The sequence below is a fragment of the Coenobita brevimanus genome, chromosome 19, assembly GCF_032717465.1.
Source record: "Coenobita brevimanus isolate Jiangsu-jjx chromosome 19, ASM3271746v2, whole genome shotgun sequence".
Classification (NCBI taxonomy): Eukaryota; Metazoa; Arthropoda; class Malacostraca; order Decapoda; family Coenobitidae; genus Coenobita; species Coenobita brevimanus.
This window is the reverse complement of record NC_136972.1, coordinates 16,249,744-16,538,101: the sequence shown is the minus strand read 5'-3', so window position 1 is coordinate 16,538,101 and position 288,358 is coordinate 16,249,744.

The following is a 288,358-nucleotide window of genomic DNA, read 5'->3' as shown; positions in this document are numbered from 1 at the left end:
AAACCATTATATTATCTATCCATCCATCTGTCTATCTACCTATCTATCCATCAGTCTATCTACCGATCTATCCATCTGTCAATCTACCTATCCATCTGTCTATCTGCCTATCTATCCATCTGTCTACCCATCTACCCACCCATCCACTCACCCATCTACCCACCCACCTACTTACCCACCTATCTATAAAATCTCTCTCTCTCTCTCTCTCTCTCTCTCTCTCTCTCTCTCTCTCTCTCTCTCTCTCTCTCTCTCTAGGTAAATTCGTATAAATTTATTTATTTATCCTGTCATCCCACTATAAACATCCCCCTGCAAACATTTCCAGTGTTATTCTGGTAATTATTCATCTGGAACTTAGAGTTTAGGGTAATGCATAGTAATTATAAAACAAAAAATCTACATGAGCGATTAACAGGTTTTTCGTTTTCCTTTCGACAGAATGACATGGGAAGTCCTAATTATCAGATCAGTCTCTGTAACTATCATTCCTATAAAACATTACAAAGCGAAGGCGAAGAAACATACTTTTAACAGTAAACATGTATTGATACTGTGACGTGAGCAACTCTCTAAACCCTCCCACCCCCGGCCACCCTCCTCCCACTCACAGTTACCAGAGAAGTGGAGTCTGGCTGCTGCTTCGTGACTATTCGTCGACCACCAATGCTCCGAATAGTGGGTAATGCGGAACTTTCCCTGACTGTACATATCACGGGCCATACATTTGCCGAAGACAGGTTTGCCCACGAGTTCATCCAATGACCAATAGTCGTGGAGCGCATGTTTTCTATCATGTGCCATCAACATGGTCAGGGTGAGCCACACAAACATCTCCCCCCCCCCCTGCACAGGTATCCAATCATGCATGTGTGTGCTCTCGCTTGCAGCCATGTCCAGCCACCGCAGACACTTGACCTGGTGGAAATTTATCTCATCCACCAGGTACTGAATTACTGCAGTCGTGAAAATGGCCTTGAACAGAGTACTAATAGTCCAGGGCCTGGGGAGAAGCTCATCCTCCTGCGCACCTGCACCATCCTCATCAAATGCTAGCACAGATGGCTCAAAGCCAGCACCATCCTCCCTCACAAATGTGTCAACTCTGCCCACACGTGGTAGAGCCGGCCGTCTGGCAGTTCACGGACGTTTCTTTTGCACTCGTCACGCCCACGGGCAGGGGGTTGGAGGAAAGGAGAGAGAGAGGTGTGGGAGGTGGGGGAGTAAGCGGATGATGACTCACCTGATGCGGAACTTTCCTGGGGAGACACTTAGCGCTGCTATCTCCACATGGGACCCGTGTGGGAAGTACCACTCCCGAAGGGCCCGGTTGTGGAGATTCAGTCCTTGAGGTGGTAGGCTGAGGTGCTGTGGAGCGCTGAAGGACTTTACGTTGGCAAGCAGGCGGCGGGAGTGTGGGGAAAATGGTTCTGCAGCGTTTATTCTGCAGGTGACCGCCAGGTCCGCGGCCACCTTCTCAATTTTCTGGATCATCTATTGCCTCCTCATTGCCTTAATTCATCACTCTCATAGGCTCTCTCCTCTTCCTGGAGAAGTCTCAGCGACTTCTCTAGCGTTGAAGAGCAGGTATGGGTTGGAGGGCAAGAGAGCTCACTCTCTATGTGGCAGCTCTTCCTCTCCTCCGAGGACTTGCTCTTGGTGTCTGAGATGATATGGTGTCGTCGTCCAAGGCATTCCAATTGCACTAACACTTAGCCCTTTCCCTGGAACTAAAGGCTGAACTTTTGTGGGAGTCCATGAGGCAATCAGCCCTTCATGTGGGGCGAGGGAATCAAACGATAATGAGGAAGAAGACATGGCTCCTCACACTACCACTGCTGCGTACAGACTGAACTGTACAACCGCAGGATACTTGGGGGTCCAGGTATCATAGAAATTGGTTGAGGATTCAAAGGGTGGTGGGACGGTGAGTGCGGTATATCACGTCAGCTGGCAATGCTCTGCACTCTGAATCTTTATATCCATACACGTCAGCTGGTGGTTAAAGAATAATCTCTTCAACTGCAGAACATAATATTTATATTTTATTTATTTTCTCTTGCTTGGTGCAGCCGATGAGGTGATGACAACCAACAACCACTCATTTGATGTAGCTCTGCCTACTTCTTCCATCATTTTTATCATTCTTTTTCTGTTTCCCCTTCTGTCTTCTGATTTCTCCCAATCTTCCTGCCAATACTATTAATCTTTCCACTTCAGGTGGCTCTACACAGTGAGAAGTCTAATAGTTTTCTGATAACCAGAAACTATTTACAACGCCAGGTGGTAACCCTATAGCCTTTGAAAAGAATGATTTGGAGCCTACTATGATGTCCCTGTTAACTGGGTGGAGAGATGCAAATCCTGCTTCCATCTAGAAACCAAAGCTTCCTACTCTCCCCAGTGCCTTGCTGTGGCGAGGCGCTGTCTGCCACAAGGGAACATCAGTTCACTGGACGGGATGGCCCTGTAAAGGCAGTTGCTTGCTTGTGAGTGATAGGTCTGCTCGGCCAAACAGACAAGTGTTGATCAACAGTAAGTCAAACTGGCAATCTCTAGCATTGGTGGGGTTAACAAAGGTTATATGTCACCCTCTAATTCATAAGCAGAACACGATAACCATAGTAAACATGGTAAATACTAATCGTGGGAATAACAGAAAACGAAAAAATAGCCATGGTAAAAAATAATCGCCAGAAATATACTCCTAAAAGAAAACACAAAAAGTACGGTAGATTTGAAAAAAAGAAATAGTGTCTGAAGGCTGAGGAGGAGATTAAGTAAGTTGGCTTTTGGACACTCTTATTTAATCCTGACAAAAGGGAGAGAGGAGGGAAAGGAGTGAAGGGAGTAGGTGGAGGAAAGAATGGAGTAGAGAATAAGAGACAATGGGAGGAAAGAGATCAAAGGAAGGAAGGGCGATAGGGAGAGGAAACGGGTTGATGGAAGGAAGGAGAGAGAGAGAGAGAGAGAGAGAGAGAGAGAGGTAGATTTTAACGGACAGGTCTACTTGAAACATCCCCCAACTCTGCACTTTTACCATTGACCTTGCGGAGCACTACCAGACTGGGTTTAATAGAATGGAATTTATGAGAGAGAGAGAGAGAGAGAGAGAGAGAGAGAGAGAGAGAGAGAGAGAGAGAGAGAGAGAGAGAGAAGGGCGGAACATGAGATTAGCAAGGTAGGCGGTGTATATTGTTACTATTGTTTTTTTGGTTGCAGACTCCTGTGATAAGTGATGTTTTTGTTCATATATTAACCAAGATTAATACATTGTAAAGCTTCAACTTTAGTATTGAGATGGTTTTGTTGCATACCTTTTGTATAAAATACTTTTGTAGGATAATTACAAGCAATTTAACATTTATGATTTGGCTTCCCTTACTGTGTTCCTAATTCTGCTCTTCTTTTTTCTGGGTTTTATGTTTAATACGAGTACACTGATGAAGATAAATAGCGCATTAAACCTGTAAATATTCTCTGTGGTATAGGTTGTCTTTGAGCACCATCCGATCCCTTCCTTGCGATAGACACGCTGGGCCTCATCTTTTTATGCAACGATTTTATTCAAAGTATTCATGCCCCATACTCAATGGGTAAAAAGGCTGGTACAATGGTTGTTCTGGAGTTAATTACCGGCAGTCAACAATGAAAGTTGTAATACCCCGTGTTTGAAGCACGCCGTCCTTGTATACATCAAAGAGATACATTTATGGTTGGTCTAATTACCCTTTGACCCAGGTTTCATGTCATAATAAGTTCACATAATTATTCAACTTCGTGCTGTCAGTATTTACTTTATCCTTGTAGGCTTTGGAACTCATTCACACATACAGTCATGTGACCCTATTTCTGTTTCACCCTCGCTACCCCCATTTTGTTGTATTCAGTTGAAGAAAAGTCTCTTATTCAGACTAACGTGCACCATGTCTAACCTCTCTAGTTTAAAATCTCTCCTAAACTGAATAAAATCGCCCGAATACCCAAGAGTAAAGTGAAAAATACGTCATTAAAACAAACAGATAAAACATGGTCCCATGTCCTTTTTTTTTTTTTTTTATACCCTTTCGAGACAGAATGAAGCACTTTTCTTTCTGCTTCTGAGATTCGAAACTAATGAAGCTAGATCTTAAGTTGTTTGATTTCTGTTCTTTAGCATTATCTTAATTAGTAATCATTAAATAAGTATTTTCTTGACACTTATGGGCTTTGGAAAATGATTAAGGGAGATCACAGGCCGAAGATCTGACACTGTTTTGAGACAGCTCAATGTTGTTTTCATGACTTTCTGACAGGTTGGTACTAATGAAGAAAAATCTCAAGTAGCTTTATTTATTTTATTTTTTTTCTAAGATCTCATTACTTGTTGACACTTTCCGGAAAATGAGTGTACTCTATAACGTTTTCAGTAAGCCTTTCAAGGTGAACCCATGATCTAAGTAGGGGAGGTCAGCCAGACAGCGCACCGCGTGAGCCCGCATGACATCACATCAGCCCTCTGGCGAGCGGGTCCAACTTGTCCCATTCCGTGCTCTCTCCTTGCTCTTGTCAGTTAGCATAAACGTTGCTTGTGTTACTTTATATATAGATAGATAGATAGATAGGTGAGTGTGAATGTGATCGAATGTGTGTTTGTGTGTGGAAGATTTTGTTATTTTATTATTTTCCTTTCTTTAGTCGTATCGCTACCCCAACCTGGTGGGTAGGTGTGATTAAGTATAAAACAAAAAATATAGACAGATGGAAGCGTAAATTAAGTCCTGCTGTGGAATGTTACAGGCGAATGATAATGTGACTTGTTGATGTATTGACTATGGTTATGGTAAATGGTTATAAAGAAATAAAATATACTGTAGGAGAGATGAAGCTATGAATGAAGCAGTGTGGTCGAATCTCAGCACGTCCAGGCTGATGACAGCCAGCCAGCCTTGAGAGCAAGGATTGGGAAGGCAGTAGGGAGCGTGTGACGTCATGCAGGCGGGGATACCCCGCTGTCTGGCTGACCTTTCCTACTTAGATCATGGGTGAACCATTAAGCACTGTTCTTCATTACCCGATATTTAGGCCTCGCGGTAAACTGAGCGCTACTTCTAGTTGGTAGAGTTAGTGTTATTTTTATTCTTCCTGCGTTTGGCACTAATGAAACGAGATCCCAAGTCACCTATGTATATTGTTTTACCCATCTATTTGACTATCTTCTGTTTACTTATCTATATGTATCTATATTTATTCATGAAAACTGTTTTATATATCTTTACCTATATATACGATTATGCCTGAAGGCCTCTTAAGGCAGAATCGCGGCTAGTGGTTGACGGTTTGTGTACGTCTAGCATTGGGATGGTCGCCTTTATTGACGAAAAAGACTCGGGCCACCACCCGTCGCCCCCCTCCTCTCCTCCTCCTCCACCTCGGAGAGAGAGAGCGAGAGGGCGGGTGGTGCGACGGGCTAACCTGTGGCGGCTGAGGTCAGGCCACTGCAAGGGGATATCAGGGGGGCGTCGTCGTTCGGGCCAAAGAGTGCCGCGCTCCCCCGCATCCCGAATACGGATCACTCAAATGCTGATGTGACATATGGAAGCGTTCGCATACGACTTACGTACCAGTCGGGGTGTTATATACAGCAGAGCAGTATCTTCACTGCGATCCGGGAAGACTATTCCCTTTCACCCCTGGGGGTAGGGTTTTTTTTCAAGAATACTCCCCCAGTATCCCTGCTTGTTGTAAAAGGCGACTAAAAGGGTTGGCGGAGGGTTAGTACCCCTCCCCGGAAAACAACTAACTAAAAAAACAAACAATAAGCCTCGGACAAGGACTGACCAAAACGATGACGACCAAGGACCGGACAAAGGACATGATTATCGGAACATGGAATGTAAGGGGAGCAAATGATGAGGTGAAAGAGAGAAAGATTGTCCAGGTGCTTGAGGGTGCGAAAGTGGATGTATGTGGAATAACTGAAACAAAATGGAGAGGAGAAAGTGTGAGAGAATGGGAGTATGGATGGGGTATATGTGCAGGAGTAGATGAGAATGAGAGGGCAAAGGAAGGAGTATGTATAGTTGTGAGTAAGAGATGGAAGGATCAGTTGGGTCTAGGATTGTGTGGGTAAAGTTGAAAGTTGGAATACAAATGTGGGCGATTGTGTGTGTGTATGTGCCAATGCAAGATCGTGCTAGAAGAGTGAGAGAAGAGTTCTGGGCAAATGTAGAAGTGTGCATGGAAAAGTTTGGAAGGAATGAGAGAGTGTTTTTGTTTGGTGATATGAATGGTAAAATTGGGAATGTGAAGGTGGATGGAGTAGTTGGTGAGTGGGGTGTGTCTGCTGAGATAGATGAGAATGGGAGTGCGTTAGTGGACATTTGTGCTGGGAGGGGGTTGGTGATAGCTAATACCCTCTTCAGGCATAAAATGATCCACCGGTATACATGGCGAGTGATGAGAAGGGTGGGCGGTGAACTGAATGAAAGGAAGGCAATGATTGATTATGTGTGTGTGGATGAAAGGATGCGAAGATGTGTAAAGGATGCAAGAGTTTATAGAGGATGGGGGAGTGGACTTTCTGACCACTACTTGGTGTTGGCCAGAATTAGATTTCAAGTAAGATGGAGGAATAGAAGAAAGGAAAGACGAGAGGAAGGAGTAGTGGCAAGGAGAGTGGAAAGGTTAGAAGAGGATGAGAAAAGGGCAGAGTATAAGAGAAAAGTGGAGGAACGATTGGGCAAATATGAATTGGAGCAGATGGGAGACGTGGAAGGTGTGTGTAGGATATTTACAGAAGAAATATGCGCCGCATGTGATGTGGTGTGTGGAAGGAAGAGAAGATGGAGGGGGGGTGCAAGGAACAGCGTGGTTGGCTGAAGAGGTGAAATAGGCTGTGGCACAAAAGAAGAAAGCATACAATGAATGGCTGAGAAATAGGGGCATGGAAGAAGTTGAGAGGCGGAAGAGAGAGTTATATGTAGAAAGAAAGAGAGAGGTGAAAAGATTAGTAAGAGAAAGTAAGAAGAGAGTGGATGAGGAATTTGGAAGGAATTTGAGTGTAAAGTGGAGGGACTGTAAGAAAATGTTCTGGAAACTGGTGAAAAGAGTAAGACAGGGTGGAAGTGAAGTTAGCAGGGGAGTGAAAGATAAAAATGGTAGATTACTAGTGGAGAAGGGAGAAAAAGTGAGCAGATGGAGAGAACACTTTAAGGAATTGTTGAACGTAGAGGATGGAAGTAATGCGAGTATAAGTGGCTGGGGAATGGCTGGGAGAAGGAGGGAAGTGAGAAGACAGGAAGAAATCAGTAGGATAGAAGTTGTGGAAGCAATGAAGAAAGTTAAATCGGGGAAAGCCCCAGGAATTATTGGAGTGTGTGGTGAAATGCTGAAGCATGGGGGAGAGATAGTAGTAGAATGGATGTGGAAGATGTGCAGATTGGCCTGGAAGGAAGGTAGAGTCCCGGAGGATTGGAAGTCAGGAATAATTATTTCCTTGTACAAAGGAAAAGGGGAAAAAGAAGTGTGTGGTAATCATAGGGGCATTTGTCTTCTTAGTATAATAGGAAAAGTGTATGGTAGGATACTTATTGACAGAGTTAGAGAAAGAACAGAGAAATTAGTTGGAGAAGAACAGGGAGGTTTTAGGAAAAGAAGATGTTGTGTAGATCAGATATTCATTCTTAGATCTTTAGTGGAAAAGTTTCTAGAGAAGGGAAAGAAGTTATATGCGGCTTTCATGGATTTGGAGAAAGCATATGACAAGTTGGATAGACAAGGATTGTGGAAAGTGTTAAGAATATATGGAGTAGATGGGAAGTTGTTGAATGCTGTGAAGAGTATGTACGATGGTGGGAAGGCTGCAGTGCGTGTGGATGGTGAACTAAGTGAATTTTTCTCTTTGAAAGTTGGTTTGAAACAGGGATGTGTCATGTCTCCATGGTTGTTCAATCTGTACATGGATGGGGTAATAAAAGAGGTACAAGGTAGGGTAATGGATGTTGGAGTGGCCCTGGTGAGAGAGGATAGTGTTTGGAAACTCCCTGTACTGTTGTTTGCAGATGATACTGTGTTGTTGAGTGAAGATGAAGGGGAGCTGCAAGGCTTGGTGGATGAGTTTGGGAGAGTGTGTAAGAAACGGAATCTAAAGGTGAATGTAGGGAAGAGTAAAGTGATGGTCTTTGAGAGAGGTGAAGTCAGTGAATGTACAGCGAGGTTGGATGGTGAGGAATTGGAAAATGTGAGTACGTTTAAGTACTTGGGTAGTGTGATGAGTAAGGATGGAGGTTTGGAGAGTGAAGTGCTTGAAAGGGTACAGCAGGGAAGAAAGGTTGCTGGTTCTTTGAAAGCAGTGATAAGAAACAGGGAAGTGAGCATGGAAGTGAAAAAGTTACTACATGACAGTATTGTGATACCAACTCCAACGTATGGAAGTGAAGGTTGGACGTTGTTGGAAGGACACAAGTCAAGAGTGAGAGCAGTGGAAATGAGTTATTTAAGAGGAGCCTGTGGAGTCACATGGATAGATAGGCTGACGAATGAGAATATAAAGGAGCGTTGTGGTGTTGATGTGGATGTGATAGGAAGCGTTATGAGGAACACACTGAGGTGGTTTGGCCATGTGGAGAGGATGGAGGGTGAAAGACTGACGAAGAGAGTGTATATGAGTGAGGTGGAGGGGGGAAGAGGGATGGGGAGGTCGAGGATGAGATGGAGGGATGGGGTGGAGAGGTATATGAGAGAGGGGGGTGTGAGTTGGGAGCAGGGCAGTGAAATGGCGGGGGACAGGGCGACTTGGAGGCTATTTGTTTGTGGCCACCCCAAACGGGATTGAGGTGTCTGGCAATAGTTAGATAGACAGACCTATATCTGTCTAACTTTGTCCACCTATCTGCTGTCTCTGTCTCTGTCTGTCTGTCAGTCTGTCTGTCTGTCTGTCTGTCTGGTTGTCTGTCTGTCTGTCTGTCTGTCTGTCTCTCTCTCTCTCTCTCTCTCTCTCTCTCTCTCTCTCTCTCAAATGCGAAACTAACACAATGACGCCAAAGGGGAACCAATTCGGAAAACGATAATCCTCATTGTATTTTGTGAATTGTGTAGGAAGGAGGCTGGGGAGGAAGAGTGATAGATAAACGGACAGACAGATAGCGAAATGGATAGATAGATAGATCGACAGATGGATGGATCAATAGACGAATAGAAGGCTTAATAGATGAATGGATAAATATATAGAGATTAATAGATATTAGACAGATTATAGGTAAGTGGAGAGATAAAGATAAATAATACTGGTATATTTATGTACAGAAACTTAGATATGATGAACTTATTATATTAGCTTAGAACTTTTTAGATGGGTTAAATAGATAGGTAATTACGTATATAGACAGCTAAAAACATTTACATATGGACGGATAAATAACAGTATACATATACATATGTAATTGTATATATATATATATATATATTTTTATATATATATATATATATATATATATATATATATATACAGGGTGTAACGCGACGTATGACAAAAACTTACACCAATGATCTATCATGTAATTCCGAGTATATTTTGTTCTATAAACATATGCTCTCAGACCAGTTCAGTACCCAGCATTCGGCTGTTTTGTGTAAAAGCTCGTCTCTTGCATGTGCCATTGGGTGAGAGCTTCGCAGGGCGACAGGAGACGAGTATTATTAGCTTATACTGTACTATACATAAAAATCCCATATCCTATCAGTACACACGAGTTTTAAGAAGAAACGTTACGTAGTCTATCGATTCTTTAACATCAAGTCATGCATTCATGCAATTCTTTTGCACATATCGACTGTAATTAAGGATTAAATTCAAATTTTATGGCTTGCAAGGGAGTAGGGAGGGAGGGAGGACAGGCTGGTGTGTTGTTGCCAGTTATGTAATATTTGGTTTGTAGGACGTTGCTACCAGCATTATCATAACACCCACAGCTCATTTAGTGAAAAAACGTTATTCTAAAGGGAGATTAGCCTCACTTTAAGTCAGGAAGAATTTTATTAATCACAATTTTTCTGCTAAGTAAACGTGGCGCCATCGGGTATCTCCACCTGTGTTCCTTTCTGCAGCACATCATCGCAGAATCCGTAAAAAAATACACGATATCTGCATATTCTTCATTGCTGTACGTACGTGGCATGCTGTTTCACGAACTTGTGAAGCTGAACCCGGTGAACAACAGAACGCGGAGAACAGTATTTAAAGTATGTGACTCCCCTGCAAATGTTCCCGTTCAAATGACAGTGGACGCAGGGTTGCCAAGTCCTTATCATCAGTCTCGCTAGTTTAGTCCTGAAAACTTGCTAGAATGTCGCTAGATAATAAACACCGCAAAACATCGCTAGAAAATACGATAAAAATCTCTAGAATATCACCTAAAAATGGCAAAAATATCCAGAATGTAGCTAGATATCATGTTGCCAGATGTTAGTGCCGCAAGTAGAAGCAAGAAAATAGGTCTAGCAACATAGTCGTTACATTGGCAATCCTGTATCACTGTTCTCACGTCAGCATATGAAAAAAATGGTGCCACATTTACTTGCAGCAGAAAAATTGTTATGAATAATAATATTACTCCTGACTGAAAGTGACGCTAGTCACCAGCAGGGTAATGTTCTTTCACTGAATGAGCTGTGGGTGTTATGATAATGCTGGTAGCAACGTCCTACAAACCAAATATTACATAACTGGCAACAACACACCAGCCTGTCCTCCCTCCCTCCCTACTCCCTTGCAAGCCATAAAATTTGAATTTAATCCTTAATTACAGTCGATATGTGCAAAAGAATTGAATGACTTGTTGTTAAAGAATCAATAGACTACGTAAAGTTTCTTCTTAAAACTCGAGTGTACTGATAGGATATGGGACTTTTATGTATTGTAGGCCTACAGTATAAGCTAATAATACTCGTCTCCCGTCGCCCTGCGAAGCTCTCACCCAATGGCACATGCAAGAGGCGAGCTTTTACACAAAACAGCCGAATGCTGGGTACTGAACTGGGGTCGCAGAGAGCATATGTTTATAGAACAAAATATACTCAGAATTACATGATAGATCATTGGTGTAAGTTTTTGTCATACGTCGCGTTACACCCTGTATATATATATATATATATATATATATATATACAATTACATTTGTATATATATAAATACACACCGGTATATATCTATATAATATATATATATATATATATATATATATATATATATATATATATATATATATATATACAATTACATATGTATATATATAAATACACACCGGTATATATCTATATCTATCTATCTATCTATCTATATATATATATATATATATATATATATATATATATATATATATATATATATATACAAATATATATATACATATACAGTATATACATATATATATGTATATATATTTATACATATATATATATATATATATATATATATATATATATATATATATATATTTATACATATATATACATATATATATATATATATATATATATATATATATATATATATTTATTTATTTATATATATATATATATATATATATATATATATATATATATATATATATATATATATATATATATATATATATTTTTAATGCTAGGTGAAATTAGGCTCGACTTCTCGTTCCTATTTCACCTAACGTGGAGCGGGGTCCTCTTTCGAGACCGGAGCTAGTGCAATAAAGAAAGGCAGGACACAAAAACTCTAGGCAACAACCTTTACACGTATATTACCACAGTCAGACACATGACAAATCAGCAGATATTACAGCACAATATATAGCAATATAAAACCTTATCTAGGATATGTGTATCTCGCAGGATACTTGCTTCTCTGATACTAATGACAACACAAGAATCCTAGTGTATCATGAGTGCAGTAAATATAGGCGCGTGCGCGTGGGCGCGGGGGAGGTGAAAACACTAGGAAGAGATAGGGGAGGTGCGGGGAGTGTCTTGGGACGGCTAGGAGAAAGTTATGGTAATACTGGAAGGCGGCAGATATTAGCCGTGAAATTTATATGGTTTCCACTAGCCAAAAACTTTGGTAAATGAATCTTATCCTTGATTTACACTTACTTGAGACTTGGGAGTGAGAGTGAGTGGTAAACAAGATTTTATGGATAGCGTGGGGGAAGGAGAGAATACTATTAATACTTCCTTTCACAATGTTCCTTCACAATAATGGGGGTATGTCTTTATAGGCACAGGCTTATTAATTATATGACAGAGATGTCACTCACAAGTTTAGTCAAACAGATCTCGTTCCACAGCGTGTGGGAAAGATAGAATACTGTTAATACTTTCTTTCACAATATTCCTTCACAGTAGTAGGGGTATGTCTTTATAAGCATAGGCTTATTAATTATATAACAGGGATGTCACTCGCACGTATAGTCAATCAGATCTTGGTCCACATTCTCGTCCTTTAACTTCTCACTGTGATCTGATTTACCCCGATATTCACTATATGAAATCACTGCACAATACTTACACTAGGGGAGAATCACACTTAACCTAAATCACTCATGTTACAATATCACACGTATTCATCAGGGGGACAGGCAGGAACATATCATCGGTGATCCTGCTGGGCTAGGGGCACCGTCAATGCGGGGCGTGCCGAGAGGGCACGGGACGGCTCGCAAGGGCGTCCTCTCGTGTCCTGGACTCCCCGTGGCTTCCGGACTTGGCTCCGGCGTGTGGCCCTCGGGACTGGGGCCGAATAGCTCCAGGAACCTCTGTGACAGGTCCCGGCGTCGTGGGGGCGTGGAGAGATCACGCCCGGGTGTCCTGGGGAGAACCGAGAGAGACTGTGGGCTGAGGTCTCCAGCGTCTAGGGGCGCCGACAGGGGAGGACTGCGGCAGCGACTTCCACTGGGGTCCATCACGTGCGTCTGCTATAGAGCCAGGCGTAGAGAACAGAGACCAGGGGAGGCTGGGAGGCCTGTCTGGGTCGCTTTGGGACAGGAAGCCTGGGCTTCAGTCTCCTGCCGTGGGGACGTCCCTCTACTCTGTACGCCCTCGGAGCGACCATAGATCGTCTCACGAGGGAGGGAGCGACAATAGGTCGTCTCTACCACGACACTCTCGGAGCGACCATAGATCGTCTCTACCACGACACTCTCGGAGCGACCATAGATCGTCTCTACCACGACACTCTCGGAGCGACCATAGATCGTCTCTACCACGACACTCTCGGAGCGACCATAGATCGTCTCTACCACGACACTCTCGGAGCGACCATAGATCATCTCTACCGGAGCACCTTGGGAGTGACCATAGATCGTCTCTACCGGAACACCTTGGGAGGGACCATAGGTCGTCTCTACCTGAACACTTTGGGAGCAACCGTTGATCATCTCTAATGGAGCACCTTGGGAGCGACCATAGATCGTCTCTACCAGAACACCTTGGGAGCAACCATGGATCGTCTCTACCTGAACACTTTGGGAGCGACCATTTATCATCTCTACTGGAGCACCTTGGGAGCGACCATAGATCGTCTCTACTGGAACACCTTGGGAGCTACCATAGATCGTCTCTACCAGAACACCTTGGGAGCGACCATAGATCGTCTCTACAGGAACACCTTGGGAGCGACCATAGATCGTCTCTACCTGAACACCTTGGGAGGGACCATTGATCGTCTCTACCTGAACACCTTGGGAGCGACCATTGATCGTCTCTACCTGAACACCTTGGGAGCGACCGTTGATCGTCTCTACCTGAACACCTTGGGAGTGACCATTGATCATCTCTACCTAAACACCTTGGGAGCGACCATAGATCGTCTCTACCGGAACACCTTGGGAGCGACCATAGATTGTCTCTACCGAAACACCTTGGGAGCGACCATAGATCGTCTCTACCAGAGGGGCGCTGACTGCAGTTTGATTTCTAACTCCACCCCTAGCTAGCTCAGCAATTCCACTACGCGAAGGTAGTGTCCTTCTCCTACGGTGGCGGCGGTATGGTGGCTGCATGTCACAGGGGTGCACGGCCCGGGCTGACATGCGTCGCTGTTGCCCAGAGTGGTGGTGGCTGGTGGCGGCTACCCCGTGGGGTCCGTGTGGGGGTGATGGCATATTTGCGGGCATACTACGCTGTTCTTGGCTTGCCCTGTCGTCGGAGATACTATGGTATTCTTCGGGGACACTGTTCAAGCCACGCATTTTATATATATATATATATATATATATATATATATATATATATATATATATATATATATATATATGTATATATATATCTTTATATATCTATATTTCTATCTATATATATATATCTATGTATCTATATACATATATATATATATATATATATATATATATATATATATATATAGTTATATATAGTTATATATAGTTATATATATATATATATATATATATATATATATATAGTTATATATATAGTTATATATATATCTATATCTATATATATATATATATATATATATATATATATAGTTATATATATATATATATAGTTATATATATAGTTATATATAGTTATATATATATATATATATATATATATATATATATATATATATATATATAGTTATATAGTTATATATATATATATATATATATATATATATATATATATATATATATATATATATATATAGTTATAGTTATATAGTTATATAGTTATATATATATAGTTATATATATATAGTTATATATATATATATATATACATATATATATATATATATATATATATATATATATATATATATATATTTATATATACCTCTATATATATATATATATATATATATATATATATATATATATATATATATTGTTATGGGGGTGTATATTACGGTGCACTCTTAACCCTTAATTAAGCACCAAAAGGGACAAGATAAAGTTTAAGAAAACTAACTTTACTGTACACTATAACATACACAACCAAAGAAGAAACCAGGGTTCGTTTTACAAAAGGGGAGGATTCTTATAGGCCTCAGAATACAAATATAAAACAAGTTATTTCTTACCTAACAGAATACACTCAGTGGAAGCTAAGTACTCACAAAGCTCGAGGAAACGTGGAGACTTCGAAGGTTAAATCCAGATGTAAATCACACACTAGTGTAAATGAAGGAGTGAATCAAAAAATGGGAAATTGTACACAAACAGTGTGTTTTGTAATCAGAGTCACGTACGGAGTAGTGTTGGGGAAAAGTGCAACACAATGTGACAAAAGTGTAACGAGACAGTAAATGTGTACAAATGACAAAATGTGTAGAGGGGTGTGTGTACAAAATGAGGAAAAAAATCTGTCTCTTCACACTTTCCTGGAGCTTATAAAGGTTAGTTACTTCGCCTTTCTCAGGTAATTAACCACTAGGCTGTCTTAAAAATAATCTCTGTCCATACAGAAACAATAGAGCCACCTGCTACCAAAGAGGGCCTCATTCGCTTCAGACAGAACCAATTGCGTGCCATCAAAAACGTGACGAAAGAGCCATTTAGGCCTCTAATTGGCAAACATCCCTACTTTGCTCCTCGCACCTTATGTCACACCCACAGTTGAAGGACAAGAGGAACTTTCTGCGTAAATTGTGAGAAAAACATGTGGTTGTTATCAGTTGAGAAGGCAAAATTGACCGCTTGGGTTTACCCTTAAAGGCAGCAAAACTAATAAGAAAAATTATATACTGTTATTGACGCTTGCTTCTCTCTCCTTTCATTATCATCCTATTTCTATTTCACCCATTCACTACTGGGGTAACTACGCCAGTGACACCTCCCTTCCTGAGAGAAGAAATTTCCCAAGGGGAAATTTCTGAATACTGTACAATCAAGTTCTGGACAGGTAATCTGCTAAAACATTACTAACACCTTTTACATGTCTTACATCAAGGGAGTATGCTTGCAAAAATAGGGCCCAGCAGGTCAATCTTAAGATTTTTGTCCTTAAATCGGGACAAAATTTCAGAGGGTGGTGATCAGTATGCACTACAACATCATCTGACCCATCGGGTTTTGGAACCACTATGACCGGGGAGCACCACTCGTTTTGACAGGACTCGATTAACCCCTGCTGCAACATGTAGTTCAGCTCCTCTCGAATGATGGTCTGCTTCCAAGGACTAGCCCGGTAGGGGGACTGCTTCACAGGGCTGGCATCTCCAACGTCCACATCATGCTGTGCCGCTTCAGTCCGTCCTGGGGTGTCCCGGAAGACATCAGGGAACTTCCTGAGAAGGGCAACAAGCTCAGCACACCGCTCTGCAGTCAAGTGGGAGAGTTTATCAGTCAGTGTACTCCAAGCTTACTGGTTTTCTCTCCAACTGGTCATCTGGTCCAAAGTCAAAGGGCAGCCCTCGTCCTCCGCCAACTCGACAGCCGACACCACGCATGCAGCACTAGGGGGGTCCGCAAACTCGACAGCCGACACCACACATGCAGCACTAGGGGGGTCCACTTCTCGCCTGTGGTACTCCTTCAACATTTATATGGCACAATCTTCGTTCCTTCCTCCGGTCTAGGGTTAAAATGACATAATTTACTTCACCTAGCCTCTTTTCCACTAGATAAGGGCCTGCAAAACTTGCCTGCAGAGGCTGACCATGAATGGGAAACAAGACAAGAACTTGATCGCCAGGGTGAAACACTCTGTGCCTAACTTTCTTAGAGTGGTCATACCACCACTTCATCTTCTTCTGAGAGGACTCCAAGTGTGACCTGGCTACTTCCATATTATAGGCCAGTCTTTCTTTAAATTTTGACACATAGTCTAGCATGTTAATTTGGTCATCATCCTTGACCCATTGTTCTTTAAGAAGTTTAAGAGGACCTCTTACTTCATGGCCAAAGATTAACTGAAATGGGGAGTAGCCCAAGGACTCGCTCGGTGCCTCTCTGGTTGTAAAAAGTAGGAAAGGCAAACACTTGTCCCATTCCTTTTCATCAACACATAGTTTTCTGAGCATACTCTTCAGAGTTTGGTGATACCTCTCTAATGCACCTTGACTCTGAGGATGATATGCTGAGGAAGTGATTTGTGAGATTCCTAACTCCTTAAGGGTTTGTCTGAACAGTTTGGAATTAAAATTACTGCCTTGATAACTCTGCACCTCCTTAGGGAGACCAAAACGGGTAAAGAAGGTTAGCATCTCCTTTACAACCAATTTAGCTGAAATATTTCTCAAGGGAATGGCTTCAGGATATCTAGTGGCCATGTCTAACATTGTGAGGATGTACGAGTACTGGTGGCCTGAAGAGGTCTTAGGCAAAGGGCCAACAATGTCCACAAGGATTCTAGTGAATGGGGCCTCAAACACAGGTAGAGGAATCAAAGGAGCTACTGGGATGGGCTTATTCCTCTTACCGACTAGCTGACAGGTGTGACATGACCTACAGAACAGGGAGACATCTCGACGGATTCCAGGCCAGTAAAAATGCTGCCAGATGCGGGAGAGAGTCTTCCTCACCCCTAAGTGACCTGCTAAAGAAGAGTCATGAGCAATGGACATAATTTTTTGCCCATAGGGTCTTGGAACCAGCACCTGATGTACAGTCTCCCACTCGTTATCATGAGCAACACTAGGAGGTCTCCATCTTCTCATTAACAAGTTATTTGGTCTTATATAATAACACTCAGTCAGTTCAGACTCACATTCATTTTCCCTAACTGCTGAGTCAATTAAAGTGGCAATCTCTGGATCAGATCTTTGCATATCAGCTAACTTTCCATTTGTATCAGTATGGGGAGAATCATCAACCTCTGAGTCATTTAACTGGGCAAAAAAGGTATCACCAAGCCCAATATCATCATCGGCATTGCCAGTGCCATTACTGTCAGCATTCTCATGGCTGGCTTTTGTCGTCATAGCTCTAGTTAGAGCACATGCAGGAAACAATTTAGGACATGTATCTTCCAACTCTTTAGTCCTATCCTCACTCAAGGGAGTTTTTGACATGCAGGGAACAGCACTCACCTGTCCTCCCGCCAGGTCATTACCCAAAAGGAAAGTGACCCCTTGTACAGGAAGTTGGTCAACAACACCCACACGCACTGAACCAGTAACTAACTCTGATTGGAGCTTCATCTCAACTAGGGGAACAGATACAAACTCAGCTATACCCTGCAACAAGACACATTCATTAGGGTCAGCTACATCAACCATCCCCTTCAACATTAGTGACTGTGAAGCTTTTGTGTCTCTAGGTATAGTGACTTCCTTACCACTTTTTCCATCAACGGAAACTAACCCCTTAGAAATAAAGTTAGCAAATAAATGACCTGGGAAGGAGTCACTCTGAGTACTGCTTGGGGGAGGACACTCTGATGGAGTCTTATCACCACTCTCACCTGAACCTGACGGCTGCACTGCCCCATTCTTACTAGTGTCTAACAATGGCTCTACAGGAGTCTGTCTATCCACCACTGACGACTCCACTCTGGCCTTATCAACATTATGCACCTGCTGGGGTTGTGTCTGACTACCGCTAACATTATCTGTGGGTAGCTGCTCTCTGTTGGTGTCAAAAGATCCCCAAGAGTTTATCGAGTAATTGCTTTTACATTAGAACTTTTCCCTCGTTTTATCCAACACCAATCCTCCAAGTGACCCGTTTTCTGGCAATACTGGCAAAACCTGACACTTTTTCTTGACCCTCTGGCAACACTGTCCTCACTTACTTTCGTAGAACTAAAATGACTGGGGTTGCAGTGTTCCCACTAGTGTCACTTGACATTAATTTGCCTTCACCAGAAGAAGGGTTTACAAAAAATGGTTGGTTCACTCTCCTACCCTTAACAAATAACTGAGGCTTACGTTCATGCTTATAAATTATACTATAGTTATCTGCTACAACAGCAGCCTCAGCTAGGGTATCTAAATCTTTCTCCACTAGGCATGTAGCCACATCCCTATCTATCTTACTGGTGAAGTTCTCCAAGATCATTAATTCTTTAAGTTTACAGAAATCATCAACTTTCTTAGAATGCAACCATTGATCAAATAAGTCTGAGTACTCTAGCATATTCCACATGAGTCTGATCTCTCTGTTTAAAGGTGGATCTAAATTTAAACCTATATGCCTCTGGCACGAGTTCATATGCTTTGAGAATGGCATCTTTTAAACAATCATAGTTGGCACTTTGATCAACAGATAAAGAAATATAAGCCTCTTGAGCCTTTCCTTTCAAAACACTCTGCAGCAGTACTGTCCAAGAGTCTTTTGGCCACGAGAGACGACCTGCCACCTTTTCAAACATATGGAAATACTTGGTGACATCTTGCTTATTAAAGGGAGGTACTAGCTTAATGTTCCTAGCAACATCAAAAGATTCCTTGGCAGATGAACTACCAGCTCTAGGTAAACTATCAGGGTGCTTCAGTCTGAATTCGTGATCCATTTCCTTTTGTCTCATTTGAGCCTGTAATTCTATTTCCCTCATTTTGGCATTCCATTCTTGTTCCCTCATTTTGGCATTCCATTCTTGTTCCCTCATTTTGGCATTCCATTCTTGTTCCCTCATTTTTGCTTGCACTTCTTGTTCTCTCATTTTTGCTTGCACTTCTAGTTCCCTCAGCTTAATTCTGGCTAACTCAAGTTGCACTTTGTCACCAGTATCATGAGCAGAAAGATCACTAGGGCCAGGTATCTCCGATGCCAAAGGCTCAGGGTCAACACTTTGTGCAGTATCAAATGGCTCAGAACTAGCTACAGAAGAGTCACTTTGCCCAAACATGGTGTCCAATATTAAATCAAGTAACTTAGTCTTAGTGACTGAGGCAGAAAATCCCAACTGTAAGGCCTGGGCAAGCAATATGAGCTCGTGTTTTCCGAGTGTTTTCACTCTAGTTGGGGATGGCTTAGAATCCAAAAATGCTTTCACATCACTATCACTCATTAGGGCCATGATTACTGATTATAGTTAAGTAGGTAAGAGTAAGCACTGTGTATGTGGCCAAGGTTGCCAATATTATGTCACAGAGCTAACCTGGTAGGAGGTCGCCAAATTGTTATGAGGGTGTATATTACGGTGCACTCTTAACCCTTAATTAAGCACCAAAAGGGACAAGATAAAGTTTAAGAAAACTAACTTTACCGTACACTATAACATACACAACCAAAGAAGAAACCAGGGTTCGTTTTACAAAAGGGGAGGATTCTTATAGGCCTCAGAATACAAATATAAAACAAGTTATTTCTTACCTAACAGAATACACTCAGTGGAAGCTAAGTACTCACAAAGCTCGAGGAAACGTGGAGACTTCGAAGGTTAAATCCAGATGTAAATCACACACTAGTGTAAATGAAGGAGTGAATCAAAAAATGGGAAATTGTACACAAACAGTGTGTTTTGTAATCAGAGTCACGTACGGAGTAGTGTTGGGGAAAAGTGCAACACAATGTGACAAAAGTGTAACGAGACAGTAAATGTGTACAAATGACAAAATGTGTAGAGGGGTGTGTGTACAAAATGAGGAAAAAAATCTGTCTCTTCACACTTTCCTGGAGCTTATGAAGGTTAGTTACTCCGCCTTTCTCAGCTAATTAACCATGTGTCTATATATATATATATATATATATATATATATATATATATATATATATATATATATAAACGTAGACACACACACACACACATATATATATATATATATATATATATATATATATATATATATATATATATATATATATATATATATATATATATATATATATATATATATATATATACAAGAGCTGGTTTGTTTGTTTCTTTTTCCTTCAGTCACGCCCAAACCAAAGGCCAGAGCCCCCCAGACCCATATATATTTTGAATTAGGGTGACCCCAAGGATGGTTTTAGGAAGATCTAATTTCAGATCTGGGTCATCTGAGGTCACCGTTAGAGTGTTCGCCTTTTTGACCAGGGCAACGCCGGGTACCTCAGTAGCTGAATTTTTGGCATGGAGCCTCACATGACCTCCAGTTCGGGCAGAGGCTATATGAGGTTGACCTCCGAGGTCATTTGAGGTCACCAGTCAGAGGTCATTTTAAGGTGGTAACAGAAAACAAGCACGCAAATATGCTTTTGTCTGTTGAAGCTGAAATAGAAGGTTTCTGTACCTCTTACAATCCCCGTTCAAAAGCATAAGAGGAGTGAACTGTAGCGCCAGTCGAACAGGGAAGTACTCCCGAGGTGGATGGCAAGCTGGTGATAGGGAGAGCTGGAGCTCCCGTTTCACCAGCCCTCAGGACTTGATCCTGACCATCTCCCTTTGCTGAACGTTTTCAGTGCATTCATTTACACAGAGAGTAGGCCAGCATGCTCTCTTAACACCTCTACCTTCAACTGTCTGCACCACACTACATGCGCATAACATATCACACCTATTCACTCTCTTTAGCAATGGCCGCTGCAATGTTACTATCAAATGAGGTGGTACCTCGGACTGCCACCACTGGCAGGGTAGGGCTGGCGGCACAGGGTCCTCCCGGTCGCCATCATGCGACTGTGCCGACTGTGACTCTTTTTATTTCCAATGATGCTCATCAGCGGAGAAGCGAAAGTGCGGCCTTATTCTTTACCAACATCCGCGGCCTTAGCACAAATTTAAAGTCAGTTAATTTTTTCCGTCGATCCATATCCCCTTTGGTCCTTTTCCTCACAGAACCACAAATCTCACCCTCTACTGATATATCCCCATTTTGTTTTCCCGGTTACCATCTCCTCACAAACTTCCGTAACAAGGGCAGCACCTGTTGTTATATCAAATCCCAATATGCAGTTGACACAATTATAAACCTCACTTCATCCAGTTTTCATTACTCATTGTATAATCGAAATTGTCAAAATATTACAAAGTATATCTGTGAAGTCTATTGCTCCCCCAGTGTTTCTTCGGAACCCAGTGTATTTGATTCCATATTCACACAGTTGAGTAACCTTAACCCTCCCTTTAGCACTGAAATTACCATTTTGGGTAATTTTAACATACATACTGTTGAATGGTTATTGCATTCTGCCAGGACTGATGACGCTGGTCTAGAGTGCAAGCTGTTTGCAGAATCGTTTAATCTCACCCAGCTGGCAAAGCAACCAACCAGAATACCTGATAATCCCGACCATAATGCCCATCTCTTGGATTTATTCTTGACAAATAATCCAGATAAATACAGGATAGAGGTACTGTCACCACTTGGATCCTCTGACAACAATCTCATCATAGCCTCATTATTTAACCCCCCCACACCTCCCCCTTCTGAACCTGTTAGGGTGACCCAATGGCACTTTGATAGGGAAAACTGGGATGAATTTAGAAATTATTTTGCTAACATTCCATGGCAGTCTTTCTTCTCTAGTGATCCCAATTCTACCCAGTCCCACATTTGCAACTTAATACTAGGTGGTATGGATTTATTCATACCAAGTCAACAGTTCACTAAACGATCGAACTCTCCAAAATGGAATGATGGCAACTGTGCCAGAGCAACAGCCCAAAAGTCATTAGCATATAACTTACTTAAAATAAAAAACATCTGAATCACTCTCTCAATTTAAAATTGCCAGAAATCATGCAAAAGATATATTAAATCTAGCTAAATCAAACTTTCTTCACAAGCAAGCATCAAAACTACTTAACCCTAGTGACAATAGAATATTCTGGTCAACTATTAATTCATTCAGTAATAACTTTAACAAATCATCATCCATTCCCCCACTGAAATCTTCAGGTGGCAACATCACAAATGACCCACGTGAGAAAGCAGATATTTTTGCCAGTACATTTGCCAGAAAAACTACCATAGACGATGCCAGCCAGAACGTCCCAGTACTAGAACTTGACTCTCCCGAAATTGTTCCACTTAAAATACAGACAAGATACGTAAAATCCATCCTAGACAATTTACCTACCAACAAAGCTCCAAGTCCAGATGGAATTCCGCCAATTGCTTTGAAAAAGTGTTCCCCTGAACATGCCTCTGTTCTAGCTAAATTATTCAGACTATGCATACGTACTTCTTCATTCCCAAATTCATGGAAAGAAGCCAATGTCCACACAGTTCCGAAGAAAGGAAGTTCCTCTAACCCCTCTGATTACAGACCAATAGCTGTCACATTTTCTCTTGGTAAGGTATTTGAAACTTTAATTAATAAGCACATTGTTAAACATCTTGAATCCAACAACTTAATTAGTGATATACAATATGGTTTTCGCCACGAAAGATCCAGCATTGACATACTCAGTCTCCTAACTCATACCATCCATCAATCAATCGACCTACATGGAGAAACTCATGCAGTTAACTTGATATTTCTAAAGATTTCGATAGAGTATGGCATTGTTCCCTGCTGTCCAAACCCCCTTGCTATGGACTACCGTCTTGTGCTCCTTTGATTTCCTCATATCTCAGTGACAGGAAAATAAGAGTAAAAGTAGATGATCTATATTCCAACTGCCACTCAATTAACGCCGGCGTGCCGCAGGCAGTTCTGGACTGAACCCTGTTCCTGGATCATATTAATGATCCCTTATCTGTCACCCACAATCCCATCCACTCATATGCAGATGACTCAACACTATATAGTTCATTCACACTCAGATACCCATTTACAAAGTCTAATATCTCTACGTCTCAACTCAGTACAGCCATCTCCATAAATCAAGACCTATCTACGATCAGTGGATGTGGACAAAACAAACCTTGTCTCATTTAATGCTGGTAAAACTAAATACTGTATATACAGTTTACTAATAGACATATATTGCCAGATTCGTATATTACCTTCAGTACTACTAATATTCCCATCTCCAAAAGTATTGAAATTCTCGGCGTCTCACTTAATAGTGCCCTCAGCTGGACCTCTCATGTTAGATCACTTGCTAAAACCGCCTCAAAGAAACTTGGATTAATGTACAGAGTCCGTAACTTCTTCACTGACGAGCAGTTAGCTATAGTTTGTAAGAGTCATGTGCGCTCTCAGCTTGACTATTGCTCACCCTTGTGGAATGGATGTGGAGAGGTTGCATTAAAACAACTAGACAAAATTCAGAACAAGGCTGTTAGAATTATTAACAACCCTGCCATTACAAATAAACTACCTCCCCTACAAGTAAGAAGGAATGTTACCTCCCTTGCATTACTCTACAGATATTATTTACGGCAAATGCTCAGACGAAGTTGCGTCCATGGTGCCACCTCTCCATTCCCTCGTGCTACACGGGCACCTGGTAGCGCTCATGGCTGGAATGTTGCTCAGCCATATTGCAGAACTTCTGCCTATCAGAATTCTTTCATTCCCCGTACTGCATCTCTTTGGAACTCGTTTCCCCAGAGTTGTTTCCCTCCAAACTTCAACCTACACCTGTTCAAGTCTAACTGTTACGGATATTTTATGAACAGAGGACACCAGTAATCTGGTGTATGGATTATTTTTTTTTTATTCATTTGTTTTTCCTTCCTCTGTTCTGATAAAAAAAAAAACAAAAAAAAAAACATGGTCTCTCTGGAGAAGAAAGAAAGATTAAACTAGAACAAATAGGATAAGAGTGTTCGCCTTTTTGGCCCGGTTACGCCGGGTACCCTTGTTTGTCGTTTATATAGAGGCATTTAGCAGCCCGGTAGTCTCCTCGGTAAAGGAAACTCTTACAACTGTTCCTGAGCGATTTATTTTTGGATGTGAATGGCTAATATTGTTTCACACATAACTAACGTAGAATAAGGCGATATTGGTTGGGTTTATGTGACACAGAAGAGGACAGGAAGGTGTAATAAGCAAAATAAATCACCCAGAAAATGGTGTCACGGAGCTTCCTTATAAATTGCGATACTCTTATGGCTATATTAGATGGATTTATAGAGCACAGAAGAGGACAGTATGTGTGATAAACAAAATATACCACTTAGGAAAAGGTGTTAAGAGAGCGTCGAGAACAAGGGCCATAGATATAAATTGCTATACACTCTTACTTAATATCTCTAATTCGGATCTGCCTGATAAATGCTGACTTTTCATTTATTATTAACTTTTGCAGCGAACGCCAGAGCATAATCACTTCAACAAAATCTATTTGAGGTTCAGAAATGACATGTAACCTTTCACTGTACAGCAAGGAGGTACGGCTACTTATCAGTTTGGTTATTATTGATAGAGACAAAATGAACAGTGTCAATTTCAAAAAGTCAGAGATCCAGTGGTTTCTTTGCCTCTGTGAAGTTTTTCACTGGATTCTCAACCTTTCTATCGACAGCGACACCATTATTCCCTGGTAAAAAAAACAACACAAAATACAAGTCTTGAGCAATTCACTTTTCCCACACTGCACTGCACCCCTACCCCCCCACACAGACACACCACATGTTACACACCATATGCACCATATCACAACACAGACAATCTTTCATTATAAACTCAACAAAATACCTTTGTAAGGGATCGATGAAAGTGGCCAGTGTTCTGCAGTCCATAGAGTCCACGACTAAAATATGAACCTAGGGTTGCAGAACAACAACATCCTTCAGCAATACGGTTCTCAGTCGATCAACTTAGTCCTTGATCTCTCTCTCTCTCTCTCTCTCTCACACACACACACACACACACACACACACACACACACACACACACACACACACATCAATGTTAGAGAGGTCTTCATGTCTTAGGTGTGACATATGAACCCTGTTTTCTATTTAATCCTACTCAGCAACTAGACTTTCCAGGTGCTTGTGTGTGTGTGTGTGTGTGTGTGTGTGTGTGTGTGTGTGTGTGTGTGTGTGTGTGTGTGTGTGTGTGTGTGTGCATTTACCTAATTTTATCTGTACAGGAATGAGTCAAGCTCGTACTGTCCCGTGTTTTAAACCATTTTTACCACACGATTCCTTCAATTCCTTAAATTTATGAATTGTTTAGGCACACACTGTTTCATTTGGTAGCATATTCCACTGATCCATTTCCCTATTTGGGAAACTAAATTTCCTTACGTCCGCAATCTTTTGCAGTGTCCTCTTGCTGATGTTTCCCCGTAGGTTATAATTATATTCATTAATGTCTATATTCTACTTCCCTGATATGTATTTATATAGCATAATCATATCTCCTTTCTTCCTTCTCTCCTGTAGTGTTCGCAGATCCAGTTTCTCAAGTCTTTCTTTGTAGCTTAGGTCCCTTAAGCTTGGTACCCATCTCGTAGTGGCCCTTTGAACTTTTTCAGTCTTATCTACTGTATGTGTTTCTTGAGATGTGGATTCCAGACTACTGATGTATACTCCAGGGTTGGTCTAATGAATGATGTTATTATCATTCTCAGCATGTCTTCATTTATGTATGTGAATGCTGTTCTCATATTTGCAAATAGTGTATACATGTTCCAAACCTTCTCACTGATGTGGTCAGCCGGAGATAGTCTGTTATTGATAATCTCACCTAGGTCTCTTTCTCTTTCTGATATGTGTAGGGTTTTATTTTCCTAACTTGTAATCCCAATCTGGTCTTTCTCTGCATTCACCAAACTTAATTACATGACACTTGTCCACATTGAATTCCATTTGCCATTTGTTACTCCATTCATTAAGTGTTAGGACTCCATATTATAATTACAAATCATAATAGATAGATAGATAGAGAGACAGATAGAAGGAGGGAGTCAGATGATGAGAAGGTATTGTGTCTGCGAGAATCGAGCAATGCTAAACATGCTTACACACTCTTAACTCAAGGAATGCTTTATAGGCACACGACAGCGCCTAGTGACCATACACACACATACACACATACTCACACACAGGCTTCTAGAACATTCCACTCACAAGGAACACACGTGATACGTCTCCTGTTTCACCAGAATTTAGGAAAGAGAGGGCAGAAGGAAGCTAGCGATAGAACAGACAGGTCGCAGGGAGAAGGGCTTAGCAACTTGAGAGAGAGACAGAGAGAGCGAGACAGAGAGATAGCTAGCGGGACTCTACTTTATACTTCGCTCTGTGTGAGAGACTTGTTAATATTTCCAAGACAAATAAAAATAGTCCCATACTATTCTTTACCTCTCCTGTCACTACATGACAAATGGGAAAGAAGATTATCTACCTACAAAGCTACTCAAGTATAACAACCGCTCGTCCACAAGTCTAATATATATATAACTCCACTACAAGTAACTACAAAGCTTTTTATGACATTTGGTGGCAGCGAATGTATACGAACCTCGTCTACGAATCAACATTGAATTCCTACAAAATATCAAGATTGAAAACAAGAATACCTCTCACAACCAACAACTCACAAATAGCTCCTGACAGTTCTCTCCAACCCCCCCTCCGTCTCCCCGATCATCACGCTGATGTAGAGGTGAAGTGATCACACGACGCCTTGCCAGTAGTTTAACAAAGTACTGATACAAACAATCTTGAAATTTCTACGACGAACCAACGAACTACAACCATCTACAATCAACTACAAGTAACAACTCTACGAGTCGTCTGTATAATCTTCTACACGCACCTACAAGTAGCGGCAGTCTTCATCCTACAACGAGTAAATCACAAGAAAAAAGGACCGAGAAAACATCGACAAAGAAAAACGGAACAAACAAACGAAGAGTAAGACACGACTCATAACTCATCTTACTCACTCGTCTTCACTCAAGTTACTCATCGCTACTCATTCACTCACCACAGCTACCAGTGTGGGAAGTCGACGTCATCATGCGTGCGTGCTGAAAAGACACCACGTCAGTCAACTCACCACCTGCACCATCACTAACACCATTCCCACCACGGTAAAAATTAGTGAGTTACATAGTTACTTCATTCATACAATACACAGTGATAGACAATAAGCTTCTGCACAAACAGTGAATGTACAGCGAGGTACAGCGAGGTTAGATGGTGAGGAATTGGAAAATGTGAGTACGTTTAAGTATTTGGGTAGTGTGATGAGTAAGGATGGAGGTTTGGAGGGTGAAGTGCTTGAAAGGGTACAGCAGGGAAGAAAGGTTGCTGGTTCCTTGAAAGCAATGATAAGAAACAGGGAAGTGAGCATGGAAGTGAAAAAGTTACTACATGACAGTATTGTGATACCAACTCTAATGTACGGAAGTGAAGCTTGGACATTGTTGGAAGGACACAAGTCAAGAGTGAGAGCAGTGGAAATGAGTTATTTAAGAGGAGCCTGTGGAGTCACGTGGAGAGACAGGCTGACGAATGAGGATATAAAGGAGCGTTGTGGTGTGGATGTGGATGTGATAGGAAGCGTTATGAGGAATACACTGAGGTGGTTTGGCCATGTGGAGAGGATGGAGGGCGAAAGACTGACGAAGAGAGTGTATGTGAGTGAGGTGGAGGGGGGAAGAGGGAGGGGGAGGCCGAGGATGAGATGGAGGGATGGGGTGGAGAGGTATATGAGAGAGGGGGGTTTGAGTTGGGAGCAGGGCAGTGAAATGGCGGGGGACAGGGCGACTTGGAGGCGATTTGTTTGTGGCCACCCCAAACGGGATTGAAGCGTCTGGCAATAGATAGATAGATAGAGACAAACATATAAAACGTGTTGTATAGTTACAGCTTAAATACACATACTTACTTCAGTTAACTGTATAACTCAAACACTAAATAAGCACCAACAGTAAATATTCTGCACTGTATATATTCATTCATTTATTATAACATTTATTTACTACCAACGAGTGTTACCATTTATACCTACATAAAATACGTGTTTCATACATACAACTGTACATTATAACATGTACAAAGTAATAAAGAAAATATACCATCACAGTTACTCAGTGAGCGATCAAAAGAACTGTATTAAACATTTATTAATTAAAACTACCTAGTGGAAACAGATAAATTAAGTTACAAGGAAAACCAGAAAAAAAAAATGGCCAACACAAATGACGTTAGCAAGAATGAACATCTTCAACACAATCGTGAAGACAATGATTTCCACACAGTGCTGACACACATATTACTCACGATAGGTACAAGTGAACAACAAGTCAGTGTATATAGTTAATACTGTATATAGTGTATATATGTATTTTTTTTTTTTATATAAAATAACAAAATATGGGACTATATTATGTCATTTTCAGTAATACCTGTGCAATATAAACTAAACTTTAAAAAAGTATCCCAAGGAAATTAGCCAGTAATTATGCAACCATGAACAACATGGAAAAAGCGTTCACAAGCGAAGAAAAACAAACTACAGAAAATCAATACATACCAAAAAAAAGAAAGAAAGAAAAGTAAGAAAGAAAAAAGAGAAATAGAGTAAGATCACATAACAAACAAATGAAAATAAGTGTAAGTGTTACTACATATGTCAAAATACCACATAAACTACAAACAAAAAAGCAAACTGTTGTCTCCACAAGCAAGTGGCATGACACATCATCACTATCATCGACCGCAGCATGACCGGATTCATATGTCAGGACTGCAATTATTACAATTATGTAACTACAAACGATTGCATTATGTTACACTTGCTACAATTATGTAACTCCATATTATAATTATGTAACGACAAACGATTGCATTATGTTACACTTGCTACAATTATGTAACTACAAACGATATGTAACAATTATGTAACTCCATATTATAATTATGTAACGACAAACGATTGCATTATGTTACACTTGCTACAATTATGTAACTACAAACAATACTACAAACAATATGTACCATTTATATAACAGTTGCATTAACAAGATGTAACTTTTATATAACTTTAACTACAATTATGTAACTACAAACAATATGTACCATTTATGTAACAGTTGCATTAACAAGATGTAACTTTTATGTAACTGTAAATACAATTATGTAACTACAAACGATATGTAACAATTATGTAACGACAAACGATTGCATTATGTTACACTTGCTACAATTATGTAACTACAAACGATATGTAACAATTATGTAACGACAAACGATTGCATTATGTTACACTTTGCCAATTAACAGTTGCATTAACAAGATGTAACTTTTATGTAACTTTAACTACAATTATAAGGCCAAGACACTTAGTAACAGTTGCATTAACAAAATGTAACTACAATTATAAGGCCAACACAATTATGCATTACCACAATATTTTGTAACAATTCATAAAATGTTACAATTATATATTACCACAATGCCACTACAATAACCCAAGTACATACTTTATTACAGTTAAATAATTTACCTTTAATGCATTTATTCAAATATGTATACAACTTGTTTAAAATGTAATATTACTAATCACTATTTACTATGAATATTATATGTATACAATATTCATACAATTATGTTACTTTTACAATATTATGTATTTCACTTAATTAGCTTATAAGTTCATTATAATATGTATATAATATGTATTAATATGTTATGACTATTAACTGTCGATGGTACGCCATTTTCGCGTGACCGAGCAATATGTTAGGACTCCATATTATAATTACAAATCATAATAGATAGATAGACAGAGAGACAGATAGAAGCAGGGAGTCAGATGATGAGAAGGTATTGTGTCTGCGAGAATCGAGCAATGCTAAACATGCTTACACACTCTTAACTCAAGGAATGCTTTATAGGCACACGACAGCGCCTAGTGACCATACACACACATACACACATACTCACACACAAGCTTCTAGAACTTTCCACTCACAAGGAACACACGTGATACGTCTCCTGTTTCACCAGAATTTAGGAAAGAGAGGGCAGAAGGAAGCTAGCGATAGAACAGACAGGTCGCAGGGAGAAGGGCTTAGCAACTTGAGAGAGAGACAGAGAGAGCGAGACAGAGAGATAGCTAGCGGGACTCTACTTTATACTTCGCTCTGTGTGAGAGACTTGTTAATATTTCCAAGACAAATAAAAATAGTCCCATACTATTCTTTACCTCTCCTGTCACTACATGACAAATGGGAAAGCAGATTATCTACCTACAAAGCTACTCAAGTATAACAACCGCTCGTCCACAAGTCTAATATATATATAACTCCACTACAAGTAACTACAAAGTCTTTATGACATAAGTTTATTTCATTCTTCTTGTAGCATTCTAGAAGAGTCTATGTTAGTAATTCTCATTTGTATTTTTGCGTCATTAGCAAACATATTTAGATAGCATTCATTTCCAGTGTCACTATAGTCCAGCAGCCAGGCAGTGAACCTTGGAAAAATATCACCCAAGCAGGTTATGATTGATTTTGGTAGAGAAAGTTGTGTAGAATCAGGATCTAAATGATGCCCAGCTGGCATCATTGAGCGTTTTGAGAAATTCAAGATGGCGTCCAAGATGGCCGCCACGGAGCGTCTGTTTCTTAAATTGGTTCCCAAATGTCTATTTGTTAACCGATTATTTAATGTAATATGTCAAATATGAGGTTTTTGAGGTCAAGGAATTCATTTATGACCATAAACAAACTGTAGATCATCATTATATTTAATTATATTCATATTTAGATGATTTCTTGGTTAAACAAACAGTCCTCAGACATCCAGGGCTGTGCTATTTGCCCAAATTGCTATTATTAACTACAGGCACTAGTTGTACGGCACTGTCACCCCCGTAATAACATTCTTTGACCTTGAAAATGTACCCTTTGAGTTTTAAATCACATATATGCCATAATATTCCCTTTAAAAATATTCAACAAAAACAATAATGGTGATGCATCCAGACCAAGACCTGCCTTGTGTCTACTTGGCCGAGCGCCACAGGGTGCTACAGAGCACTCTGCTAGTAGACAGAATTGCTCGGCGAGCAAGTTTTTTCCGCCCGCCGGGCAAAGAGAGCGAAAGAATGAGGTGGATCGGTCTGCGCGCTCCAGTGTTTGTAAACAAAGAGGATGGCGGCCACTTCAATTGTGCACTTCAAGTGTTCCAACTGTGGACTTTTTTCTCATCCATGAGGAGGTTGAACTTCACCAAATTCATTGTGAGAAATAATGAAATGTTAAAGATTCTTTGAGTATAGTGACTAGTTTATTGGTTTTGTAAAACCACTATGAACGTGTTAGTGACGAAGCACCTATCTCTAAGCCAAGGCGAAGTATAAGGCTTCCCATCATCATCATCACGGATATAAACATGATTATTAATGTGTTATATTGGAGTTTTATTCACACTTGAGCATACAAACGTTATCAAATAAACTTCTATCAGTGGCTGAGCAGCATCCTCCGCCATCTTGAATGTTTTGGTTGGTCAGCTGATCTGTGTCTACTTGGCTGAGCTTTTTTTTGCTCGATCTGCAGGGTGCGGTATTGCCCAAGTAGACACAAGACTGCTCCAAAATGTAATCACCTGTTCCTTATACCAAGGTCTACCTACATACAGAATTCCATGAAAATCAGTTCATGAAAGATGAGATATCATGTTAACAGGCAGACAGACGGACAAACAAACAAACCAACACCAATGAAAACATAACCTCCTTCGTGGAATTAAAGTAAAGATCAGTTGACAAGACTACATGGAAACTACTTGGAAATTTACATGTACTATATATCATCAGTTTCTTCATCCGATTCCATGTCAGTGTCACATGTTTCATGAACAGCATCCTGAAATGTTTTGTTCAACGGGTTTGAGCAATGGAGACTAGAGGTGGTATTGCATTGGCAGAAGGCACTACAAGCAATATCTGCTTTGTGACAAGAACATCGTCGAGCGGAGCATGCATCTATGGAGTGACAGCTGCAACACAACAAATTTAACACCCTTTCAGGAGCAGCCAGAGTGCCAGGTGGAAGTGTAACCGGAAGGAGGATGTGGTTTTCATGGTCTGCCTTCCATCCAAATTCTGAGGAGTCCAGATCCGGGGTAGACGTTTGCAGTGATGCCTTCCATAAACAAGCTTGATACTGTGCTCTCCTGACATGTATTCGAAATGCATTAGAGCTGGGTGGAAGTTAAGCTAATCTAAATCTCTGAGATTTTCCTCTTGCAGTTTTATGTTGCCACACACTGAACCGAACATCCGACATTGTGCCCATGGCCTTACTTCCGTAACAGCTGGCAATGAATGCAACAGCTTTGGCTTCCAAGGCTTCCTCGTTTTGATCAGTGTCTCCCAGGAGGGGAGGAAAGTTCGCTTGTTTAAGCGCTGTCAAGGCTTTCACTTTTCCAATCCCAAACAGTGTACTAACTGTGTCACAGCCTGTTAAGGCATGGAGAGGCAGTATGCACTTTGCTATGTCAGCATGCTTTTCAACTGTTGCACCAATATTGACAACATTCCATGATGTACGAGTTGGAACCATGAAAATGTCACTGTGGACACCTTCAGATGCAAAGAAATGGACCAGAAGGACAAACACGTCAGTATCGTCACAAATGACATGTATGGTTTCCTGAGTCTCCCTGGCAATATGGATTACATGGTTTGCTTTGATGATGTCTGCTTCTTCATGTGTCACAGTTAAGTCCTGCCTCCTCACATGCTTTCCTTTCTGAATTTCATGTGGTACAGGATCTGACGAAGTGATGACAAGTTTCCTGTCAGTAATCTCCTTCTGGAAACGTTCGACCAACCACTGCACAGTAGGTCAGTGATCTGAACTTTGTTGTCCACGATGGATAAAGATGCAGTTTGAAAAGGCAGTGGTGAATTTGACGTGAAATGAAATGGGCCACTGACTGTGCCAGATGACCGTTGGCTTCGGGTACATCCCTTTGGGCTGTATGGGTAGTATCCTTCGAAGACCAGATCCACATCACTGTTGGTTAATTTCTGTCGCAAGTATGTTTCTACTGCTGTAGTGAGGTCATTGATTGTTCCAGGAACGGGCCAATGCATTGTCCAAAGTATTGCACAACCATCAAGCACAATAACTTTGGGGTCTGGTGTCGTTCAAGACGATTGCTCAACTCCCAAAGACTTTTTGAGTTTTGATTTTGATGTTCCTGGTCGGAGATTTCCATCGTCAGTGAAGAGAGAAGTTGGAATCTGTGAAAGCTCATAGTCAAACAGTTCCTTCAAATTAAAGTCTTCTGTGTCCATGAGCCCAAGGGTCCTGTTGAAAATCACTTCAGTGTCAAATGTGGGGTCAGCAGTTTCATGTAGCTTTATCTGCTTTCTTTTTGTTGCCATTGTTGTCATAGGAGAACTAATTGGAGCATGGAATCCGTCTGGAAGCTTTGCCTCATATGCTTCCAACGACTGTTTTCCCAACGCTAATGAGTTATGTACATTAGCAGATGACACAGCGATTTGTCCAGTTACAATGTTAAAGAGGTCTTGATGGTGACCAGTTGGATCTAGAGGATCGATGCACTGCTTCAGTTTTTGCTGAAGTTTAAGCCTGTCAGTGGCATCTAGTTGCATGCGTGCAGGATATTCTTCCTTGTGGTATATTAAGGGTTGTTGTATGTTTTCTCTCATTGCCTGGATGTCATGAACGAGCGCGCTGCAGGAGTGAAGACTGAGGGCCCATCATTGGGTAGCATTACTGTTCAAAGTGATTTGCGTTAAACCACTTTGACTGTGTCCAAAGCGCATAAAGGTGGTTTCGATGTACATGTCACTCCAAGTTGAGTTTGATGCACCTGGTGAATGTCTCATGGTGTGCTGGCCTTTAAGAAACATATCCGCCATTTCGGAAGGGAGTGCCTCCATGGATAGTACAGGCCATAACGAGCATAGTTTACATGTCCAGATGCAAAAACGTAAGGGACCATCTGAGACATTGCCCACAGGTGAAGAGGCCAGTCTGATTCACGCTCAGCTCGTGCGAATGTCATCATAATGAACACCAGTCGTATGAAGCAATCTATCCAGAGCTTGGCAGTTTTGCTTTGGTTTGACACATCTGTCAACATTGTGTCTAAAGCTTCAGAAGAATCTGTCTCTCTGATATGCTTCCGAAGAATTTCCTCAGCAAGTAGCCTAATGCTCTCACATTCTGTGGGTACCTTTTACCACAAAGAATTTTTTCTACTCCACCAAAAGCGTGTTTCAGGATATCTGATAGGCCAGAATCCATCATCAGTTTGCCAACTGACCCACAGAAGCTCATTGTTGTGTGGAGTCCTCCCAGGCGAGGATATATGTTACTGAACAACTCTGGAGATGACCATATAATATCCAAAATAAGTTTGTACAACTGTTGGTCTGCTGTGATAACAACAAATTGTTGACCACAGTCAGTTGTTAAGGACTGAGCCTCAACCAAAGCCTTTTTTATTGTTGATGGATCTGAAGGCTTCAAGTCAATCAAAGGCCTGTACCGAGTCACAGTAGCTGGTCGGACTGAGTGATGCTGTTCTCGTGCAACTTTTGAAATATGACCTCCATATTCAGCGACATTTTCACTTCTGGTCACACATTTCAGAAACTCATGATCCAGCTCTTGTGCTCTGTTGAGACTAACAGTCCGATACCTTTCCAAGTGATTTTGGTAAACGATGTTCACTGGAGGTGCAGCAGGCATGTCAGGATGCTTTGGTTCATGGTAGTGATGTATTGTGATGTCATCAACAGGGAGTTTCATGTTGGGCTTGGTAAATCTGGGAATCTTCTGTTCCTCACCATGGTCATTCACCGTGGGTGGATCAGATAAAGACTGGCACATCAGCATGGCCAGTCCATGGGTAGATTTTAATCCATTCAGAGAAGAGATATTGGCATCATAGTTGTCAATTACTGCCTGAATCAAATCATCTTCTGCCTTAAACAGACCCTGGGCATTGCTAATTTCAGCAGCATGGTGAGCAGCAGATGATTTAAAGCGCAATACTTCATCATATAAGCACATCACTGAGAAGTCGTGCAGTGTGGTTATGATCTGTTTTTCTCTGGCTGAGACACCCAGTGCAAGTTGCAATGCAGTAGGCTTATGTGTGACTGTATTGGTAACCATGTTACCAATGAAAAGTGCTGTAAGCGACCCAGAGAGTTTTGGACTGATTTCTGACAACAGGGACAACAATGTACTGCTGGATTCAGCACGTGCAGTCCCTTCGTTAATTCGTGTGGAGTAACTCTTATTATCTAAGTCAATGGCTTTAGATTCCATGCGTATCTGCTTTGCAACAGACTTAATTTCAGGGAAATCATCATCAGGTTCCTCCACTAGTTGTACCAACTGGGAGGCACGTGTCATGAATACCAACAGGGTTGCTAAACCTTTGCAGGACAGAAGTAACAACTGTTCACCAAAGTGCTTTGATATTGCCTCAATCAGAGCTCATCTTTTGAGTTTTGTGCCATTGTTATCCGTGTATTGGTTGTAAACCTCAGTTGACGACCTCAACTGTCCATGTCAGACTCCATGACTTTTATGAGCTGTTCAAATGCTGCATCCTTCTGAGGTTTACTCTCTGAGGTTCCTGTACATTGCGTTGATTTGTGGCCCATGAATGAAGGTCTACGGTCTCTGTGATAATGCACATCAGCTGCGTGTAAATCACTCACTGCACCAAGAACGCGAAGTTCAACATCTTTGGCCCACTGATCATTGCGTTCACGATACACCTGAAGAAATGTATCTTTGAATGTCTTGTCACTTGGTCCTGAATCTATGGTTCGGCATCGACTCACAGGCCTCCATCTTCCAGGATTTTTCAAGTCCCGTTCTTCTATGCATATATGACCACAGAATATACAGTGGGTCTGAAAGTTGAATTCGGTATCACTATGAGATCGTCATGTTCTTTTCTGTGGCGGGGTCTCACTCAAGCATGACTGGCGCTTCTGTAAGAACCTGCTAATGTTGAGCTTTTATGTGTATGATGACACACAGGATCTGTGACATGGTACAGTATAGTCCTTACTGTCTCTGATACACGATTGCAAGTCTGTTGGCAAAATGTCACCACGCTGTTTCCTGGCGTTGATAATAGACTGAATTCTCTCTCTACCCCTGCACTGGAGAAAGTCTTGTTAGCTGGCTCACTATATCTGTCCATAAGTTTAAAGTAACACTCGGCCATTTTCATCTGTTCTGGTCAACACTCATGAATCCCGAAAAGAAAGAAAGAAAAGAAAACTGTTAACATTCACCACCACCACCACAACCACCATTCAAAGAATAAAGAGGACAAAGAGACAAGGAAGACTACTCGTCACCATGCTTCAGGAGTTTAACTACGATAGACTGAATTGTTATTTGGTGATAGTTGATATCAATACCTGTAACAAAAATGACATGAATAGGATAATCAAGTGCATATATTGTCATATTATGCCATGCTTATGTTGGTCATGTCAAAACGCCATGAGACCACCTCTGCGAAATATGAAAAGAAATAAAATATGAGTATAATTAAATAAAATTATGATCTACAGTTTGTTTATGGTCATAAATGAATTCCTTGACCTCAAAAACCTCATATTTGACATATTACATTAAAAAATCTGTTAACAAATAGACATTTGGGAACCAATTTAACCTGCCCCATCCCGACATTATCTGGGCAATGGTACACCCCAGTCCCGACATTTTTGGACATTTTTTTTTTTTTGGCTCAAACATCCGCAATTGGTGAGAAACATCAAAAATTCATAGAGAAATCGCTCACCTGAGGTTTAAAATGCTCGATCTAGGTACGAGTACCTCCTTACCTGACCGGGTTTTCTAACAGGCTGCCACCAAAGAAAACGAGTTCTATGGGAGGGTAACTATTTTATCCACTCATAAACAGTATTTATTTATTTACTTGGTACGAATTTATATGTAGTACAAGAGTATATTGGTTTTCAAACAGTAATATAGGCATTATAAGCATTGTTTCACTCACTAACTCATCACCATTCATGACCTTTTTTTCCCACATTACCTGATCATCATTTCTGACTGTTTCTTCCTCTAATGCTATGTAAACTTTGTCCTCCACATTGTCAACGATTGGGGAATCACTCTGGCCCTGAATGTCTTTATTGGCCAGGTCACTGGTAACAGGTGAATTGCCGAGACAATGGCATGCAGGGGGGGGGGAGAGGTTATGCGATGTAAGGCATTGTCCCTGCTTGGCATCTTGTAGAGGAATAGATGAAGGTGTCCTGTGTATACGTACCAAAAATCAATCTCGAAATCACTCGTGAAAATTGAATATTGTGCAAGTTAGGGACCTTGCAATGTTACCGCATTAATTTACGTCTCCGGGATATGAGTGCACATCATGTGAGGACGTGAATTCACATCTCCGGGATGCGGCGGGTTAAGAAACGGACGTTCCTTGGCACCATCTTGGACACCATCTTGAATTTCTCAAAACGCTCAATGATGCCAGCTGGGCATCATTCAGATCCTGATTCTACACTTCCTCTACCAAAATCAATCATAACCTGCTAAGGGGGTATTTTTGCAAGGTTCACCTAAAAATCATGGTTTGGCAACCGGACTACTATGTCATTTATATATACTAAAAACATAATTGGTGCCAGCACTTAGTCCTGTGGAACTCCGCTAGGCACTTCCCTCCATAATGAGTAATTTCCCCTTAATATTGTTCTCATTTCCTCTTTTCTGAAAAAATAATGCATCCAACAGTACAGTCTGCCTCAGATTCCTCCTTGATGGTAGTGTTTCCATAAAAGCCTTTGGTATGGTACTCTGTCAAATGCATTCTTGAAATCTAGATAGGTACTGTCCACCCACCCTTCTCTTTTCTGTCATGTTTCTGCAACTTTGTCATAATAGCTTAATAGATTAGTAACACATGATTTTCCCTTTCTGAAAACAAAAACAAACTGCCATTCTGTTATCATATTGTGTTCTAGATGGTTTACCCAAACTTTTCTTATCAGCTTTTCCCGTCCATTACTTACAACACTGGCTAGTGATACTGGTCGGTAGTAGAGTGGATTTTGTCTCACCCTTTCTTGAATACGGGAACAATGTTTCCTTTCTTCCAATTATCAGGTAGTTTACCTTGATCCAAGGATACTGTGAATATTAACCCGTACCATCCCAGGCATTATTGCAATTTTATACACACCCAATCCCGGACCAAAAACGGAACAAAATTTTATTGCATAAAACAATCCAAAAGAACATATAAATCAAGGAAAAGCAAAAAAAAAAAAAATTTACTCCTTATAGGAGAAATAAGTGCAGGATGGCCTTGCATCGTGTTTCTAGCCCAGTTTCCCAAGCCGTGAGCTACGTTTTCCCACCCAGCTGGGCGGGATGAGAGAGAACGGTGGAGGAGAATGGGCGAATCCCTGTTCTCAATATCCTTCTCCACTATCTCATATTCCTCCCCAGAAGAGTCGTCCAGGTCTTCCTCTTTTATAGAATCACTAAATAAAGGGACAGAGGGTCCATGTGACAGTTTCAACCACCTCCTCCAGCCCAATGAGGCGGAAAAATGGCGTGACTTCCCCGACATTCTAACTCTGTGATGGACAATGGCACATTGATGTTACCCAGCCATGCAGAACCAAACTCAGTGCTACAAGTGCTTGTGCACAATGTTGCCAATATATTAAGCTACTCCTTAACAAAAAATTAGCTAGACTGAAGCAGTTAGAGACACACAACAGCGCTCGAATTTTGCTGTCGGCACCATCACATCGCTGGGATTACTCGAGACGTTTTGTACCGTCAGCATCATATCAACGGCGGGATTGTACGGGTTAAATATTATGGTCTACTTAACTCCTTTGCACATTCATGTAGCACCCAACATGAAATTTCGTCAGGACCGTTTGCTTTTCCTGTCTGATTTATTTAACACATCCTGTATTTCTTTATCTGATATTTGTCTATCTGGTAGTAGGTGTGAGCACCCCCCTGGGGATAGGGGGATTTTTCAAGAATACTCCCCCAGTATCCCTGCTTGTCGTTTGAGGCGACTAAAAGGGTTGACGGAGGGTTAGTGATCCTTCCTAGAAAACAGCTAACTAAAAAGACAAACAAGAAGCTTCGGACAAGGACTGACCAAAAGATGACGACCAAGGACCGGACATAGGACATGGTACGGATTGCGACGTGGAATGTAAGGGGTGTAAATCATGAAGTGAAAGAGAGATTGTCCAAGTGCTTGAGGGTGCGAAAGTGGATGTATGTGGAGTAACTGAAACTAAATGGGGAGGAGAGAGTTTGGGAGAATGGGAGTATGGATGGGGTATATGTGCAGAAGTAGGTGACAATGAGAGGGCAAAAGAAGGGGTGGAAGAAGAACAAAAGAGCATATGGATCAGTTGGCTCAAGGTTTGTGTAGGTAAGATTGGAGGCTGGAATACAAATGTGGGCAATTGTGTGGTGTATGTGCCAACTCAAGATCGTGCAAGCAGAGTGAGAGAAGAGTTCTGGACAAATGTAAAAGTGTGTATGGAAAAATTTGGAAGGAATGAGAGTGTTTTTGATTGGTGATATGAATGGTAAGTAGGGAATGTGAAGGTGGATGGAATAGTTGGTGAGTGTGGTGTACCTACTAAGATCGATGAGAATGGCAGTGCTTTAGTGGACATTTGTGCTGGGAGGGGGTTGGTGATAGCCATTACCCTCTTCAGGCACAAAATGATCCACAGGTATACATGGTGAGTGATGAGAAGGGTGGGTGGTGAACTGAATGAAAGGAAGGCAATGATTGATTATGTGTGTGTGGATGAAAGGATGAGAAGATGTGTAATGGATGCAAGAGCTTATAGAGGTTGGGGGAGTGGACTTTCTGATCACTATTTGGTGATGGCCAGAATCAAGATCCAAGTAAGATGGAGAAATAGAAGAAGGGAGGGATGGGAGGAAGGAGTATATGAAAGGAGAGTGGAAAGGTTACATGAGGAAGAGAAAAAGGCAGAATATAAGGGAGAAGTAGAGGAACGATTAGGTAAATATGACTTGGAGCAGATGGGGGAAGTGGAAAGTGTGTGCAAGATATTCACAGAAGACATATGTGCAGCATGTGATGTGGTGTGTGGGGTGAAGAGAAGACAGAAGGGGGTGCAAGGAACAGGATGGTGGAATGAAGAGGTAAAACAGGCTGTGGCACAAAACAAGAAAACATACAATGAATGGATGAGAAATAGGGGCGTGAAAGAAGTTGAGAGGCGGAAGAGAGAGTTATATGTAAAAAGGAAGAGAGAAGTGAAAAGATTAGTATGAGAGAGTAAGAAGAGAGTGGATGAGGAATTTGGAAGAAATTTAAGTGTAAAGTGGAGGGACTGTAAGAAAATGTTCTGGAAAGAGGTGAAGAGTGTATAAGACAGGGTGGCAGTGAAGTTAGTAGGGGAGTGAGAGATAAAAATGGTAGGTCACTAGTGGAGAAGAGAGAAAAAGTGAGCATATGGAGAGAACACTTGAAGGAAATGTTGAACATAGAGAATGGAAGTAATGCGAGTATAAGTGGCTGGGGAATGGCTGACAGAAGGAGGGAGGTGAGAAGACAGGAAGAAACCAGTGGGGTAGAAGTTGTGGAAGCAATGAAGAAAGTCAAATTGGGGAAAGCCCCAGTAATTGATGGAGTGTGTCTTGAAATCCTGAAGCATGGGGGAGAGATAGTAGTAGAATGGATGTGGAAGATGTGCAGATTGGCTTGGGAGGAAGGTAGAGTTCCGGAAAATTGGAAGTCACGTAAAATTATTCCCTTGTACAAAGGAAAAGGGAAAAAAGAAGTGTATGGTATTCATAGGGGCATTTGTCCTCTTAGTGTAATAGGAAAAGTGTATGGTAGGATACTTATTGACAGAGTTAGGGAAATAACAGAGGAATTAGTTGGAGTAGAACAGGGAGAGTTTAGGAAGGGAAGAGGTTGTGTAGGTCAGATGTTCATTCTTAGATCTTTAGTGGAAAAGTTTCTAGAGAAGGGAAAGAAGTTGTATGCGGCTTTCATGGATTTGGAGAAAGCATATGACAGGGTGGATAGACAGGGATTGTGGAAAGTATTGCGAATATATGGAGTAGATGGGAAGTTGTTGAATGCTGTGAAGAGTATGTATGAGGGTGCTAAGGCTGCAGTGTGTGTGGATGGTGAACTGAGTGAATTTTTCTCTTTGAAGGTTGGGTTGAAACAGGGATGTATCATGTCTCCATGGCTGTTCAAGCTACATAGATTGGGTTATAAAAGAAATACAAGGTAGGGCAGTGGATGTTGGAGTGGCCCTAGTGAGAATGATTAGTGTTTGGAAACTCCCTGTACTATTATTTGCAGATGATACTGTGTTAAGTGAAAACGAAGGGGAGCTGCAAGGCTTGGTGGATGAGTTTGGGAAAGTGTGTAAAAAACGGAATCTACAGGTGAATGTAGGGAAGAGTAAAGTGATGGTCTTTGAGAGAGGTGAAGTCAGTGAATGCACAGTGAGGCTGGATGGTGAGGAAATGGAAAATGTGAGTGCGTTTAGGTACTTGGGGAGTGTGATGAGTTAGGATGGAAGTTTGGAGGGTGAAGTGCTTGAAAGGGTACAACAAGGAAGAAAGGTTGCTGGTTCCTTGTAAGCAGTGATAAGAAACAGGGAAGTGAGCATGGAAGTGAAAAAGTTACTACATGACAGTATTGTGATGCCAACTCTATCATATGGAAGTGAAGCTTGGACGTTGTTGGGAGGACACAAGAGTGAGAGCAGTGGAAATGAGTTATTTGAGAGGAGCCTGTGGAGTCACATGGAGAGACAAGCTGACAAATGAGGATATAATGGAGCGTTGTGGTGTGCATGTGGATGTGATAGGATGCGTTATGAGGAACACACTGAGGTGGTTTGACCATGTGGAGGGGATGAAAGGTGAGAGACTGACGAGGAGAGTGTATGTGAGCGAGGTGGAGGGGGGGGAGAGGGAGGGAGAGGCAGAAGATGAGATGGAATGATGGAGTGGAGAAATATATGAGAGAGGGGTGTGTGAGTTGGGAGCTGGGTAGTGAAATGGCGGGGGACAGGGCGACGTGAAGGCAATTTGTTTGTGGCCACCCCGTGCGGGATTAAAGCGTCTGGCAATAGATGGATTGATAGATAGATGTGTGGGCATGCATGTTCTGTATCATCGCTCTCAAAATTTCATTTTTTCTGTAAAAGTTTATTGGAAATTTTTCTTTCATGCTTCACAAATATCTTTCTCTTGTGTATAGGTGATCCCCTCGTCCGTAACGAATTGTATTTTATCTTTTACTTTGGTTTTACTTCGGATGTAGCTGTAAAATAGCTTCGGTTGATGACTACTTTTGTTTATAATGTCTTTCTCAAACTGTCTTGGGGCTTCTCTCCTTATTCTTGTGTAATTGTTTCTTGCCTGTTTATAGTTTTAAAATGCCCTCTAACTATTGTGTCTTCTGTATCTGTTCCACAACAAGTCTCTTTTTTCTTTTGATTTTTTACATTCTGTATTAAACCATTTATTGATTTTCATTTCTGCTTCTTTGTGCTGTTGGATGTAATTTCGGACACCTGTTTCATAAAGTTCACAGAATTTTCTATATGTAAATTTAAATCTTGCCCTCTAAGCTCTTTTTCCCAGTTAGTTTCTAAGAAGTACTTCTTTAGGTCATGGTAGTTGCCCTTTTTGTAGTTTAGACTCTTTGTAACTTTCATTACTGTTAACTGTGTCATATGCAATACTGAAATTGCAATATAATACTGCATGGTCGCTTTTGCTGAATGGAGCATCATACATTATTTTGTCACTATCATTTTCATGCCTAGTAAATATAAGATCTAATACAGATGGTACATCAAGTCTTCTTTTCTGGTGGCTTCCTTTCCAGGTTTTGTTAGGAAAAACTCCTGCACAAGATCCAGGAGCTTTTGGTCCCAACAGCTTTCCTGGCTTTTTATATCTAGAGTGTTCCATTTTATTTTTGTATTGAAATCTCCAGTTAATGTAAATCTTTCATATTTCTCCTCCATTCTTTGTAGTAATGCTCTTAAACTCACAATTTTAATCTCTGCCATGTCTTCATATTCGCCTCTTTCTGAAGTGTTTGATCTGGGTGGCATGTATAAATTTGCCACAATTACTTTTTCTTCAGATGTGTTAATCTCTACTGCAACCAGTTCTACTTGTGAGGATATATCTAGATCTATTTTTTTGATCTGTAGATTTTGCATTTGTTTATATTATAATTCCTCCATTTTTAAAGTTCCCATCTCTTTTCCATATATTGTATTCAGCTAGGTTTACAGGTATCGTTTGATATCCTTGGTGTTAATTTTGTTTCAGTTAGGCAAATAATATGTGGTTCCTTTTCTTTGACATAATCATTCATCTCTAATAATTTAGATACCATTCCATCTACCTATGAGTACATCAACTTAATTATCTCGTTTACATACTTGTCATGACTTGGGTCTACTACCTTCCTCCTTTTTATTACCTTCTGATTTACCACTTTTGTACCTGCAAACCAATTACTTTGTAAAAATATGTATTCTTCTGTACCTCTGATCTTCCCTCATTCTTTGCTTTTGCCTCTTCCCTCTTCTCTCTTAGTAATCCCAGTTCTTCTTGAGGTAGGCATCTTTTTATCCATACGTTTTTGAATTCCTCTTTTTCCATAAGTTTGCATTTTTTATTATATCCTCCACAGTGTTTTCACTCTGGAATGTTATGTTCAAGGGCCTTGACTTATTTCTCTCATATTTCCCTAACCTTTTGTGTTCCTCTGTGTCTTTATTACAGATTTCCTCTGATACTTTTTTCAATATGCTCATCACATTTACCGTCTCCCTTTTGTCTCTCGAAATGTTGTTTTTTATTTCTTCCTCATCTGTACCAGTGATTACAATAGATTTGTTGATATCTGCTGAATCTTTGACCAATTTTGGATTGTTTTGGATTATTTTTTTCACTTCCTGTTAAACACTTTTTTATTTCGACTCTTGTTTTTAAGTCTTTCTTTACTTTCACTATTTCTGCATATGTAGTTTTCACATCATTTTTGTAGCTTTGCATCGTTTCATTCACCTGGGTTATCTTCTCCTCAATATCACTGCCCTGATCTATACGACTGCTTGCTTGCCTAATTGTCTGTGTATAATTTCTGAACCCTTCCATAATACAGTACTCTTATAGTTGACAACTGTGCTTGCCATTTCACTATTCTTCCTTCTGAGTGAACCCACCTCAACTAACAGCTCATCTATTGTTGTGTCTTGTTTACATCCTTTTCTAATTTTTAATTTTGTTCCTCCTGCATGTGCAGTTGCCTTTTAATTTTATCCATTTCACTCTGAAATGTCTTCTCTAGTCTGTGTACCCGTTCTACTAGCTTGTTGAACGTCCCAATTTCAACTAGATCCTGGTAGAAATCATCATCCTGTTTTCTACCTTTATCCCTTTTCCTAATTCCTTCCAAATTCGCTTTAATTAAGGTGGTGGTCATCTTGTGGTATTACAGGCAAGAAAATTCTACTTGCAAATATGCATTCCTTGGTGCACGCAGCAGACAAAACAGCTGATGCTGAGCAGATTCCTGCACTAATTTGCTATATTCTGTTATTTAAGCAACACGTTTACATAAACTTCCTCTTTTATATTAGAACACCATATTGTTTAACCTAGTACAGAGCTTGACTCATAAAATTACTCTTTAGGTAAGGCCAGTTGTGGCAAAAGGCTGGCCAAGCGCAGAGCGATGAAGCATACGTGCTGTCTCGCTGGTGTCTCAACTGTGTGTGTGTGGGGGGGGGGAGAACTTACCACATATACCTCTTGTCAAAAAGTTGGAGCTCAAGGTTCTTTACTGAGACCCTTCCATTTCTCTCTCTCTCTCTCTCTCTCTCTCTCTCTCTCTCTTTCTCTCTCTCTCTCTCTCTCTCTCTCTCTCTCTCTCTCTCTCTCTCTCTCTCTCTCTCTCTCTCTCTCTCTCTCTCTCTCTCTGAAACTAGTCTCTGTACATTTTTATTGTCTGCCTGCTTCACTTCCCAGTTACGGTGGGCTGCACCACCACCCATCTACTTTTTTCTTCTCTTTTATGTGTCCGACTCTGGGCATAGGCTTCACAGCCTGCACTCAAGGCCCAGTAGTCCTCCTACATACCATGCACCTCTACATGTCACCATTTCGGCGTTAACACCCACCGACCATATTGAATACATGCTAGGGCTGTCTCATACAGGACTGATGTATTGGTATTAACGGGGGTATACCCACTATCACCCATTTTCCGCCCGTCTCCCTAATGCATTAACTGTTACTCATAATTATTAAAATAAAGTCATAATCGGGAAAGCGCCAGGAACTGATGGGGTGTGTGGTGAAATGCTGAAGCACGGGGGAGAGATAATAGTAGAATGGATATGGAAAATAATTACTCATACTGGCCTGGGAGGAATGTGGGTCACCGGAGGATTGGAGGTCACGTATAATTATTCCCCTGTACAAAAGAAAAAGGGAAAGAAGAAGTGTGTGATAACCATAGGGGCACATTACACGTGCATACATATGTGTAATGGTTATGACGTTCAAGTCAGGCATCAAACCCGTCATTAAAATTCATCGAGGGAAAAATATCCGAAAATTAGAAACGACTCAAAAACGCCTACCTCTACCAACGACAATATAATTTATGATTTACAGTATAAACCAACCTTCGTCCAACGTCGCTGGGGTAGGTAATTAATTGTACAATCTTAGTCTGCCCTGTCAGAATATCTCAGAGAAGGTATACCTTCGCTGACTCCAACTCAGATTTAATTTATTCCTGCATGCGGATCCGCCTTAAATTCTAGTCACCTCTTCCTTGACCCCACTCTCCACCTGTCCACCAGATGTCAGTGAAATACAGTAACATTTTTTTGAGACATGGCAAACAAACAGACAGACAGACACGGCTGAATAAATAATATCCTCCAGTTTCCTAGGCGGAGATACAGGTAACATGAAATTCACACACATTTTTTTTTTTTTTTTTTTGGGGAGGGGGGTATGGGGGACGTAAATTGAGGGACAAGATTTTTCCTCACCACGTGGTGCCAGACTCGTGTAAACATTACCGCCAAAGTCTGTGGCTGACATCCAGGAAACCTTTACGAAAACTGAAAGGAGTCACTGGCTATGACAAGGGTCCAACAGAGAGAGAGAGAGAAAGAGAGAGAGAGAGAGAGAGAGAGAGAGAGACAGAGACAGAAGTGGGAGAAGAGGAAAAGTAATAGGGTAAAGAGGAGAACAAGTTTAGGAAGTTGGTGAAAAGGATAAAAAGATGGAGGAAAAAATTAGGAGGAGGAAGAAAAGGAGAAGGAGAAGGAAGACAAAGAGAAGGAGGAAGAAAATGAGGAGGAGGAGGAGGAAGAGAAGCAGGAGGAGAAGAAGAAAAAGAAAAAGAAGAAGAAGAAGAAGAGGTGGAAGAGGAGAAGAAGAAAAATAAAAAGAAGAAGAAGAAGAAGAAGAGGTGGAAGAGGAGAAGAAGATGTGGAGGAGGAAGAGGAGTAAGAGGAGAAGAAGACGAAGAAGATGAAGAAGAAAAGAAGAAGAAGAAGAAAAAAAGATATAAAAAGAAGAAGAGGAGGAGGAGGAGGAGGAGGAGGAAGAGGAGGAGGATAAGGAGGAGTAGAAGAGGAAGAAGAAGAAGAAGAAGAGAGAAGGAGGAAGAGGGAGAGGAGAAGGCGCAGGAGGAGGAAGAAGAAGAAGTGGAGGAGAAGGAGAAGAAGAAGAAGAGAAACATGAAGATGGAGAGGAGGAGGAAAAGGCACTTGCAGTTTACAAGGAAAATCTAAAACATGGAATGAGATGGGAATGAGAGGGTGATATTTGTAGATGCTGGTGGTCTGCATGAAACGAAGTGGAGGAGGAGGAGCAGGGGGAAGGAGAAGAAAGAGGAACACAAGGAGAAAGAGCAGGAGGAGGAGGATTACAAAGGATTACAAAGGAAAGCAAACAGCAACAGACATTCTGGTCCTTTCGAGGCTGCTTGTTACAGAGAAGACTGTGACTACAAGATCTAACTCTACATGCTGAGGGATAAGGATAGTGCAGCAAGAAGGCTCCCCCCCACCCCAAAACCCTCCAGGAAAACGTGAGAAAAACCACCATGTGGCATGGAAGAACTGACATGGAAATTTCACATGAGAGACTGTAAAGGAAAAATCACATTCTATAATACGTTATCTATAAGCTACCAGTTTGAATAACCTAAAAGAGAAAGTAATCAAATAAACTAATAACTACGGCATGACATTATGAACGGGTACTTTGAGTTAATGGGGCATCTGTAGACATAACGTGGAAACCGCACAGTACACAGTGTGGATGTTCAGGGGTGATGCGGCAGCCTTGCCTGGTGCTTTTAAGGTAGGCAGCAGTCAATCAGGCCCCAGTTTCGTTCACTCCACTGAGACAAGGAACTCTCCTATGTAGGACAAGTACACAAGTTTCCTCCTGAAGCAGTGACCCCTGATACATTAAAAAAAAATCCCAATGATGGTCACTCGGCTAACAGGGACCCTCAGTGATCCACAGCTCATCACAAGTCGGAAGTAAGAGTAGTGACCGTTAACTCAGGGCTATCTGTGCAGATCCTGATCTATGCTTATGTTACTTTATTTACATTGGGTAAACTGAAAAATATACAATGACGTGACATGACGCTATTCATGGGTATGTTTACAGGGTGTCCTGTAGACAAAAGGGGACTGCACAGTGCACAGTGTGGGTGTTTAGGGGTGGTGCAGCAGCCTTGCCTGGAGCTTTTAAGGTATGCAACAGTCAATCAGGCCCCAGCTCCGTTCACTCCACTGAGACATGGAACTCTCCCTTGTGGGACAGGTACAGTTACCTCCACTTCTAACGAGTACAGCAGGTGGTGTGTTTGGTGAAATGTGGCACCACTGTGTTTGTTTACATTGTAGTAATAGTAAGTGAATGGGCAGACCCGGCAGAGCTTCCCCTCCGCTAGTACCCACAGAAACTATGTTTTATCAAGTCATACTCTGTCTTCAAATACAAGTGTTTGCCACGTATGTATAGTAGAAGGTAGAAAGAAAAATAGTGATGCCAATGGTTCCCATTGTTTCTCTGACAGGAGATTACTGTGAGGCGAGGTGGAAAGGAGTGGAGGGGAGAAGGGTGATGGGAGCGCATGTGTCGAAACTTTGTCGTGTTTCGTTTAGAAAGATGAAGGGTGTAATTATACAGATATTCTGAGGGTACTGCTTACTCCGTATGCAATAACGTGTATTGGATGAATGTTTGAGACTTAATGTTCGTCATACAATGTGGTGAACAAATGTAGTTAAGCATAAATGTTAGAAGGTGTGATGTTCGGTGTCTTGAAACGTAGTTTACCTGACTCTAATGAGTGTGCGACTCAAATGCTGTAACATTTTTGTGGCTGAACCAGGGTGGCCATAAAAATGATTCGTGATTATCCATGTGACACAACGGTCGTGCCATGTTGTGCATCAACTAGTTTGTTTTATTGTGAGGAAAAACAATCATTATATTCGCAAACCATGGTATAAGTAGATATCCTGTTGCATAGGATTATAGGTACTTTGAGTGTTGGACAGCTATTGGCTTGTTGTGTAAAAATGTTGTGCAGTCATCATACTGATGGATCACACTGAGGTAATGAGATACTTTATTTGCATAATAAATGCATATCTTGTATTATAATAACTGAAATAACGGTGTAACGGATGTCCAGGCCATAAAATTATAATGTCGCTTTCTTCGCGGTGCTACTTCGTTAGTCTGGATAGTTGTGACAACATCCACAAACATATATCATCGTATATGATATTCTCTTGCAAACATTCATATATTAGTTTTCATACAAGATCTGACACATTCAGGCCCTCCTTAGCCCCAGGGAGAGAAGTATCACCCTATCCTTCCCTGGGTCTATTATGTCGTATTGTAGCAACTTGTAATGATGCCATGAATGCACCAGTCTGTATGTGTGTTGGTCTCTCTCTCTCTCTCTCTCTCTCTCTCTCTCTCTCACACACACACACACACACACACACACACACACACACACACACACACACAAAATTCCGGCCCTTCCTTGTATAATGAGTAACGAAACCTGATATTGAGTCCCATATCATACTGCGTCACTACGACGAGACTACAGTCTTATCAATGACCTTGTGTAAATCTAGTGGATGACGTGGAGTAGCTTAAGAACCCGGGAGTATTTTGCCTAAAGTGCAGTGGTTGAGTTTTACCATCCAGGTGCTGGTGTACCAATGTTGCTTACGTTTACTTGGACGCTTCACCAACACTCAACTTTTATCCTACTGTAGGTCCATCTTATTCTTGTCTGTGTTATACTGTATAAGCCTGTATGATGACACGGTGCATAAAACACTCCTTACTTTACATATTTAATTGCATTATTCACTGTATTACTTAACGTTTCTATTGGCTGAAAACAGGATCTCATTCAGACTGCTAGGATGTGAGAGTGTTTTCAATGGTCAGTCAATAGAGTCACGAAGACTGCGACTTTGTCTGCTATCTTGGCATGAGTGTGAATAAGTCGGTGAAGTGTATTACCAGACTCCCTGCACAAACACATGTAAACCATACGCAATTTTACACTCTCCCAGCAGCACCACGCCACCGATATATTTTGTGTAGCCGTGGCTACATACTAAAACCTTGGTATATAATGGCAGACAGCCGACAAACATTAATGGCAAAGGAATGTTGGTCCCTCAGGATGAACAGTGTGTGAGTGTAGACACACGATTAAATAGTATAATGCGTCTGGGCCTAAGGAGGGCCTGAATGTGTCAGATCTTGTATGAAAACTACTATATGAATGTTTGCAAGAGAATATCATATACGATGATATATGTTTGTGGATGTTGTCACAACTATTCAGACTAACGAAGTAGCACCGCGAAGAAAGCGACATTATAATTTTATGGCCTGGACATCCGTAACACCGTTATTTCAGTTATTATAATACAAGATATGCATTTATTATGCAAATAAAGTATCTCATTACCTCAGTGTGATCCATCAGTAGGATGACTGCACAACATTTTTACACAACAAGCCAATAGCTGTCCAACACTCAAAGTACCTATAATCCTATGCAACAGGATATCTACTTATACCATGGTTTGCGAATATAATGATTGTTTTTCCTCACAATAAAACAAACTAGATGATGCACAACATGGCACGACCGTTGTGTTACATGGATAATCACGAATCATTTTTATGGCCACCCTGGTTCAGCCACAAAAATGTTACAGTATTTGAGTCGCACACTCACTAGAGTCAGGTGAACTATGTTTCGAGACACCGAACATCACACCTTCTAACATTTATGCTTAACTACATTTGTTTACCACATTGTATGACGAACATTAAATCTCCAACATTCATCCAATACACGTTATTGCATACGGAGTAAGCAGTACCCTCAGAATATCTGTATAATTACACCCTTCATCTCTCTAAACGAAACACGACAAAGTTTCGATACATGCGCTCCCACCACCCTTCTCCCCTCCCCTCCTTTCCACCTCGCCTCACAGTAATCTCCTGTCAGAGAAACAATGGGAACCATTGGCATCACTATTTTTCTTTCTACCTTCCACTATACATACGTGGCAAACACTTGTATTTGAAGACAGAGTATGACTTGATAAAACATAGATTCTGTGGGTACTAGATACTGTAGCGGAGGGGAAGCTCTGCCGGGTCTGCCCATTCACTTACTATTACTACGATGTAAACAAACACAGTGGTGCCACATTTCACCGAACACACCACCCGCTGTACTCGTTAGAAGTGGAGGTAACTGTACACAAGTTTCCTCAGGAGGAGGAGGAGGAGGAGGAGGAAAAGGAAGAGGAGAACTGCTTTCAAAATTGACCTACTTCATTCTTGCCTGACCCTTAACTCTTTCACCATGTTCGGTTCAAATTGGATTACCACTGCTTGAATTAACCTTAGCCTGTGACCTTGACACATAAACGACTATTTTCAAAACCGAATCCCTTTGGCCTTGTCCTATCCTGACCGCTTCCAAAACTTTGGTTAATACTGGATAAAAACTGCCAAAGATTACCTTGTCTTGTGACTTATACATTTTTGCAGTTGTTCTAAAAAATAACTGTCAACCCCTTGGCTGATTTTTAAAACTTTCGCCAAAACTGTATCAATTATTTTGTTCATGTCGGATGCACAAGTCAGATTTTGACCTTGCCCAGTGACCTTAACCTCTGGATGATTGTTATAAATATCGGGCCACTGCCTGTTTACTTGTTGTTGTGTCTTACAATCAAGGTTTCCTCCTGCTTTAGGCAAAATCACATACACTTTTTAAAGTTTACTTTTCTAGTTTAAACTTTTACCTCGGCTTGTGATCTTGGCCTTTGACCTCTCATTATAAACAATTGAACTATTCGTCAATTATCTCTCAACCCTTCCACCAATTTTGGTTTTGAGAATGAGCTATATTGAAATCACACACACACACACACACACACACACACACACACACACACACACACACACACACACACATACACAGCGAGAACTGTCGGATAAATTAATGGTTAGTTTTTACTTTCAATAAGTGATTACTTCTGAACAAGACACCTTTTACCTTCCACTCGAGCACATTCACTTCACGATTCTTTTAATCGAGTGCAATAGTGTGAACGAAATAATACTATATCTAGCAGCAAATTTGGGTGCCTTAACCAACTCTGCCATTAGATGATAGAAATTCTTTTCTGACAACTGCAAGATTGTTTTATTTTCTCAAGAATGGCCACTGCCTCCAGGCGTTAAAAAAACAACCTCTTTGAAGCACATGACGGCGTCATTAATCCTTTCTATAATTAAGCAGGAAAATTGACAAACGTTTCTCTAATTAAGCAGAAAAATTCCCAGACGTTTCCCTAAGCAGGAAAATTCACAAACGTTTTCCTACTTAAGCAAGAGAATTAAAGGGGAAAAAATTCTTATCTAGCCAGTGATATAAACTATTAATTTCACATTGGTCTCATCCTGACTGAAGCCAGCACCATCAGGAAACTCCTCACTATATAGGTCTTCCAAGTCACCCTGTTCCATATCATCTACTTCCAGGCTACCTCCTCTTCCATGACCTCGTTACCTGTGACCTGCATTTGTCGTGGCTCTCGCCAAGCAGGGAATTTCAGGGAGTACACCCACGCACCAAAGTTTCTGTACCCCCCTCGGTGGAAGGAAGTGGAAGTCAGGGTTAGAGAGAGGGCAGGCGAACGGACAACCGTGAGTGGTGGTTTGGAACTGAGCTACGAGGCGAATAGTGAGAAACCTAATGACACTGGATGCGAAACATTTCCATGCTATTTACTTGCAAAGCATTATGCGTTCGTAATATACATAGCATATATTATAACATAGACTACTATGTTATCATGGTGTCATGTGAAACTGGTCCGGACACGACCCATCTGTCTCGGATCCTCATGCAAATAAAGCACCGAGCCAGTTGTATATATATAGTGCGCCTGGTCATTATCACTGCAGCGATAATTTTCGTGAATATGTTATTCCTGGATTGTCTATAGCTATAATATAGAGTGATTGTGAATTTAATGCTGATTCCCACAGTAGCTGTGCGGATGGTTATAAATGTTGCAATTTTTTTATGTGGACGAAGAAGCCACATTGTGATGGGCGGCGGAGAGCATTCACCAATAATTTACTCTAAGCAGATGAAATTAGATGCAAATAACAAAATATTATGAGAAAACGAAGATACAGCTGTGGTATCCTGCTACACCACGTTATCCAGGCCTTACTTTTATTTCACCTCATACGTGCATTATTTTCCTTCAGTCTCTGCCACTCTTACTTCCCCGTATCCTCGTATTACGAGCCGTCATATTCCTTAGGGGGTTTCTAGTCGTCCGGTCCTATAACCCCTACTGTATTACATTATTTCTCACATCATCTTTGCCACACAAACATTAGCACAAGACTGCTGAATCTGCTACTACCATTATTAGCATTGCCGTTACTAATCCCCCTTTTCCCATTGTCTAATTTCCCTCAGAGTACTACTACTGCTACTCCTACTACTAATCCACTGTATATCTGTATAATAATACATATGATTGTCCATATGTCTGTGTATCTACTAACCACATCATCCCTGTCCCACCGTCGACAACTCGTCCCTTACCCAGCACCGCTACCCCAGTTGCACCCCCCTCTCTCTCTCCCATCCACCATGGACACTACTCCTCCCCCACTCCGACACCATATTATCCCTCACCTCATCCTCGAGCCACCAGGCCTCTCGTTCCCCCTTTACCGGTGTATACGTGGTATGCATTAATAATAATAATTATAATAATAACAACAACATAGATGTGCAGTATTCCTACCATTACATATAAAAGCTGCAGATCGAAACGTGCCTATATTACAGAGCTCTGATATAGTAACCACAAAACCGATCGCAGACCGTTCTCATCATTACCACTGGACATCCCTACAGCACTTCACCATGGTAATACAACCCATTTTAGTCCTTTGTGGGATCACTACAGCTGTCTGGGAAAAAATAACATAGTGCACGACATGCCTACAATCCACTATAATACACCTGTGACGTTTCACTGACATCCATCAAATAGCCTAGGAGAAGTTAGCGGACAAACAAATGACTGGACATAAACAGACAGAGGCCGAATGTCTGGCATCGGTATATGACGACCAGACAAAACTGTTACCATCCTGCTTTGTAGGTGTCATCATAGTTATAGCAATATTAATGATGATGATAATAATAATAATAATAATAATAATAATAATAATAAAAATAGTAATAATAATAATAGCAGTAGTAGTAGAAGTAATCACATGTTAATAGGCATGATACAGAAGAGGACAAACACCATCATTCCCTGATGAAACACGTGAACATAGCTTTGACATATTAAACCAAACATTGCCATAATGTGCTGTAATGGTAGGGTTATAGTAACCCAACCCTCTGTCCTGGCAAACAGATTCTGCATTGCGTCTCACACATGCTATAACAGTGTTTGTCCTCCTCTGTATCGTGCCTAATAACATGTGATGATGATGATGATTATTATTATTATTATTGCTATAACTATGATGACACCTACAAAGCAGGATGGTAACAGTTTTGTCAGGTCGTCATATACCGATGCCAGACATTCGGCCTCTGTCTGTTTATGTCCAGTCATTTGTTTGTCCGCTAACTTCTAGGCTATTTGATGGATGTCAGTGAAACGTCACAGGTGTATTATAGTGGATTGTAGGCATGTCGTGCACTGTTATTTTTCCCAGACAGCTGTAGTGATCCCACAAAGGACTAAAATGGGTTATATTACCATGGTGAAGTGCTGTAGGGATGTCCAGTGGTAATGATGAGAACGGTCTGTGGTCGGTTCTTTGGTTAATATATCAGAGCTCTGTAATATAAGCACATTTGGATCTGAAATTTTTATGTGTAATGTTAGGAACACTACACATCTATGTTATTCTTGTTATTATTTTATTATCGCCCACATTTAGAAGGCAGAACGATAATATTCTTGCCTACATCTGTGTGTGTGTGTGTGTGTGTGTGTGTGTGTGTGTGTGTGTGTGTGTGTGTGTGTGTGTGTGTGTGTGTGTATTCCCATTATATCTCATGAACGGCTTGAACTATCAACATGACACCTTCAGCATATCAAGATTTGGCCAATATCTTGGACGAATTCGAAGATGGACACTGAGGGTGAGGATCAAAGTCACCAAAATGGCTGCCAGTCAACTAGTTCTTATCGCCCGCCTTTAGCACCGTTATATCTGAAGAACGGCTTGCGCTATCAACATAAAACCTCGAGTATCAAAATATGGTATAAATTCTGGACTTGGCCAACAGCATATTCTGGCGGGCGATTAGCAGTCGGCTCCCAAATGTCTTTTTCATTATTAATCCATACCACGTATATTCACCGGTAAAGGGGGAACGAGAGGCCTGGTGGCCCGAGGATGAGGTGAGGGATAATATGGTGTCGGAGTAGGGGAGGAGTAGTGTCCATGGTGGATGGGAGAGAGAGGGGGGGTGCAACTGGGGTAGCGGTGCGGGGTAAGGGACGAGTTGTCGACGGTGGGACAGGGATGATGTGGTTAGTAGATACACAGACATATGGACAATCATATGTATTATTATACAGATATATAGTGGATTAGTAGTAGGAGTAGCAGTAGTAGTACTGTGAGGGAAATTAGACACAATGGGAAAAGGGGGATTAGTAATAGCAATGCCAATAATGGTAGTAGCAGATTCAGCAGTCTTGTGCTAATGTTTGTGTGGCAAAGATGATGTGAGAAATAATGTAATACAGTAGGGGTTATAGGACCGGACGACTAGAAACCCCCTAAGGAATATGACGGCTCGCAATACGAGGATACGGGGAAGTAAGAGTGGCAGAGACTGAAGGAAAATAATGCACGTATGAGGTGAAATAAAAGTAAGGCCTGGATAACGTGGTGTAGCAGGATACCACAGCTGTATCTTCGTTTTCTCATAATATTTTGTTATTTGCATCTAATTTCATCTGCTTAGAGTAAATTATTGGTGAATGCTCTCCGCCGCCCATCACAATGTGGCTTCTTCGTCCACATAAAATAACTGCAACATTTATAACCATCCGCACAGCTACTGTGGGAATCAGCATTAAATTCACAATCATTCTATATTATAGCTATAGACAATCCAGGAATAACATATTCACGAAAATTATCGCTGCAGTGATAATGACCAGTCGCACCATATATATACAACTGGCTCGGTGCTTTATTTGCATGAGGATCCGAGACAGATGGGTCGTGTCTGGACCAGTTTCACATGACACCATGATAACATAGTAGTCTATGTTATAATAAATGCTATGTATATTACGAACGCATAATGTTTTGCAGGTAAATAGCATGGAAATGTTTCGAATCCAGTGTCATTAGGTTTCTCACTATTCGCCTCGTAGCTCAGTTCCAAACCACCACTCACGGTTGTCCGTTCGCCTGCCCTCTCTCTAACCCTGACTTCCATTTCCTTCCACCGAGGGGGGTACAGAAACTTTGGTGCGTGGGTGTACATAACTCTGCCATTCCCTGCACACCATACCGCCAAGGAGGGTCAGCGAGGCACAGCAAGTTATATAGGGTATTTTACTGCCCTAGTCTTAGGTGACGTGAAGGTTCTCTTACACCTTTTTCTTACCACATTGTCATCCCCCCGTCTCCTCTCTCTCTCTCTCTCTCTCTCTCTCACACACACACACACACACACACACACACACACACACACACACACACACACACACACACACACACACACGTATTTTCGTCTGTTACAAGGTTCGTAAATTGCAGGGAATTACTTAGTTTCAAAACACATGAGTTTTTGATAGTGTTTCGTAATGTCTTCACAGTTGATTCGGCTTGCGGATAGTACAGACTCACTGCCGTATTGCCTTTGGTCTACGAGGCTCAGTATTACGTTTTCCTGGTTTACTTCCATATAAGGAGTGTTAATATTGTGTGGTATATTTTTTTTTTTAGATGGAGGGATGAGGTAAGATATGTGAGGAAGGAGGATGTGATGTGGAGAGACGGCAACGTGTTAGCAAAGAACAGGATGACATAGTCTTCCCTTCCGGTATTAAAGCGTCTACCCATAGAGAGACAATCAGATGTTATTGATGTCAGCAACGTCGATACTGAGCTATAAAATCATTGGTTCTGCAGACTATGGTACTTCTCTTCAGTAGCAAATTATTTTGCACAATACACCTTCATATTCCTTCGCATGGTACTAATCCCAGATCTGTGAAGGCATACAGATGTTAAAAACATCCAGAGCAATTTTAAGGAAAAGTATTTTAATACATCGAAAATACAAAGATACTGGGAAGTTTCCTCTGTCAACGTGAAAAAGGTAAATGTAAAATATATGAACAGCAAATAGCCGAAAAACAAAGCGTAAAAATTAAAAATGAGTCACCGATGGCGAGGTGCTACAAGTCTCCTATGCCAGGAGTAATACTTGTGTCAGGTGTACTGGTATGTTACTGTCTTTTATTGTTTTGTGTAGGACGATAGCCAGAGCTGTAAGTACTTGTGGCTCTGGGGGCTTGAGTTTATGTAGCCAAGGGCTGTATGCATATAATAAGAGCTTATCGTTAACCAATTGACATTACTATGGTAATCAGAATTACAATATTATTAATCTAATATATACTCAAAAGTGAAAGGGATGTTTTACAGAATCTTAATGGCTCGTGTATGGCTACTTGAGGGTGTTTGTGGCTATAAGCTATGTGAAAAATAGTGGCTCTCAGGTGAACAATGTTGAGAACTTTAACACACACACACACACACACACACACACTATATATATATATATATATATATATATATATATATATATATATATATATATATATATATATATATATATATATATATATATATATATATATATATACATATATATATATATATATATATATATATATATATACAGTAGATATATATATATATATATATATATATATATATATATATATATAGATATAGGTGGTAGGTGGGGGCACTCACCATCCACTCACTTGATGTAGTGCTGCTCTCAGGTGTCTGCCCTTTCCTCTCCTCCATCCTTCTTTCTTTCCATCCTCTTCTGTCTTTCTTTCCTTCAGTCTTTCCTCGTCCTTCTGCCTACGGGTGACTTTACACTCCTTCTTATGTAGTTCATTCCTTCATTCTTTCCGCTTCCTTCTGCCTGTGGGTGACTCTGCACTGAGTGACAAGCAAAATGGTTTCCTGTACACCAGGAAACCATTTATTAGGCTGGGTGGTAACCATATAACCAAATTTTTGGCGCCTGGTGGTTGAGTGGGTAATTATTGCGCTCCAGTCGGATTGAGCCGGTGAAGGTTTGTATCCAAAGGGTGGTTGGGGTTTATTGCTCATGTAATGCCACTCAGGGATGAGTGAGGCTGGTCACTCTAATCTTAAATATCAGGACCAACTGCCAAGCCCCGGGCTGCTACGCTTCTCATGGGGCAACTTAGGATTGGATGATGGATATATATATATATATATATATATATATATATATATATATATATATATATATATATATATATATATATATATATATATATAGTGTGTGTGTGTGTGTGTGTGTGTGTGTGTGTGTGTGTGTACAGTATATCTGCCATTGCAAGTCCACTGTTGAACAATGGCCTCCCTCATCCTTTTCCATGATTTCCTTGACAGAGTCAATCTTTGGCATGTTTTACCGGTAAACTTCTCTCTCATCCTTCCACCTCCTGTCTGGCCATGTTCTGTTACGCTTAGAATCTCTTGAGGTCTAGCCAGTCATCCGTTTGCTTCCTCGATTATCCCTTATTCTTGCTACATAGCCTCCCCACTTTCATTTCGGTTCTTTCATAACTTCTATAATGTTTTTAACTTTAATCTTCTCTCTCACCTAAGTTAATCTTTTCTTATCTCTTAAAGATATTCCCATCTTAGCCATTTCCATTTGTCATTGAGAATGGATTAGTTAATATTCCATCCATTTTATCAGTTTCCAGTTCTCGCAACCGAACGTCATAGCTAGGATTATACATTCATTATATACTTTTCGTTTCATACATATTGGCAAGATACTTTTCATGATGTTTATGTTTACCTAGAGCTTTCCATCCATTTATAATGCGTCTTTTTATTAAGAAGTAATGGTCTTTTGTTAGTTTCATTATTTGCCCCTAGTGTTGAGTGCTGTGAAGAGTATGTACGAGGGAGCTAGGGCTACGGTGCGAGTGGATGGTGAGCTGAGTGAGTTCTTTGATCTCAATGTGGGACTGAAACAGGGGTGTGTGATGTCTCCATGGCTGTTTAATATATGTATATATATATATATATATATATATATATCTATATATATATATATATATATATATATATATATATATATATATATATATATATATATGGATGGGGTTGTAAAGGAGGTGCAAGGTAGGGCAGTGGATGTGGGGGTGGCCCTAATGAATGAGGGTGAGATTTGGAAGCTTCCAGTGTTGCTGTTTGCTGATGATACAGTATTGTTGAGTGAAGATGAATGGGAGTTGCAAGGTTTGGTGAATGAATTTGGGACAGTGTGTAGGAGGAGGAAGCTGAAAGTTAATGTAAGCAAAAGTAAAGTTATGGTGTTTGACAGGAATGAAGTCACAGAGTGTGCAGTGAGGTTGGATGGTGAGGATATGGAGAATGTGAGTGCATTCAAGTACTTGGGTAGTGTGATAAGTAAGGATGGAACTTTGGGGGATGAAGTACGTGAAAGGGTACAGCAGGGAAGAAAGGTTGTTGGTACACTGAAAGCATTGATGAGAAATAGGGAGGTGAGTATGGAAGTTAAGAAGTCACTGCATGATGGTATTGTGATCCCTACCCTGACGTATGGAAGCGAGGCGTGGACCTTGCAAGAGGGGAACAAGTCAAGAGTGAGAGCAGTGGAAATGAGTTACTTGAGAGGAGCATGTGGAGTGACGTGGAGGGACAGTTTGACGAATGAAGAAGTGAAGGAACGTTGTGGGGTAGATGTGGATGTGGTTGAAAAGATTAGGAGAAATACATTGAGGTGGTTTGGACATGTGGAGAGAATGGAGAATGAAAGACTGACTAAGAGGGTGTATGTAGGTGAGGTGGAGGGAGAGAGAGGGAGGGACCGAGGATGAGGTGGAGGGATGGAGTTGAGAGGTATATGAGGGAGGGGGGGGTGAGTTGGGGGGAGGGTAGTCGAATGGTGGGTGACAGAGTGACTTGGAGGCGTTTTGTCTGCGGCCACCCTTTGCGGGATTAGGGCGTCGGGCTATAGATAGATAGATAGATAGATAGACTGTACTCCTTAACTTCTTCAAGGATTTTTTCGCTTATTTTGAAGACTCATTTCGGTGACTTTGGATGATACAGTTTTACTCTGATTCATCTTAAGTTCTACACTGAGACGTTTTCTCTTTATGTATTTTAACTGTAGCAGTTTCCTCTTTATATGTGTTTTCGAGCAGTGTTACAATGTTCTCATTTACTCCTTGTTCCCGCAATGAATATACTCGTACAATTGCTATGTGCTCCACTGAATGGAAAGCCTTTTCGTACTCAACAAAACCTTAGCACAAAGGTTTATTATATTCTGTAGTATTCTCAGCAAAGTCACTGTGTGTAGATGATTAGTAATGGAATACCCCTTCGGAATCCTGGCTGTTCACAAGATTCGTTTTCTTCCTTTTATTTTTTTCTGCTCGTAAGGACTTTAGTGAAGAGTTGGTAAATATGGTAATTATTTAATGGCACGATACTTATTAAAATCTTTTGAGATGCTTTTTTTTTGTACAGCTAAATAACGATTGCATTACACGGTTTAGGAATTTTCTTCTTTTTTATACACTGAGTAAATAAGTGGATGAGTCTGTTTTGTAGCTTTACTTCTCAACTATTGAGAAAGAGCTTTTGGCATTGATTTTGGGTTTACAGCATTTTTCATTTTATTTGTGTTCTGGTTTTGACCCCATAGTCATTTATACCGATCATAACCCACTGAAATTCCTTAGTAAGTTTAAAGATAAAAATCAGAGATTGACAAGATGGAGTCTACTTCTTCAGGAGTATTCATTAGACATACAACATGTCAAGGGGAAAGAAAATGTAATTGCAGATTGCTTATCTAGACTTTAGACAGATTGTTTTAAAGTAATAAGAAATTTCCTTTGTAAATTTCCTTTTCTTTGTGGGGAGGTGTTACATAGCCTATGATTTCATCATCCTTTGTATAATTCTAATGTACAGTATGCTGCATGTTTGATCACGATTCGCCACGTGGCTTCCATAGTGACCAGGCTTGCGTGTTCTACCTCACTCCCCCCTTTTCCCCTTATAGTAGAGTAAGTCGTTCTTTCTGTTGTTCAGAGCAGGATTGTCAACTCTTTGTCCCCTATGGCTTCATTTGCACGTCCTTCTTACAAGTTGAATCGAGCTCTGCCAGCCCCTATATAATGAGCTCAATCTCTGCATTAATTGTCACTTAGATCTACTCCTCATTTTGTTCACATCTCTGTCCTCCCCTGTATAGTATATAATTATCTTTGTGAGTGCTCAGGAAGTCTCCAACCATCTAGCTGCTGTATAATTTGAGTATAAGTGTTGTTACCATTTTTCTTGTACTGTATGGCCTAAGGCGTTAATTCGTAGGCCTGGTGAGGTTTTTGTGATTCATGTAGAGTTTTTAATGTCAGCCAATATTAATAATATTTTGTATCTGTAATAATATATCTTGCTTTAACTGAGCATTATCCGGTTTTCTCATTTATTAGGGCTGACTTAGATAAATTTGCTCTTGCTAAATTCATGTTAATAGAGGCTATTGCAGTTAACCATATATGTAACCTGTTTTGCCATTACATTATCCTTATGAGTCCTGAATGTTTAGTTGTTAGTTTGAGCATTAAACTTTAACTTGTAATTTTACCTAACTCTTTTGTTTTGAACCTGGAACTTTGCAGGACAGTAGTGATTTTAGTATTCTCACTCGAAGTGTTCATTATCTCTCTCTGTTCCGTAACATAAATTTGGCGACCTCTTATCAGGATATTCAGGATATTATCATAAGGATATTGCTTGATATTTTGTGACTGTGATTTATTCATTATGTCTACTATTACTACTCTTGATGAAGCCAAAGATTTTTTGTCAAATGTGCAAACAGTGTGTGATGTAGAAAACAGAACAAAGAATGAACTTAAGCTTGTTGCTCAACAATTGGGAATTGCTGTTCGCTCTCATCATTCTAAAGATCAAATTGTTGACATGATTAATAAAAGCTTGTTTAATGTAACTCCTCCAGATGAGCAAACGCAGATTGAAATAGCTAAGTTACAGCTAGTCCTGCAGGAGGCTCGTGCTAAGAAGGCTGAGTTTCAGGCTCGTGCTAAGGAGGCTGAGTTTCAGGCAAATGCTAAGGAGGCTTAGTCTCAGGCTCGTATTCAGGAGGCACAGGCACAGGCTCAGGCACAAATTGAACTTGCTAGGATTCAGGCAGACCATGAGTATCGCATGAAACAAAGTGGAACTGGATAATCTAGCTCTGATGATTTTGATGTGGCTAAGAATGTTAAACTTGTCCCTCCTTTTAATGAATCTGATTTAACAAAGTATTTTCAGTTGTTTGAGAGGGTAGCTACAGGTTTTAATTGGCCCAAAAAGTATTGATCAGTACTCCTACAGAGTGTTCTCACCGGTAAAGCTCAAGTAACTTATGCATCTTTGCCTCAGGATCAATCTGATAATTATGATGTAGTTAAGAGCTTGATTCTTAAGGCCTATGAGCTTGTTCCTGAAGCCTAGAGAGTAAAATTTAGGACAACTTATAAACAAGATAAGCAATCCCATGTTGAGTATGCAAAAATCAAAGAAGATCTGTTAGAGCAGTGGTTAAATTCTAGGAATGTAAATTCTGATTTTGATAAATTTAGGCAGATGATTTTGCTGGAGGACTTCAAAAGGTGTATTAATAAAGATGTAAGCCTATATATTGATGAGAAAAGAATAGATAATTTGTCTGATGCTGCAGTTTTAGCTAATGAATATGTTCTCACTCACAAGAGCTATTCTAAAGAAAAAAGGAAAGCTGAGAGTAAGTACGTTGCCTCTTCTCAGAGTACAAATAACAGGAAAGAGAATAAAGTGATGTTTCTCAGGAAGTAAATACCAGCTCCACCTCTAGATCTCAGAAAAGTAAATGTATTTATTATAGTAAGCTTGGTCATACTATGGAGAAATGTTTCAGGAGAGAGCGTGCTGTGAACAAAAAGGAGTCTTTAAATATTCAGTCAATTGGTCTACTGTCCACCCTTGAGAGTTCCCAGAATTCTTTAACCGAGTTAACTGAACTTGCTTTGAGGGGTAAATTAAATTCTCATGATGAAGCTCCTCTTTTGAACAGCGACGTGGGTGACACTCTCAAGAGTTCATGTGCTAATTTCCTGTCTGATGGTTTTGTCAGTCCTCTGGACAGTAATGACGGGAAATCAATTAAAATATATCGTGATACAGGTGCTTGCCAATCCCTTATGCTGACCAGTGTTCTAGGCTCTAATGTTAATTCCTCTGATGAAACTGTAATCTTACAAGGTGTAGGGAATAATTACTTCTCTGTCCCTCTGTGCAGAGTGAATTTAGAGTCTGGTTTTGTTAATGGTTCCGTTATGGTTGGGTTGGTTGAGACACTCCCAATGTCAGGTGTAACTTTCTTACTTGGAAATGATATTGGTGGAAGTCAATTGTGTCCAGTTCCTCAGTTGTCTAGTGAACCAGTGACTGCGACCCAGGATTGTGATGTCCCTAATGTGTTCTCTGCATGTGCTGTCACTAGGGCTAAGTCTAAAGTTACTGGTGATTTAGAGGATGATGATGATGATGATGTTATCCTAACGACACTTTTTTTGCTAATTTGGACCACTCACCAGATGAGGCAGTACCCCGTAGTGTTAATAATTTGTCTCATCAAGAGTTGGTTGAGTTGCAGGTTGCTGACACTGAGTTGAAAGGTCTAGCTAACTCTGCTTGCAGTGAGGAAGAGTCAGCTGGTGCTTCTACTTGTTATTATATAAAGTCAGGAGTACTTATGAGAAAGTGGAGACCCCCAGAAGCATCAGCCGACTGTGAATGGGAGTTTGTACATTAAGTTGTCATCCCTCGTGTTTGTAGGCAGGATATCATTAGAGTGGCTCATGATTCCAGTTTGGCAGGACACCTTGGAGTGAGGAAGACTGTAGTACGCATTTTGAAACACTTCTACTGGCCAGGTATCTTCAGAGATGTTTCCTGGTATTGTAAGTCTTGTCACACCTGTCAAGTTGTGGGGAAGTGTAATCAGACCGAAAAGGTTGCACCTCTAGTTCCCATTCCTCCTTTTGAGGCGCCATTCACCCCTGTGTTGGTGGATATTGTGGGCCCTCTTCCTAAGACTTCTTCAGGATTTTCTTATGTGTTGACCCTGATTGCTATGGCTACTCGTTATCCTGAAGCCATTCCACTTAGAAATATCTCAGCAAAGAACGTGGTTAAGGAAATGCTAGGGTTCTTCACCAAGTTTGGTCTGCCCAAGGAGGTACAGTCAGACCAGGGAAGTAATTTCATGTCAAATGTTTTCAAGCAGTCTCTGAAAGAGTTGGGCATCACCCAGATCACGTCTTCAGCTTACCATCCCCAGACCCAAGCAGCGTTGGAGAGATATCATCAAACACTCAAATCGATGCTCAGGAAATACTGTTTGGAACATCAGAAAGACTGGGATAAAGGTCTTCCATTCGTTGTATTTGCCGCAAGAGAATCTCCAAATGAATCACTGGGCTTCTCACCCTTTGAACTACTGTTTGGCCATGAAGTAAGAGGATCCCTTAAGCTACTCAAGGAATGCTGGCTGTCGGAGGAAGATGACGTCAACCTGCTGGAGTATGTGATGAAGTTCAAAGAACGGCTGTCCACTGCTTTACAGCTGGCGAGAGAGAATTTAGGAGCTGCTCAGGAGAAGATGAAGACTTGGTATGATAAGAAGTCCAGGTTATGCCACTTTCAGGCAGGAGATCAGGTTTTGATTCTGCTACCAGTGCATGGGCAACCTTTTCAAGCCAAGTTTAGTGGTCCTTATTTCGTGGAGAAGAAACTCAGTGATGTCAACTATGTCATCGCCACACCAGATCATAGAAAGAACAAGCAACTTTGTCACATCAACATGCTAAAGTTATATCACAGGCGGGACGAAAATAACCCAGTCTGCACTGTAGCTGTTCCACCCGAGTCTGCAAGTGAAGCTCTCCCATGCAGTATGAGCCTGAGTGATAGTTTGGGGAAGAATCCTGATATCATGAATGATCTCCAGACTAAGCTTTCTCATCTACCTCCCGAGGAAAGGCAGGAGTTTTCGGCATTACTGCAGGAGTACCCGCAAGTGTTCCATGCCACTCCAGGAAGAACCACTGTGTTGATGCATGATACCAATGTTGGAGACGCAAAGCCAATTAAACTGCCTCCTTACTGTGTGAACCCAGTGAAAGTTCCTCTCATCCAGAAGGAGCTTGGCTACCTGTTGGACTACAAGATGATTGAGCCCTGTCAGAGCGAGTGGAGTTCTTCTGTCACTCTAGTCCCTAAGCCAGGTGGGTCACAGCGGCTTTGCATCGACTACAGACGTGTTAATCAGATAACCAAAACAGACACTTACCCTCTCCCTCGCGTGGAAGATTGCATAGACAAGATCGGAAAGGCTAGGTACATGAGTAAGTTTGATTTGTTAAAGGGATACTGGCCAGTACCTATGACTGAATGTGCTAGGGAGATCTCATGTTTTGTAACACTAGGAAAGAATTTTGCATGTTCTGTAATGCCATATGGTATGAAGAATGCACCAGCCACTTTTCAGAAGCTCATGAATGTTGTAACAGAGGGTTTGGCAGGGTGTGTTATTTATATTGATGTATTAATCTTCAGTGACAACTGGAAAGATCACCTATGCCATATCAGTAAATTTCTTGAGCGTTTGGTTCAGGCTAATCTTGTAGCTAATTTATCAAAGTGTGAGTTTGGTCAAGCTAAAGTTCAGTACCTTGGGTACGTAATTGGTGATGGACACGTTGCACCACAAGGAGCTAAGGTTCAGGTTATAAGTGATCTTCCCAAACCTAAAAGTAGGAAAGAGCTACAAAGATTTTTGGGAATGGTAGGTTATTACATGAGACTTGTTCTTAACTTTTCAATTCTTGTATCACCACTTACAGACCTACTGAAACGGAGTTAAATTTGTCTGGACCGATAACTGTGAATCCTCTTTCAGTAAGCTTAAAGCTATCCTATTAAGTCAGCCAGTGCTCGCTACTCCAAATTTTGCTAAGCCTTTTAAGATGGCAGTTGACGCAAGTGATACAGGAGCTGGGGCTGTTTTGCTGCAAGAGGATGATCAGGGTATTGAACACCCTGTATCTTATTACAGTAAGAAGTTCACTCCACCTCAAAAGAACTACTCAGCTATTGAGAAAGAGCTTTTGGCCTTGATTTTGGGTTTACAGCATTTTTCATTTTATTTGTGTTTTGGTTTTGACCCCATAGTCATTTATACCGATCATAACCCACTGAAATTCCTTAGTAAGTTTAAAGATAAAAATCAGAGATTGACAAGATGGATTCTACTTCTTTAGGAGTATTCATTACACATACAACATGTCAAGGGGAAAGAAAATGTTATTGCAGATTGCTTATCTAGACTTTAGACAGATTGTTTTAAAGTAATAAGAAATTTCCTTTGTAAATTTCTTTTTCTTTGTGGGGAGGTGTTACAGAGCCTATGATTTCATCATCCTTTGTATAATTCTAATGTACAGTATGCTGCATGTTTGATCACGATTCGCCAGGTGGCTTCCATAGTGACCAGGCTTGCGTGTTCTACCTCACTCCCCCCTTTTCCCCTTATAGTAGAGTAAGTCGTTCTTTCTGTTGTTCAGAGCAGGATTGTCAACTCTTTGTCCCCTATGGCTTCATTTGCACGTCCTTCTTACAAGTTGAATCGAGCTCTGCCAGCCCCTATATAATGAGCTCAGTCTCTGCATTAATTGTCACTTAGATCTACTCCTCATTTTGTTCACATCTCTGTCCTCCCCTGTATAGTATATTATTATCTTTGTGAGTGCTCAGGAAGTCTCCAACCATCTAGCTGTTGTATAATTTGAGTATAAGTGTTGTTACCATTTTTCTTGTACTGTATGGCCTAAGGCGTTAATTCGTAGGCCTGGTGAGGTTTTTGTGATTCATGTAGAGTTTTTAATGTCAACCAATATTAATAATATTTTGTATCTGTAATAATATATCTTGCTTTAACTGAGCATTATCCGGTTTTCTCATTTATTAGGGCTGACTTAGATAAATTTGCTCTTGCTAAATTCATGTTAATAGAGGCTATTGCAGTTAACCATATATGTAACCTGTTTTGCCATTACATTATCCTTATGAGTCATGAATGTTTAGTTGTTAGTTTGAGCATTAAACTTTAACTTGTAATTTTACCTAACTCGTTTGTTTTGAACCTGGAACTTTGCGGGACAGCAGTGATTTTAGTATTCTCACTTGAAGTGTTCATTATCTCTCTCTGTTCCGTTACAACATGGATGGTGTAAATATTGCACAGTAGTCTGGTGCTATGTATAATCCTGAGGCTGAAGTGTGAGATGGTGGTATATCTGGACAGACTATGTAAACTGATGTGTTATGAGTGAAATAAAAAAAAACTGTGAGTGTCCGATGCGTTGATGGTGTACAAGCTTATCTGGAGCAAAAGTGAAGTTACAGTGATGATGCATATTGTTATTTCTGATGATTGCCATTTCACAAGGGACTGTATCAGTAGGCTGAAACGTGAAAATGTACGCAGGACAAAGATGAACAGCATGTAAGGATGTGTGACACTTTCGTTCAATCATTGATTCACTTGCCACTAATGTGACTCTCAGTTCTTGTAATAAGTGAGTCTTGAGTTTTTATTATTATTTTGATAATTGAATAGCACTAGGAGTTAAAGATGAATACAGGGAGTTGATCTTGATTTATTATCTTCAGAGAAAGTCTTAAGTTGTGTATGTATTACAGAGACTTAATATACTAAGTAAGTCTAGTTGGACTCCTCTTCTTGTTCACTCTCTTTCCACTACCTGTCGGTTCTATAGTTAGCCTCCTTCTGAGCTCTGCTTCCTAAATTCTTGTGTAGCAGGGGTCGTGTCACGTGTGTTACACTGTTGTTGAAATGTTCTAGAAGCCTGTGTGTGAGTATGCGTGTATGTGTGTGTATGGTCACTAGGCATTGTTCGTATGCTATCTCGCTGACACACTATCTCATCCCCTGACTTGATGCTTCCAGTGTATTGTCAACATTTCCTCACTTAAACTTGCAAGCTCATTTCCCGTTCCCAGGCTTCCCTGGTGCTCTGTCTATCAATCTATCTATCTATCATGTTTTCTATAATTAATTGTACTTATAATATGAGTCCTAACATATATGTGTCGCCATGGACTACTTCACAAAGTGGCCAGAAGCCTATGCTATCCCTGATCAAGAAGTTGTGACTGTTGCTCAGGTGTTGGTTGATCAGTTTTTCTGTTGTTTTGGGATGCCACATGAGCTACATTCAGACCAGGGTAGAAACTTCGAGTCTGCTGTGTTCCGTGAATGCAGCAAGTTATTGGGGATCAAGAAGATTAGGACGGCCCCACTAAGGCCACAGTCAGATGGGAGAGTGGAGAAATTCAACTGGACCCTGGGACAAGAACTGGCCAAGTACTGTGTAGGTGGACAAACAGAATGGGACCAGAAATTACCTGTGTTGCTGATGGCATATCAGTCTGCATCCATTGAGTCTAGTGGCTACACTCCTGCAAAACCGATGTTTGGCCATGAGTTACACTTACCTCTTGTTAATGGGAAGACCACCTGGTGAAGAGCTGCCTACAGACACCACCGGCTATGTGAAGCACCTTCAGGAAAGGCTGGCTCAGGTACATCATCAAGTGCGAGGAGCCCTCAAGTTTTCAGAAGATGTGATGAAGTGCTAGTATGATGCCAAGGCAAGTGAGGTGAGCTTCAAGGATGGTGACTAAGTTTGGTTACACAATCCTCAGCAAAAGAAGGGACAATCACCAAAGCTGCAAAGCCCATGGGACGGGCCTTACACTGTGTTGGACCGCATATCAGACGTAATGTACTGGATTTAGGGAGGCAGGAAATCTCGCCCGAAGGTTGTACACATGAACCGTCTGTGGCAGTACCATGGGCCAAGACAGTACAGGTGGGGATATCTCCGAGGAATTGTGCTCACCCACAGCCAAGGATGTTGAGGAGGACCAAGGAGCTGAAGTGCAAGAGGATGGTAATAGTTCCCCAAGAGAAGAAGCAAATCAAGAAGAGGACCAAGACCTTCCTGGAGGAGTGGACTGTGTGGAGGAGCAAGGACATCGTGAGAAGTGGCATAGAAGAAGACATGATAAGCTGAAGAATTATTTTGTGTACAGTATAGTTAGATATTCCATTAAGATTAAGGTTTGTGTTTGTATACGTATACTGTGTAGTTTTATCGGGATGACAAAGAACTAGGGAGAGGGGAGTGTTAAGAAGTGAGATTTGCCAGTTAGGTGCTCAAGAAACTTCTCGGCATTTTGCGTATAGTAGTTCCAGTATCGGTACTAGTCAGAGTTGCCACTTTGCCTGCTGTTTGTGAGCGTTGTTATTTCGTAAGTTGTGCATTATTTTTTTTGCTTTTTTTCTTTATAACGTTTTATTTATGTGTTTGCTTGTTAAATTATGTAGTTCAAGTTTGTATGCAAAATAATTTACAGTGTTATGTAACGTAGGAAAACTCTGGCCTGTTTTGATGTCTCCTAGTTGGTAACTGTTGTTGCTAGGGGCTGATACAAGACCAGCACATTCCAGAATTGTGGAGAAGTAGATGATTCTCGAACAATGCAAGCTTATAAAAGGATAGATAAGAGACCAGAACAGTTCAGTCGGTTTTCAGTTCAGTTTGAGTGTAGTGCAGTGCTGTTAGTGAAGTTTGTGAAGTGTTGCTGGCAAGCATTGTCATAACAGTTAGTGAAGATTATTTTCGGTACTTGTGAAAACAATGAAGCGTTTACTGAGGTTTGTATATCATCAGAACTTGTAATAACAGTGAGGTGTTGTCAAGCATTAAGTGTAATAGCAGTTAGTAATGTTTGTATTGCTCCAGTGCTTGCGAGAACAGTGAAGTTGGAAAGCATTAAGTGGAATTATTTGGAAAATAAAGACAGTGAACTTCAAGGAGCCAGTGCTTATTTTCGTCTCAGCTGATCTTGTGTACTGTACACCTGAAGGCTGACCATAGGAAGAACAACTCACTGGGCAATGTCCTTCCTGTACTGTACTACTGCTGTTGGAGCCTGTGGCAGTGTGGGGTGAGGACGTAATACATTTGCAAGGTCTTCCCCTATCCACCACCCGGGTAGCCGCCAGGTAGAAGTGAGATCCTGCCCTGTATATATATATATATATATATATATATATATATATATATATATATATATATATATATATATATATATATATATATATATATATATATATATAAATAGAGAGAGAGAGAGAGAGAGAGAGAGAGAGAGAGAGAGAGCAATAATCTGCTTGCACTGACAGACTGTAGTATTGTGTTGACGATCCATCTGGCTTACAGCGCTCACGGGTTTTCCCGCGAAAATATCATCCCTCATAGCAAATTATATGTGTATAATATATCTTTAGACGTTTATTTTTCTTATTTGATGGCACTCGTCATTCCGACATTACCCTTATCTGTGGATTATATTTCATAGGACATTTTGCTTCACTATTATTGATTTTGGATGTATAATATGTATTACGAGAGATTCTCCGCATTTTAACCCTGAAACTGTTGAACAATAGGCTGTGCATTTCACATTCCTTCGTAAGGCTATGCCTCAACTTGAGTATATTGTGGTTTCGTCTTCCGTAATGAGAGATACGCACAGTGAATACTCTTATATAATGCTTTTTGGAGTTCTGTACCTAAGTAAATGCTCTTTCCGGTGTTCAATACAGGAAATTTAACTAGGCCATGGCAGTTGCCAGATACCACTTTCTGAACAAAAGGTACAGGGAATCGGGTCATCCCTTCTTTTGGCATTTGTACATACACATATTATCTACGTTCAAGTACGTAACTATAAGCCTGTGTCGGCTAGAGTTCAGCCAGCGTGTAGCTCGGCGTGTGACTCCTCCTTCTCCCCCCAGCCTGACAGACTTAACCCTGGAATGCAAGCCATTAGTTTCTGCAACACCATTACCAACCCCGAACGATATATATCCGCTTTTAGGAAATTAACACAAATATTTCTGATCAAATTTATTAAATCTTACAACACAGAATGAAAGTTGAACTCTTCTACTTTAAATTCCCCCCCTCCCTCCCCCCAAAAAGCACTGAAACTGGAAACTTAATAACACAGGGGTGACTTGATAAAAGTAACTAAAAATGTGTGATTTTTCTAGTGACTTGAACAAAAATCCCTGAGTCTGACTAATATTGAACGTGCAGAGCATTTGCACACGCAGACTTGGGGCTTGTGGAGCCTCAGCTGGGGCACCCACTGCGTCCCTGACTTCAGTAAGGACAGTGCTGGTGATAGACAATTTTTTTTTTTCTAGTAAATAAGTGACATATGTACAAATAATATTTTCTTACATTTATGTACTCATGCAAACGAATGCAAATTGCTATTTTATCATCCCTAAGGCTTTACCTATTGATTGAACAATAAAATACATGGATTTGGGGGAGGGGTAAATTTCCCAAAGAATAATTTCCCTTGTTTTTTGGACATTACTTGATTTTTATCTATTCCTAGTATAAATAAGTATTGCTGACACCTTCCAAGCACATTATCATTTACTGTACCTAAAGAGACACACAATCAGTGCAGACAGGGGTGGTAGTGGCAAGGGCACACAGCCTTTTTGCTATACATTATAGCAACGGAAGGTGCAAATCATCCAAAACTGCCTCTCCGGAAAAAAAAAAAAAAAAAAATCAAGGGGGGAGGAGCGGCACATTACTTCTCACAATCACAGCTCGAAGCATACTGAGGATGCATGGCGTCCCAGCTCACTTCAGCCACAGACTGCGTGGAGCCCATGCCGTGTTCATGTGCCTGGGTGACTTCCACCCTGGGATGCAAATACCTTTACCTGCCTAGAGAGGGACAAAGAACATGAACATGTCCTTGTGGTGAATAATTTTAACAATATCTCAATAAGTGAAGCCCTCATGACGGAATATCAAAGGTGTTCAATGTCATATTTACAGAAAAAGATGTAATTCACCTAATTGGTTTGACAACAATTGTGCTAGAGTTACAGAACATAAAACAGTAGCCTATAACAATTATACAAGGACCAAAACCAAAGAAGTCTTTAACTATTATAGAAATATCAGAGACTATGCCAAAATTATCAATCTTTCTAAATCAAACTTTCTTCATAGACAATCTAACAAACTACTAAACAACCCAAATGAAACAAAATATACTGGTCTACCCTTAACTCATTTAAATCTAACTTTACTACCACCTCTTCCATTCCACAGTTACAGTCCCCCAATGGAAATCTAGTAAGTGACCCACGTGGAAAAGCCGACCTTTTTGTTGACATTTTTTCAATAAACTCAACCCTAAATACAAAAAATCACAATATTCCTGTACAAGATTTCGATTCCCCTCAAATACCCCCTTTCAAGATTCAGACAAGATATGTACAAGCTGTATTACAGAACCCCTCAGTAGACAAAGCTACTGGTCCAGACGAATTTTCTTCAATATTACTTAAAAATTGCTCCCCGATGTTGGCTCCTGTATTGGCAAAATCTTTCTGCTTTTGCATCTGTAACGCAAGTTTTTCCAGCCTCTTGGAAAGAAGCAAATATCCATTCTGTTCCTAAAAAGGGGGCCACTTCTGATCCATCATACTATAGACCAATCGCCATAACTTCCGTTCTCGGTAATGTTTTTGAGACACTAATAAACAAACACATAGTCAAGCACCCAGAAATCAATAAATTAATCAATGAACGGCAGTATGGATTTAGACAAGAACGTTCAACTGTGGACATTCTTTGCCTTCTTACCCATCAGATTAACAAAACAATAGACCAACATGGTGAAACACACACAATAGTATTTGATATTTCAAAAGCATTTGACAGAGTATGGCACCGGGTCATATTGTCAAAGATGTCACACTATGGCCTTGCACGGGTCATATTGTCTAAGATGTCACACTATGGCCTTGCATCACTGTTCCATTAATATCTTCTTACCTTCATAACAGAAAAATACGGGTCATGATAGATGGAATTTATTCCCAGTTTCATTCCATAAATGCAGGTGTACCTCAGGGATCAGTTTTGGCCAACCCTCTTTCTCATTCATATAAATGACCTCCTATATGTCACTCACAACCCAATACACTCTTATGCTGATGACCCAACACTTCATAGTTCTTTTACATTTAGTACCTTCTTTACATAATCTGATATTATAAATTCCCAAATAAACAGCAACTTCTCTGAGCTAGGGCCTTTCTAAAATTAATCAATGGGACAAACAAATCTGGTCTCATTTAATGCTAAAAAAACTAAATACGTTAATTTCTCGAACAGAAAGAATCCCTCAAATTCCCATAAAGTTTTAATTGATGTCAGTATTCCCATATCCACTGCAATTGATATCCTAGATGTCACACTAATCACCAACCTAAGCTGGACAGCTTCTCTTAAAGCCCTTGATAAAAATGTTTCTAAAAAAATGGAACTTCTGTACAGAGTTCATGAATTCTTCACTGACGAGCAGTTGGCACAATATACAGAAGTCATGTGCGTTCTCAGATCGAATAATGTTCACCACTGTGGAGTGGATGTGGAGCGGTTGCATTGAGGCAGTTGGACACAATTCAGTATAAATCCATTACATTAATCAATAATTCTGGCATTACACAGGACATTCTTCTATTATCAGTACGTAGATATGTTGCATCTTTAGCATTATTTTACCTATATTTTTACTGTAAGTGCTCTGGCGAACTTGCTTCAATTGTGTCTCCCTTTCACATTTTCTCCCGAAATACTCGGGCATCTGGGAGTTTGCCTATGAACTCACACTCTCTTCCCCGCAATGTAGAACTACTGCTTATCAAAATTCATTCATCCCCAGAATTACTACTCTCTGGAATTCACTTCCTGGGAGTTGCTTCCCACAGACATTTAATCCACTTTTATGTAAATCCAGTTGTCATAAATATTTTAAGAAAGGAGGATGCCTTTAGGCATATGGACTTTTTTTTTTTTTAATTTCATGTTTTTCCTTCCTCTATTCATTGTCTCTTTAAAAAATATGGTGATACCTTTTGATGATACTGTGTAATAGATTATGCATTTGCCTTGTTAACTCTTATCAGATTTCTGAAATGATAAACCATAACTGTTATGCTGTAAGTGATAACAGAGTACAAATTAGCCTCATGATGTTTCTGGGCAAATATGAAAGTTGGAATACAAATGTGGGCGGTTGTGTGTGCGTATGCGCCAACGCAAGATCGTGCTAGAAGAGTGAGAGAAGAGTTCTGGCCAAATGTAGAAGTGTGCATGGAAAAGTTTGGAAGGAATGAGAGAGTGTTTTTGATTGGTGATATGAATGATAAAGTTGGGAATGTGAAGGTGGATGGAATAGTTGATGAGTGGGGTGTGCCTGCTGAGATGGATGAGAATGGGAGTGCGTTAGTGGACATTTGTGCTGGGAGGGGGTTGGTGATAACCAATACCCTCTTCAGGCATAAAATGATCCACAGGTATATATGGCGAGTGATGAGAAGGGTGGGTGGTGAACTGAATGAAAGGAAGGCAATGATTGATTATGTGTGTGTGGATGAAAGGATGCGAAGATGTGTAATGGATGCAAGAGTTTATAGAGGTTGGGGGAGTGGACTTTCTGACCACTACTTGGTGGTGGCCAGAATTAGAATTCAAGTAAGATGGAGGAATAGAAGAAGGGAAAGACGAGAGGAAGGAGTAGTTGCAAGGAGAGTGGAAAGGTTACTAGAGGATGAGAAAAAGGCAGAGTATAAGAGAGAAGTGGAGGAACGATTGGGCAAATATGAATTGTAGCAGATGGGAGACGTGGAAGGTGTGAGTAGGATATTTACAGAAGAAATATGTGCGGCATGTGATGTGGTGTGTGGAAGGAAGAGAAGACGGAGGGGGGTGCGAGGAACAGCGTGGTGGACTGAAGAGGTGAAACAGGCTGTGGCACAAAAAAAGAAAGCATACAATGAATGGATGAGAAATAGGGGCGTGGAAGAAGTTGAGAGGCGGAAGAGAGAGTTATATGTAGAAAGAAAGAGAGAGGTGAAAAGATTAGTAAGAGAGAGTAAGAAGAGAGTGGATGAGGAATTTGGAAGGAATTTGAGTGTAAAGTGGAGGGACTGTAAGAAAATGTTCTGGAAAGAGGTGAAAAGAGTAAGACAGGGTGGAAGCGAAGTTAGCAGGGGAGTGAAAAATAAAAATGGTAGATTACTAGTGGAGAAGGGAGAAAAAGTGAGCAGATGGACAGAACACTAAGGAATTGTTGAACGTAGAGGATGGAAGTAATGCGAGTATAAGTGGCTGGGGAATGGCTCGGAGAAGGAGGGAGGTGAGAAGACAGGAAGAAATCAGTAGGATAGAAGTTGCGGAAGCAATGAAGAAACTTAAATCGGGGAAAGCCCCAGGAATTGATGGAGTGTGTGGTGAAATGCTGAAGCATAGGGGAAAGATAGTAGTAGAATGGATGTGGAAGATGTGCAGATTGGCCTGGGAGGAAGGTAGAGTCCCGGAGGATTGGAAGTCACGTATAATTATTCCCTCGTACAAAGGAAAAGGGGAAAAAGAAGTGTGTGATAATCAAAGGGGCATTTGTCTTCTTAGTATAATAGGAAAAGTGTATGATAGGATACTTATTGACAGAGTTAGAGAAAGAACAGAGAAATTAGTTGGAGAAGAACAGGGAGGCTTTGGGAAGGGAAGAGGTTGTGTAGATCAGATATTCATTCTTAGATCTTTAGTGGAAAAGTTTCTAGAGAAGGGAAAGAAGTTGTATGCGGCTTTCATGGATTTGGAGAAAGCATATGACAGGGTGGATAGACAAGGATTGTGGAAAGTGTTAAGAATATATGGAGTAGATGGGAAGTTGTTGAATGCTGTGAAGAGTATGTACGATGGTGCGAAGGCTGCAGTGCGTGTGGATGGTGAACTAAGTGAATTTTTCTCTTTGAAAGTTGGTTTGGAACAGGGATGTGTCATGTCTCCATGGTTGTTCAATCTGTACATGGATGGGGTAATAAATGAAGTACAAGGTAGGGTAGTGGATGTTGGAGTGGCCCTGGTGAGAGAGGATAGTGTTTGGAAACTCCCCGTACTGTTGTGTGCAGATGATACTGTGTTGTTGAGTGAAGACGAAGGGGAGCTGCAAGGGTTGGTGGATGAGTTTGAGAGAGTGTGTAAGAAACGGAATCTAAAGGTGAATGTAGGGAAGAGTAAAGTGATGGTCTTTGAGAGAGGTGAAGTCAGTGAATGTACAGCGAGGTTGGATGGTGAGGAATTGGCAAATTTGAGTACGTTTAAGTACTTGGGTAGTGTGATGAGTAAGGATGGAGATTTGGAGGGTGAAGTGCTTGAAAGGGTACAGCAGGGAAGAAAGGTTGCTGGTTCTTTGAAAGCAGTGATAAAAAAACAGGGAAGTGAACATGGAAGTGAAAAAGTTACTACATGACAGTATTGTGATACCAACTCTAACGTACGGAAGTGAAGCTTGGACGTTGTTGGAAGGACGCAAGTCAAGAGTGAGAGCAGTGAAAATGAGTTATTTAAGAGGAGCCTGTGGAGTCACATGGAGAGACAGGCTGACGAATGAGGATATAAAGGAGTGTTGTGGTGTTGATGTGGATGTGATAGGAAGCGTTAGGAAGAACACACTGAGGTGGTTTGGCCATGTGGAGAGGATGGAGGGTGAAAGACTGACGAAGAGAGTGTATGTGAGTGAGGTGGAGGGGGGAAGAGGGAGGGGGAGGCCGAGGATGAGATGGAGGGATGGGGTGGAGAGGTATATGAGAGAGGGGGGTGTGAGTTGGGAGCAGGGCAGTGAAATGGCGGGGGACAGGGCGACTTGGAGGCGATTTGTTTGTGGCCACCCCAAACGGGATTGAGACGTCTGGCAATAGATAGATAGATAGATGTTTCTGGCATAGTGTTAATTCCATAGGAGCAGGTTCAAGATGAAGTTTGATTTCAAGTTTCAAGTTTTTAAATTCCCCATCCATGTACGAATGTGAGGGCGGGTGGTCCCCATCCAACTTCAAGAAAAGGAGATGGATGTTAGCCCAACAGCCGCAGTCAGGCAAGCTTAGAATTGGTAGCCCATTACTAGAGTTGAGAAGGCATGGTCAGGAAGAGTCGCAGTGTTGCAAGCTCATAATGTTCTACTTAGCCGTGGTAAATAAAGTATTTTATGCTCTCGCAGTCAAAGTCACGGGAAACTTTGCATGTCAGTGCCTTGGTTTCATTGTCATACTGACCTACCCTGGAGATATTGGTGTATCCGGGTAGGTGACTAAGTGTTCATTTTTGGATATATAAGTGAATTTAGCCCTGGGAGGATGCTACAGTGGGGAAGCAATAAAGCAGAGAGTAGTGGTAGGCAGAGAGTGAAGGAGGTTGGGAGGGGAGAAAGGACGAATCAAGGAGGATGAGATGAAGGGAGGATGAGTCAAATCAGGAATGGAGGCAGAATATAGAGAAGAAAGGCCAACTAAATAGAAGAGAGCTCATATGTGAGTGAAGTGTCCAGCAATTATATGCAACCTATGGGGCAAAAACATAGGCATGCAGGAGAAAGGTGGACAAGAAAGAACGCAGTGAGAGAGATGAGGAGAAGACAAGTTGGGAGTGAGGCACAACTATAGTCATAACTAATGTTTTATTAACACTTCTTTCTCGGCTGTGACAATGGAAGGTGATATGTGAACTGTTTTTATATGATTGATTTTTTACACATACTATAAAACATCATGGAAGGAAGGATGCTTTCTGTCGTTTGGAGAGCAACAAGAAACAAGGACGGCAGGACACAGCTTGGCTAAACTAGTTTGCGAACATTTGTTCATGGCTGTACCATATGGTGCTCTTGCCTGGAAAACTGCTGCAGTACATTGCGAACAAATAATGAAAGACAAGTTTTATTTACTTTATAGATGCAAGAAAACACTCATGATATAAAATACAAAGTAAATTGCTAATGCAGAGATAAATGATCGCCTCCTAACCCAGAGAGAATACAGTCCACTACTCGTCTAAGCTACCTTTTTGTAGTTTATTTTTCCTTCAAACACTGAGCACAGCATCTTCATTCTCCTGCCTCCCCTTCTTCTTCCTCTGGGTGGATGGAGCAGCACAAGAGAGCAATTGGTAAGATTATTGTGAAGAGACAAGGATTAACATGCGATTGTATGGGGAGCGATGGACAGAGTTTAGTACTGCACTGAAATATAGGGCTATTGTGTATTGTTGGATGTGTATTCTTCACCTAATCATTATGTTTTCCCAACCATCACCATCACCACAGTCATCATCATCATTGTCATCATCATCATCATCATCATCATCATCATCATCATCATCCTTTCGGCTTTCATTATTAAGCGGTAGACTAATAATACAGTATACACGTGAGGGACGATACGATGGACAAAGTTAAGTAAATTACCGTAAAGCGTTCAGAAAACATTATGTATGATTATAATTATAGTGTTGTGGTAGGTAGGGGCGCTCCCCATCCACTCACTCGATGCAGTACTGCTCTTGGGTGACTGCCTTTTCCTCCCTTCCCTCCTTCTTTCCTTCCTTCCTCTTCTGTCGTTCTTTCCTTCATTCTTTCCGCTTCCTTCTGTCTAAGGGTGACTCTACGCTGAGTGACAAGCCAAATGGCTTCCTTTACACCAGGACACCATTCACTACGCTGTGTGGTAACCATATAACCAAATTTTGCCGCCTGGTAATTTAGTGGGTAATTAAGGCGTTCCAATCGGACTGAGCCTGTGTAGGTTTATATCCAGGGGATGGTTGGGGTTTATTGCTCACGTAACGCCACTCAGGGATGAGTGAAGTTGATCACTCTCACCTTCAGTGTCAGGACTAACTTGCTTAGTCCCGGGATCCTTAGCTCCTCTTTGGGTAACACAGGATTAGATGATGAATGAATGAATGGATAATTATACAGTATTGAACTCCCTTTTTTCTTTTCTTTATTATATCACATGCCTTAGACTTCCGATGTGTTTATTCCTAATCTATTCAAACTTGGTCAATCAAGGGTTGATATCCGCAGTCTATGCAAAGCTCATGATTAGCTTCGTGTGTGGTTGGTGGTGATCTGTATGAGACTTAATACATTATAAATTTTTTATCGCATGTACTGTGGAGAACGTTACTTCTCCCCCCCCCCCTCCCCGTCTCAGATTTACAGTTACGGTCTGACCCACTGTGTTCACTTTCATTTTAATTTGTTTTACTATCAGTTTTTTGATAGGGTCATATTTTTGCGCGAGTGCTTAGGAGAGAGAGAGAGAGAGAGAGAGAGAGAGAGAGAGAGAGAGAGAGAGAGAACTGCACGCTTATTTGTCTTACTAAATGCTGCTACCATCAGGTGTAAAAAAGTAGTCTCATTAAGCAGTGGACGGCATCATTAGCATACCCACATTAGTCCTGGTTCTCGCCAAGGAGGAAAATTCAGTACGTAAAAAATTTAGTCCCTCCTTGCACGCTCTTCCGCCTAGACTGGTGGGAGCTGCACAGCAAAATGGAAACGATGTCTTACTGCCATTGTCTTCTCGAACTTAAAGGTTCTCTGCCACCTCTCTCCCAAAATATTAAGCCACACACACACACACACATGCATCTGTTACAAAATTACAAGATTTGTTGGCTGTAGCTGAAGATTTAGTGTACAAAGGTGAGGAATTTTCGCGTGTCAGAATTTGTCTTCACAGGCGTTTGGCATGAGCAATCTGTTTACTGATCTTACAGACTCAGTGCTGTATTCCCTTAGGTGATGGAGACTCACTGTTACCTTATTAGCTTGTTTACACTTACGGGATAAAAATATTGTGTGTTACGTTTTTAGGACGGAGGGGTGGCGTGGAGTGGTATAAGAGTGCAAGGAATGTAAGATGAAGAGAGGGCATTCTGACTGCGGAGGACAGGATGATATGGAGGCGATTAGTCTTTGGTTTTCCCATCCGGTATTAAGGTGTCTGGCTATAGAGAGAAAAGACAGATGTTATTGCTGTAAACCACGTCGATACTGAACTAAAATATCATTGATTTGAGAGACTTCAGCACTTCCGTTCATTAGTGAATTATTTTGAACATTACATCTTAATATTCCTTCTTATGGTATCAGTGCCAGATCTGTCAAATCATACAGATATTAATAATATCCACTGCAATATTGATGTTCAATATTTAAAATAGTAGTAAATGAAAAGGTGCTACGAAGCTTCCAGTGTCAACGAGTAAAGAGTATAATGTACAATATGTGAACAGCAAATAGAATACCAAAGCGTAAAATTAAAAATCATCAATGACGAGGTGCTACGAAGTCCCCTATGCCATCAGTAATACTTGTGTCAGGAGTACTGGTATGTTACTGTTGATCATTGTCTTTGTCGGACGATAGCCAACGCTATAAGTACTTGTGGCTCTGGGGGCTGGGGATTATGTAGCCAAGGTCTATATTGCTTGTAATATGGCTTATCCTTAACCATTGACATTGCTATGGTAATCAGAACTACGACAGTATTTATCTGTTAGTATGTACGATAATGGAAAGGATGTCTCCCAAAATCTTCATGGCTTCTGTTTGGCTATTTCAGGTTATTAGTGGCTCTAAGTTACGTGGGAAATAATGACGTTGAGGTAAATATTGTGAAGATCATTAACACACACACTATCTATCTTTCTATTACCAGACGCCTGAAACCCTTACACGAGGTGGCCACAAACAAATCGCCTCCACGTCACCCTGTCCCCTGCCATTTCACTGCCCTCCTTCCAGTTCACATCCCCTTCTCTCATATACCTCTCCACTCCATCCCTCCATCTCACCCTTGGCCTTCCCCTCCTTCTCTCCCCCTCCACCTCACTCACATACGCTCTCCTCGTCAGTCTCTCACCCTCCATCCCCTCCATATGGCCAAACCACCCCAGTGTGTTTCTCCTAACGCTTCCTATCACATCCACATCCACACCACACGCTCCTTCACATCCTCATTTGTCAGTCTGTCTCTCCATGTGACTCCACAGGCTCCTGTCAAATAACTCATTTCCACTGCTCTCACTCTTGACTTGTGTCCCTCCAACAACGTCCAAGCTTCACTTCCGTACGTCAGAGTTGGTATCATAATACAGTCATGTAATAACTTTTTTATTTCCATGCTTACTTCCCTGTTTCTTATCACGGCCTTCAAAGAGTCAGCAACCTTTCTTCCCTGTTGTACCCTTTCAAGCACTTCACCCTGCAAACTTCCATCCGTACTCATCACACTACCCAAGTACTTAAACGTACTCACATTTTCCATTTCCACAACATTCAATCTCACTGTACATTCAAGGACTTCATCTCTTTCGAAGACCATAACTTTACTCTTCCCTACATTCACCTTTAGATTCCGTTTCTTACACACTCTCCAAAACTCATCCACCAAGCCTTGCAGCTCCCCTTCATCTTTACTTAACAACACAGTATCATCTGCAAACAACACCAAGGGGAGTTTCCAAATACTGCCCTCACCTATTAGCGCAACTCCAATATCCACTACCCTACCTTGTATCTCTTTTATAACCCCATAAATATACAGATTGAACAACCATGGAGACATGACACATCCCTGTTTCAATCCAACCTTCAAATAGAAAAAACTCACTCTGTTCACTATCCACACGCACTGCAGCCTTAGCACCCTCATACATACTCTTCACAGCATTCAACAACTCCCCATCTACTCCATATAGTCTTAATACTTTCCACAATCCTTGTCTCTCCACCCTGTCACACGCCTTCTCCAGATCCATGAAGGCTGCATACAACTTCTTTCCCTTCCCTAGAAAATTTTTCCACTGAAGATCTATGAGTGAGTATCTGATCTACAAAACTCTTCGCTTCCTAAAACATACCTGTTCTTCTACAGCTAATTCCTGTTATTTCCCTAACTCTGTCAATACGTATCCTACCATATACATTTCCTATTACACTACGAAAAGAAATGCCCCTATGATTACCACACACTTCTTTTTCCCCTTTCTTTTTGTACAAGGGAATAGTTATACCTGACTTCCAATCCTCCGGGACTCTACCTTTCTCCCAGGCCAATCTGCACATCTTCCACATCCATTCTACTACTATCTCTCCCCCATGCTTCAGCATTTCACCACACACTCCATCAATTCCTGGGGTTTTCCCCAATTTGACCTTCTTCATTGCTTCCACAACTTCCATCCAACTGATTCCTTCCTGTCTTCTCACCTCCCTCCTTCTCCCAGCCATTCTCCAGCCACTTATACTCGCATTACTTTTATTCTTTATGTTCAACAATTCATTAAAGTGTTCTCTCCATCTGCTTACATTTTCTCCCTTCTCCACTAGTAATCTACCATTTTTATCTTTCACTCCTCTACTAACTTCATTGCCACCCTGTCTGACTCTATTTACCTCTTTCCAGAACATTTTCTTACATTCCCACCACTTTACACTCAAATTTCTTCCAAATTCCTCTTCCACTCTCTTCTTACTCTCTCTTACTACTCTTTTCACCTCTCTCTTCCTTTCTACATAATAACTCTGTCTTCCATCACTCAACTTCTTCAATGCCCCTATTTCTCATCCATTCATTGTATGCTTTCTTCTTTTGTGCTACAGCCTGTTTCACCTCTTCATTCCACCATGCTGTTTCTTGCACCCCCTTTCGTCTTCTCTTCATCCCACACACCACCTCACATGTTGCACATATTTTCTCTGTGATTATCTTGCACACACCTTCCATGTACCCCATCTAATCCAATTCATATTTACCGAATCGTTCCTCTCCTTCTCTCTTATACTCTGTCTTTTTCTCATCCTCTTGTAACCTTTCCACTCTCCTTCCATCTACTTCCTCCCGTCCTTCCCTTCCTCTATTTCTCCATTTTACTTGGACCTTCATTCTGACCTCCAGCACGTGGGGGTCAGAAAGTCTACTCTCCCAGCCTCTGTATGCTCTTGCATCCAGTATACATCTTCGCATCCTTTCATCCACACACACATAATCAATCATTGCCTTCCTTTCATTCAGTTCACCACCCACCCCTCTCATCACTCGTCATGTATCCCTGTGGATCATTTTGTGCGTGAAGAGGGTATTGGCTATCACCAACCCCCTCCCGGGACAAAATTAATGTCCACTAAAGCACTGTCATTTTCATCTATCTCAGTACGCACACCCCACTCACCAGCTACTCCAACCACCTTCCCATTCCCTACTTTACCATTCATATCACCAATCAAAAACACTCTATCATTCCTTTCAAACTTTTCCATGCACACTTCCACATTTGTTCAGAACTCTTCTCACACTCTGCTTGCACGATCATGTGTTGGCGCATACACACACACAATCGCCCACATTTGTAGTTCAACTTTCAGTCTTACCCAGACAATCCTTGAGCCAACTGATCCATACTCTCTTATATTCTCCTTCCATCTGTTACTCAGAACAATACACACTCCTTCTTTTGCCCACACACACACACACACACACACACACACACACACACACATATATATATATATATATATATATATATATATATATATATATATTGGAGAAACACATTACACGCGTGTGTACAGATGTTATAGATGCTTTTTATGTTCCAGCCGGAAATCGAACCCGAGACCGCTAGACAGAAGTCAGGCACTGTTACAACTACACAATGACGTGATAAAAGCTAAGCCACCTGAATTCCATGACGATCCAGGTAAATCGTCTATGGGAGGATATATTTCAATCTCAACACATCAGGATTTTTGCTTAGCCCCACGCAGCTCGGCTAGTGACATAGCAGCTTTAATCTGTCCCAGCCAGTACACGAGAGCCTGTATATGTTGGAGTGTGTGTGTGTGTGTGTGTGTGTGTGTGTGTGTTTTCGATGGGATAGATTAAATCTGCTCTGTCGCTTGCCGAGTTGCTTGGGGCTAAGCAAAAATCCTTTGTTGTGATTGATATATATATATATATATATATATATATACATATCCTCCCATAACGGATTTACCTGCTTAGCTTTTATCACACCATGATGTAGTTGTAACAACGCCTGACTTCTTTTTAGAGGTCTCGAGTTCGATTCCCGGAATGAGAGTGAAATACATACATACATACATACATATATATATATATATATATATATATATATATATATATATATATATATATATATATATATATATATATATATATATGATTTCACGAAATTCTTAGTGAAATCGTAAAATAATTTTAAACTGGGATGGGTTAATTTCTTAAGGTTATGTTAGACTTGTTTTAGGTTAGTCTGGGATTATCTAGGTTAAGTTTCGGTTAGGTTAGGCTAGGTTAGTTAGGTTGCATTACTTTAGTTTAACGCTTAACAACTTAGCAGTCATCTAAACCTGACCTAAAATAAGCCATCCCAGTTTTAACTCACTTCACGAATTTACTAGGGATCTCATGATATCACTGGTTACGCAAATTCCCAGTAACACACACACACACACACACACACACACACACACACACACACACTGATATATATACTGTATAAATATATATATTGTTACATAGCCTATGATTTCATCATCCTTTGTGTAATTTTAACGCACAGTTGCTGCATGTTTGATCACGAGCGTGTTCTGCCTCAGTCCCCCCCTTCTACCGTTATAGTAGAGTAAGTCGTTCTCTCTGTTATACTTTGCGGGATTTTCATCTCTTTGTCCCCGTGGCTTCATTTGCGCGTCCTGCTTACAAGTTGTATCAAGCTTTGCTGGCCCCTATATAATGAGCTCAGTCTCTGCATCATTGCCACTTAGATCTGCTCCTCATTTTGTTCACATCTCTGTCCTCCCCTGTACAGATATTATTATTGTGAGTGCTCAAGAAGTCTCCAACCATCTAGCAGCTGTGTGTAATTTGAGTATAACTGTTGTTGCATTTTTTCTTGTACTGTGTAGCATAAGTTTAATTTGTAGGCCTAGTGAAGTTTTGGTAATTCATGTAGGGTTCTTTATGTCAGTCATTTTTGATAATAGTTTGTATCTGTAATTATTTATCTGGCATTCACTGAGTATTAACTGGTATCTCATTTTATCAGGGCTGACTTAGATAAATTTACTCTTGCTAATTTCGTGTTAATAGAGGCTATTGCAGTTAACCATATATTTAACCTGTTTATTTGCCATTACATTATCCTTATGAGTCCTGAATGTTTTGTTGTTAGTTTGTGCATTAAACTTTAACTTGTAATTTTACCTAACTCTTTTGTTTTGAACCTGGAACTTTACGGGACAGTAGTGATTTTTTTTAGTATTCTCACTTAAAGTGTACGTTATCTTTCTCTGTTCCGTAACATAAATTTGGCGACCTCTCATCAGGATATTCAGGATATTATCATAAGGATATTGTTTGATATTTTGTGACTGTGATATATTCATGATGGCTACTATTTCTACACTTGATGAAGCCAAAGATTATTTGTCAAATGTGCAAACAGTGTGTGATATAGAAAACAGAACAAAGAATGAACTTAAGCTTGTTGCTCAACAATTGGGAATTGCTGTTCGCTCTCATCATTCTAAAGATCAAATTGTTGACATGATTAATGAAAGCTTGTTTAATGTAACTCCTCGAAATGAGCAAACGCAGATTGAATTAGCTAAGTTACAGCTAGCTCTGCAGGAGGCTCGTGCTAAAGAAGCTGAATTTCAGGCAAAAGCTAAGGAGGCTGAGTTTCACGCACAAGTTGAACTTGCTAGGATTCAGGCAGACCATGAGTATCGCATGAAACAAGGTGGAACTGGATCATCTTGCTCTGATGATTTTGATGTGCCTAAAAATGTTAAACTTGTCCCTCCTTTTAATGAATCTGATTTAACAAAGTATTTTCAGTTGTTTGAGAGGGTAGCTACAGGTTTTAATTGGCCTAAGGAGTATTGGCCAGTACTCCTTCAAACTGTTCTCACCGGTAAAGCTCAAGTAACTTATGCATCTTTGCCTCAGGATCAGTCTGATAATTATGATGTAGTTAAGAGCTTGATTCTTAAGGCCTATGAGCTTGTTCCTGAAGCCTATAGAGTAAAATTTAGGACAACTTACAAGCAAGATAAGCAATCCCATGTTGAGTATGCAAAAATCAAAGAGGATCTGTTAGAGCAGTGGTTAAATTCTAAGAATGTGGATTCTGATTTTGACAAATTTAAGCAGATGATTTTGCTGGAGAGGTGTATTTCAAAGATGGCCTGTATTTATGAGAAAAGGATAGATAATTTGTCTGATGCTGCAGTTTTAGCTTGATGAGAAAAGGATAGATAATTTGTCTGATGCTGCAGTTTTAGCTGATGAGTACGTTCTCACTCACAAGAGATATTCTAAAGAAAAAGGGAAAGCTGAGAGTAAGTACGTTGCCTCTACTCAGAGTACAGGTAACAGGAAAGAGAATAAAGATGATGTTTCTCAGGAAGTAAATACCAGCTTCACCTCTAGATTTCAGAAAAGTAAATGTTCTTATTGTAGTAAGCTTTGTCATACTACGGAGAGATGTTTCAGGAGACAGCGTGATGTGAACAAAAAGGAGTCTTTAAATATTCAGTCAATTGGTCTAGTGTCCACTCTTGAGAGTTCCCAGAATTCTTTAACTGAGTTAACTGAACCTGCTTTGAGGGGTAACTTAAATTCTCATGATGGAGCTCCTCTTTTGAGCAGTAACGTGGGTGACACTCTCAAGAGTTCATGTGCTAATTTCCTGTCTGATGGTTTTGTCAGTCCTCTGGACAGTAATGACAGGAAATCATTTAAAATATATCGTGATACAGGTGCTTGCCAATCCCTTATGCTGACCAGTGTTCTAGGCTCTAATGTTAATTCCTCTGATGAAACTGTAATCTTACAAGGTGTAGGGAATAATCACTTCTCTGTCCCTCTGTGCAGAGTGAATTTAGAGTCTGGTTTTGTTAATGGTTCCGTTATGGTTGGGTTGGTTGAGACTCCCAATGTCAGGTGTAACTTTCTTACTTGGAAATGATATTGGTGAAGTCAAGTGTGTCCAGCTCCTCAGTTGTCTAGTGAGCCAGTGGCTGTGTCCCAGGATTGTGATGTCCCTGATGTGTGTCATGTGCTGTCACTAGGGCTAAGTCTAAAGTTACTGGTGATTTAGAGGATAATGATGATGATGATGTTATCCTAGCTGACACCTTTTCTTGCTAATTTGGACCACTCACCAGATGAGGCAGTACCCCGTAGTGTTGATAATTTGTCTCGTCAGAGAGTTGGTTGATTGCAGAGTTGCTGACCCTGAGTTGATGAGGTCTGCTAACTGTCTGTTGGTGAAGAAGAGTCAGCCTAAGAGTGCTTCTACTTGTTATTATGTGTTGACTGATTGAAGGTACTCGTAGTGAAGACCCCCAGCAGCATCAGCCGACTGTAGAAAGCAGGACAAAGTTGACCCCAGCATCAGTCCTCGTGTGAATGGGAGGTTGTACATCAAGTTCAGGATATCCCTCGTGTTTGTAAGAGTGATATCTTAGATGTGGCTCAATTTGGCAGGACACCTTGGAGTGAGGAAGACTGTGGCACGCATTTTGAAACACTTCTACTGGCTAGGTATCTTCAGGGATGTTTCCTGGTATTGTAAGTCTTGTCACACCTGTCAAGTTGTGGGGAAGTGTAATCAGACCGAAATGGTTGCACCTCTAGTTCCCATTCCTCCTTTTGAGGCGCCTTTCACCCGTTTGTTGGTGGATATTGTGGGCCCTCTTCCTAAGAGTTCTTCAGGATTTTCTTATGTGTTGACCATGATTGATATGGCTACTCGTTATCCTGAAGCCATTCCACTTAGAAACATCTCAGCAAAGAACGTGGTTAAGGAAATGCTAGGGTTCTTCACAAAGTTTGGTCTGCCCAAGGAGGTGCAGTCGGACCGGGGAAGTGATTTCATGTCAAACGTTTTCAAGCAGTCTCTGAAAGAGTTGGGCATCACCCAGATCACGTCTTCAGCTTACCATCCCCAGACCCAAGGAGCGTTGGAGAGATATCATCAAACACTCAAATCGATGCTCAAGAAATACTGTTTGGAACATCAAAAAGACTGGGATAAAGGTCTTCCATTCGTTGTGTTTGCTGCAAGAGAATCTCCAAATGAATCACTGGGCTTCTCACCTTTTGAACTACTGTTTGGCCATGAAGTAAGAGGACCCCTTAAGCTACTCAAGGAATGCTGGCTGTCGGAGGAAGATGACGTCAACCTGCTGGAGTATGTGATGAAGTTCAAAGAACGGCTGTCCACTGCTTTACAGCTGGCGAGAGAGAATTTAGGAGCTGCTCAGGAGAAGATGAAGACTTGGTATGACAAGAAGTCCAGGTTACGCCACTTTCAGCCAGATCAGGTTTTGATTCTGCTACCAGTTCATGGGCAACCTCTTCAAGCCAAGTTTAGTGGCCCTTATTTCGTGGAGAAGAAAACTCAGTGATGTCAGCTATGTCATCGTCCACACCAGATCGTAGAAAGAACAAGCAACAATGTCACATCAACATGCAAAAGTTATATCAAAGTCGGGACTAAAATAATCCAGTCTGCACTGTAGCTGTTCCACCCGAGTCTGCAAGTGAAGCTCTCCCATGCAGTATGAGCCTGAGTGATAGTTTGGGGAAGAATCCTGATATCATGAATGATCTCCAGACTAAGCTTTCTCATCTACCTCCCATGGAAAGGCAGGAGTTTTCGGCATTACTGCAGGAGTACCCGCAAGTGTTCCGTGCCACTCCAGGAAGAACCACTGTGTTGATGCATGATGTCGATGTTGGAGACGCAAAGCCAATTAAATTGCCTCCTTACCGTGTGAACTCAGTGAAAGTTCCTCTCATCCAGAAGGAGCTTGGCTACCTGTTGGACCACAAGATGATTGAGCCCTGTCAGAGCGAGTGGAGTTCTCCTGTGACTCTAGTCCCTAAGCCAGGTGGGTCACAGAGGCTTTGCATTGACTACAGACGTGTTAATCAGATATCCAAAACAGACATTTACCCTCTCCCTCGCGTGGAAGATTGCATAGACAAGATTGGAAAGGCTAGGTACATAAGTAAGTTTGATTTGTTAAAGGGATACTGGCAAGTACCTATGACTGAACGTGCTAGGGAGATCTCATGTTTTGTAACATTAGGAAAGTCATTTGCATGTTCTGTAATGCCATGTACAGATTGTTTTAGAGTAATAAGAAATTTCCTTTGTAAATTTCTTTTTTCTTTGTGGGGAGGTGTTACATAGCCTATGATTTCATCATCCTTTGTGTAATTTTAACGCACAGTTGCTGCATGTTTGATCACGAGCGTGTTCTGCCTCAGTCCCCCCCTTCTACCGTTATAGTAGAGTAAGTCGTTCTCTCTGTTATACTTTGCGGGATTTTCATCTCTTTGTTGTGGCTTCATTTGCGCGTCCTGCTTACAAGTTGTATCAAGCTTTGCTGGCCCCTATATAATGAGCTCAGTCTCTGCATCATTGCCACTTAGATCTGCTCCTCATTTTGTTCACATCTCTGTCCTCCCCTGTACAGATATTATTATTGTGAGTGCTCAAGAAGTCTCCAACCATCTAGCAGCTGTGTGTAATTTGAGTATAACTGTTGTTGCATTTTTTCTTGTACTGTGTAGCATAAGTTTAATTTGTAGGCCTAGTGAAGTTTTGGTAATTCATGTAGGGTTCTTTATGTCAGTCATTTTTGATAATAGTTTGTATCTGTAATTATTTATCTGGCATTCACTGAGTATTATCTGGTATCTCATTTTATCAGGGCTGTCTTAGATATAATTTACTCTTGCTAATTTCGTGTTAATAGAGGCTATTGCAGTTAACCATATATTTAACCTGTTTATTGCCATTACATTATCCTTATGAGTCCTGAATGTTTTGTTGTTAGTTTGTGCATTAAACTTTAACTTGTAATTTTACTTAACTCTTTTGTTTTGAACCTGGAACTTTACAGGACAGTAGTGATTTTTTTAGTATTCTCACTCTCACTTAAAGGGTACGTTATCTTTCTCTGTTCCGTAATATATATATATATATATATATATATATATATATATATATATATATATATATATATATATATATATATATATATATATAGATAGATAGATAGATAGATAGATAGATAGGTAGATAGATAGATATAGATAGATACAGATAAATAGATAGATTTTTTTCTCTCCTTTCTCTCTCTTACTTCTTCCTTCTCACTCTCCGTCTCTTCTTCCATTTTCCTTTTCTTCTCACCCTCCTCTACCTATTCTGAACGCTTCGTCATCATTAAAACTTCGTCATTCTCCCTCCCTTTTTGTCTCTTTGGTTTCCCTCTTTTCCTCCGCCTCTCGTTTTCCCTTGTCTTTTATCCCCTTTATTCTGTCCTCTTGCCCCATCTTACTCCATGCTCTTGCTTTCCTTGTTACCTTTTTATTTTTTTTTCTCCTGCTCATCTCCCTCTTCACCCTCTGTTTTTTATCCTTCTACATATGGCTGTTCAGTACACTTTCTACTGTCCTACTCCTCCTCTTCCATATCTTCTGCCCTCCCTCCTTCTCCCCAACTTCTTTTTTTTGTTCTCTCTTGTGCTCTTATCGTCTCATGCGGCATACCCTTTATGCTAACTGTTTTCCTTATTATATGACCCTCTCTCTCTCTCTCTCTCTCTCTCTCTCTCTCTCTCTCTCTCCTCTGTTACACTGTTTCACTTTCTCATTCCTCCCATCGTCCACTGTTTGTTATGTCCTTTACCTATTTCGCCTTCTCCTCTTTTTCTTCGTATGTTGTTTCACCCATTTCTTTGATCTACTCGTCAATTCCATCTTCCTCCATTTTCATGTCTCCGTATTTCATTCTAGTCCTCCCCTTATTTTTCTCTACCACATCTCTATCGCCCTCGTAGCCCCCTTATCACGCCTTTCTCACAGTCACTCTCCCGACCTTCACTCAATCCTTTCTTCCACTCCTATTTGTCCCTTCCATTTCTCCAAACCAATCTCTTTACTTTCCCACCCATTTGTCTCCGGTATATCCCCTCTCTTTCCCCTTCATTCCTTCCACCGTCACCCCTATCTCTTCCTCCTTTCTCTCCCTCTCTTCCTTCAGTTCCCTTCCCATTTGATTCTAAAATGACTTAGCCTCTTCCGTTTTCTTTTTGTGTCTCCTTCCACTACTGCCCCTCTTCCCACTTCCTCTCCCCTTTTCGTCTTCCATTCCCACTCTCTCTCTCTTTCCTTTCGTGTCAGATTCCAGCAATCCCCCCCCCCCTTTCCCTCTTCCTTTCTGTCTTCCACTGTCTCCCGTGTCCTTCCCCTAAGTGTTTTGTAAGCTACTCCCACTTATCCATTTAATTCACATTGTAGTTGCTTCTCTTTCACTTTCTTCTTGTATACGTCACTTGCTTACATTTCTGTCTTTTCACATTCTTTTATCAAACTTCCCTCTTTTTACGCTTCTAATCCCCTCCCTACCTTCCTTCCCTCGCCATTTTTCTTACCTCCTTATTATTCACGGTTGCTTCTGAGATGCGCCTCGTCTCCTCTGCTATTGTTCCCCTTTCCTTCTTCAAATCCTCTTTTTCTACTAAGCCTTTCCCTTTCCTCTCTTCCCAAGTATTTCAAGAGCTCCTTCTCCTTCCTTTCTCCTTCCTATCCCCTTTCCCTTCATAGTCCCTTCCTTATTCTCTTATTTCCTTTTACAGCCTCGTCTTATACTTCTTCCCTTTCCCTATTTCCACTTAATCCTCATCTCTCTAACAAACTACTTCTCATCTACCTTTCCGTCCTCCCCTCTTTTCTCGCTTCCTTCTTTTTCTCCAGACTCCCCTTACTTCTCTCTTACTTCTCCTTTCCTTTCCCTGTCTTCATTCATTTTTTTTTTCTTTCTAGCTGCTCACCATTCAATCCGACGTCCCTCTTTTCGTCTCTTTCAAATTCCTTTCCATCTTCCCCTCCTTTCTACACCTTTCTGCCCCACCACACCCTAATTTCCATTCTTTTCATTTTTCCCTGTTCCCTTTCCTTCTTGTGCATTCTGTGTTCGCCTTTTAAATTTCTTCCCAACTATTTAGTATCTTCCCCTACCATCCTCGCTTCCTTCCCCTTTCCTTACTTCTCTCCCATCCCCCCCTCCAGTCTTACCATACCTCTTTTCTTATTTTCTTTCTTTTTTTACCTTCATCTTCAGTCGAATTTCATTTTCCTTTCCTCTCCCCTTCTCTTTCCTTCCCCCCTTTTCCCCTATCCTTCCTCCACTACCTCAGACTCTTATGTGACGGTAACTCTTCCCAGAACTGACATGAACCAGAGGAGGGGAGCAGCGCGCTCCTCCACTTTTATTGTCTTCATTCCTCTTCCTCTGCCCCTGTTCTTTCCGTTTCTTCTCCTTCTTTTATTTAGTTTCCCCCCCCTCCTATTCCCTTGACTTTTCCTTTCTCCCTCTTCAATATCCTCCCTATTGCCCTCCTCTCTTCCCATTCTCTTCAGTCCTCCCCTCTTCCCTTCCTTCATTTCTCATCCTCTTCCCCCTTCCTCTTCTTAAAACTGACATAAACCACAAGATAAATATTTCTGTTCCCCTCCTTCCCTTCTTTTATTCCTTCACTCCTCTTCCTTATCTCCAACACCTTTTTGTCACATATTCACCTATGTACACAGGACGGGGAATGACTAAAAAAGATACTCTGATGGTTTTATTGAGCAGTGTTGAGTGGGAAGGTAAGTGTGGTGCTCCATTTTTTTTAAATTAACGTCACACACACACACACACACACACACACACACACACACACACACACACACACACACCGTGGAGGAGATACTAAAAAATGCAAAGTATCTTATGGAAAAAGAGGAGTTCAAAAATGTATGGATAAAAAGATACCTAACACAAGAGGAACTGGAATTACTGAAAGAGAAGAGGGAGGAAGCAAAAACAATAAATGAGGGAAGATCAGAAGAGGAGAAGAAGAGATTTTTTTTACAAAGTAATAGGATTGCAGGTACGAAAGTGGTACATAAACAGGAGGAAATAAAAAGAAGGAAGGTAGTAGAACCAAGTCATGACAAGTATATAAACAAGATGATAAAGTTGATGTACTCAAATGTGGATGGAATGGAATCTAAATTATTAGGGATGAATGATTTTGTTAGAGAAAATGAACCACATATAATATGCCTAACTGAAACAAAATTAACACCAAGGATATCCAATGACATACTAAACTTAGAGGAATATAATATATGGAGAAGAGATAGAAATTTAAAAAAAGGAGGAGGAATTATAATATTAACTAAGAAAAAACTAAAAGTCAATGAAATAAAACTAGATATACCCTCACAAGTAGAACTGATTGCAGTAGAGATCAACACATCTGAAGGGAATGTAATTGTAGCCAATTTGTACATGCCACCCAGATCAAACACATGGGAAAGAGACGAATATGAGGACCTGGCAGAGAGTACAATTCAGAGTTTAAGAGCATTGCTACATAAAATGGAAGAGAAATCGGAAAGAATTGTACTAACTGGAGACTTTAATACAAATATAAATTGGAATACTCTAGATATAATAAGCCAAGAAAGCTGTTGGGAATAAAAGCACCTGGATATCGTGCAAGAGTTTTTCCTAACGCAACATGTGAGTGAAACCACCAAAAAAAAGATGACTGAATGTACCTTCAGTGCTAGATCTCATATTTACTGGGCAAGAAAATGATAATGGCAGTTTAATATATCACCCTCCACTCGGCAAAAGCGACCATGCAGTACTAAATTGCAACTTCAGGATAGCATATGACACTGTTTACAGCAATGAAAGTTATAAAAAGAGCCTAAACTATAAAAAGGGAAATTATCATGACCTAACGAAGTATTTCTTAGAAGTTGATTGGGAAAATGAGCTTAGAGGACAAGATTTAAATGCCGTATATAAAAAATTCTGTGAATTTTATGAAATAGGAGTCCAGAAGTACATCCCACGGCACAAAGAAGCAGATAAGAAAATACAGAAATGGTTCAATACAGAATGTAAAAAATCAAAAGAAAGAAGAGATTTGTTGTGGAATAGATACAGAAGACACAATAATGAAAGGGCATATAATAATTACAAACAGGCAAGAAACGATTATACAAGAATAAGGAGGGAAGCCCAAAAACAGTTTGAGGAGGATATCATAAATAAAAGTAGTGATCAACCGAAGCTATTTTACAGCTACATCAGAAGCAAAACCAAAATAAAAGATATAATACAATCCATTACGGACGAGGGAATCACCTATACACAAGAGAAAGATATTTGTGAAGCACTAAATAAGAATTTCCAATCAGTTTTTACAGAAGAAAAAAATTTTGAGAGGGACTATGTGGAACATGCATGTCCACACATACTACCAGATATACAAATATCAGAGAAAGTAATACAGGAGGAGTTAAGTAAATTAGACAGAGGACAAGCAAATGGTCCTGATGAAATTTCATGTTGGGTGCTACGAGAATGTGCAACGGAGTTAAGTAAACCATTATTTTTAATTTTCAAGAAATCCTTGAGTCAAGGTAAACTACCTGATATTTGGAAGAAAGCAAATATTGTCCCCTTATTCAACAAAGGAAATAGACAAAATCCACTCAACTACCGACCAGTATCACTGACCAGTGTTGTAAGCAAGATATTAGAAAAACTTATAAGAAAAGCTTGGGTAAATCATCTAGAAGAACACAGTATAATAACAGAAAGACAGTTTGGTTTCAGAAAAGGAAAATCATGTGTTACTAATCTGTTGAGCTACTATGACAGAGTAACAGACACAACACAGGAAAGAGAAGGATGGGTGGACAGTATCTATTTAGATTTCAAGAAAGCATTTGACACAGTACCACACCAAAGACTTTTGTGGAAACTGTACCATCAAGGAGGAATTCGAGGCAAACTGTTTTGTTGGATGCAAGATTTTCTCATAAAAAGAGAAATGAGAACAGTACTAAGGGGAAACTACTCATCATGGAGAGAAGTGACTAGTGGAGTACCATTGGGCTCAGTGCTGGCACCAATCATGTTTTTAGTGTATATAAATGATATAGACAGTAAGAATGGAAATGAAAGCTATCTAAATATGTTTGCAGATGATGCAAAAATACAAAGGAGAATTACTAACACAGACTCTTGTAAAGAGCTACAAGAAGAATTAAATAAACTTCATGAATAGAATAATACATGGCAAATGGAATTCAATGTTGACAAGTGTCATGTAATCATGTTTGGTAAAAGTGGAAAAAGACCTGATTGGGATTATACATTAGGAAATAAAACCCTACACACATCAGAAAGAGAGAAGGACCTAGGTGTGATTATCAATAACAGACTATCTCCGGCTGACCACATCAGTGAGTAAGGTATGGAACATGTATACACTGCTTGCCAATATGAGAATAGCATTCACATTCATAAATGAAGACATGCTAAGAAGGATAATAACATCATTCATCAGACCAACCCTGGAGTATGCATCAGTAGTCTGGAGTCCTCATCTCCAAAAACACATAGACAAGATTGAAAAAGTTCAAAGGGCCGCTACAAGATGGATACCAAGCTTAAGGGATCTAAGCTACGAAGAAAGACTAAATAAACTGAATCTACCAACACCACAGGAGAGAAGGAAAAAAGGTGACATGATAATGTTATATAAATGCATATCAGGGAAGGAGAAAATAGACATACATGATTACTTAACATATAGGGAAGCATCAGCAAGAGGACACTGCAAAAAACTGCATAAGAAGAGAGGTGATAAAGACGTAAGGAAATTCAGTTTCCCAAACAGAACAATTGATCAATGGAATGCACTACCGAATGAAACAGTGTGTGCCAAAACAATTAACAAATTTAAGGATATGTACGATAAATATGGTTTAAGACACGGGACAGTACGAGCTTGACTCATTCCTGTAAAGATACAATTAGGTATGAACAATTAGGTAAGAACACACACACACACACACACACACACACACACACACACACACACACACACACACACACACATATATATATATATATATATATATATATATAATCTACGTCACACACACACACACACACACACACAAACACATATATATGTATGTATATATATATATATATATATATATATATATATATATATATATATATATATATATCTACGTCACACACACACACATACATACATCTCTCTGTCTCTCTCTCTCTCTCTCTCTCTCTCTCTCTCTCTCTCTCTCTCTCTCTCTCACTCTGTATATATATATATATATATATATATATATATATATATATATATATATATATCTATATATATATATATATATATATATATATATATATATGGTGAGTGTAGCCTATACACTGTATATATACTGTATATGGCTAGTGAGGGAGTGATCGCCCTCTACCTACACAGATCAAAAGCCCTCGGGAGCAGGGGGGTGGTTGCTTTCTCAGGCAGAGGAACTCCTTGAGAGTGAAATGGCTGGGAAGCATGCCGGCTCGTGACTGGCTACAGCATAGCTGGGTCTTTCGGGTGTGGGCAATCAGGCAAGTTAGCTGCCTACTGCGACTGCAACACAATGGCGAGGTGTTCAGGAAGTTAGCCAAAGAAACCTTGATGGACTCTGAAAGAACAATAATGGCCCCCAGTCCCGTGCAGCCCTTAAATGGGCAGGGGGTGCTAAGAATCTCACGGTTACCTCAATTACAATCTAATTCCTTTGTCAATGCAAAAAATACAATTAAAATTGGTAACTGGAATGTGAGAACGCTAAATCATGACGGTAAAATCAATGAGTTAGTGAAGGTTTTTCAAAATTACGGACTTGATATTTGTGTTCTGACAGAAACTAGATTAACTGGAGTCGATAAGTTGGATTTTGAGGATGGTATACGTTTATTGATATCTGGTCGACAGGACGGAATGCATTATCAGGGAGTAGGATTGTTGCTGGGTTGTAAGGCAAATAAGGCTTTATGTGAGTGGGATCCTATAGATGAGCGATTATTATACGCACGGTTTAAATCAAATCATGGCAACATCAGTCTGTTTGTGTGTTACGCACCTACTAATGATGCACTCGATGAAAGGAAAGACACATTTTATGAAAAGTTGCAAGAAGGAGTAGGAAGGGTACCTAGACATGATGTTTTGATCTGCGTTGGAGACTTTAATGCAGTAATGGGCTGTTCAAATGAGGGATTTGAGGCATGTATGGGTAAGATGGGAGTTGGTAGGAGGATGAGTGAAAACGGAGTGAGGTTTGGAAGCTTCTGTCTAGCAAATGACTTAGTCATCGGGGGCACACTCTTTCAGCATTGCAATATACACAAGACAACTTGGGTGTCACCGTGTGGAAAATATAAAAATCAGATTGATCACATCGCTATCAGTAGGAGGCATAGAAGTTCTCTGCTAGATGTTCATGTTAAACGGGGAGCGGATATTGGTAGTGACCATCAACTCAGCATTGCAAAAATAAGGTTTAAACTTAAAAATCAGAAGGAAAAATCTGGTGTTGGTAGATACGATATTGTTAAGCTTAGAAGGGAAGGAGAAGAAAAGGAGGAATTCAGATTAGAATGCAAAAATAGGTTTTTGGTGTTGGAAACGTTGGAAGAGGGGGAGAGAAGTGTAGATCAGATGTGGGAGGATGTGAACAAAGTTTTGCATGAGACTGCTGAATGTACGATTGGAAGGAGACATAGCTTCAGGAGAAAGAAATGGATATCAGAGGAAACGTGGGATATGATAAAAAAGAGAGGTGAGGCTAAATTGAGGAGTGAGATGCAATGCGTTGATGAACGAGAGATTGAATTAGCAAGAGCTGCGTACTGGAGTTTGAATTCAGAAGTAAGAAGGTTAGTTAGGAGAGATAAAAGAAGATGTGTGGATGAAAAGGTTGCAGAGACTGAAATCCTAATAAACAAAAATGATGGACAGAGTCAAAGAATAGCATATGAATCGATTAGAGAACTGAGTGGTAATGCAGGTAAACGCAAGGAAATACCAGTTAGAGACAGGGAAGGAAATTTATTGACCAAAGATGGAGATATTAAAAATAGATGGAAAGAGCATTTTGAGACAGTTCTTAATAGACCAATACCACCAGAAGAGGATATACCGTCTGCTCAGGAAGATTTAAATATAGAAACAGGAGAGTTGAGGCTTGCAGAAGTGGAGAAAGCAGTAAAACAGTTAAAGAATAATAAGGCACCAGGGGAGGATGGTTTATTTCCGGAAATGTTTAAAGTGGAGGGGGATAGATTAATAATGATCTTGACCAAGCTATTCAATAAGATATGGGTGACGGGGTTACTACCATCAGTTTGGAAGAATGGTGTAATTGTTAAAGTTCCGAAGAAGGGAGACCTGAGTGAATGTGGTAATTGGAGGGGAATCTCTTTGTCACCGATAGCTTTGAAAGTTTTCAGTAGAGTGTTGTTAAATAGGTTGGAGCCGGTGGTTGAGGGTATTCTGAGGGATGAATAGGCTGGTTTTAGAAAGGGACGTGGTTGCAATGATCAGATCTTTATAGTTAGGCATTTGATGCAGCAAGTTAATGAAATGAGAGTACCGTTAAGTCTTTGTTTTGTTGATTTTGAAAAGGCTTTTGACAGTGTTTCGAGAGAGACTATGGGGAAGATCATGAGACATTATGGAATACCAGAGGAGTTTGTGAGGGTCATTATGAACATGCATGAGGACACATTTTGTAAAGTGATGGTTGATGGTTGTCTTAGTGATTCGTTTGAAGTCAAGTCCGGAGTAATTCAAGGTGGTGTTCTATCGCCTTTACTATTTATATTGGTCATTGATTACATTATGAAACGCGTTGGAACAGAAACCGGTGCAGGTATACTTTGGGGAGAGAACAGGAAACTTTTGGATTTAGATTATGCAGATGATATAGTTTTGATTTGTGATGGGCCAGAAGAGATGCAGAGAGTGTTGGACTGTTTGGTGAGTGAAGGTCGCAAGGTGGGTTTGGTTATTAATTGTGGAAAAACTGAAATAATCAATATGAATATGGAAAATGCGCAGGAATGTGTAGTTGGATGTATGGTTGTAAAGCAAGTTGATAGGTTTAAATATTTAGGTACTTATTTAGCCAAGGATGGTTCTTTGAACTTCGAATTCGAGGAAAGGTTAAAGAAGGCTAATCAGGCAATGGGAATGCTTAAAAATATTTGGAATAATAACAATTTTTCTGTGCATACAAAAATCAAACATTATAAGGTAATGGTTAGGATTATCTTAATTTATGGACACGAGTCTTGGTACAGCACAGTGACTATGGAAAATAAATTCTTGGTGTTTGAAAATAAAGCACTTAGAAGAATATTAGGAGTTAAGTGGTGGGAAAGGATACCAAATAGTAGAATTAGAGAAATAACGGGAGTGCAGCCGATCGATGAATATGTTAGATTCTCACGATGGAAGTGGCTAGGACATGTGTATAGGAGACAGGGAATAGTACGAGGTACACCAGGGTGGGTGGCACTTGGTAGGAGAGGTAGAGGAAGTCCAAAAGAGACGTGGGAGAGGACAATGAGACGGGAAGCTGGAGATGAGTGTTGGGGAGATCTTGAGGAGTTAGCACAAGATAGGATGTGGTGGTGTGAGTTCATCGAGGCCCTATGCATCCCCGAGGGTGCCACAGGAAATGATTGATTGATTGATATATATATATATATATATATATATATATATATATATATATATATATATATATATATATATATATATATATATATATATATATATCATCAGCAGCAGCAGCAGCAGCCACAACTAGTCCACAGCTGTACAAATGCCTCCCCCAGCCTTTTCCACGAATTCCCTGACTGTGCCAATCTTTGCCACGCTTTCCCTGCAAAATTCTCTATCTCGTCTCTCCATCTCCTGTCTGGCCTTTTTCTGCTACGTTTATATTCTCTCGGTGTCCAGTCAGTCTGTCCAGTCCGTCAGCCTCTTACTCCATCGGTTATCCCTTATTCTTGCCATATGGCATGCCCACCTCCATTTCTGTTCTTTTATAACTTCTATAATATCTTTGACTTTAGTCTGCTCTCTCACTCAAGTTGATCTTTTCCTGTCTCTTAAAGATATTCCCAACATTGAATTTTCCATTGCTCTCTGAGAACGAATTAATTTATTTTCCATTGATTTTTTCAGTTTCCAGGTCTCACAACCATACGCCATAGCTGGAATTATACATTCGTTATATATTTTTCGTTTCATACAAACTGGCAAGCTAGATTTCATAATGTCTCTATGTTTACCGAAAGCTTTCCATCCAATTGCAATGCGTCTTTTTATTTCGCTATCATGATCTTTCGTTAATTTTAGTATTTGTCCCAAGTAGTTGTACTCCTTAACTTCTTCATGAATTTCATCGCTTATCCTGATAACGCTCTTTGCGTTTGTGGATTAAACATTACTTTAGTTTTACTTCGGTTCATCTTCAGTCCTACTTTCAGACTTTCTCTGTTCAGGTCATTTAACATTTCTTGCAATGCCTCCGCTGTTTCTGAGATTAGGACAATGTCATCTGCAAATCTTAAATGGTTTCGCTTTTCTCCATCAATGTTTACTGCTTTGTTTTCCCAGTCTAGTTTTCTGAAAATACTTTCTAGGCACGCTGTAAATAATTTTAGTGAAATTGTATCTCCCTGACGCACGGCCTTCTCAGTCTTAATTTTTTCTGAGTCCTTATGTAATTTAACTGTAGCAGTTCCCTCTTTATATATGTTTTCAAGCAGGTTTACAATGTTCTCATTCACTCCTTGTTCTTGCAATGAATTTATAATTGCTATGTGCTCCACTGAGTCTAAAGCCTTTTCGTAATCAACTTTCGTAATCAACTACTACTCTGCGGCCAGGTTGTGTTAGGAAGAATACTGCCACCGTATTCCCTGCGTGTCGTAAAAGGCGACTAAAAGGGGCGGGGTGAGGGGACTAGGGACCCCCTCCTCTGTTTTTTAGTTCCTAAAAAGAGACAGGCCAGAGAAAGGGATTGGGGTTGGAGTTATCCCCGTGCCCTGAAGATTGGGTCTATGAATGTGCGTGGATGTAGTACGATTGAGGATAAAAGGGAGGAGATTGGGAGAATGCTTGTGAGAAGAAAGTTGGATGTGTTAGCTTTGAGTGAAACGAAGATGAAAGGGAAGGGTGAGTCCATGTTTGGAAGTGTGCATGGAAGATTGTCAGGTGTTGACAGAGGAAGGGCAAGAGAAGGTGTGGCCTTGTTAGTGAGTCGGGAAGTACAGCAGTGTGTGATTGAATGGAAGGAGGTGTCATCGAGACTGATGTGGGCGAAAGCGAAATTTGAACGTGAGTTGTGGGTGTTTGTGAGTGCATATGGGCCTGGTAGTGAAAGGGATGAAGAAGAGAGGGAGTCTTTCTGGAATGATGTTGATGAGAGTCTGCAGAGTATTGGAGCGAATGTGAATGTGGTAATGATGGGAGATCTGAATGCTAGAGTGGGAAATGTAGCAGTTTAACCCGTCACGTCCCGAGGTTTTCCGCACCTCCGACATCCCCCAGTCCCGAGGTATTTTCGATTTTTTTTTTTTTGGCTAAAACCTTCGCTTTTGGTGAGAAACATCGAAAATTCATAGAGAAATCGCTCACCTGAGGTTTAAAGTGCCCATTCCAGGTAGGAGTTCCTCCTTACCTGAGTGGGTTTTCTAACATGCTGGCACCAAAGAAAACGAGTTCTATGGGAGGGTAACTATTTTATCCACTCATAAACGGTATTTATTTATTTACTTGGTACGAATGTATATGTAGTATGACAGTATATTGGTTTTCAAGCAGTAATAAAGGCATTATAAGCATTGTTTCACTCACTAACTAATCACCATACCTGACCTATTTTTGCCACACTACCTGATCATTATTTCTGGCTGTTTCTTCTTCTAATGCTATGTAAACATTGTCCTCCACATTGTCATCGATTGGGGAATCACTCTGGCCCTGAATAACTTTACTAGCCAGGTCACTGGTAACAGGTCCTTTGCCAAGACAATGGCATGAGGGGGGGAGGGGGGAGGTTATGCAGTGTAAGGCATTGTCCCTGCTTGGTATCTTGTACAGGAATAGAGGAAGGTGTCCCGTGTATACATACGAAAAATCATGTGCGAAAACTGAAAATTGTGCAAATTAGGTACTTTGCAATTGCACGACGTACTGGTACGTCGCCGGGACTGGCAAATGCAAATCGTGGTGACGTACCCATACGTCGTCGGGACGGGGCGGGTTAAGGTGTAGTTGGTATGCATGGTGTGCCTGGAAGAAATGAAAATGGGGAACGAATGATAGCGATTTGTTGAGCGAGAGATGGTGATTGAAAATATGCTGTTTGAGAAGAAAGCTATTTATAAGCATACATGGGTGAGACAGGAGGGTGGAATGGTTGTTGATAGAGCTTTGATTGACTAAGTGGTTGTGTCTAGGAATGTAATAGGAAGATTGTTGGATGTGAGAGTTCTGAGAGGGGAGGGTGGAGGTATGTCTGACCACTACCTGGTGGAGGGAAAGTTAAGAGTAGGTAAGAGATGGGTGAGAGCTAGGAGGGTTAGGTGTGGCAGGGAGGTTTTGAAAGTGAGTGAGTTGGATAAAAGAGAGAAAAAGATAGAGTATCAGGAGAAATTGAAAGATGAGTGGAATGCAGTGAATGATCAGGAAAATGGCAGTGTGAAGGAGGAATGGCAGTTGTTTAAGAGTGCTGTGGTGAGGCATGAGAAGAGGTGTGTGGTGTGAGACGTGTAGGTGGTGGTGTAAGAAAAGGAAGTGAATGGTGGTGCGAGGAAGTAAGTATAGCTGTGGCTGAGAAGAGACGTGCATATGAAGTGTGGCTCCAGAGGAAGGATGATATGTTATATGAAAGATATAAGGAAAAGGGGAATAGGGCGAGAAGGGCTGTGCGTGATGCTAAAGTGGCAGCAGATGAGAGGTGGGGTAAGCGGCTGACAGAGAATTTTCGACAGAATAAGAAAATGTTTTGGAAGGAGGTGAAAAGGGTGCGAAAGGGAGAGTCTGGGAAGGAAGAACGAGTAAAAGCAGAGGATAGAAGGATGTTAATTGAGATGGTAAGGAAGAGATGGACAGAGTATTTTGAAAGATTGTTAAATGTAGAGGAGGAAAGGGTGGCTGAGATTGTGGCAGATGGAAGGGTGCAAGGAATAAATGTGTTGGGAGAGTTGAATGATTCTTTGATCACGAAGGAGGAAGTGTAGAAGGCAGTAAAGGATATGAAAACAGGGAAAGCTGCAGGTATGGATGTGCTGTGGAATGCCTGAAGGGTGGTGGAGTGACTATTGTTGACTGTTTAGTAAGATTGTTGAATGTGTGCTTTGTGAAAGGTATGGTGCCACTTGACTGGGCAAGTGCTTGTGTGGTCCCGTTGTATAAAGGCAAGGGTGATAAGTATGAATGTACTAGCTTTAGGGGTATAAGTCTGTTGAGTGTTGTAGGTAAGGTTTATGGCAGAGTGTTAATTATGAGAGTTAGAGAGGGTACAGAGGGAGTGATTGGTGATGAGCAGTGTGGCTTTAGGAGAGGGAGGGGATGCATGGATCAGGTGTTTGCTGTGAGACAAGGGTGTGAAAAGTATTTAGCAAAAGGCAAGGATGTGTTTTGGGCATTCATGGATTTAGAGAAAGCGTATGATAGAATTGATAGGGAGACTTTGTGGACAGTTTTAAGATTGTATGGACTTGATGGTAGGTTACTAAAAGGGGTGAAAAGTTTTTATGTAAATAGTAGAGTGTGTGTAAGAGTGGGAAATGCTGTGAGTGATTGGTTTCCCGTGAGAGTGGGGCTGCGACAGGGATGTGTGATGTCGCCTTGGTTGTTTAATATTTACATGGATGGTGTTGTAAGGGAGGTGAATGCAAGAGTTATAGGTGGAGGTCTGAGTCTGGTAAATGTTTATGGTGGAGAGTGGAATCTGAAGCAGCTGCTGTTTGCAGATGATACTGCACTGGTGGCTGATTCAGAGGAGGGATTGAGACATTTGTTAGAGGAGTTTGGAAGGGTGTGTGAAAGGAGGATTTTGAAAGTAAATGAGAATAAGAGTAAATTGATGAAGTGTACGAGGTTGGTAGATGGTAGGGGTATGAATATAGTTTTGAATGGCGAGTTGCTTGAAGAGGTAGAGTGTTTGAAATACCTAGGGTCACATGTTGCTGTGGATGGAAGAATAGATGCAGAAATGAAGTTTAGAATAAATGAAGTAGGAAAGGTGCTGGGAGGAATGAAAAAAGTGTTTAGATGTCGTTCGCTTAGAATGGATGTAAAGAGAAGGTTGTATGAGGGTGTTGTGGTACCGATTGCGTTATATGGGGCTGAAACATGGAATATGGGTGTAGCAGAGAGGAAAAGTTTGAATGTAATGGAGATGAGGTGTCTGAGGAGTATATGTGGAGTGACGCGTATGGATCGAGTGCGAAATGATGAAGTGCGAAGGAGAACTGGAGTTGTTCAGGAGATGGCTGGTAGAGTTGAGCAGAGGGTGTTGCGATGGTTTGGGCATATGGAGAGAATGGATAATGAGCGATTGGTGAAAAAGATAACTAGATCTGATGTGAGAGGTCTAAGGCTGAGAGGAAGACCACGAATAGGATGGATGGACAGTGTGAAGAGAGCGCTGGATGCGAGAGGGATGTCTGTTGAACAAGGAACAGTGGCTGAGCGTGACAGGAAATAAATGGAGAGAAATTGTGAATGAATAAGTTATGACGCAGCCCTGAGGGGATATTCTCCCACATTTGGTCTGATCAGCTAGTCAGGTCAGGTGCGGGTAAGGGAATGAGTCTGTTATGATGTGGCAAGGGTAAACCAGCTCTGCTGTCGGGCCCTGCTGCGGATGTCACTGATTGCATTGCGCAGTTGACCCTTGTGCTGTGTGGTGTGGTGAGGATCTGTCCGTTCTCCCCTTTGGGGCTAAGATGCGAATGAATGTGTTTGAATGGATGAGTAAATGGGGAGTGTGTCGTCCTGTCTCAGATACCTCCCTTTCCTTGGGGGAAGCAGCATAGGTATATAGATAGATAGATAGTTTTTTCAATTAGCTGATTCATTGTATGTAGATGATGAATGGTCAAATACCCGCTTCGGAATCCTGCCTGTTCACGAGGTTGGTTTTCCTCCAAATTTGTTGTTATTCTGTTCGTAAGGACTTTACTGAAGAGTTTGTAAATGACTGATAATAAGCTAATGGGTCGATTGTTACTAATATCTTTTGAGTCACCTTTTTTGCAGAGTAAAATAACTATTGCATTACACCATGTTTTGGGAATTTTCTTCTGTTTTATACAGTGGGTAAATAAGTGAGCAAGCCTATTTTGTACTTCTACTCCGGCATCCAACAGTAAATCTGCTACTATTCCATCTTCTTCCGGAGCCTTCCCTCTTTTCATATTTTTAAGACAAATATTTACTTCGTCTGGTGTTACCTCAAGTATTTCACTTGTGTCAACTGAAAAGTTAGCTACTGGTACTAATGTCTTTGATGCATACAGTTCTTTGTAAAATTCTTCAACTCTCTTCAACATCTTATCTCTGCATTTAATTATTTCACCGTTTTTTTCTTTCAGTGATGTCATTTGTTGCTTTCCTAGTGCCATTTTACTTCGGTCCTGTTTGAGACTTTTTCTATTTTTGATGGTTTCTTTGATCTGATCCATATTTCTCTTTCTTTTTTCTTCTCTTTGTCTTTTGTTGATAAGCTTATTTAATTCTGCTCGTTCTATTTCGTCTTTCTTTGTCTTTACTTTCATTTCCTTTCGTTTTTTCATAAGCTCGACTGTCTTTTCTGAATACTTCTTGGCTTTGGTTGTATTAGGTTTTCGTACTACCTCTGCTGATTCTCTTAGCACTTTTGTTAGTCTGTCATTCAGCTCATCAATGTCACATTCAGCATTACTTAGAGCCTAAAATCTGTTCCTTATTTCCAACTGAAAGGCTGCTTTGTTTTCATTTACTATTATTGGGCATAACTTTTTATCTTTAATCATCTTCTTTCTTTCATTTCTGAAATTGAATCTGGCTGTGCAACCTACCATTCTATGATCACTACCTATATTTACTTTGTTGATAACTGTGACATTTGTGATCGTGTTATTCTTATCTGCTATAATGAAGTCGATTTCATTCTTTGTTTCTCCATTTGGGCTTCTCCAGGTCCACTTTCTCCCTGTTCTTTTGTGGAAGAATGTGTTCATTATTCTCATGTTAAATATTTCAGCAAAATTTACCAGCATTTCTCCTCTTTCATTCCTTTCTCCCACTCCAAATTTTCCCATATATGCTTCTCCATTTTTCGACTTCCCAACTTTTGCATTGACGTCTCCCATGAGTATAGTATATGTTGTCTTTTCTTCTTCCATAATCTGGGAGATGTCATCATAGAATGTTTCTATTTCTTCATCTGGGCTTTGAGAAGTTGGTGCATATACTTGTATGACTTTCATGGTGTATTTTTTGCATAGTCTAATGACAACAAATGTTGCTCTGTCAGATACACTGCTGAATTTAACAATGTTGTCTGCAAGATTTCTGTTAATCAGAAATCCTACACCACTAACTCTTTGATTTTCCTTTCCTCTGTAGTAAAATAGGTGTTTGCTGTCGTCGAGCTGAATTACTTTTTCTTCTTTTCTGCAGATCTCACTCAAACCTACAATATCCCAACTAATGTTTTCCAGTTCAGTCATCAGGTTATCAAGTTTGTAATCTTCTGCGAGGCTTCTTACATTGTATGCATAGATCTTCATCGATTTCAGTTTCTTTAACATCAAAGAGTCTAATTTTCCAACACAGTGCCTACTCACTTTCGGTGGCACACTGCCCGTAAGCACAGGAGGCAGTGCGGTTGGACCTTTAGTGGACGATGATCCAACAGGAATGCCTGTCAAATCATTTGCAATAGAACTCATGTTTGGTTGGGAGGATTGTGGCAAATAATCTCACCTTCTTGCCACATAGTTTCTGGTGAGATGTAATTTTCTTGCCACCTTATTCGTTATATTCGGTGGAGCCCTACATATCTATAGGGGGTCCCATGGTCTGCACCGTCTAAGACAGTACCTCGTATATCAACAAGGCCTTCCCCTATCTGCTACCCGGGGACGCTCCATGTAGCAGTGGGATCCTGCCCCTGGATATGTATATATATATATATATATATATATATATATATATATATATATATATATATATATATATATATATATATATATATATATATATATATATATATATTTATAAACACACACACACATATATATATATATATATATATATATATATATATTAATATACCTATATATATATATATATATATATATATATATATATATATATATATATACACACACACACATATATATATATATATATATATATATATATATATATACTGTATATATATATATATATATATATATATATATATATATATATATATATATATATATATATATATATATATATATATATATATATATATATATATATATATATATATATATATATATATATATATATATATATATATATATATATATATATATATATATATATATATATATATATATATATATATATATATATATATATATATATATATATATATATATATATATGACAACTCTGTTACAGCACGAAATGCAAGACCCAAACTTTAACCTATAGCAGTTTTTATGAACAAAGGATACATGTAATCTAGTGCATGATTTTTTAAATTTGTTTTTCCTTCGTTCGTTCATCTTCTGCAATAAAACTATCACCATGAGATTTTCATGTCAAATAGCAGATGGTCTGAGCACCATGTAAATCTGCGGGATTTCTGTTGCACACACACACACACACACACACACACACACACACACACACACACACAGAGTCTGGCTTCATAAACTGTATCGCGGTGTGACAACACTTCTGATTGAGTTGTTGGACAAGCTCTGGGTATGCGTGACGTCGTCAAGTAATCCACACCCCGAGCTTGTACGAGAACATTATCAGAAGTGTCGTCACAAAACGATACAATCTGAGAAGCCTGACCCACTATAGACTCACCACCCGTTAGACGTGGACTACAGTCTCTCGAGAATTTTAACTATTTGTTCCTTTTAAGTGATCACTTATTTTGTCGCCATTTAAGCGTAGGCGACTGACACTGTAACTGTCATCTAAAAATAGATGGTTTGTCAGTTCCTCCTTTACTCACAGGCATGACTTATCATGCAGTAATTGCCTTCACTCTATCAACAGTGGTGTTCCTCAGGGCTCTGCCCTATCACCAACTCTCTTCCTTTTATTCATCAATGATCTTCTAAACTGTACATCTAACCCTATCCACTCATATGCTGATGACTCCACCCTTCACCTTTCCATTCGGTTCCCGCTACGCCCATCTCAACAGTTACTTCAAGAAACAAGGGATGAGGCTATGGCACACCTAATGTCTGACTTGGCTTGTATCTCTGACTGGGGTAAATATAATATGGTTGTCTTTAATGCATCTAAGACTCAGTTCTTACACCTACCAACCCGACAAAATCTTCCACAGGTATACCCATTAATGTTTAATAATATTCATCTTAATCCTGCATCATCCTTGAACATGCTTGGGGTTTCATTTACTCGGGACTTATCTTGGAAAGATCATATTACATCTCTTGTAAAATCTGTTTCCAAGAGATTGGGTGTGCTAAGCCGACTCCGCTCTTTCTTTACCCCTGCACAATTGTTGACTCTATACAGAGGTTTTATCCGCCCCTGTGTGGAGTACAACTCTCATGTGTGGGGAGGCTCCCCACATACAGCTCTTCTCAATAGGGTGGAGTCAAAGGCTTTTCGTCTCATTAACTCTCCTCCTCTTACTGACTCCCTTCAACCTCTGTCTCTTCGCCGCACTGTTGCATCTTTATCTCTTTCCTATCGCTACTTTAATGGTCACTGCTCCTCTGAACTGTCTGCTTGCATTCCTCCACCTCTACGACGGGCGCGTAGCACCCGTCTGGCAGCAAACTCTCATCCCTTTTCTGTCCAACTCTCTAATGCAAGAGTTAACCGTTACTCCCAGTCTTTCATTTATGCAACAGATCAGTTCTGGAACTGTCTCCCTCTATCTGTATTTCCTGCTGCCTATGATCTCCAGTCTTTCAAACGCAGTGTGTCCAGGCATCTCAAAATGATCGGATCTTGAATTTGGCTCTCTATTGTATTTTGTTTTTCTCTTGGAGGGAACTGTCACTGCGGGCTCATGGCCTTTGGTTCCTTCTTCTTCGCATTTAAAAAAAAACTCTAAGGGCATTAATCTCCAATCAGCCCACGGACAACCTCTACACAAACCACCCAGTGAGAACATGGAATACCCGATAGACGTGGTAGACAAGATTTGTATAACTGGAGTGGAAGCAGGTGGTATTACGTATCTTGGATGTCCTGAAGTGATATATACCAAACTGACTCAATAGGAGACTAGAGGAAAACAAATTTATGCCTATCGACTGCACTTGGGCAATATCAGTAAATAATCAAATTGGATTAAGATTTGACGAGGGGAGGTAGTGGGGTGGCTAAGTGCAAAATCTTTCAGATGGTGATACAAGCATGAAATTTTGCATGTAGTTCACTTTGAGGCTGCTTATTAAGAAATTAAAGTTAGCCAAACAGAAATCCAATATGGTCCCCATTTTTCAAGATGGCCACCAAATTATGGTTACTGGATGCAGTTATCTTCATATAATCAAAACAAACTGTCCAAAATTTATCTTTGAGGGGTCAATTCTTATGTTGTGAATCAGAGAAACTCTATTTTTGCAACATGTGGGTTCGTAAGATGGATTTATTCTTCATTTTTGGAGATTTTGAAATATCTTATGCTTCACTTGCATAATATTTCACTTGGTGATCCAGTGATCATGGTTGGTAGGCATCTAGATGCATCATTGTGTATTAATTGAACCTTAGAACAGGCAAACACAGCCAAAAAGTGCAGTGCAGGTCAGGCCAAACCGATAGCATTTGCAACTTCCATGGCATTCGGTCTTACATCCGCATTTCGCCAGCTGCTGGCAACTCTTTGGAATAGGTTGGAGAGCCTTCCCGCAAACCCTCCATCCCTCGCCATGCATTGTCCACCTTCAGTCACTAGGAAACAGGTACTGTGGCCTACCTACAGTTGCCTGACTCCAAATGCATCCTGCCTGGAAGGCAGCAAGTGTTGCATGTTGAAGGAGGGTATCTTCAGTTCGTAGAAGATGACAGACTTCGCCAAAACACCTAATAATTGCCACAACTTTCTGCGAGACAACACCAACAAAACGAAGCTTTTTCAGGTGAGGGGAACATCATGTTTACCCAATGGCACCACGTTACGCTGAGTTAAGGAATTCTCTGATATGCACACATAAAAAAGTGTTCTCAACATTCTCTTCCTTACTCTGCATTCTTGCAATAGTAGATGTTAGTGCTGGTCAGCACCTTCAAGCAAGTCGCTAGATCATCATAACCCATGGGTAACAGAAAGCACTGCACCACGCAGCAGTTATAATATCGTACATATAACAGTTTCATTATATACCCACATGGTCGATAGTTTCCTTACAGTGTTTGCAGCCACCTCACTCATTATGGTATCTTATTCAACCAATCAACGATATTCACACTTGGAAGAAAAACGCAAAAATGTGAACATGACTGATATATACATTACATGAAAGTATTTTAGGGTACCCATTCCAATTAGTGCAGTGACTGCTCGGATATGTATGAGTGTCAGTCCATTGTCTGACATTGCATCCTTTAAGAGGAGGCATCAAGAAGAGAACCAACATCAATTTCTGTCACTACACAGCAATGACCATATACACAGTTCATTATATACTCTAAACTTTGTCCACTTTATCTTGGCTAAAATGACCATCTCTGCGTGGCTAAAATGACCATCTCTGCGTGTGTGTGTGTGTGTATATATATATATATAGATAGATAGATATATATATATATATATATATATATATATATATATATATATAGATAGATAGATAGATAGATAGATATATAGATAGATCGAAAGATATATATATATATATATATAAATATATATATATATATATATATATATATATATACTGTATAATTATTCTTGAGAGACTGTAGTCCACGCCTAGCGGGTGGTGAGTCTATAGTGGGTCAGGCTTCTCAGACTGTATCGTGGTGTGACGACACTTCTGATAGTGTTGTTGTACAAGCTCGGGGTGTGGATTACTTGACGTCACGCATACCCAGAGCTTGTCCAACAACTCTGTCGGAAGTGTTGTTACACCACGATACAGTCTAAGAAGCCAGACTCACTGCGCGCGCGCGCGTGTGTGTGTGTGTGTGTGTGTGTGTGTGTGTGTGTGTGTGTGTGTGTGTGTGTGTGTGTGTGTGTGTGTGTGTGTGTGTGTGTGTGTGTGTGTGTGTAACTAACAGAAATCCCGTAGATTTTCAAGTCGCTCAGACTATCTGCTATTTGACACGAAAATCTTATGATGATGATGATGATAATTTTATCACAGAAGATGAACGGACGAAGGAAAAACTAATTTTAAAATTTATGCACTAGATTACACATATCCTTTGTTCATTAAGAAAAAAAAAAATAGCTGCTGTAGGTTAAAGTTTGGGTCTTGCATTTCGCGCTGTAAGAGGCTTGCCATATATATATGACGTTAATATCAACAAATTACAGCACTACACTTACCGTCCCACTCAACAATACTTATTAAAAACCATCAGAGTATGTTTTTTGGTCGTTCCCCGTCCTGTGTACAAAAAAAAAAAGTGTTGGGGATAAGGAAGGGAACTGAAGGATTAATAGAAGAGGATGAGGGGAGCAGCAATATTTATTTTGTAGTTCATGTCAGTTCTAAGAAGAGGAAGCGGGAAGAGAAAGAGAGAGGAAGGAAGGGAAGAGGGAAGGACTGCAGAGGATGGGAAGACAAGAGGGCAACAGGGAGGAAATTGAAGAGGGAGAAGGAAAAGTCAAGGGAATGAGCAGGAGGAGAAACTAAATACATGCAAGAGAAAAAGTGGAAAGGATATGGGCAAGGGGAAGAGTAATGAAGACACAAAAAAAGAGGAGGGGAGCAGCGCACCCTGACTTCTGGTTCATGTCAGTTCTGGGAAGAGTTACCTTCACATCAGTCTGAGGGAGTGAGGGAAGGAGAAGGGAAAAGGGGGAAGAAAGGACACGGGGAGGGGAAAGGAAAATGAAATTCGACTGCAGAAGAGATAAAAAAAAAAATGAATGAACATAGGAAAGATGTAGGGTAAGACTGGAGGGGGAGGGGTAAGAAAAGGGAAAGGAAGCGGGAAGGGTAGAGGAAGATTCAAAACAAATGGGTTAAATTAAAGAGGCGCACATGGAACGCAAAAGAGGCAAAGAGAAGAGGGAAGAATGGAAAGGAGAAGAAAGGAAAGTAGGGTGCTGCGATGCGGAAAGGTGACCAGAGAGGGAGGGGAAGATGGAAAGGAATTTGAAAGAGACGAAAGATGGGAGTAGGATTGGATGATAAGCAGCTGGAAAGAGAGGAAAGGGTGAAGACAGGGAAAGGGAATGAGAAATAGGAGAGAAGTAAGAGGAGTAGGGAGAGAAAGTAGGAAAAGAGAAAAGAGGAGAGGACGGAAGGGACGATGAGAACTAGTTTGTTAGAGAGATGAGGATTACAGTAAGTGGAAATGGGGAAAGGGACGAAGTATGAGACGCGGCTGTAAATGGAAATAAGAGAAACGGAGGGGACTGTCAAGGAAAAAGGGATGGGAAGGAGAAAGGAAGGGCAAGGAACTCATGAAAGACTTGGGAAACGAGGAGAGGGAAAGGCATAGTAGAAAGAATAGATGATTGGGGAGAGGGAAACGGAAGCAACAGTGGAGGAGACGAGGTGCATCTCGGAAGCAACCCTGAGTAATAATGAGGCAACAAAAACTGGCGAAGGAAGGAAGGAAGGAAGGAAGGGAGGGAGGGAGGAGATTAATAGCGTAAACAGAGGGAAGCTTAAAAAAGTGTAAAGACAGAAATTTAAGCAACTAGGGTGTATTAGATGAAGGTGAAAAAGAAGCAATTACATTGTGAATTAAATGGATAAGTGGAGGTAGCTTAGAAAGCACTTAGGGGAAGAGCACGGGAGACTCAGTGGAAGACAGAAAGAAAGAGAGAAAGGGGGGGAGGTACTCGTATTACTGGAATCAGACACGAAAGGAGAGAGAGAGAGAGAGAAAGAGAGAGAGAGAGAGAGAGAGAGAGAGAGAGAGAGACAGACAGACAGAGAGACAGACAGAGAGAGGAATGGAAGAAGCGAAGAGGAGAGCGAGTGGGAAGAGGGGCAGTAGTGGAAAAAGAGACACAAAGAGAGAACGGAAGAGGCTGAGTCATTTTAGAATGAAATGGGAAGGGGACTGAAGGGAGGGAGGGAGAGAAAGGAGGAAGGGTATAAGGGTGACGGTGGAAGAATGAGGGGAAATAGAGGGGAGGAGGATGTGAGGCATATCGGAGACAAATGGTGGGAAAGTAAGAAGACTGGTATGGAGGAATGGAAGGGAGAAATGGGAGTGGAAGAAAGGAATGAGTGAAGGTCGGGAGAGTGATTGTGAGAGAAGAGTGAAAAGGGGGGTAGGAGGGTGATAAGGATGTGGTTAAGGAAAGTGAAGGAAAGACCAAATGGAAATGCGAAGATGAAATTATAACTATGAAAGTCGAGGAAGAGGGAAATGACAAATAGATTAAAGAAATGGGTGAAACAACGTACGGAGAGAAAGAGGAGTACAAAGGAAAGCAATGGAAAGCAAACAGCAACAGACAGTATGGTCCTTTCGAGGCTGTTTGTTACAGAGTATACTATGAACACTAGATGTGATTCTACATGCTGAAGGATAAGGATAGTAAAGCAAGAAGCCTCTCCCCGCCTCCAAACTCTCCAGTTAAAACTGGCATGAAAAAGTGAGAAAACCACCATGCACCACGGAAAAATTGAAATGGAAATTTCATAGGAAAGACTAAGAAGGATAAGTTACGTTCTTTAATACTTTATCTATAAGCTACCAGTATGAATAACCTGAAAGAGAAAGTAGTAAAGTAAAATGAATAATCGAATTAATAACTCTGACACTATGTATGGGTACACTGAGTTAACGAGGCGTCTGCGGACACAGCGTGGAAATTGCACAGTGCACAGTTTGGATGTCCAGGGTTGGTGCGGCAGCCTTGCCTGGTGCTATTAAGGTAGGCAGCAGTCAATCAGGCCCCAGCTCTGTCCGTTTCACCAAGACCAGGAACTTTCTCATGCGGGACAGGTACACAAGTCACCACCTGAAGCAGTGACCCCTGGTACATTAAAAAAATCCCAACGGTGGTCACTTAACTGACAGGGACCCTCAGTGATCCACAGCCCATCACAGGTCGAAAGTATGAATAGTGTCCGTTAACTCAAGGCTATCTGTGCATATCCTAGTCTGTGCGTATACTATATCTGCATTTCATAATTTGATCCATGCTCAAAAAATAAAAACTATATACACATAAGTGTTTTATTCAGGAGTAAACATATTAAGCTGGGGGTTAGACAACAATTTCTCATCCAAGCGACCTATAAAGGTTAGTACTGTCTTACAATTTACTACATTGGAGGGTAATTTGTTCATTATATTTACAACTCTGTTAAAGAAGAAATGCTTAACTTCATGCAACAGGAATCATTTGCCAATTATTTTATGCCCATTGCCTATAGTATGTTTCGAGTGATCAACTGTGAAGTATTTATTGACAGCCATGTTATCGTGTCCTTTGAATATTTTGAATACTTCAGTTAACTTTCCTCATAACCTCCGTTTAGTTAGGGTAAAGAGATTCAGGGGTTCTAAACGTTCCTCATACGGTATATTTCTCAATCTAGGTATCATCTTTGTCATCCTTCGCTGTATTCTTTCAAGTTTTTCCATATCCTGGTGACGAAAGTTAAATGCATTATGACAAGTGAGGCATATTAAGGAATTTACAAAGTGAGGATGGTATTATTGGATTTATATTCAAATGCTGTACCGTACCTATGAATCCAATCAATTTATTGGCTACTTTCACAGCTTCTGTACTGTCTGTTTGGTTTCAGATCATTATTATTATAACTCCTAAATCTATCTAGTTGGACATTATTCATGCTATAACTAGCTCTTACAATTTTACTGCCAATGTTTAACACTTTACTTTTATCAATATTGAAATCCATTTGCCAAGCTTGGGCCTAGTTAACCCATCGTGGGCCCAGGGGTTACCAAGTTACACGGAAGGCTGATGGGGTACCGGTGGACCCCAAACCTTAATGGTGTATTTCTGCCATATTCATAAAGTTACATCTACTAAACTTTGTACATATGTTGCCCAGGACACGGCACGTGGAACCAACCCACCAAGTGTCCCTTTTTATTTATCCATTTTTATTATTTTAACAATTTTTTTCATGTTATCACAAACAACAACAGGCAACTGTGCACACACACCACATACTCAGCCAGGAGACAAGGCGTGTGTGCTGGGCAATTTCCAGGTCCTGTCTTCCCCCTTACCCCACTCAACCATCCACCACCAACCAGGCTACAGCAAGGCCCGGTCTCCTCTAACCCCTATCCGCCAGTTGACATGTATGCATGACAGGATTCAGGGCGCGCAGGGCCGCCAGTTGACTTGGTATACCGCACTCACCTTCCCGCCACTGTTTGAGTGTGGGACTATTTTCTGTGATACCTATGGGGTAGGTAGGACCCACAGGTACCCTGTGGTTGCGCACTTCAGTCTATACTCAGCAGTGGTAGCGAGAGGAGCTATGTCATCTTCCTCGACGTCATCCGATTCCGTAACACCGCATGAAGGGCCGATCACCTCATCAACCCCCGCAAAAGTTATGCCCTTTGTGCCAAGGAAAGGGCTTAGTTATAGTGCCATAGGACGTGCCCTAGACGAAACTGTGTCATCTCGAACATTTAGTGAAAGTACGTCGCCTTAGGGTAAAGAGAGCTACAACATGGAGAGCAAGCTCTCTCGCCCTCCATCCCTTATTCACTCTCCGACACCAGAGAGGGCTCTCCGACTTCTACAGGAGGAAGGGACAGCCTACGAGAGTGATGATTTTGGTGATGAGGAGACGCTAGATGACCCAGGAGATCATGAAAGTGGCCGTGGATCTGGCGCACATCTGCGGAAAAAACGCCGCAGAGCCATTTCTCTCACAGTCTTCCCGCCTGGTTGCCGATGTATCTTCCTCCACCGCTCCCCCACACCTCAGCCTACCACTTCAAGGGCAGAATCGCTTCAACCAGGCCCTTCAGGAGTAGTATTGCCTGAACGGGAGCCACGTGGTGATACGCAGCGCCGAGCATCTTCTAAGGAAAGTTCCACATGAGATGAGTCATCACCCACTTACTCCCTCACCTCCCCCACCTCTCCCTCTCCCTCTCCTTCCCTCCCCCCTGCCCGTGGCCGTGCACGTGGTCGTGCGCAAGTGATTGGAAAATGCAGTGCAACTGCCAGATGGCCTGCTTTACCATGTGTGGGTAGGGTAGATACATTTATGTGGGAGGATGGTGCCGGCTTTGATCCGTCTGTGCCGGCATTTGATGAGGAGAGTGCAGGTGTGCAGGAGGATGCACTTCCCCCCAGGCCTTGGACTATTAGTAGTCTATTCAAAGCAATTCTCACGACTGCAATTGTGCAGTACCTGGTAGATGAGATAAATTTCCACCAGGCCATGTGCGTGCGTTGGCTGGATGTACCTGCTAGCGAGAGCACGCACATGCGTGAATGGATTCCTGTTGAGGTGGGGGAGATGTTTTTGTGGCTTGCCCTGACCATGCTGATGTTGCAAGAAAAAAAAAACATGTGCTCCATGACTATTGGTCGGTGGATGAACTCGTTGGCATACCTGTGTTCGGGAAGTACATGGCCCATGGTAGGTACCTGGCAATCCTGAGGTTCCTACATTTCAATCAAAATTACGGGCCTGCACCGAACGACAGGTTATGGAAAATAAAACCAATCCTGACAATGTTGAAAGAGTCATTCTCCAGGGTTTTCTGTCCGTTTCAGAAAGTGGTTATTGACGAGTCGCTGGTGTTACTCATGGGCAGGCTTGCATTTATTCAGTATGTGCCGTCAAAGCATTACAGATTTGGCCTCAAATTCTTTGTGCTTTGTGACTGTAAAACTGGATATGTGCTAGATGTAATAGTATACTCGGCAACAGATATTGATATACCTGGTGATGATCCTCACGGATTCTCTGCATCAGTAGTGAAAGTGCTGATGGAAAGGTATTTCAACAGGCACCACATTCTGTATACCGATAATTATTACACAGCCCCAGCATTGACAAAGTATTTCCTTGACCATGGTACTGGGTCCTGTAGAACTGTTAGGGCCAACAGAAACAATTTCCCAGTATTTCCGCCAAATACTGAGAAAGGAGCCCTTCTGACAAAGAAATGTGGGAACATGTTAGCCCTTCTCTGGCATGACAGGAGACGGGTTAACATGTTGTCTACAGTTCATAAGGGTGTGTTCGAGGAAACTGGTAAAACAGACTACAGGACCATGGAACCTGTGGTAAAGCCAGATGCACTCAATGATTACAATATCAACATGCTGCTGGTTGATAAATCGGACATGCAAATTGGTGAGGTCAATTGCCTATGTAAGTCCTGCAGGTGGTACAAGAAGGCGCTCTTACTCCTTCTTGATATCGCCATCCTGAACAGTTTCATACTGTTCAAGGAGCTTGTCAGGAAACCTTTCTCTTTACGAGAGTTTGAGAGAGAGCTTGCAGGTGAATTCCTTGAGCAAAATTCAACTGCTCAGGTGACAGGTGCTAGGCGGGGGACAGCAGCTCCAGTGGACAGGCTCAGCTGTGCTGAGTATTTCTGTCGGCACAAGATTGTGGAGATCGGGAGAACAACAGCAGATCGTCTGGCATACAGGCAGTGCCACGTCTGCCACACAACCAAACACCGTCCCCCAGCACGAAAAGAAACCTCGTATCAACGTGTAGAATGCAAGGTCTCCCTATGCCCCAAATTCTCAGAGTATCACTCCGAGCGTGAGTACTGAGCAGGTGTGTGGGGAAGTATAAATAATGTACAGCAATGCACAAGTTTGTGTATTTTCATAAATGAGTGAAAAGTGTGATAGTATGAGTGAAGTATAGTAAGTGCTAAGATGTAAGTCATTTATAATAAGTTCAACAAGTGCAAATAATTGATTAATAGTAAGTGCAATACAGAAATTGATACTGTGTATTGGATATTGATTTAAAAATTATTGGAAATACTTTGCATTTGCCTACATGTTACCTGAAAGAAAACCACATGTGAGCGGGCCACAAAGAACAATACCTGCTTGGCTATACCTAAATTATTTCATTCAATACTCAGGGAGATTGTGCCAAATATGAGCATCAGTGTATTTGTGACATGACGTACAAATAATGTTAGTTGTGTGAAAACATTTATATGATTTTCATTATAACCCTAATTAGTACAAAGCAGTATGATTTACAGAACAAATAATTATCTCATACTCTACGATAATGCATGAAAGAGCAACAACATTTGCTTGTCAAAGTGTAATTACATATAATGGTGATGTACAGTGCAGTTCTAAGTGTCATAGTAAGGGAGAAATATAATTATTTATGGAAGAAGTTGGAACAGAAAAACGAGGTAAAGGAGAAATATTCCTTACAGAAGAAGTGAGTACAGAAAAACGACGAGATATTTCCTTTCCCACACACCTACCGGGCATTGAGGCATTATTGATTGGGCAGTAAATCCTTTGGTGAGCCACATGAACCGAGTGATGACTCATTTTCATGGCGGTGAGCAAGGAGGAGTAGAAAAAACGAGTGGAATCTTTTGCATTCCTTCCAAGGACGCACAGGCAGTGTTACAATCACCACTAGCCGGCTGGCCCAAGGCCGCAGCCAGTGGCTCGCGCTCTGAGCAGCGTGCCAAAACATGAAAAACCACTCGTCTTCAACTCATCCTTACTCATCGACGGGACCACCTAGAGACCTCGGGATACCTTCATTGGAAGGAGGAAGAGTAGTTGAGTCTTATGAATTTTTATTTGAATCTCTAGCTATTACGGTTTGTCAGATATAAGGGTTTGAAATAAGGGTATTTTTCCCAAAATCTCGGAAATAGCCCATAGGGAGGCGTGTGCGGTGGCCAGGAACCCCCTGGTGGCTAAGGGCTAATGAGGAGAGAATCAACAAGAACAACAACAACAACAGGGAACTGCGTGATTCACTCCACTGCATTTGTTTGATTCGCAGGTCAGTGTTTAAGCCTCATAATCTCCCCCCCTCTTCCATTGTTTTCACATTGAGAGTTATAGAGAATAGAGTGATTAATAGTGTGTTCAATAGCAGCAAAGTTCTTATGCAATTCACTCCACTGCCTTTGTTTGATTCGTAGATTCTAACATTAAATGAAGTCGTAATCTCCCAGTGCATCACCACACTTACATACCACACACTCCCCCCCCCCCCGGCCCACCCATTCATTGCGTTAGGAAAGAAATCTAAATCATTGTACCTTAACCTAAGTCGAGGAGTTTTCTGTATTATAAGTCACAAGGGTTTAAAAATGTAACTGAGGTGTATTTCATTAGTCTAAAAAGGTAATCTAATTCTCAGAAGTTGTGTAAATATTGAATTAGGTCATTTTGGGTCTTACAATTTATTGAATTGAGTGTTATGATTAAGTCCCATAATTGAAATGAGAGTGTTATTGTAGGAGAGTGATGCATGATGTATTATTAAGTGGTCTTTAAATCGTTTTAGTATACTCCCTCCTCGAGTCCTCCAGTGACCAAGGAGAACGGCATCCACTCATAACTCGTATGGTCTTTCTGTTCCAAGTGTTATTAGAACAATGTTAAACTAGGGAAGTGAGTCTATGCATTTAAGCATTTATCTACTTTTGGGTATGATTAAAACCAATGTTATACTTTTTATATTCGGGTTTCCAACTACCCTTCTTTGATGGCTATGTATGGGGCAGCCCACAAGGTGTACTATGGAGAATAACAACTCGAGAACCTAAGCCTACCTAAATTCATGCTGACCCATTTAGTATGAAATCTGATCCGACAGTTTGGACATAAGACGGGTAAGTCATTGGTATCTGTTTCGGAGTAAAAGGGGCATAAAACATCCCAGTTGGTTTGGGCTACACTAAAACAGGCTCAGTAACTTTATGGCAGCCACGTTGGTAAGTAAAAAGTGTTGTGCTCAAGGTCAGTCCAGAGATGGCTAGCCATAAAGAATATCATGCTACCACACCTACCATCCTCCACAAATTTTAAAACAACCTTGAATTGGACTAAGAAACTAGATCCGGCATAGAAATTCTACTTGTTACTAAATACCCATTACCAACTGATAACGCTGTATTCTCAACTTTAAATTCAGTGCGCATCCTGGTGATTTACACACCAACGCTAAGCGGTGATGTAAGAAATTGTTGGAAGATGAGAGGTTGTAGTGACATCAAAGTTTTGTGGGACCAGAATCATCGTAACATTATTCTGGTGTCTTAAACCGAGGCATCCCGTCAACGTATGACTAAGTCACAACATTATGTAACTGCCAGTCCCGTCGACGTACTAGAACATCGCGCAATTGCAAGGTTCATAATTTGCACAGTTTTCAAATCTTGCGCTTGATTTTGGGTACATAGGGTTGCGCGACCTTCCCCTACCTGCCACCAGGCGGGGACACTTGGCGACCCCGCGTGACCTGCGCTCACCCTCGGCTCAGTCACTCACCTGTTAGCAGTGACCCAGGTCAGACATGGCGCACAGAGGTCTCTCGGAGGAGGAAATTCAAGCTGCCCTGGACGCCTTCACAGGCAACAGTGATTCGCCACTAGATGATGAGGTGGTGGACAAGGATTATGTCCAACCAGAGGAGGAGAAAAGTAGCAGCAGTAATGAGGAGGTCCCGTCCCCGAGGAAGCGGCGCTACATGACCTATTGTGCCGCTAGAGAGGGCCAGCCTGCACCAAAACATCGTGCAACCACCTCTTGGCAGCCCCTACGTGATGTGGAGCCCGAAATCGAGGACGAGGACGGAGCCGTGGGATGTGCTGCCAAGTGGTACGGCTGCGAGATTATCACACATCGTGGCACCAAGCGTACAGCACGTCGTACTAGCAGGTATGGGCCTAGTGTTGTATCTGGGGAGGGCAGAAGTGGCGTGGAGGGAGTGGGGAGTGAAATGGAAAGTGTAGGGACGAGCATTGAAAGTGAGAATGGCGGGAGTGAGTCATCGCTCTCCCGTGGTGGTGTGAGGCGACGAAGCGTATCGCGTGGGTCAGTGAGGGTGCGTGGTGAATCATGTGGTGTGGTGATGGAGCGGGGAGGTGAGGAGGACCCACTTCCCAGCATGTCTTATGCTCCCCAATATTCCTGGACTTCCTCCCGACAGCCCCCTGATGTTCCCCAAGGCCATAAGGGTAAGGGAAAGGGGAAGGGTAAAGGCCTAGGGAAGAGGAGTGCGAGTGGGGAAACCCTCCGCACTCCTCCTCCCCAACCTGCCCCACTAGCATCTCCTCCCCACCCCGACGAAGGCGACGATGGGGACTATGGGGGCAAGGATAATGTGATTTGGAATTGGGAAGATGGCAGTGGTTTTTCTCACATCATTCACCCCTTCACTGTGCAGGGGCGCACTGGCTTCACGGCTCCAGGGATTCACAGTTGTTCCACCAGGCTGGATTTTTTCCACATGTTCTTCGGTGAGGGTTTTGTGGAGCAGATAGTGGAATAAACCAACTGTTTTGCTAGCAGCCAGCACCCTGAGAGTGAACGACTGGGCACAAGGAGCAGGCATTCAATCATTTATGATTACCCTGTCTCCCTCGCAGAAATATTTTTATATTTTGCCCTGGTACTTTTGATTGGTATTGTATGTAAAAACAGAATCCAGCATACTGGACAAGGGACCCTATCATGCAGACACCAATATTTGGCAAAGATCATGTGCCGTAATCAGTTTCAGCAAATTCTAAGCTGCCTCCACTTTTACGATGCTGATGATCCTGCCAGTGCAAATGACACTGATAAGATGAGGCGAATTAGGTTGGTTTTTGATCACCTACGGCAAACATTCCGTTCCTCATTTTATCCCTATAGAGACCTTGTCATAGACGAGAGTCTCGTGTTGTGGAGAGGCAATATTTCCTTTCGGCAGTACATACCCAGCAAAAGGCACCGTTTTGGGTTCAAGATCTTTGTTATGTGTGACTGTAGGACTGGTTATGTGCAAGACATAGTCTTGTACACCGGTGCACAGACAGACATAATAGAAGATCGGAGTATTGGACTGTCTGGAGCAGTGGTAAAGACAATGATTGAAGACTACCTTCATCGTGTTCATGTCCTTTACCTGGATAACCGGTACACTAGCCCTCTTCTCGCTCGTTATCTACACCTGCATGACATGGGACTCTGTGGTACCGTCAAGGTGAACCGGCGTCACATCCTAGCTACAGCACGGAACCACAACAGAGAAGTCAGCCTCTTGTCCATGGTTCACCACCCATTGATGCACCGTGCAGAGTCCGTGGATTACCGCAGCGAGAGGAGGCACCACATCTGGAAACCTGAGTGTGTGCTTGATTATAACATCAACATGCTCCTGGTGGACCAGTCAGACTCCATGATATCCACTGTCGAGTGTGCCAGGACCACGATCAAGTGGTACAAGAAGCTCTTCTTTCACCTTGAAACTCTCCTTTTTGGACCTTAATATAGAGAAATGTAATGATGGCCTTGTTTTTTCTGTTTTTCGGAAACCCACATTCTCAGGACTGGGTACCAGTTACTTCAGTTTCTGCTATTATTATTTCAAGCTCAATGCAATCAAAACTCTGCTGCATTGAGCCTTCAATATTTCATCTAGATATATGCATTTTCACAAAGAAGTCTCATTTTTATGGAATTTCTTTTACAATAATGGTTACAGTTTCCACTTGTTTGATAAACAAGTTAATAATTTTCTTAATCGTCAACTCCAGCCGAAGTAACGAGTCCCAACTGTCAACAAAGAGATCGTTTACTTCAGTACCTTGGTGACATCTCTAAGCTGATGCAACAAGCATTAGATGAGAAACTATGTAAATTTTCTCCAGATAAAGAATTCCGATTCATACCTATGAACTCCTTTAAATTTAGTAACTTCTTTCATTTTAAAGATCGTATGCCAGCTGACATGTGCTCGTCGATTGTCTATCTATTTACTTGCCCCAGTTGCCAAGCGGGGTATGTGGGCAGCAGGATTCGCTCACTTAAAATCAGAATCGACGAGCACCTAGGTCAGTCTGCCAGAACGGGTCACTCACTGCACAGTCCTCCTTATTCAGCAGTGCGGGAACATTGTAAGTCCTGCGATATTGTTCCTAGCAGAATTCATTTCAGTATCCTTGACTCTTGTCCTAATGAAAACCAAAGAATTATAGAATCTCTGTATATTAAAAAGCTTAAGACTGGCCTTAATAACACAGTATCCGCTTATCCCCTAAGACTTGTATAAGTTATATTCACACATAGAAAACTTTTACAGTAGACTATGGTAGTTTTTTATTTTTTATATGTGTATGTGTATTTGTGTGTATATGTACAAGTTGTATATGTATATGTATATATAGGTGTATCTAAATAGATTCTTGGTATTATTTTAGAAGTAACCAACGTTACCGATTTTGTAAATTTTTGGAAGTAACCAACGGTTTTTTTAATGAAAATTTGTAGCCGAGTACACTCGAGTCCAGCCGACATAGACCGAGTGCACCAGCCAATATGGCGCAACATTCATCCACTACTAGGCGTTAGCCTAACCTGTCACTACATGACTACCCTTACAAAATTTGCTCCCCCAACTCAAACTAGGCTTTAAAGGTAAGTCTTAGTTAGAATAGATCAGGGACGTAATATAATGAAAATCGGTAACGTTGGTTACTTCTAAAATATTACCCCGATTTTCATTATATTACGTCCCTGATCTATTCTAACTAAGACTTATCTTTAAAGCCTAGTTTGAGTTGGGGGAGCAAATTTCGTAAGGGTAGTCATGTAGTGACAGGTTAGGCTAATGCCTAGTAGCAGATGAATGTTGCGCCATATTGGCTGGTGCACTCGGTCTATGTCGGGTGGTCTCGAGTGTACTCGGCTGGTACTTTCGTATGTATGCAAGTTTTAAAAACAGCCAATCAGGCGTTCCTGAGCAACAGGGACTTTTGAAACCAGCCAGTCACAACAGTCGTAAGTAAAACCAGCCAATCACCTTAAAGTATTTGTGGGTGACACAGGGATAACATGGAAACCCAAGATTTGAAAGTCAGTCATAGTCATGGCTTCCGGTGGAGAAGAACATGTTGTTGATTTCTAAGCTTGTATCGGTTGTAGCAAGGATTACTGGCAGATTATCAAGGACTACCACAGTAATAACAAAGTATCTATTGCACTACTAAGAAAACACGAAACCAAGTGAAGTACAATGTAAAGATTGTAATTTGACCTGCAAAGATCGGGAAGGTAGACATCAGTGTTACTGCTGCCGAGGGAGGAAAAGTCGGAAGAGTAAGGGGAAGATCCAGCGCAAATTCACTGCTTCCGATTATAAAGGAACAATTCTACACCCTTAAAGGTAGGTCAGGTCAGGTTAGGTTAGGTTGTATTGGGTTAGGTTAAGTTGGGTTAGGTTAGGTTAGTATAATGCAAAATAGTGTGTTTTTAACCCTTTAACCGCAGGCACTGTTTTGCCCCGACTGGCCTCTCCCGCGGGGGTTCCAGCCAAAATGTAAACAAACTTTAAACCTTTATAACTCTGCACAGAATAAATCTAGGGCGAAAAATAAGGTACCATTAGGAAGTACTAACCTTCGGCTTTGCAATGATGTAGGTTTCATGATTTCGTTGACTATCACTGCATGGGCAGTGCCATTAGAAGTGAGCGATCTAAAATCACTATTTTTCGCTCACACACCATTACCAAATGCCAACCTCATTCTGATAATAATACTATAAACATATATGAACACTGCACATACAATAAACACCCACTCTGTGTTCACTGAGGCAGGTAAAAGGCACTGTAATTGCCCGCACTTCACTGCCACATCAGCGGTGTTGTAATCACTATTTTTCGCTCACACACCATTACCAAATGCCAACCTCATTCTGATAATAATACTATAAACATATATGAACACTGCACATACGATAAACACCCACTCTGTGTTCACTGAGGCAGGTAAAAGGCACTGTAATTGCCCGCACTTCACTGCCACATCAGCGGTGTTGTCACTCGCACAGCTGGACAGATACTGATGCGTGTTTGGTCAGGGGTGGGGTGGGGGGCCTGGGGGATGGGAGGTGGGGGACCAGGGGGTGGGAGGAGGGAGGTGGGGGTCGGCTGGAGTGAAAGAACTTAATAGCTACTCTCCCTTGAAACAATTGGCGCACGGAAAAAACGCGCGGTATTCAAAATATTCACAAACATTCGAGAATGACACCCGCGGTTTGGTCCAGTTTTTGCAATGTCATTCTGGGATGACACCCGCGGTTAAAGGGTTAATTAATCTTGATTTGGGCGGATAAACCCACTTTCGGAATTCTTATTCAAATTTCCAAAGGGGGGATTTTCCCCACAAAATGAAGGTCAGAATTAATTACAACACACTATTTTGCATTGGAACACAAACAAATTTTCATTAAAAAAACCGTTGGTTACTTCTAAATATTTACCAGATTCTTATATGGTAAGTTAAGTATGTTTTTAACTCATATAAATATTCAGGTTTTTTTACTCTTCACTTTTGTATACCATTTACATTGCTTCTAGGTCACTGAAGATGGCATGAAGAAGATGTCGAAACGTTTGACAGTAAAGATGATTATTATAACGGCCCTTGTCATACTCTTTCGACAGATTAACATATATTAACAATTATTGAAAAATAAACAAAGCGAAAAAATAATATTATTATCTACTACAATTCCCCGGTTATCTAAAATTTTGTCTCCTGACACAATGGAGAAATATGTAGATAAGGGGTGTAGGTACATCATGTATGGAAAAAGCAACTGAGCAAAGAAATAAGGGTGTTATTTTACAAGTGGACAATACGTTTAGGAATTTTTGCACCAATAACGTATAGTATAGTCCCTAAGGATCATAATGAACCCCCATAACCCCATACGGAAATTGATATTTTCAGAGATAATGGTTTTAATTTAAAATTCCCAAAAAAACTACCTTGGATCTTCACTTGGCCACTCCGGGTACAAAATGCGTGCGCTCGTACGTGTGTTTGTCTTCCCTTCGACTGCGCATGAGTCTCGTATGTCTGTATCACCCACTCATAGGCCTACTTTAGGTCACGTGATGGTATTCGACCAATGAATCTGAACGTTGGTCTTTAATTCCTTGTGGGTGGAAAAATTCTAATCCTTCTCGGTAGGACCTCTGAAGAAGAAAGAAGTGCTGTTTGTCCCTGGCGTGATATTGATTATTTACAAGTGATTAAGAGTTTCCACTCGGAATCTGAGGAGGCTATTAAGTTTCTTAGAAGACACGTTGTATTACCTTTGGAAGTTTATTGCCCAGACTGTCAGGAAACGTAAATTTAGAAAAGACAGACATCAGTGGTACTGTGGTCGGTACAAAAAGTACGCAAAAACCAAGAAACGGGTACAGTGTAGTTTTTGTGTTTCTGACTACAAAGGAACTTTTCTGGACAACACACACCTTCTGGCTTGGCCAATTATATTGTTCATGAACCACTGGATTCAAAGGTTCTGGAACCACGACGATATTGCCAGATGACCATCGTCCTGGACAATCGTATCTCAAGAGTAAGCATTCCCCTAGGAAAAGTTAGGTATATTAGGGTTGGTTTGGTTAGGTTTTGTGTGTTTGGTGAGGTTACGTTACGTATTCCCCTAGCATAGGTTAGGTATGTTGTGGTAGGTTTGGTTAGGTTTAGTGTGTTTGGTGAGGTTACATTACGTCTGTTTGGTTAGGTTTCGTCTGTTCCTTTGTGTTAACCGGTGGTGCAGTATATTTTTCTGGTGGATTTTGATTCGATTTGAGTTGTTTTTTACTTCATTTTTTTCGGAAAATGCTTGATTTCACCTACTTGTCCAAAGTTCATGATTGGAGAAGAGGGGAAATGAGCCTTTTCCGACAAAAATGGTCAAAAGCATTCGAATCGCATCAAAAATTAGCAGAAAAATATATTGCACTACCTGAGGGGTGTACAGTATTGTCCACTTGTAAAAAATTACCGAAATAAGGTTGTGATAGCAAAGTGATGTCAAAGTCATGTACAAAAATGAATAATTACATAGAATAATACATATAATGATGCAACGGAAATAGTTAACCTAAACGAAGCAAAGAAATATACTCTTCGTAATACAAACACATGGCTATGGTAAAAGAGCCCACAATTACAACGGCTAAAAGTCATCACTAGAAAAAGTACAAGACATCAGTAATAATTACAATGTAAAGAAAACATTATGGAATTAGAGCAATGAAAAAGGGAAATAATAACAAGAGTACATATGATATTTACATATTAACTACGGAAGACTCATCACCAAAGTGAATCAGTATCAAGGAAAACTAATAGCAAAGACACACGTTAGTATATCCAGCATTACTAAACTAACATTATCATGGAAAGTATTCGCAGTCTCATCACAGCGCATGTGACGTCTATCGTATACGAACATTAGTAATGGAATTTTTTAATATACAGTACTGACCACTAAAGAATGACATCATACTGACACATGGTACAGTGATGAACAATATAATTACACGACAGGTTTTACAGGAACTATAATAGCATTGCTAGAAAATAATGGTCTCGCAACTACTAAACTCTGTTCACACAATTAGTTCGGTGTCCACACGTTTTCACACAAATCAGCTCCGTATAATATGGGTGGAGCGTGTTGTGGTTCATTCCATTTATCATGATCTCACTAATTTATCTTCCCTTCAGTATCAGGTTGCAAATTCTCACGTTCACAATGAACAACTTTCACTTTTTTTCACATAGAACAAATTTCATTGTTTTTGTTTGTTTCATGTAACTTAATTTCATGGAGTCATTTTTCCATACGTTAAACACGGCAGTGGATAAAAAAAATACTGTGCATAAAAATTCATGTAGAGTGAATGCAATAGGAGGACACACATAAAATGAGAGTAAATAAAAGTGATGAAGGAAGTGAGATATTTGGACTATTTTACTCTTACAAGGAACAGCTGTGATGGGGAAGATGTTAAAGGGAAACACAGGACAAGGATGAAGTTTAAATCTGCGGACCAACACGAATGTAGGAAATCAAGCCGGACCCATGGTCATGAGACAGAAGAAGGAATTTAGAGAACAAGAATGCAGCATAAAGAGTGTCACTGCGAGGTAGAGGGAAGGGAAATATTTGGAAGACATGATGATGATGACTGGAGAACGAACAGGAATATGATAATCGTGGAGAAGAAGGGAGCTAGTAGTACAGGATAGTACAATTCTAGACTTGAGAACGGAAAAATAAGATCAAGACTAAAGTTATTTTGAGCCCAGTCCAAAACTTAACGAAGATGTGACATTGCGACAAGGTCTGTGGTAACATGATAACTGAAAAACTTTCTACTTGCAACATAAATTGTTGGAAAGTGATATCTAATATTTCTATAATAAAAACTCTGTACAGTTGCATCCCTGTATCACTCATATTTGTAATAATACTACCTAGTAACTAAAATACCCACCGCCGGACCACCCACCCCGCCACCCCCCACCCCACCACCGAGCCGCTACCACACCACCACCCCAGCAGGACACAACGGTGGGGCTAGTGACCCAGGTCAAGAGGGTCACCTGGACGCTACTGTCCTGAGTCCTTTTTCCCCGCAACTACCCCAGCACCAGGTGACCGGAAAAAGGCAACGACCTTCTGGCGGGACAGCCGTCACCAGAATTGGGGTGGGACTGAACAAGATTCAGTCTCAGGTAACACTGTGTCGACGGCTATTGTTACCACCTCAAGGGCAGGAAGCCCAAAGGCAGGAGGCCCAAGGCTACGGCCAGAAGTGTGCACCAGGGTAAGGGGACCCTCAGCTACGGCCTTAGTGTACACCAGAGAGGGCGTTGTCTCTGTGCATCCCTCTCCCGCTGTTCTATCCTACGGGAGCAACACCGCGCCGATGGCGACTGTACGTGGCAGGGAAGGAGCGGCCACTGTACGCCCTTCGGTTGCTTCTCTATGGGAAGATCAGCTCCCAGCTACGGCCAAAGTACGTACCAGGGTAGAGAGGCCCTTGGCTATGACCTCAGTACGTACCGGAGAGGGCGCGGCATCTGTGCACCCCTCTCCTGCTTTTCCCTCCTACGGGAGCAACACCGCGCCGACAGCCACTGTATGTGGCAGGGAAGGAGCGGCCACTGTATGCCCTTCAGTTGCTCCTCGTACAACGGGTAGGCTTATGGCCACAGCCGCAGTACGTACCAGGGTAAGGCGACCCGAGGCTCCGGCTTCAGTACGTACCGGAGAGGACACTGACTCCGTGTATCCTTCTCATGCCTTTTCCCCCTGTGGGAGCCCTTCATCACCATCCGGGAGTGTTGCCCCAGAGGTGTCGCCAGAGTGGTGGCAAGGCCTGATACTGGACCTACCTCCTACGCCTGGGAAATCTCTGTTCCTGCCAGACACCAGATGGAGACGGTGCCGCAGCCCAACCCTGTCGGCGCCTCTCCCTATAGGCGACCGCAGTCCCAGGACCCCCAGGCCCGACCAGCAGACTCCAGACGAGGGCAACCCAGGCTCCCTCACCCCACGGAGCCAGAGGCGACAGGTCCGCCTCCTCCAGCTGTTTGGCCCCAGTCCCGAGGGCCACCTCTCAGGTCGAGGCCCCCAGACAGGAGGGCCTCCCTGCACCCCACCAACTAGGCTCCAGTATGAGGGCCTCCTCTCAGGTCGAGGCCCCCAGACAGGAGGGGCTCCCTGCACCTCACCGACGACCAGGACCCGGGCAGTGACTCCCCTGCGGGCAGTGTATTGCCCCTTGCAGGCAGGGTCCCCCTAGGGCCCTCTCCTCACGCCCCTACTACAGAGTGAACTCTACCCAGGAAACACGGGTAAATAGTGACACCCCTTGTACCGAGAACAAACCAGGGGAAATAACAGTGAACAGTGACCGAGTGAAGACCAAAGCCAGTGACAGTTACTATTAGTCTATAAGAACCCGATACCCGGCAGAACAGAAAATAACTTAAACCCTCAGTAAGAGAACTTATAGTAATTGTGTGAGTCCCCAAATAAAAGGACTTTCAGTAACTGTGAACGGAGACTAGGGTGCGCGGGCGAGTCAAAAGTCTGTGTGTAAGTGCCGCCGCGACTAAGTGACTACATCAAGTGTTGCGATCCGCACCCTGTCTTATTTATAGTAGCATTCCCCCCACGGACTCTTAATCTTGTTTATTCCCCTTGCTTCCAACTAAATATATATTCTGCCTAAAGATGAAATACGGGTATCGATACATATAGTTCATGACATTAGTGTACATGCTTTATACCGTGTGTTAAGTGTGACTGCCCATTGTGGTGTCAAAGGCTAAGCCTGTGTCCCTGTCTCCTGTATATCAAATATCACTCTGTGTTGTATTGTAACGGTGTAGAATTAAGGCAATAGATGTGTTAAGGTATACTGCCTAGTTTTTATGTCCTGTTCCTTTGTGGGTGCTTACTTCCGGTCCGGAAAGAGGACCCCGCTCAGTCGCTAGTGTTTTTAGGACGAGAAGTCGACCTAAAAACACTCAGCATAACACTGGTGGCAAGCGGTGGTTCTGGATCCGAATAAAGCACGGAGGAATGATAAAGGAAAACTTGCACGATGGCAACCAAACTTCACATTCAATTGCCGAAATTCAACCCGGACCAATGTGACATTGATGTGTGTTTGGATATGGTTAAACCCCTCTTAGACATAGGGTTTGACTCGGACAGAGAAAAGATAGCAGTCACATTACCTAACCTAGGTAAAATAATCGCCAATGTCACTCCGAAAATCGTCCCAAGACTAAAATGGGATCAATTCAAACGAATTGTGAAACAGGCAGAGACGCCATCTCTGGGCACAGTTGTAGTCTTATCGCAACTAGACGCCCTCACATACGACGGAAGCCTCGATGACACCTTCATCCAGGCTAGGCGGCTCGTCACCGCTGTGTACCTGGGCACAGACACAAAAACCTGGGAACAACTCACATTCCACAAACTCCTCAGGATCCTCCCCGGTTTCATGAAAGAACACTTCATAATACATGAACCGACGGGAGACCTGGATAAAGATATCAACTTAATAAGGCGCCTTCTAGCCGTCCACTCCTCCCCCAAATGCATCGGCAACATCAAGCAATTCCCCATGGATCTCATCGCCATAAATCTGTGGGAATTTTCTCCTTTCTGCCCTGAGTGCCCAATCCACGACATTCGTGAACAGCTAAAAGCTGCCCGGCACAGCAAAAAAACACAAGCCTCCCCACCATACGCCGATTGCCCCAAGCCTCAAAGAAGGAAAGTAAGACAAGGAAGGCACAGAAGGCGCCCCCCCACTGCCCCCGCATCCCACTGTAATGACGGGGGTCACCTCACATCTCCCCCAGTCTATGACAGGGGGAAACGTCATCTTTCCTTTTCCTCTCCTCTCACTATCTCTTCTATTTTGCCCTCCCCTATTCCTACCCCTATTCCTAACCTTCCCACCTCACACACCACTTTCTCCACTACTACCGCCTCCTCCCTTCCTATTCCTTCCCAACACAAAGCCTGCCTCCCCCTTCACAGGCCTCCTAGAACCCTTACCTCATCTTCCCCTTACCTACTTCCCAAAACTGCCTCCTCCTGTCTATTCCCTCCCACCTACCACCCCGCACCACCCACCACCATCACTTCCCCGCCACTGATCTTCCCTGCCAACACGGCCAACTCATTCGCCTTCCCTATCACACCATCCTCCTCCTCACTCTCACCCGTCTCTCTTTCCTCGCTCACCTCCCCCACCCCCCCCTCAACCTCACCATACCCACAAACCCCCTCCCCCACTTCACCTTTGCCTGACCCACCACCACCTTCCTCCGATTCTGACCCTTCACCAACCTCACCTCCACCTGCATCTCCTCCGGCTACCCCACTTCCTCCAACCCACCACTCCCAATCACCGCCCGCTACGCCCACCACCAACACCGCACCACACCACCCATCACCAACTCCCACCTTCACCGCCACGGAAACAACCACCACCACCGTACCACCACAACTCCCACCACACCCCACCCGCACCCCACCACCACCGCCCCACGCAACACATCACCCACCAACTCCCCACGTGCACCAACCCCACCTACCACCAACTCCACCCACTCATCCACTCCTGGCCACCCATTACCCACCGACCATGCCCACTACACAAGACACCCCACACCACCACCAACAACTGCCCACAACTATGACAGGAAGCCCATGCCGCCATGTGCCCAACCACCATCACCGCCTACGCCCACCCTCACCACCACGACCACCAGATCACGACGCCTCTCCCGCCCACCATCTAGATACACCCCTACACCTCCATCTCCTCCCCATCCTGCTCCCCATTCCCCAACACATGCCACCCACACCCCAAACACCACTCCCATCACCCTCCCCCTTCATCAGGCATCGTGAAAACTTCCCACTTCACAACCAGAGATGAAAATTGAGAGGGTACTATGGCGCCCCCACGATCGCCCCACCATCAGAATAAGGGCGACACACCAGCTCCTCCGGCTCCTATGCCAGACCACCCAACCATCGTCCCTACGCCTCACACTCAACCCTCACCAGGAGCCAAACCTCACCATCTGCCATTGGACCAACCTCCTCCAACACCTCAAGCCGGTCCACCAGACATCCACCACCACATCATACCACCTCCAGTCACGGGACCATGACTTCTTTACCACGGAGGGTGGTAGAATACCCGCCGCCGGACCACCCACCCCGCCACCCCCTACCCCACCACCGAGCCGCTACCACACCACCACCCCAGGAGGACACAATGGTGGGGCTAGTGACCCAGGTCAAAAGGGTCACCGGGACACTACTGTCCTGAGTCCTTTTTCCCCACAGCTACCCCAACACCAGGTGACCGGAAAAAGGCAATGACCTTGCGGGCGGGACAGCCGTCACCAGAATTGGGGTGGGACCGAACAAGATTCAGTCCCAGGTAACACCGTGTCAACGGCTATTGTTACCACCTCAAGGGCAGGAGGCCCAAGGCTACTGCCAGAAGTGTGCACCAGGGTAAGGGGACCCTCAGCTACGGCCTTAGTGTACACCGGAGAGGGCGTTGCCTCTGTGCATCCCTCTCCCGCTGTTCTATCCTACGGGAGCAACACCGCGCCGACGGCCACTGTACGTGGCGGGGAAGGAGAGGCCACTGTACGCCCTTCGGTTGCTTCTCTACGGGAAGATCAGCTCCCAGCTACGGCCAAAGTACGTACCAGGGTAGAGAGGCCCTTGGCTACGGCCTCAGTACGTACCAGAGAGGGCGCGGCATCTGTGCACCCCTCTCCTGCTTTTCCCTACTACGGGAGCAACACCGCGCCGACGGCCACTGTATGTGGCAGGGAAGGAGCGGCCACTGTATGCCCTTCAGTTGCTCCTCGTACAACGGGTAGGCTTATGGCCACAGCCGCAGTACGTACCAGGGTAAGGCGACCCGAGGCTCTGGCTTCAGTATGTACCGGAGAGGACACTGACTCCGTGTATCCTTCTCCTGCCTTTTCCCCCTGTGGGAGCCCTTCGTCACCATTCGGGAGTGTTGCCCTGGAGGTGTCACCAAACTGGTGGCAAAGCCCGATACCAGACCTACCTCCTACGCCTGGGAAATCTCTGTTTCTGCCAGACACCAGACGGAGACGGTGCCGCAGCCCAACCCTGTCGGCACCTCTCCCCATAGGCGACCACAGTCCCAGGACCCCCAGGCCCAACCAGCAGACTCCAGACGAGGGCAACCAGGCTCCCTCACCCCACGGAGCCAGAGGCGACAGGCCCGCCTCCTCCAGCTGTTTGGCCCCAGTCCCGAGGGCCACCTCTCAGGTCGAGGCCCCCAGACAGGAGGGCCTCCCTGCACCCCACCAATGAGGCTCCAGTATGAGGGCCTCCTCTCAGGTCGAGGCCCCCAGACAGGAGGGGCTCCCTGCACCTCACCGACGACCAGGACCCGGGCAGTGACTCCCCTGCGGGCAGTGTATTGCCCCTTGCAGGCAGGGTCCCCCTAGGGCCCTCTCCTCACGCCCCTACTACAGAGTGAACTCTACCCAGGAAACACGGGTAAATAGTGACGCCTTTTGTACCGAGAACAAACCAGGGGAAATAACAGTGAACAGTGACTGAGTGAAAACCAAAGCCAGTGACAGTTACTATTAGTCTATAAGAACCCGATACCCGGCAGAACAGAAAATAACTTAAACCCTCAGTAAGAGAACTTATAGTAATTGTGTGAGTCCCCAAATAAAAGAACTGTCAGTAACTGTGAACGGAGACTAGGGTGCGCGGGTGAGTCAAAACTCTGTGTGTAAGTGCCGCCGCGACTAAGTGACTACATCAAGTGTCACGATCCGCACCCTGTCTTATTTATAGTAGCATTCCCCCCACGGACTCTTAATCTTGTTTATTCCCATTGCTTCTAACTAAATATATATTCTGCCTAAAGATGAAGTACGGGTATCGATACATATAGTTCATGACATTAGTGTACATGCATTATACCGTGTGTTAAGTGTGACTGCGCATTGTGGTGTCAAAGGGTAACTCTGTGTCCCTGTCTCCTGTCTATCAAATATCACTCTGTGTTGTATTGTAACGGTGTAGAATTAAGGCAATAGATGTGTTAAGGTATACTGCCTAGTTTTTATGTCCTGTTCCTTTGTGAGTGCTTTACTTCCGGTCCGGAAAGAGGACCCCGCTCAGTCACTAGTGTTTTTAGGACGAGAAGTCGACCTAAAAACACTCAGCATAACAGTAACAATGACTTAATAATATATGTAATAATACGAACTAGTAACGGAGATGTTATAATATATGGAGCATTATTACCTATCATCCACAAATGAACCATGGACAGCTAGTGCTAATCAAGGTCATTTACTCTCTCCACATCTTACTTATTAATTTAATTTAAATTAATGCCAAGGTCAAGGGGATGATCATGAGGAGGATGTGACTGTGGGGATATGCAGGAAATTGGAGATTTGTGTACAGAGGTTAATTTTGAACTATTGTCATTAACAGGAGAGGAAAGTTGAAGTGCATCAAAATGAGGAGAGTCTGAAGGAGTGTCAGAAGAAATAACAGGAGTAGAAGAAGGAACGGGAGAAGATGGATCATCTCCAGGTGACCCTTCCGACACCAGGCCCCTTGGGTCATGCTTAAGATCATCTGCATGTACCCATTTGGTGTCGCCAGTAGAAGGATTCTGTATCTCAATTTTGTTGACCTTACAAGTGATGATGCAGTACGGACCCAAAAATTTACTGTCAAGTTTCGATGCACGCACGTGGGCAAGGGCAAAAGCTAAATCACCCACTTGGATGGCAACATCAGAGGCAGCTGCTCGTTGCTTATGTTCCATTTCCGCATCTGAGAGGGCCAAATTAGCTTGAACGCACTTATGAATTTTATGAGAAATTGAAACGTGAACTTCGAAAAAATCACCATGATTATGGAAAGGATCAGGTTTAAATTGTAGTAGAGAATAGGGTAACCTCTTGTCAAAACCACAGATGACAAAAAATGGAGTTTCACCAAATAACTTATTCAATGATCCATTAATCAACAAAGCAACCTGCGGAATCCACTCATTCCAGGTGGAGTTCTGATCTCCCACCAAGTGGCGTAGGCTTTCAAGGACTTTTTTATTTTGCCTTTCCGTGGGGCCATTAGAAGCTGGATGACGAGCAACAATATAATATTTACAAATTCCATAGTGACGGCAATTTTCTTTCAGCTCGAAATTGTTGAACTCTGGCCCGTTATCTGCAAGAATTACCTTTGGAGTTGTGAAAGGACAAATGACAGAAATAACAAATGCACGGGTAACGGTACTTGCCGTTTTTCATGCAATGGAACCACTATTACGAACCAGGAGAAATGATCACCCGCGACTAATAAATAGATGAAGCCAGATGCCGTATAAGGTAGTTTCAGAAGATCAAGCGAGAGAGTTTGCCAATGCATAGATGGTACAAGGTATGGCAGTATGGGTGCAGGCTGGCCAGTAGAACCCCTATTATGAGCACAAGATAGACATGCATCACAATGAGCATCTCTATCCTTACGCATAGTAGGCCAGTAATACAAATGACGCACCTGTCGTAATCATCTATCATTACCCAGGTGTGACACATGAGGAGTGTCATGAATAGAATACAGTAGAAGGCATCAGGAATTAAATCTTTTGGAATAACTAGTACGTTCTACCAAAGAGTATTGTCTTTCTGTACAGCAAGTCATTCAAACATACAAAATCAGATATGGGGATTGGTAGCTTAGGTAAGGAAGAATCATTGCCAGGCTCAAAGAAGCATGTGACCTGAGACCTTAAAGGGTCAACACACTGTCACCCGTGGAGAACATCATAATCGAACGCCGAAATAAAAGTACAACCTGTCGAAAATGCAGTACCATGACGAGATACAGCATTGGCTACAATGTTTGACTTTCCAGGAACATATTCAAATGGTGAGCTCTAATCAGCAATGATAACCACCCAACGTGCAAGATGACCAGTAAGATTACATCCTCAAAAAAGGCCACAAAGAGGAAGATGGTCTGTTTGGATACGAACAGGATAACCATAGAATATGATGTCACGGAAATGTTTTGGAGACCAGACCACGGCGAGCGCTTCCCAATGAGTTCCACTAATCCTTCTTAGTGGAATTTAGTACTTGACTTGTATGGACAATGATATGCTTCCTGCCTTCGGGGTCAACTTGCACCATAACCGCACTGAGGCCCACACCGGAAGCATCAGTGCATAGTATGAACAGTTTAGAATAATCTTGGAATGCCAAGACCGGAGCTTGTACAAGGGCAGTTTTCAGGGTGTTAAACACATGAGCCTGGTCATCAGTCCATTCGAAAGGTTCCTCCTTAAACAGTTTGATCAATGGCGTAGCTATTTGGGCATACCCCCTGATGAAATGACAGTATTAACCACTAGGACCCAGGAAGCTACGCACAGCATCAGCATTGGTAGGGGTAGGAAATTTGGTCACAGCAGTTACCTTTTTGTCTGACATGTGAATGCTGCAAGCATTGACGACATGTCCAAGAAACTTTAGCATCCTGCTTAAGAAATTACATTTTGACAATTTTATCTTAAGTCCAGCCTGATGAAGCCTGGTGAATACCTGTTCTGTCTTCTCAAAGTGTTACAGGACAGAGCAAATAGCACTAATGGCATCGTCAGGGTAGGCTACGACTGAATGACCTATCATGCCAGCAAAGACAGTGTGAATCACCGCATGAACGCTGACAGGGCATTTCTTAAACCAAACGGTAGTCTACAGAACTGATAATGACCAGACAGTGTGCTGAAGGCAGTAACTGGGCAAAAAGATTCCTCCATTTCCATTTGCCAATAGCCACTCAACAGATAAATGGAGAAAAAAGACATGTATTTCAACCGAGTGATTTGCAACAAATTGGTAAGCACGGGAACTGGGAATCTGTCCAGAACAGTTAAAGCATTTTTGTGCGACGATAATTTATGTCTGGGCATAACTCCACCCTCCTTTGGGACAAGGAATAACAGACTGTTCCACGGACTGTCAGAATGTTTGTCCACAACGTAGTCCAACATCTGAATAACATGATCCGCCTCCTTATTCTGACCATGAGGCAAACGATATGCAGGAAAGTAGACGGGTTAAGCACCAGGCTGCACTGTAATGGAGTGTTGGACTAAGTTATTTTGCCCACATTCTCACTGTGCAGAGCTACAGTCTCTAAGAAATTATGCAGATCAAGTAACTGACTCCTGTACTCAGGATAGTCACCCTCTTTCACAAAACACTGAAGGTTACCCGGTGTAGTGTTTTCAGCAGAGTTAACAACTGAGCACACACCTGCGACATGGAGTGTGAAATCTTGGCGTACATGTACGGCCACTGGGTATACCAAAAAATCGGCAATCTGTGTCCAAGCATGCAGCGTAAGTTGCGCATTAGTAGTATTTGCTAGATATAAGGAACATATGCCCTTGTGTAACACCAAATACATCACAGACTTGTAACTCAAGCACTTAACACGACAGGTCTCAGGCTGAGAAATGGCAGTAATGCCACCAGACTACCCAACAATCCTCAAACTAACCTTAGTATATACATTAGTGGGTAAATCCGTGCACTGTTTTACCATCGCTCAGTTGGTTGTTGAGAACTGCATGATGTCTTACAATGCAATGAGGTACTTAATGAAGACGAGCCTGGAGATACCTCAGTGCTACAAAAAAAGCTAACTGAGATTATCAACTTCATAATGAGGACGAAAATCTAAGGAATACAGAGAATCATTAACAGAATAGGGAATGTCAAAGAAGGATGAGTCGATAGGAGGGACAGAAACTGTATCAACTCGTGACTGAAAAGGAATCGTGTTTGAGCTATCTGGCATAAACCAAACCTGAATAACAATGCCTCCAGGTGCAGGTAACACATCGATACCCTCATCTGCCATGGTTTCAATACCAAGTAAGTTGTCAACAGGACAGCTGAGCCTAGGAATGGCATAGAACACAGCAATGAATGGGTCTACCGAATCATGTAGGGAAATAGGAAGCTGAATTTTGCCTTGACGTCTAAATCTGACCCATCGACACAACAAAGATGGGAGGGCTTAAAGAACCAAACATGTTTAGAGCCGCGGCGATTAATATTTGCTAACGCCCTTTCATTCACAAAATTAACAGAACCTGAGTCCATAAAGAGAAAGACATCAATATGACCACGTTTCCCATGCATATGCACTCATGAAGAACCTAATGTGCGAATATGATACAGGGACAATTCGCAGTTCTCGGTAAGTGCTATGGAGGAGGGGTTCGAGTGCCACCCTGCCTTTCCTCCCAAACGTCGGCGAGCAAGTACACGACACTCACTGGATATGTGACCTGTGGAATCCTTATGATATCTACAATATCCACGGCCAGACTGCTGAGGTTAACGTCTCCGCCTGTCCCCACGACCTTGCCCTTGCTTGCGATGAAAATTTGACTCACGTCGATTTCCAGGGACACCATAATGCCAGCACACAACAGAGGACTTCTCACCCTTATGCATGGTCGAACAGTCACACCCACCAGTCGGGCGATGACTCCCAGCAGGTGTAGAGTAAGAACGAGAATTAGTGGAGGCACCCTTGACAGACGAGCGCGAATGAGTACGATCTGCCAAGTCTTAAGACGATTGTACTGCATGTAGTGTTTTCTCAGTGTTGTCAGTCGCCTGATGAGTGATTGCCGTGTGTGTGTGTGTGTGTGTGTGTGTGTGTGTGTGTGTGTGTGTGTGTGTGTGTGTGTGTGTGTGTGTGTGTTTTAATTCCTGACTGTCTACGTACAGTTTATTTCAGCTCAAGAATGGCTTGTATGATTATACTGGATAATGTAGGAATATATCATTTTACCTATCTATCTATTTACATAGAGAGAGAGAGAGAGAGAGAGAGAGACAGACAGACAGACAGACAGAGATACAGTATATATATATATATATATATATATATATATATATATATATATATATATATATATATATATATATATATATATATATATATATATATATATATATATATATATATACATATAACCATCATCTATCATCATCATCATCAGCCATTGAGGTCCACTGCAGGACCGGCCTATCCCTACCGAAGCTGGGATGATACAGCCAATGTATCTCTACCCAGTGGCTTAGGCTGTCTGGTAGAGACTGTATGTAGGATGAGAAGTGCTTGTGAGTGTGATTGTCGTGTTGTAGTGGCTTTGGATGTGTGTGTAGTCTGTGAGCCAAGTGTAATCGGCCCACCTTATGCCGACTGGGTGCAAGCATACTAGTATGCGACACTGGTTCATCCACAGCACCCCTTATGTCCGCCAAAGTAGCAAGTGGCTTGGTGAACGCTTCCCAAAGTTTTTACAACTCTGGCGGGAGGCGAACCCCCGCTCACCAGCGTGCAAAACGCACACCCTACCACTGTACCACAGTCTGTCTGTCTGTCTGTCTGTCTCTCTCTCTCTCTCTCTCTCACTCTCTCTCTCTCTCTCTCTCTCTCTCTCTCTCTCTCTCTCTATATATATATATATATATATATATATATACAGAGTGACTCAGAAAAACCTCCTACATTTCAGAGGTAAATGAAAAAAAATGGATAAAGATAATCATAATATTATTTGCACAAATGAAACGTCATTCAATACAGTTTTTATTCATCATGTTTTAAAGATGACATCCTCCAAATGGTGGCCGTCATTGTCTATACACGCTTGGAGGCAATTTCTGAAGGCTGTCATGGCTCGACGGGTCGTGTCGGGTGGAACAGTGGCTACCTCCTGCTGAATAGCAACCTTAAGGGCTTCAAGAGTTCGGGGTCGTTGAGTATACACTCGTGATTTACGGTAGCCTCACAGAAAAAATCACATGGGGCGAGGTCAGGGGAACGGGCCGGCCACCCAACATCATCAGGCAACGAGATCACCCGATCCGGAAACATTTCCCTCAGCACTTGCAATGATCTTCGAGCTGTGTGTGCCGTAGCTCCATCTTGCTGAAACCACACATCGAGTTCTTCAAGCTCAAGGTTGCTACTCAGCAAGAGATAGCCGCTGTTCCACCCGACATAACTCGTCGATCCATGCCAGACTTCAGAAATCGCCTCCAAGCGTGTATAGACAATGACGGCCACCATTTGGAGGATGTCATCATTAAAACATGATGAATAAAAACTGTACTGCATGAACCTTCATGTGTGCAAATAATATTTTGAATATCTTTAAACAAAATCTATTTCATTTACCTTTGAAATGTGGGAGGTTTTTCTTGGTCACCCTGTATATATATATATATATATATATATATATATATATATATATATATATATATATATATATATATATATATATATATATATATATATATATAATATATATATATATATATATATATATGTAAGACAATATCAATCTACATTTATCTATCTGTCTGTCTTTCTATCTACTTATCTACTGTATCTATCTATCTATCTACCTATATAGATACATACATACATACACACGGACAGTTTATTTTAGGTCAAAACTAGCTTCTCTGATTTCTTGATAATCTATCTCTCTATCTATGGACATACTCTCCATAAGGGGTGGCCACAAACAAATGGCCTCCATGTCGTCCTGTCCCCTGCCTTGTCGCTGCCCTCACCCCCAGTTCACACCCTTCTTTCTCATATACCTGTCCACTCCATCCCTCCATCTCATCTTTGGTATCCACCACCCTCCTCCCACTTCCATCTCACTCACATACACTCTCCTAGTTAGTTTCTCGCTCTCCATCCTCATCACACGGCCAAACCACCTCAACGTACTTCTCCAAACGCTTTCTTTCACATCCACATTCACCCACAACATTCCTGCGCTTCATTTGTCAGTTTGTCTCTCCATGTAACTCCGCATGTTCGTTTCAAATAACCCATTTCCACTGCTCTCACTTTTGACTTATGTCCTTCCAGCAAGGTTCAAGCTTTGCTTCCATACGTTAGAGCTGGTATCGGAGTGCTACCATGAATTTTTTTTTGTTTAATTCCATGCACTTTTCCCTTTTTATCACTGCTTTCAAAGAACCACCAACCTTTCATCCCTTTTTTACCCTCTGAAGCACTTCCTCTAAATTTCCATCGTTACTCATCACACTGCCGAACTTCTTAAATGCACTCACATTATCCATTTCCTCATCATCCAACATCACTGTGCATTCAGCGACTTTACCTTTATCTGCATTCACCTTTGGATTCCGTATCTTCCACACTCTCCCAGATTCTTTCACCAAGCTTTGCAGGTTACCTTCGTCTTCACTTAACAGTATAGAATCATCTGCAAGTTTTCGAACGCTGCCCACTCTCATTAGGGCCGCTCCAACATCCACTATTCAATCGTGTACCCCTTTCATGTCCTAATCCATACACAGATTGAACAACCATGGAAGCATGACATATCCCTGTTTCAATCCAATATTCAGAAAGAAAAATTAACTCAGTTCACCATCCACACACATTCCTGCCTTAGCACCCTCTTATATACTCCTCACCGCATTCAACAGCTTCCTATTTCTATCTGTCTATCTAAAGCCGACCCCCTAATCCCGCAAAGGGTGGCAGCAGACAAAACGCCTCCAAGTTACTCTGTCACCCATCATTTGAGTACCCTCCCCCAACTCACTTCCCCCTCCCTCGTGTACTCCATAATTATAATCATAATATTTTTCACATTCTTTGTGTATCCACTCTTTCATATGCTTTCTTCATTTCCATGAAGGTCGCATACACCTCCTTTCCCTTCTCTACAAGCTTTTCCACTTAAGACCTTAGGATGAATATCTGAACTACACAGTTTCTTCCCTTACTAAAATCACCCTGTTCTTCTCCAACTATTTTTTTTGCCAGGATTTATTTGTGCTTATGGGATTTAATTATGACAGCTTTATTTATGTGTATGAGTTATTATTCCCGTTTAGCTTAAGGAAGTTATTAATTTATAAACAATATGATATCTATATTGGTTTGATAGGGCATTGATTAAAACAGGTAGGTTAATCTATAATCCAGTGGTTCCCAAAGTGCGCGGTACCACCCCCTGGGGCGGTGGAAAGACCCAGGGGGTCGGTGAGGTAAAAGGGGGCGGTAGGGGGGCGGCAGGGGGGCACCAAAACCAAGTAATAATTTTTTATTTATTTTTTTTACATCTGTGTGAGAAAATTTAAGTCACGAACACTTAAGGAACATGTATGCTTTACAAAGAAGAAAATTAACATAAGAGTTATAGGCTACACGAAAGCATGGTTTTATTTTATTTTGTGGTCCGAAGTCGGAGTTACAAATCTGGACGTTGGTTAATTTATATCTTGGTGACGTGGCCTGGACAGGACAAGCGCCACACGCCAGCCAGATCAGACAGCAGACGTCTGCAAAAGTCAAGGCTCTAGGTTTGTAAGAATTGCAAATTATCTTCAGTCTTGTAATGTACACAATATTATAATAAAGATGTGTCTGAGTGGTACTAGAGGAACGTCAAAGGGTGTGGAAGTGTTGCTGTGCTAAGGCTGTGATTTGGACTTTTTTCGTTGTTAGCTGTAACACTCACTTTGATAATAAAGTAGCACCCCCACAACATTTAATGTTTTTCTCGTATATTTTGTTGTGGTTTGTATGACTTTTATATTAGTTTTTATTTCCTGCAAATGTTTTGTAGAAAGTAAACATAGCCTCTGTCAGTTTTCGAATCGAAAGTTGGAAGAGGCTATGTGTACATTTCTTTTCTATCTCCCAGTACAATAATGAACGTATTATTAAAAGTATCCTAGCATCACTTGGCATAACAACAGCTAAGAAGTAAAATCTTTAGTTTTACTAAGCGGCAGTCCATGATATTTACCACCCAGTACAGCTCCTTATTGTTCAGTCAGAAAGGCCGTACTGTGACGTCATTAATGTGGTCCGCATGTTGTCCGTATGGAAATCCGGAGTGCGGATCCACATTCGTTAGAACCGGCCTTAACTGTAACTTCTAATGTTAAGTAGTTCTTAAGGATTTGATTTTTTAGTTTCACATTTTGTACTTCTATTATTGTGTCCTGTACTTTTCCTAGTAATTGCGTGCTGCATTTTGTGATTGGCATGACTTTTAAAACGAACTTACATTTTTTGTTCCAGAATAAAATATGGCCACAGCATAGCAAATAAACAAGAAGTGTAGGCAATATAGTGTGGAATAACTGAAATATGGACTTGAATCAGCACCAAATAACCAACAGCAACCAATGTGCCTGCTGTGCGAAAGAGTCTTTTTCGATAGCGGCCACCAATGTCACCAGTCTAAGTATTTCTATAGAGAATGTTATTTGTTTGAATCGTCGATGGGAGATTCGCTAGGAGAGAGTGATGGTGAGGCATGTAGAAGTCAGTGTAGGCCTTCTCTGTTCCGTTATTCTCCTCATATTTTAAGTGGGATGATGAAACAGGCAGATTTGGGTCGGTGGGGTTTTTTGTGGGACACTTGAATAAATGTTAAGAGCTTGGCGTGACCCATATAGCCTATAGTTAGTAGCAGTTTGTGCTAGCTGCTGTGCTACTTTCCTCTCACTCTCCTACTTCTCTCCTGTCTCCGCTCCGATTGTGTTCTAGGGCCTTCTCTACCCCTTCTCTCTCCTTTTCTCTCTGACCCCTTCTTACTCTATCTGACACTCGTGTTAACGGGCATTCACTCCAACTCCTTCTGATCTGAAGGGAATCTCTCTGACATTATATACAGCTTGAAGAGGATGTGTGCGTCTGGTAGATTTCCTTTCACGTGGACTAACCAATTTGGGCTGGTTACTCCACGTGTTTGAATACGTCATGAAATTCTTGGTCGTCTGGACTACAAGTATGTTTGAGATACATCATGGTTAAGGATTCTTGATGGTCTGGAACTAGAAGATTGTGGATATACATTATGTGAATTGACATTCCTAGTGAGAAGCTGTGTTCGTCTCCAACAGACACTACATCCTGTACATTGTGTTTATGAGATATATACTAATGGCTATATAATGCCTACATATCACTCGGTCACGCGAAACTGTTGTACCATTAACAGTAAATATTGTCCTAACAAATTCATGCGTACTATATACACATTACAATTAACTTTTAACTGTGAAATACATAATACTGTAAAAGTAACATAATTTTATGAATATTGTATAACTGCAGTTACATCGTGTTAATGCTATTGTAGTTACATCATTGTAATGCAACTGTTATGCAAGTGTGACTAACATAACACTGTGTTACCACACCTGTTACATAATTGTGTTTGCAATGAAATTGTAGTTAAAGTTACATAAAAGTTACATCTTGTTAATGCAACTGTTACATAATTGTGTTGGCCATAAACATTTAATTACATATTGTTAGTGCAATTCTTACATAATTGTATTGGCCAAAAAATTTTAATTACATAATTGTAGCATCTATCTATCTATCCATTGCCAGACGCCTCAATTCGTTCGGGGTGGCCACAAACAAATCGCCTCCAAGTCGCCCTGTCCCCCGCCATTTCACTGCCCCGCTCCCAACTCACACCCCCCTCTCTCATATACCTCTCCACCCCATCCCTCCATCTCATCCTCGGCCTCCCCCTCCCTTTTCCCCCCTCCACTTCACTCACATACACTCTCTTCGTCAGTCTTTCACCCCCTCCATCCTCTCCACATGGCCAAACCACCTCAGTGTATTCCTCCTAACGCTTCCTATCACATCCACATCCACACCACAACGCTCCTTTATATCCTCATTTGTCAGCCTGTCTCTCCATGTGACTCCACAGGCTCCTCTTAACTCATTTCCACTGCTCTCACTCTTGACTTGTGTCCTTCCAGCAACGTCCAAGCTTCACTTCCATACGTTAATGTTGGTATCACAATACTGTCATGTAGCAACTATTTCACTTCCATGCTCACTTCCCTGCTTTTTATCACTGCTTTCAAGGAACCAGCAACCTTTCTTCCCTGCTGCACCCTTTCAAGCACTTCACCCTCCAAACCTCCATCCTTACTCATCACACTACCCAAGTACTTAAACGTACTCACATTTTCCAATTCCTCTCCATCCAACCTCGCTGTACATTCACTGACTTCACCTCTCTCAAAGACCATCACTTTACTCTTCCCTATATTCACCTTTAGAGTCCGTTTCTTACACACTCTCCCAAACTCATCCACGAAACCTTGCAGCTCTCCTTCGTCTTCACTCAACAACACAGTATCATCTTCAAACAACAGTACAGGGAGTTTCCAAACACTACCCTCTCTCACCAGGGCCACTCCAACATCCACTGCCCTACCTTGTACCTCTTTTATTGCCCCATCCATTTACAGATTGAACATCCATGGAGACATGACACATCCCTGTTTCAACCCAACCTTCAAAGAAAAAAATTCACTCAGTTCACCATCCACACGCACTGCAGCCTTAGCACCATCATACATACTCTTCACAGCATTCAACAACTTCCCTTCTACTCCATATATTCTTAATACCTTCCACAATCCTTGTCTATCCACCCTGTCATATGCTTTCTCCAAATCCATGAAAGCCGCATATAACTTCTTTCCCTTCTCCAGAAACGTTTCTGTTAAAGATCTAAGAATGAATATCTGATCTACACAACCTCTTCCCTTCCTAAAGCCTCCCTGTTCTTTTCCATATAATTCCTCTGTTCTTTCTCTAACTATGTCAATAAGTATCCTACCATACACTTTTCTTATACTAAGAAGACAGATGCCAACTATGATTACTACACACTTCTTTTTCCCCTTTTCTTTTGTACAAAGGAATAATTATACGTGACTTCCAATCCTCCGGGACTCTACCTTCCTCCCAGGCCAATCTGCACATTTTCCACATTCATTCTACTACTATCTCTCCCCCATACCTCAGCATTTCACCACACACTCCATCAATTCCTGGGGCTTTCCCCAATTTAACTTTCTTCATTGCTTCCACAACTTCTATCCTACTGATTTCTTCCTGTCTTCTCACCTCCCTCCTTCTCCCAGCCATTCCCCAGCCACTTATACTCGCATTACTGCCATCCTCTATGTTCAACAATTCCTTAAAGTGTTCCCTCCATCTGCTCACTTTTTCTCACTTTTCCACTAGTAATCTACCATTTTTATCTTTCACTCCCCTGCTAACTTCACTTCCACCCTGTCTTACTCTTTTCACCTCTTTCCAGAACATTTTCTTACAGTCCTTCCACTTTACACTCAAGTTCCTTCCAAATTCCTCATCCGCTGTCTTCTTACTCCCTCTTACTAATCTTTTCACCTCTCTCTTTCTTTCTACATATAACTCTCTCTTCTACCTCTCAACTTCTTCCACATCCCTATTTCTCATTCATTCAATTTATGCTTTCTTCTTTTCATTCCACCACGCTGTTCCTTGCACACCCTTCCGTCTTCTCGTTATCCCACACACCACATCACATGCTGCACATATTTCTTCTGTAAATATCTTGCACACACCTTCCACGTCCCCCATCTGCTCCAATTCATATTTGCCCAATCGTTCCTTCACTTGTCGCTTAAACTCTGCCTTTTTCTCATCCTTTTGTAATCTTTCCACTCTCTTTACAAATACTCCTTCTTCCCGTCCTTCCCTTCTATTTCTCCATCCTAATTGGATCTTGATTCTGGCCACCACCAAGTAGTGGTCAGAAAGTCCACTCCCCCAACCTGTATAAGCTCTTGCATCCATTACACGTTTTTCCATCCTTTCATCCACACATACTGTACATAATCAATCATTGCCTTCCTTTCATTCAGTTCACCACCCACCTTTCTCATCATTCGCTATGTATACCTGTGGATCATTTTGTGCCTGAAGAGAGTATTGGCTATCAACAACCCCCTCCCAGCACAAAAATCCACTAACGCACTGCCATTCTCATCATTCTCAGCAGGCACACCACACTCACCAACTATTCCATCCACCTTCACATTCCCTACTTTACCATTCATATCACCGATCAAAAGCACTCTCTCATTCCTTCCAAACTTTTCCATGGACACTTCCTCATTTGTTCAGAACTCTTCTCTCACTCTGCTTGCACGATCTTGCGTTGGCGCATACACACACACACACAATCCCCACATTTGTTTTCCAACTTTCAATGTTACCCACACAATCCTTGACCCAACTGATCCATACACTCTCATGCTCTTCTTCCATCTTTTACTTACAACTATACTTACTCCTTCTTTCGCCCTCTCATTCTCTCCTACTGCTGCACAACTGTAACATAATTGTAGTAATGGAAACATTTGAAGTTGCATTATTGTAATAACTGTAACATAATTGTAGTGATGCTGTCGTTTGTAGTTACGTATTTGTAGCAACTGTAACTTAATCGCAGTAATGTAAGGTAATGCAAGCTTTAGTAGTTACATAATTGTAGCAATTGTAACATAACTGCAGGAATCACAAGAGTGGTCATTGTAGCTATATAACTGATACATATGTATATAACTAATACAATAATAGCAATGCAGTCATATCATGAATCAGTCATATTCGATGTACTTGTTTATTTCAGACGCCATAGGTGTATTGGCTTAGTTATGTGAGACACCAAAGGTGTATTAGTTTAGTTATGTGAGACACCATAGGTGTATTGGCTTAGTTATGTGAGACACCATAGTTGTATTAGCTTAGTTATGTGAGACACCATAGGTGTATTAGCTTAGTTATGTTAGACACCATAGTTGTATTAGCTTAGTTATGTGAGATACCATAGGTTTATTAACTTATGTTGAATTAAGATGACATATATGTAACCCATATTTTGTTATTTTACATAAAATTATATATACAGTATTTACAATATGTTCAGTGTTCACTTACTTTCGTTTATACCACACATCACTTGACACTATAGTCCTCCAAACGTTGTGAAGTTAACTTGATGTTTCATCTTTAGGTATTGGTTGTAAGTATTTAAGTGTGTGGTTGAGTATAGCATACTGTTGCTAGCTCCACTTGTATTCAACATTTTTACTTGATTTTCCTTGTCACTGTAATATGAAGGATACATGTGTAGTTATATTTTAATTGTCTGGTTTTACTAGATTTTCATATATATGTATTATGTCTGTGTAAGGATCTTGACTATCACTGTGTATATACTTAAGGTTGTATATAAATGAAGTAGTACCATTAAACTAATAGAGTAAATGTTCGACTCACTGATATTATCTGTGGTGGGAATACTATCTAGGGTGCTGCTGCTGATAATAGTGATGGTGGCTGAAGGGTGATGGTAGTGCTTGACTGTGGTAGGTCAGGGTCCTGGAATGACTGCGTCAGCACTTTGTGTCAGCACTGAGGGGTCAAGACACTCACTTGCCTCCTCCTGGTGGTAGAGTTGATGGTGGTGGGGAATAGTGGTGGGGGTCATGGTGGGGTGGTAGAGTAGGTGGGGGAAATCCAACTGTGTTGTACTTTACTCAGGTGACACTTCACTCACTTTCGTTGTTTCTTTTTCTTGTACGTTTGATTTTACTTACTTGTTGTGATTAACTTGCAGGCCTGTAGAGTTGTTGATAGACGTAGTTTATCACTGCTACTAATTCTCGAAGATCGTGGAGCTGCGGTTGAGATGGTTAGGAGCAAGTCTTGTTTTTTTGTTTAATTGCTGATTGTTGCTTGTAGAGGAGTCACAAATTGCTTTGATTGAGATGTTAATTGGCTACTTTTACAGATCGCCACCACTCTCAGTGAACGTAGTGAGGCAGATATCGCAGTTTACCGTTGTAGCGGTTGTATAAACTCGTAAGGCGTAGTTTGTCGTAGTTTACTGCTGTTCACCAATCTTGACGGCGTAGTTTATCGTACTTGGTTCGTTATTACCGCTTGTCATCAAATCGCGTTAGCATGGTCTTTGATACTTGTAGGGAGATAGGGAAATCATTTAGGGATCGCTAAGCTCAGCCAGAATAAAATAGTGAGACGTAGTGTGAACGAGGTGAGTTACAGCACTCCTGGGTTATGAAGTTCATTGCACACAGTTATGACAGTGAGTTACAGTATAGCAGACCGTGACCCTAGTGTCGGACCTTCTCTCTAGCCCCTCTCTTCCCTTTTTCTCTCTCTGACCCCTCCTAGCTCTGTCTGACCATCGTGATAACGGGCTTTCATTCCAACTCCTTCTGATCTGAAGGGAATCTCTCTGCCATTATATACAGCTTGGAGAGGATGTGTGTGTCTGGTTGATTTCCTTTCACGTGGACAAACCAACTAGGTCTGGTTACTCCACGTGTTTGAATACGTCATGAAATTCTTGGTCGTCTGGACTACGAGGATGTTTGCGATGCATCATATAGTTAAGGGTTCTTGATGGTCTGGGACAAGAAGATTGTGGATATACATTATGTGAATTGACATTCCTAGTGAGTTTACGTCTCCAACAGACACTACATCCTGTACATTGTGTTTATGAGATATATACTAATGCTTATATAATGCCTACATCTTTTCAAATGAAGCCATGAAACCTTCCAGGCTTCTTGAATATTTGAAGAAAGTACACACTGATAAAGGAGACAAAAACTTAGCATAATTTCGGTCACTCCAAGAAAACTTCCACAAACGGAAAATCATTGGATATATGTTTGCTAGCACTTCACAAAAATCCATTGATGGTTTGCGTGCATCATATATCTCATTGCTGATTGTTGGATCTGGTAAGCCTTATAGAACTGAATGAGAGTGAAGAGTTTATTCTGCCAGCAGTAAGAGAGGTTCTGCACACAGTTTTGCACAAGTCACCTGAACAAATTATTAAAGATATTCCTCTCAGTGATAACTCTGTTAAAAGAAAAGTGGATGAAGTGGCTGGAAACACTGAAGACACATTGTGCAGCATGCTTAGGATAACAGAATTTAGTTTATAGTTAGATCACTCCACTCTGCCAGGCAATTCATTTTTGCTTCTTGCTTATGTTCGTTTCATCAAAGATGAATGATTAGTTCAAGAGCTGTTATTTGCTAGACAACTAACAAGAGACACCAAACGGGAGTCAGTATTTGGTGTTGTTGAAAATCATTTCAAAGAGAAAGACATCCCACATGCCAACATTCTTGCTTTTGCAGCAGATGATAGGTCGTCATCGTGGCTTCATCAGTTTCTTGAAAAAAAAAAAAAAATCTGTACGTGGTGTGTTTACAGTGCACTGTGTAGTCCACAGGCAACATCTGGTTGAAAAGAAAAAAAATGTCTTCACAAATCACAGATCACTGTTATCACCACAGTAAATAAAATCAAGGCACATGCTCTCCATTCCCGACTGTTTCAACAGCTCTGCACTGAGAATGAAGATTTTGAACTTTTGATGCCAGATGGCTGTCAAAGGGAAACTGCCTGAGACGTTTCTATTCACTTTTTAAAACAGCTGTTGAATTCTTGCAAGACTCAAATTCTGTTCTCTGTGATGGACTAAGAAACATCAAGCATGACGGCTTCCTTGCCAGATGTATGCACAAAGTTCAACGAAGTTAATTTGCAAATGCAAGGAAATGAGGTTAACCTTATCAAAGTCAAATCAGCCCTCTTCACGTTTCTGTCCAAGTTACAGGTATTCAAACGTAACATAGCTCGTCGTGAACTCTCCCAGTTTCCGAACCTCTCCGAAACGGAGAAGAGCATACTACACGATGACCTTCAAGTGTATTGTGCCACCTGGATGAGCTGCGTAAAGATATGTCTGACAGATTTCAGGATTTTTTTTTTTTTTTTTTTTTTTGCTTAAAATACCATACTGGATAATCAATCCATTCCTGAGGAAGATATCAGCAATGAGGAAACAGAAATGATGGAGAAAGAACTGGTTTCACTCCAAAATGACATTGAACTGAGGCCAAAGTTAAAAAAATCATATCAAGATTTTTGGCTACAAAAAAAAAAAAAGAAAAAAAAAAAAATCTGACCGCTGCCTTTCACTGTGAAACAAAGTCAAGATGTACTTTGTTGCCTTCCCAACATCATGTTTTGTAGAGTGGAGACTCAGTGCAGTCGCCCAGCTTCTTTTGAAGCAAAGAAACAGACTGAAAATTACTGGACACAGGGATGTAAGACTTCTTGGTGCCTTCCAGACTGATGTTGAGAGGCTGATATCCCTGCACCAAGCACATGTGAAGACAGTGTAGTTACAGGTGAGATGTAAACTTACCCTTTTATATTGAAAAAACAGGTAAATAAATTGGTTTACTAAGTTAAGTATTATAAAATACATACGTATGTTTACAGTGTTAGATTAGTTGTTTTGAATTCGCACCATACCTAATACCAAGAAAGAGGTGTGTGTTCATATATGTGTGTGTGGGGGGGGGGTAGGGCTGTGGTAAGGCCGCCTTGATTTGAACAGGCCCGGGTCTCCCGACAATATATGACTGTGACGTCACAATCGGTGGCCACTGTATTATTCCGCCAGCCCACCCGCCACGTTATGAAGTTATAAACACTGAGGCACGCCTACAGTTCACCCACTTATTTCAAAATTTTCCTCTCTCCCATCTGGATTTCGTTCACGGTAAGCCATACACTTATTATTAAATATGTAGAGCCATACTAGAATGGATGAAAAGCATCATTGCTATTCCTGAAAGCATTTTAAATGAGAAATTAGAGGTATCGGACTGTCAACAGTGGATATCCTCTAGTAAAGTAGTTTTTGTAATACGTTAGGCGGTAAATTTTTACAAGTGGACAATACACCCCGCAGGTAGTGCAATATATTTTTCTGGTAGTTTTTGATGCGCTTCGAATGTTTTTGACCTTCATTTTTGTCGGAAATGCCTCATTACCCCTCTTTTCCAATCATGTACTTTGTTTGGACAAGTAGGTGAAATCAAGCATTTTCTGAAAAAAATGAAGTAAAAAACAACTCAAATCGAATAAAAAACCACCAGAAAAATATACTGCACCACCGGTTAACACAACGGAACAGACGAAACCTAACCAAACAGACGTAATGTAACCTCACCAAACACACTAAACCTAACCAAACCTACCACAACATACCTAACCTATGCTAGGGGAATACGTAACGTAACCTCACCAAACACACAAAACCTAACCAAATCTACCCCAAAATACCTAACCTATGCTAGGGGAATACGTAACGTAACCCCACCAAACACACAAAATCTAACCAAACCTACCCCAATACACCTCTTTCCTAGGGGATGCTTACCCTTGAGATACGATTGTCCAGGACGATGGTCGTCTGGCAATAACGTCGTGGTTCCAGAACCTTTGAATCCAGTGGTTTATGAACAATATAATCTTTCAAGCCAGAAGGTGTGTGTTGTCCAGAAAAGTTCCTTTGCAGTTAGAAACAAAAACTACACTGTACCCGTTTCTTGATTTTTGCATACTTTTTGTACCAACCACAGTACGACTGATGTCTGTCTTTTCAAAATTTATAGGGTTCCTGACAGTCTGGGCAATAAACTTCCGAAGGTAATACACCGTCTCCTCAGATTTCGAGTGGAAACGCTTTATCACTCGTAAATAATCAATATCACACCAAGGACACACAGCACGTCTTACTTCTTCAGAGGCCATAGTGAGAAGGATTTGAATTTTCCATCCACATTGAATAAAAAAGCGCGATTTAAAATAATTGGCCAAATTCTATCACGTGACCTAAAGTAGGCATATGAGTGGGTGATACAAACCTACGAGACGCATGCGCAGTCGAAGGGAAGAGAAACAAACGTACGAACGCACGCATTTTTTACCCGGAGTGGCCGAGTGAAGATCCAAGGTAGGTTTATTTGGGAATTTTAAATTAAATTCATTATCTCTGAAAATATCAATATCCGAATGGAGTAATGGGGTTCTTTGTGATCCTTAGGGACTATACTAAACATTAATGGTGCTAAAATTCCAAAACTGCATATTGTCCACTTGTAAAATAATACGCGTTAGGCAACAAAATTACAATACAGCCTAAGTTTCTCAGTGTTCTTTATTAACTGTGCATAATATATTTGGTGGATCACAGTCGTATTGAGAGGTAAAATTGATTACTGATGCCTTACTTCATTCCATACAAAATAACCTGGGCTACTCAATGGTAGCTTGATTTATTCTTTTAATTCTATGTATTCATTGAAATATCTAGGTAACAAGGATATCAACCGAAAGGTATAGGCCTAGCCTAGGGTAAGAAGAAACATTTATAAACCGAGCCCAGGCCAAGCAAAAACATTTATGGGCCTTGTCTAGGCAGGAAGAAACGTATAGGCCTAGCTCATGCCAAGAAAAATGTGCATAGGCCAAGCCCAGGCCAGGAAAAATGTGCATAGGCCTATCCTAGGCCAAGAAGAAATGTGTATGGGTCTACCCAAAGCCAAATGTAATGCCTTTGCCTAAATCTTATGCCTAAATGATGACAAGAATTGTTAGCTAAATATGATTTTTAGCCAAGCCGGGGTCTATTTTATTGATACTCATGTTTCCTATAGGTTAAAGAGAGGGACTTGAAAATAGATTTGCGCCGGTTAGAGCATAAGTAGAAATGAAAATATGATACAAGAAACCTGTTGTTTAAATGACAAATATCAGTTCGGTAAAATTGCTGTTGGGCAAGTCTCTATACTAATACCCATTATTTTGTATAGAATTAATTTAGCCTCCATTACAGTTAGGTAAAGTTGTTGCACTGTTTTATGGCAGAAGCTGTTAGATGGATGATAAACTAATCTGACCTTACCTAACAAGGAGAGGAGAGAGAGAAAAAAAAACATTACCGATGATTGGAATTTAGTTATATAGCAATATGCTTATATAATTATATATATAGCTATATTTACCTATATATAGCATAAGAGAAAAAGGCGCACATTATATATGCGATGCGATGCAATGCAATGGTAGTCAGAAGCTTAACCTATACAATATTGGTTGATTATATATATATATATATATATATATATATATATACAGTATCTATATTTTTTTCCTTTGGTGTACTGTTTCTACTTTCTTCAGGAATTCAGTTTTTTACCTGTATGTAGGTTATTTACACCTTATATTTCAAATTCCCCGGGAATTCATGCATATTTTATGTTAATTGATGCATTAAAAAAAGTAAAGTGGACATATTATTGGGTTTATTCAAGCGGACATATTCAAAATCCACCTGCACAAAAGGTGGGCCAACGACGTTGTTGCCAACCCGGATTTGTGTGTATTATTTTGCAGTGCAAGTAAAACAGTTATTTTCAGTTTGTACAATGATAAATAATCTTTACACAGACAAGTATCCTAAAATCGTATAAAATTTGCATTTGAACACATCTATTCATTACGATGTTTTAGGACTTAAATTCGGGAACAGTGTAATTTTTAATGTTTATCATAATAATAATAAATAATAATAACTAATATTAGTATTAACACTAATAATGAAAAATACATAATAATAGGCATACATAAGTAAGCAAATATTAAGTGTGTACGTATGAGAGAAAGGCAAAGGCAGTGGGAATTTGTGGCCACTGCCTGTGACGTCATCAGTCTCTCCTCCGGGCCTGTATATCAAGACGGCCTTGGCTGTGGCCTTGGAGCCAAGGGGGCAGCAGCCTGAAAAAGTCTGGAAACCACTAGTATAGATAATTTGCCATTTGTACGGGAAAACTATTGCTCGGGGAGCCATCTAGAGGGACGTTTGACTACGAGGTGTAAACACACATTTTTCATTCACTCTTCACTTTCCAGCATTCCTACCGAGAACTTTACTCACTTGCTTCACACCCTTCGTGCTGGCAGCACCTTTGCCTTTCCCTTGCCATATTCTACAACGTCGGATGGACGATTGCTAAGCTAAGTCTCTACATCTTTATATAGGCCCCTGTATACAGTAGATTATTCTACCTGTAATGGGCCATGCAACATAAACCCTTTAATTGTTAAGCTTAGAATTTATTGATTGAATTGATCCAACTGGATTAAAAGTCAGTGATCATCCCACGTGCTTCTCTGCTTGTTATGCTGTACCATTAATTTGTCAGTGAAATCTAGCCCTATTGTCTTTTTCACTCATTCCTATAGCCAAGCATTGTTTTCTTGTACCCTTGGCCGGTAACCAGCACCCGCTGAAAAAGGTGGCACTTTTCGGACATTCCCACGTAGCACATCCTACTGTATATTGAAAGATCAATTCACTATCCAGGCTTTGCTGTGCTAAAATTCACCCAGTCTGGTGGTCAAGTGGATTCCATCCATTAACTGACCATCTGGCATGAACTCTTAATTTATAAACACGACCTCACCATTCTCATAATTGGTGGTAACAATATTTCGGCTCACACAGATTCCAAATTCCTGGCAAATCAGATAAAGAATCTAGCCCAGGACACTGAAGACCAGAGAAAGGGATACTGCATAATTATGGTAATCGAGTACTGCACCAACCCACGTGGCCTGGACCGGGACCACCGAGATAATTATCAAGGCCCCACACATGGACCCGTTTTGGGCCGTGACGTCACTATGACTGGGGTTTGGTGGGCGCAAGCACCATTGTCCTGTGAGGTACAGGCGGGGTCAAAGACATCTTACACCTGACATTTCCTTAACAGTGCAGAAATCAGTGGAGTGATACCATATACAATATGCCGTGTTCTTGTGTTGTGTCCAGATGCAAGAGAAATTGTAAACAAGGGCCTAAAGTACATTTATTTGTCTCTCCCAAGGATAGTGATCTCACAAGCAAATGGCTACGCACCATTAAGACAGACAATTTTTCACCCAGCCAATGTAGCAAGGTAAGTACGGTAATATGGCTCCTTTTAGTTGTTAAGATTATGGATATTAGTCCTGTACAGATGGAAACTATGAACTTACATAAAAACAGCCATATAAGCTGGACAAACTAGGTTCGATTGCAGTTGAGAGGGAACAGTATTGGGAGGCTTCTGTCTCTTCTGAACACTGTCAAATTCCTTTCACTTTTGCACATAGTACATTTAATTGCCCACATAACTCGTTATACTTTAGTGCTATATAAGTCATTGTTTTGGCTTGGTACTGGCTTTTCATTTCAAACTGAAACTCCTTGAGGGAGGATGCTGTGAATAATTTGTTGTATATTGTAATCAGACCCATTTCTTTTGAACTGATGCATTAAACGTTACAGCATCTACATGGAAATTTTAGCCTTAGGAGCGATTCCTTAAAATGTTGGAAATTATAGGACGATAAGTTTGAAAAAAAGCACTTCAGAATATTTCACCTTGATTAATTTAGACATTTTCTAGTTTCTTTGTGTTGTTATTGTCATTTTTTGAGTAACAGACTTGAGCAATACTTAATGTCAGGTAATTATATATCAAATGTTTTCCACACGAAATAATATACAACTTTAAATTGGAGGAGTATCCAAATACACGAGTTACCCTAAATATTTAAATGCAATTTTCTGTAATAAGTAAACATAAACTTTAGCTAAGACTTCAGAAAAGTAGATTTTAATCACAAATCAGTCTTAGCCCTGCCTTGGTGGCACACAGACGTGTGTGTCCCCTGTCCCGGGCATTTGTGTGGCATTCTGGGCTATCCTTCCTACTCGTTGTGCAGTGTTAATAACATTAATACCTGGCAAGGTCAATGTTATGGGCAAAGGCAAGCGCAAACCAAAACCAAAACAGGGTGTCAGACCCCCCAGTAACACAGCACAAACTGCTAGTACACCCAAGGTTGCCCCCTCAACTGTTGTACGCCGTTGCACACACTCCCCACCAGACACTGACGCCCCCCACACTTCAGCCTCGACTGTCGGTGATCCTGCTGCATCCAACGAACCTACTACTGGAACAATTAAACGGATTAGGCTTGATAGTGCTTGTGGTGAAGAAGATGATGCTAGTGCCTCACGCTTCCCTACAGGGGAGAGTGCTGAACTAGCGGTCACCGACCCCAACATCCAGGGGCCAAGTGCCAACCACCCAGAATGACCCTCCGCCATAAATTCACACCCCTCCAGCCTTGATGACCCTGCCTTTGCCCTCACCACCAGCACCCCTTCTGTGGCCACATACCCCCCCCTCACAAGCTCTGGCTCCCTCTTGTCATACCACGAGACCAATATGTGTGCCTGGCATTCCCCTCCACATGCACACATGCTGTCCGCGGTGTCTGGCGCCAATGTGCATCCACTCACCCCCTTATCACTCGACACTCCGAAGCTGTTCACCTCGTGTCTCCAGCACCTCCTAACATCTACATCCACAGGAATTATCCCGATCTCATCCAGACCCTAACAACTGATGGGCTTTTGGGCATCAAATTTGTACTCCATGATGCCCTAATTAGAAGGAAGAAATTGCCGTAATACCTTGTGAAACGCCAGGCAACTGACTGCCCTGTTACATTCCTACACAACATACCTGGTGTCGAGTGAGCACGTCACCTGTACAACTCTTTGGGAGAACCCATCAACTGTGCCATTGTTGTATGGGAGGGAGAGGACTCCATCCCACCCGAATACCGGTATGAGCTTCTCCTTCCCCCCTATACCTTCGTAGAAGCCAAGCCATCACAGCCCTTGTGTTATCGCTGTTATGAGTCTGGCCACATCTCATGCTACTGCCGGTCTGCAGAATGATGTGGTCTGTGCGGTGGCCCCCATTCAACCACAACCTGCCCTGTCAGGCACTCCGCCACCATTCACTCTCCCAGTCCCCGTGCACCTGACCCTCACTTATCTGAGTTCCCGGAACTGCCCCTGCCACCCACTCTACCAGCCCCTGCTGACCCCATGGCTACCCATGTACTCTTGTCCTACATTCACCGCATTTCCGGTGCCCTCAGTGTGGGTGTCACTGCTTGGCACCTGGATTGCCCAACTCGTCACTTAGCCTGCCCTGCCCTTGTTCCTACCCTCACCAACACCCCTGCTCCCGTTCATCAGCCGATACACCCTCCTGCCACTGGTTCTACACCATGCCCCCCTCCCCCTCAGCCCCTGCTCCTCCCTGTGCCCCACAACAAGCTGCTCACCCCTCCCCCCCCTCACCCCCTGCCCCACCCATCGGACCGTCAACTTCAGCTCCTTCAGCAACAGTATGAGGAACTATGCAGTCTCCTTTTGTATGTACTCTCTCACCTTAATATTCCCTCTCTGCCTACCTCCCAGCTCCCACAAACCATCTCCCATGTAACTACCACACATACTGTTATCCCTGCTCCTTCCCTCCCTCCCGTCTCACCACAACCCAGCCTTGTCCCTACACCTTTATCCCAGCCTCACCCTCTCACACAAGCCTCCTCTGTCTGTACTCCCTCACCCACTCCTTTACCCCATACATCCTCGCCTCTCTGCCACCCTCTCCCCTCCTCCTCCCTCCCCCTACCTCCCTCTCTTCTGACAACTGCACATATGGGACCTCCCTCTCTTGTGCCTCCCACCCACTTTCCTCCTTTCCCCTACTTTCCCAACCATTCGTTCCCCAACTCTCTCATGACAGTTCTCCGTTTCCCCCCTTGTCCTAATAGCTCCCAAACCTAGACAATATAAAATGTTATCTTGGAACATACGAAGCATCCATCGCCACCTGGCTGACCTTTTTCATTATGCTTCATCTCATCACCCTGCTGTTATCTGCCTTCAGGAGGCTTTCCCTCGCAATCTTCGCCCCAGATCTCCACCCAGGCTTCAGGGATACCACTGCTATCATACCCACTCTGGCCAAGGGCTGGTTACATACATTCGTCACTCTGTTCATCACACCCTCATTACCATATCACCTGCCTCTTCTCACTCCTCCCTTTTTCACTTATTTCACCTCACTGTCAACGATGCCTCTCTGTATATATGTAATGTCTATCTCAGTCCAACTGGGGGTGACCCCACCACTTTACCTACCTGCCACTCCTCACTTATCTTTTACCTGGGTGATTTTAATGCCTCTCATCCGTCATCTGGCAGTTCCTGTGCTTCTCCTGCTGGTCATCGTCTCCACGACTTTGCCAATAACCATCATCTGCATTCATTCCCCACTCCTCATCCCACTCATGTTGGGGGAGGCTATCTCGATCTCGGCCTTGGTAGCAACGTGGTACAACATGCTGTCACTGTTGATATTGTCCCTACTCTTATCTCCGACCACAATGCCATCCTTGCCACATATTCCATTCCCATACTACACTCCCAGCACCGCCATGTCAGGAAAAAGATTAATATCCCTATTCTGCTGCAACCCACTTTCAAGGACATGCTAACCACCTGGTTTGCCAGTCATTCATTCACCACATCATCTGACCTATACACCTCCCTAGTTACCGTAGTACAAACCTTCTGTGATCATTACGTGCTGCAAGTCAATCATACGAAAACCTCTTCTCACAAGGCTGGGGAGTGGGTAAGGGATCATCATCTACATGACAGTGAGGAGAAAATGCAACAAGCAGCGGCCGTGTACTGCGATGCACTGCTGACAACCTTCACTTCTATCTCACTGCAGCCAGGTCCTCCCGTGACCTTAAACACAGTGTTTGCCAGGAGTATTGGCATGACTTTCTTCAGCATATTAATGCACACACTCCTCAATCTAAGGCTTGGCGGCTTGTTAATAGAGTTGTTCAGTCACGTGAGTCCCTCTCCCCTCCTTTCCACCACAATCCTGTGGAATATGCTAACAACCTAGTTGACAAATGATCCACCCAATCTCAGCTGACATCCCTGCCTCCTCCCATCAAGGCTCGCCTCTCGGCTGCTAGCAGAAACCGGCTAGCACGTATTGCAGAGGCTTGCTCCACTCCCTCTCCCATTGATGATCACCCCATCACTGGTGAGGAGTTGTGCCTTGCACTATTCCAAGGCACGGCAACTGCCACTGATGATGATGGGATCACCTATGCCACACTCAGACTCATTGCTCAAGTCTCTGGTAATCCTCTACTCTCACTGTTCAACCTGAGTCTTTCCGAAGGTAGTCTCCCTGGAGACTGGACCCGTAACACCATCATCCCATCCCTAAGCCTAATTCCTCTGATTTCCATCCCATTTTCCTGACTTCCCGCATCTGCAAAGTCCTTGAGAGAATTCTTTTAGCAAGGCTCTGCAATCTTCTCCAGAACCAGATCTCTCCTCATCATCTATTTGGTTTCCTCCCAGGCCGAAGCACACAACATTGCTTTGCAGAATTACTCTCTCACATCATATCCTCCTCCTGTACAGCCTTCATTGACGTTCAAGCTCCATTCGACATCACAAACAGTGATGTCATCCTTGACGAACTTGCCCACCTGGTTGTATCTGGCCATCTGTTCTGCTGGTTGGAAAGTCACCTGTCTCACCGTCACTCTCGGGTTCTGTTTTGTGGGACGGTTAGTGATTATCAACCCTTCAGTCTTGGCACACCTCAGGGTGGGGTACTTAGCCCCTTTCTCTTCAATCTTCTCATGAATGGACTACTCCGTCTATTAGGTCCTATCCCTGATTCCTCTCTGATCCTAACCTATGCTGATGGTATCTGCATCCACTCATCCTCTCCCGTCACTCTCCAACGTCTCCTAGTTAAGTTCTGCCAGGCTGCATCTGCTTGTGGGTTGATTATGAACACTGCCAAAACCAAACTGTTTACACGATCCCTCACTCATAGGCTTGCTTGCACAACTATAACCCTCCTCGGCTCTCATCGTGAGGTAGTGCAGAATTATACATATCTCAGAATTCCCCTTTCTTCCCTCTTTAACCCCTCCCAATATGTCTTTACTATCTGCACCTGCCTTCACCGCAGACTTAAACTCCTTGGCACACTCATTTGTGGGGTCAGCATCCCTGTCGCTCGATCAATTTACCAGTTATATATTCGCTCTCCCTTGTCCACCCAACACAGCTCTGACCACTTGAAGTGGTACAAAATCAGGTGATGTGCCTCAATCTTCGCTGCCCCAGGTCTGCCAGAGTAGTTAACATGCTCCATGAACTCAATCTATGTACCATCACCGATCATATTCATATGCTTGGAGTCTGCTTTGCCACACAGTGTCTGACCTCATTTCCGTTTCCTGCTTCCTTTTCCTCCCGACTGGTTGACATTCTCTCAGATTCCACTCACCTAGATCGGATCCGGCATACTCATGTACCAGGCCTGGCATTCTGTCTAAAACGAAATCCTTCAGCGCTCATCTGTCCTCTCCAGCTTTCTGGCCGTGATCCCCCCAGCATCCGTGCTGATCTTGTCACTCCCATTCCTGCCGACCCTTTGCCCCCTACCTGGACATGCACGACTCCTGCTGTGCGCTACACACCTGCCACTGCTTCTGACCGCTTACCTATCCCCTCACAGCTTTCTGTCACTGAAACCCTTCACTCCGTAGCCCGCATCTACCCTTCCCCTCCTGTTCACGTCTACAGTGATTGATCTGTCCTCACTAATGGCCGGGCGGGAGCTGCTTGCTTTACCTTTACTAACTCTGCATCCCCCATATTCTCCACCTCCCACCGCCTTTCCAACTGGGCCAGCAGTACCCAGTGTGAACTATATGCTTTACGCTCTGCCCTTGACTTCCTTATCTCTCGTCACTTACTAGGTCTTTTTTTTTTTTTGCCTATCAACCATTGGGGTCGAAGCCCCTGGTCATTAAGGCAAATGTATATATATATATATATATATATATATATATATATATATATATATATATATATATATATATATATATATAGTGACATACATATATAAACATATATATATATATACATACATGCATACATACACACATCTATACATATGAACATACACACTGTCATGCACACGTACAGATACTGTATATATAATTTTATTTTATTTTTTTGTATTTTTAATTAATGTTTTTTATATTTTCATATTTTTTACCTTACATAATAAACAAAAATGCCTAATCTAAAGAACCTGAAACGAATCACCTAACTGACAAATCGCTAACCTATACTAAATCCTAAAGAGACAAATAGCTAAACCTACACTAATGGTAAAAAGAACTCGACCAAGAGACACCATCGACTGCAGATATGTCATGCCTTTCAACATTACATACCTGCACTCATCACCTGGTGACTGTCAGTCGAGGTATCTTACAATAACTCTGTAATCTGTTGTAGTGATGTTTTGTAGATCAGTTAAACATTTATTAGACTCGTGGACGAGTTGTTGTTATACGTGAGTAGTTTTGTAAGTAGATAATCTTAATTCCCATTTGTCATGCATTGACAGGAGAGGTAAAGATGAGTATGGGACTATTTTTATTTGTCTTGGAAATGTCAACAAAGTCTCTCACACACGAGTGAAGTATAAGTAGAGTCCTGCGAGTTACCTCCTTGTCTCTCTCTCTCTCTCTCTCTCTCTCTCTCTCTCTCTCTCGCCCATGTTGCTGCAACATTGGCGAGAGGCCTGTCTCCTGAGCTCTGCTTCCTAAATTCTGGTGTAGCAGGGGTCGTGTCACGTGTGTTACACTGTTGTTGAAATGTTCTAGAAGCCTGTGTGTGAGTATGTGTGTATGTGTGTGTATGGTCATGAGGTGCTGTCGTGTGCCTATCAAGCATTCCTAGAGTTAGAGTGTGTAAGCCTGTTTAGCATTGCTCGATTCTCGCAGACACAATACCTATCTCATCCTCTGACTTGCTGCTTCTATCTGTCTGTCTATCTATCTATTATGATTTGTAATTATAATATGGAGTCCTGACACTGCTTGGTCACGTGCTGGAGGTCCTCCAACAGCAATCATCATTGACATATGCTAATCTATTAGTACATAATATTGATTATAATATTGTATAGACATAATATTCATGATAATATTGTACTGATCCAGTAATATTACATTTTAAACAAGTTGTATACATAATTGAACAAATGCAATGATTGTTGTATGACATTTTGTAAGATGTGTATGTAAGTTGTAACTATACAGGACGTTTTATATGTTTGTGCAGAAGTTTTTTGTCTATCACTGTGTATTGTATAAATGGAGTAACTATGTAACTCACTAATTTTTACCGTGGTGGGAAAGGTGTTAGTGGTGTTGCACGTGGTGATAGCGTTGTCCTTCACGGGTTGATTGACGTGTTGTGGGATGTCAGACACAAGTTGATAGGCGTGGAGTCGTGTCAGCAAACACGTATGGTGACGTCGACTTCCCACACTGGTAGCTGTGGTGAGTAAATGAGTAGCGATGAGTAACTTCAGTGAAGATAAGTGAGTAAGATGGGTTGTGAATATGGACTTGGTATTTGTTTTGTCGTCTTGACCTTCTCGCACTCCTGCATCAGCGGTGGAGGTTGGGGGTGGTTGGAGAGAAAGGAGGGTGAGGTCAAATGGTTGTGAGTTGTGAACCGTGTCTCACTCTTCGTTTGTGTTTTGTTTTACTTTCTCGATGTATTCTCAGTCCTTTTTCCGTGTGATTTACTCGTTGTGGGATGAAGACTGCCGCTATTTGTAGGTGGGTGTAGAAGATTATACAGATGACTTGTAGAGTTGTTGCTTGTAGTTGATCGTAGATTGTTGTAGTTTGTTGGTTCGTTGTAGAAATTGGAAGATTGTTTGTATCAATATTTTGTTAAATTTTTTACTGGCAAGGCGTCCTGTGACCTCTTCACCTCTAAATCAGCGTGATGATCGGGCAGACGGAGAGGGGGTTGGAGAGAATACTGTCAGGAGCTGGTTGTGAGTTGTTGGTTGTAAAAGTTTTTTTTTTTTTTTTTCAGTGTTGATAATGCGGAATCAACTGTACACTCGTAGGTTCGTAGGTTTGTAGACTCTCAGACTCGTAGGCTTCTAGGCTCGTAGATTTGTATTTTGTAGGAATTCACTGTAGAACTGAAGCTAATATTGGTTAGAGTCTCGTCTGCTTTTGTAGAAATTCGCTGTAGATTCGTAGACGAGTTTCGTACGTTTGCTGCCACCATATCTCATATTGAGTTATCCCTTTAGTAATGTCTAATATTTTACCTAACTTGTGTGATGATTCTGGTAACACAGAATTGTGGTAACATTGTATGAATTTACATAATATTGTAGTAAAATTGTGGTAATATATAATTGTAACATTGTATGAATTGTTACATAATTGTATTGTAATTTGTTACAATTATGTATTACTACAATGTTACTACAGAGGCACAACCTAATATAGGGGACATCAATATATGAAAGAGAACCAGACGAGTCAGGAACATTTCCATATACGTCAGCTGTCGGCCCTAATTAGAATAACTTAAACAAGATGTTATAATATATTTACATAATATGTACAAAAAGTGAAGAACCTCATGCAACAGACCATCATAGACTGCAAATGCCCAATACCTTTCCATATTGCACATTTGCACTCATCAGCTGGTGACAGTCGAGGAACGGGGTTTAATGTAGGGGACATCTATGTTGGAAATAGATCAGTGGGAGGAGGAACTATTTCAATATGTCAACTGTCAACCCTAATTAACAGTACAATATATTCATATTTATGGTTGATAACAAACCATAACCATACAGTAAAAAAGTCACATCACTCTGATCAGTCCGGTCTCTCTCAAGAAAGCCATCAATTTATGAGTCATAACAATGTCCCCATGACCCAGGATGGTGGAAAGGGTGAAGGGGACGTCTGCTGCAACGCAGTATTTTAAAAGTGAAGCACGTTCACGAATAAATTGCCGACAGCGCAGGATGATATGACTGATAGATAACACCGCATCACAGATGTCACATTGCGGTGGGAATAGTTTTTCCAAATAAGGATTCATGTCTGTTAGGATGGTGGCATTAAGCCGCAAACAAGCCAACACTTTTTCTTCCAGACGACTGGGACGATTGGCAGTCCCAGTCGCCCAGGTACGACTTACACGTTTGAATATTTAGTCTGGTCCACTGACCTTGCCACAGAAGATCTACTGATTTCTTTCCGAGAGAGAGACTCGACCGTAGATCATGAGGAACGTCCGAAGTCTCCTCAAGCTCTACAGCCGACTTTGCAAGTAAGTCAGCCTGCTCATTGCCATAGATGCGACAATGACCAGGCACCCAGATCAGAGTGAATAACTTGTTGCATGAATGCAACTTATTAACAATGCGGTCCTGGATCTCGTGCGAGTCCGTAGTGCAAGATGCAATTGCCTGAAGGACTGATTTCGAGTCTGAAAATATAACAAACGAGTCATCCTGAGAATTTAGAGCATAGTCTCTGGCTTTATCAATAGCAAAAAGTTCAGAGGTAAACACAGATGTATAAGTCGGCAACCGATACCTGAGGGCGCATTCAGTCAACCACACACTAGCACCCACACATCCACTTGACTTGGAGCTGTCGGTGTACAATTGGTGGGACCCTAAGTGACGAATGCTTGTTTTATGGAACAAGTGGTGGACCTCTGCCTTGGTCTTTGGTGCTGGGAGCCATGATACATCAACAGTAAAGCCGGGTGGCTCCCAAGGTGCTATATTTTTAAACACCAACTTGTCACAGTCACTGAGTTCAACACCAAGCTCCTGAGTTAGTAAGTGGAGGTGAACGGCAAGTGGCCGATGCACCCCCCACAGAAGATGGTGGTATTGACGCAGGGGGGATACAGGCCACATTGCCGATACTACTTTTCCTCGATGTTCTTAGTCCATAGGACCAAGCCAGGTGGTCACGACGAATACGGAGGGGAGGCACATTTGCCTCCACTTCCATACGAGCTACACGGGTACACCTGACGGACCCCAAGACACATTTGTAAACATTTATTCTGCAACACATCCAATTCTTTCAGTGTGGCATTGGAGGCCGAGCCATAGACCTGTGCGCCATAGTCTAGCTTTGATCGAATAAGGGACTTATACACCATTAATAAAGATTTTCTGTCAGCACCCCATGTAGTGGTAGGTGGTGGCGACCATCATCCACTCACTTGATGTAGTGCTGACTACTTCTTCCTTCACCTTTTTCACTCTTTTTCTGTGTCTGCCCTCCTCTCTTCCTATTTATCCCATCTTTCCTGTCACTTCTTATTGCTTTTCTTTCCTTTTCAGGTAGCTTCACATTGAGTGACAAGCCAAATGGTTTCCTGTAAGCCAAGAAACCATTTACAACGCTGGGTGGTAACCATAAAACCAAACCATACATGCTTCCTGCGTGTCAATAAGTGGGTTGGTGGAGGGTTAGTGCCCCTCCCCGTAAAACAAGTAACTCAAAGTCAAACGGCCACTCCTTACGGGATTGTGGCGTCTGGCAATAGATAGATAGATAGATAGACCCCATGTAGTACCCACTAGGTACTTGAGGACATTTAATGGTTTATCACAACAAGCAAGGAAATTAATAACATGAATTTTGAAGTTCAAACAACGATCAAAATGTATTCCCAAAAACTATACAGAATTTTGAAAAGGTACTGCCTGATTATCCAAACTTAAGCACAAATTAGGTACGTTACGAGTCGTAAAAACTACAGCAGCACACTTAGGAATGGAAAACTTAAAATCCCCATTGCAAGGCCCATTTAGTGGACAGAATCAAGGGCTGCTTGAATCCGCCCAGCCGAAAATTGTGCGTTATGGGAAGAGTGCCATATTGCACAATCGTCAGCATAAAGCGAGTATTTAAGATTCCTCGTGATGGGAGCTGATGACAGAATATCATTGCTCATAATACTATATAAAGTGGGGCTAAGCACACTTCCCTGTGGCATCCCATTTTCCTGGATAAATATATCCGATGTTACGTTATGGGGTAATTTGACAGAGATAGTCCTGTCCCTTAAGAAATTTGAAATAAATATAGGCAAATTGCCTCTTAAACCGTAAGCATAGAGCTTCATTAGTATACCGTGTCCCCATGTCATGTCATAGGCTTTACAGAAGTCCAAGAGCACCCCTATCATGATTCTTTTATTGACTAATGCCTCTGCAATATAATGCTCCAAATTCATCAAATGATCTAGTGAACTTCTGTATTTACGGAAGCCACATTGTTGATCATTTAACAAATTCTTCGGCTCTAAAACAAAAGAGGCCTATTATTAACCATACGTTCCATGACCTTACAGAGACAAGAAGTCAACACAATAGGACGAAATGAAGTGGGATTCATAGGACGACCAGTCTCTTTGGGTATCGGTATGACATGAGCAAACTGCTATGAGTTTGGGAACGTTCAAGACGCCCAAATCTCATTGTACAATGCTAACATCTTCATCAGGCTGTCCTGATTAAGATGCTGGATCATACCGTACATGATGATGTCAGGTCCAGGGCTGGTGTCTTTACAGAATTTAAGGGCAAGGAGCAGTTCATCTAGTGTAAACTCTTGGTTATACGGGGTGTCTACGTCTTCTGTGGCAAAGTCTATTAACTGTAGCTCAGTCGTGCGTTTCTGATGTTGGAAATGCTGGTCATATTTGGTTGAGCTACATACATGAGAAAAACTCCTGGCAAGGATGTTAGCAACGTCCACAGGCTCGTCATAGATGATGGTGTTCACCTGGTAGGTGGTAACAGGGAAGTATAGGCCTTTATTATTTAATATTCTTATAGTGGACCAGACTTTACTTTCCACCACAATCCTGTGGAATATGCCAACAACGTAGTTGACAAATGGTCCACCCAATCTCAGCTGACATCCCTGCCTCCCCCCATCAAGGCTCGCCTCTCGGCTGCTAACAAAAACAGGCTAGCATGTATTGCAGAGGCTTGCACCACTCCCTCTCCCCTCGATGATCACCCCATCACCGGTGAGGAGTTGCACCTTGCACTATTGCAAGGCACGGCAACTGCCCCTGGTGATGACGGGATCACCTATGCCACACTCAGACTCATTGCTCAAGTCCCTGGTAATCTCCTACTCTCACTGTTCAACCTGAGTCTTTCCGAAGGTAGTCTCCCTGGAGACTGGACCCGTAGCACCATCATCACCATCCCTAAGCCTAATTCCTCTAATTTCAGTCCCATTTTCCTGACTTCCCGCATCTGCAAAGTCCTTGAGAGAATTCTTTTAGCAAGGCTCTGCAATCTCCTCCGGGACCAGATCTCTCCTCATCATTTATTTGGTTTCCTCCCAGGCCTAAGCACACAACATTGCCTTGCAGAATTACTCTTTCACATCATATTCTCCTCCTCTACAGCCTTCATTGACCTTAAAGCTCCATTCGACATCACCAGCTGTGATGTCATCCTTGACGAACTTGCCCACCTGGGTGTATCTGGCCATCTGTTCTGCTGGTTGGAAAGTTACCTGTCTCACCGTCACTGTCGGGTTCTGTTTTGTGGGACGGTTAGTGATTATTAACCCTTCAGTCTTGGCACACCTCAGGGTGGGGTACTTAGCCCCTTTCTCTTCAATCTTCTCATGAATGGACTACTCTGTCTTTTAGGTCCTATCCCTGATTCCTCTCTGATCCTAACCTATGCTGATGGTATCTGCTTCCACTCATCCTCTCCCGTCACTCTCCAACGTCTCCTAGCTAAGTTCTGCCAGGCTGCATCTGCTTGTGGGTTGATTATGAACATTGCCAAAACCAAACTGTTTACACGATCCCTCACTCACAGACTTCCTTGCACAACTATAACCCTCCTCAGCTCTCATCGTGATGTAGTGCAGGATTATACATATCTCGGACTTCCCCTTTCTTCCCTCTTTAACCCCTGCTAGTATGTCTCCACTATCTGCACCCGCCTTCACTGCAGACTTACACTCCTTGGCACACTCATTTGTGGGGTCAGCATCCCCGTCGCTCGATCATTTTAGCAGTTGTATATTCGCTCCCTTCTTGATTATCATGCTATCCCTCTCTCCCTCGTCCACCCAACACAGCTCCGACCACTTGAAGTGGTATAAAATCGGGTGATGTGCCTCATTCATCGCTGCCCCAGGTCTGCCAGAGTAGTTAACATGCTCCATGAACTCAATCTATGTACCATCACCGATCACACTCATATGCTTGGAGTCTGCTTTACCACACAGTGTCTGACCTCATTTCCGTCTCCTCATTCATCCTTTTCCTCCCGACTGGTTGATATTCTCTCAGATTCCACTTACCTAGATCGGATCCGGCATACTCAGGTACCAGGCCTGGCATTCTGTCTAAAACGAAATTCTTCAACGCTCATCTGTCCTCTCCAGCTTTCTGGCCGTGATCCCCCCAGCATCCGTGCTGATCTTGTCACTCCCATTCCTGCTGACCCTTTGCCCCCTACTTGGACACGTACGACTCCTGCTGTGCGCTACACACCTTCTGCTACTGCTTCTGACCACTTACCTATCCCCTCACAGCTTTCCATCACTGAAACCCTTCACTCCGTAGCCCGCATCTACCCTTCCCCTCCTGTTCACGTCTACAGTGATTGATTTGTCCTCACTAATGGCCGGGCGGAAGCTGCTTCCTTTGCCTTTACTAACTCTGCATCCCCCGTCTTCTGCACCACCCACCGCCTTCCCAAGTAGGCCAGCAGTACCCAGTGTGAACTATCTGCTATATGCTCTGCCCTTGACTTCCTTATCTCTCGTCACCTGCCAGGTCTATTTTTTGTCTGTTTGCCTATCGACCATTGGGGTCGAAGCCCCTGGTCATTAAGGCAATTATACATACATATATATATATATATATATATATATATATATAATGACATATATACATATATATACAAACATATATATATATACATACATACATACACACATCCACGCATATGAACATACACACCTTCATGCACACGTATAGATATATATAATATTTTTTTTTTTTTAATTATTATTTTTTTATATTTTCATATTTTTTACCTTAGATAATAAACAAAAATGCCTAATCTAAAGAACCTGAAACTAATCACCTAACTGACAAATCGCTAATCTATACTAAATCCTAAAGAGACAAATAGCTAAACCTACACTAACGGTAAAAAGACCTCGACCAAGAGAATACCATCGACTGCAGATATGTCATGCCTTTCAACATTACATACCTGCACTCATCACCTGGTGACTCTCAGTCAAGGCACAGCCTAATATAGGGGACGTCAATATATGAAAGAGAACCAGACGAGTCAGGAACATTTCCATATAAGTCAGCTGTCGGCCCTAATTAGGGTAGCCCCCCTGGGGGTAGGGGTTTTTTTCAAGAATACTCCCCCAGTATCCCTGCTTATCGTAAAAGGCGACTAAAAGGGTTGGCGGAGGGTTAGTGCCCCTCCCCGGAAAACAACTAACTAAAAAAAACAAACAAGAAGCCCCGGACAAGGACTGACCAAACGTTGACGACCAAGGTCCGGACAAAGGACATTGCAATTGGAACTTGGAATGTAAGGGGAGCAAATGATGAGGTGAAAGAGAGAGAGATTGTCCAGGTGCTTGAGGATGCGAAAGTGGATGTATGTGGAATAACTGAAACAAAATGGAGAGGAGAAAGTGTGAGAGAATGGGAGTATGGATGGGGTATATGTGCAGGAGTAGGTGAGAATGAGAGGGCAAAGGAAGGAGTATGTATAGTTGTGAGTAAAAGATGGAAGAGGAGCATAAGAGAGTATGGATCAGTTGGATCAAGGATTGTGTGGGTAAAGTTGAAAGTTGGAATACAAATGTGGGCGATTGTTTGTGTGTATGCGCCAACGCAAGATCGTGCTAGAAGAGTGAGAGAAGAGTTCTGGACAAATGTAGAAGTGTGCATGGAAAAGTTTGGAAGGAATGAGAGAGTGTTTTTGATTGGTGATATGAATGGTAAAGTTGGGAATGTGAAGGTGGATGGAATAGTTGGTGAGTGGGGTGTGCCTGCTGAGGTAGATGAGAATGGGAGTGCGTTAGTGGACATTTGTGCTGGGAGGGGGTTGGTGATAGCCAATACCCTCTTCAGGCATAAAATGATCCACAGGTATACATGGCGAGTGATGAGAAGGGTGGGTGGTGAACTGAGTGAAAGGAAGGCAATGATTGATTATGTGTGTGTGGATGAAAGGATGCGAAGATGTATATTGGATGCAAGAGTTTATAGAGGTTGGGTGAGTGGACTTTCTTACCACTACTTGGTGGTGGCCAGAATTAAAGTCCAAGTAAGATGGAGGAATAGAAGAAGGGAAAGACGAGAGGAAGGAGTAGTTGCAAGGAGAGTCGAAAGGTTACAAGAGGATGGGAAAAAGGCAGAGTATAAGAGAGAAGTGGAGGGACGATTAGGCAAATATGAATTGGAGCAGATGGGGAACGTGGAAGGTGTGTGTAGAATATTTACAGAAGAAATATGTGCAGCATGTGATGTGGTGTGTGGAAGGAAGAGAAGACGGAGGGGGGTGCAAGGAACAGCGTGGTGGACTGAAGAGGTGAAACGGGCTGTGGCACAAAAGAAGAAAGCATACAATGAATGGATGAGAAATAGGGGCGTGGAAGAAGTTGAGAGGCGGAAGAGAGAGTTATATGTAGAAAGAAAGAGAGAGGTGAAAAGATTAGTAAGAGAGTAAGAAGAGAGTGGATGAGGAATTTGGAAGGAATTTGAGTGTAAAGTGGAAGGACTGTAAGAAAATGTTCTGGAAAGAGGTGAAAAGAGTAAGACAGGGTGGAAGTGAAGTTAGCAGGGGAGTGAAAGATAAAAATGGTAGATTACTAGTGGAGAAGGGAGAAAAAGTGAGCAGATGGAGAGAACACTTTAAGGAATTGTTGAACATAGAGGATGGAAGTAATGCGAGTATAAGTGGCTGGGGAATGGCTGGGAGAAGGAGGGAGGTGAGAAGACAGGAAGAAATCAGTAGGATAGAAGTTGTGGAAGCAATGAAGAAAGTTAGATCAGGGAAAGACCCAGGAATTGATGGAGTGTGTGGTGAAATGCTGAAGCATGGGGGAGAGATAGTAGTAGAATGGATGTGGAAGATGTGCAGATTGGCCTGGAAGGAAGGTAGAGTCCCGGAGGATTGGAAGTCAGGTATAATTATTCCCTTGTTCAAAAGAAAAGGGGAAAAAGAAGTGTGTGGTAATCATAGGGGCATTTGTCTTCTTAGTATAATAGGAAAAGTGTATGGTAGGATACTTATTGACAGAGTTAGAGAAAGAACAGAGAAATTAGTTGGAGAAGAACAGGGAGGCTTTAGGAAGGGAAGAGGTTGTGTAGATCAGATATTCATTCTCAGATCTTTAGTGGAAAAGTTTCTAGAGAAGGGAAAGAAGTTGTATACAGCTTTCATGGATTTGGAGAAAGCATATGACAGGGTGGATAGACTAGGATTGTGGAAAGTGTTAAGAATATATGGAGTAGATGGGAAGTTGTTGAATGCTATGAAGAGTATGTACGATGGTGCGTAGGCTGCAGTGTGTGTGGATGGTGAACTAAGTGAATTTTTCTCTTTGAAAGTTGGGTTGAAACAGGGATGTGTCATGTCTCCATGGTTGTTCAATCTGTACATGGATGGGGTAATAAAAGAGGTACAAGGTAGGGTAGTGGATGTTGGAGTGGCCCTGGTGAGAGAGGATAGTGTTTGGAAACTCCCTGTACTGTTGTTTGCAGATGATACTGTGTTGTTGAGTGAAGACGAAGGGGAGCTGCAAGGCTTGGTGGATGAGTTTGAGAGAGTGTGTAAGAAACGGAATCTAAAGGTGAATGTAGGGAAGAGTAAAGTGATGGTCTTTGAGAGAGGTGAAGTTAGTGAATGTACAGCGAGGTTGGATGGTGAGGAATTGGAAAATGTGAGTACGTTTAAGTACTTGGGTAGTGTGATGAGTAAGGATGGAGGTTTGGAGGGTGAAGTGCTTGAAAGGGTACAGCAGGGAAGAAAAGTTGCTGGTTCTTTGAAAGCAGTGATAAGAAACAGGGAAGTGAGCATGGAAGTGAAAAAGTTACTACATGACAGTATTGTGATACCAACCCTAACGTACGGAAGTGAAGCTTGGACGTTGTTGGACGGACACAGGTCAAGAGTGAGAGCCGTGGAAATGAGTTATTTAAGAGGAGCCTGTGGAGTCACATGGAGAGACAGGCTGACGAATGAGGATATAAAGGAGCGTTGAGGTGTTGATGTGGATGTGATAGGAAGCGTTATGAGGAACACACTGAGGTGGTTTGGCCATGTGGAGAGGATGGAGGGTGAAAGACTGACGAAGAGAGTGTATGTGAGTGAGGTGGAGGGGGAAAGAGGGAGGGGGAGGCCGAGGATGAGATGGAGAGATGGGGTGGAGAGGTACATGAGAGAGGGGGGTGTGAGTTGGGAGCAGGGGAGTGAAATGGCGGGGGACAGGGCGACTTGGAGGCGATTTGTTTGTGGCCACCCCAAACGGGATTGAGGCGTCTGGCAATAGATAGATAGATAGATTAAACAAGATGTTATAATATATTTACATAATATGTACAAAAAGTGAAAACCTCGCCCAACAGACCACCATAGACTGCAAATGCCCAATACCTTTCTATATTGCAGACTTGCACTCATCAGCTGGTGACAGTCGAGGAACGGGGTTTAATGTAGGGGACACCTATGTTGGAAATAGATCAGTGGGAGGAGGAACTATTTCAATATGTCAACTGTCAACCCTAATTAACAGTACAATATATACATATTTCCGATTGATAAAAAATCATAACAATATAGTAAAAAAGTCACATCACTCTGATCAGTCCGGTCTCTCTCAAGAAAGCCATCAATTTATGAGTCATAACAATGTCCCCATGACCCAGGATGGTGGAAAGGGTGAAGGGGTCGTCTACTGCAATGCAGTAATTTAAAAGTGAAGCACGTTCACGAATAAATCGCCGATAGCGCAGGATGATATGACTGATAGATAACACCGCACCACAGTCATCACATTGCGGTGGGAATCGTTTATCCAAATAAGGTTTCATGTGTGTTAGGATGGTGGCATTAAGCCGCAAACTAGCCAACACTTTTTCTTCCAGGCGAATGGGACGATTAGTAGAGTCCCAGTCGCCCAGGTACGGTTTACCCCTTCGAATATTTAGTCTGGTCCACTGACCTTGCCACAGACGATTTATTGATTTCTTTCCGAGAGAGAGACTCGACCGTAGATCGTGAGGAACGTCCCAAGTCTCCTCAAGCTCTGCAGCCGACTTTGCAAGTAAGTCAACTTGCTCATTGCCGTAGATGCGACAATGACCAGGCACCCAGATCAGCGTGAATAACTTGTTGCATGAATGCAACTTATTAACAATGCGGTCCTGGATCTCATGCGAGTCTGTAGTGCAAGATGCAATTGCCTGAAGGGCTGATTTCGAGTCTGAAAATATAACAAATAAGTCATCCTGAGAATTTAGAGCATAGCCTGTGGCTTTGTCAATAGAAAAAGTTCAGAGGTAAACACAGATGTATGAGTCGGCAACTGATACCTGAGGGCGCATTCAGTCGACCACACACTAGCACCCATACATCCACTCGACTTGGAGCCATCAGTGTACAATTGGTGGGACCCCAAGTGACAAATGACAATATTGCGGAACAAGTGGTGGACCTGAGCCTCCGGCGCCTTGGTCTTTGGTGCTGGGAGCCATGATACATCAACGGTAAAGCCGGGTGGCTCCCAAGGCGCTATATTTTTAAGCACCAACTTATCACAGTTCTTGAGATCCACACCAAGCTCCTGAGTTAGTAAGTGAAGGTGAATGGCAAGTGGCCAATGCACCCCCTACAGAAGATGGTGGTATTGATGGAGGGGCTTCAGGCCACATTGCCGATTCTACTTTTCCTCGATGTTCTGAGTCCATAGGACCAAGCCAGGTGGTCACGATGAATAAGGAGGGAAGGCTCATTTGCCTCCACATCCATACGAACTACACGGGTACACCAGATGGCTCCAAGACACATTCACAAACATTTATTCTGCAACACAACCAATTCTTTCAGCGTGGCATTGGATGCCGAGCCATACACCTGTGCGCCATAGTCTAGCTTCGATCGAATAAGGGACTTATACACCATTAATAAAGATTTTCTGTCGGCACCCCATGTAGTACCCACTAGATACTTGAGGACATTTACTGGTTTATCACAACAAGCACGCAAATTAATAACATGAATTTTGAAGTTCAAACGACGATCAAAATGTATTCCCAAAAACTATACAGAATTTTGAAAAGGTACTGCCTGATTATCCAAACTTCAGCACAAATTAGGTACGTTACGAGTCGTAAAAACTATAGCAGCACACTTAGGAATGGAAAACTTAAATCCCCATTGGAAGACCCATTGGTGGACAGAATCAAGGGCTGCTTGAATCCGCCCAGCCGAAAATTGTGCATTATGGGAAGAGTGCCATATTGCACAATCGTCAGCGTAAAGCCAGTTTTTAAGATTCCTCGTGATGGGAGCTGATGACAGAATATCATTGCTCATAATACTATATAAAGTGGGGCTAAGCACACTTCCCTGTGGCATCCCGTTTTCCTGGATATATATATCCGATGTTACGTTATGGGGTAATTTGACAGAGAAAGTCTTGTCCCTTAAGAAGTTTGAAATAAATATAGGCAAATTTCCTCTTAAACCATAAGCACAGAGCTTCATTAGTATACCGTGTCCCCATGTCATGTCACAGGCTTTATGGAAGTCCAAGAACACCCCTATCATGATTCTTTTATTGACAAATGCCTCTGCAATATATGGCTCCAAATTCATCAAATGATCTAGTGAACTTCTGTATTTATGGAAGCCACATTGTTGATCATTTAACAAATTCTTCGACTCTAAAACAAAAGAAGCCTATTATTAACCATGCGTTCCATGACCTTACAGAGACAAGAAGTCAACACAATAGGACGAAATGAAGTGGGATTCATAAGACGACCAGTCTCTTTGGGTATCGGTATGACATGTGCAAAGTGCTATGAGATTGGGAACGTTCGAGACGCCCAAATCTCATTGTACAATGCTAACATCTTCATCAGGCTGTCCTGATTAAGATGCTGGATCATACTGTACATAATGGTGTCAGGTCCATGGCTGGTGTCTTTACAGGATTTAAGGGCAAGGAGCAGTTCATCTAGCGTTAACTCTTCATTGTACGGGGAGTGTACATCTTCTGTGGCAGTCTATTAACTGTAGCTCAGCCGTGCGTTTCTGATGTTTGAAATGCTGGTCATATTTGGCTGAGCTACTTACATTAAAAAAACTCCTGGCAAGGATGTTAGCAACGTCCACGGGCTTGTCATAGATGGTGGTGTTCAACAGGTAGGTGGTAACATGGAAGTATGGTCCTTTATTATTTAATATTCTTATAGTGGACCAGACTTTACTTTCCACCACAATCCTGTGGAATATGCCAACAACGTAGTTGACAAATGGTCCACCCAATCTCAGCTGACATCCCTGCCTCCCCTCATCAAGGCTCGCCTCTCGGCTGCTAACAAAAACAGGCTAGCATGTATTGCAGAGGCTTGCACCACTCCCTCTCCCCTCGATGATCACCCCATCACCGGTGAGGAGTTGCACCTTGCACTATTGCAAGGCACGGCAATTGCCCCTGGTGATGACGGGATCACCTATGCCACACTCAGACTCATTGCTCAAGTCCCTGGTAATCCCCTACTCTCACTGTTCAACCTGAGTCTTTCCGAAGGTAGTCTCCCTGGAGACTGGACCCATAGCACCATCATCACCATCCCTAAGCCTAATTCCTCTGCTTTCCATCCCATTTTCCTGACTTCCCGCATCTGCAAAGTCCTTGAGTGAATTCTTTTACCAAGGCTCTGCAATCTTCTCCAGGACCAGATCTCTCCTCATCATCTATTTGGTTTCCTCCCAGGCCTAAGCACACAACATTGCCTTGCAGAATTACTCTTTCACATCATATCCTCCTCCTCTACAGCCTTCATTGACGTTCAAGCTGCATTCGACATCGCTATCCGTGATGTCATCCTTGACGAACTTGCCCACTTGGGTGTATCTGGCCATCTGTTCTGCTGGTTGGAAAGTGACCTATCTCACCGTCACTGTCGGGTTCTGTTTTGTGGGATGGCTAGTGATTATCAACCCTTCAGTCTTGGCTCACCTCAGGGTGGGGTACTTAGCCCCTTTCTCTTCAATCTTCTCATGAATAGACTACTCTGTCTATTAGGTCCTATCCCTGATTCCTCTCTGATCCTAACCTATGCTGATGGTGTCTGCATCCATTCATCCTCTCCCTTCACTCTCCAACGTCTCCTAGCTAAGTTCGGCCAGGCTGCATCTGCTTGTGGGTTGATTATGAACACTGCCAAAACCAAACTGTTTACACGATCCCTCACTCATAGGCTTGCTTGCACAACTATAACCCTCCTCAGCTCTCATCGTGATGTAGTGCAGGATTATACATATCTCAGAATTCCCCTTTCTTCCCTCTTTAACCCCTGCTAGTATGTCTCCACTATCTGCACCCGCCTTCACTGCAGACTTACACTCCTTGGCACACTCACTTGTGGGGTCAGCATCCCCGTCGCTCGATCATTTTACCAGTTGTATATTCGCTCCCTTCTTGAATATCATGCTATCCCTCTCTCCCTTGTCCACCCAACACAGCTTCGACCACTTAAAGTGGTATAAAATCGGGAGATGTGCCTCATTCTTCGCTGCCCCAGGTCCGCCAGAGTAGTTAACATGCTCCATGAACTCAATCTGTGTCTGGTTTACCACGCAGTGTCTGACCTCATTTCCGTCTCCTCATTCATCCTTTTCCTCCCGACTGGTTGACATTCTCTCAGATTCCACTCACCTAGATTAGATCCGGCATACTCACGTACCAGGCCTAGCATTCTGTCTAAAACAAAATCCTTCAGCGCTCATCTGTCCTCTCCAGCTTTCTGGCCGTGATCCCCCTAGGATCCGTGCTGATCTTGTCACTCCCATTCCTACTGACCCTTTGCCCCCTATCTGGACACGTACTACTTCTGCTGTGTGCTACACACCTTCTGCCACTGCTTCTGACCACTTACCTATCCTCTCACAGCTTTCCATCACTGAAACCCTTCACTCCGTAGCCCGCATCTACCCTTCCCCTCCTGTTCACGTCTACAGTGACTGTTCTGTCCACACTAATGGCCGGGCGGGAGCTGCTTGCTTTGCCTTTACTAACTCTGCATCTCCTGCCTTCACCTCCCACCGCCTTCCCATCTGGGCCAGTAGTACCCAGTGTGAACTATCTGCTATATGCTCTGCCCTTGACTTCCTAATCTCTCGTCACCTACCAGGTCTTTTTTTTTTTTTTTTTTTTTGCCTATCGACCATTGGGGTCGAAGCCCCTGGTCATTAAGGCAATTATATGTATATATATATATATATATATATATATATATATATATATATATATATATACAAACATATATATATACAAACCTATATATATATACATACATGCATATCAACATACACACTCTCATGCACACGTACAGATATATATATAATAATTTTTTTTTTTGTATTTTTAATTTTTTTTTTTTTTTTCATATTTTTTACCTTAGATAATAAACAAAAATGCCTAATCTAAAGAACCTGAAACTAATCACCTAACTGAGAAATCACTAATCTATACTAAATCCTAAAGAGACAAATAGCTAAACCTACACTAATGGTAAAAAGACCTCAACCAAGAGAACACCATCGACTGCAGATATGTCATGCCTTTCAACATTATATACCTGCACTCATCACCTGGTGACTGTCAGTCAAGGCACAACCTAATATAGGGGACATCAATATATGAAAGAGATCCAGACGAGTCAGGAACATTTCCATATACGTCAGCTGTCGGCTTTAATTAGAATAAGTTAAACAAGATGTTATAAAATATTACATAATATGTACAAAAAGTGAAGAACCTCGCCCAACAGACCACCATAGACTGCAAATGCCTAATAACTTTCTATATTGCAGACTTGCACTCATCAGCTGGTGACAGTCGAGGAACGGGGTTTAATGTAGGGGACATCTATATTGGAAATAGATCAGTGGGAGGAGGAACTATTTCAATATGTCAACTGTCAACCCTAATTAACAGTACAATATATACATATTTACGGTTGATAAAAAACCATAACAATACAGTAAAAAAGTCACATCACTCTGATCAGTCCGGTCTCTATCAAGAAAGCCATCAATTTATCAGTCATAACAATGTCCCAATGACCCAGGATGGTGGAAAGGGTGAAGGGGACGTCTGCTGCAACGCAGTAATTTAACCCGCCACATCCCGACCACTTTTCCACCACTGACTCCCTCCAATCCCAACCATTTTTGGAAATTATTTTTTTTGGCTCAAACCTCTGCTTTTGGTGAGAAACATCGAAAAATCATAGAGAAATCGCTCACCTGAGGTTTAAAATACTCGATACAGGTAGCTGTACCTCCTCACCTTACTGTGTTTTCTATCAGGCTGGCTCCAAAGAAAGCGAGTTCTATGGGAGTGTAACCATTCCACATCACTCATAAACAGTATTTATTTATTTATTTGGTTCGAATTTATATGTAGTACGAGAGAATATTGGTTTTCACACAGTAATGTAGGCAATATAAGCAATGTTTCACTCATGAAACTCATCAACATACCTGACCTTTTTTGGCGACATTACCTGATCATCATTTCTGACTGTTTCTTCCTCTAATGTTATATAAAGTTTGTCCTCCACATTGTCATCGATTGGGGAATCACTCTGGCCCTGAATTTCGTACTGTGGCATGAAATGGCTTTACTGGCCAGGTCACTAGTAACAGGTGAATTGCTGAGACAATGGCATGCAGGGGGGGGGAGGTCATGCTGGGTAAGGCATTGTCCCTGCCTGGCATCTTGTAGAGGAAGGTGTTCCGTGTATAAGTACCAAAAATCACCCGCGACAATTGAAAATTATGAAAATTAGGGACCTTGGAATTCATTCGCGTTTATGTACATCAATGGGATTGGCAGTGGCAAAACATGTGGACGTTAATTCACGTTGACGGGATGCCACGGGTTAAAAGTGAAGCAAGTTCATGAATAAATCGCCGACAACGCAGGATGATATGACTGATAGATAACATCGCATTACAGATGTCACATTGCGGTGGGAATCGTTTTTCCAAATAAGTTTCAAGTGTGTTAGGATGGAGGCATTAAGCCACAAACGAGCCAACACTTTTTCTTCCAGGCGACTGGGACGATTGGTAGAGTCCCAGTCGCCCAGGTACGGCTTACTCATTCGAATATTTAGTCTGGTCCACTGACCTTGCCACAGAAGATTTATAGATTTCCTTCCGAGATAGAGACTCGACCGTAGATCGTGAGCAACGTCCCAAGTCTCCTCGAGCTCTACAGCCGACTTTGTAAATCAGCCTGCTCATTGCCATAGATGCGACAATGACCAGGCACCCAGATCAGTGCTTGTTGCATGAATGCAACTTATTAACAATGCGGTCTTGGATCTCGTGCGAGTCCGTAGTGCAAGATGCAATTGCCTGAAGGGCTGATTTTGAGTCTGAAAATATAACAAATAAGTCATACTGAGAATTTAGAGCATAGTCTGCAGCTTTGTTAATAGCAAAAAGTTCAGAGGTAAACACAGGTGTATGAGTCAGCAACCGATACCTGAGGGTGCATTCAGTTGACCACACACTAGCACCGACACATCCACTCGACTTGGAGCTGTCGGTGTATAATTGCTGGGACCCCAAGTAATGAATGATGATATTACGGAACAAGTGGTGGACCTCAGCCTCCGGCGCCTTGGTCTTTGGTGCTGGGAGCCATGATACATCAACAGTAAAGCCGGGTGGCTCCCAAGGCATTATATTTTTAAACACCAACTTGTCACAGTCATTGAGATCCACACCAAGCTCCTGAGTTAGTAAGTGGAGGTGAATGGCTAGTGGCCGATGCACCCCCCACAGAAGATGGTGGTATTGATGGAGGGGGGTACAGGCCACATTGCCGATACTACTTTTCCTCAATGTTCTGGATCCATAGGACCAAGCCAGGTGGTCATGATGAATATAGAAGGGAGGCACATTTGCCTCCACTTCCATATGAGCTACACGGGTACACCGGACGGCTCCAAGACACATTCGCAAACATTTATTCTGCAACACATCCAATTCTTTCAGCGTGGCATTGGATGCCGAGCCATACATCTGTGCGCCATAGTCTAGCTTCGATTGAATAAGGGACTTATACATCATTAATAAAGATTTTCTGTCGGCACCCCATGTAGTACCAACTAGATACTTGAGGACATTTACTGGCTTATCACAACAAGCACGCAAATTAATAACATGAATTTTGAAGTTCAAACGACGATCAAAATGTATTCCCAAAAACTATACAGAATTTTGAAAAGGTACTGCCTGATTATCCAAACTTAAGCACAAATTAGGTACGTTACGATTCGTAAAAACTACAGCACCACACGTAGGAATAGAAAACTTAAATCCCCATTGGAAGACCCATTGGTGGACAGAATCAAGGGCTGCTTGAATCCGCCCAGCCGAAAATTGTGCAATATGGGAAGAGTGCCATATTGCACAATCGTCAGCGTAAAGCCAGTTTTTAAGATTCCTCGTGATGGGAGCTGATGACAGAATATCATTGCTCATAATACTATATAAAGTGGGGCTAAGCACACTTCCCTGTGGCATCCCATTTTCCTGGATAAATATATCCGATGTTACGTTATGGGGTAATTTGACAGAGAAAGTCCTGTCCCTTAAGAAGTTTGAAATAAATATAGGCAAATTTCCTCTTAAACCATAAGCATAGAGCTTCATTAGTATACCATGTCCCCATATCATGTCACAGGCTTTATGGAAGTCCAATAACACCCCTGTCATGATTCTTTTATTGACAAATGCCTCTGCAATCTATTGCTCCAAATTCATCAAATGATCTAGTGAACTTCTGTATTTATGGAATCCACATTGTTGATCATTTAACAAATTCTTCGACTCTAAAACAAAAGAAGCCTATTATTAACCATACATTCCATGACCTTACAGAGACAAGAAGTCAACACAATAGGACGAAATGAAGTGGGATTCATAAGACGACCAGTCTCTTTGGGTATCGGTATGACATGCGCAAAGTGCTATGAGATTGGGAACGTTCGAGACGCCCAAATCTCATTGTACAATGCTAACATCTTCATCAGGCTGTCCTGATTAAGATACTGGATTATACCGTACATAATGGTGTCAGGTCCATGGCTGGTGTCTTTACAGGATTTAAGGGCAAGGAGCAGTTAATCTGGCGTTAACTCTTGGTTGTACGGGGAGTGTACATCTTCTGTGGCAGTCTATTAACTGTAGCTCAGCCGTGCGTTTCTGATGTTCGAAACGCTGGTCATATTTGGCTGAGCTACTTACATGAAAAAAACTCCTGACAAGGATGTTAGCAACGTCCACGGGCTTGTCATAGATGGTGGTGTTCAACAGGTAGGTGGTAACATGAAAGTATGGTCCTTTATTATTTAATATTCTTATAGTGGACCAGACTTTACTTTCCACCACAATCCTGTATAATATGCCAACAACGTAGTTGACAAATGGTCCACCCAATCTCAGCTGACATCCCTGCCTCCCCCCATCAAGGCTCGACTCTCGGCTGCTAACAAAAACAGGTTAGCATGTATTGCAGAGGCTTGCACCACTCCCTCTCCCCTCGATGATCACCCCATCACCGGTGAGGAGTTGCACCTTGCACTATTGCAAGGCACGGCAACTGCCCCTGGTGATGACGGGATCACCTATGCCACACTCAGACTCATTGCTCAAGTCCCTGGTAATCTCCTACTCTCACTGTTCAACCTGAGTCTTTCCGAAGGTAGTCTCCCTGGAGACTGGACCCGTAGCACCATCATCACCATCCCTAAGCCTAATTCCTCTGCTTCCCATCCCATTTTCCTGACTTCCCGCATCTGCAAAGTCCTTGAGTGAATTCTTTTAGCAAGGGTCTGCCATCTTCTCCAGGACCAGATCTCTCCTCATCATTTATTTGGTTTCCTCCCAGGCCTAAGCACACAACATTGCCTTGCAGAATTACTCTTTCACATCATATCCTCCTCCTCTACAGCCTTCATTGACCTTAAAGCTGCATTCGACATCGCTATCCGTGATGTCATCCTTGACGAACTTGCCCACCTGGGTGTATCTGGCCATCTGTTCTGCTGGTTGGAAAGTTACCTGTCTCACCGTCACTGTCGGGTTCTGTTTTGTGGGATGGTTAGTGATTATCAACCCTTCAGTCTTGGCTCACCTCAGGGTGGGGTACTTAGCCCCTTTCTCTTCAATCTTCTCATGAATAGACTACTCCGTCTATTAGGTCCTATCCCTGATTCCTCTCTGATCCTAACCTATGCTGATGGTGTCTGCATCCACTCATCCTCTCCCGTCACTCTCCAACGTCTCCTAGCTAAGTTCGGCCAGGCTGCATCTGCTTGTGGGTTGATTATGAACACTGCCAAAACCAAACTGTTTACACGATCCCTTACTCATAGGCTTGCTTGCACAACTATAACCCTCCTCAGCTCTCATCGTGAGGTAGTGCAGGATTATACATATCTCAGAATTCCCCTTTCTTCCCTCTTTAACCCCTGCTAGTATGTCTCCACTATCTGCACCCGCCTTCACTGCAGACTTACACTCCTTGGCACACTCACTTGTGGGGTCAGCATCCCCGTCGCTCGATCATTTTAGCAGTTGTATATTCGCTCCCTTCTTGAATATCATGCTATCCCTCTCTCCCTTGTCCACCCAACACAGCTCCGACCACTTGAAGTGGTATAAAATCGGGAGATGTGCCTCATTCTTCGCTGCCCCAGGTCCGCCAGAGTAGTTAACATGCTCCATGAACTCAATCTATGTCTCCTTCACCACACAGTGTCTGACCTCATTTCCGTCTCCTGATTCATCCTTTTCCTCCCGACTGGTTGACATTCTCTCAGATTCCACTCACCTAGATCGGATCCAGCATACTCACGTACCAGGCCTGGCATTCTGTCTAAAACAAAATCCTTCAGCGCTCATCTGTCCTCTCCAGCTTTCTGGCCGTGATCCCCCTAGGATCCGTGCTGATCTTGTCACTCCCATTCCTACTGACCCTTTGCCCCCTATCTGGACACGTACTACTTCTGCTGTGCGCCACACACCTTCTGCCACTGCTTCTGACCACTTACCTATCCTCTCACAGCTTTCCATCACTGAAACCCTTCACTCCGAAGCCCGCATGTACCCTTCCCCTCCTGTTCACGTCTACAATGACTGTTCTGTCCACACTAATGGCCGGGCGGGAGCTGCTTGCTTTGCCTTTACTAACTCTGCATCCCCTGCCTTCGCCTCTCACCGCCTTCCCAACTGGGCCAGTAGTACCCAGTGTGAACTATCCGCTATATGCTCTGCCCTTGACTTCCTTAGCTCTCGTCACCTACCAGGTCTATTTTTTTTTTTTTTTTTGCCTATCGACCATTGGGGTCGAAGCCCCTGGTCATTAAGGCAATTATATATATATATATATATATATATATATATATATATATATATATATACACACAAACATATATATATACATACATGCATATGAACATACACACTTTCATGCACACGAACAGATATATATAATAATTTTTTTTTGTGTGTTTTTAATTATTAATATTTTATTATATTTTCAGATTTTTTAGTTTAGATAATAAACAAAAATACCTAATCTAAAGAACCTGAAACTAATCACCTAACTGAGAAATCACTAATCTATACTAAATCCTAAAGAGACAAATAGCTAAACCTACACTAATGGTAAAAAGACCTCCACCAAGAGAACACCATCGACTGCAGATATGTCATGCCTTTCAACATTACATACCTGCACTCATCACCTGGTGACTGTCAGTCGAGGCAGAACCTAATATAGGGGACATCAATATATGAAAGAAAACCAGACGAGTCAGGAACATTTCCATGTACGTCAGCTGTCGGCTTTAATTACAATAAGTTAACAAGATGTTAAAATATATTTACATAATATGTACAAAAAGTGAAGAACCTCGCCCAACAGACCACCATAGACTGCAAATGCCCAATACCTTTCTATATTGCAGACTTGCACTCATCAGCTGGTGACAGTCGAGGAACTGGGTTTAATGTAGGGGACATCTATATTAGAAATAGATCAGTGAGAGGAGGAACTATTTCAATATGTCAACTGTCAACCCTAATTAACAGTACAATATATACATATTTACGGTTGATAAAAAATCATAACAATATAGTAAAAGAGTAACATCATCCTGATCAGTCCAGTCTCTCTCAAGAAAGCCATCAATTTATCAGTCATAACAATGTCTCCATGACCCTGGATGTTGGAAAGGATGAAGAGGACGTCGGCTCCAACGCAGTAATTTAACTCGCCCCATCCCGACCACTTTTCCACCACTGACTCCCCTCAATCCCAACCATTTTTGGACATTTTTTTTTTTGGCTCAAACCTCTGCAGTTGGTGAGAAACATCGAAAAATCATAGCGAAATCGCTCACCTGAGGTTTAAAATACTCGATACAGGTAGCTGTACCTCCTCACCTTACTGTGTTTTCTATCAGGCTGGCTCCAAAGAAAACGAGTTCTATGGGAGTGTAACCATTCCACATCACTCATAAACAGTATTTATTTATTTATTTGGTAGGAATTTATATGTACTATGAGAGAATATTGGTTTTCACACAGTAATGTAGGCAATATAAGCAATGTTTCACTCATGAAACTCATCAACATACCTGACTTTTTTTGGCGACATTACCTGATCATCATTTCTGACTGTTTCTTCCTCTAATGTTATATAAAGTTTGTCCTCCACATTGTCATCGATTGGGGAATCACTCTGGCCCTGAATTTCGTACTGTGGCATGATATGGCTTTACTGGCCAGGTCACTAGTAACAGGTGAATTGCTGAGACAATGGCATGCAGGGGGGGGGGAGGTCATGCTGGGTAAGGCATTGTCCCTGCCTGGCATCTTGTAGAGGAAGGTGTTCCGTGTATAAGTACCAAAAATCACCCGCGACAATTGAAAATTATGCAAATTAGGGACCTTGGAATTCATTCGCGTTTATATACGTCAACGGGATTGGCAGTGACAAAACATGTGGACGTTAATTCACGTTGACGGGATGCCACGGGTTAAAAGTGAAGCAGGTTCATGAATAAATCGCCGACAGCGCAGGATGATATGACTGATAGATAACATCGCATTACAGATGTCACATTGCGGTGGGAATCGTTTTTCCAAATAAGTTTCAAGTGTGTTAAGATGGAGGCATTAAGAAACAAACGAGCCAACACTTTTTCTTCCAGGCGACTGGGACGATTGGTAGAGTCCCAGTCGCCCAGGAACGGCTTACGCATTCGAATATTTAGTCTGGTCCACTGACCTTGCCACAGAAGATTTATAGATTTCCTTCCGAGAGAGACTCGACCGTAGATCGTGAGGAACGTCCCAAGTCTCCTCGAGCTCTACAGCCGACTTTGTAAGTCAGCATGCTCATTGCCATAGATGCGACAATGACCAGGCACCCAGATCAGTGCTTGTTGCATGAATGCAACTTATTAACAATGCAGTCCTGGATCTCGTGCGAGTCCGTAGTGCAAGATGCAATTGCCTGAAGGGCTGATTTTGAATCTGAAAATATAACAAATGAGTCATACTGAGAATTTAGAGCATAGTCTGCGGCTTTGTTAATAGCAAAAAGTTCAGAGGTAAACATAGGTGTATGAGTCAGCAACCGATACCTGAGGGCGCATTCAGTTGACCACACACTAGCACCCACACATCCACTCGACTTGGAGCTGTTGGTGTAAAATTTCTGGGACCCCAAGTGACGAATGATGATATTACGGAACAATTGGTGGACCTCAGCCTCCGGCGCCTTGGTCTTTGGTGCTGGGAGCCATGATACATCAACAGTAAAGCCTGGTGGCTCCCAAGGCATTATATTTTTAAACACCAACTTGTCACAATCATTGAGATCCACACCAAACTCCTGAGTTAGTAAGTGGAGGTGAATGGCAAGTGGCCGATGCACCCCCCACAGAAGATGGTGGTATTGATGGAGGGAGGTACACTCCACATTCCCGATACTACTTTTCCTCAATGTTCTGAGTCCATAGGACCAAGCCAGGTGGTCACGATGAATACGGAGGGGAGGCACATTTGCCTCCACTTCCATACAAGCTACACGGGTACACCGGATGGCTCCAAGACAGATTCGCAAACATTTATTCCGCAACACATCCAATTCTTTCAGCGTGGCATTGGATGCCGAGCCATACACTTGTGCGCCATAATCTAGCTTCGATTGAATAAGGGACTTATACATCATTAATAAAGATTTTCTGTCGGCACCCCATGTAGTACCCACTAGATACTTGAGGACATTTACTGGTTTATCACAACAAGCACGCAAATTAATAACATGAATTTTGAAGCTCAAACGACGATCAAAATGTATTCCCAAAAACTATACGGAATTTTGAAAAGGTACTGCCAGATTATCCAAAGTTAAGCACAAATTAGGTACGTTACGATTCGTAAAAACTACAGCTGCACACTTACGAATGGAAAACTTAAATCCCCATTGCAAGACCCATTGGTGGACAGAATCAAGGGCTGCTTGAATCCGCCCAGCCGAAAATTGTGCATTATGGGAAGAGTGCCATATTGCACAATCGTCAGCGTAAAGCCAGTTTTTAAGATTCCTCGTGATGGGAGCTGATGACAGAATATCATTGCTCATAATACTATATAAAGTGGGGCTAAGCACACTTCCCTGTGGCATCCCGTTTTCCTGGATAAATATATCCGATGTTACGTTATGGGGTAATTTGACAGAGAAAGTCCTGTCCCTTAAGAAGTTTCAAATAAATATAGGCAAATTTCCTCTTAAACCATAAGCATAGAGCTTCATTAGTATACCGTGTCCCCATGTCATGTCACAGGCTTTATGGAAGTCCAAGAACACCCCTATCATGATTCTTTTATTGACAAATGCCTCTGCAATCTATTACTCCAAATTCATCAAACGATCTAGTGAACTTCTGTATTTATGGAAGCCACATTGTTGATCATTTAACAAATTCTTCGACTCTAAAACAAAAGAGGCCTATTATTAACCATACGTTCCATGACCTTACAGAGACAAGAAGTCAACACAATAGGACGAAATGAAGTGGGATTCATAAGACGACCAGTTTCTTTGGGTATCGGTATGACATGCGCAAAGTGCTATGAGATTGGGAACGTTCGAGACGCCCAAATCTCATTGTACAATGCTAACATCTTCATCAGGCTGTCCTCATTAAGATGCTGGATCATACCGTACATAATGGTGTCAGGTCCATGGCTGGTGTCTTTACAGGATTTAAGGGCAAGGAACAGTTCATCTAGCATTAACTCTTGGTTGTACGGGGAGTGTACATCTTCTGTGGCAGTCTATTAACTGTAGCTCAGCCGTGCGTTTCTGATGTTCGAAACGCTGGTCATATTTGGCTGAGCTACTTACATGAAAAAATCTCCAGGCAAGGTTGTTAGCAACGTCCACGGGCTCGTCATAGATGGTGGTGTTCACTTTCTGGGTGGTAACAGGGAAGTATGTCCTTTATTATTTAATATTCTTATAGTGGACCAGAGTTTACTTTCCACCACAATCCTGTGGAATATGCCAACAACCTAGTTGACAAATGGTCCACCCAATCTCAGCTGACATCCCTGCCTCCCCCTATCAAGGCTCGCCTCTCGGCTGCTAACAGAAACAGGCTACCACCTATTGCAGAGGCTTGCACCACTCCCTCTCCCCTCGATGATCACCCCATCACTGGTGAGGAGTTGCGCCTTGCACTATTGCAAGGTATGGGAACTGCCTCTAGTGATGACGGGATCACTTATGCCACACTCAGACTCATTCCTCAAGTCCCTGGTAATCCCCTACTTTCACTGTTCAACCTGAGTCTTTCCGAAGGTAGTCTCCCTTTAGACTGGACCCGTAGCACCATCATCACCATCCCTAAGCCTAATTCCTCTGTTTTCCATCCCATTTTCTTGACTTCCAGCATCTGCAAAGTCCTTGAGAGAATTCTTTTAGCAAGGCTCGCAATCTTCTCCAGGACCAGATCTCTCCTCATCATCTATTTGGTTTCCTCCCAGGCCTAAGCACACAACATTGCCTTGCAGAATTACTCTTTCACATCATATCCTCCTCCTGTACAACCTTCATTGACCTTAAAGCTGCATTTGACATCGCTATCCGTGATGTCATCCTTGACGAACTTGCCCACCTGGGTGTATCTGGCCATCTGTTCTGCTGGTTGGAAAGTTACCTGTTTCACCGTCACTGTCGGGTTCTGTTTTGTGGGATGGTTAGTGATCATCAACTCTTCAGTCTTGGCACACCTCAGGGTGGGGTACTTAGCCCCTTTCTCTTCAATCTTCTCGTGAATAGACTACTCCGTCTTTTAGGTCCTATCCCTGATTCCTCTCTGATCCTAACCTATGGTGATGGTGTCTGCATCCACTCATCCTCTCCCGTCACTCTCCAACGTCTCCTAGCTAAGTTCGGCCAGGCTGCATCTGCTTGTGGGTTGATTATGAACACTGCCAAAACCAAACTGTTTATACAATTCCTCACTCATAGGCTTGCTTGCACAACTATAACCCTCTTCAGCTCTAGTCGTGAGGTAGTGCAGGATTATACATATCTCGGAATTCCCCTTTCTTCCCTCTATAACCCTTGCTAGTATGTCTCCACTATCTGCACCCGCCTTCACTGCAGACTTACACTCCTTGGCACACTCACTTGTGGGGTCAGCATCCCCGTCGCTCGATCATTTTACCTGTTATATATTCACTCTCTTCTTGAATATCATGCTATCCCTCTCTCCCTTGTCCACCCAACACAGCTCCGACCACTTGAAGTGGTATAAAATCGGGCGATGTGCCTCATTCTTCGCTGCCCCAGGTCTGCCAGAGTAGTTAACATGCTCCATGAACTCAATCTATGTCTGCTTTGCCACACAGTGTCTGACCTCATTTCCGTCTCCTCATTCATCCTTTTCCTCCCGACTGGTTGACATTCTCTCAGATTCCACTCACCTAGATTAGATCCGGCATACTCACGTACCAGGCCTGGCGTTCCGTCTAAAACGAATTCCTTCAGCACTCATCTGTCCTCTCCAGCTTTCTGGCCGTGATCCCCCCAGGATCCGTGCTGATCTTGTCACTCCCATTCCTACTGACCCTTTGTCCCCTATCTGGACACGTACTACTCCTGCTGGGCGCTACACACCTTCTGCCACTGCTTCTGACCGCTTATCTATCCTCTCACAGCTTTCCATCACTGAAACCCTTCACTCCGTAGCCCGCATCTACCCTTCCCCTCCTGTTCACGTCTACAGTGACTGTTCGGTCCTCACTAATGGCCGGGCAGGAGCTGCTTGCTTTGCCTTTACTAACTCTCCATCTCCCGTCTTCACCTCCCACCGCCTTCCCAACTGGGCCAGCAGTACCCAGTGTGAACTATCTGCTACACGCTCTGCCCTTGACTTCCTTATCTCTCGTCACCTACCAGGTCTTTTTTTTTTTTTTTTTTTGCCTATCGACCATTGGGGTCGAAGCCCCTGGTCATTAAGGCAATTATATATATATATATATATATATATATATATATATATATATATATATATATATATATATATATATATATATATATATATATATATACATGCATATCAACATACACACTTTCATGCACACGTACAGATATATATAATAATCTTTTTTTTGTATTTTTAATTATTATTATTATTTTTTTCATATTTTTTACCTTAGATAATAAACAAAAATGCCTAATCTAAAGAACCTGAAACTAATCACCTAACTGAGAAATCACTAATCTATACTAAATCCTAAAGAGACAAATAGCTAAACCTACACTAATGGTAAAAAGACCTCAACCAAGAGAACACCATCGACTGCAGATATGTCATGCCTTTCAACATTACATACCTGCACTCATCACCTGGTGACTGTCAGTCAAGGCACAACCTAATATAGGGGACATCAATATATGAAAGAGATCCAGACGAGTCAGGAACATTTCCATATACGTCAGCTGTCGGCATTAATTTGAATAAGTTAAACAAGATGTTATAAAATATTTACATAATATGTACAAAAAGTGAAGAACCTCGCCCAACAGACCACCATAGACTGCAAATGCCTAATACCTTTCTATATTGCAGACTTGCACTCATCAGCTGGTGACAGTCGAGGAACGGGGTTTAATGTAGGGGACATCTATACTGGAAATAGATCAGTGGGAGGAGGAACTATTTCAATATGTCAACTGTCAACCCTAATTAACAGTACAATATATACATATTTACGGTTGATATCAACATACACACTTTCATGCACACGTACAGATATATATAATAATCTTTTTTTTGTATTTTTAATTATTATTATTTTTTTTTCATATTTTTTACCTTAGATAATAAACAAAAATGCCTAATCTAAAGAACCTGAAACTAATCACCTAACTGAGAAATCACTAATCTATACTAAATCCTAAAGAGACAAATAGCTAAACCTACACTAATGGTAAAAAGACCTCGACCAAGAGACCACCATCGACTGCGATATGTCATGCCTTTCAACATTACATACCTGCACTCATCACCTGGTGACTGTCAGTCGAGGCACAACCTAATATAGGGGACATCAATATGTGAAAGAGAACCAGACGAGTCAGGAACATTTCCATATACGTCAGTTGTCGGCCCTAATTAGAATAAGTTTAACAAGATGTTATAATATATTTACATAATATGTACAACAGACCACCATAGACTGCATGTTCCCAATACCTTTCTACATTGCACACTTGCACTCATCAGCTGGTGACAGTCGAGGAACGGGGTTTAATATAGGGGACATCTATTTTGGAAATAGATCAGTGGGAGGAGGAACTGTTTCAATATGTCAACTGTCAACCCTAATTAACAGTACAAGATATACATATTTACGGTTGATAAAAAAACATAATACAGAAAAAAAGTCACATCACTCTGATCAGTCCGGTCTCTCTCAAGAAAGCCATCAATTTATCAGTCATAACAATGTCCCCATGACCCACGATGGTGGAAAGGGTGAAGGGGACGTCTGCTGCAATGCAGTAATTTAACCCGCCCCATCCCGACCACTTTTCCACCACTGACTCCCTCCAGTCCCAACCACTTTTGGAAAAAAATTTTTTTGGCTCAAACCTCTGCTTTTGGTGAGAAACATCGAAAAATCATAGAGAAATCGCTCACCTGAGGTTTAAAATACTCGATACAGGTACGAGTAGCAGTACCTCCTCACCTTACTATGTTTTCTATCAGGCTGGCTCCAAAGAAAACAAGTTCTATGGGAGTGTTACCATTCCACATCACTCATAAACAGTATTTATTTATTTATTTGGTACGAATTTATATGTAGTACGAGAGAATATTGGTTTTCACACAGTAATATAGGCAATATAAGCATTGTTCACTCATGAAACTCATCAACATACCTGACCTTTTTTGGCGACATTACCTGATCATCATTTCTGACTGTTTCTTCCTCTAATGTTATATAAAGTTTGTCCTCCACATTGTCATCGATTGGGGAATCACTCTGGCCCTGAATTTCGTATCGTGGCATGAAATGGCTTTACTGGCCAGGTCACTGATAACAGGTGAATTGCTGAGACAATGGTGTGCAGGGGGGGGGGAGGTCATGCTGGGTAAGGCATTGTCCCTGCCTGGCATCTTGTAGAGGAAGGTGTCCCGTGTATACGTACCAAAAATCACTCACTTTGCAATTGATTCGCGTTTATGTACGTAAACGGGATTGGCAGTGACAAAACGTGTGGACGTTAATTCACGTTGACGGGACGCAACGGGTTAAAAGTGAAGCACGTTCACGAATAAATCGCCGACAGCGTAGGATGATATGAGTGATAGATAACACCGCATCACAGATGTCACATTGCGGTGGGAATCGTTTTTCCAAATAAGGTTTCATGTGTGTTAGGATGGTGGCATTAAGCCGCAAACGAGCCAACACTTTTTCTTCCAGGCGACTGGGATGATTGGTAGAGTCCCAGTCGCCCAGGTACGGCTTACGCATTCGAATATTTAGTCTGGTCCACTGACCTTGCCACAGAAGATTTATTGATTTCTTTCCGAGAGAGAGACTCGACCATAGATCGTGAGGAACGTCCCAAGTCTCCTCGAGCTCTACAGCCGACTTTGTAAGTGAGTCAGCCTGGTCATTGCCATAGATGCGACAATGACCAGGCACCCAGATCAGCGTGAATGACTTGTTGCATGAATGCAACTTATTAACAATGCGGTCCTGGATCTCGTGCGAGTTCGTAGTGCAATATGCAATTGCCTGAAGGCCTGATTTCGAGTCTGAAAATATAACAAATAAGTCATGCTGAGAAATTAGAGCATAGTCTGTGTCTTTGTCAATAGCAAAAAGGTCAGAGGTAAACACAGATGTATGAGTCAGCAACCGATACCTGCGAGCGCAGTCAGTCGACCACACACTAGCACCTACACATCCACTCGAATTGGAGCCGCCGGTGTAATATTGGTGGGACCCCAAGTGACGAATGATGATATTACGGAACAAGTGGTGGACCTCAGCCTCCGGCGCCTTGGTCTTTGGTGCTGGGAGCCATGATACATCAACAGTAAAGCCGGGTGGCTCCCAAGGCCTCAACTTCCATTCGAGCTACACGGGTACACTGGACGGCTCCAAGAGACATTCGCAAACATTTATTCTGCAACACATTCAATTCTTGCAGCATGGCATTGGATGCCGAGCCATACACCTGTGCGCCATAGTCTAGCTTCGATTGAATAAGGGACTTATACACCATTAATAAAGATTTTCTGTTGGCACACCATGTAGTACCCACTAGGTACTTGAGGACATTTACTGGTTTATCACAACAAGCACGCAAATTAATAACATGAATTTTGAAGTTCAAACGACGATCAAAATGTATTCCCAAAAACTATACAGAATTTTCAAAAGGTACTGCCTGATTATCTAAAGTTAAGCACAAATTAGGTACATTACGAGTCGTAAAAACTACAGCATCACACTTAGGAACGGAAAAATTAAATCCCCATTGCAAGACCCATTGGTGGACAGAATTAAGGGCTGCTTGAATCCGCCCAGCCGCAAATTGTGCATTATGGGAACAGTGCCATATTGCACAATCGTCAGCGTAAAGCGAGTATTTAAGATTCCTCGTGATGGGAGCTGATGACAATATTATTGCTTATAATACTATATAAAGTGGGGCTAAGCACACTTCCCTGTGGCATCCCGTTTTCCTGGATAAATATATCCGATGTTATGTTATGGGGTAATTTGACAAAGGCCTGTCCCTTAAGAAATTTGAAATAAATATAGGCAAATTTCCTCTTAAACCATCAGCATAGAGCTTCATTAGTATACCGTGTCCCCATGTCATGCCATAGGCTTTATGGAAGTCCAAGAACACCCCTATCATGATTCTTTTATTGACAAATGCCTATGCAATATAATGCTCCAAATTCATCAAATGATCTAGTGAACTTCTGTATTTACGGAAGCCACATTGTTGATCATTTAACAAATTCTTCGACTCAAACAAAAGAAGCCTATTATTAACCATACGTTCCATGACCTTACAGAGACAAGAAGTCAACACAATAGGACGAAATGAAGTGGGATTCATAAGACGACCAGTCTCTTTGGGTATCGGTATGAAATGCGCAAAGTGCTATGAGTTTGGGAACGTTCAAGACGCCAAAATCTCATTGTACAATGCTAACATCTTCATCAGGCTGTCCTGATTAAGATGCTGGATCATACCGTACATGATGGTGTCAGGTCCAGGGCTGATGTCTTTACAGGATTTAAGGGCAAGGAGCAGTTCATCTAGCGTAAACTCTTGGTTGTACGGGGAGTCTACATCTTCTGTGGCAAAGTCTATTAACTGTAGCTCAGCCGTGCGTTTCTGATGTTGGAAACCCTGGTCATATTTGGTTGAGCTACTTACATGAGAAAAACTCCTGGCAAGGATGTTAGCAACATCCACGGGCTCGTCATAGATGGTGGTTTTCACCTGCTGGGTGGTAACATGGAAGTATGGGCCTTTGTTATTTAATATTCTTATAGTGGACCGGACTTTACTTAATGGTTTAGTACGAGTCACCGTGGACGCAAAGGACCGCCAGGAGTCAGGTTTGGCCCTTCTTATTATTCTTCTTGCCTTAGCCTGTGCCTGTTTGTATGCATTAAAATTTTCCTCAGTGGGCTGACTATAAAAAATTCTACTTCTCCTATTGCGTTTCCTTAATGCTTGTCGGTAATCCGGCGTCCACCAATGTGCTCTGTGCTTCACATGAACTGTAGAAGTCCTGGGAATAGCAGCCTCACCTGTGTGTAATATGGATTTGGTAAAATTTTCGACTTTAACATCTATGGTCTTCCCAGATATATCTAAATTGGCGATCCTCGAGAAGGATCTCCAATGTGCATTCTTATAGTTAAATTTTGGAGATGGAGGGTCCGAAACGATGTTGCTTGTGTAAGAAAGACAGATGGATAAATGATCACTTCCCAAGGAGTCGTCATAAGGGTCCCATGAGAAATCTTGATGTATACCAGGGGAGGCCAGAGATAAGTCATGGCTGAAAAGTTACCAGTACGATCATCTACACGAGCCGCTCTACCATCGCTCAGAAGACAGAGGTTGGACTGTAGTATTAGGTCGGCTACTTGCTCCCCACGACCATCGATCCTCAAGCTACCCCATTGATAGTGATGGGTGTTAAAGTTGCCCAACACCAACTTATTTCCAGGAAGATGTTCAAATAGTGAATTTAAAGCATCACTATCAATGAGGCCGTGTGGAGGACAGTACAGGGAACAAATAGACAGATATGTGTAATTAAATTTTACTCTGCACACGACCGCATCCAGAGTAGAATTTAGAATCACTTCCGTTTGTGGGTGTGATTTGTGTGTGTATATGGTAACTCCATGACCTTCATATCTTCTATACGAGTGGTAGTGTTTTAACTGTGGAGGATCAGGGTGATCCTCCAGGCACGTCTCCTGTAAACAAACAACGTCTGGCCTGTGTATGGAAAGCAAGATTGCTATATTTTGTAATTTATTCCTAAGACCCCTACAATTCCACTGTAACACAGTGAATGCGGCAGTTTAAAATTTATGTTCAGGGCCAGTCTGCTTAGTCTTTTTATGTCGCCCGCCAACAGGCGAGTGACTACCGAGGGACCTATCCCGGTGCTTGCTGACAGAAACTTCCATTTGCTTATCAATAATGAGGCTCCCAGAGCCACATGAGGAAGAGCTACCTTTTCTCTCCCTCGCTGGACCAGGAGCAGGTAAGACATGAGGTCGTGACTTGGTAAGGGTTGTCAAGTTAGTTTTTTCAAGTTTGTCTGACTTCTGTTTAGGTCTCACTGCCAGAGAAGTAGCAGCGGCCTGAGAGTATGAAGATGGAACAGGGGCGTCAGAAGAAGAGTCAGAATGAAAAGTAGGAGCAGACGATTGTGCAATGTGAGTGACAGGAGCGCTTGGTTCTGGGTCAGTCTGAGTCTCCACTGTGCACATCACAGGCTGATGCATAGGAGATATTAGGCCTGGAAGTCACATGTGACTCCCTTACCTTCTTCCTGGCATCATAATAGGATATGCCCTCTGTGGCTTTCACTGTGCAGATCTCTTTCTCCTTCCACTCTGGGCAATCCCTCGAGGAAGTGGAGTGAGCACCCTTACAATGAAAGCAACTCACAGACTCTGACATGCAGTTCTTCAGCATCATGGCCCTGAACTGCACACCTACAACACACTGACTGAGAAGCCCAACATACCTTTTCTGCATGCCCATTAATCTGGCATTTGGAGCATCTAAGGGGATTGGGGATGTAGGGTCTGACATTTATAATTTCATATCCCACTTTGACATTTGAGGGAAGTGAGGTCCTGCCAAAAGTTAAAATAATAGTGACGGTCTTCATCCTGATGCCTTCCATAAACCTGGTAATAAAAAGTGCAGGAATAACAATTTGTCCAGTAAGTTTCAGTACAATATCGTCCTCATCCATTACCATGAGGTCCCTGCAAGTGATAACTCCCTTGCAGGAATTCATGGAGTGAGGGATCCTTGGCTCGACATTGCAGCAATGAAACTTACTTAGCTTAAGCAAATCTTTAACTTGGCTTGAGTTTATTGTTTTGACGAGGAGGTCTCCAGAAGCAAGTTATTTAACCTCCCTTCCCTTGGGGGAAGCAGCCTAGGTATATAGATAGATAGAACTTCATCAGCACAGCCGTCAATTACTTTATGAGAAAAGGGTTGAGACAAGCCAATGAAGTAGAACCGGTCGCATGGAGAATGACATAGGTAGCATTATTTACAGGGATGTTGAGTGGGGCTCTAGTCTGGGAGCAGTCAATTCGTGACGTCAGTCAGTAAGACAGTCGGTGGTCGGTCAGGACCGCCTCCCCCCCTGAATGGGGGGAGGCAGTGGGGGCGTCTGCCATAGTTACCACTTCAAAGGGGGAAGTGGGAAGAAGGAGACAAACGAGCAAGGGGCGAATGGTCCAGGTCCAAACACCTAATTCTGAGGTTGCCCTCTCAAACCACTCCAGGGAGGCCCGACCGTGTTTATTCAAGCCCCAGAGCGATCTGTGGGGGGGACCCTCCGTGGGCGAGTAAGCAAAGGTAAACTCAGTGTAATGGCACAGACACCTACTGTACCTAGCTACAGGGAGGAGGGGAATATGTGTAACTAGCTAACCTAGTCGCCACCAGGAAGGTGAAAAAAAAGAACTAATGCCAATGAGGCAGCCCTAGAAAGCTAGAGAAGAGAGCATACGCACATACATCTACTCTCTCCACAACCATCCATCAAAGTTCACCAGGTCTAATCATCAGCAATTCCCAAGCTGCCCTTCCAACTTCCTCCCCCTCGATGCCCCTCCCCTCTCTTCGCCTCCCTCTACTCTCGCCATCATCAGGGTCATGCTCTTGGTCTCAGAGTTTCTTTTATTTGGATCCCAGCTCATGTTGGTCACATCCACCACGACCAGACATATCGCCTGGCCCGAGCTGTCTGCAACTTCCCCTAGCTGCCATCCGCCTCCCTGTGTCCACGACAATTGTCAGGAGAATCCTTCTCGAGGAGTCCAGGGAAGATCTAGCCCTGCGTACCGATACTGAACATCCCACTAGTGCCACCATCCAGCACTATGACACCTACCGTCGAGTGAGACACACCTATAGCAAGCACCCCACCCACACCCGCCGCTGTGATGTGGCTGTCGCCTGCATTCGACTGGGGTATCACTCCCCAGGTGAAATCACTGGACGACCGACCGACGACAGGCCATGTAAACTCTGTCACAATCCAATGGGTGAAGCATTATCACATCATATCGTTTCCTGCCCAGTTTTACTACCCCTTTCAGAGTCCCTGGACTCTTGTTTTCTGTTTTGTGTATGTACTTCATCACACATCTGATGTACTCGAAGACATTCTCACCTTTCACCCCGACTTCCTCCCATTGTAATGCTCTGACACTAGAACAATGATCGGGCATTTATGTGTGTGTGTGTGTGTGTGTGTGTGTGTGTGTGTGTGTGTGTTCTTACCTAATTGTATCTTTACAGGAATGAGTCAAGCTCGTACTGTCCCGTGTCTTAAACCATATTTATCGTACATATCCTTAAATTTGTGAATTGTTTTGGCACACACTGTTTCATTCTGTAGTGCATTCCATTGATCAATTGTTCTGTTTGGGAAACTGAATTTCCTTACGTCTTTATCACCTCTCTTCTTATGCAATTTTTTGCAGTGTCCTCTTGCTGATACTTCTCCATATGTTAAGTAATCATTTATGTCTATTTTCTCCTTTCTGATATGCATTTATATAGCATTATCATGTCACCTCTTTTCCTTCTCTCCTGTAGTGTTGGTAGATTCAGTTTATTTAGTCTTTCTTCATAGCTTAGGTCCCTTAAGCTTGGTATCCATCTTGTAGCGGCCCTTTGAACTTTTTCAATCTTCTCTATGTGCTTTTTGAGATGAGGACTCCAGACTACTGATGCATATTCTACGGTTGGTCTAATGAATGATGTTATTATCCTTCTTAGCATGTCTTCATTTATGTATGTGAATGCTATTCTCATATTTGCAAGCAGTGTATACATGTTCCGTACCTTCTCGCTGATGTGGTCAGCCGGAGATAGTCTGTTATTGATAATCACACCTAGGTCTTTCTCTCTTTCTGGTGTGTATGGGGTTTTATTTCCTAACTTTTAATCCCAATCAGGTCTTTTTCCACTTTTACCAAACTTGATTACATGACACTTGTCCACATTGAATTCCATTTGCCATGTACTACTCCATTCATGAAGTTTATTTAATTCTTCTTGTAGCTCTTTACAAGAGTCTGTGTTAGTAATTCTCCTTTGTATTTTTCCATTATCTGCAAACATATTCAGACAGCTCTCATTTCCAGTGTTACTGTTTATATCATTTATATACATTAAAAACATGATTGGTGCCAGCACTGAAGCCTGTGGTACTCCACTAGTCACTTCTTTCCATGATGAGTAGTTTCCTCTTAGTGCTGTCCTCATTTCTCTTTTTATGAGAAAGTCTTGCATCCAACAAAACAGTTTGCCTCGAATTCCTCCTTGATGGTACAGTTTCCATAAAAGTCTTTGGTGTGGTACTGTGTCAAAAGCTTTCTTGAAATCTAAATAGATACTGTCCACCCATCCTTCCCTTTCCTGTATTGTGTTTGTTACTCTGTCATAGTAGCTCAACAGATTAGTAACACATAATTTTCCTTTTCTGAAACCAAACTGTCTTTCTGTTATCATACTGTGTTCTTCTAGATGATTTACCCAAGCTTTTCTTATAAGTTTTTCTAATACCTTGCTTACAACACTGGTCAGTGATACTGGTCGGTAGTTGAGTGGATTTTGTCTATTTCCTTTCTTGAATAAGGGGACAATATTTGCTTTTTTCCAAATATCAGGTAATTTACCTTGACTCAAGGATTTCTTGAAAATTAAAAATAATGGTTTACATAACTCCTTTGCACATTCTCGTAATACCCAACATGAAATTTCATCAGGACCACTTGCTTTTCCTCTGTCTAATCTACTTAACTCCTCCTGTATTACTTTTTCTGCTATTTGTATATCTGGTAGTATGTGTGGACATGCGTGTTCCACATATTCCCTCTCAAAATTTTTTTCTTCTGTAAAAACTAATTGGAAATTCTTATTTAGTGCTTCACAAATATCTTTCTCTTGTGTATAAGTGATTCCCTCATCCGTAATGGACCGTATTATATCTTTTACTTTAGTTTTGCTTCTGATATAGTTGCAAAACAGCTTTGGTTGATCACTACTTTTATTTATTATATACTCCTGAAACCGTTTTTGGGCCTCCCTCCTTATTCTTGTATAGTCGTTTCTTGCCTGTTTGTAATTAATATACGCCCTTTCACTATTATGTCTTCTGTATCTATTCCACAACAAATCTCTTCTTTCTTTTTTTTTTTTACATTCTGTATTGAACCATTCCTGTATTTTCTTATCTGCTTCTTTGTGCTGTGGGATATACTTCTGGACTCCTATTTCATAAAATTCACAAAATTTTTTATATACAGCATTTAAATCTTGTCCTCTAAGCTCATTTTCCCAATCAACTTCTAGGAAATACTTCTTTAGGTCTTGATATTTTCCCTTTTTATAGTTTAGGCTCTTTTTGTAACTATCATTGCTGTTTACTATGTCATATGCTATCCTGAAGTTATAATTTAGTACTGCATGATCGCTTTTGCCGAGTGGAGGGTGATATATTAAACTGTCAATATCATTTTCTTGCCTTGTAAATATTAGATCTAGCACTGAAGGTACATCAAGTCCTCTTTTTCTGGTGGTTTCCCTCACATGTTGCGTTAAGAAAAACTCTTGTACGATATCCAGGAGCTTTTGGTCCCAACAGCTTTCTTGGCTATTTATATCTAGAGTATTCCAATTTATATTTGTATTGAAGTCCCCAGTTAGTATAATTCTTTCCGATTTCTCTTCCATTTTATGTAGCAATGATCTTACACTCTGAATTGTGCTCTCTGCCAGGTCCTCATATTCGTCTCTTTCTCATGTGTTTGACCTGGGTGGCATGTACAAATTAGGTACAATTACTTTACCTTCAGATGTGTCGATCTCTACTGCAATCAGTTCTACTTGTGATGGTATATCTAGTTTTATTTCCTTGACTTTTAGATTTTTCTTAGTTAATATTATAATTCCTCCTCCTTTTTTTTAAATATCTGTCTCTTCTCCATATATTGTATTCCTCTAAGTTTAGTATGTCATTGGATATCCTTGGTATTAATTTTGTTTCAGTTAGGCATATTATTTGTGGTTCATTTTCTCTGACATAATCATTCATCTCTAGTAATTTAGATACCATTCCATCCACATTTGAGTACATCAACTTTATCATCTTGTTTATATACTTGTCATGACATGGTTCTACTACCTTCCTCCTTTTTCTTCCATCCTGTTTGTGTACCACTTTCGTACCTGCAATCCTATTACTTTGTAAAAAAAATTCTTCTTCTCCTCTTCTGATCTTCCCTCATTTTTTGTTTTTGCTTCCTCCCTTTTCTCTTTCAGTAATTCCAGTTCCTCTTGTGTTAGGCATCTTTTTATCCATACATTTTTGAACTCCTCTTTTTCCTTAAGATTCTTTGCATTTTTTAGTATCTCTTCCACAGTGTTTACACTCTGGAAAGTCACCTTTAGAGGTCTTGTCTTGCTTTTCTCGTATTTCCCTAACCTTTTGTGTTCCTCTATGTCTTTACTACAGATTTCCTCTGATACTTCTTTCAGTAAGCTCATTACATTTGCCATCTCCTTTTTGTCTCTTGTGATCTTGTTTTTAACTTCTTCCTCTTCTATACCAGTGATTACTATTGATTTGTTTATCTCTACTGAATCTCCGACTAACTTTGGATTGTTTTGGATTATTCTTTTCACCTCCTTTTTAATGCTTTTTTCCTCCACCCTTGTTTCTAAGTCTTTCTTTACTTTCACCATTTCAGCATACGTGGTTTCTACATCATTTTTGTAGCTTTGCACAGCTTCATTCACTTGTGTTATCTTCTCAATATCACTGCTCTGGTCAATAAGACTGCTAACTTGCCTAATTGTCTCTGTGTCATTTTTGAACTCTTCCATAACACTCTCGTGATTGACTACTGTACCTGCCATTTCACTCATTTTCTTCCTAAGTGTACTCAATTCCACTGTTAGTTCACTGATGGTTGTGTCTTTCTTATTGGCCTCCCTTCCTAGTTTTTCTATTTCTTCCTTTTGCAAGTGCATCTGCTTCTTTACTTCATCAATTTCATTTTTGAAAGCCATTTCTAGTTTGTTTACACGTTCAATCAGTCTATTGTGGGTCTCTACTTCAACCAGTTTTTGGTAGAAATCATCATTTTGCTTTTTACCTTTATCCCTTTTCTTTTCCAAATTTGTTTTACTGAAGTATGTATCCATTTTGCAATACTTAAAGTGCAAAGCATGTACTTACAATCTCCGTGTTGTTGTAGTCTAAACAAACCTCAGAGATGACTCAGCGTATTCTTTCGTCTTGGTTCTATTTCCTGTTTTTACAAGTCTTGTTTAAACTTATTATTTTTTCCTTTTAATAATGAACAATCATTTAGTCTAACCTGGTACTGAGCTTGACTCATACAAAGATACTATTTAGGTAATGCCACTGGCCGTGATGATTTGGTACGGAGCGCCGGTGTCACACGTCCACCTAGATTGAATCCCTGTGTGTGTGTGTGTGTGTGTGTGTGTGTGTGTGTGTGCGCGTGCGTGTGTGTGTGTCTGTTGTCTACGCACACACGCACACATCAGGTGCATGTGCATGCAGTGTCCTAGTGTTGGGATTTTGAATCAAGAGGTTATTTTATAATACATATCGTGTTTTTTTTTCTCTCTCTCTATCAACCCACCTGTGTATGTGGCTATGTATTTGTATCTACTTAGGGTGTATATGTATATATATATCTCCCTGTCTATGTTTATATGAATATATCATATATATGTGCATGCTGCATATGTATATGTATGCACGCCTGTACCCATACCCATACCTTTATACATACGTACTTATCCTGTACATGCGGTATGTCTGATGCTACATGTGCATGAATATATACATATATGTATAGATATCTACGTATATGTATGTGTGCATATTTGTCTCTCTCTGTATATGTATGAACAGTACATAAGTGTGTCTTTATGTACCGCTTCACACATATCAAAACATGTAATGATAATTACTGTGCCAGCTTTGTACCATGTATGTATCATTGTATGCCTTTGTTCATTATTGTGCTTGTAATTGTATTTCCTTCTGTACCTTCTATGCCCTGTGATACCGATTTTGTTTTCCTTATGCACCACTCCCTGCTTGGCCTTGAGGGACAGTGTTCCCCAGAGTGTTGGGGCTTGTACTGAATGGTAAATAAAGAACTTAAAAAAAAAAAATCACAAATCAGACGTAAATGACACCATTCTGTATGACTTGTAGAAGGCTTCAGTTTAGCATTAACATTTTGTTACATAATAGCAATGTTCATGCTATTGGTGAGGGTTGGTGAGGCTGGCTACGATTCGCGGAGTACCTCAGTCAAGATGACGTCACGGGGGAAGTTAGAAGCCTTAACATCTCGGTGGTCCCGCCTCGACTCGGTGCAACACAACCAAATATATAACGCGGTGAATAGATGGTTGGGGCGTTAGATCCCTTTCACTACGACCAGTTACCAGGCCATGGATATAAAAAGACGAGAACTTTCCTGGGATGGCGTGCACATGACCACGGAAGGGGTCGAACAATAATTGTTCATGCAGATACTTGAAATAGCCACCACGTATTTTGAAAGCCAGGAATAAATAGTTAGGAAAGGACAGGAAGGATGGTCGTGACCTAGGATTAGAGATAGGTAAATAATAGGGCTAGAAAAAGAGCAGCATGGAGGAAACACAAGGCAACATGGACGATATTAAGAAATTTTAGAGAAAAGGGAACGGATTAAAGCAAATATTACCAACTTACCTAAGGATTTAACAAACTTCATAAACACAGCTTCTTATGCTGAAACTGCAACAAGGAAAAACCACTCTTAAAGATCGCTGATGTGAATAGAACAACTGAATAAACTTTTTTTTATGAAGTATGAGATGATAGCCAACTCTCACAAGAAATGACGGCCGAATTAGCATATGCTGAGTCTGTCAATTTAATGGTAATCAACTTAGAAGCTGCTACTTCCCATATAAATCCAAGGAAAGCACAACCTGAGATATTCAAATTACCCAAGTTAACTTTGCCTACCTTTGAGGGAAATCCGATAAATTGGACTAGTTGGGGGGATATTTTTAAATGCTCAGTATATGATAACAAGAACATTACTGACATCCAGAAACTAACATACCACAAAGGATAAGTAATGGGTGATGCTCAAAAACGTACTGATGGATTTAAATTAGGAACCTCAAGATATCAACCAGCTATTAATTTGCTGAAAAGCACATATGGGCAACTTGAAACAATAATGACAGCTCTAGTGACCGACCTTTGTGAATTCTACCACCAACATCCAAAGATTCAGAAATAATGAATTGTCATGCTTCAGCCGAAAGTCTACTGCGTTCAATCAACAATGATAACAATGACAAGGGAGGAAATGGGTGCTGATATTCTGTTGAATAAGATATCTTCATCTTTAAAGGAAAATCTAAAGAGAGAGTTAAACAATTAGATTCTATTATTGCGAACAATTGCTTAAGATCCATCAACCTGAAATATTCAGTTCACAGGATGCTAGTTTGCCCTACAAGGAGCCAGCAGTCACCACCACCTTTAATGTTAGTCAAATGAAACCAAGTAAGAAAAAGAAAGGTCAAAAAATACAGTGAACGCATGTTGATAAATTAACATGTAAGTTATGCTATAATAATCACCTATGGATTAGCAAACATTGTGGTGGCAAGCATTGAAATATACTATGTGCCAGCTGCAACACTGCAACTAATGGAAGAAGAGAAGAGAGAGCACACGGGCATGCAAATGATGACGTTGTGTGTCGCGTCATCAAAATCTACTACCATACTCCCCACCCTAGCGCTGCCACTAAAAGGGTAGGGGAGGAAAATCTAGATACACACGAGCGTTATTTGAACAGTGTTCACAGAGGACCTTTGTACTACAGGATATGTTGTCGTCCATCCAATATGTTAGGCAGGGGACAGTGTGCCTAATATTGCAAGGTTTCACACGTATTCAAAATTTCCACACATATGACATAATCTCCCTCAGATATAAATACAGAGGTAAAGAGTATGACATCCAGGTAGTCGTTCTATATAAATTACCAGAATACAAGGTAAATAAAGCTCTGGATATCCCTCTACGGGAGCTGGGGAGCAAAGGATCTACATTAACTGATCCCCGTATGACTAAAGGGGACAAAGTAGAATTTATGATTGGGGCACACAGCTACTATAATTTAGTACATCCGGGTATTATAAATAAAGTAAACTACTACTTCTGCCCAGAAAGTGCGAGTATGTTATAAGTGGGTCCTATTGTGATCGGTGTGATACAGCCCAGGTAGGGATAGTAACAGTACTAAAGATAGCCAATAACTCAGTTACAGGATATAGACAGATATGATTGCAACCCACGTATAACCGATGAAAATAAATAATTGGAACTAGACCACACAGGAATTGTCTTCCACAAGAAGTTAGACCCAAGGACCAAGGTGTCCTGGTCACCCTTCAGAACACAATCTCTTATGACCAGAAAAAAAAATGTGGTCCAATTACCTAGGAGGGTTAACAAGGTGGATCCTCGAAGTAATTTTGGTTAGGAGTAGTCAAACTGAGAAGTTAACAACGAAAATTTGCCAAGGATGTCAATTATTCTAGGCAATTTACTAATGTAATAAAGACCCACTTGGATCGGGGATTCATGTAGAAAGTCGAAAACCCAAAATCCTCTGAGGGAAATTGTCATTATTTGGCCCTTCATGGGGTACTGAGGGAGAGTGTAACAACACCTGTTCGGGTAGTATTGACTCTTCTGCAAAGTTTAATGAAAACTCCTTTAACTTAAATAATTGCTTAAACACAGAACCACCCCTGGTAAATGATCTTCCACAAGTGTTGCTGTGATTTAGGCTTAATTGATAGGCATTCGTCAGCGATATTGAAAAGGCTTTTTTAATGGTTAAGTTTCATCCTAACGACAGAGATGTGACCAGGTTTTTGTGGCCTACAGAACCCATCAATCTTGAATCTGATTATCATACAGATTTACAGCAGTATTATTTGGGGCCACTTGTTCACACTCCTCATAAATGCTACCATCCTCAAATATCTTGATTCTGTAAAGAAAGATCAATGAATAATGAACACCATAAAAGGATATATATATATATAATATATATATATATATATATATATATATATATATATATATATATATATATATATATATATATATATATATATATTGATAATCTTCGAGGGACAGATAACAATCAATTGAGGCTGGTTTTACAATATTGAATGCCCCCCACCCAAATTTTTTGTTGGTGCCCATTTGTTTTTTTAGGGGAATAGGCCTCTAACAGCATAGAGTTACATACCCAGTTATGTCGCGACGGTCTCGCTGCAAAACATCAACCCCAGATAAAGGTCTTAGGGCTGGTGTGGGACACATCTAAAGACACCCTAACATTTCCAACATGGAGTCAGAGAACTCACCCCCAAATTACTAAAAGAAGTTGCCTAAGTTTAACTGCTAGAATATTTGACCTCTTAGGTATACTCTTACCAGTCACAATAAGATAAAAAGTTTCTTCAAAACATGTGGAATTGTATAATGGAATGGGACCAAGAAGTTCCCCAAGAAATGGTTGACCAATGGCATAAATTGGTTTCCTACCTTCAGACCTTCATAACTTGGCAGTTCAATAGAAGAATCGCTATGGCCTCTCAGGCAGAGATGTATACATTTAGTACCACTGACTACTTTTGTACAAATAAAAATAGTACATTAATAATGGCAAAGGACAAGGTGGCACCAATAAAACCAGTCACCATACCTAAATTAGAGCTGGCAGCTGTTTTGCTGGCAGCAAGGTTAACAATATTTACTCACAAGGCATATGAAGAGATTTTAACCATCGCTTATACATACTTTTGGTGGGATAGCTGAACTGTATTGCTCTGGTTACATAGTTATAATCCTATGCCAGTGTATGTGGAAAATAGGGTTGATGAAATTAAGTCATTAATCCCACATGTTACTCTAAGATGTATAGCCACATAGGACAATCTGCCTGACCTCAAAGAATTGGGGTGTGATATAGTACCGGGTGGTATTACTGATGTGTTGGCTACACCAGTCTTACAACAGTCCTTGAGGCTTTTAGCCTGAGAGAGAGAGAGATGTGGCAGCTACGGTAAGGAACTGCAAATATTAGCATATGTCAGCTTGAAAATTATAATGGCGAATATAGCTTACTTCAGTCACAGGTGAATAAGGGATCTTATTATATTATCATGTTACAATTAGTTTTTTTTTTTCCAAGACTGTGGGCTTAAGAAATGCAGGGGGAGAATTCAAATGGCCAATTGTCCAGATACTGAATATCCCATACTGGTATCTGGTTCACATCATGTAACTACTTATTGATCCCATAATGTCACACTGCAAGTAAGCATTATGGAACCAATCATATTATGTCCTGTATGAAACAAGTGGTGGTTACCTAAAATGAGACAGGTAATTAAGAAGGAGTTAAGCCAGTGTGTCACCTGTAAGAAGTATCAAGGCTCACTTTGTTCTCATATGGAAGCTCTTCCCCTTCCAGAAATCCAAGTAAGCCAAGCGTCGTTGTTTCAGAAAACTGGAGTGTACTATACAGGAGTACTGCAGCTAAGAATAAATAAACAAACCTAGGTATGGCATATGTCGTTTTGTTTACTTGTGCAGTATCCAGATCATGTCACCTAGAACTGGTGGCTGATCTGACTGACAAAAAATTTATATGCACTCTCAGGCATTTCACGAGCAAGCAAGTATTCCACCAAATAATAATGAGTGATAATGCTACATCATTTGTAAATGCTGCTTAATGCAATGACAGTCTTAGACAAGATCCATAAATTGCAGGTTACCTGGCCAATAACCATTGTGAATGGAGATTTATCCCTGCTAGAGCTCCCTGGTATGATGCTATATGGGAATGAACAATCGGTACCTTAAAGGCAGGATTAAGAAAGGTATTGGGTAGCGCCTTGGATACGTTAGAGGAGCTCTGCAACATTCTTCTCCAGCTAGAGGCCACCATTAACGACAGACCCCTCACTTATGTGGATAGTGACCTGAGCGAGTTACATCCTGTCACTCCATCTCAGTTGCTCAAGGGTCGAAGAATAAAATCTTCCCACACAATATTGATTAAGAAGTAGCAGATCCTACTTGTGCCTCCAACCAGAGATTAATGGACTGACTGTCCAGTATATCAAAATTATCAACAAACTTATGGAAGAAGTGGTCTAACGAATATCTGTTGTCCCTGAGAGAATTACACAAATGCCTATTAAAAAAACTCAAAAGGTTTCTAGCTACGAGTCGGGGATGTCGTCCTAATCTATGATGATGGTCTGCGAGCCTGTTGGAGCTGGGTAAAATCACCAGCCTACATTTAGGGAGGGACATGATTTCTAGGGTAGCGGAAGAAGAAACCGCAAAGGGAACGGCCACCTGTCCTGTCATTAAACTATATCCCATTGAAAGGATTTAGAGGCCGATCCAATTTCCACTCGACCAACTGGGGACTGCCTATCATCAGCGCCCCCAAATACCAGGCGGCACTTGGATCTGTTCAACTCTGCGCACGGGAATCGACCTAGATCTCCTGTGAATGAGTTTTTTTTATATAATTATTGGTGGTCAGCAATATGTCAGGATATATTTGTGTTTATGGGATTTAATCCTGACAGCATTATTTATGTATATAAGTTGTTCTTCCTGTTCAGCTTAACCCTCTCAAGGTTTTCCTACGTGTTTGACACATATGATCTACTTACCTCCTTCACAGTTTTCATATGCATTTAGATGCTTATGAACCACAGGATAAAACACACACACACACACACACACACACACACACACACACACACACGAGAAAGAAAAGGCGTATGATCTGCTTTCATTCTCATTATAGGCCTGTATGTCTGGCAATGATGTACCTAACTGTAAACGTGTGTCTCGCTGGGCCAAGTAGCAAGTGACAATCATTTACTTTTTGTGGCTAATATATTACAATAAATCTCGCTTAGACTGGTACCAGGAGATGGTACTACAGCAAATTTTCATGTGCTCTATGCACTTGATAACTCAAAGACCGCAGAATGTATGTTCATATTACTTTGGTGTCAGACGGAAGAGGGATTGTATTAAATGTTATTTTACTTCCTCAAAAAGTTTCAATTTCATCATGAATGAATGCGGTGTAGTATTCACAAGCTTATTTCTACATAAATTGATAAGTTTACTAATTTACAGCCCGAGAACAAAAGAAAGCTACACCTTTTGGCTTTCCAACATAGCAAAAGATACTTGGTATATGTAATAGTGCTTGTTCTGTAACGAAAAGTATAAACCGTACTTTTAGCCTGGGGGAAATATCTGGCTGGGCCAAAACTGGGGGGAGGGGGGAGTAGGAGTGTGCGGGCTAATTTTCCTGAGAGGTATGAGGACTTTACTTATAAACAATATGATATATATATATAATATTGGTTTGATAGGACAATGAATAGAATAGGTCGTTTTATCCAGGTAATTTGCCATTCGAATGGGAAAACCATTGCACGACTCACCAGCTAGGGAGACAATGGAATGCTGGGTATAAACACACCATTATTTCATTTACTTTCCAGCCTTCTTACCGAAAATATTACTCATTCACTTCACAACCTTCATGCTGGTAGCACCTTTGCCCTTTGCTTGCCATGTTCTCCAACATTGGATGGCCAATTCTTGAGTTAAGTCCCTGCATCTTTATATAGGCCCATATTAATTATGGACTCTTCTACCAGTAGTCACCCACGCAACATACATATTTTTATCAGTAAACATAAAAATGATACCTCTGTTATTCCCCTAACTCTGTTAATAAGTATCCTACCATATTCTTTTCCTATTACACTAAGAAAACAAATGCCCCTGTGATTACCACAAACTTCTTTTTCCCTCTCTTCTTTGTTCAGAAGAATAATTTTATCTGACTTCCAATCCTCCGGGACTCTACCTTCCTCCCAGGCCAATCTACTCATATTCCATATCCATTCCACTACTAACTCTCCCTAGTGCTTCAGAATTTCACAATACTCTCCATCACTTCCTTGGGCTTTCCCTATTATGATTTTGTTCATTGCTTCATATACTTCCATCCAACTGATCTCTTCCTCCCTTCTCATCTCACTCCTTCTCCCAGCCACTTGCCTTACTCTCATTCTCTACTTTTAACAGTTCCTTAAGCTGCCAACTCCCGTTGACGTATATATACTTCCAAATGTTATGTCACTGTGATTCGTTGATGTATATAAATATGCTGCAATTGCAAGGTCCCTAATTTGCAAAATTTTCAAATTTTGCACGTGATTTTTGGTGCATACACGCAGGCAAGCCTTCCCTAAATGCCGCCAGGCCGGACTGCTCCCAGACCCCACGTGACCCACTAGCTCCCTTGTCTCGGTCACTCACCTGTTAGCAGTGACCCAGAACAGACATGGCGGACCGAGGTCTCTCAGAGGACGAAATTCAAGCTGGCCTGGACGCCTTCACAGGCAATAGTGATTCTCCACTGGATGATAGTGTGGAGGACAAGGATTACGTGCAGCCTGAGGAGAAAACGAGCAGCAGTGATGAGGAAGTACCGTTGCCGAGGAAAGTGCGGTATGTCACATATTGTAAGGCAAAGGAAGGCCAGTCTGTACCCTGTACATATGCACGCACCTCTCTGCAGCCCCTAGACAAAAGGTCAGATGTGGACGAGGACAAGGACAAGGATGAGGACGGCGCTATAAGATGTGGGGTTACCTCGTGGTTGGGGAGGAAGATTTCACCATGAGGATCCGAAGGTGCGGCAAGAAGGAAAATTAGGTATGGTCCTTCTGTGTTGTCTGGGGAAGGTGCGAGTAGTGTGGCGTGAGTGAGGGATGAAAGAGAAAGTGGTGTGGCAGGACTACATGGTGAGAGGGAAAATGGTGGTGGGAGGGAGGCGCTGCATGCATGTAGTGTACCTGGGCAGCAGGGAGGCGAGGAGGAGTCGCTCCCTAGCACGTCTTTTGCCCCACAACATTCCCGCACTTCCTCCCCACAGCTCCGTGATGTGGGGAAAGGAAGGAAAGGGAAGGAAAAGGGAGAGGGAAGAAGAGTGCTAGTGGGGAAGGGCACCGCTCTCCACCTCTCCAACCTCCCCCACCACCCTCTCCTTCCCACCCTGATGAAGGCGATGATGGGGATGAGGCTGGAGACGGTAGTGTGTCGTGGGACTGGGAAGATGGGAGTAATTTCATTCCCGTCATTCAGCCCTTCACTGAGGAGTGGCAGTCTGGCTGCACAGCTCCAGGTATCCATGCATGCTCCACCAGGATGGATTTCTTCCACCTGTTCTTTGGTGAGGAATTTGTGGGCCACATAGTGGAGCAAACGAACTTCTTTGCAAGTAGCCAGCACCGTGAAAGTGAGGTACGAAGAGCAGGCACTCCCAACAATACGACTATCAAGTAGCCCTAGGTGAGATGTTCATTTTTTTTGGCCCTGGTTCTCTTGATGGGTGTTGTATGAAAAAATCAAATTCCTGGATACTGGTCCACGGACCCAATGACCAGCACACATTTCTTTGGGAAGGTAATGAGTCGTAATCGATTCCAGCAAATTCTCAGCCGCCTCCACTTTTATGATGTCAACGACCCTGCAAATGCAAATAGCACAGATAAAATGAGGAGGATTAGGCTTGTCTTTGATGACCTACGGGAAACGTTCCACTCATCATTTTATACCTACAGAGACCTCGTCTTAGACGAGAATCTTGCGTTGTGGAGAAGCAATATTTCCTTTAGCCAGTACATACCCAGCAAGAGACACCGTTTTGGGTTCAAGGTCTTTGTTATGTGTGACTGTAAGACTGGTTATGTGCAAGACATAGTCTTGTACACCGGTGCACAGACAGACATAATAGAAGATCATTGTATTTGACTCTTAGGGGCCGTGGTGAAGTCCTTCATTGTGGTCATGTGCTGTACCTGGACAACTGGTACACTAGCCCTCTTCTCGCTCGGTTCCTCCACCAACACGATACTGGAGTCTCTGGTACAGTAAAGAGAAACTGTCACCTTGTGGTCAAGGTTGGGAGGAAACTTGACAAGAACAAGGTGGTTTTCTTCCAAGCAAATAACATCCTCGTCACCCTGTGGAACAACAACAGGGAAGTTTGCCTCCTGTCTGCAGTACACCGCCCCCTCATGCACCGCACAGACTTCGTGGATCACCACAGCAAGAGGAGGCACCACGTCTGGAAACCGGAGTCGGTACCGGACTAATTATCAACGTTAGGCAAGTGGACCAGTCTGACTCCATGATTTTCAGTGTGGAGAGTGCCAGGACCAAGATGAAGTGGTACAAAAAGCTCTTCTTCCACTTGCTCGACATCACGGTCCTCAACGCACACTACTTCCACACCATGACAACACAAACCTCTGAGACCTTTGAGGGGTTTGTGAGGGAGCTGGCTCGTGAAATTATCGGTAGGATCGCACAGGACAGGCCTCGCCACCACACCCCCACTCCGCCCAGACTCCCTTATGCCTCACAGAACGCCACTTCCCCAGCAGCATCCCTCCTCAGCCAAACCGCCCTAGACCCCAGTGCCGCTGCCATGTATGCAAGCACTCTACAGTAAGACCAGCCACTCAGAGGAAAGATACAAGGTACAAGTGTTTAGACTGCAATGTAGCGTTGTGCCTTGAGCCATGTTTCAAGGAATATCTCACCTTGCTACATTACTGATATTGTGTGTGTTTTTGATAATATGACGCTCACTGTAAATGTGAGGCCTGTAAATATGCGATAATATGACGCTCAGCATAATAGTAAGGCCTGTGAATATGCGATAACAATTACATAAAGTGGAAATGGGTGTAATGTTAGTGGAATTATATAAGTTGAGAAATAGAGTGTAAGATGAAACAACAGTCATAGCAAGTTCTCTCACTATGTACAAAGACACAGATATCTTCCCAAAGTTTGATGAACATATAGTGGAAAAATCGAACCATTTGCAATACGCAGTAGTAGAGATGGGGTTTTCATTGTATTTCGCCAGGTGTAAATTATCTTTGGAAGGATCTGGAATGATGGTTTTGTCTTTCATTGTATATATGCGATAATATGACTCTCAGTATAATAATAAGGCCTGTAAATACGTGATAACAATAATATAAAGTGGAAACGGGTGTAATGTTAGTGGAAAAGTATTATATAAGTTGAAAAATAGAGTGTAAGTTGAAACTACAGTCATAGCGAATTCACTCGCTATGTAAATATGCGCTAATATTATGCTAGATATTATCGTAAGGCCTGTAAATATGTGATAACAGTTATATAAAGTGGAAAAGGGTATAATGTTATTTGAAAAGTATTATGCAAGTTGAAAAAATGAAATGTATGCTGAAACAACAATGTTAGTGAATCACCTGTGACCGATGTGGGCGATTTCTCTAGGTTCGCCCAATTGAACAATGCTAATTTCACCTTTATTTTTGTATAAAAACCAATATATTCTTGTACCACATTTTTTTCGTAATAAATAAATATCTGCTTGTTGTGAATGGTTTCCCATGCTACTCCCTACCATAGAAAATGTGACAGCTGCAGAGCACCTCCATAGAATACGGTACTGGTTGTATGGAGGCTTACCTGTTTAGGCCACTTAAGACCCAGGTGACCACCTTCTTTGTGATTTTCCATTGTTTCTCACCAAAAGCGGAGGTTTGAGCCAAACATTTTTTTTTTTCAAAATATGTCGGGATTCGGGGAGGTCAGTGGTGGAAAATTGGCCGGGATGGGGCGGGTTAACATGTTCACTCATCTGTTCACTATTTCTCCCTCCTCACCTATCAGTCACACATTATTAATTTACATTTCCTTACTTCCTTCTTTATCTCCCTGTCTAACATTCTTTACCTCCTTCCAGAACATTTTCTACATTCCCTGCACTTTACACTCAAATCCCTTCCGAATTCTTCATCCACTCTCATCTTACTCTCTCTTACTAATCTTTTCTCTCTTTCTTCTTCTCTACACATAGGTCTGCATTCCCTCTCTCAACTTCCTCCACGTCTCTGCTTCCCATTCACTGACTGTATGGTTTCTTCTTTTGCGGGACAACTTGTCTCACCTCCTCATTCCAGTATCCTGTCCCTTTCACTCCCTTTGTCTTCTCTTCACTCCATACACCACCTCATATATTGCACAGGTTTCCTCTGTGAATATCTTGAACACTCCTTCCATCTTCTCCATCTGCTCCTAATCATATTTACCCAGTATCTCCGCTTATCTCTTATATTCTGTCTTTTTTTTTTATCATCTTGCAATCATTCTGTCCTCTTTCTGTGGACTAGTTTCTCTTGTCTATCTCTTCTTTTATTTATCCATTGCATATTCACTTTGAAATTCACCACCGCCACGTGGTGGTCAGAAAGTCCACTTCCCCAACCTCTTTATGCTCCTGCATCCAGTACATACCTTCTCATTCTCTCATCCACACACACATAATCAGTCATTGTCTTCCGTTCATTCAGTTCGCCACCCACCCTTCTCATCGTTCACAAGTTATACTTGTGGATCATTTTGTGTCTTACGAGGGTATTGGCTATCACCAACCCTCTTCTGACACAGTGTCCACTAGAGCACTACCATTCTCATCCACATTTACAGGCACACCCCAGTCATCAACTATTCCATCCACGTTCACATTCCCTACTATCCATTCATATCTCCAATTAAAAAAACTCACACACCTCTCAAATTTTTCTACGCGTGCTTCGACATATGCCCAGAACTCATCTTTTACTGTGCTTCCACTGTCTTGCGCTGGCCCATATAGTCGTGCACACAATCTCCCACAATTATATTTCTACTTTCAGTCTTCCCTGCACAATCCTTCAACCAACTGATCCATACTCTCTTATATTTTCCATCCATCTCCTGCACACAACAGTTCATCCACTCTCCTTTGTCCTCTCATTCTCACCTACTCCCGCTCATGTACCAAATCCATATACTGTTCTTCGAGAGGGGGATACACTCATCATACTTCCAGTGGTCAAAATATTATCACCAAATCGATTTCATATAATGAAAATAAAGAGACTTTTATTACAGTTCAAGCTATCCATGTATTATCATTCAAACGATTTTATTTAGCTAACGGGAAGACTTACTCATCTCAGTCACAACCAGGCAATTCGCCTCCTTTAAACGATTTGATTATGCTGCGAGAAACGTAAACAATAATAAAATTGAGATACATGTCGGAGTTAGAATCATCCGGGTACATCCAGTCGAAAGATTATACTCACCTACGCGTTTAACCCAGCGATTTGGTAACCTTCCTGCAGTTACATAAGAGAAATGTTAATATTTGCCGTCCTTGCATCCATCCAGGTCACATTCCGTTACACTCTGGCCCAGCATGTCCAGGTGCAGTTCACAGGCCCCAGAGACTGACTTATTAATGCAGGTGCACGGAGGGGTGGGAGGGAGAAGGGGATGGAGGAGAAGGAGGGAGCAAGGCAGGAGAGGGGAGAAATGGAGCAAGAGGGGAGAGAGTATGTAGGAATAGAAGGAGGAATTGAAACGAGGAACTCAGGGAGGGAGGGAGGGAAGGAAAAAGGAGAAAATGGGAGCGCTCTGGAGAAGGGGAGAGGTCGAGCAAGAGAAAGGAAAGGATGTAGAGACAAAAGGGCGGGAAATAAAAACAAGGGGGGAGGGATGGGAAGCAAGAGAAGAGAGGTAAGGAGAAGACTGAAAAAAGAAGACAGACCGTGGAGGACAGGAAACAGATGTAGAAAAGGTAGGAGATAGAAGGGATGGATAGAGGAAGAAAAGGAGGAAAAAAAGTGGTAAGATAGAATTAGTGGAGGTTATAGAAGAAGAATGCACGAGGAGAGAGACAATGGAGAAAAAAGAGAAAACGTAGTGGAGGAGAGGAGAAAGGTGTAAGAGGGAGGCGACACAGAGAGGTAGAGAAAAATAGGGAAGAAGGAGGGTGGAGAGAGTGCCCAAGAGGTTGATTTACTAATGGATTGAGTCCTAGGCTGCAGAATCTATTAACTTGTGTACATTGCAGGCTCGCTGGAAATGAGAGGGGGAGTGAAGGGAAGGAGAAATAGGCAGAAAGGGCTGGAAAAGGAGCGAGAGGGGAAGGGATATCACAGATACAATGATATTGGTCTAGTCTTTTATTTACGTCCCTCTACATTGTAATTACTTTATAAATGCATGACTTTATGCAGATCAGCCGTATTCTAGTTATCACAGAAGACTTTGTACCCACTTTCATTATCGATTTTTTGTGCATATTACAGTAGAAAAATTGTAAACTACTAAATTACAGCTAATGTCAGACAAATTTATTTAGCTGAGACACACCCACTGCAACCTTATGCATAACATCAATAAGAAGACGTCATTAGAGACTATGATGGGATGGTTATTGAGACACAGTCAACTCATATGTAACATCTGTGTAGTGTGTATTATATATGTATGTATGTATGTACAGTATGTATGTTAATAAAATACTTCGTTGATTCGTGATGCAATTTGGATCCAAGCTGGAAGATTAATTATTTGTTGATATGATGGGAAGTGGTTTTGCTTATCCGCAGATGGATCAAAAGTAATAGGTCATGGTTGGAGGTCGACGAGCATTATGTGTCGTGATGAGAGGATGTGGCTAGATTTGGGAGTAGATCCATTTGATGATATGGTCAAAGTTGGGCGAAGCGTGGCTGTGTTCTCTGAGAACCCTGTCTAGTTTATTTTTAATTCACGCCATGTTACGTAACTCCACCCATCAGTACCCTCTCTAGTTTATATTTAATCCTTCCTTTAGGCACTTTTGTTACATTCGTGGTTGTTATATATTCATACCGCTAAAGCGGTAGTATGGAATTCCATCCATTATGTTCTTATATCATCTTACCCTGCTGAATATTCAATGTCATATCAGCTCGTAACTCGTCAAATACGATGAGTTATCTTTTTCTTCAATCATGCAGTCGTAAGATGATATTATTGAGCTTAGGAGAAACATTTTTGAACTGGATGAGTTAAATGCAACCTTCATTAATATCATTACTAGGGTGCTCTTGAGCTGAATAAAACCGTTTTGAAAATCAAAAATGAAATAAAAATTAAGGCCTTGAGCTGAAGGATTTTAGATTATGATATGTAATTCCGTTCTCTAAGTTGCTGGACATCCACGTCTTATATGTATGCTTTCTCGCTACCATCCCACGATGTTGTTCTGTTTAGGAGAGAATTTTGTAACCGGATGATCATGCACGTAATTCTGCCATTCAGGCCATGACATGTAATTTCGTCCTTAAGGCTAGTAGCTGGAGTCTACCTAAGATTACCTTCTCAGTCCTTTCCCTCAGGCAAAAGAAATTCAGTTATCCCTCCGAGGTCATTCTCATTAAGCATTTCAGCCTGAGGAAACAATCTATTCATTATTAGATGATTCAGTGCACCTCAAGGACGACTTTTTGAACTATGAGGATTAGAGATTCCAATTTTCACCTCAGTAAGGCAGGTGTTTCCTAAAGCGAATAAAATCGCCGGAAGGCAGCAACAATAAATCAATTAAATATCTCTGACTCAGAAGGTTAACTGATCTGGACTCACCATTCACCACATTGTGTGCTCGCTGGAGTACCAGCAGCTTCCCGGATAAAACGCCATGATCTTGCATACCGGTACTGCCAGGGACCCTGGATGGCCAATCTCCCTGTGAAAGATGACACCCGGGGTCCCATTTTACTCATTGAACGTACATTCATCCATGAAATCCATTTCCATGGGGATACATTCCTAAAGGACCTATTTCTCCACAATCCACTCACCCAGCAACCTTGCCCACCCACTCCACCTTCTCTGCCTACCTCACCAATACCCGTTCTTAGATAACATTGATATGGTGGTAGAAGTAAAAAGAAAAAACAATATTTGGCTACTATGTTTACACCATGTTGACATCATTATTTCTAATCATTTCCAATCTTGGACATCAAGGGCGCCAAGTTAGCAGTAATTGTAATGTGTACATTCAAATGGACATAAAAAGCTACACCTGTTTAGAGAGTTCTGTATCTCTCTCATTCTCCACAGTGGAAAGAAAAACATTCTCATATATAGATAGATAGATACATACTGTAGATAGAGAGAGAGAGATCAATATAGATCTCTCTCTCTCTCCCTAGGTGTGTGTGTGTGTGTGTGTGTGTGTGTGTGTGTGTGTGTGTGTGTGTGTGTGTGTGTGTGTGTGTACGGATACTGTAAACTGCAAGGCGGAATTTCTTACTGTTAATTACTCGCTGTTAATCGTAAAACTCTAGTGTAAGAAAGAAAGTTATGCAACTACGGTAAAACATAAATTAGATTAGCCTGGTTGTGGCTGGTTTTAAATTGCTCAGGTTTAGACCACTACAGGTGACAGATCAATTGTGCGTGAATGATTTTCATGTGATAAAAAATAAAGTGACTCGGATAAGCCATAAATCATCAGGGCCTATTTATGGATCATTGAAGACTGCTTTCTTGCCTGTACTCTATTACATGCTTCAAGTATTATCGCAAAAAATCTTTAGTTTATTTTTCCTTTCGCGAGCTGTCTTAAGCATACGACATCAACACCATTTTGTCTCTGCGGCTTGACTATTGTTGATTAATTTTCCTTTGACGAAACTGAGTAAATCCCAAAGAGTAGAACATTAAGGCTTTGTTGCATAAAATTTCATTTCCTTTAGTTATAATGTTGGAATGAGTCTGCTTCATTGCCACAGTCTTGCATTATCTGACGGATCTGGGCCACTCCCGCTGCATTTATATTACATTGAATCGCGGCTGCATGAAATCCGAAAAGCCTTGGTTAAGATATAGAAAGAAGTCTCCTTGGTTACTTGTCACAACAACCCTCCAGTCTGACAACACTTGGCCGTCAATTGACCTACAGTGAGCTAAGAATCTTCGACTGCTTACAACAAATGTGAACGATTATAGAGCATGAAAGGAGTTTTGTTCACTGGTTCTCAGGCTGTTCTATTCCCAACCCCAACTCGTGTGTGTGTGTGTGTGTGTGTGTGTGTGTGTGTGTGTGTGTGTATCTTAGTACAATAAAACACGACCAACTACGACCAAGCGCAACCAATCACAAAGAGACATGACCAACAACAACCAAGTGCAACAACTCAAAATCAATCAAGGCCAACCATAACCATCCACGATCAAACAAAACTAAACACCGACCACACCACGACGAGACACGACCAGCCATAACCAAGAACACCCAAGCCACGACCAAATGTGATTAACCACGATCAAGCACGACCAACCAGGACCAAACATGACGAAATATAACCAATGATGACCAAATAGGCCAACAAAGACCAAAACCCTCTAAACAACGATCAAACTCCAACAGACACAAGAGAATACAATCAACCACGATGAAACACAAGCCAAAACAACACAGGACGAAATACTACCCACTACGACTTAACTAAGACCTCATAGAACCTACCACAACCAACCCAAAACTAAACTCAAACACGTCCGAACCACGACCATTCACAACCAAATACTATCAGCCCAGAAGAAACACTACCCACTTCGTTCAACCACGACCAAGCTCCAACAGTCATCGCCAAAAACTGCCAGACACGACCACGTCACAAACAAAACACGGTTAAACCCAACTAATCATGAAGAAACATGACAAACCACAACGTATTAAGACCAACCACGGCCAAACACTCCTGTCCACGACCAAAGTGGATATGCGATCAAATACAACCATACCTTCCGCCCCTCTCCCGGTGATGACTCAAGCTGCGTGGAACCACTGTCTGATTCTCTTCTTCATTTCTGCAACATTCGCGGCCACTCCTCTAACTTTCGCTCTGTTGAGTACACCTCTCCCTCTCTAAACCTCACTTTTTTTTAACTGAGACTCAGCTGTCTAAGGCAATTGACAGCAGACCCTTATCTGTATCCTCCTACTTTCTCTATACTCATTTCAAAGTCAAAGGTGGCTGTTATGTATATATACGCAACGACTTATATTGCTCTCATGTTCTTGAACTCGATTCTTCTGAAATCTCTACACTCTGGCTTCGGCTTTCCTGTCATTCTCAAACTAATTATATTTTGCTGTTTACTTATCTCCTAATTCTACTGACTATCAAAAATTCTTTGACTATCTTACTTAAATGGAATGCATTCTATTAATTTCTCCTTTCTCTGAAATCTCCATTCTAGGAGATTTCAGTGTTCACCACCACCTATGGCTCTCCTCTCCTTTCACTGATCCACCTGGTGAACAAGCCTACACCTTTTCTATCTATAATGACCTAGAGCAGCTTGTACAGCATCCTACCCGTATCCCTGACTGCCTTGGAGAGAGCTCCAACATACTTGACCTTTTCCTTACAACTAATCCTTCTGCTCACACTGTTAATCTTTTCTCTCTGTTGGGCTCCTCCGATCAGAACCTTATCACCTTAACCTGTCCTATTGCTCCAGTACGGCCTGTGGACTCTCCAAAGAAATGTTGTCTGTGGCACTTTGGAGCTACGGATTGGGAAGCCCTCAGGGAGTACTTCTTTGATTTTCCCTGGCATGATTATTGCTTCCATGGCCGGGAGCTATCTGAGTGTGCCTTGCGCATTACAGAGGTTATTCTCTCCGGCATGGAAACATACATTCCTTTCTCATATCCTTTGAGTAATGCAAGAAAGCCTTGGTTTAATCACGCTTGTTCTAATGCTGTCTGCAACAAGGAGAGGGCCTATAAAAGGTACCGGAGCCAACCCACCCCTGAATCACATATTTTTTACGTTTCTGCCCGGAATCGTGCTAAGTCTGTTCTTCACTCTGCTGAAAATAATTTCATCTGTACTAAATGCTTTCAACTCTTCAACTTTAATTCTTCCGGCTCCTTCTGGCACATTGCCAAAAACCTTTCTAACAACTTTACCTCATCATCCTTCCCTCCTCTTTTCTACTCTGATGGCTCTGTAGCTATTTCTTCTACTGATAAAGCAGATCTCTTCACTCAGACTTTCTCCTCCAGTTCCGCCTTAGACGATTCCGGTGCTGCTCCTCCATCACTTCCCCCCTCTGACTTCCTCATGGCTGACATTAAAATTTCTTCAGCTGATGTATTTTCTGCCATCACTGGCCTCAGTACTACGGCATATGGGCTTGATGGAGTCCCTCCTGTTGTTCTCAAGAACTGTGCTTCTGTGCTTACACCTGGCCTAGGCAAACTCTTTAGCCTTTGTCTATCAACTTGTCTTTCCTTCTTGCTAGAAGTTTGCTCTCATTTAGCCAGTCCCAAAGATTGGTGACCATTCCCAACCCTCTAACTATCGTCCAATTGCTTTAACATCCTGTATCTTAAAAGTTTTTGAGTTAATTCTTAATAAAAAAAATTTTAAAGTATCTTTCCCATCACAACCTTCTTTCTGATCGTCAGTATGGGTTCCGTCAGTGGCGCTCCACTGACGATCTTCTCACCTACCTTCCAGACTCCTGGTCATCCTCCTTTCGGGACTTTGGCGACAGCTTTGCCATTGCACTTGACATCTCAAAGGATTTCGATCGAGTCTGGCATAAATCTTTAATTTCCAAACTGCCCTCTTACGGTTTCTATCCTTCTATTTGTGCCTTCATTTCTAGCTTTATTTCTGGTCGTTCTATAGCCGCTGTTGTAGAAGGCCATCGTTCTTCTCCTAGATCTATTAACACTGGTTTTCCTCAGGGCTCTGTCCTGTCACCAACTCTCTTCTTTTTATTCATCAATGACCTTCTAAGCTGTACATCTAACCCTATCCACTCAAACTCTGATGACTTCACCCTTCACCTTTCTATTCGGTTCCCGCTGCGTTCATCTCAGTAGTTACTTCAGCAAACAAGGGATGAGGCTATGGCACACCTAATGTCTGACTTGGCTCGTATCTCTGACTGGGGTAAAAATAATCTTGTTGTTTTTAATGCATCAAAGACTCAGTTTTTACACTTATCAACCCAACAAAATCTTCCACAGGTATACCCACTAATGTTTAATTATATTCAGCTTAATCCTGCATCATCTTTGAACACGCGTGGGGTTTCATTTACTCAGGACTTATCTTGGAAAGATCATATTACATCACTTGTAAAATCTGCTTCTAAGAGATTAGGTGTGCTAAGCTGACTCTGTTCCTTCTTTACCCCTGCACAATTGTTGACTCTATGCAAGGGTTTTATCCGCCCCTGCGTGGAGTACAACTCTTATGTGTGGGGAGGCTCCCCACATACAGCTCTTCTCAATAGGGTGGAGTCAAAGGCTTTTCGTCTCATTAACTCTCCTCCTCTTACTGACTTCCTTCAACCTCTGTCTCTTCGCCGCACTGTTGCATCTTTATCTCTTTTCTATCCCTACTTCAATGATCACTGCTCCTGTGAACTGTCTGCATGCATTTCTCCACCTCTATGACAGGCGCGTAGCACTATCTAGCAGCAAATTCTCATCCCTTTTCTGTCCAACTCTCTAATGCAGTTACTCTCGGTCCTTCATTTATGCAACAGGTCAACTCTGGAACTGTCTCCCTCTGTCTGTATTTCCTGCCTCCTATGATCTCCAGTCTTTCAAACGGAGTGTGTCCAGGCATCTCGAAATGATCGGATCTTGAATTTGGCTCTCTCTTGTATTTTGTTTTTCTATTGGAGGGAACAATTTTGCGGGCCTGGGGCCTTTGATTCCTTCTTCCTCACATAAAAAAAATAATAATAATAAATAATTTACCCCGAACAACCACGACCAAGCACAGCCTACTAAGACCTTCTTCCATATCCAGAGCCGGGTCAGTGGCACGACCCTCGGGATATAAATGTAACAGGTTTTCCTCCTTTAAAATCCTTCTGTCTCATTTCCAGGCTTCCTCCATTCTGTCATTCCCTCAAGGAAAGTGCCGGATGGACAGATTGAATGGCTTTGAAAATATAATTTTAATAACTTTCTTCATCTTGAAACATCCCTCCAAAGTTCAAAGAAAAGTCAGGAGGGTAATATGACTATAAGACTTAGGGAAAGTTTTGTGGTAGGGATTATGGACTATGTATGTATAGTATGAATACATATGCATGTACGGTGGAATTCATGTATGTTTGAATATATGTTTTTCGCAGTGAAAGGCATAAAAACAGTCTACAGTAACTTGGAACTGAGCTGAACATTTTCCGTATTATTGTCCGAAATAATTATCCAACTATTACCATTTTTTTCTTCGTTGTACTCGTATATTCCTCAATAAATTAATTGAAGATGATGAGATTCCATGTGTTTACCTTCTTCCTATGTTGATTAATCTCTTCAGTACTAAAGGTCTCCCTTCAGGTGAATAAAATCGTCTAAGGGAAGGCAGCATAAAACACAAAATTATGTCATTGTATGAGAGTTAATAGACACTAAATCCTTCACAGTGGGAAGTCTCTGTTAAGCAGAAATATATATATATATACAGTAGATAGAAAAATGGATAGATAGATAGATGGATAGATAGGTATATATATATATATATATATATATATACGGTAGATAGAAAAATGGATAGATAGATAGATGGATAGATAGGTATATATATATATATATATATATATATATATATATATATATATATATATATATATATATATATATATATATATATATATATATATATATACAATCCGGGACTAGTTCTAGCTATACTGTTCTCCATGAAGTCATAAATTCCTCATCAAATTGGAAATCCTGCACAAAATTCAGTAATTAGAGCTGCCAGACAAGAGGCAACTCAGGACATTTCAGTTCCCCACAAAAGAACCATTATACTGTATATTTGGCAGAGATGATCGGCCTCTCTCTTACAGAGTACTGTAGAATGTCCTCCAAGTCTTCTTCCCATCCACTCACAATATCGTTTCCTCTTTTGCGGCACAACTTGTCTCACCTCTTCATTCTAATATGCTGTTCTTTCCCCCCCTTTCGTCTTCTCTTCACCTCGTGCACCGTCTCATATGTTGTACACACTTCTACCTCCACCATCTGATTCTAATCATACTTATTTACCCAATTGTATCTCCACTTATTTTCTATATTCTTCCTTTTCTCATCATCTTGCAATCATTGTATCCTCTTTGTGTGGACTAGTTTCTCCTGCCTTTTTCTCTTTCTGTTTAGTCATCGCATTTTCTCCTTGAATTTCAGCACCACCAAGTGGTGGTCAGAAAGTCTGCTTCCCCAACCTCCCCATGCTTTTGCATCCAGTACATACCTTCTCATTCTCTCATCCATACACACATAATCAATCAGTGCCTCCCGTTCATTCAGTTCACCACCCACCCTCCTCATCGTACGCCTAATATGAACTTGGATCATTTTGTGCCTTAAGAGGGTACTGGCTATCACCAACCCTCTTCCCACACAATGCCTACTAGGGTATTACCATTCTCAACCACTTCTGCAGGCACACCCCACTCACCAACTAGTCAATCCACCTTAACATTGCTTACATGCATATCTCCAATCAAAATGACACTCACTTCTCTCAAATTTCTCCATGCATGCTTCCACATAGGCCCACAGCTCTACTTTCACTGTGCTTCCACTGTCTCCCGCTGGCTCATATACTCGTACACACACAGTCGCCCACCTTTGTATTCCTACTTTTAGTCTTAACCACACAATCCTTTATCTAACTGATCCATACTCTTTTATATTGTCCATCAATCTCTTGCACACAATAAATCATACACTCTCCTTTGCCCTCTCATTCTCACCTATTCCTGCTTGCATACCCAATCCATATACTGTTCTTTGAGAGAGGAATACAATCGTCATAAATCCAGCAGTTAGAATATTATCACCGAATCGATTCTATACAGTGAAAATAAAGACACTCTTATTACAGTTCAAGCTATCCATGTATTACCATTCAAACGATTTTATTTAGCTGACAGAAAGACTTGCTCATCTCAGTCACTGCCAGGCAATTCGTCTCCTTTAAACCCTTTGATCATGCTGCGAGAAACGTAAATAATAACGGAGTTAGAATCATCCTTGTCACATCCAATCGAATAATTATACTCAGCTACGCGTTTAACCTAGAGATTTGGTAACCTTCCTGCAGTTATGTAAAAGAAATGTTAATACTTGTCGTCCTTGCATCCATCCAGGTCACATCCCATCAAACTCTGGCCCAGCATGTCCAGGTGTAGTTCACAGGCCCCAGAGACTGACTTATTAATGCAGGTGCACGGAGAGGTAGGAAGGGGATGGGGATGGAGGAGAAGGAGGGAGCAAGGCAGGAGAGCGGAGAAATGGAGCAAGGGGGAAGAGAGTACGTAGGAAAAGAAGGAGGAATGGAAAGGAGGATGATAAATGAGGAACTCATTGAAGGAGAGTGAGAAGGAAAAGGGAGAAAGTGGGAGAGCTCTGGAGAAGGGGAGAGGCGGAGCAAGAGAAAAGAAAGGACGTAGAGACAAAAGGGCGATAAAAAGGGGGGGGGGGATGGGAAGCAAGAGGAGAGAGGGAGAAGACTCAAAAAAAAGGAGACAGACAGTGGAGGAAAGGAAAGACCTGTAAATGAGGGAGGAGGAGAGAGGGGGGATGGATAGAGAAAGAAAAGGAGGCAAAAAAAATGATAAGAGAGAATTACGTGAGGTTATAGAAGAAGAATGCACGAGAGAGAGAGACAATGGAGAAAAACAAAAGAGAAAACGTAGTGGAGGAAAGGAGAAAGGTGTAAGAGGGAGGCGAAACACAGAGATGGAGAAAAATAGGGAAGAAGGAGGGTGGAGAGAGAGCCCGAATGATGGATTTACTAATGGATTGAGTCCTAGGCTGCAGAATCTATTAACCTGTGTACGTTCCAGGCCCGTTGGAAAGGAGATGGGAGTGAATGGAAAGAGAAAAGGTAGAAGGACTGGAAAAACAGAGAGCGGGAGGGGGAGATAACAAAGATTTTATGATATGGTCTACACCTGGTCTACACTCTTTTATTTACGTCTTCCAACATTGTAATTACTTTATAATTACATGACTTTATGCAGATCAGCCGTATTCTAAATGTCGTAGAAGACTTTGTAGCACATTTTCATCACTGATTTATTTCGCACATTACAGTAGAAAAACTGTAAACTACTAAATTACAGCTAATGTCAGGCAAAGTTGTTTAGCTGAGACCCACCCACTACAACCTTAAGCTTAACATCAATAAGTTGACGTCATTAGAGACAATGATGGGATAGTTATTGCGACACAGTCAACTCATAATGTTAGGTCCGTGGTTGCATGTATGTTAATAAAATACTGCATTGACTCCTAACCCAATTTGGATATAAATTGGTACATACATTATTTGTAGATATGGTGGGGAGTGGTTTTGTTTTTCTGCGGATGGATTAAAGGTCATAAGTCATGTGTGGATGTTAACGAGCAGGATGCAGTGTTATCTCATTAATGATTGATGCCATGTAGATAAATTTCGCACATACACTATGTGTCGGGATGGGAAGGTGTGGCTAGATTTGGGTGTAGATCCATTTGATGGTAAGATCAAAGTTTTGCGAAGTGTGGCTGTGTTCTCTGAGTACCCTCTCTAGTTTATGTTTAATTCACGCCATGCTACGTAACTTCCTTTATCAGTAACCTCTCTAGTTTATGTAAAATTCGCCCTTTAAACACTCATAGCCGGTATATTCTTACATTCCTGGTTCTAATATATTCATACATTTTAAGCGGTAATCTAATCCTGCAAATTATTCAATGTCATATCCGCTCGTAACTCGTCAAAAACGATAAGTTATCTTTTTCTTCAATCATGCAGTCGTAAGATGATATTACTGAGCTTAGGAGAAACATTTTTGAACTGGAAGAGTTAAATGCAACCTTCATTAATATCATTACTAGGGTGCTCTTGAGCTGAATCAATCAATCAATCAGTCATTTCCTGTGGCACCCCACGGGATGCATAGGGCCTCGATGAAGTCTCTCCACCAATATTTGTCACTTGCCATCTCCTTCAGGTCCCACCAACATTCCTCTCCTGCTTCTCTTTTCATTGTCCTCAACCAGGTTTCCCTCGGCCTACCTCTACCTCTTCTTCCTCTAGCAGTCCACTCTGGCACATCCTGTATTAAACTGCCTTCTTTTCTGTATATGTACCCCAGCCACTTCCAGCGAGACAGTCTCACATATTCATTAACTGGTTCGACTCTCGTAATATCCCCTATTCTTTCATTTGTAACTCTGTCTTGCCCACTTTACCCCAAGAATCCTTCTCAGTATTGTATTCTCAAATCCTAATACTTTCTGATCTGTTGTAATTGTAGTGTACCATGACTCATGCCCATAAATTAAAATTGGTCTAACCATGGACTTGTAAATTTTCACTTTAGTATGTACCGAAAGCATACTATTATTCCAAACAGATTTCAACATTCCAACAGCTCGCCAAGCCTGTCTAATCCTCTCCTCAATTTCGTTGTTTAATGATCCATTAAATGATACAATCGTTCCCAGATATTTAAAGTTTTCTACATTCTTTACCACATTATTCCCAATTACACAATCGATTTGGTTCTCCACGTTCATATCAATAATTTCAGTCTTTTCACAATTTATTACCAATCCCACTTTTCCTCCTTCCTCCACCAGACAATCAAGCACCCTCTGCATCTCGTAAATACTTCCGCAAGTCAGTACAATATCATCAGGATAGTCCAAATTCATCGGCTTCTTATTTTCTTTCCAGTTAATTCCTGCACCTGTTTTACAACCTTTCTCATAACATAATCCATAACAAAAACAAACAGCAATGGCGAAAGAATTCCTCCAATCACTCCCGACCTAACTTCAAATGGATCACTCAATGAACTACCCACCATTACCTTACACAAAGTACCTTCATGCAGGCTTCTAATAATATTTACAAACTTTTCTGGTATACCGTAGAATCTCATAATTTTCAACATAGCTCCACGTGAAACACTATCAAACGCCTTTTCAAAATCCACAAAACACATTCTTAGTGGCATTTTCATCTCATTAGCTTGTTGCATTAGACGCCTTGCAATAAAAATCTGATCATTACAACCTCGACCCTTTCCAAATCCCGCTTGTTCTTCTCTTAAAATTTTATCAATTACTGGCTCTATTCTGTTCAACAAGATTTTGGAAAAGACTTTTGCAACTACAGGTGTCAAAGTTATCCCCCTCCAAGTGCCACACACACACTTAAATCTCTCTTTTTTGGTATTTTTATAATCATTCCATTTTTCCACTCTTCTGGAATTGCACCATTATTCTATGCCACATTAAAAAGTTTTAAAAGCACATTCATCAACTCATCATTTTCCACCTTAAGCATTTCGGGAAATATTCCATCCTCTTCTGGGTCCTTAAAATTCTTTAACTCCTTTATAGATTTTGCTACCTCTTCTAAGGTCATATACCCTGTTTCTATCTGCAAATCTCTCTTGGCTAGCAAAATGTCCTCTTCAGCTGGGATTGGTCTATTTAGAACAGATTCAAAATGCTCTTTCCACCTTAGTTTTATATCCAAATCTTTAGTCATCAAATTACCATTTCTATCTCGTACAGGTATTTCCTTCCTTCTCTCTTCAGTCCCAGTTAACTCCATTATGACCTGATACGCTGCTCTTGTGCTCTGACCGTCATTTTTACTTAATTTAATTTCTGTCTCTGTTGCCTTTTCATCATATAACCTCCTCTCATCACGTCTAACGAGTCTCTTTACTTTAGAATGTAAACTCCAGTACTTTGCTCTAAGTACTTCAACTACCTGGCCATCAACATGTTGTTCTTTACTTCTTAACTTCACCTCTTTCCTTTTCTGAATTTCATTCCTTTTTTCATCTGACATCCACTTTTTCCTTCCGGCTTTTCCCTGTTTCTTAATAGTAACCTTAGCACTCTCATTCAAAACCTCTTTTACCTCTCTCCACATTTGATTAATATCATTGTCTTCAGATTCCATCAAAGTCTGCAGGACTAGAAACCTGGTCCTTCATTCCCACCGAAACTTTTCCTTCGTGCTCTCATCACTCCTCAGCTCATCAGAATCATAATTATCACCTCCTGTACAATTACCATTAACGTTTCTCTTAAGTTTTATTTTAATCTTTGACACAACAAGTTGATGATCACTACCTATATCTGCCCCCCTCCTTACGCAAACATCTTGCAAATAACTCCTACACCTTCTGCTAATTGCAGTGTTGTCAATCTGGTTACAATATTTACCACATGGTGAAATCCAAGTGGTCTTATGTATTTTTCTGTGCTCAAAGATAGTTCCACCAATTATAAGGTCATTTGCCAAACAAATGCTTCCAAATCGCACCCCATTTTCGTTTCTTATACCAACACCCTTCTTACCCATACAGTCTTCAAAGCCATCGCATTAAAATCACCAGTGCAAACTAACACATCATGTCTTGCCACTCTACTGTATTCACTACATCCTGCAGCTTCTCATAAAAGTCATCCTTCATTTCATCAGCAGCCTCATATGTCGGAGCGTACCCTACAACCATACTGATATTACCATGGTCAGATTTTTTACGAGCATAAAGCAAGCGCTCATTAATAAAACCGTATTAAAAATCAATAATAAAATAGAAATTTAGTCCTTGAGCTGATGGATTTTAGATTATGATATGTAATTCCGTTCTCCAAGTTGCTGGACATCCACGTTATATATGTATGCTTTCTCGCTACCATCCCACGATGTTATTCAGTTTAGGAGAGAATTTTCTAACCGGATGATCATGCACGTAATTCTGCCATTCAGGCCATGACATGTAATTTCGTCCTTAAGGCTAGTAGCTGGAGTCTCTACCTAAGATTACCTTCTCAGTCCTTTCCCTCAGGCAAAAGAAATTCAGTTATCCCTCCGTGGTCATTCTCATTAAGCATTTCAGCCTGAGGAAACAATCTATTCATTATTAGATGATTCAGTGCACCTCAAGGATGACTTTTTGAACTATGAGGATTAGAGATTCCAATTTTCACCTCAGTAAGGCAGGTGTTTCCTAAAGCGAATAAAATCGCCGGAAGGCAGCAACAATAAATCAATTAAATATCTCTGACTCAGAAGGTTAACTGATCTGGACTCACCATTCACCACATTGTGTGCTCGCTGGAGTACCAGCAGCTTCCCGGATAAAACCCCATGATCTTGCATACCGGTACTGCCAGGGACCCTGGATGGCCAATCTCTCTGTAGACACCCGGGGTCTCATTTTACTCACTGATCTTACGTTCCTCCATGAACCTCATTTCCATAGGGATATATTCCTGAAGGACCTATTTCCCCACAATCCACTCACCCAGCAACCTTGCCCACCCACTCCACCCGCTCTGCCCACCTCACCAATATACTCGTGTTTAGATAACAATGATATGGTGGTAAAAGTAAAAAAAAAAAAAAATACTTGGCACCCATGTTTACACCATGTTGACTTGATTATTTCTATTCATTTCTAATCTTAGAGATCAGGGGTGCCAAGTTACCAGTAAATGTAATGTGTACATTTAAAATAAACATTAAAAGGTAAACCTGTTTACAGAGTTCTGTCAGCATCTCCCTCAATCTCCACAGTGGAAAGGGAAACATTCTCTTATGTGTATATAAATAGATATTTAGATAGATAGATAGAGAGATATTTCTGTGTGTGTGTGTGTGTGTGTGTGTTTAGATAGATAAATAGATAGATATTTCTGTGTGTGTGTGTGTGTGTGTGTGTGTGTGTGTGTGTGTGTGTGTGTGTGTGTGTGTGTGTGTGTGTGTGTGTGTGTGTGTGCGTGTGTGTGTGTGTGTACGGATACTGTAAACTGCAAGGCGGAATTTCTTACTGTTAATTACTCGCTATTAATCGTAAAACTCTAGTGTAAGAAAAGAAATTATGCATCTACGGTAAAACGTAAATGAGATTAGCCTGGTTGTGGCTGGTTTTAAATTCCTCAGGTTTAGACCACTATATACAACAGGTGACAGATCAAATGTCTGTCTATCTATCTATTCCAAAACGCTTCAATCCCGTACTGGGTGGTCACAAACAAATCGCCTCCACGTCGCCCTGTCCCCCGCCATTTCACCGCCCTGCTCCCAACTCACACCCCCTCTCTCATATACCTCTCCACCCCATCCCTCCATCTCATCCTCGGCCTCCCCCTCCTTCTCCCCCCCCTCCACCTCACTCACATACACTCTCCTCGTCAGTCTCTCACCCTCCATCCTCTCCACATGGCCAAACAACCTCAGTGTGTTCTTCTTAACGCTTCCTATCACATTCACATCCACACCACAACGCTCCTTTATATCCTCATTTGTCAGTTTGTCTCCATGTGACTCCACAGGCTCCTCTTAAATAACTCATTTCTACTGCTCTCACTCTTGACTTGTGTCCTTCCAGCAACGTCCAAGCTTCACTTCCATATGTTAGAGTTGGTATCACAATACTGTCATGTAGTAACTTTTTCACTTCCATGCTAACTTCCCTTTTTTTCATCACTGCTTTCAAGGAACCAGCAACCCTTCTTCCTTGTTGTACCCTTTCAAGCACTTCACCCTCCAAACTTCCATCCTTACTCATCACACTCCCCAAGTACTTAAACGTACTCACATTTTCCATTTCTTCACCATCCAACCTCACTGTGTATTCATTGACTTCACCTCTCTCAAAGACCATCACTTTACACTTCCCTACATTCACCTTTAGATTCCGTTTCTTACACACTCTCCCAAACTCATCCACCAAGCCTTGCAGCTCCCCTTCGTCTTCACTCAACAACACAATATCATCTGCAAAGAACAGTACAGAGAGTTTCCAAACACTTCTCTCTCTCACCAGGGCCACTCCAACATCCACTGCCCTACCTTGTACCTCTTTTATTACCTCATCCATATGCAGATTGAACAACCATGGAGGCAAGACACATCCCTGTTTCAACGCAACCTTCAAAGAAAAAAATTCACTCAGTTCACCGTCCACACGCACTTCAGCCTTAGCACCATCATACATATTCTTCACAGCATTCAACAACTTTCCATCTACTCCATATATTAGTAATACTTTCCACAATCCTTGTCTATCCACCCTGTCATTTTCTTTCTCCAAATCCATGAAAGCCGCATACAACTTGTTTCCCTTCTCTAGAAACTTTTTCCACTAAAGATCTAAGAATGAATATCTGATCTACACAACCTCTTCCCTTCCTAAAGCCTCCCTGTTCTTCTCCAACTAATTCCTCTGTTCTTTCCCTAGCTCTGTCAATAAGTATCCTACCATACACTTTTCCTATTACACTAAGAAGACAAATGCCCCTATGATTACCGCATACTTATTTTTTCCCCTTTCTCTTTGTACAAGGGCATAATTATACCTGACTTCCAATCCTCCGGGACTCTACCTACCTCCCAGGCCAATCTGCACATCTTCCACATCCATTCTACCACTATCTCTCCCCTATGCTTCAGCATTTCACCCCACACTCCATCAATTCCTGGGGCTTTCTCTAATTTGACTTTCTTCACTGCATCCACAACTTCTATGCTACTGATTTCTTCCTGTCTTCTCACCTCCCTCCTTCTCCCAGCCATTCCCCAGCCACTTATACTCGCATTACTTCCATCCTCTATGTTTAACAATTCCTTAAAGTGTTCTCTCCATCTGCTCACTTTTTCTCCCTTCTCCACTAGCAATCTACCGTTTTTATCTTTCACTCCCCTGCTAACTTCACTTCCACCCTGTCTTACTCTCTTCACCTCATTCCAGAACATTTTCTTACAGTCCCTCCACTTTACACTCAAATTCCTTCCAAATTCCTCATCCACACTCTTCTTACTCTCTCTCACTAATCTTTTCACCTCTCTTTTCCTTTCTACATATAACTCTCTCTTCCGCCTCTCAGCTTCTTCCAAGCTGCTATTTCTCATCCATTCATTGTATGCTTTCTTCTTTTGTGCCACAGCCTGTCTCACCTCTTCATTCCACCACGCTGTTCCTTGCACCCCCCTCCGTCTTTTCTTTACCCCACACACCACATCATATACTGCACATATTTCTTCTGTGAATATCCTGCACACACCTTCCACGTCCCCCATCTGCTCCAATTCATATTTACCCAATCGTTCCTCCACTTCTCTCTTATATTCTGGCCTTTTCTCATCCTCTTGTAACCTTTCCACTCTCCTTGCAACTACTCCTTCTTCCCGTCCTTCCCTTTTTCTATTTCTCCATCTTACTTGGATCTTGATTCTGGCCACCACCAAGTAGTGGTCAGAAAGTCGACTCCCCCAACCTCTATAAGCCCTTGCATCCATTACATATCTTCGCATCCTTTCATCCACACACACATAATCAATCATTGTCTTCCTTTCATTCAGTTCACCACCCACCCTTCTCATCATTCGCCATGTATACCTGTGGATCGTTTTGTGCCTGAAGAGGGTATTGGCTATCACCAACCCCCTCCCAGCACAAATGTCCACTAACGCACTGCCATTCTCATCTATCTCATCAGGCACACCCCACTCACCAACTATTCCATCCACCTTCACATTCCCTACTTTACCATTCATATCACCGATCAAAAACACTGTCTCATTCCTTCCAAACTTTTCCATGCACACTTCCACATTTGTCCAGAACTCTTCTCTCACTCTGCTTGCACGATCTTGCATTGGCTCATACACGCACACAATTCCCACATTTGTATTCCAACTTTCAATCTTACCCACACAATCCTTGACTCAAATAATCCATACTCTCTTATGTTCTTCTTCCATCTTTTACTCACAACAATACATGCTCCTTCTTTTGCCCTCTCATTCTCACCTACTCCTGCACATATACCTCATCCATACTCCCATTCTCTCACACTCTCTGCTCTCCATTTAGTTTCAGTTACTCCACATACATCCACTTTCGCACCCTCAAGCACCTGGACAATCTCTCTCTTTCACCTCATCATTCGCACCCATAATATTCCATATTGCGATCCGTACCATGTCCATTGTCCGGTCCTTGGTCGTCATCTTTTGGTCAGTCCTTGTCCGAGGCTTTTTGTCCTTTTTTTTTTAGTTAGCTGTTTTCCGGGGAGGGGCACTAACCCTCCGCCAACCCTTTTAGTCGTCTCTTTCGACAAGCAGGGATACTGGGGGAGTATTCTTGAAAATCCCCCTGCGTGAATGATTTTCATCAGATAAGAAATGAAGCGACTAGGATGAACCGTAAGTCAGCTGGGCCTATTTATGGATCATTGAACACTGCTTTGTTGCGTGTACACCATTATTGTTTCAAATATTATTGCAAAAAAGGTGTAGTTTGTTTTTCCTTTCGCGATTCAAGTCTTAAGCATATGGACATTAACACCATTTTGTCCCGACGACTTGACTATTGTTGATTTATTTTCCCCTGACCAAACTAACTCTAGAAAGTAGAATATTAAGTCTTTGTTGCATAAAATTCATTTGCTCCAGTTAGAATGTTGGAATGAGTTTTTCTTCATTGCCACAGTCTGTTATTATCTGACGGAACTGGGTCACTCCTGCTGCTTTTACACTACAGTGAGTAGGGGCCGCATGAAATCCGAAGAACCTTGGTTAAGATATATAAGGCTCCTTGGTTACTAGTCAAAAAACCCTCCAATATGACAACACTTGGCCATCCTTTAACCTGTAAGAAGTTAAGGATCTTGGACTGCTGGCAACAAATGTGCACGATTACATAGCTTGAAAGGAGCTTAGCGCACCGGTTCTCAGGCAGTTCTGTTCCCAACCCCAACTCTCTCTCTCTCTCTCTCTCTCTCTCTCTAGATGTGTGTGTGTGTGTGTGTGTGTGTGTGTGTGTGTGTGTGTGTGTGTGTGTGTGTGTGTGTGTGTGTATGTGTGTATCTTAGTACAATAAAACACGACCAACTATGACCAACTACGACCAAGCACAACCAATCACAACGAGACATGACCAACAACAACCAAGTGCAACAAATCAAAATCAATCAAGGCCAACCACAACCATCCACGATTAAACAAAACTAAACACCGACCACACCACGACGAGTCACGACCAGCCATAACCAAGAACACCCAAGCCACGACCAAATGTGATTAACTACGACCAAGCACGACCAACCAGGACCAAACATGACGAAATATAACCAAGGACGACCAAATAGGCCAACAACGACCAAACACTCTAAACAACGATCAAACTCGCATAAATACAAGAGAATACAATCAACCACGACGAAACACGACGAGCCAAAACAACACAGGACCAATTACTACCCACCATGACTTAACCAAGACCTCATAGAACCTACCCCAACCAACCCAAAGCTAAACTCAAACACGTCCGAACCACGACCATTCACAACCAAATACTATTAACCCAGACGAAACACTACCCACTTCGTTCAACCACGACCAAGCTCCACGAGGCAACGCCAAAAACTGCCAGACACGACCACGTCACAACCAAAACACGATTAAACCCAACTAATCATGAAGAAACATGACAAACCACAACGTATTAAGACCAACCATGACCAAACATTCCTATCCATGACCAAACCATAGACAAACCATGACCATATTAAGAGGAAACACGACCAAATACAATCATACCCCGAACAACCACGGCCAAGCACGACCCACAATGACCTTCCTCCTTACCCAAAGCTGTCAGTGACACGACCCTCGGAATATAGACGTGATAGGTTACCCTTAAAATTTTTCTGTCTGAACTCCAGACTTCATCCATTCTGTCATTCCCTCGAGGAAAGTGCCTTATGGATGGATTTAATGGTCTGTAGGAACTTGGAAGATATATTTTTATTAACTTCCTTCAGCTTGAAACATCTCTCCAAAGTTCAGAGAAAAGTCCGGAGGGTAATACTACTATACAACGTAGAGACGGTTTAGTGGTGAGGATTATGGACTATGTATGTGTAGTATGAGTACATATACTTGTATGGTGGAATTCGTTTATGTATGTACGTATGTATGTATGTATGTATGTTTGTATTTCGCAGTGAAAGGCTTAAAAACAGTCTACAGTAACTTGGAACTGAGTTGAACATTTTCTGCACTATCGTCCCAAATATGAATCCAACTATTACCGTTTTTTTTTTCTTTGTTGTACTCGTATATTCCTCAATAGCCATAACTAAAAATAATTAGATTCCTTTCGTTTACCTTCTTCGTGCGTTGATTAATCTCTTCAGTACTAGAAGCCTCCCGCCAGATTACTAAAACCGTCTAAGGGAAGGCATTATAAATCAAAAACTGATAATAGAGACTGTAACTAAGTCCTTCACAGTTTAAGGTCTCTGTTAAGTAAAAAATATATATATATACTATCTGGCACTAGTTCTAGCTGTAACGCTTTCCATGACGCCAGAAATTTCTCTTCATCAAACTTGAAAGTCTACGCAAAGACCAGTAATTAATGAGTTCCCAGACAAGAGGCAACTCAGCACATTTCAGCTCCCCACTGAAGCACCATCATAAATTTGGCAGAGAAGATCGGCGTCGTAGAGAGCACTGTAGAAAGTCTCCATTATACCGGAGTGGCCCTTCAACAGAGACAGCATGTTGAACTTCAGAGGACACATAAGGTACAATTTAGTTATTCAGTGATGTACCTGCGTACTACCTCATCAAATATCAAACACAAAAAATGACACTCCACTAAATTCAGTTGCCATGTCCCCTCAGCCCTCTCTCCTGCAGTCAGCGATAGCAGCCATCCCCAGGACTTTTGTGTAAACTCTTTCTTGTACACAACATTACTCTTTCCCAAGCGAGGACGACATAGTTCCCCACACATCACCTCAGCCATTTCAGAAACTTTGCCAGTGAGTATCAGAACTTCCCTACTAAACTGCCACCAACATCACGTATACAAACAAAAAAAGGCATCCTTGAGGCATCGTATAATACATCACATGCTATAGCGCACACTGACACACCACACCACACATCACCACACCAACAGCCTCACTCAGACACCACATTCAGTGTTGTGCACTGACACACCTCATACAACCCTACTCCAGCAGCCTCACCCACACACCACATTAACTGTTGTACACTGACACACTTCATACAACACCACACTAACAGTTTCATCCACACATAATCCTCTAGCCAGTAAAGCATACATTCATTCACTATCCAATCTGTTGTTGACACATCAGAAATGCTGCGGCCCAGGGCTATGCTTTTCAGTCCAGATGTTTAAGATGAGTGACGAGTAGATCATCACTGGTTTTTTTATTTGAGTAATAAATCCTGCCCACCTCTTTTATGTAAACCCTTATCGGCCACAGGTAATTGTAATGCCATTTGCACTAAATAGAACTTTTTATTACAGTAGTCTTGATAACACCAAACAATTATTTTTATTTTGAGTAGGACGTCTCGTTTTCAGTGGACTTACCAATTATGTGTAGAAAAGTTTAGCACTAATGGTCAGTATAATTAGCATTACAAACATAATCCGTCATGGCCATGAAACTTAAAGAAGGACATCTGACTGGGTAAAATAACTTGAGCCTTAAATTATGTTCTTATTCTCTGTCAACATGAAGTCTGTGTTTACTTTATTCTTGATATTTCGGGCAAATTTACTAAGGTATGGAGAAACTTATGCCCCGATGCATATAGTAAGTTCATACATGGGCGACATAGCTTGAGCCTGCATTCATGTACTACTTCTCCATCACCCATACTTGTAGGTTCTTTCGTTCCTGTGTGTGTGTGTGTGTGTGTGTGTGTGTGTGTGTGTGTGTGTGTGTGTGTGTGTGTGTGTGTGTGTGTGTGTGTGCGTTAAGCAGAGAAGAAGGAACCAAACGCCAGAAGCGGGTAGATCGTTCCCTCCTAAAAAAAAATGAAAAACAAGGTAACAGAGAGCCAGATTCCAGATCTGTTCATTTAGAGATGCATGGACACGCTGCGTTAGAAATAGTAGGGGGTCATGGGCAAAACGAAAAACAGAAAGCAGAAGACAGTTCCAAAGGCGACTTGTTGCATACATGACGGAACGGACAGGGAGTGACACTTAACTCCTGCATTAGAGAGTATGAGCGTTTGTTGCTAGACAGGGTGCTACGGATTGGTGGATAGATGTAAGCAGACAGTTCAGAGGAGAAGTGACCACTGAAGTAGTGATAGAAAACAGAAAGATGCAACAGTGCGGCCATGAGGTAGTGGTTGAAGGGAGGCAGTAAATGGTGGAGAGTTACTGGTAATAAAACGAAAAGCCTTTGACTCCACCTTGTTAAGAAGGGTTGCATGTGGGGAGCCTCCCCACACACGAGAGTTACACTTTGCATAGGGGAGAATAAAACTCGTGTTTAAAGTCAGCAATAGTGCTGGGGTAAAGAATGCACGGCATCGGCTTAGCACACCTAATCTCTTGGAGACAGATATTATAGGAGAAGTAATACGATCGTTCCAAGATAAATCCATAGAGAAGGAAACCCGAGGTATGTTTAAAGATGATGCAGGATTGAGTTAGATATTGTTAAAAATTTGAGGATGCTCCCGTGGAAGATTTTTTGGGGTTGAAAGATATAAGAATTGAGTTTTTGATGCATTAAAACAACATGATTATTTTTCTCCCAATAAGAGATATGAGTCAAGTCAGCCATCAGGAGCGCCATAGCCTCGTTACTTGTTCTTTTAAGTAATTCCTGAGATGGATGTTGCTAGAAGTGAAGAGAAAGGTGTGTGTGTGTGTGTGTGTGTGTGTGTGTGTGTGTGTGTGTGTGTGTGTGTGTGTGTGTGTGTGTGTGTGTGTGTGTGTGTGTGTGTGTGTGTGTGTGTGTGTGTAAATTTAGTCTGATTACTGTCAGACGATATTGTTTAGCCTCCTCTCACCCCCCAGATATGCTCCTCCTCCTTTATCAAAAGTTCCCATTCTTTTTCTGTCTCCCACCACCGTTCATACTATCCACACTATATCATAAGGTGGTTTGTTTTGCATCCCCACCACACCATAAGGTGATGTGTACAAATATGGTTATAATCTGACTCCTTTCCAGTCCACTCAGCTTCAACTTACAGTATACATATCTCGCACTCAGCTATTAACATTCCTAGATAGCTGTCAGGACTGTAATGCCTTAGCACTACAAAGATGCATATCCATAATATGCCTGGGGTTTAGAAACAAGCCCCTCGAGCTACCCGCACCTCATAAATAGAATTAATAAATGAATAAACCCTAATACTAACAGCATTATATCACCTGGCGACAGCATCCAACTTTTCACTATCAACATTATCATTTTCACCTACTGTACCTTATTAGCAAAACCGCATCCCTTCATACTAGGGTAACCACCTCATATAATAATAATAATAATAATAATAATAATAATAATAATAATAATAATAATAATAACAATAATAATAATAATAAAGGAAATGCAAAGTTTATTCCTGTGCATTCAAAACATGGAAACTGCACCCTTAGTCCTGCGATATGTATACCGAATTCCTTGAAATCCATGTCCTGAGTGTACCCTGTTTCTGATAGCTTTTATACTGGGGGGGGGGGGAGGATTTACCCCTCAAGAATCACTGAGAAGGTCATGCTTCCCAAATATTGCATCACAGATGAGAGTCCATTGTACATGTCCTAAGATATGAAGGCAATGTGTGCAATGCTTTCAATAATTCTTAGTTTGTAATTCCTAAGGAGGACTGATCGCAATATTATTCATCGTTGGAGAAGTGTATACTATGGAAAGCCTTGCCAGAATCCAAACGAGCACACCTGGGAGGTGTCACTCAAATCTTTCCCCTATTTCTAACAATTTATATTCGTTTTACATCGCTTTACGGATGAGAGTCCAAAGTATAACACGTATTGAGATATCAAAGCCACATCTGCCCTTCTTTCATTATATCTGAAAAATTTTAGTTTCGTGGGTGGGATGGTACCCCTAAAAATAATGGCTGGAAAACTGTACATAGTGGACGACATTCGTAGTAACAAGACGAACTCACCTGGGAAGATTTTTTTTTTACCTTCTATTTTTTTTTTCTTTTTTTTTTTGTAAGGATCTGACCCTCCAACAATGACTGGGGAGGGGAGTCATGTTCCCCAGAAACATATGTGCAATTTCTTCTTGTGCATTCAGAGAAAACATGGAAACTACATTCCTAATCCTGTGATATGTACGCTGATTTCTTTTAAATCCACGTGCTAACTTTCCTTTACTTCTGATCGGTTTTATATTGGGGAGGAGGCTAGTCCCATCAGGAATTATTGAGGGTTCATGGTCTCCAAATATCGCATTACAGATGATAGTCCATTGCACAATATGTCCTACAGTTTCAAAGCCATAACTGCTCTTCTTTCACTATTTTTTACTTTATTCTTTTTTTCACAGTAGGTGAGAGGAAGGACAGACTCCCTTAAATTCAGGGTTGGAAAACTGTATGTATCGGAACACTCCCAGTAACCAAACGAACTACTCTGGAAAGTTCCATTCAAGTACTTCCCCCATTTCTGATCATTTTTATTTTTGGGAGTGGACTGACCCCCTCCCCCATTCACGCCCCAAATATAGCATTACGGATGAGTGTCCACTGTACACATATTAAGATATATCATGCCTGCCCTTTTTCTCCTATTTTGTATCTTTTATCGAGTTTGTGGGGCTGACTCCTCTAAAAAAAAATGTGAAATTTTTTCTGTAGTGCAGAACATTATCAAGTAACAGGCCAAACTTAACTAAGAAGTTTCTGACCATTTTTATTTTGGCAGAAGGACTGACCCCCAAGAATCTTTGGAAGAGTCATGTTCTCAAAATATCACATTAGGAATAAGTGTCCATTGAACAATATGTATCATGATGCCAAATTTTTAAATTTAGGAAAATTTTTAAATTGTCTATGGGGGCTTACTCCCTGAAAATTGTAGTTGGAAAACTGTATATAGTGGAAGACCATTCCAGGTGCCCGGCGAATTCAACTGAGAAGTTACGTTGAAATCCGTCTGCCCACATTCTCTTATTTTTGATAATTTTTAATCCTGGGAGGGGGGACCGGATCCCTAGGAATCACTGGGGGGTCAAGCTCTCCAAAAACTGCATTAGGGATTTAAAAAATTGTAAAACATGTACTACGATTCCTTAGCCATGTGTTTCCTTTCAGTTTTTTTCTGGGAGGAAAAAAAGTGAAACGAAGAGCAGGGAACACTAGGCATAAAAATACGGTATATATATATATATATATATATATATATATATATATATATATATATATATATATATATATATAAACGAAGAGCAGGGAACACTAGGCATAAAAATACGGTATATATATATATATATATATATATATAAGAGCAGGGAACACTAGGCATAAAAATCAACATATACGGTATATATATATATATATATATATATATATATATATATATATATATATATATATATATATATATATATATATGTATATATATATATATATATATATATATATATATATATATATATATATATATATATATATATATATATATATATATATATACAGAGGGAGAGTAAAAAAAAAAAATATGTTACTGAGATTCGACAAAATATATGAAATGGAAGAAGCTGCAGAAACAAATATACAAAAAAAAATTGAAGTAAAAGGAAAAGTTGGAAACTAGATTAATTGGAATAAAAAAGAGGATGACAGCAAAAGCATGTAGAAAAGGTAAACAGGGAAGAAAGGGATACATGTAAAGGCTGGAAACTATTTCCTTACGACTGGGAGAGAGAGAGAGAGAGAGAGAGAGAGAGAGAGAGAGAGAGAGCAGAATTCAACAACCTTATCAACAAGAGATTGAGAAGAATAAATAAAGTGAAACATGGATCAGGTCAAAGAAACCAGCAACAATAGAAAGTCTCAAACAAGTCCGAAGTAAAATGACACTTTGAAAGCAACAAATTATTTCACATAAAGACAAAAGAGGTCAAGAAATTAAATTCAGAGATAAGATGGAGAAGAGGGTTAAAGAATTTCACAAAGATTTGTATGCATCAAAGACAACATCAGCAGTAGCTAAGTTTTCAGTTCACAAGTGAAGTACGTGAGGTAACACCAGACGAGGTAAACATTTGTTTTTAAAGTATTAAAAGAGGGAAGTCCCCAGAAGGTGGAATAGTGGCAGATTTACTTTCGGATGCATAAGCAGAAGTGCAAAACCAGCTCGGCCACTTATTTAGTGTATAAAAGAGAAGAAAATTCCTAAAACATGGTGTAATGCAATAGTTATTTTACTTTACACAAAGACAACTCAAAAGATCTTATTAACCATCGACCCATTAGCTTACCATCAGTTATTTACAAACTCTTCATTTAAGTCCCTACAAACAAAATACAGTAAATCTGGGAGAAGACCAACCTCCTGAACAGGCAGGATTCCGAAGCAGGTACTCGACTACTGATTATCTACAAACAGTGAATCAGAAAAACTGAGGAAACTACCGAATGTAATAAATCACTGTGCTTAGGTTTTGTTGAATACGAAAAAGCTTTCGACTCAGTGGAGCACAGAGCAATTATGAATTCACTGGGAGAACAAAGAGTAAATGAGAACATTGTAAAACTCCTCGAAAATATATATGAGGAGTGAACTGCTACAGTTAAATTACATAAAGACTCGGAAAAATTAACACAGAAAAGGGCGTGCGTCAGAGAGATACAATTTCACCAAGAAATTTACAGCATACCTAGAATGTGTTTTCAGAAAGCAAAACAGGGAAAACAAAGGAGTAAACATAGATGGAGAAAAGCTAAACCATTTAAAATTTGCAGATGACATTGTCCTATCTGAGAAACAGCAGAGACATTGCAGGAAATGTTAAGTGACCTGAACAGAGAACTTCTCAAAGTAGGTTTAAAGATGAACCAGGGTTAAACCAGTGTGTCATCTGAATAAACGAAGAAATTTTTAAGTTGAGGAGTCCAGTTACTTGGGGAAAATACAAAAACTAACGAAGACCATGAGAGCAAAATAAAAAGACGTATTACAGTTGGATGGAAAGCTTTCGGTAAACACAGACACATCATGAAAAGTATCTTGCCATTTTATATGAAACAAAAAATATATAACGAATGTATAATTCCTGCTCTGATGTACGGTTGTGAGATCTGGGAACTGACAAAATCGCTGGAAAATCAATTAGGGTGAAATCTTCTAAATCGTGCAATCCTAAATAGTGGACTCATAATACGGGGGAACATCATGCAACAGTTTGAAACATCAGTAACTCATGGAAATTACACGATATTCGCTAATGATGCCTCAAAATTGAGGCATTTCCGATGCTTCGTGTAATTCGCACCACTATTACCTCAAGCCCCCTCGTTTAGCCAGGTGTAAATCAATCGCAATTAACCCTAGAATGCTTACGTTATTATCCTCACAGTACTGCTTTCGCCGGGAGAATTTTACCCAATATTGGAAAATTAATAAAAAACACTTAGACAAAATTTTTATAAAATTTGACAATGCAGATATCAAAAGTAACTCATATTCTTCCTTCTTACCTAGTAATAACCATCAGGGTAAGAAAATAAATTTTACCTGCATTTATTTAGGAGGTACTAAATTTTTTTTTTTTTTATAACATGAGCATTAAAATAAAAAACACTAACTATGGGCTCAATTGCCACTGGGCTTGGTGGCCCCCTCCTTGGGACGTTGAAGCTTAAGACTAGGTAGGTGGCTCCCCTCACATATCACCCTGGCCAGAAATGGGGGAAACGAAAAAAAGGGCAATGTCGGGTAAAAAACACTTTAAACCCAAATATCATGGTGATAAATGCGGGATGAAACCACACCAATACCTTTGTAGGTAGGGGGTAGGGTGGATTGAAGGTATAGGGAAGGACAGCTCCAAAGCTCTTATCATAACAAAATAGCAAATAAATAAATCGCTGAACAGGGAAATTTACCCGACATAAGCATTCTAGGGTTAAGCATGTCAACTTTTAAACCAATCATATTCACGCATAGCACTTACTATAAGCCAATCGCAGTACTTCCTTCCCATGCCAGGCATGAAGGACATGCGCTTGATGCTCCGGGGCCCAGCTCCTTCTATTGTCTCCTCTCAGATGTTAGCGTGTTGTTCCGGTGTGACCTATGATTTTTTTTTTTTTTTTTTTTGTGCTTCCTCCGTCTGCCCAATGTTACCATGGCCGATAGTAACCCTCCTAACCTCACAGTTTCTTCAAGGAAGGGAAAGAATAAGAAGCCAACGTTATCTTACACCCAGAAGTTAGATGTAATATGGAAGATTGACTACAGTGGTGTGTGTATATATATATATATATATATATATATATATATATATATATATATATATATATATATATATACTGTATATATGTATATACATATATGTGTAAATATATATATATATATATAGATATATATACATATATATATATATATATATATATATATATATATATATATATATGTATATGCCGTATATGTTGATACTTATGCCTAGTGTTCCCTGCACTTCGTTTCCCTTTTTTTTGTCCTGAGGAAAAACTGAAAGGAAACACATAGCTATAGAATCGTTGTACAGTCACGCGTACTAATTTCTGCTCAGGGGTTACCCCTTCCTTCCCCCCTCTACCCTGGACAGAGGGAAGGGGGGAATCGCGAACAAGTCTACCCCGCCTTCTGCCCCCAACTCCCCCACCCTCCACCTCCAGCTGCCAGTTAATGATTAGACGCAAATTTTCTCATATCCTGTAAACATGACTAAACTGTCGTCGCACACGCTTTCAACGGCCAAGATTTGGACTATATTTTTAGAATAAATTATTACCGTATTGAACTGCATTCTCAAATTGAAAATATTCACCATCATTGTAATCCAGTGTCGTCCGCTGCACAATTCTGGGTTCCAGTGCTTACCTTTTCTCTTCTCCCAGCTCTCTCTCTCTCTCTCTCTCTCTGAATTTACTTTTCCCACTCACTCTTTCTTTTTAAATTTATATAACTTTCTCTTTGCTTCTCTCCCCCTCTCCCCCTTCTCTCTCGTTCTTTGTCTTAAGTCTTCCCCGCCTCTCACCCCTCCCCTCCCCCCACCTTAGGCCTGATCAGCAGTCAGTTATACCGTCACCGCTCCTTCGTATATCGTGTACAGGCAACATTTATCACACACACTTAGGTCAGATGTATGGAAAGCTAATTTATATATATATATATATATATATATATATATATATATATATATATATATATAATTGTATTTCTCATTATGTGCCAAGTTCAAATAGAGAACACCAGACCAATATTCGTAATTTTTATTAGAGTGACCGTTCCACTTCACATAGCTGGGTAGCTGGGCTTATAAACTGCACACACACACACACACACACACACGACTTAAATTTTGCACTGACAGCGTGGCGACTACAAATATAGTCATTCTAACAACTGGATCTGCTGGCTCCAAACCTTCCCTGTCCCAGTCAAACTCCTGATTCAATAACCGGTTATTGAATGAGGAGTTTGACTGGGACAGGGAAGGTTTGGAGCCAGCAGATCCAGTTGTTAGAATGACTATATTTGTAGTCGCCACGCTGTCAGTGCAAAATTTAAGTCGTGTGTGTGTGTGTGTGTGTGTGTGTGTGTGTGTGTGTGTGTGAAGTTTATAAGCCCAGCTACCAACTATGTGAAAGTGGAACTGTCACTCTAATAAAAATTATGAATATTGGTCTGGTGTTCTCTATTTGAGCACATAATGAAAATGCAATTATATATATATATATATATATATATATATATATATATATATATATATATATATATATATATATATATATATTTATATTTATATATATATATATATATATATATATATATATATATATATATATATATATATATATATATATATATATATATATATATTGTTACGGAACAGAGAAAACTGTCCCGCAAAGTTCCAGGTTCAAAACAAAAGAGTTAGGTAAAATTACAAGTTAAAGTTTAATGCTCAAACTAACAACAAAACATTCAGGACTCATAAGGATAATGTAATGGCAAAAAACAGGTTAAATACATGGTTAACTGCAATAGCCTCTATTAACCTGAAATTAACAAGAGTAAATTTATCTAAGTCAGCCCTGATAAAATGAGAATACCAGATAATACTCAGTGAATGCAAGCTATATTATTACAGATACGAAATATTAATAAGGGCTGACACCCAAAACACATGAATCACAAAAACCTTACTAGGCCTAAGAATTAACACCTTACGCTACACAGTACAAGAAAAAATGTAATAACACTCATACTCAAATTACACAGCTGCTAGATGGTTGGAGACTTCCTGAGCACTCACAATAATAACAACTGTACAGGGGAGGACAGAGATGTGAACAAAATGAGGAGTAGATCTAAGTGGCAATAATGCAGAGACAGAGCTCATTATATAGGGGCCGGCAGAGCTTGATACAACTTGTAAGAAGGACGCGCAAATGAAGCCAGAGGGGACAAAGAGTTGACACTCCTGCTCTGAACAACAGAAAGAACGACTTACTCTACTATAAGGGAGGACGGGGGGAGTGAGGTAGAACACGCTCGTGATCAAACATGCAGCATACTGTACATTAGAATTATACAAAGGATGATGAAATCATAGGCTATGTAACACCTCCCCAAAAAGAAAAAGAAATTTACAAAGGAAATTTCTAATTACTCTAAAACAATCTGTCTAAAGTCTAGATAAGCAATCTGCAATAACATTTTCTTTCCCCTTGACATGTTGTATGTCTAATGAATACTCCTGAAGAAGTAGACTCCATCTTGTCAATCTCTGATTTTTATCTTTAAACTTACTAAGGAATTTCAGTTGGTTATGATCGGTATAAATGACTATGGGGGCAAAACCAGAACACAAATAAAATGATAAATGCTGTAAACCCAAAATCAAGGCCAAAAGCTCTTTCTCAATAGTTGAGTAGTTCTTTTGAGGTGGAGTGAACGTCTTACTGTAATAAGATACAGGGTGTTCAATACCCTGATCATCCTCTTGCAGCAAAACAGCCCCAGCTCCTGTATCACTTGCATCAACAGCCATTTTAAAAGGCTTAGCAAAATTTGGAGTAGCGAGCACTGGCTGACTTAATAGGATAGCTTTAAGTATGCTGAAAGAGGATTCAGAGTTATCGGTCCAGACAAATTTAACTCCCTTTTTCAGTAGGTCTGTAAGTGGCGATACAAGAATTGAAAAGTTAAGAACAAATCTCCTGTAATAACCTACCATTCCCAAAAATCTTTGTAGCTCTTTCCTAGTTTTAGGTCTGGGAAGATCACTTATAACCTGAACCTTAGCTTCTGGTGGTGCAACATGTCCATCACCAATTACGTACCCAAGGTACTGAACTTTAGCTTGACCAAACTCACACTTTGATAAATTAGCTACAAGATTAGCCTGAACCAAACGCTCAAGAAATTTACTGACATGGCATAGGTGATCTTTCCAGTTGTCACTGAAGATTAATACATCATCAATATAAACAACACACCCTGCCAAACCCTCTGTTACAACATTCATGAGCTTCTGAAATGTGGCTGGTGCATTCTTCATACCATATGGCATTACAGAACATGCAAAAGTCTTTCCTAGTGTTACAAAACATGAGATCTCCCTAGCACGTTCAGTCATAGGTACTTGCCAGTATCCCTTTAACAAATCAAACTTACTTATGTATCTAGCCTTTCCGATCTTGTCTATGCAATCTTCCACACGAGGGAGAGGGTAAGTGTCTGTTTTGGTTATCTGATTAACACGTCTGTAGTCAATGCAAAGCTGCTGTGACCCCCCTGGCTTAGGGACCAGAGTGACAGGAGAACTCCACTCGCTCTGACAGGACTCAATCATCTTGTGGTCCAACAGGTAGCCAAGCTCCTTCTGGATGAGAGGAACTTTCACTGGGTTCACACGGTAAGGAGGCAGTTTAATTGGCTTTGCATCTCCAACATCGACATCGTGCATCAACACAGTGGTTCTTCCTGGAGTGGCACGGAACACTTGCGGGTACTCCTGCAGTAATGCCGAAAACTCCTGCCTTTCCTCGGGAGGTAGATGAGAAAGCTTAGTCTGGAGATCATTCATGATATCAGGATTCTTCCCCAAACTATCACTCATGCTCATACTGCATGGGAGAGCTTCACTTGCAGACTCGGGTGGAACAGCTACAGTGCAGACTGGATTATTTTTGTCCCGCCTGTGATATAACTTTAGCCTCTTGGTGTGACAAAGTTGCTTGTTCTTTCTACGATCTGGTGTGGCGATGACATAGTTGACATCACTGAGTTTCTTCTCCACGAAATAAGGACCAGTAAACTTGGCTTGAAGAGGTTGCCCATGCACCGATAGCAGAAACAAAACCTGATCTCCTGGCTGAAAGTGGCGTAACCTGGACTTCTTATCATACCAAGTCTTCATCTTCTCCTGAGCAGCTCCTAAATTCTCTCTCGCCAGCTGTAAAGCAGTGGACAGCCGTTCTTTGAACTTCATCACATACTCCAGCAGGTTGACGTCATCTTCCTCCGACAGTCAGAATTCCTTGAGTAGCTTAAGGGGTCCTCTTACTTCATGGCCAAACAGTAGTTCAAAAGGTGAGAAGCCCAGTGATTCATTTGGAGACTCTCTTGCAGCAAATACAACGAATGGAAGACCTTTATCCCAGTCTTTCTGATGTTCCAAACAGTATTTCTTGAGCGTCGATTTGAGTGTTTGATGATATCTCTCCAACGCTCCTTGAGTCTGGGAATGGTAAGCTGAAGACATGATCTGGGTGATGCCCAACTCTTTCAGAGACTGCTTGAAAACATTTGACATGAAATTACTTCCCTGGTCTGACTGTACCTCCTTGGGCAGACCAAACTTTGTGAAGAACCCTAGCATTTCCTTAACCACGTTCTTTGCTGAGATATTTCTAAGTGGAATGGCTTCAGGATAACGAGTAGCCATATCAATCAGGGTCAACACATAAGAAAATCCTGAAAGAAATCTTAGGAAGAGGGCCCACAATATCCACCAACACACGGGTGAATGGCGCCTCAAAAGGAGGAATGGGAACTAGAGGTGCAACCTTTTCAGTCTGATTACACTTCCCCACAACTTGACAGGTGTGACAAGACTTACAATACCAGGAAACATCCCTGAAGATACCTGGCCAGTAGAAGTGTTTCAAAATGCGTGCCACAGTCTTCCTCACTCCAAGGTGTCCTGCCAAACTGGAATCATGAGCCACTCTAATGATATCCTGCCTACAAACACGAGGGATGACAACTTGATGTACAACCTCCCATTCACAGTCGGCTGATGCTGTTGGGGGTCTCCACTTCCTCATAAGTACTCCTGACTTTATATAATAACAAGTAGAAGCACCAGATGACTCTTCCTCACTGCAAGCAGAGTTAGCTAGACCTTTCAACTCAGGGTCAGCAACCTGCAACTCAACCAACTCTTGACGAGACAAATTATCAACACTACAGGGTACTGCCTCATCTGGTGAGTGGTCCAAATTAGCAAGAAAAGTGTCAGCTAGGATAACATCATCATCATCATTATCCTCTAAGTCACCAGTAACTTTAGACTTAGCCCTAGTGACAGCACATGCAGAGAACACATCAGGGACATCACAACCCTGGGCCGCAGCCACTGGCTCACTAGACAACTGAGGAGGTGGACACACTTGACTTCCACCAATATCATTTCCAAGTAAGAAAGTTACACCTGACACTGGGAGTGTCTCAACCAACCCAACCATAATGGAACCATTAACAAAACCAGACTCTAAATTCACTCTGCACAGAGGGACAGAGAAGTAATTATTCCCTACACCTTGTAAGATTACAGTTTCATCAGAGGAATTAACATTAGAGCCTAGAACACTGGTCAGCATAAGGGATTGGCAAGCACCTGTATCACGATATATTTTAACTGATTTCCTGTCATTACTCTCCAGAGGACTGACAAAACCATCAGACAGGAAATTAGCACATGAGCTCTTGAGAGTGTCACCCACGTTACTGCTCAAAAGAGGAGCTTCATCATGAGGATTTAATTCACCCCTCAAAGCAGGTTCAGTTAACTCAGTTAAATAATTCTGGGAACTCTCAAGGGTGGACACTAGACCAATTGACTGAATATTTAAAGACTCCTTTTTGTTCACATCACACTGTCCCCTGAAACATTTCTCCGTAGTATGACCAAGCTTACTACAATAAGTACATTTACTTTTCTGAAATCTAGAGGTGGAGCTGGTATTTACTTCCTGAGAAACATCATCTTTATTCTCTTTCCTGTTACCTGTACTCTGAGTAGAGGCAACGTACTTACTCTCAGCTTTCCTTTTTTCTTTAGAATATCTCTTGTGAGTGAGAACATATTCATCAGCTAAAACTGCAGCATCAGACAAATTATCTATTCTTCTCTCATCAAGATATAGGCTTACATCCTTAGTAATACACCTTTTGAAGTCCTCCAGCAAAATATTCTGCTTAAATTTGTCAAAATCAGAATCCACATTCTTAGAATTTAACCACTGCTCTAACAGATCTTCTTTGATTTTTGCATACTCAACATGGGATTGCTTATCTTGCTTATAAGTTGTCCTAAATTTTACTCTATAGGCTTCAGGAACAAGCTCATAGGCCTTAAGAATCAAGCTCTTAACGACATCATAATTATCAGATTGATCCTGAGGCAAAGATGCATAAGTTACTTGAGCTTTACCAGTGAGAACAGTTTGAAGGAGTACTGGCCAATACTCTTTGGGCCAATTAAAACCTGTAGCTACCCTCTCAAAGAACTGAAAATACTTTGTTCAATCAGATTCATTAAAAGGAGGGACAAGTTTAACATTTTTAGCCATATCAAAATCATCAGAGCTAGATGATCCAGTTCCACCTTGTTTCATGCGATACTCACGGTCTGCCTGAATCCTAGCAAGTTCAACTTGTGCCTGAAACTCAGCCTCCTTAGCACGAGCCTGAAACTCAGCCTCCTTAGCATTTGCCTGAAACTCAGCCTCCTGAATACGAGCTTTTGCCTGAAATTCAGCCTCCTTAGCACGAGCCTCCTGCAGGGCTAGCTGTAACTTAGCTAATTCAATCTGCGTTTGCTCATTTGGAGGAGTTACATTAAACAAGCTTTCATTAATCATGTCAACAATTTGATCTTTAGAATGATGAGAGCGAACAGCAATTCCCAATTGTTGAGCAACAAGCTTAAGTTAATTCTTTGTTCTGTTTTCTACATCACACACTGTTTGCACATTTTACAAATAATCTTTGGCTTCATCAAGCGTAGTAATAGTAGACATCATGAATAAATCACAGTCACAAAATATAAAGCAATATCCTTATGATAATATCCTGAATATCCTGATAAGAGGTCGCCAAATTTATGTTACGTAACAGAGAAAACTGTCCCGCAAAGTTCCAGGTTCAAAACAAAAGAGTTAGGTAAAATTACAAGTTAAAGTTTAATGCTCAAACTAACAACAAAACATTCAGGACTCATAAGGATAATGTAATGGCAAAAAACAGGTTAAATATATGGTTAACTGCAATAGCCTCAATTAACCTGAAATTAGCAAGAGTAAATTTATCTAAGTCAGCCCTGATAAAATGAGAATACCAGATAATACTCAGTGAATGCAAGATATATTATTACAGATACGAAATATTAATAAGGGCTGACACCCAAAACACATGAATCACAAAAACCTTACTAGGCCTAAGAATTAACACCTTACGCTACACAGTACAAGAAAAAATGTAATAACACTCATACTCAAATTACACAGCTGCTAGATGGTTGGAGACTTCCTGAGCACTCACAATAATAACAACTGTACAGGGGAGGACAGAGATGTGAACAAAATGAGGAGTAGATCTAAGTGGCAGTAATGCAGAGACAGAGCTCATTATATAGGGGCCGGCAGAGCATGATACAACTTGTAAGAAGGACTCGCAAATGAAGCCAGAGGGGACAAAGAGTTGACACTCCTGCTCTGAACAACAGAAAGAACTACTTACTCTACTATAAGGGAGGACGGGGGGAGTGAGGTAGAACACGCTCGTGATCAAACATGCAGCATACTGTACGTTAGAATTACACAAAGGATGATGAAATCATAGGCTATGTAACAATATATATATATATATATATATATATATATATATATATATATATATATATATATATATAAATTAGCTTTCCATACATCTGACCTAAGTGTGTGTGATAAATGTTGCCTGCACACGATATACGAAGGAGCGGTGACGGTATAACTGACTGCTCATCAGGCCTAAGGTGGAGGGAGGGGAGGGGTGAGAGGCGGGGAAGACTTAAGACAAAGAACGAGAGAGAAGGGGGAGAGGGGGAGAGAAGCAAAGAGAAAGTTATATAAATTTAAAAAGAAAGAGTGAGTGGGAAAAGTAAATTCAGAGAGAGAGAGAGAGAGAGAGAGAGCTGGGAGAAGAGAATAGGTAAGCACTGGAACCCAGAAGTGTGCAGCGGACGACACTGGATTACAAAGATGGTGAATATTTTCAATTTTAGAATGCACTTCAATACGGTAATAATTTATTCTAAAAATATAGTCCATATCTTGGCCGTTGAAAGCCTGTGCGACGACAGTTTAGTCATGTTTACAGGATATGAGAAAATTTGCGTCTAATCAGTAACTGGCAGCTGGAGCTGGAGGGTGGGGGAGGTGGGGGCAGAAGGCGGGGTAGACTTGTTCGCGATTCCCCCCTTCCCTCTGTCCAGGGTAGAGGGGGGAAGGAAGGGGTAACCCCTGAGCAGAAAGTAGTACACGTGACTGTACATGTTTTATTTTTATTTTTTAAAATCCCTAATGCAGTTTTTGGAGAGCTTGACCCCCTAATGATTCCTAGGGATCCAGTCCCCCCTCCCAGAATTAAAAATTATCGAAAATAAGAGAATGTGAACAGATGGATTTCAACGAAACTTCTCAGCTGAGTTCGCCGGGCACCTGGAATGGTCTTCCACTATATACAGTTTTCCAAACACAGTCAAAGTTGCCCACCGTTACAGATTCCGTGAGGTAGTTCTTTACCAAACAAGCACGGTGATTCCAACTTTCTTATAACAAACTCACGATCTAAAGTTAAGTAATTTGGTACATATGTAACACAGATAGTTATCTGTTGAGTTGTGACTCAAAAAATTGTCATTGTGTATGGAATGGTTCTCGTCCAACAGATGGCAAAGGAATCTGGAACAATCAGCACAATGATCTTGACCAACACTTCAGTGACAGGCTTCTGATCTTGACAGCAGATATCGATGAGGTTATTCTGGCTTTGACACCAACAAAGCTGACTCGTTGAAGCAGAAAACAAGGGAGATACGACGACAAAAGCAAGCATCCCATTCACTACCAACCTGCTGATGACAAACACAAACACATACCAATGGGACCCTTCCTGTCTCACGAAAAGATAATAGCCGATCTAACTGAATTCCTTTCACAAGCAGTAATCAAGAATACCGCAGACTCCCAAAAGTTAGTCATCCCATCTTCATCAGCCTGCAGTAGAAGCAACAGTGACATGCAGTTTGAAGATAATCATGAGGAGGCTGATACATTGATGATCTTAGCAGCAGCTACATCACAAGCTGTCCTGAAGCACGGATGGTCTGCTTCAGCCCAGATACCGATGTCTAGGTTGTGTCTGTTGCACACTACGACAAACTCTGCAAACACACTGCTATATGTATGGTATCAGGCACTTTGGAGATGGAACCAATTTGGAGTGCCCTGGGACGACACAGGGTGGCAGCATTACACGTATTTCACACATTCACTGGAGCAGATATTGTTGGAAGATTCTCTGGAGTAGGCAACACCAAGTGGTTTCAACAGTATATGAAGGTTAGCAGGGACATCATCTCAGCACAGAAGAAACTGACAGAGAAAAGTGACCTAACACAGGAGGTGAAGGATGCATTGGCCAACTTTGTATGCATAACATCCATATAAAAAGTATTCCTGACCGAAGATGGCATCTGTTTTGCAAATATCTGTCAGACAGCAGCAAGTTTCCTCGTACCGCTGGTGCCCCTGAGGAGCACACTGAACGTGTGTGAGTACATAGTAGGATATGGTGCCAAGCCACAGTGATGTGGCACCGTCTGTTCAACCCACTCAAACATGGCTGATATCAGAATGACCTTGGTGAGATACTATTTACCACCACGAAGGTTTCACCTGCACCACAGGTCATGGTAGAGTTGGTCAGATGTCAGTGTAATGCTCATTGCACAACCAAGAGGTGTTCATGCAGGAGACACAACTTGGCTTGCACAGACCTTTGTGTGGAAGTGAGTACGAAAATCGCGCGGACTGTATTGCCGAAAATGACTCTCAGGACAGTGATGAAGATCTGTGAAAGCATATTCCTGAACGATATAGACCTAGTAGATCCTGTGTATAGAATTTATAGTTAAAACAGATCACTAACAGGGTTGCTTTCTTTCTTATAAACCCATACCTATGACTTCAAAGGACTTGCAACATCTTATATGTAATACTGTAATATCACAAATATAAAGACAATTGTTTTCAATTGCCTTTGTTGCTTTTCTAGAAACCAGAGCAATATTTTCAGGCCTTTTTGGATACCATGACCCAGAAAACATAGGACTAGCATACGTAATTAAATTTCCAGACTGACTATGTTCAGAGATAAAGCAAATTATATATATTATGGTGGCCATTTTTAGAATCCGAAATGGCGGCCATGCAGGTGTCTGAGCAAATGCCAACATTAATTTTCGGATTCTCCATGCTCTGATGATTCTAAAAATGTAAAGGTTCGCTAATCTCCAATAATTTTGAACGAAATTATATATGTTAACATAGTGAAACTAACTATAAAGTATGTTTGTTCAGGACAGGTCAGGTCAGGCCGGGTCAGAGCACTTTACCCTCTCCTCCCCTGAGAGAGAATATACACTTAGTGATAGCCACACACACACACACACACACACACACACACACACACACACACACACACACACACTCATATGAACATGTGTACAAATAGCCTAAACATATATGAATATACACTTACTTTCGTATTTACATAATGCCGACCGCATCAAGATGTATATCTGATATCTTTTTAATGCCATTTATGGTTCTGCTTTCGAGCACACTGATTGTGAGTATATTCCAGTTATTTGCAATGGAGAAAGTAAAGAAGGATTTGGCAGTATCAAAATTCCTAGCTTGCAGCTTCATGCCCTTTCATCGAGCTGTGGTTTCGGTAATAACTTTAAACATATTATTTGATTCGACATTGATAAAGCCGTTGCGTATCTTAAAACATTCAATTAATTGACCACTGATTCTTTGTTTTCTGAGAGAGAGAGAGAGAGAGAGAGAGAGAGAGAGAGAGTAAACATCGTTCTCCTCCATTCCCTTTAATAACTACCTGCTAAGCTAATCTAGGAACGGTTTAATCAGTTCCTCCCCTAATTCATATCACTCAGTGCAATCTACAGAAGGACCATTTAACCCCATGTATACGAGTACCATGACGCTATGTTTGCATTATTCTTGCTGCCACATGAGGATAATATTTACTCATGGAATATGTGGACGTGATAGAAAACGTTAGGAGAAATACACTGAGGTGGTTTGGCCATGTTGAAAGGATGTATATCGAGATATTAAAAAGAAGATATATGAGTGAGTGGAGGGAGGGAGAGGGAGGGGGAGGCCGAGGATGAGATGGAGGGATGGAGTGGAGAGGTATATGAGGGAGGGGTGTGTGAGCTGGGGGCAGGGCGGTGAAATGGCGGGGGACAGGGCGACATGGAGGCGATTTTTTTTTTTTTTTTTTTTGCCACTCCTTACGGGATTAAGGCGTCTGACAATAGATAGATAGATAGAATGACATCCATAGCAGTGAAGAGCGTAAGGACAATTCTTCCTTGAATTTTTATTGGGAGGGGAGTTTCCAATGCAGAAGTAAATCATTTATTTCTAGCTAAAATCAAACATTGAAAATGCCGTCATACTGAAAGACGTAAGTCGTACGTGACCCTTGAGTATCAGTTAAGACATTTAAGGTAAGAGTTACCAGTCACTAAACCCTGACTGATATTCTATCTTTGATAAATAGGCATCTGTCAGATGGATGCCCTCATGAGCTACATACGGTTGCAGTGCCTTGACTCACTTGACCACCAGGAATATACGAGTACCTAGTTCGGTGGTTACCATCTAGCGTATCCGATGGCTTTCTGGTCTACACATCGAGTATAATCTATCTATCTATCTATATCTATCTATCTATCTATTTATCTATCTATATATATGGCTGAAGTGACGAACGCGCATAGCTCTGTAATCAGTGGAGATATTAAACTGTTATATTTTGTAGGCCTTCATACTCCTGTCATCGTGGGCGAGGTATTTAAGTTTGTTATTGACATCCGTGAACTCGGAAATTTTGGTCGATTTTTGCAACAGTAAGTCTGCATAAGGTGATTATTTTGGGGGTGAAAATGAAATCCGCAAAGCCAAAGTGATTAAACAGATAAGTGCAAGATTGTTTGGTGCTAGACTTTTAATAGTACCGGATCTTTGGCAGCCAAACAGTATTTTCCGGTTTTTGTTGCTGGCAAAGGTCCACACTGTGGAGGTGTTCACAGGGCATTTTCCACACACACACACACACACACACACACACACACACACACACACACACACGAAAAGATAGGACAAATATGCCTTTTCCAGTGAAGTTCAATTTGATAGGAAATGTTTGTTGTCATAGTCGATTCAGTCGCACCCAGTTGAGTCTATAATGGTAGGTGTAACTGGTTGTTGTAATAAAGAGGAATAGTTTGTTGTCATGGTCGATTAAGTAGCATCCAGTTGAGTCCAAATTGGTAGGTATAATTGATTTTTGTTGTAGTCGGACTTAATCTACTACATAGCCGAGGGGGATCCTGTGAGCACTCTCTGCCTGCCGACAGCCCTGGGATACTATTGTATTCGTGGCAGTATCAAATATTTCTCTTGTAAGACTGTGCATTTCTCCTTTCAGGAGTCTGAAGGAGTTATGGTGATGATGATACGTTGTCTTTAATGTCTTACGTAAGTCTGTTTTGAAAAAACCTTGACTGAGGAATTTTCTTGTGAGCTGTTGAATTCTTGTAGTAAAGTTTTCCTAATTCGTAGTTGCCTTTGCGACCTGTAGCAACTGAGACATGTACACACCATACACTAGAACTCTATGTATGTTTGCAGATAAATTTGGGTATTATGCAACTTCAAAATCATAATCATCTCTTGTCACAGAGTTTTGTTGGTATAACTTGGCTTGCTATTTTGATATTAATTTCCAAAAAGCTAGCTTGGTAGTTGTCGGTGTTTTCTTTAATACTAGTGGTTCCGGGAAAAATATATATATATATATATATCTATATATATATATATATATATATATATATATATATTCTATCTATTTATAGCCCGACGCCCTAATCCCACAAAGGGTGGCCACAAACATACCGCCTCCAAGTCGCTCTGTCACCCACCATTTGACTGCCCTCCCCCCCACGCACTCCCCCCTCCTTCATATACCTCTCAACTCCATCCCTCCACCTCGTCCTCGGTCTCCCCCTCCCTCTCCCTCCCTCCACTTTACCCACATACACCCTTTTAGTCTTTCATTCTCCATTCTCTCCACATGTCCAAACCACCTCAGTGTATTTCTCCTAATTTTCTCAATCACATCTACATCCACCCTACAATGTTCTTTCACTTCTTCATTTGTCAACCTGTCCCTCCATGTCGCTCCACATACTCCTCTCAGGTAACTCATTTCCACTGCTCTCACTCTTGACTTGTTCCCCTCTAGCAAGGTCCACGTCTCGCTTCCATACTTCAGGGTAGGGATCGCAATGACAATACTATCATGCAGTGACTTCTTAACTTCCATACTCTCCTCCCTATTTCTCATCACTGCTTTCAATGAACCAACAACCTTCCTTCCCTGCTGTACCCTTTCAAGCACTTCATCCCCCAAACTTCCATCCTTACACATCACGCTACCCAAGTACTTGAATGCATTCACATTCGATATAACCTCACCATCCAACCTCACTGTGCATTCTGTGACTTCATTCCTATCAGACACCATAACGTTACTCTTCTTTGCATTAACTTCCAGATTCATCTTCATACACACTGTCCCAAATTCATTCACCAAACCTTGTAATTTCCATTCATCTTCAGACAAAAGTTCTATATCATCAGCAAACAGCAACAAAGGAATCTTCCAAATCTCACCCTCATTCATTAGACCCATCCCCACATCCACTGCCCTACCTTGCACCTCCTTTACAACACCATCCATGAATATATTAAACTGCTACGGAGACATCACAAATCCCTGTTTTCGTCCCACATCTCTATCAAAGAGCTCACTCAGCTCACCATCCACTCGCACCGTAGTCCTAGCTCCCTCGTACATACTCTTCCCAGCACTCAACAATTTCCCAACCACTCCGTATATTCTTTATATATATATATATATATATATATATATATATATATATATATGTGAACCAAGTGTAATCGGCCCGCGCAAGCCTACTGGCTGCAAGCATACTTTATAGTAAGCGACAATGGTTCAACTACAGCATCCCTTGTGTCCGCCAATGCAGTACGTGGCCGGGTGAACACTCCCAAAGTTTATTTCCCTGGCGGGGTGCGAACCCTGCTTCACCCGTGTACGAAACGCACACTCTACCACTGTACTACAGAGGCTCCATATATATATATATATATATATATATATATATATATATATATATATATATATATATATATTGTGTGTGTGTGTGTGTGTGTCTTTCTTAATCTCTCTCTCTCTCTCTCTCTCTCTCTATACGGTATATACTGTATATGTGTGTGTGTGTGTGTGTGTGTGTGTGTGTGTGTGTGTGTAGCGAAGAGGCCCGGCAACACCACACAACAACACATTGTATATATATATATATATATATATATATATATATATATATATATATATATATATATATATACGCTCCTGACCGAGAATCGAACCCCAGACCTCTAGATAGAAGTCAGGCACTGATGCTCCACCACGGCGTGATAAAAGCTGAGTCACCTGAATTTTTTGACGAACAAAGTAAATCCATTATGGTAGGATATCTTTCAATCACAACACATTGGGATTATTGCTCAGCAAGAAACAGAGCAGTTTCATCCTATCCCAGACACAACACGAGCGTCATTATATGTTGGAGTAACACACATTACATGCGTGTGTACATATGGGCATCAGTGCCTGACTTCCATGTAGAGGTTTGGGGTTCGATTCCCGGTCAGGAGAGTTAAAAATAAAAAATAAAAAAAGGTTGTACACACTTCTGTACTGTGTGTTTTTTCAACATACTCGTATAATGCTTGTGTTGTGTCTGGGATAGATTGAAACTGCTCTGTTGCTTGCCGAGTTGCATGGGATTGAGCAATAATCCCAATGTGCTGTGATTGAATTATATCCTCCCTTAATGAAGAGAAGACGAAAGGGGTTGCAAGGAACAGCACGGGGGAATGAAGAGGTGAGACAGGCTGTTGCACAAAAGAAGAAGGCATTAAGTGAGTGGAGGAGAAACAGGGGTGTGGAAGAAGTTGAGAGACTGAAAAAGTTATATGTAAAGAGGAAGAGAGAGGTGAAAAGGTAAGAGAGTAAGAAGAGAATGGATGAGGAATTTGGATGGAGTTTGAGTGTAAAGTGGAGGGAATGTAAGACAATGCTCTGGAAAGAGGTAAAGAGGGACAGGGTGGCAATGAAGTTAGTCGGGGAATGGTAGATTGCTAGTGGAGAAGGGAGAAAATGTGAGCAGATGTAGAGAACACTTCAAGGAGGTGGTTGAACTTAGAGAATGAAAGTAATGCGAATATAAGTGACTGGGGAATGGCTGGGAGAATGAGGGATGTGAGAAGAGACAAAAACATCAGTAGGATGGAAGTTGTGGAAGCAGTGACGAATGTCAAAGTGGGTAAAGGCCCAGGAATTGATGGAGTGTGTGGTGAAATGCTTAAGCATGGACAGATAGTAGTAGAATTGATGTGGAAGATGTGCTGATTGGCTTCACAGGAGGGTAGAGACCCGGAGGATTGAAAGTCATGTATAATTATTCCCTTGGACAAAGGAAAAAGGGAAAAAGAAGGGTGTATTAGTCATAGGTGCAATTGTCTTCTTAGTGAAATAGGAAAAGCTTATGGTAGGATACATATTGACAGAGTTAGGGAAATATCAGAGGAATTACGTGGAGAAGAACAGGGAGGATTTGGGAAGGGAAGAGGTTGTGTAGATCAGATATTCATTCTTAGATCTTTAGTAGAAAAGTTTCTAGAGAAGGGAAAGAAGTTGTATGGAGATTTGGAGAAAACACATGAAAGGGTGGATAGACAAAGACTGTGGAAAGTATAAAGAATATATGGAGCAGATGGGAAGTTGTTGAATGCTGTGAAGAGTATGTATGGGGGTGCTAATGCTGCAGTGCGTGTGGATAGTGAACTGAGTGAATTTTTCTATTTCAAGGTTGGATTGAAACAGGGAAGTGTCATGTCTCCGTGGCTGTTCAATCTGTATATGGATGAGGTTATAAAAGAGATACAAGGTAGGGCAGTGGATGTTGGAGTGGTCCTAATGAGAGAGGGCAGTGTTTGGAAACTCCCTGTACTGTTGTTGATGATACTGTGTTCCTAAATGAAGATGAAGGGGAGGTGCAAGGCTTGGTGGATGAATTTGGGAGAGTGTGTCAGAGACGGAATCTAAAGGTAAATGTAGGGAAGAGTAAAGTTATGGTCTTTGAGAGAAGTGAAGTCAGTGAATGTACAGTGAGGTTAGATCATTAGGAAATGGAAAATGGGAGTGCGTTTAAGTACAGTTGGCCGCACTTCCGCGTTCCCTGAACTTTCATCCATTGTCAGCGATGTGGCACCACTGTATTTGTTTGGATGTCTGGACATGTAGCAGAATGAAGTGCTGGGACCTCGTAATAGTGACTTGGCACGGACAGTGAGTAATGGAATTTTCCTCTCAGCGTCTGTGCATTATCGAACCTATGTATCAATTGAATAGCGATAAGCATTAGCATTAGGATATAACTGGACCCTGTATCGGGTGTCTAGTTTGGTGAGGAGGAGGTATGGCTAGAGGTGGGGTGAAAGGAAGAGTGGGGAGGGGTAGCCTCTCCCACTCTGGGTAGCTTGGCAAAGGGTTTCGGGAAAAAGGTTCACCAGCAACTATCATATGAATCTGGTTATGTAATAAACCAACAAATAAACCACCACAGATGTAAGAGTCGCACATCACTATATTGGAATCAACTAAAAATGGAGAATAATCACGTAAACATATCCTGGTGTTTCATTGCAAAAATCAGGTGGCGCACAGAAGGTGCTGACCAAGATGAATATACTGCCACAGCATAAGTCATATGTATGGTATTTCTGGTAGACATAACAGGGAGCAGCATTTTGGCACCATGCTATCACCTATGAAGGTATTCTGTTAGGTATGCACACAGTGCAACTACGATGTAGGCATACTAACGTGCTTATAAAACAAGTTTTTAATTATGAACGTGTCTACATTCGGTATAATAACATCAGGAATGGTTGGTTTTCAGTAGTCATTTTCATTGTTATTGACTAAAATAGTGTAATTGTTGTGACGGGTCAAGCCAAGTGGCCTCATGAATCAGCCTCCACCTCCCCCGCAACAGCCATACGCCACATCACATGATAAGCCTGACACTTAACAAACTGAGGTCTGCTGTGTTTTATGTATCACTATGTAGCGTTCGTAGCCAATTAATACAGATATTATTTAGCTCTCCATACAAAGGTAAAAGCATGCCGTGTGTGTGTGTGCCCCTAACCATGTGAATGTTTGTCGCCTCACTCGTTTCCTGTAAAGTATTGGGTTCCAGCTTACGACTCAGCATACGATTCAGCAAGAAAAAGGAGAGCCCGACCCTTCCCCGTCCATTCCCTCCCCTCCCCCACTAGCCACACTTCCTCTCCCCCAAACTAGACACCCGATACAGGGTCCAGTTATATACTAATCCTTATCACTATTTAACTGATACATAGGTTCGACAATGCACAGACGCTGAGAGGAAAATTCCGTTACTCACTGTCTGTGCCAGTTCACTGTTGCGAGGTCCCAGCTCTTCATACTGCTGCGGTACGTGTCCAAAGATCCAAACAACTACAGTGGTGCCACATCACTGACTATGGGTGAAGTTCAGGGAACTCGGGAGTGCGGCCAACTGTACATGGGTAGTGTGATGAATATGGATGGACGTTTGGAGGGTGAAGTTCTTGAAAGGGTACAACAAGAGAGAAAGGTTGCTGGTTTCCTGAAAGCAGTAATAAGAATCAGGGAAGTGAGCATGGAAAAGAAAACGTTACATGGCAGTATTGTGATACCAACCCTAACGTATGGAAGTGAAACTTGGACCTTGTTGGAGGGACAGACATCAAGAGTGAGAGCAGGGGGAAATGAGTTATTTGAAAGGAACATGTGGTGTCACATGGAGAGAGAGACTGACAAATGAAGAAGTGAAGGAGTGTTGTGCTGTGGATGTGGATGTGATATGAAGCGTTATGAGAAACACATTGAGGTGGTTTGGCCATGTGGAGAGGATGGAGAGAGAGAGAGACTGACACAGAGAGTGTATGTGAGTGAGGGAGGGAGAAGCTGAGGATGAGATGGAGGGATAGAGTGGAGAGGTATATGAGAGAGTGGGGTGTGAGCTGGGAGCGGAGCAATGAAGTGGTGGGAGAAAGGGCAACATGGAGGCGATTTGTTTGTTGCCACCCCTTATGGCAGGGGTCGGCAACCTTTTCAGTGCGAGGGCCAGAGAAAGCTTCTATTAGTAGCCTGCGGGCCGGAGTGCCAAAGAGAACCCAAAAGTGACAGTGTACAAAAATTTTATAGAAGAGCAGGCAAACCAGTGACTAGATTACAAGAAATTTATTGAAAAACTTGCAAATCATTGACTGCCGAAAACAGTTTGTGACAATATACAAAAAAAAAAAAATATAGAAAAGCAGGCAAACCAGTGACTAGATTACAAGAAATTTATTGAAATACATGCAAATCAGTGACTGCAGAAAACAGTTTGTGACATTATACAAAAATTTTGTAGAAAAGCATGCAAACCAGTGACTAGATTGCTAGAAATTTATTGAAAAACATGCAAATCAGTGACTGCAGAAAACAGTTTTATCGAGACATGCAAATTAGTGGGATGGTTGGTGCTGTTTGCCATGGAGAAGTGATTCAATGTCTGGATCGATTGATGAGGTAGACAAGAGCAGAATGTCATTGAGGTGGCGGTCACTTAGCTGGGAGCGAATGCGAGACTTTGTATATTTCATTTTTGAAAAGAGTTGCTCACAACAGTAAGTGCTGCCAAACATAGCAACGATGCGTTTTACATGCTCAATGTAATTTGGAAATTTGTCAGAAGGGAGGACGAGGTCACGGAAGAAGGACAATGGAGAAGTGGTACGGTACTTTGCCTTCAGTTCATTACACTGAAGCTCCAGCAACTCCATCTGCAGGGGGTCAGGGGCTTCGTCGCGAGGCGCCGACTTGCTCATTTAGTTGGCTAGGCTGTTGCGGGCCGGATTGTTATATAAATATCCAGCAGGGTGACGGGCCATGAGTTCGGACTCTGCGGGCCGGATCTGGCCCGCGGGCAGGAGGTTGCCGACCCCTGCCTTATGGGATTTAGGCGTCTGGCAATAGATAGTTAAATAGAAAGATAACGGATTTACTTGGTTTGTCAAAAACTTCAGGTGGCTCAACTTTCATCACACCATGATGGAGTTGCATCAGTGCCTGACTTCTGTGTAGAAGTCTGGGGTTCGATTCCCGGTCAGGAGCATTAAAAAAAAAAAAAAAGTACACATGCGTGTAATGTGTATTTCTCCAACATATAATGACGCCCGTGTTGTGTCTGGAAGAGATTGATATTGCTCTGTTACTTGCCGAGTTGAGTGGGGCTGAGCAAAAAAATTCTAATGTGTTTCCCCTGCTCTCACTCTTTCATTCTGGAAGTGTACTTTAATCTTCTTTTCATTGCAAACGACCATCTGTGCAGTCTCCTTCTCCATTACTGTTGAACGTGCATCCTTGCAACATGCAATCGTCCTTCACCATTATGAACTTAGGTAATTCTGAACTTAGGCAATTTTGCCATACCTTCTTTCATTGCAAAAGAGTAACGGTGTATTGTTTAATCGTTCCTGAGTTCGCAGACTGATTTCATTGCCTCCCCTTCCTTGAAAGAAGGGAATCTATCCAATGTGCAATTGTTCCGTATTTTCCTGGTCTATTCTTCTTTGTAATCATTACCAGTTTTCCTTCATTGCAATGCCAGTATTTGAGCAGTGTGCAATCGTGTCACCTCTCAGGACATACCTTCATAACAGTGCAGTGTTTTGTGGCAGTAATTCTTCAGGGCAAAGTTATGGAGGCCGAGATGAGTAATGTCCTGGAGTCACACGGTGCCGTGTGGTCTAGTGGTTTAAGACATAGGAAAGAGTGCAGGTTTGGGGCTGTCATTGTGTAATTTTGTGCTGACTGTGGCGAAGGAAATTGCTTTGTGTGTGTGTGTGTGTGTGTGTGTGTGTGTGTGTGTGAATATGTGTGTTAGTGTCCATTTCTAGGCGGTGAGTCACTTACCTGTTCTTCATCAAGGTAAGCCAGGTTAATATCATTTTGTAGGTGTTTGCGGTAGGGGCCTAAATAGCCAGCTCTTGCCCATACCAATCCCTTCCTCATTTCTGTTCTCTCTCTCTCTCTCTCTCTCTCTCTCTCTCTCTCTCAGTATGTAAATATGCATGTATGTAGGCTATGCGTGTGTGCATGTATGTATATATCTAACGGTCTGTCTACCTGTCTACCCGTCTGTCTGATTGTCTTATTGGGCCGTACTATAAAAACCAAACGCTGGTATTGACTTACGTTAGTGTCTGACGTTCCGTTTTTTCGTACCATTAAAAAATTTGTTGTTTACGCCAGGCGATTGTCACCTGGTTATGGCGTAAAATATTATTGGAATGTCACAGGAGGATAAACGCCAGAAGAGACGGAAGGGCCTGGCCGCAGGCAGAAATCATCTAAACTGCGCATGCGCCAAAGAGTCTCGTCGCCTCTTCTTCAAAGCCCTCCCCTCTTCAGGGGGAGGCAGCCTGAGGGCTGAATACACAATATCATATTACAAAACAAACAAAAATGTTAATATTTCCGCTAATAACGAAGTTTCTAAATGATGCCCATTTCTTATGCCTTTACCCCTGCATCTGGGGTAAAGGCAAGTCGTTATTGTAGGTGTGAATATATCATTATATAGGGTAAAACCTCATATTCCGCAGATTAGACACTAAAACTGTAATACCCGATATTTTATCCCACCGGTATTCTTCAATCAGTGTAATGACGGATATTCATAATATTACCGGTTGTTGGTACTGGTCAACTTACCCATGGATAATACAGGTGGTACTCGACTTAGTATAGTAGATGATAATTATTTAAGAAAAAAAGATTTGGTAGCGTTTTTAGTTTTTGGCCGAGCCTAGATTTAGTCAGTACCACAGGTGGTCGTCGTTCCCTCAGCGAAGGAATCTTGAATTGGAAGGGGAGTGAATTAGGCATGAGGACATTATTTCCTTGATTAGGTACACCAAGAAAGAAAATGACATATACTTTACTTTAATAATTTTATGCTAGTTTCCACAAAACATTTTTAATTACATGACCCTTTGTAGTATGAAAGAAGATTGTACTTTAAAACCATGGTTTGGATGATCATTCCTCCAACATTGTCACCAGGTGAAAACAATTTGATACATACAAGCGATTTATGAGGTCATTGTACCATACTTTCTTTTTGTCAGTTATTCTTGGGCTCGACAATAGCCTCAAGACAGGGACCTTTTTACGCACATGGGTTGTCTTTTCGGGCTGGCATAGCCTCGAAACAATAAAAATTATTACTCGTGTTCTATTTCGTCCAAATAGAATACTCTCATCATGTAATTCTCGATAATCCACAATCACTTTCAATTCACAATTATTAATAGTTCATAATCATCATTACTACATAATCACCAAAAATGCATTATCACTCGGGCTTGTTTAGCCTCGAGTTACAATTCAAAAATTGTATAATCACCAAGAATACATAATCACTCGAGCTTGTTTAGCCTCGAGGTACAATTCATAAATTGCATAATCACCAAGAATACTAATCACTCGGGCTTGTTTAGCCTCGAGGTTCAATTCAAAAATTACATTATTGCTCACAACCACTAAGTTCCCTTCCACGCTCCTAATTTTTCCAACATTAATTTAAGAAAGAAAACGGTCAATGGTTTTGAATTTCGCCTTTCCGTTACCAGATTACATCACTTTTAAATTTCTATTCCTTATTTACAAAAAAAAAGTTCACTTGATAGATCAGTGATACTATTACAATTACATTTGGTTTATAAAATAATTCATGGGTAGTGTAAGAGTGTATGTTCACGTCTATGGGCAATACTATGGGGAGGCCTCGTGCTCACACTGATGTCGCCGGTGTCTGGGGACTGAACCAACGTCCATTATACATGACGTCTTGGCCTGAAGTCTATGTTAAGCTTTCAACAATATTACTTCACATGGTCCATGCCAAGTAAGGATTAAACAAAGAAAAAGAGGGGGGGCGGAAAGGAGAAATGTGGACAGCTCACCTGAACCAACGGCCATTATACATGACGTCTGGGCCTCAAGTGCTGCTTCCTTGGTACGTCCGCGACGCCACTGCTAAGTCAAAGGAGGTGATGTTTTTGAAATATGGTGGGTTTCATTTCTCTTTACAATTTATATAACAGTGTACCCATGACGCCAGGACTTTTGATTGAATTGGGGAAAATTTGGGATTCAATCCTTACTTAATTTAGATACTGATTTTACCACTATCCCGCCTTGAATTTTGGGGCAGCTTATGCCATCTAGTGATGGCTAAGGTAAGCGGGACTATTAAATCCTCACAAATGACATTATTTAGGCCTTTTTGACTGTTAATATCACATATTTGGGTTCTAGCAGCTTCATTAGTAAACATTTCACAACTAGGATACGGAAAGAATTGTATACTCATCGTTATTCTGTTTAAGGTTTAAACTCGGCGCCCAATAACGGCAAGGAGACAAGCTGCGTGCATCTGTTATTCATTACTCAAACAGACGGAGGAATTCCCATAGCTCAACATTCACAATTACATCACCTAATGCATAGATACAGAGATGCATACATATAAAAATAAAGCTAACCCTACATTAATCATTAACATATGAATTACTACTTAGGATAGGAATTTATAGACTAGTATTCAGGTTACATCCTATCTAACTTAGAAATTACAGTACCTCTAAACACATACATGAATATTAAATTGTGGCACTACAAAACCAGAATAACAAAAACAAGTCCCAGGTCCTGTAGAACAGGCTAAGAGAAACTGAAGTCCAAACCTGTCGTTTCCAACACGATTATCAAATTCGTTCATAAATCATCGAATACTAAAAGGGTAAATTTCCAGAATTGCACCCAACTCATTTTGAAGCTTTACTTTATCTTTTTTTTTAATGTTTTACAAGGTGATTAGTTCAAAGCTGACATTCATTTCTGTCAGAAATGATAAAAATATTACTCTTATACTAACCTAACTCAACCTTATGTAACCTATTGTAGGAAACATCCAAATACACAAGAAAATATCATAGAATGACTTAAAAACATATATCAGGCCTATAGGATAAAACCTCATATTCCGCAGATTAGACACTAAAACCAGAATAACAAAAACAAGCCCAAGCTCTTGTAGAATAAGATTGGCTAAGAGAAACGTGCATAAGGTATTTAGCCTAAGACAAATTTTTGTCGCCTAGAAAAAACATATATTTACTTCTAAGCCAATCTGACAACTCAAGTCCAAACCTGTCATTTGAAACATGATTATCAAATTCGTTCATATATCGTCGATTACTAAAGGAAATATATTTTCAAGCTTCCAAAGTTGTGTGTCTGTGACAGACAGTACAATATTATAATAGTCTACCCATCTAAAGCTGTGAGAAGCAAAAGATGCAAAATTTTGTTAGTTTCTACTATTGTATTTGCTTAAAATTCTGTTGTTTACATCTGCCAGCTGAGAGAAAACACGGGCCAATCAGCGACGAGACTCTCTGGCGCATGCGCAGTTTAGATGATTTTCGCTTGCGGCCAGGCCCTTCTCAAGAGATCCCCCTTTCGTGTAAAAAAATAAAATATTCATAAATATAATAACCGGTTTTTCCTTTTATAAACACTGAATAATTCAGGAATCAAACTTCCCTTACCAGGCTAAAATATATGGGAAATATAAGGCTGTTCATGAAATTTTACGAGACTAAACGTTTCCGTAGCGAATACGAGTAAACAAAAACTTCAATGGTGGCGATGTGGCGCGTAATATTGGAATTATGATAATCAATTATACTTCTTGGTTTATTTCAGACTACCATTGTGCTTTCTCAGTAGATTTTTGAAACGGCAACAGTTTGAAAGTTTGTGTTAGCCAGCTAATGCTGTAGTTAGCACATTTGAGGGCATGCCAGTAAGCCCTGCCTCTAGCCCAACAACATCCTTGTGTGACAATTCTTGCCTATGAATAATCACGAAATAAATGGCATGTAAGAAGTGCATGTAAAATATTATATTACATGGCAGAAATTACACATATCAGAGTTTGGTCAGCTCTGGGAAATGGTTAGCTAGGTTTGTATTTTTCACTAGCTTTTAGTGTACTCTTTTACAGTTACAGAAATTGGTATAAAAGTACTTTTTCATCAGTACCTACAAGTATGTGCAGTCACTTAAGTTCTTTATTGAAAAATGTAATTCGCTTTTGCACCAAAATAAATTAATAAGCTGATGTACTTAAGATGGTTAGGTCAGGTTACCAGATATGAGTGACCTGGTTGGTTAGGATGCTGGCTGATATATTTACCTGATTCAATCTTGCACTCAGATTTGAGCATAGGTTTGCCGGTTGTATAGCAAAATTTGTTAATAAATGCAGATTATTTCATGAGAATTACCAAAAAATAATCTTGAGGCATCATTGTATCCCAAGAGCTTTTCTTACTTGTAAATAGCTGCAGGCCTAAGGGAATGGCCTGTACCATGCATATATGGTATAAAAAAGTAGTTAATTGGATAGAAATGACAGTTGTTGTATTGGTGGAGTTGATTGAGTGTAGTAAAGGCAAGGAATATTGGTTACGGTGGAAAGATTATACAGAAGCATGAGAGGTGCAGTTAAGTGTGACTGACAAGCAGGAAGTAATGAAATAAATATTTAGTGAAGGAGACAAACATCAATAATACAAGTTTAGGTGAAAGCTAGGAAAACAGAAAAGTAAACAGTCTGAAAATGTATAAAACAGAACTGGATGAAACTACTACAGAGGTGGAATGATTTCTGGGAAAAAAGGAAAGCTTAACTAGCAGACTGGGACAGAAATTACTACTGTACCATGTAACTTCGGAAATCATTGCATGCCGGTTAAAAGGAAAGGTAATAATAAGGAATGTTAATCTCAGAGTAGAATAATTATTGTACTGAGCTAAACTGGAAATTTACTAGTAATACCTGAATCAGGGAAGGTGACAATAATGGAGGGAAAAATTATAGCTAGATATATAGAAACTGAATGAACATCTGTCACAGTACACACATCTTATAACCTATATTTTCCAGTATGGTCTGCTGGTCATGGCTGGATGATAGGTGTGGAAAGAAACTGCTGAAAAAGAAAGGAGAAGTGTTACTGCATCCCTCTTGTGCTGGTGCTGCAATGAATGTAACCATTCAACCAGCTTTGTAAAGAAGTAAATTAATCTCCATGCTAAAAATAACCCTCCAATAACTATGTATTTATATTTTGCAATGTGAATTTAGGAACACATGATGTACTGCTGCATGAGGTGAGGTGCCTATAACCTGGATAAACTGCTGCGCAGGTCATGACTGGTGAGCTGGCCGGAAACAATATGGAAATCTATGAAGTATGGAACAATACATTCACTTTGCTCGTATGAATTCATATGTGGATAATCTCAATAATTACTTAATGCAAATAACTGCAAAAGGGGGATAAATCATAATTCATTCTTTGTCTATACGTAGAGTACACTGGATCTTGCTTGTAAATGCATCGTCTTTATGCATTCTACCATCATTTATTACCAATTCTAGCGCAAATATACTTATTTCCTACATAAAAATAACAGGTTAGAATTGGTTAGCGAAGTGTCTGGTTTATTAACCCGCGGCGTCCCGGGGACGTACTTCCACGTCCTCACGTTTTGTCACAGCTAATCCCGGGGACGTACTTCAACGTCCTGCAATTGCAAGGTTCATAATTTCCACAATTTTCAAAATTCGCTCGAGATTTTCGTTTCGCCTGGGTACCCAAGCCTCCCCTACCTGCCGCCAGGCAGGCAGCATCCTAGACCCCGCATGACCCGCGCTCGCCCTTGTCTCGGTCACTCACCTGCTAGCAGTGACCCAGGTCAGACATGGCGCGGAAAGGTCTCTCAGACGAGGAAATCGCATCCGTCCTGGAAGCCTTCACTGGAGACAGTGATTCTCCACTCGATGATGATGTGGTGGATCGCGATTACGTCCAGCCAGAGGAAGAAATAAGTAGCAGTGATGAGGAGGTCCCTTCGTCCCGAAAAACGCGGTATGTGACATACCGTAAGGCAAGGGAAGGCCAGCCTGCTCCCCAACCACGTGCAAAGCTATCTCTCCATCCTGAATCTGATAAGGACGAGGATGAGGACGATGAGGATGACGGAGGCCTAGGACGTGATATCGCCGTGTGGTTGGGAAAAGAGAAAATATCACCACGAGGATCAGAAGGTGGGGCGAGACGACACATAAGGTATGGTGAAAGTACTTTGTCAGGGGAAGTGGCAAGTGGTGTGGTGGGATTGCTGGGAGAAAGGGAAAGTGTTGTGGCGGCAGCACGGGGTGAAAGTGAGAGTGGTGTGGGGGTAGTGCGGGGTGAAGGGGCAAGTGGTGTGAGGGAGGCAGCACGAGCACGTGGTGCTCGTAGGCCTAGGGAGAGGAGGTTGAGTCACTCCCCAGCACTTCTTTCGCCCCTGAATATTCCCAAACTTCCTCCCCACAGCCCCAGGATGTGGGGAAAGGAAAGAAAGGGAAGGGAAAGGGTAAAGGAAAAGGGAGAGGGAAGAGAAGTGCGAGTGATGAGAGGCGCCGCTCTCCACCAACCCCAACAACCCCACCACCCACACCACCCCACCCTGACGAAGGGGACGATGGTGACGTGGTTAGTGTAAGTGGAAAGAATTGTTATCAAAACTACACCCACTGTGTAAATCTGGTCAGTAAATATGTGATAGCAAGGAAATAAAGTGGAAACGGGTGTAATGTTAGCATGAATAAAACGTATAAGTTGAACATTACTGTAAGTTGTCATAATTGATGTCACGAGTACACCCACATTCTGGTCAGTAAGTATGTGATAGGAATTATATACAGTGGAAGATGTTGTAATGTTAGTAGTAAGGTATTTTATAAGTTGATTACTAGTGTAAGATGAAACAAATGATATCGCGATAACACTCCCTGTGTAAGTACGCGCAAATATGACGCTCAGTTCCATCGTAAGTTCAGAAATGATGTGATATCAATTATATCAAGTGTTTACATGTGCAATGTTAGTGAAGAATTATTATATAAGTACAAAAATAGGTTGTAAGTTGAAATAGTTGTCATAGCGACTTCACCGTGTTTGTTATTATGCGCTATTATTACGCTATATATTTACGTAAGGCCTGAAATAATCTCAAAACAGTTCTATAAAGTTGAAAAGTGTATAATAATATTAGAAAAGTATTATGTAAGTAGAAAAAGCACAATACGAGTTGAAACAACAGTCACAGCGAGTTCACTCACTACGTAAATAAGCGCTAACATTACGCTAAATGTTATCAAAAGGCCTGTGAATACGTAAAAACAGTTCAATAAAATGTAAAATGGTATAATGTTATTGTAGAAGTATTATGTAAGTAAAAAAAATTATATGTATCATGATTTTAGAATGTTAGCTATTCATCGTGACCAAGTTGGCCGATTTTGCTCGTTTCGCACGATGGTACAATGCTTATTTCTGCTCTATTTTTGTATAAAATCCAATATACTCTTTTATCACATGTTTTTATGTTTGTAATAAATTCATTTCTACTTACTTTCATTGGTTTCCCAGACTTATATTACCATAGAAAACGTTTGAGGCTCAGACCGCCTAGGGAGAACACGGGGCCAGGTGGGACCAAGGCATACCTGGTTAAGCTAATTAGGGACCCCGGGGACCAATTTCTTTGCCACCGACCATTGTTTCTGACCAAAAGCGAAAGTTTAAGCAAAAAAAAAAAAAAAGGTCGAAAAATGGTCGGGATTGGGGGGTACCAGTCGTCGAAAAGTGGTCGGGACGGGGCGGGTTAAACAGGAGAAACATTCAAAATTTGCGCGCTTTTACCGCTCATGCAGCGCATTCTCGCCCTATCTAGCATTCAAGCGCCATAACTGGGTTTCGCCAAGACTGATGGTCCAGATTTTTTATAGTAAGGATGACTGATGCTTAGGAACGTCTGACGACTGAACGTCGCTTTGGACCGCTTGAACTCTTGGTTTTTATAGTACGGCCCATTCTCGCTACCACCGGGTGATTTTTCATTAAAGTTAGAATGATCCTCTAACAGGAAAGTAGTTCGAAAATTCTATCCTAACCTGAGTAAATCGTCTGAAATTAGCAACAAAAAACGATAAATACCTGAAGCTGATCGGTGTAAAGCGAATAAGAAAAATATTTATTACTGTAGTTGTTGTTAGGCCATTCCTAAATATTTGGTGCAACTTAGTACAAGACCATTTTATTCAGATGAAGAAAATCTAAGCCATGTAAAATCCAATGGTGTCTCTTTAATTACCTCTCCCAGAATGGAGTTCTGCGAGGAAGCCTATTGTTCTTGGTCGGGTTTCTTTGTTTTTTAGCTTCTTTGTTTCTTTATTTGTAAGCAACATTACTGAAAAACGGCAGGATGAAACTACATGAAACTTTCAGGATATGAGGGCACTGGTCCCATATGGAAGTAATTAAATTTGAGAGGTAATCGAGTGACCCTGAATAGTCTAAATCAAGGTCACGGATTTACAGAGGGCTGTAACTGAAAACCAGATGAAGACAGAGATATTTACTATTACCATTATACAGGTAATCCCATATGTACTTTCATTTGACACCAAGACCTTTTACCGTGAGTGACCTTGCCAGGTCAAACTCAAAGTCACGGATTTTCAGGGGGCTATAATTCGAAACTGGCTGCTGATAGACATTTACTAGTATCTAGACAGAGGAAGTCTCATATTGGCTTTTAATTGGCACCATAACCTTTGACCTTAAGTGATCTTGAAAGGTAAAACTCAAGGTCACTGAAATTCAGGGGGCTATAAGTAGAAACTGATTAAATAAAGAGATTCTCACCATTATCAAGGTATACGAAGTCTCATATGCGCTATAAGTAGGCTATGACTCTACGCAAAACGTAATTGAACACATTTATTATAAATATGTCTAAATCTCTTCCAGTTTGATAGGTTAAACTCAAAGTCAAAGAGTTTCACAGGGCTTAGTTGAAGTTATGGAGATATTTACTGTCATCAACACTGGAACTCGTTATGACACATATTACAAACAATTAGCATTGACAGATAACAAGGTCCATATCATTTGCACCATTACCTTAGACTTTAATTGTTTATTGACGTTAAATGGTAGTACCGTTTCAGTATTTAACAATAATAAAATAACTTGTTGGGTGAAGTTTGGTGTGCCTGACACCAATTGTATTCTTGTCATCTTATTATTATTTTTTTATTATTATAAGGGACTTAAGGTACAGAATATAGTAAACATCACTTGCATAGCTTCTTCACGACTGTTTTCCGCAGCTGAATAAAATTTGGGATGAGGAAGAATTCAGTATAAATGACATACTTATTCCATTATTGTATTGCCGTTGTATACGAGTATAGCCTTCATTATTTGCTTCACTATCTTGTCAGCGTAGAAACCAAATTAACGAGGCTTCACCACACTGAAAGACTTATAAACAACACCCTATAACAGCATTAACTGTGACTGACAAGCACATCTGAGGGTAAACTCAGTGGACTACAGGATGAACCTGTCCCTCCACAGTGCCCCATCCACTTTTTGTAGGATGTGTTATGGGTAGGGCACTGCCGTACGCCTGTATAATCGAGCAGTTCCATCGCCCGATTATATCGATAACATCATGTGAAGGTGTTCCTCTCCAGCACCCAACGCCTGATGAAAAAAAAAAAAAACTCTACGACTAACAACTCATTGAGATACATATTCCATTTCAACACAGTCCTATACAACCATATCTAAGAAAATATCGGACTCGTATATTTAAATCTCTAATCTAGTTAGTTTTTGTCGGATAAGCAATATTTCCATCTGCCATTGTGAACCTATACATCATTCTGAACATTAGTTATCTGTTCCTGTTCATCTCAGTTGAATAACATACTTTACAGTTAACTGGAACAGAAGACTACATTTGTCCTTACCATAAGAATGTTAATGATATCTGACTGCCTTTGAACGGTATGGGAATTCTCCCTTGTGTGTGTGTGTGTGTGTGTGTGTGTGTGTGTGTGTGTGTGTGTGTGTGTGTGTGTGCGCGCCACCTTTTCGTGGTGGGGAGCTTGCATATCCTGTAAATCTGGTGGGCCATACCAGCGGATAGAGATTCCTCCCCCCCCCCCTTTCCCAATGGACTTAGCAGGAGGACGGGATTACCCATGCTGGAGGAGCCATCACTGAGGGGTAAGACTAAGTTTTCCCAGGTCCACTGCCTTGTGGATTGCCCTTAGTTGGGTCAAAGCTATGGAAGTAAACCCTGAATGAAAAATCCATTAAATGGACTCCAACGGAAGGTGGGGCTCGACAGACAGAGCTCTCTGCAGACTCCTGTAACCCTGTTCAGTAGATGGTCGTCGTGAATCTTCATACCACTATCACAGGCTGGGATAGGCAAAGGCACGCGGTGGTAAGGACAACACACCCTCACCGTCAAATGAAATATATTCATTGCACAAGCTCTCTGTTCTACACACCTCCCATGTCACCCTTCACCAAAACAAAATAGATATGGCGAAGGATGGGGTGAAAGTGACAGGTCATGGATGTAGCTGGAAGTCGCTAGCTCAAGTCCTGCACACAGGCGGCATTGGCCCAGTGGTTGCTGGCATGCTGGCACTGAAGCAGGTCATGCCTTCGGTAACATCCAGTGCGACTAAGCAGCCGAAAACATATGCCAACTGCTTATCCTGACGGGGAGGGGTTTAGAAAAGGTAACCACATTTGCTGCTCTGCACCACCTGGACAGATAACTGCGGCAGTCAAGGCATCCCACATTGCGGTCAAACAAACAAATGAATCCTTCTGACTCTTGTCACCTGGAAAATACGAATCTTGTTGTATACTGACCATGACACATGACCACGCCAAAGAACTGCCCTTATTGCCCATGAAATGAAATGATATGAAATTGACACTGCAGGTTTTTCTGAGGCTCGCCTCTCAGGAGAGGCAGGAGGAGCAGGAGAAGAGTATACCTATTTCTGGAGGGGATACCTAGACAATGTAAGAAGACACCATGGCACTGGCTTTACAGCCCGAAATAACCTACAACAGAATATCCAAGAAACACCTGTGGGTATAATATCAGAAAGGCTGATGTCTTGGCGCATACACTCTAAAAGGCCGATATGTAAAACTCATCAGTGCCTATGCCCAACGTTTGTTTCTGAGGTCACTGTCACAGAATCCTTTTATGACTTTTTGGATGCTACCATTCGCATAATACCGCCTTATGACAATCTGCTTCTTCTTGGAGATTTTGATGTCGGAGTAATAAAAAATAATCACCTCTGGCAAGGCATTATAAGCTGCCATGGTGTTGGTAACATGAACAGCACTGGCCTTAAAATGCATTCCCTATGCTCACAACACAGTCTGGTTATCATCAACCCCATTTTCCAACTTAAGAATAATCGCAAGACCACATGGATGCACCCACGATCTAGATATTGGCACTTAATAGACGATGTCATTATAAGGCAGTGAGATCGAACAGTTCTTATAATCCGAACTATGAGAGGTGCTGAGTGCTCAATAGACCATAACCTTATGGTCACGGAACTGCAGTTAGCCATATGCCCACAAATGCACAGCAGGCCATCCATCAAGAAACTAAATTGCAGTAGCTTAAAGGATGTGGAAACTAGTAACACCTTCTGCAGCACTATTACTGACAAAGTCTCTCAATGCCCGCCACTTGATCTAAACAACAACACAACAAACCTAGACACAGAGTGGCTAAACATTAAAACACTGCTCCAAAGCACGGCAGAAGAAGCACTGGGCTTCTCCACTCGCTGCCATAAAGCTGGTGTGATGAAAATGCTGAGGGCATATATGACCTTCTTGCAATGAAGAACAGAGCACATAACACCTGGCTGGCACATACTTGCTCCTTAACCATAAAAACTGAATTCCAGAAACTCAGAAGTGAAACCAGAGAAAACTGTGTGACATGAAAACAACTGGTGGACTGAGCAAGCATGAAAACTGCAAAGACTGACTGATATTAACGACCAACATGGGTTCAACAAGTCGATTAAAACCATCTATGGCCAAGCAGACACAATATAAACCCTGTTTGATCAGCCGAATGAGACCTTCTAAGAGACAAGCAAGCAATCCTAGAAAGATTGGCGCAGCACTTCAACACTTACTGAATCGAAAAAGCCCAGTGAAGCACAATATCCTTGATAACATCGTAAATACCCATCAGGTGGTGGATCTCAATATCTCACCTACACTTGCAGAAACTATCCAGGCCATCCAGTCTTGTCAAAATAGCAAAAGACCTCGTCCTGGTGGCATACCACCAGAACTGATCAAAGAGGGTGGCCAGTTACTTCATCGGCTTCTCCATAATCTCATACTGACTATCTAGAATCAAGAACAAATTCCATCTTAATGGCTTACTTTTGATATTGTAACTATCTACAAGAAGAAAGGGGGCCGCTCAAGTTCTGGCAACAGGAGAGGCATTACCCTCCTTGCGAATGCTAGTAAAGTACTAACCAAGCTGAAGATACGTGGACTGACAAAACATTTCCTGAAACGCTGTGTGGATTTCAGAAGAAGAGAAGTACCAGTGATCAGAGAAATTACCAATATGCCGGGAATCGAACCCAGGACTCTCAGGTGAGAGCCAGGCAGCATACCACTACACCACGACCAGGTAAAAGTTAACTCACGTTGTCACAATCTTGTAACCAACGTCCCTCCGCCCCCACTGTGGGCATCAAGAGGATGAGTTAACCCCCTGGCACTCGGGCAAGTAGATGCTTTTAATCTATCCCAAACACTTACGGCAAGTCAGAATGAAGAGAGAACCTGTATTTTTTACACAGGAAAAATCATCAGAGAAATTACTTGCCGTAAGTGTTTGGGATAGATTAAAAGCATCTACTTGCCCAAGTGCCAGGGGGTTAACTCATCCTCTTGATGCCCACAGTGGGGGCGGAGGGACGTTGGTTACAAGATTGTGACAACGTGAGTTAACTTTTACCTGGTCGTAGTGTAGTGGTATGCTACCTGGCTCTCACCTGAGAGTCCTGGGTTCGATTCCCGGCATATTGGTAATTTCTCTGATGATTTTTCCTGTGTAAAAAATACAGGTTCTCTCTTCAAGTACCAGTGATGTGATCTTTGTTGCCCGACACATACAAGAGAAATGCCACGAGCAGAATCATGACTTGTATATTGCACTCATCGATTTTGCAAAACCATTGGACTCTGTCCAATGAGGACTTTTATGGAATGCACTTTCAAAATAGGAGTTCCAAACAAATCTCTTACCATCCTATGCAGCCTTCCTTACCACATGAATACTCGTATGTCCATAGGCTGGAGCAAATCCGATCCCTTCAGTGTTCATGTGGTGGTAAAGCAAGGATGTGTCCTAGTTCCAGTCATTTTCTACATCTGTTTCACTGCAGTCACCCTTCTAAGTCAGCGACAAATGAATCCTGATGATGGAATAAATATCCAGTTCCATCTAGACAGTAACTTAATCTCAGACGTCTTCTAGCACAATCAAAGACTGAAATAGCTCATTTCCTTGAGATGCAATATGCTGATGACTGTGCTGTCTTTGCACATACCCAGAAGCCCTACAACTGTCTCTCAGTATCATTTCCAAATTATGGAATGGGGCTTCAAATAAATATCAATAAAACACAAATAATATCTCAGATAAACATTGCTGCAGAGCCTCTTGCATTTTAGATAAATGGCGAAAATGTGAAGCAGATGGACAATTTTACCTTCCATGGAAGTGTGCTCACATATACCATAACATTGATGTAGAGGTCCTTGCACGAATCAACCACTCCTGTGCCTCTTTTGGGCGTCTCAGAGGCAGTCACTGAAAACACCAACTTGAGAATCGAGACAGGGGTACTACTTAATACACCTCTATGCCTCTGCACCCTATTATACGGTGCTGAATCGACTACTTACCAGCGTCATATCTAACAGCTTGAGTCTTTTCACATCCGATGCATACAGCTCATCCTCGGACTCAAATGGGAGAATGAAGTCTCTCACTCACATACTCTTCACCCTGCGGGCTACAAAACATCTCAGATGGGTCGGACAAATATTCTGCAAGCCTCAGCACCGCTTTCCCCGCCAGGTTTAGTATGGCCAATTCCCTGCAACACGTAGCAACCCAGGGAAACAGAACACATATAAAGATCATAATGAGGACAATCCTCAAGAAATGCAATATCATGCCAATGCCTCTGACAGAAAACAATGGCAAGCCCTCTGCAGTGAAGGAACCATTCATGTCGAAGAATATCAGAACCTAGCCAGAGAAGAGCACAACCAAAACCGAGTTCTCCCACCAAACCCGAACTTGACATATCAACTTTGTGCCAAAGTTTGTGTATCGAGAACTGGTTTGCACAGTCACACAAGTTCACACCAAGGACTTAGAGGCACATCATCTTAGTGAGAAGAGTAGCCGTTGTCTTCTTCAGTAGAAGGACAGTTTTAAGTAAGTGTACCATCTCTAGTACAGGACACGCGAGTACATACGCAGATTATTTTCTCTCTTGTATACGAGTCTTGTCTAGGTCAGGCAAAGAATGCATAACAAAAAGATGAAACAAATGCATGTCCATGGAGAAATTGGGAACCATAAGAGGAATCGGTTGGGGTGGGATGGAATGGGATGTGATTCGTTTTTTGATAATGACTGTAACGTTGGTGACGTTGCTGGCGCCTGGTGCTACTGCTGTTGATGATGATGATGATCAGGAGGAGTACGGGGAGAAGGGGGAAAAGGAATAGGAGGAGGAGGAAAGGTGAGCATGAAAGTGACTAAAGAGTGAAACGGTATGAGTTTAACCGACGACTTTATTAGGGCATCGCAAACCTTAACGGCATTCTATCTCGTCTCTGGCTCATATGTGGAACAAGGCGTATGAGAATGATAGAGTGAAAAAGCAAGGGTAAGGGAAGCGTGAGCGAGTAAAGCTTACAGTAAGAAAGAGTATGAGAAAGGGTAGGAATGAATGAGTAAAAGCAACAGCAAAAATGAAGAGTAAAAGCAAGAGTAAGAGGGAGAGAGTAAAAGTAACAACACAAAATGTATTAAGAGTAATTGTGAGAGTGAGGAAGTTAAAGTAACAAAAACGAGTAAGAGTAAGGGTAAGAGTGAGAGTAAAAGTAACACCAAATAGAGAGTACGACTAAGGGTAAGAGTTGAAGAGTAAGTTAGAAAGTATGAGTAAGGTCAACAGTGTGAGGGGTAAGAGTAATGGGATGTGTGTGAGAGTGAGTGAAACAAATTAACTCTGACCTCTGACTTTATTACAGTGGCTCAGCCTCACCTTGCCCTCGCCCTTGCCCAAGAACAGTTTCCTTTGATTATTTCTTCAGCGGGTGTCCATCGTGTGTGCATTTAATTCCATTCCCTTTGCATGGTATTAGCTAGTGTATAACAAGGTTCGTAATTCTAAACGAAAATATAAACTCTTTCGTGCAGTGAGTTTCTTTTGAAGGAAACAAAAGTGTCTGTCATTAACCTAAATACGATAATTGCCTCCTGAGTCACAAAGAATTAAGAAAAACAAGCACTCATCCACTCATTCCAGTGAACTGTGTGGTTTTAGCATAAATGGTGTTGCAAATGAAGCTACAGTGATGATAAATCATTGGCACGATTGCATGCAGTACACCATGTGGGGATATATGGCCTGCTTATCGTCTGTCTGTATGTTTCTATGGCCGTCAGTCATGAAACTAGTCCTCACACTTTTGCCCAAGGACACCTTTTGTATGTTATTCATGCCTTTATAGTGACTTGGTTAATACACTATAGCTAAATATCCAGCCCGTAGAGACTCATCTTACCTGAATAAATCGTTTGGAGATAAACGTAAATCATACTGAAAAAGACTTCTTTCCAATGAAACTGTCAATCACATCAATTATAATGAAATATGGAAGATTTGTATATCTGACAAATAGAAGTTGTGTCAACCCTTCAAAAACTGCTACTTTCTCTCTAAATCCTACCCACTGTTATAACGCCATACATCAAAATTATAAATTAGCTGGTAACAACAACAACAACAACAACAACAAAACATTAGCGATGATGACGACGACGATACCAATGATTAACCTATCTATTGCCAGACCCCTTAATCCCGTAAGGGGCGGCCACACTCAAATCACCTCCATGTCGTCCTGTCTCCCTCCATTTCAGTGCCCTGCTCCCAGCTCACACTCTCCTCTCTCATATACCTCTCCACTAAATCCCTCCATCTCATCCTTGGCCTCAACCTCCCTTTCCCCCCCTCCACCCTACTCACATACACTCTCCTCGTCAATTTCTCGCTCTCCATGCTCTCCACATGGCCAAACAACCTCAATGTCTTTCTATCACATCCACATCCACACCGCAACGCTCCTTCACTTCCTCATTTGTCAGTCTGTCTCTCCTTGTGACTCCAAATGCTCCTTTCAAGTAACTCATTTCCACTGCTTTCACTCTTGACTTGTGTCCCTCCAACAAGATCCAAGCTTCTCTTCCAAATGTTAGAGTTGGCATCACAATACTGACATGCAGTAACTTTCTAACATCCATGCTCACTTCCCTATTTCTTATCACTGCTTTCAAGGAACTAGCAATCTTTCTTCCTTGCTGCATCCGTTCAAGCACTGCACCCTCTAAACTTCCATCCTTACTCATCACACAACCGAGTTACTTAAATGTGCTCACATTTTCCATTTCCTCATCATCCAACCTCACTGTACATTCCCTGACTTCATTTCTCTCGAAGACCATAACTCTCCTCTCCTCTACATTCGCCTTTAGATTCTGTTTCTTACAATCTCCCAAACTCATCCACCGTGCCTCGTCTTCACTTAACAACACAGTATCATCTGCAAACAACAGTACAGTGAGTTTCCAAACACTGTCCTCTCATTAGGCCCGCTCCAACATCCATTGCCCTACCTTGTATCTTTTATAACCCAATCCATATAAAGATTTAACAACCATGGAGACCTGACACACACCTGTTTCAATCCAACCTTCAAGTAGAAAAATTCATTCAGTTCACTATCCACGTGCACTGCAGCCTTAGCATACATACTCTTCACGACTTTAAACAACTTCCCATCTACTCCATATATTCTTAATACTTTACACAGTCCTTGTCTATCCACCCTGTCATATGCTTTCTCCAAATCCATGAAGGCCACATACAGCTTCATTCCCTTCTCTAGAAACTTTTCCACTAAAGACCTAAGAATGAATATCTGATCTACACAACCTCTTCCCTTCCTAAAACCTTCCTGTTCTTCTCCAACTGATTCCTCTGATATTTCCCTAACTCAGTCAATAGGTATCCTACCGTATACTTTTCCTGTTACACTAAGAAGACAAATGCCCCAATGATTACCACACATATCTTTTTCCCGTTTTCCTTTGTACAGAGGAATAATTATATCTGACTTCCAATCCTCAGGGACTCTACCTTCCTTCCAGGCCAATCTGCACATCTTCCACATCCATTCTGCTATCTCTCTCCCATGCTTCAGCATTTCACCACACACTCCATCAATTTCTGGGGCTTTCCCCATTTTGATTTTCTTCATTGCTTTCACAGCTTCCATCCTACTAATTTCTTCCTCTCTTCTCACATCCCTTCATCTCCCAGCCATTCCCCAGCCACTTATACATGCATTACTTTCATTCTCTATATTCAACAATTCCTTAAAGTGTTCTCTCCGTCTGTTCACTTTATCTCCCTTCTCCACCAGTAATTTACCATATTTATCTCTCACTCCCAGACTAACTTCTTTGACACCCTGTCTAACTCTTTTTACCTCTTTCCAGAACGTTTTCTTACATTCCCTCCACGTTACACTCAAATTCCTTCCAAATTCCTCCTCCCCTCTCTTCTTACTCTCTCTTACTAATCTTCTTACCTCTCTCTTCCTCTCCACATATAATTCTCTCTTCCGTCTCTCAACTTTTTCAACACCCCTGTTTCTCATCCACGTACTATATGCTTTCTTCTTTTGTGCCACAGGCCATCTCACCTCTTCATTCCACCATGCTGTTCCTTGCACTCCCTTTCGTCTTCTCTTCATCCCACACACCACCTCACATGCTGCACAGTTTTCTTGTGTGAATATCTTGCACACACTTTCTACGCCCCCCATCTGCTCCAATCCATGTATAACATATTTACCCAATCGCTCCTCCACTTCTCTCTGATATTCTTCATGATGATTAATAATAATAATAATAATAATAATAATAATAATAATATCAATAATAATAATAATAATAATAATAATAATAACACAAATAATAATAATAGTGGTAGGTGGAGGTATTCACCATCCACTCACTTTATGTAGTGCTGCCCTCAGGTGACTGCCCTTTCCTCTCTTCTTTCCTTCTGTCCCCTTCCGTCTTTCCCCTTTTCAGTCTTTCCTCTTCCCTTTGTCTACTAGTGGCTCTTCACTGAGTGACATGCCAAACTCTTTCCTGTACAACAGGAAACCACTTACGATGTTAAGTGGTAGCCATATACCCAAAGTATGGCGCCTGGTGGTTCAGTGGGTAATTAAAGCGGTCCAGTCGGATTGAGCCGGTGCAGGTTTACATCCAAGGGATTTTTTTTTTTAACCCCTTAACCGCGGGGCGTCACTTTCTTGATGCTTGGGAGCAAGGGATCATACCGCGGGGCATCGCTTTTGTGATTCTGTGTTATTTTGAATTCACCCGGGCTTCCAAGTGGGGGCTTGTATCATCTATCAGTACTGCCAATGTCCAACACTAGTCAGCACTCCTAATCTCATCTGTACTCCCATCCATTGTTGACAATTTAGTCATTTCTCCCCGTTCTTGACTCCCCTCCCTACCCCCCCACCATTACACTATCCTCTCGCCTGCCCGGCCGTGCTACGCTAAGTAAATCTTCCCTGGAATTTTTCACTGATTTCGTCCATTGAAATAAGCCCTATGCCCTATTCTTATACCAAATAATATATACAAGAAAGAAATAAGGTAAGTGAGAGTGCCATACACCTGGAATTGGCTAATTATCACCTGACAACACCTCACGTGCACTCGTTCGCTAATTTTCGCGTTTTTTTCCCCTTGAAATATGCCATATAATCTATTTTTGTAATAAATATACATATAAGGAGGGAAGGGAGAAGCCTAAGTGATATTTACATTCACCTGGAACTACCTAATTTATAATGTATTGTCTAGATTTCCTGCCAATCATTTCAGTGAAATACATAGCTGTTTCAAGAGCTACGTTGGTAGTACTGAATAACCCCTAAGTAGGCCTCAACCCGGGCCGGCCCTCCTTTATCAGTTCTCTCTCATCTTCCGAAGAGGAGGTACGGCTCATCCTCTTGCTGACTTCAGGGCCTTTTTTCAGCCCCAAGCAAAGGGCCCTGTGACCTTTACCCCCTACTAAACCTCGTGTGGAAAGAGGTAAAGGGCTGACAATTGATAAAAGAGTGACTACGATCTTTCTATTGAGTAAAACAGTGCAAGTGGAATTGTAAATAATGTGTAAACAGCAAGTGAAAGTAATGAATGTAAATATACGTGAACAATGGAAAATAGTTTTATAAGTTACTTCAAGTGACAGTGCATAACACAGTGTAAATAAAATAGAAATGTAAATAACGTAAATAAAATAGAGAACGTAAATAGAAATGTAAATGAGTAGTATTATAAGAATACGAGTATATACCCTAGGAGTAATGAAAGTGAAAGTTTCACTATAGCATGTCTGAATACTATGAGTTATGAGAGTGAAGATGAAAGTGACATTCACTCTCAATGCCAGTATACAGGACGAGAAAGTGAATGCTACGTATTTTACTGAAAGAAATTGAATCCCTACAGTGACAATAAACTAATACTACTGAAGGAAACTTATGGATAAAGACTGTAGATATATATAAGTGTTATATAGTAATAGAAATATAAAGTGTGAGGGGTTTTATTAATAATAAATGACAGAGTACCAAGAGCGAACTAGCGCAAGTGCGGCGGTCAGACGCGCTCATAATTTTCATTGCTTTCACAGTGTTTTTTTTTTTGGAGTATGGATCCCAAACTACTTGAAAATCATAGAGTAGTGTTTATAGTGTTAATATCTGGGTGTGGTAATCATATTACAGGTTGTCGGGAAGTGTAAAGTGGAGACTTCGTTACCCAACTTCAGAGGTCTCCACAAGTCCTACGGTAACTGACGAAGGCTCAAGAAACATTCCAGGAGAAAGCTGAAGGTATGTGCCATAAGCATATATAATTTTAATATTCTAGGACTAATAACTGATTTTTGGCAAATATTTTTTGAGAGTCTGTCGGAGCCCGAATAACCCCGCGGCACACGCAAAACATCGGTAAACATGCCCGCAGTGTAGGGGTTAATGCAAGAAAGACGGAAACAAAGGCCAGGAGCCCACAAACTGTTCTTTTCAAGAAAAAAACAGAAACAATACAGAAGAGAGCAAAATTCAGGATCTGTTCATTTCGAGATGCCTAGACACAATGCGTTTGAAAGACTGGAGATCATAGGAAGTAGGAAATACAGACAGAGGGAGACAGTTCCAGAGTTGACTTGTTGCATAATTGAAGGACTGGGAGTAACGGTCAACTCTTGCATTAGAGAGTTGGAAGAAAAGGCATGTGAGTTTGTTGCTAGACGGGTGCTACACACCCGTCATAGAGGTGGAGGGATGCAAGCAGACAGTTCAGAGGAGCAGTGACCATTGAAGTAGCGATAGAAGAGAGATAAAGAGGCAACAGTGCAGCAAAGAGACAGAGGCTGAAGGAAGCCAGTAAAAGAAGGAGAGTTAATTAGACAGTAAGCCTTTCATTCCATCCTATTGAGAAGACCTGTATGTGAGAAGCCTCCCCACACATGAGAGTTGTACTCTACACAGGGGTGAATAAAACCCGTGCG